This window comes from Kogia breviceps, chromosome 1 (genome assembly GCF_026419965.1).
Source record: "Kogia breviceps isolate mKogBre1 chromosome 1, mKogBre1 haplotype 1, whole genome shotgun sequence".
NCBI classification, from domain to species: domain Eukaryota; kingdom Metazoa; phylum Chordata; class Mammalia; order Artiodactyla; family Physeteridae; genus Kogia; species Kogia breviceps.
In genome coordinates this window covers 106,247,138-106,529,164 of record NC_081310.1, presented here as the reverse complement: position 1 = coordinate 106,529,164, position 282,027 = coordinate 106,247,138, and the positions used below count along the sequence as shown (strand labels likewise).

Below are 282,027 nucleotides of genomic sequence, written 5' to 3'. Positions count from 1 at the left end.
ATCATAAAATACTATATTCTCTCAATTATCATGAGGTCAGAGTTCCTATTGGTTGTAGTTTCATAATAAAGGCATGACTTCACAGTCTATGGAGGAAGATATGGAAAAAACTTTCCAATCACTCAGAATAAATGTTAGGAACTGACTTTTATCTTAAACAACAATAAAGAATGGTGTTGCACACATAAAGAAATTACTAGGAGGATAAAGATTTCACTCAACTGCAGAAAGGGCAGGTAATGTTACACAGAGAAATTTAGTTAAGTATAGGGCTTCCCTGGTGGCACAGGGGTTAAGAATCTGCCTGCCAACGCAGGGGACACGGGTTGGAGCCCTGGTCCGGGAAGATCCCACAGGCAGTGGAGCAGCTAAGCCAATGAGCCACAACTACTGAGCCTGCGCCCTAGAGCCTGCGAGCCACAACTACTGAAGGCCCCGCGCCTACAGCCCGTGCTCTGCAGCAAGAGAAGACACCACAATGAGAAGCCTGCGCACTGCAACGAAGAGTAGCCCCCGCTCACTGCAACTAGAGAAAGCCCATGCGCAGCAACGAAGACCCAACGGAGCCTAAATTAAATAAATACATTTTTTGAAAAAACAAATTTAGTAAATATAGAAGTGTCTCAAGTTTGAAAATGACAACATTTATTCTAACTCTGCAAATGTAGCTTGAATCCTGCCTCCAGTGCCCTGAGGGTAGTCTGCAGCCTATGCTCATGCACCTGGAGAGCTAGAAAACTCACTGCTAGAGGCAGCTCTAAAATATGTTGTCACCCTCTGGTTCTAATTCTGGCCTTTAAGACTGTGCTGAACTCCCTTAGTTACTCTTGCATATGACAACTCTTCAAATATACAAAGGCAGCTCCCTTGGACCACTTCTTCCCCCTTGGTATTTCCCAGATTAAAATCTCCATTTTCTTCAACCTTTTCTTAAATTACATGGCTTCAAGCCCTGCTGTCCAGTCACTCTCTTTTCCAGTTTGTCTGCATCTCTCATAAAGTGTGTCCCAGAACTGAATGCAGGCCTGTGGTGACCTGGTGTGACTAGTTCTGAGATCAGAAAAAAAAAAGCACTGATGAAAATTCAGATGGGAACAAAAGCACTGAAAAACATTAAAGAACTAAGTTTTATTATTTAGCTGCAAAAAAGAAAATATTCTCTCGTTGGAAGAGGGGGGAAAATAGTTGCTCAGGATAGTCAAAGGCCTGACCGCTGTGATACTTACATATTCTATTCTTTTAAAATTACCTTCATTTCTCAGAATATCTGATTTTAACATGCTCTTTTAGTTGTTTGTTCAGTCATGATTATGTTATCTAAGCAAATAAAAGGGAATATATAATACATACTTTGAATTCTTTCTAAAAATCAATTTTCAGTTTAACTATGAACGAAGGGGCAGTAGAAACCTACACTGCTGAGTAATTTGAAATTCAAAGTAATTTGAATTGTTTAAATATTTTGATAAATTGCTTATATAATGCCAAAAATAATTTAAAGCAGCTTTTAGTAAAATATATATGCAAAAAAGTCATTACAAGCCTGTCCCAATCTCATGAGAATGCATACGAAAGTGAATAATGGCAGAAAACAATTGAGGTTTATTGTTATAGAGTATTATTATATTATTATATATTTTATATTATTATATATTATATTATATATTAACTATATATTAATATATATTATATTATATATTATTATCTTATTATTATAGAGTATTATTATAATAGTATTTTTTAAATGATCATTCTTTAGTTTTCTTTTACAATTAAAGATTCAAATCCAGAATGAGAATACTGCCCTTGTTCTTCAGCTCATCTACTCTGCACTCATCCTGTTTGTAAAAACAACCTTCCCAAAGGAACCCCAGGCCATTATTGTTCTCCCCTGTTCCTGTCAGTATCTGATTCAGGAAGCTTCCTTGAAAAATGGGGAAGAATGGTGTTTTCTACTTTATTATCATCACTGCCAAATATGTTATACATGGATTGTTGAAAATCTGAGTGCAATAAAAGGAATAGTAACCCCCCCCCAAAAAAAAGTACAAAAAGAATACCAAAAATTTGTAGACAACATGACTGCCTACAGATGCTAAGATCTTGGCCTGACCCAGCCATATTCTGCATCACACTAATTCTGTTTAAGGATTTCAAGCCAGAATCAAAGACAGTAAAAAACAGAAGGGACCTGGACGATCAGCTAGGTCCAGTTTTCAAACAGACTCCATGGAGTCTAAGGTAGCAAGAGAGCCCACATGGGGTTGGGGGTGGAGAGGGAAAGATGAGCGGGCAGGGCTTTTACAAAATATTTCATTTGTAAAAGATTATGTGTCAAAATAGAGGAAAGAAAAGAGAAGACACTGAGGTCCACAGTTGGTAATCAATTTTCCAAAGTTATGTAGCTGATTGGTGGTAGACTCAAGACCAGTATTCATTATTTGCTTTAATACCAGCAATCTTTTCTCAATTTTCCCCTAACTTAGCTTATCTAACATTGTTTAGTTCATAGGTTCTGAAACTTTTGAGATGATAAAGTATCAAGCAATATAATGTATATTAATAACTTTTTTCTTCAAAATTTTAGAGAAAATGATTTAAACCCAGAATGAAAAAATAAAAGATGCTTCATTATCTGCCACTGCTATTATTGTCATGTGCCTTCTATAAAAATCTGAATTATTTTTCACTCCTGTGATTTATTAATAGTATACCAGCGTTCTACAGAACATAGCTTAAGAAATACTGTTTTAGTGAACATTAAATAAAATAATTCGATAATCATCTCATCCTTGACTAGTGCAGCCAGGAAAGAATGATGTAGTTTTAGAAAGTAAAAGAAAGTTCCATGGGCAGGTCAGTATACATACGATTGCTCAATTTATTAACCACTTTGCTACATTTTTCAAATAGGCTAAAATGCGGTTTTTAAATTTACATAGTTTATGTAAATAAAAAGAGTCATTCCTACTCTTTCTGGAGAAGAAATGAAGAAGTGAACATTTTTTTCTCCAAGAATATATAAAATAATATTCCTCACACTACTCCTTGCCCTCATCACCACTGCCTCAACTTACCACCACCCCTTTACCATCACCCTGTTAAGAAATATCATTAGTGAGCTCACGTTTTAATCTTGTTTCCATGTTCACTCCCATATGCACATTTAATACATGCCCCTACTATATTCTGTATATGTTTCTATCAGGAAAATAATAGTTGAGTTTTATCAAAAACCAAGCAGAGCAATTTATACCTCAGGTCTCACATCAGTTGCCTATGAGGTAGGTACTATGATTACTCCCACTTTACAGTTGAGGAAACTGCCACAAAACAGATGCTCATGGAATATTTGGAGAATAAATAAATAGAGTAATTAAAATGTTGGGAGTTGATCTCTACTACCACACTCTATTCACATTGTCATTTCTTACCTATCTTTCCTGCAGTTAATCTTATAATTGTATTTTTTTCCATAACTGTGAAAACAAAAATGAATTTCATAGTTTAAAAAAAAGGTTGGGAGGTGAACTTATGTGAATCACTTGGATATGTAAATTAGTTACATCTGTAGCCTAGAGTAGTGGAAGAAATACTGGATTTATAATCAGAAGCCTGGGTTTCAGGCACCGCTTTATCACCAACTGTATGCATTATCTTAGACTATTTCCTCTGGTGTTAAATGGGAATTATAATAACTTGTAACTCACAGGAATAAGAGTAGAATTAAATAAGACTATCATGCTGTGATGCCATTGTATACAAATATTTGTTATTAGTGTTAAAGCTGATATTAAATACTAAATTATTTCCAAAATATGATGATCGGAAGTCTCAAATTATATCTATTTGGATCTAGGTATCGTTACTTAATTTACTCCTAGATTAAAAACACAAGCAAACTATTTACAATAGCCAGGACATGGAAGCAACCTAAGTGGCCATTGACAGATGAATGGATAAAGAAGATGTGGCACATATATACAATGGAATATTACTCAGCCATAAAAAGAAACGAAACTGAGTTATTTGTAATGAGGTGGATGGACCTAGAGACTGTCATACAGAGTGAAGTAAGTCAGAAAGAGAAAAACAAATACCGTATGCTAATGCATATATATGGAATTTTTTTTTAAAAAGGTACTGATGAACTTAGGGGCAGGACAGGAATAAAGAGGTAGACATAGAGAATGGACTTGAGGACATGGGGAGGGGGAAGGTTAAGCTGGGATGAAGTGAGAGAGTGGCATGGACTTATATATACTACCAAATGTAAAACAGCTAGTGGGAAGCAGCCGCATAGCACAGGGAGATCAGCTCAGTGCTTTGTGACCACATAGAGGCAATTATACTCCAATAAAGATGTTAAAAACAAACGAACAAAAAAACACAAGCAAAATATACACTCACAGAGAAGCTCTTTTTATCAATTGAAGACAATTCCAGAGGATACAAGTTAATGTTGTCTTTCATTTCTGATTGCCTGAAGCATGGTACTGTCCCTAGAATGTGATTGGGGCCAACGACCTCATTCAGGCATCCTCCATGGATTCCTAAATTCCCCTGCTCTGGCTCACATTCTTTCAATCGTTCTGTTCCAGAAGCCTGGAACACAAATGTTGTTCCCTCCGGTTCCCATGGTGCCCCTTGGTGCCCCTTTGGAATCACAGGTTTTCTGGTGCCTACCGCTGTGCAGAAACTCCAGGAGAAAATAATTTCAACAAACTAATGGGAGATCCTTGGTTTTCATTTTTCCAATCACAAAATGCTATACAATTACTGGACAGATTCCTGATGGTTGTTCTTGCTGCTATTGCTGTTATTAACACCTATAATTGTATTGATTCCAGTGGGAAAAAACACACAATATCTTCTGTGTACCAAGCCTTCCTACATAAAGATTCTATGTTAATCTTCAGGTTCTATCTAAAGTATAATTTGGACTTGTTAGTGTAGGATAATAACGATATGAATAATGTGCACACAAACAAAAATAATTTCTGCTTATCCTAAAATATATTATTTCTCTTCATAACTGTGTTTTATTTCCCATAACATCAAACATATATTTTCTTTTTATATTTATGCATTCATTCATTCAGCAAATATTTGCTGTTTACTATTTGCCTGGCACTGTACTAGGTGTTAGGATAACAATCAAGAACAAAGCAGATGGCGGGCTTCCCAGGTGGCGTAGTGGTTGAGAGCCCGCCTGCCAATGTAGGGGATGCGGGTTCCTGCCCCGGTCCGGGAAGATCCCACATGCCGCAGACCGGCTGGGCCCGTGAGCCATGGCCGCTGAGCCTGCGCGTCCGGAGCCTATGCTCCGCGACGGGAGAGGCCACAGCGATGAGAGGCCCGTGTACCGCGGGAAAAAAAAAAAAAAAAAAACAAGGTAGATTGTTTTCTTAAGGAATTTACATTCTATAAAGTGATATAGATAAGCAAGCATTCTCCATAAGCAAGAGACATATGATAGGCTGGAGTAAGTACAGAGCATTAGGAAGCTTTTGTGAAAAACATTAGCGCTGAGAAGCGAGGAAAGCGTTCCCTGCAGAATCCTAGACTTGAGCTTGAACAGGCGTTAGCCAGGTGGAGGTAGCCAAATTGAGGAGGGAGCAAAGTAGCAGGGGAGGTGGGAAGGAGAAAGACACAAGGAGAGAGTCCCAGGCTGAGAAAACACCATGTACGCTGGCTGGGAAACAATCATGAGAAAGGCTAATTCAGGGATCTGAAATAGTTCCATTTGGCTCCAGCACAGAGTGTGGAGTGGGAGGAGAGGGGAAAGGATCTTGGTAAGAAAGGTTAAAAATGTGGACGTTATCCAGAGGGCAATAGGTCACCAAAATGAAAGATATTAAATAGGAAAAGCCTAGTCAGGTGGGGATTTAAAAATTGCTGGAAATAGTCTACAAAGTAGTTACACTAATTGTAAATAGATTGGAGCTTACCCCATTAATCCCCAAAGAAGCAGAATTATAACAAGAATATAGACTAAGCTCCACTTAATAGGCTCTTTCATTCTCTCCTTTTCTTCTCACTATTAAAAACACAAAGCCGAACTTACCCATTTTTTGCAGAACATAATTAAGTGCATAAAGGAAAGAGTTGTCCGAGATTCTGGAAATTTAATTTGCATATACTGAGGATAAATGTGGATAAGGCAATGCATATTTCCTCCAAATTGTGGGTATTTTTAGTAAAGGACCCTAAGCAAATGTAAAAAGTAAAATATACAAGAATTACACTTCATTAAAATATACTAATTAACGGGAAAAAGTAAGGTGGGATGTGTAAAAAGTTGATTTCTAAAAAACTTTTTAAAAAATTTTAGAAATAGTAAGTTAACATGAATGATTTGATTACCTGACTTCTTACAGGACAAGTTGATAGTGCCTAATGATTTAAAAAAAAAAAAAAGCAGAGAAGCTATAGGGCATGACTTGTGGCCTGGAGCTCCCAGCTGGACAGCCAATCCCAATCTTGCCATCTCCTCTTAAGACAGAAAAGTATGCACCAGAATGCAGACATAATTCTTATCTAACATGCTCTATCTGTCTGTGTGTTGCATGTGGTGCCTTTCTTAGTGCTCTTGGGTGGTTTGCCTAGCCAGGTTTTCCTGATGGGCTTTATCTCATCACTGACCTTTACAGCATTCCTCTGAAAGTGATTTTAGTTCTTGGAACACCATTAACCTAAGTATTACCCACTTACCTACTGGAATGGGGAAAAAAAACACACACACACACAAAAAAACTGATAAGAAGAACATTCACTTACCACACTGACTCATCCCTTTACTAACACTTTGTTCCAGGCCAGAATTTTTTATTTCTATCCCTAAACCTCTTCCTCCTCCAGACTTCTCCAGCTCAGTACATACTGCCACCAGTTACCAGTTGCTCAAGTACACTCCTAGCTAAGAATCATCTTAACTGATCCCCTGCTCGGAGTCATTCCATGTGAATTGCTTGCTCTGCCTTATAATGTATCCTGAATCCTTCTACTTTTGTCTCATCATCCTTTCCCCCTGGACCTCTGCAACTGGAAAGACTTGTGTTTTGATCTGTAGATAAGACCCAAGGACTATGGTCCAAGGAATTCCTTCCCTACTGTGTCCTTTAAGGGTGGGGGTGGGAGGCAGTTATTTTGTTAGTTCTTCCCGTCACAATCCCAAGAAAGCAACCTGGGGAAGAGATATCTAAGCATCCACTGCCTTTGGCTAATGTGGGATGGGGTCACTGTCAAGTCTACCTGAGCCTCCTGCCCTGCCTCATACTTCAACTTTGAACGATGGGAACTTGTGAACCCAACCTAAGATGTTTGGTCAGAGCATAGGTTCCTGTGCCTGGTCAGAACATACCTTCCTGTCTGGGGTTGGGAAGGCAAGGTTGAGGCTGGAAATAAGACAAGAGCCAGATTGTGAATGGTCTCATTTTGAGAACACTCAGAAAAATATGGACCTTTATCCTTTAAATGATGGGAGTCACAGAACATTTCTAAAAAGGGAAAATCACATAACTAGTTTGATACTTTCTGATGCAGTACATAGAAAATGATGAGAATGTATTGAGTAAAAGTGAGGATGGGAAAGGACATGGATATTAGTGCCTAAGGGCTGATATTATAAGGCCCAAACCTATGTTTATTAGCCAGAGTTCAACGTAATGCCTTTTCTGTGAGTGCCTGTGGGTGACCTAAGAACTCTGGGGTAGAGAAGTTCTACTGTGGGCTCCAAGCTCCATGTAAAAATTTCGGAAAAGCCCCTTACTTTTTGTTACTAAACACAGACTTTCAGTGATGAATGGACTTAGAAGTTAGGTGATGAGAAGGCAAATTAAAAGGCTATACTTCAGCTTTAGGGGCACTGATATTTTCTTTGGGTGAAAAGTTATTTATGTAATGAGAAAGAGTTTACATAGAGTAGAGATTAAGATAGTATTTTGGAACTCTGAGATATACAGTGATGAGGTTGGAACACAGGATATTTTTGGATAATAATATTGATTCTGAAATGACCATAGAAAAAATTCAAAATATGGAAAGCAATTTCTGTACACAATAGAGGAATGTTCAATAAATGACATTAGGATATTTGGTTAGAAATATGTGAGGAAATATTTAATTGCCTCACCCATATTAGAGTGAATTTCATACATATGAAAGAATTAAATATTTTAAAAATCAAATAATTGAAAATAAGACTAATTATTTATCCAGTCACTTCAGGATGTAAAAGCATAGACCTAATAGAAGAAACTGCAGCGGAAAAGATCAACAGGTTTGACTGTAAAAACTTAATCACAATGAAAATATAAGCATCAAATCGGGGAAAATATTTTCAGGAAATATGACAATAATGAGTTATTATGTTTTATGTAGAAAATATGTACAAATCTATAAGAAATCACAACAATCACAGTTGAAGCAATGGACCTTCTCAGTCTTTAATACAATAAATTAGAAAAGACAGAAGGGTTAAATGTATAATATTATAACTGATCTAATGAATTAACTATTATGAAAAAGTCAAAGTGATAATTAGGAAGGTTATGTACATACATATATATAGAAGATAACTTGTTGTTATACTGGTTATTGGTTATTTTTTTTGAACACCTATTATGTTCCAGACTATATGGCAAGCCTTTCACTTATATTATCATTTAACCACAATATTAATCATAAAAAATCATTTTCAGATGGTGCTACTGAGGCTCAGACATGTTTAAATGTGTCCAACATTGAACTGGAAACCAAGTATGACTATCCCCAAAGAGCAACCTTTTCACCATTATACTGTGGCCTTCTGTATCAAGTTCTACATTTTTTAAGGTATTAATAAAATTGTTATATTTTAATACTATTACCTAAGAAACAACAATTTAAAACATTTAGAAAGATGACTGAAAGAGTATATATCACAATGATTACACTGGAATTGACAGATTACAGGTTATTTGTATATTATACACTGTTTCATTATTTTTTTATGACTTTAAAAAGATTTTATAAAGAACAGTGACTTGGTCTTAGAAAAATATAATACATTACCCAGCTTATATCAGGTCCTACTCTAAAATTTGACAAAAATAACACACTAACAAAACCTATGTGCCCATTTCATTTGTGAACTTACTTGTGATTTTAAATATAATTGTAAAAATAAAACCATGCATTTCATCTGAAGAGTAATTCATCTTGACCAAGCTATGGAAATAGTTGTTCTGTTTGGTAAGTGAGTTATGGGACATATTTGTTTCACATTTCTTTTAGTGTTGTTTATGAGATTATTTTAAGAATAAATAAAAAGAATTTAAACTAATGTACAAAGAAAATTTTTTTTAATATGTAGCCAAGAACGAAGGTTCATAACCTTCGTTCTATGTTGTTGTTTAAAATTTCAGCAACAGTATATTGTAACAGATGCTATGAGTTCCAGTTGCAAGTGAAAAACATCACACATTACCAAGCAGTTCTCTTCCCTTCAAAAACAAGAAACCTGGCTTTAACTGGACAAACTCATTATTGTTTCCTCTTTCTTTTATGTTTAATTTTCCTGCCCCCTTTATAGACTTCTCTTTTCTTTTTACAAATAGACTTTTATAGGGCCTTCCTTACTAGTTCATCAGATATACCCAAGCAGATATGAATCCCGATAGTGGATAGGCATGGTTGATGCATACACTGGAACCCCTGCTACTCAGTAATTCAGGAAAGAGACAATGAGGGTAAATGGCAGTGGACATAAAGAGAGGGCAAAATTCAAGACATCTTTAGGAAGTGTAGTTGACAGGATATGTAAAAAAGATGTATATAGAAGTCAAGGGGGGAAAGGGGAGCCAGGAATAACTCCAAGAACTGTGATTCTTTCACTGGCTCGATGGTGATGCCATCTTCTATAGGATGTTCATGGGGAATAAAATGAGCTCAGTTTGTGTTATCTAGAATTTGAAGTATTTGTTGGGAACTGAGATGGAAACACATATTAAGTACTTGAATATATAGATCTGAAGCTCAGGACAGGTAGATGGGGTTGACTGACAGGTGTAAGGGTCTCCACAGAATCAGCATAGTCTAAACTGAAGGATAAGCATGTGAAAGAGTATGGACTCTGGAGACAGACTCTCTGAGTCCAAATCCTGGACCTCCTCTTACCAGAGGTGGGAACTTAGGCAAATTATTAACCTCTCTGTGCCTCTGTGTCCTAGTCCATAAAATGGGAATAATCAGAGTACCTATTTCATAACACCATTAAGATGAAACCAGTTTGAGATTGGTTCAAGATGGCAGAGTAGAAGGACATGTGCTAAATCCCTCTTGTGAGAGCACCAGAATCACAACTAACTGCTGAACAATCATCAACAGGAAGACACTGGAACTCACCAAAAAAGATACTCCACATCCAAAGACAAAGGAGAAGCCACAATGAGATGGTAGGAGGGGCACAATCACAATAAAATCAAATCCCATAACCACTGGGTGGGTGACTCACAAACTTGAGAACAGTTATACCACAGTACTCCACACACTGGAGTGAAGGTTCTGAGCCCCATGTCAGGCTTCCCAATGTGGGGGTCCAGCAATGGGAGGAGGAATTCCCAGAGAATCAGATGTTGAAGGCTAGCAGGATTTGATTGCAGGACTTCAACAGGACTGGGGGAAACAGAGACTCCACTCTTGGGGGCACACACAAAGTAGTGTGCACATCAGGACCCAGGGGGAAGGAGCAGTAACCCCATGGGAGACTGAACCAGACCTACCTGCTAGTGTTGGAGGGTCTCCTGCAGAGGCGAGGGCATGGTTGTGGCTCACAACGGGGACAAGGACACTGGCAGCAGAAGTACTGGGAAGTAATCCTTGGCATGAGCCCTCCTGGAGTCCATCATTAGCCCCAACAAAGAGCCTGTAGGCTCTGGTGCTGGGTCACCTCAGGCCAAGCAACCCAAAGGGAGGGAACTCAGCCCCACTCATCAGCAGACAAGTGGATTAAAGTTTTACTGAGCTCTGCCCACTAGAGCAACACCCAGCTGTACCCACCACCAGTCCCTCCCATCAGGAAGCTTGCACAAGCCTCTTAGATAGCCTCATGCAGCAGAGGACAGACAGCAGAAGCAAGAAGAACCACAATCCTGCAGCCTGTGGAACGAAAACCACATTCACAGAAAGACAGACAAAATGAAAATGCAGAGGACTACGTCCCAGATGAAGGAACAAGATAAAACCCCAGAAAAACAACTAAATGAAGTGGAGACAGGCAACCTTCCAGAAAAGGAATTAAGAATAATGATAGTGAAGATGATCCAGGACCTTGTAAAAAGAATGGAGGCAAAGATCAAGAAGATGGAAGAAATGTTCAACAAAGACCTAGAAGAGGGGCTTCCCTGGTGGCGCAGTGGTTGAGAATCCGCCTGCCAATGCAGGGGACGCAGGTTCCTGCCCTGGTCCGGGAAGATCCCACATGCCGCGGAGCGGCTGGGCCCGTGAGCCATGGCCGCTGAGCTTGCGCATCCGGAGCCTGTGCTCCGCAGCGGGAGAGGCCACAACAGTGAGAGGCCCGCGTACCACAAAAAAAAAAGACCTAGAAGAATTAAAGAACAAACACCTAGAAGAATTGAAGAACAAATAGAGATGAACAATACAATAACTGAAATGAAAAATACACTAGAAGGAATCAGTAGCAGAATAACTGAGGCAGAAGAACGGATAAGTGACCTCAAAGACAGAATGGTGGAATTCACTGCCACTGAACACAATAAAGAAAAAAGAATGAAAATAAATGAAGACAGCCTAAGAGACCTCTGGGACAACATTAAATGCATGAACATTCACATTACAGGGGTCCCAGAAGGAGATAAGAGAGAGAAAGGACCAGAGAAAATATTTGAAGAGATAATAGTCGAAAACTTCCCTAACATGGGAAAGGAAATAGCCACCCATGTCCAGGAAGCGCAGAGAGTCCCAGGCAGGATAAACCCAAGGAGAAACATGCCGAGACACATAGTAATCAAATTGACAAAAATTAAAGACAAGGAAAAAATTTTAAAAGCAACAAGGGAAAAATGACAAATAGCATATAAGGGAACTCCCATAAGGTTAACAGCTGATTTCTCAGCAGAAACTCTACAAGCCAGAAGGGAGTGGCACAATATATTTAAAGTGATAAAAGGGAAGAAGCTACAACTAAGATTACTCTACCCGGCAAGGATCTCATTCAGATTCAACAGAGAAATCAAAAGCTACAGACAATCAAAAGCTAAGAGAATTCAACACCACCAAACCAGCTCTACAACAATTGCTAAAGGAACTTCTCTAGTCAGGAAACACAAGACAAGAAAGGGACCTACAAAAACAAACCCCAAACAAATAAGAAAATGGTAATAGGAACATACATATCAATAATTACCTTAAATGTAAATGGATTAAATGCTCCAACCAAAAGGCATAGACTGGCTGAATGGATACAAAAACAAGACCCGTATATATGCTGTCTACAAGAGACACACTTCAGACCTAGGGACACATACAAACTGAAAGTGAGGAGAGAGAAAAAGATATTCCATGCAGCAAACGGAAATCAAAAGAAAGCTGGAGTAGCAATTCTCATATCAGGGAAAATAGACTTTAAAATAAAGACTATTACGAGAGACAAAGGACACTATATAATGATCAATGGATCAATCCAAGAAGAAGATATAACAATTATAAATATTTATGCACCCAACATAGGAGCACCTCAATACATAAGGCAAATTCTAACAGCCATAAAAGGGGAAATCGACAGTAAGACAATCGTAGTAGGAGACTTTAACACCCCACTTTCACCAATGGACAGATCATCCAAAATGAAAATAAATAAGGAAACACAAGCTTAAAATGACATAATAGACCAGATAGATTTAATTGATATTTATAGGACATTCCATCCAAAAACAACAGAATACACTTTCTTCTCAAGTGCTCATGGAACATTCGCCAGGATAGATCATATCTTGGGTCACAAATCAAGCATTGGTAAATTTAAGAAAATTGAAATTGTATCAAGTATCTTTTCCGACAATGATGCTATGAGACTAGATACCAACTACAGGAAAAAATCTGTAAAAAATACAAACACATGGAGGCTAAACAATACACTACTTAATAACCAAGAGATCACTGAGGAAATCAAAGAGGAAATCAAAAAATACCTAGAAACAAATGACAATGAAAACACAACGACCCAAAACCAATGGGCTACAGCAAAACCAGTTCTAAGAGGGAAGTGTATAGCAATACAACCCTACCTTAAGAAACAAGAAACATCTCAAATAAACAACCTAACCTTACACATAAAGCAATTAGAGAAAGAAAAAAAAAAAAAAACAAAGTTAGCAGAAGGAAAGAAATCATAAAGCTCAGATCAGAAATAGATGGAAAAGAAATGAAAGAAACAATAGCAAAGATCAATAAAACTAAAAGCTGGTTCTTTGAGAAGATAAACAAAATTGATAAACCATTAGCCAGACTCACCAAGAAAAATAGGGAGAAGATTCAAATCAATAGAATTAGAAATGAAAAAAGGAGAAGTAACAACAAAGGATATACAGAAATACAAAGGATCTTGAGAGATTACTACAAGCAACTATATGCCAATAAAATGGACAACTTGGAAGAAATGGACAAATTCTTAGAAAAACACAACCTTCCAAGACTGAACCAGGAAGAAATAGAAAATATAAACAGACCAATCAAAAGCACTGAAATTGAGACAGTGATTAAAAATCTTCCAACGGGGCTTCCCTGGTGGCACAGTGGTTGAGAGTCCGCCTGCCAATGCAGAGGACATGGGTTCATGCCCCGGTCCGGGAAGATCCCACATGCCACGCAGTAGCTGGGCCCGTGAGCCATGGCCGCTGAGCCTACGCATCCAGAGCCTGTGCTCCGCAGTGGAAGAGGCCACAACAGTGAGAGGCACGCGTACCACAAAAAAAAAAAAAAAAAATCTTCCAACAAACAAAAGCCCAGGACCAGATAGCTAAACAGGTGAATTCTATCAAACAAGTAGGGAAGAGCTAAAGCCTATCCTTCTCAAATTCTTACAAAATATAGCAGAAGGAAGAACACTCCCAAACTCATTCTACAAGACCGCCATCACCCTGATACCAAAACCAGACAAAGATGTCACACAAAAAAGAAAACTACAGGCCAATATCACTGATGAACATACATGTCAAAATCCTCAACAACATACTAGCAAGCAGAATCCAACAGCACATTAAAAGGATCGTACACCATGATCAAGTGGGGTTTATCCCAGAATGCAAGGATTCTTCAATATACGCAAATCAATGTGATAAACCGTATTAACAAACTGAAGGAGAAAAACCATATGATCATCTCAATAGATGCAGAAAAAGCTTTTGACAAAATTCAACACCCACTTATGATTTAAAAAAACCTCCAAAAAGTAGGCATAGAGGTAAATTACCTCAACCTAATAAAGGCCATATATGACAAACACACAGCCAACATCGTTCTCAATGGTGAAAAACTGAAACCATTTCAAGATCAGGAATAAGACAAGGTTGTCCACTCTCACCACTACTATTCAACACAGTTTTGGAAGTTTTAGCCACAGCAGAGAAGAGAAAGAAATAAAAGGAATCCAAATCAGAAAAGAAGAAGTAAAGCTGTCACTGCATGCAGATGACATGATACTATACATACAGAATCCTAAAGATGCTACCAGAAAACTACTAGAGATAATCAATGAATTTGGTAAAGTAGCAGGATACAAAATTAATGCACAGAAATCTCTTGCATTCCCATACACTAATGATGAAAAATTTGAAAAAGAAATTAAGGAAACACTCCCATTTACCACTGCAACAAAAAGAATAAAATACCTAGGAATAAACCTACCTAAGGAGACAAACGACCTGTATACAGAAAACTTTAAGACACTGATGAAAGAAATGAAGGATGATACAAACAGGTGGAGAGATATACCATGTTCTTGGATTGGAAGAATCAACATTGTGAAAATGACTATACTACCCAAAGCAATCTACAGATTCAATGCAATCCCTATCAAAATACCAATGGCATTCTTCACAGAACTAGAACAAAAAATTTCACAGTTTGTATGGAAACACAAAAGACCCCGAATAACCAAAGCAATCTTGAGAAAGAAAAACGGAACTGGAGGAATCAGGCTCCCAGACTTCAGACTATACTATAAAGCTACAGTAATCAAGACAGTATGGTACTGGCACAAAAAGGAGACATATAGATCAATGGAACAGGATAGAAACCCAGAGATAAACCCGCACACCTATGGTCAACTTATTTTTGATAAAGGAGGCAAGAATATATAATGGAGAAAAGACAGCCTCTTCAATAAGTGATGCTGGGAAAACTGGACAGCTACATGTGAAGGAATGAAATTAGAACACTCCCTAACATCAAACACAAAAATAAACTCAAAATGGATCAGAGACCTTAATATAAGACTGGACACTATAAAACTCTTAGAGGGAAACACAGGCAGAATACTCCATGACATAAATCATAGCAAGATCCTTTTGACCCACCTCTTAGAGAAATGGAAATAAAAACAAAAATAAACAAATGGGACCTAATGAAACTTAAAAGCTTTTGCACAGCAAAGGGGAACATAAACAAGATGAAAAGACACCCCTCAGAATGGGAGAAAATATTTGCAAATGAAGCAACTGACAAAGGATTAATCTCCAAAATATACAAGCAGCTCATGCAGCTCAATATCAAAAAAAACACTACAACCCAATCCAAAAATGGGAAGAAGACCTAAATAGACATCTCTCCAAAGAAGATATACAGATTGAGAACAAACACATGAAAGGATGCTCAACATCACTAATCATTTGAGAAATGCAAATCAAAGTACAATGAGGTATCACCTCACACCAGTCAGAATGAGCATCATCAGAAAATCTACAAACAACAAATGCTGGAGAGGGTGTGGAGAAAAGGGAACCCTCTTGCACTGTTGGTAGGAATGTAAAATGATACAGCTACTATGGAGAACAGTATGGAGGTTCCTTAAAAAACTAAAGATAGAACTATCATACGACCCAGCAATCCCACTACTGGGCATATCCCCAGACAAAACCATAATTCAAAAAGACACATGCACCCCAATGTTCATTGCAGCACTATTTACAATAGCCAGGTCATAGAAGCAACCTAAATGCCTATCAACAGACAAATGGATAAAGAAGATGTGGTATACATATACAATGGAATATCACTCAGCCATAAAAAGGAACAAAACTGGGTCATTTGTAGGGACGTGGATGGACCTAGAGACTGTCATACAGAGTGAAGTAAGTCAGAAAGAGAAAAACAAGTATTGTATATTAATGCATACATGTGGAATCTAGACAAATGGTACAGATGAACCGGTTTACAAGGCAGAAATAGAGACACAGATTTGAAGAACAAACGTATGGACACCAAGAGGGGAAAGCGGTGGCAGGGGTGGTGGCGGTGGGATGAACTGGGAGATTGGCATTGACATGTATACACTAATATGTATAAAATAGATAACTAATAAGAACCTGATGTATAAAAAGTAAATTAGGGCTTCCCTGGTGGCGCAGTGGTTGAGAATCCGCCTGCCGATGCAGGGAACACGGGTTCGTGCCCCGGTCCAGGAGGATCCCACATGCCGCGGAGCGGCTGGGCCCGTGAGCCATGGCCGCTGAGCCTGCGCGTCCGGAGCCTGTGCTCCGCTACGGGAGAAGCCACAAGAGTGAGAGGCCCACGTATCGCAAAAAAAAAGTAAATTAATTAAATTAAAATTTTAAAAAAGATGAAACCAGTTTGTTTCCTTAGAATAGTGCACAGCACACAGTAAACATTCATACACATATTTTTCAAATAAAAATGGTCTCCAAGAAAGAGTATATGAAATCAACTATACCCCAATATAAAATAAAAATTAAATTTAAAAAGAAAGAAAGAGTGTATGGAACAATAGTTGAAGAAAACCAGAATTAGCCATGAGGAATATTAACACTTTAAGGTGTGGGTAAAGAAATAGGTACTCTTGAAAGAAAATGGGAAAAAAACGTCAATAGTTTATTTTTCCTCCAAAGACATCAAAACTGAGACACAGAGTCATAGAGGTAATAAGAGAATTGGGGCTTAACTCCTCCTGCCAGATTGTCTACAACTTTAACAGGCAGGCTCTCAGATGGTTTTAGAAGTATAACGTTTACAGGTTCCACAAGAGAGAAGGAAAGTCTTTAGCTACGTTGAACGGGAAGTGTCTAGTATTCTTTTTCCAGTTATAAAGAAGCCTCACGTTCTAAAAGCTTTTGAGTGTGCTGTATTAGGAAAAAACACAGGCTCTCAAGAGGAATAAAGCGACTCTGACCATAAAATAACGTCTTTCACAGATTCTAGGTTGAATAATTAACGTTCATAAAGTGTTCCAAAAGGAAAATCACTTAAGAGCCCTAAGTATTACTGTCTAATTAATCGTTTCCTAGACTTTACATGATCAGATACCACAGCTACAAAATTAATTCACCTGGCATGAAATCAGACTTTTACTCCCATCCCCATATCCGGCAATGCTCATAGTGTGGTAATATTAGCCTTTAAAATGCAGGAAATGTACCTTTTAAAAATAGTTTTTGATAGTTCTGTACTATTTCTACTCACAGTACTTCTGACACCAAATATGTGGGGTTTTTTCACACCAAGCGATTCTCCAATTCTCTGTGGATGTTAACTAGGCGTTCTACAATTCAATTCAATTCTGACACTGTCTACCCAGATATAGCACAAGCCCCATAGCTTTGTCCCACAAGACTGCCCTACATCACATGCCAGTCACAAGTCCCAGGTTGCCACTTGTATTTCTGACCAACCAGCTATAAATCAGGGATTCCCATGACTCCCTCCTCAGGTTCAATAATTTGCTAGAATAGCTCACAAGACTAAGGAAAATATTTTATTCACTAACACAAGTTTATTACAAAGGATACAAGTCAGGAAAAGCCAAATGGAAGAGATGCATAAGGCAACATCTGAGGGAGAGAGGGGCTCAGAGCATCCATGTCCTTCCTCTCTGGGCATGTCACCCTCCCAGCACCTTGATGTGTTCACCAACTCTGAAGCTCTCCAAATCCTTTCTTTTAATCATTGGCCATTAGGGAATTCAGTCTCAAGCCTCCCTCCCCTTTTTGGCTGTCTGGGGGTGAGGCTGAAAGTGCCAACCTTCTAATTACAAGGGTTGTTCCTCGGGTTACCAACACCTATGCCCTCCAGAAGGTATCTGTGGGCCCACCAGGAGTCACCTCATTAGCATAACCTCAGGTAAGATTTGTTGCAAATAGCAAAAGATGCTCCTCTCACCCCTTCCACTTAGGAAATTCCAAGGGTTTTAGAAGCTCTGTGTCAGGAACAGAAAAAGACCAAATATATATTTCTTATCACAGATAGAAAAAGAAAAGCCTAGGGATTATTTGGGAAAGGAGGCTTTCCCAATCTTTCCATTTTCTAATGCATGGGTACACTGCCCAAAACTACTTGTTAAGAAGGGGCTTCTAATTGCAAATATGTGAACCATAAGCCAAAAATCAGTATTTATTAACATGGAGCCGTTTGACCTTTATTTAGATTATATCTATATATGTAGTGTCTTAGTTTATGTTTCCCAAGAAGTAGATTCTGAAACAAGGGTTCAAACGCAAGTAATTTATTTGGGAGGTGCAAGGAACTTCACCTGGGGAGTGAGGAAGTGGGAAGGGAAGGGAAGTCAACCAATAGAGGGTATGTTTTCAAGGCCATCTACCACTCGGTGTACTGGATAAGGGTGTAAAACCACCTGTCCCAGAGCACCCCCAACTCACCCAAAGGGCAAAGGACCTCTGATATTTGTCTACCAACCCCCACCATCCATTGATTGAGGACTACTCCTGGGGGTGTTAATTCTCTGACACTTCCCTTTGGTGCATGCATGTTTCAGAGAGACTCCTTAAGCACAAAGATGCAGAGGTTGGCAGATGGAAGTCTTAGAAGCCAGTGGAGGTGACAGTCCATAGAGTCAAAGATAACAGGTAAACAAACTCAGAAATGACAAGTGTCTTTGGACTTGTCCATTAGAGGCTGTTTCACTGCTGCCTTTCATGACAAAACTCCTCAAAATGTTTCTTTCCTTCCTGTTGCCAATTCTGTCTCTCATTCTCTCTTGAACACACTCCAATCAGGTGTCTATCCCCCCTATCCCATCAAAACTCCTCTTGTCAAGGTCACCAATGCCCCACACAATGCTAAATTAAACAGTCGATTCTCTGTCCTCATCTTACTTGACCTACTAGCAACACTGAACCCCATTGTTTCCCGCCTCCTCCTCCTTGAATCACTTTCCTCACTTGGCTTCCCTGACACCACAACTCCTCATTCTCCTTCTCCTTCAGTCTCACTGGCTGCTGCTTTTTTGCACTCTGTTCCTCCCCGTTTTCTCAACCTCTTAAAATTGGAGTACCCCAGGGCTCAGAGCCTATACACTTCTCTTCTCTATCTCAGCCACTCCTGTTACAATCTCAGCTCATTTTTTGGCTTTAACTCTGATTGATGTGCTGACCTTCACAAGTTTACCTCCAACCCTGACGTCTCCACTGATCTCCTGACTTATACATCCAACTAGACATTTTCACTTGAATATTTAAAAGGCACCTCAAACTTAGTGTGTCCCAAACTCCTGATCTTTCTCCCAAAACTTGCTCCTCATACAAGCTTCCTCATCTCAATTAATGGCAATCCTACCTTTCCAGTGCCTCAGTCTAAAACCTTGGATTTATCCATGACCCACCTCTCTATGTCATATACGGCATCTAATCTGTAACAAATCTTGTCACCTCTACCTCAAACTATATTGAGAACTGGAATAGTTCTTCACTACCATACATATCCAAGCCACCATCATCTGGGAATAACTGCAACAGTCTCCTAACTGGCTTCCCTCATTCTGCCCTTGTCAACTATGGTCTTGTCTTAACAGAGCAACCAGAAGTTTCTTTAAAATGCTAAGTCAGATCATATCATTTCTTGGCTCAAAATGTCCCAAATCATTCAGAGTAAAAGCCAGAATCCTTTAAATGGCATGTAAGGCTCTAAGTGACAGAGCCTCCCATTATTCCTCCAGCCCCTCCTCCTATCACGTTGCCCTTTATTCCTATTCACACCAGCCACATTGGTCCTTGTAGTCCCTTGAACATTCTAGACACACTCCCACTTCAGGGCTCTTGCCCTTGCTGTTCTCTCTGCCAAGGACTCACTCACCTCCTTTAGGTCTTTGCTCAAATGTCATCTTCTCATTGAATCCTTCTATGACTACTCTTTTAAAATCTGAACTTCCCACCCCCAACCAACACTCCCTATCTCCCTTCCCTGACTGATTTTCCTCCATAGTACTTATCACTTTCTAAAATATCTGATATTTTACTTACTTATTTTGTTCATTGTCTGTCTTCCCAACCAGATTATAAATTCCTCATGGCAAGAATTCCTGCCAGTTTGGTTCACCCAATGGTGTCCTCAGAGCCTAGTACAGAACCTGGCACATGGTGGTACCCCCAACAAATATTTTAATTGATTAACTAAATGGTGTAATTAATTAATTAAACTGATTGGTTTAATTAAGTAATTAACTAACAGCCGATGGTGAGGACAAAAGCAAGCCTGAAAAATGGTACAGATGCACCAGTTTACAAGGCAGAAATAGAGACAGAGAAGTGGTTCGCAGAGTGACTAGAAATTGAGAAATATGAGATCAATCATGAAAGCAACACTTTTAAGAAGCTTGGGGGCTTCCCTGGTGGCGCAGTGGTTGAGAATCCGCCTGCTGATGCAGGGGACCCAGGTTCGTGCCCCGGTCCGGGAGGATCCCACATGCCGCGGAGCGGCTGGGCCGGTGAGCCATGGCCGCTGAGCCTGCGCGTCCAGAGCCTGTGCTCTGCAAAGGGAGAGGCCACAACAGTGAGAGGCCCGCGTACCACAAAAAAAAAAAAAAAAAAAAAGAAGAAGAAGAAGTTTGGGTCAGTAGGGAAGATGAGAAATAAGACAAGGTCATGAGTGTTGAAAGACCAAAGGAAAGTTGCATTTTGTTTTGTTTTGTTTTGTCTTAAGGCTGGTATGTTTGAGCACACTGATAGACTGAGGGAAAGGGGCCAATGGAGTTGGAGAGGCAGAAGGCAGAGGGAAAGCCTAAATGATCTGAAGGGAACAAGATTAAGAATGAGAAAGATTAGCCTTGATCATGTGAGGATCACCCCATCTTCTAAGACAGAGATCAGCAAACTTTATCTTAAAGGGCCAAATAGTAAATATTTTAGGCTTTTTGCGTCACAGGGTCTCTGTTGCAACTACTCAACTCGACCTTCAGATTGCAAAAAAAGCCATAGACAATACATAAACAAATGGGCACAGTTGTCTTCCAATAAAATTCTATTTACAAAAGCATATGGCAGACCCAGACACTGTAGTTTGCCAACCTCAACTCTAAGACTAGAGGGCAGAAGGTAAGAATAAGAGCAAATGTACTTACATTTATTAATTGGATTGACAAGTGGTAAAAATGGTATCCTTGTCTAATTACTGCTATTTTCTTTATGAATTCAAAGTTGGGATCACCTAACAGAAGAGTGGGACTAGGTAGAGACTTTTTGGAGAGGGGTGAATATTTGAAATACTTGAAATATAGAAATGAAACAGCATGGGGGTGGGGGAGGATGTTGCCCAACTGATATTAGAAACCAGTCCATTACAGTTGTGGTCCATCAGGAGCAGTCTTGGGAACAGAGAAGGTCAATTACCTGAAAGAGACAGGCTAAAGCTAGTCTTGTCTTGGCCGGCTCCCTAGCATCTACTTTTACTTTCTTCCTCCAATAAAACCCTAATTTTCCTTTGAAATATTCATCTCTCAAACACCCTCGAACACACGGTTGTGGTAGCATTAACCTCAGCCTCCCCACTCAGCTCTAGAGGTGGGCTCTAGCCAGCTTAGCCAGTCAGCATATTCTGTCCCCCTAGTGGCCACAGTGACAGAGTTGGGGATGAAAAGGGGACACAATGTGCATCAAAGAAAGGGAATGAATCCCAAACTCCTTGCCAGAGCAACTTCAAACAAGCTGTTCCTTCCCCACAGGTGGATGGTATAGGAAGAAAAGATAATGTCTAGAGCTGTAACTACCCTTTTTACCCCCAAGTGAAATCCAAGGATAAAGCCAGCCTGTGGAAGGCAGAATGGAGAGAGGAATAGAACAGGACTTGGGACATCACTGGATCAATCATGATGGAAGAAATGAGCTGGCTTTATCCTTGGATTTCACTTGACTATGAACCGTCTATTCTTCTTTAAATTTCCCCATATTTAAGGGGTGCCTTGCATCTATTAAATCCTTGACAAATTTGTTACATCAAAAAGGTGAAGTGGGACTTCCCTGGTGGCACAGTGGATAAGAATCCACCTGCCAGTGCAGGGGACACAGGTTCGGTCCCTGGTCCAGGAAGATCCCACATGCCGTGGAGCAACTAGGCTGTGCACCACAACTACTGAGCCTGTGCTCTAGAGCCCGCAAGCCACAACTACTCACGTGCCAGAACTACTGAAGCCCGCGCGCCTAGAGCCCGTGCTCCGCAACAAGAGAAGACACCACAGTGAGAAGCCCGCACACCGCAACGAAGGGTAGCCCCCGCTCGCCGCAACTAAAGAAAGCCGGCATGAAGCAACAAAGACCCAATGCAGCCAAAAATAAATTAATTAATTAAACTGTAAAAAAAATAAAATTAAAATTAAAAGGTGAAGTATGCCTGGGGTAAGATGAGTAATCTGATGTGACTGGAGCAAAGGGCACATGAAAGGAAGTTCTGGGATATAAAACTAGAAAAATAATGGAGACTTTCTAACACCAGCTGAGGCATAGGGAGTGTTACAGCACAAACCTGTGCCTCCTGACGCCTTGCTCTTCCATTTATAGTAAATAAGGCTAATAGTGGTTTTTAAAGCTATAAGTCTGTGTCAGCATTCAAAAATAAACACTCAGATTTTTAGCAGACAATGAAAGAAAAAAATGCTCTCATACATATTACCCTCATTAGTCTGAAACTCAGACACCACTGAGGCAAAATTGAAAATACTGACTTTGGAGTCAGACCTATGATCGAGCCTAGGCTCTGTCACTGACTGTGCTAGTTTCCAAACCTCTCTGAACTTCAGTTTTATCATCTGTAAAAGGGATGACAGTGGTACCTATATATTGGGTTGTGAGGATGAATGACATAGTGTGATGTAAAGTACCTAGCCTTAGCACAGGGCCAGATAGTTGAGTGCTCAATAAACATTAGCTATTATTAGACATTACAGTGAAGTACCAGCTTATTTAACTACCACTCTATAACCTTCTTTTGCAGATGAATCGGGTGAAAATTTTGCAGGGATGACAGTTGAGTCAAAAGCAGGTAAGAATCAAGAAGTATCGGAAAACATTCAAAAAGAAGCTACATTTCCTGTTTTCCCCTAAAGATTTACGGTCTGTGCAAAGTCTGCAAAGCTTAAGTATTGGGAAACGTCCTTCTAAAGACATACAGACTTTTGGATAGAAATTAGAACTAAACATATTACATCTCTGATCAAATGACTACTACACTTATAGTAGCTTCTTAACTAAGAGACTTATTTAAGCTTCTGTTTGCCTCTTAAAGGGAAAAGAGCAGGGTGGGAAATTCTGAAAGAAGCCTGAGATTTGTAACACTAGGAAAATGTATTAAGTGTGGCCCTTAAAAATGATGTTCATGAAATACTGTATTACCTATCTGGAAGGTGACATCAGTTTTCCTAGAGCACTTGGCCACTTTTTAGAACTGTTGAATGCAGAAGCAGCACCTGGCTGAGAAAAATCGAAACAAACCGATATCCAGTCTCCTGGAAGACAGTTCCACTCCTTTACCCCCACTCTATTCTTTCACTTCTTATTCTATTGTCTCTATGCTCTATGATCCTTCAGCTAAACCCTGAGCCCAAGAAGGGTGCCCAGTGCAGAAGAGTGGTCGATCACAGGAACCTTGGTACCAGCAGACCTGCATTCAAATCCCAGCCTAGCTGCCTTCTTACCAGCTGCCTACTTACCAGACTTAATCCAACATGTATTGCTTAATAGAAACTTCACTTTTCTCCTCTATAAAATGGGGATGAATAAATAAAAGGGCTGTTATGCAGATGAAGAGAGACGGCCCATTCAAGCCAGTCAGTACTGTGCTTAGCACATTGCCGTCAATAAATGATAGCTGCTATTATCACTACTATATTATCATTCAGTTTAAGATATTCGACCTTTCTATAACTCTTAAAGGACAAGAGAAAAAAAACCCACCAGGCAGTAGCCCCAGGAATTCTGAGAGGTGATTAATGAAATAGTGTCTATGAGACCTATTGAATGATATGGGGGAAAGGTAATACAACAGTCTTGATAACAAGCAAGAAAAAAGGTGCTCACCCACCAAAACTCTTCAGCTGCCAACCTCCCCTCTACATGATAACAGTTCATACTACAGGTATAATAGAGAAGAAAACATCCTTAACATTCAGCCCACTGGAAGCTGTTACAAAGGTGTTTTCACTGTCAGCCAAACAGATAGGAATTCTAGGGAAGTTACTCTCTCTAAAAATTCCTAGGACCTCAAAATGAAACACACATATACTGTTCTCAGAGCGTCCTTTCAGAAACTTACTGGGACCGAAACCACACTCGGTTCACACTAACCTGAGATCTGTAGGGCCCATACTTCCTCTTCTTCACAAGGATATCCGCTTGGGCTATAAGGACCCCACATATTCTGAGTTACCTTTTCATTCTTCTGGGTGGCACAAGCCTGTTGTACTCAGGTGAGAAGACAGAAGAATTCTGCCCTATCACATGGGCAGACGTGGTGTTCGATTACCTTCTATCAGTTAGATTATGGGGTTAAGGAACTAGATCAAATTACAGTCCAGGAGTGTTCAGGCATTGTAATGCAAGTAAAGGTATGGATGACAGTGGACTGCTGCTTTGCCCTCGGAAAACACCAAACTGACAAAAAGCGCAGTCTGAGCCTAAAATTTTACCAAAAACTGCCCAGAAGCTCTTAGTAAAGCAGAAGTGTAAAATAATGAAAAGTAAAGCTAAAGTGTAAGATAGTGAAAGCTGACTGCATCAGAGCCTATTAGCTCCATTCTGCTATTTATAGTGCTGTGACTCACTCTGTATCAACACAATCATTGCTGAATTAGATCTGACCAACAGTTTTGGTTGATCCTGTTTAATTGGGTCAGATTAATGAGCCAGCTGCACACCCATGTGGGAGAACCATTCATCATAAACTAGATGTTGATGTTTAATGTAATATTAGATTCTCTTTTCCCAAAATTCGTTTGAATTATACTGTTAAATTAACCTCTCTTTCCCCTCAGGCCTCCAATAGAAGCCTAGAGCCAATAAAGGACTGAGCTAGCTCAGCCTGTCATTAAAGTAACTTCTCAGGAGCTAAGTCCCAGCTGAAGGGAGGGTCTGGCCCCTGAGTTAGAGATGCTGACTGTTTGTGGTGGTGAAGAGTGAAGAGTGAAGAGCCAGGCATCCTGGATTCAACTCCCCACCCTACCACTTGTTAGCAATGAGATCTTGGCCAAGTTTCTTAACCCCACTAAACCTGTTTCTCCATTTGTAAAACAGAGCTAATAATAATACCTACTCAGGGCTTCCCTGGTGGCGCAGTGGTTGAGAGTCCGCCTGCCGATGCAGGGGACACAGGTTCGTGCCCCGGTCTGGGAAGATCCCACATGCCGCGGAGCAACTAGGCCCGTGAGCCATGGCTGCTGAGCCTGTGCGTCCGGAGCCTGTGCTCCACAACGGGAGAGGCCACAACAGTGAGAGGCCCGTGTACCACACACAAAAAAATAAATAAAATAAAAACCTACTCAATAGAGTTTTTGATGATTAAATGGGATAATCCATTTAAAGTGTTTCCCATAAATGCCTGGCATATAGTAAGCCCTCAACAAATGTCAGCTACAACTAATAACAATAAATAGCAGGCTAAAGAAAGCTTTCCTGATAGTTGCTCTCTCAGAAACACACAATCGACACATACACTAGTCAAGGATTCTAAATCTCAGTACTGTTGGCATTTTAGGCCCGATAATTCTGTTATGGGGGACTGTCCTAAGCACTGTAGGATGTTTAGCAGCATCCTTGACATCTAACCACTATGGGGCACTGCCTCAGTTGTGACATCCAATAATGGCTCTAGACATTGCTGAATGTCTCTGGGGGAGGAAAGGAAAGCAAAATCACCTCAGTTTGAGAACCACTGTGGTAGAACAATTAATAGCTGCTGTCAAGGACATTACCATCTTTGTCTTATCACTCTTGCCTAAATGTCCCATCAACTATGTCTACTAGGTAACTAAATGATAAATAAATCACATACATAGAAGGCTGCCTTAAAATTACTTCCTCCTTTGCTATTAATTCAACTCTGTGAAGATGAACAGTGTGTCATTTTTACCTCAGTGTTCTCAGTACCAGCACACAACGGACAATGAATGAATGAATGAATGAATATACCCTTGAGCTTTTTTGTTTTTTAAACAACTCAGAGCAGCACTTAGGTTTCCTCACTCTTGACTCTAGTCCTCACACAAAGGAGATAAACACTGATCATGCCCCGACACACTCCCATGCCTTGAGGAAGCATGGTAAGCTAGGCCAAGCCAGCTCAGTCTTGCAGGAGCAGGGGAGGGCAGGGGCAGTCTTGCCACAGAGCTTCAGGGCGCAGAGCCAAAGGCTGAACACCAGCCCATCTCCAGCAGACAGCACCAAGGGCCTAGCTGGAGAAGTGGGTCCAAATAGGTCAATGAGCAAAAGACCTGTAGAAAATCCTAGAATGAGAGAGGCTGAGCCAGCAGAGCCACAGAGCAGAGCAAGGAGCAGCTCAGAAGGAGAAGTGGTCTGAAAAACCCCACAGACAGGCAGAAATTGTTTCTGGCTGGATGTAAACATGTTTCAGACAACTTGTGATATGGTCACTTCCATGGCTCCAATCCACCCTGACAGCTTCATGTCAACTACAGTTTTGTTTCGTTTTTTAATCTATTCTTTTTCAAATTCTTTTCCCAGTTAGGTTGTTACAGAATATTGAGCAGAGTTTCCTGTGCTGTACAGTAGGTCCTTGCTGGTTATCCATTTTAAATATAGCCGTGTGTACATGTCAATCCCAAACTCCCTATCCTTTCCCTCCCACCCTTCCCCCCTGGCAACCGTCAGTTTGTTCTCTAAGTCTGTGAGTCTGTTTCTCAGAACAGGTTTAATCAATATATTCTCTCTTCATCCAGGTCAACGATAAACATGCTGGACAAAACTTTTCCTGAGAAACTACGATTATTTCCCCAGTGGCCCGTTAAACAAAGGTATTTAATTCTGTAGAGAACAACTTAAATATGCTATAAAATAATGATATGTATCACAAAGTTCAGCAAAAAAAATGTTCAAGTGAACATCACTTCAACTATTTTCATATGAACCCCCAAAATGATCCAGCTGTACCAGGTGATTGCATGATATTTCTGAAGCACACGAATGAGGATTCTTAAATCCCTGGTTATTTGATACTGAGATATAAACTGGTAAACAAATACACAGCTCTCTGAAGTCATGTCAGCTATACCTACTTTCCCTTCATTGTCCAGTGCTCAGCTAAAATTTATTTTCTCTTTGCTTTTGTGTCCTTTATTTTGCAAAGGTATGTGCATTTGAATGTGATAATAAAAGCTGATAGCCCAGGTGAGAATTTTCTTCTAGGGTCATGTGTAGGAAAACCTATATACTTCCCTTAAGGAAATAGTGGGCTTTGGGGGACATGGCAGTGGGAGGGGGAGGGGATAACTAGTAACATATCACGTCTCCCTTTTCACTTTCGCCAGGAATCCTAGACCATACTTGAAACTCAATTCTAGTGGTTCATTTGTGTTCTACTTATATACCAGGGCACGACTTTCTACTCTAGTTTTTATTTTTCTGAGCCTGATTTTTAATTTATTTGTGGCTCACCACTTTATGGTATGTGCTTATTACAAGTCTCTGAAAATATTTTGTGAAATGAGGTAAAGTATGAATAAAAATTAAACAATGATCAAAATTTTTATATTATGTAAATGGCATTATAAAATGAGAGGCAAGATTAGCCTTAGTAATTAGTCAAATAGTAGAAAGGAAAAGACATAAATATTAGAAAGTGTACAACAACATTCTCTTTTCTTTTAGTTTTGAGGGTTTTTTTTTTTTTTTTTTTAGGATTTCTGATAAAAATGCAGAACCCTCTTGAGGGGTTAATACCTTAAGACTTTTATCAGTAAGTTAGCAGCTTACTGAGGACTAGCTAACATGTGTGCAGGATTACGTGCAGCAGAGGATCATGACCAGGAAAAAGATACAGAAAGGGTAGGTAAGATAGTGTCAAGGATCAACCTCAGCTCATCGTTTTTAAATGGTGCTGCTAGACACAAGGATCCACCTGGGAATATTTTATAGTTCCTTTGTGCTGTTATGCTAAATGTGTCAATCATGGTGACAGCCATGCCCTACTGAAAGGGCAACCCTGGGACCCGCATTTTACCTCAGCAAGAGTCAGCGCTTGACCAGAGCACAGTCAACCCTGACTCCCATCCTAGCCTATGATAAACACAAAAGATTTGCTATTTAGCCTAATTTAGCAGCAGATCACAAAACACAGGTGAAGTCATTTCCATAATTATATTGCTACTACCAAAATTTTCCCGTCATTAAATTAGAACAGCCATATCTGAGCTAAACAAAAGTCTCTACTCTTTAATTTTCCTTTCCATTTTTTGTGTAACTAATACACAAACACGGTTCAGATTTCAAGAGACACCCTGCCTCCTGGGCCTGGAACTATTCTATTCTCCAATGAAAGCAACAATGTTGCCAGTTTATAGTTAGTCTTTCAGAAATTTTCTATTAATTCATAAAAATTTATAGTCTCAGGGACTTCCCTAGCAGTCGGTGTAAGACTCCCGGCTTCCACTGCAGGGGGCGCAGGTTCCATCCCTGGTTGGGGAACTAAGATCCCACCTGCCGCGCGGAGCTGCCAATCAATCAATCAAGTCTCACAAGCTAGGAAACTGAAAAAAACGCTTTTTTTCCTTTAACCTACAGCATCCAGTTAATTGACAAGTCCTAAATTATATTTCAAAAGACTTGTGAGCTTTGTTGTCCTTTCCCATTTTATCACTACTGATGAGTGGCTTTAATTTTCTCCCTGACCCTGTTAATCTACCTTCTTCCACATGGCTACCAGAGTAATCTTTTCTGTTATTAAATGTTATGAAATGTGTATATTACACATATGTACAATAGAAATATAAATACAAAATGGCATATATGTGTGTGTTTTTTAGAACAATATAACATCCCACATGCCTACCACCAGTATCACCAGCACTTTGGAAACTTGCTTTGTGCCTTTTGTTGCCTGTTTGTCTCTCCCTCCCTCTACCCCAGAGTAATTACTTTCCTAAATATTGAGTTTTCATATTATCTTGGGATTTACTGCACCCCAATAAAATAAATGTATAGTTTTGCATGTTTTTAAAGTTTTCATAAGGGGAATTACACTGGATGCATGTCTCTGTGACATGTCCGATATCATTGTTTTCATCTCTCAAAGTTCTATTGTATCTTTTAAAATATCTTCTATGTCTCTAATTAGCATATTTAATCTTTCCTCTAGCTTTTTGAACATATGGAATACAGTCATAATATTTTAATGTTGTCATGTATAATTACATCTTTGTCATTTGGGGTGAGTTTCTATCGATGTATTTTTCCTGTAGTTATGGTTCATATTTTCCCGCAGCAATGATTGCCTGGTAATTTTTGATTGGATGCCAAACATTGTTTTTTCCCTTGTTAGAAGCTAGATATTTCTGTATTCTTGCAAATAGCCTGGAGATTGGTTCTGGGCCATAGTTAAGTTAGTAGGAGACAGATGGCCCTTTTAGATCTGTCTTTCAAGATTGTTAGGTGTGCCCAATTCAGCATTTATTCTAGAGCTAATGATTCCTCACTTCTGAGCCATGACTGTTCTGAGTTCTCTATACAATGTCCTATGAATTATGAGGTTTTCTGACTTGGCAGGAGGTGGGGGGAAGACGGGAATGGGCAGTAGACAGGTACATCTCTTAGCCCTGTGAGAACACTAAGTGCTAGTCCCTCTAATCCTCTTGGGTGACTCTTTCACGGCCTCAGTTTCATGTGCACACATTCTTCAGTACCCTGCTGAATATTTGAGGGGAACCCTCTGCAGGTCTTTGGACTTCTCCGTGATGCTCACTCTCTCTCCTCCCCAGTACTCTGTCCTGCAAACTCTAGCCCTCCAGGTTACCTCAAGATCTCAGTCAGTATCTTCAAATCAGAGAGTTGACCAGGCTCCACCTGGGTTTTCCCTCCCTGTGCCATGGCCTGAAAACTCTCTCTTGGCAGTCAGCTGGGGCAATTACAGGGCTCTGTTTGCTTTCTATCTCTCAAAGAACACTATCCTACATTGCCTGATGTTTAATATCTTGAAAATTATTGTTCCATATATTTTTTTTCACTTTTTAAGTTGTCTCAGGCAGAAGGGTAAATTTACTCCATCTTGGCAGAAGCCCGATAAATTGGGTTTTTTATTCTGTTATGTAAATATCCTCAAATTAAAAAGTTATAAGCCCCTTATACATATAACTCTTACACAACTAAAAAGTCTTAAAATTTTACAAATTAATTATAATCAAATCCAAAAGTGAATTAATAACATTAATTTAAGGTGATTAATGATGTGATTTGGTTTAAACAAGGTACAGTATTAATTGCTAAAGCATAGGTTTGCTTTAGCTTGGCTGTGGTGACTCACTTCTCCCACTAGTTCTCTGTATTTCAATCGATGAAAAATATTCATCTCATTCAGCCTTCACTTTGTTCAAACATGTCACTTATATGTTAAGTCTACTCCTGTTCTCTTTGGTGTCTATATGTGCAACTGTGAATACTGAACCTTCATAGCATTATTTGGCTACTATGATGATCCTGAATATGCTTATATTAATTTCTAAATAATCACTGAATTGAAAAAACAAAAATTTTTAAATTCTTGTATAAAACATCCTATTTGATATACATTGTTTCAATGCAAGACAATAAAAATTTATCAAGTTGGTAGCCACACTGAAAAGGCTAAAGATGTATTTCAGCCAAGAGAATTCCTACAAGATAATCTCTACTTTATCTAAGATGATTGACAATGAGGAGAAACAGGGACTGAAGTTATGACGAGCTAAAAAATACCTGCAAGAGAAAGGTGGGGAAACTCTATGAGAATAACCAAAATACCTGCCAGAAAAAAGCACAGGGTATAAAAGTGAATGTGACAGCAGATCATCTACAAAGGAGGAAAATAAGAAGAGAGAGAAACTCAAGAGGAAGAATCCAAAGAATATCACTGTCTGATAGAAAAAAACAAACCAAAAAAGTGAGAAAGGGAAAAATAGATTATCTAGAATCTTTATAGATAAGTCAAGAGTGACAGAAAAAGCAGCATCTCTGGGGCAGAAGAGAAGCTACACCAGCCAAACTGACAAAGAAAAATCATTGCCACTTTAACCAAAAGCCAGAGTATAGATCTGGATTACACCCCGGATGGAATAAAGTTCTTTCATCAAAGGCGAGGTGAGTTTTTCAACCCTGCATTGGACCAGCCTGTCTGGGAAAGTTAGTCACCTGCATCCGTCATGCAACAAGAATTCAGCAAGACAGCAAAAAGAGAACCCTACATAGTGCTTCCTTTCTCAGCTCAGTTTCAAGGTCTTATTTGCGGTGCTCTACATCTGCTTCTGTTTCCTGAGTGCTCCGCCTGGTTTGACCTATAACTTCTACATGACCCCTGACTCTCATGCAATTTTTCCCGCAGGGTGACTTGCGAGTAGCCCTTCTGTTTTCTATTGTGCTTCACTCTTGGCCTTTGCACTGGCTTTCTTGAACCTGGTTTATTTACTTACTCTGTTTCTCCTTGATTCAGTGATGCTACCGGCCCCTCTCAGGATGAGGGAAAGTCCTCCAGGGAACAGGAAGACCCAGAGTATGGAAAAGGGAGAAAGAGCCACCAGAGTAACTATACTCCCTCCCAGTGGTGAGGTCCCCATGGAGTCCTAAGAGCTAGGTGGAATGCCAAGAAGAATATCTGCTTAGTACTTTAAACCTGCAAGACTGTTTGGCAAGTATGCCTACCTAGGAGATTTAGTAACTGTGTAAACCAACTGAATGATACGAAGTGCACTTGAGAAAAAACTCTCAACTAGGGAGTGCTTGTGTCTCAGAATCCCCACTGCGCAGCAGAGGTCAGTTGTCTACACAAACCTAGACAATGTGTGTTGGAGTAGACAGGTGGGTGCCAGGAAAATGAGAGAAAGTGGGGAAAAGGCAGGATTCCAGGATCCTGGTCTTTGATAGGAAAACCTTTCCCCTTTGTATTCTCTGGTGGTGACAGAGAGGGGGGAAATCTGAGACACATCAGAGGTGAGATGAGATGCCATGCCCTATTTTAGCTCAAAGGCTCCTTAGGAATTTAGCATCATCTACTCTCCATATACTCCACTTTGGAGCTGGTAACGTCAGGATCAGTGTGATGGAACTCCAGGTTCTCATCAGTGGACACTCTTTTTCATGATAGAGTCCACTGAGGATATTCACAGGATTTGTCTGATAACGCAGCACTTAGGGGGCAGGTCCAAAGACTGCCTGTAATTCAGGAGACCCTATGGGTTCACCATGTAGTCTCATTTCACCTTAAGTAATCACTGCCTTATCCTTCATTATTCTATTTAGAGTATACTGATTATTAAAAAAAAAAAAAATTCTGCCCAAGGAAGCAGAATTATTTTAATGGCTTTCATCTCTACATTGTGATTTTTTTGTTTTCTGCAAGTATCTGAATGTTTTCACTTAGTTTATAATAAAAATAGGATCCTAGTAAAATATACAAAGGATTTTAGAGCTGGAAAGAATATCAGATTCTAGTCCTCTTTATTTTATAAAAGAACTGAGGTCTACAATGATTAAGTCTTTCAACAGAACTCATACTCTGTAAGAGCTCAAACATATTATTCCCATGAAACATCCAAGGTTCCAAGGGCTTAGTTAATTCACCCAAAATCAACAACTAATAAATGATGAAGCTCGTATTCAAATTCAGATGTCTCCACTGGCTTTGGAGGCAGCTGTGATATGGTCGCGAAAGAGCAATCGGATACCAGCACCCATTATGCTGTGTAGCCTTTCTCATGCAGATAGAGAACTGTTCTGCATACCTAGATTGGTAATGTGAGTGCAATGACGTGCTACATTTTGAATCAATGCTAAGCAAAGGAAAAAGGATTTGGGGTTGTCTTTCTACTTGTATTTCTGGAACCTGATCCTACTGTAAACAGAATAACAACTTACACCTGTTTTTTTCCCCAGAGTCTTATTTGAATTCTTCTTAGCTTTTCCCCAGCCCTGGAGCCTCCTGGAGTAGTGTTCCTTTAAGGATGTTATGTGGACCACCTCAACAAGGGTGGACTCCTTTTTAAAATATACAGATTCCTGCATCCCACCCAGAGTCACCCAGTCAGTATTTCCAGGACAGAGAGGTAGACTGGGAGTTTTCATATTTATGTCTCCCTGGAGGCTTATGTACACTGAAGTTCTGAGATTATACAGAAATGTCACTGACTGAAACTGCAGCAACAGTCTTTGCCTGAAAATAACAGAACTGAAATCATGATTAAAATACAGTAGCCTTGGAATATTACTCAGCCATAAAAAGGAATGAAACTGGGTCATTTGTAGAGACGTGGATGGACCTAGAGAGTGTCATACAGAGTGAAGTAAGTCAGAAAAACAAACATCGTATATTACCGCATATATGTGGAATCTAGAAAAATGGTACAGATGATCTTATTTGCAAAGCAGAAACAGAGACACAGACAAAGAGAACAAATGTATGGATACCAAGGGCGAAGGGAGGTGGGAGGAATTGGGAGATTGGGATTGACACATATACACTATTGATACTATGTATAAAATAGATAACTAATGAGAACATACTGTACAGCGAGGGGAACTCTACTTAATGCAATGGGGTGACCTAAATGAGAAGGAAATCCAAAAAAGAGGGGATATATTTATATGTAGAGCTGATTCATTTTGCTGTACAGTAGGAACTAACATTGTAAAGCAACTATACTCCAATAAAAATTAAATTAAAAAAAAAAAAAAAGAGTAGCTTCTAGGAAATACTGAGTCAGGAAACTGAACTTTTGAGTGCAGTTTAAAAACTATCTTCAATTGCCTTCATAACTTATTTTAATATATTACTCCAGATACATGCTAATGTGGAAAAAAGGGAAAAATGGAAAGAAACAGCAATTCCCACTAGACAGCTACTTTTAACATTTTGATATACTACCTTCCTACCTTCTCTTTTTCTTTTTTTCCAAGAAAGCTGCCTTTTTGTAACATAAGGATGACTTTAAAATGAACTCCTTAGTCAAAAGCAATATTGTGTCAAATCTCCACTAGCGCAAGGATAGTCATATTGGCACAACCATTGTGGTCAGGAGTGGCAAACCCATATCCTGAGTAAGTTCTTTCCAGTGAGGACCAATTGCCGCCCCCTCCATTGTGATCCACCTGCCACGAGGTATCCTTCTGGTCTTTCTTGGGGAAAGGGCTGTGTAAAGGGCACAGCATCAGTCTCTGCCATTGGCAGGTTTAGGCACTCAGCAATGAGGACAGCCACACCAGCCCTGGGGGAGCGGGGTGGGTACATGTTTGTTGGGCCCACACATAACCTTTACCCTCACCACTGTGGCTGGTGAGCAAGCACTGAGGTAACTGCAGAAGGAGGCTGCATGTCATTCACAGAGCAGGTCGTTTTGGCCACCTGTTTACTGAAAGTCTCCTCTACATGGATGCCCTTTGCTGAGTATTACGGGACCCAATTTTTTTTCACACTCTATATTCATTCTGAAAGGTTCATCCACATACCTCTTTCCCCATCTTCTTTGTCACCAACCTGCCAAAACTTCCTTTTTCTGAGTCCCCAACTTTTAGACAAACTGCCAGTCACTATCCATGAATCAGTATATTTGCATTTTTGACCATCTCTCAATGCAGACAAAGTGGACAAATGTATTGCTCGAAGTTCTACTCGCTGAGAGGATTTTCCACCACAACTGTCTTGCAGGGACACCCCTGAATGGAGCTGTAATGCTGCAGCCATCTGCTTCGAGTTGATGCCAACACACTGTGAAAAACAGCTATAAACTAGGCCTTAGCTTTTTTCTTCCTCGGTCCGATGCTTATGTCATCAGGAGCTGCTTGCACTTAATCTTATTTATACCATTTCCACTTGATGTTGGACTGCTGATGCCTTCAACCAACCTTGTATCTTGGTGGATGAGAAAACATCCAGTTCATCATGGGAAGCTCAGGTCATACGGTCTCTTAGATGACCCAGATCAGAAGTTCAGTTGGTACCAGGATCCAGTAGCAAACCAAGAGCTGTTTCTGAAAAGGATAGTTATCTATTCCAAAACCCTAGTGGCCTGTGCTTTTGCTAGCATGACTGTTGTAGCCAGCCTTTAAAAGGGTTCCCAATGATCCCCACCTCCTGTCACTCATGCCCTTAATCCCATTCCCTTGGGTATGAGTTGCACTAGTGGCTTGCTACTTAATAGAATATGCAAAATGATGGGATGTAACTTGAGATTAGGTTATAAAAAGACTGTGGCTTCCATTTTCAGGTCAATATCTGTCTCTGCTTGTCTGTCTGTCTGTCTCTCTCTCTCTCCACTCACACTAGGGAAAGCAAGCAAGCTGCCTTGCTGTGAGAAGGCCTATGCAAAGGCCCACAGTTTATCAGCCTGGAAGGAACTGAAGGAAGCCTGCCAACAACGATGAGTGAGGTTGGAAGTGGATCCTTCAACCCTACTCAAGCCTTAAGGTGATTCTAACTCCACCCAGTGGCTTGGCTAGATTGCAACCTCAGGAGATGTCATGAGCCAGAACCACCGAGCTAACCTGGTACTGTACACCTGACCAACAGAAACTGTGAAATAATAAATGTTTGTTGTTTTAAGCTGCTAAATTTTGAAGCAATCTGTTATGCAATAATGGATAAATATAATGACTATCTGTGGACTTAGGGTTGTTTTACACAATATTGCTTCTGACCAAGGAACTCATTTCTCAACTAAAAAAGTGTGCCAGTAAACTCATGCCCACTGAGTTTACTGGTCTTGCCAGGTAGGAAGGACATCCCTCAGAAGCAGGAGAGCTGATAAAAGAGCCTAGTGAATCAGTCACAGTGCCAGCTGAGAAACAACACACTGAAAGGTTAGGGTGCTATCCTGTAGGATGTAGGCTATTCTTGGGATCAGACACTAATATAGGGTATTCTTTTCTCCCATAGCCTGAATACATGAACCAAGGGGTAGAAGTGGGAGAGGCTCCTTCAATATAATAATTACAACCACCCCGCCCAAATTTTGTTTTCCATCCTTGCAAGTTTGATTGCTCTTGGTTTAGAGGTTTTAATTCCCAAAGGCAGAATGCTCCCACCAGAGATCATGACAAGACCTCCAATGAACTGGAAGATAAGACTTCCGCTGGCTATGTTGAGCTTTCATGCTATTGAAATAACAAAGAAGAGATCATTGCTTTTCCTGGGGCAATTGCTCCCAATTACTAAGGGTAAACTGAGTAGCTGCTATAACAGTCCAGGAGGACTATGTCTAGAGCCCAAGGCATTCTCTGAGTTCTCTCAAATCTGGTTGTACAAGTTAAGGCAAAACTACAGCAACACATTAAAGACAGACCACTAAGAACAGATTTAGGGGATTTAGGTGTTTTTAAATTATACAATGATATAAAAATATAGAAAAATACATGTGGGTTTATTTCCTGATATAATGTTATATTAGAATACTTTTTTAGATAGTAGAAATGAAGCATTGTTTTATTTGCCCATGTTAAAAAAAAAAAAACACAGGCCACTAAGATTTAGACCCTTTGGGAGTGAAGTTTTGGATTGCCTCCATCAGGAAAAGAATGCTGACTGGCTGTGGTGCCAGCTGAGGGTAAAGAAAACAGAGAATTTATAGCAGATATGAATGCACACAACTGCAGCAGTTATGCAAATTTTCTTCCTTCCTCCTTATGTATATATTAATATATATTTACTTATTTTTTCCTTCCCCTTCATTGTCCCTCTTTATTTTCTATGAGGACTATTACTGGTGATTAACCAATTTGGTCTGTATGCTACAGAATATTTATTTAGTTGGGATTGAGTAAAACAGATAATAACATCCCCCAGAAATGGCTATGGTTGACTGTTGGGACTTTAGGTTTCTTTTGAAGAAGAGGACGGAAATATCTTTGTTTGTGAAAAGGATAGTTGCATCTTGTGAAGCAAAAGCAAAGAATGTTATTGTTGTAAGATAGAAACATGTAAATGGATACTGAACAACCAAAAAAAATAGATTCTGCTATAGCTATTCACTGTCTCTCAGCTCTAAGCACACCTTTCAAGACTCTGTTCATGATGTTTGGGTGTATAAACTAAAACTTCCAGACTCCCTTGCCAATTGGTTTCTGGTTAGATTCTGCAAAAGGGAAGCCCAAGGTGGAATTTGGAAAGAGGAGAGAAGGACTCTTCCTGCTTTCAGCTCCTGTCAGGGATGCTCCAGCAGCATCAGCAACAGCAGCTGCCAGCTATGGCTCCAACCAAGCTTTCGTCAGCTGGCCCTGCCACATACCCTGCTATGCTCCCTTGGCAGTAAGGATATTAGTTCCACTGTGCTCCCTCACCTGCTGGGCCATACCACCTGAACCACCTAAGCACCTGCCAGGTTGCATCCCTCTCCTTTAAAAGTCTGAGTACCAACCACAATGCTCCTGAGGTCTGATAACCAGCTAAAGAGTACCCCTTCTTGAGAGATATGATCAGTCCCAGAGAGCCCCTCCTTCAAAGTTGTAGGTTCTGATAAAATCACTTGTATTAGTCAGGGGGTCTCCAAAGAAATAGAACCAATAGGAGAAAGATACACAGAAAGACACACAGAGATACAGAGAGAGACTTACAAGGTATTGGCTCATGTGATTATGGAGGCTGAGAAGTTCCACATCTGCAAACTGGGGACCCAGGAAGGCCAGAAGTGTTGTTCAAAGGCCTGAGAGCCGGAGAGCCAATGGTGGAGGTTCTCATCTGAGTCTGAAGGCCTGAGAATCGGGAGCACAAAGGGCAGGGAAAAATTGATGCCCCAGCTCCAGCAATCAGGCAAAGGGCAAATTCAACCTTCCTCTACCTTTTTGTTCTATTCAGGCCCTCAAAGGATTATATGAAGTACACCTACATTTGAGAGGGCAATCTGCTTTACTCAGTTCACCAATTCAGCTGCTAATCTCTTCCAGAAACATCCATACGGACACACAAAAATATACTGTTTAAACAGATCTGGGATTCAAAAGTTTTCATCATACGTTTCAACAGTTCTAGGAAAGACGGTAATCAACGTTATAAATATTGTCATTTTAAAATAAAACTATTCCATCACTCTCAGATTTATCCACTAGACTCTAAAAACCATAGCTGTTTAATATCTACCATCTCCATTAAAAAAAAAATTCCCTTCCCCCACAATTTTATATTTTTATGCTTAAAAGTTCACCTTGTTATATTTCTCTGCAATAAAAATGTTTTTTAATTTACATTGTTTTAAAATTTTCAGTGAACACAAGACTCTTAAAATTTTTTTAAATTTCTTCTGGCTTGATTAATTACTATCAGCATTATTATACAATGGAGCATAACAAGCATATGTTTTGATATACCACTAAATATAAAAGTAAAATTTATGGAAATACATCTCTTGGGACTTCCCTGACAGTGCAGTGGTTAAGATGCCACACTTCCATTGCAGGGGGTATGGGTTCGATCCCTGGTAGGGGAACTAAGATCCTGAATGCCATGCACTGTGGCCAAAAAATAGGAAAAAAAAAAAAAAGAAAAAAACGAAATACATCTCTTAATGAGATTGATGTTCTTTTCTAAAAAATTAGATCATGCATCTATGGACAGATAATCTTAATTATTGGGATGAGATAGAGCTCAATGGAAACCAATAACAAAAAGGTTATCAAGTGTGGGGCTTAAAAATATATAATTGTTGTGTGTATTATTTACAAAATATTAATAATATAGATTATAGAAGCTACAACACACTCCACATGGTAGGAGTGAACAGATAGCAGAGAAGTGACTCATAATTCTTACTAAGCGGTAATCTACCAAAGTTTAAAAAAAAAAATAGATTTAGGGCCTCCCTGGTGGCACAGTGGTTAAGAATCCACCTGCCAATGCAGGGGACACGGGTTCGAGCCCTGGTCCGGGAAGATCCCACATGCCGCGGAGCAGCTAAGCCCGTGCACCACAACTACTGAGCCTGCACTCTAGAGACCGTGAGCCACAACTGCTGACGCCTGCAAGCCTAGAAGCCCGTGCTCCACAACAAGAGAAGCCACCGCAATGAGAAGCCCACGCACCACAACGAAGAGTAGCCCCTGCTTGCTGCAACCAGAGAAATGCCCGTGCACAGCAACGAAGACCCAACACAGTCAAAAATAAAATAAAATAAATTTTTAAAAAGATTTAAATTTTCTAGTAGCCTTTCGCCAAAGCTACTGAAAATGTTTCTCCTAATAATCAGAAAAATAAGCTTTATTTAAAGGTGTCATGTTGATCTGGGGAAAGTAAACATTGGAGCTTTTATCTCCTTATTTAAAATCATGCAAATATATATAATAAGGTACAGGTTTACTGCTTGTTTGAGAAGACTTTCAAGAGACTAATATTTCAGATTGTCCCTTTATTTGGTGCCTTTGAGATTTTCTTATATTCCAGGGGAATACACCATAGGAAAATTAGGCTGGGTAAAAAATAAACTTTACTTTTGTAAAAAGGATTATGGAGGTTGTGAAAGAGAAGCTAAAAAGGAGAAACTGCAAAGTTCTACTTTGACTGCAAGCAACTCTATTTTAGAAAGAAGTACATATTTAAGAAATTTGGAAACATATTCTCTAAAAACTACTGACATCTGAAAACTTGAAATTCATGGGAAGGCTTTGTGAAACTCAAGTGGTATGAATACTCGTGCTTGAAAGTCACTAAATAATATTTTTAAAGAATATCAAAATATTAAATGTATCCCCCCAAAAAAACTTAAATGTACCCATTGTGCACATAGGGTCCAATCAACAGAATTACTTGGATTAGGTCGTTGTTAAAAAATGAAGACGCATACTGAAATATCAATACAATTTCAGATATAGAAATAGGAACAGAGGTACAATTTTGTTTGAGGAAAATAAACATCTTCTACTAGAACTTCACAAAAATTTCTTTGCAGTAGTCCCACCTTTATTTTACCTGAAGTTGAGACTAACAGTAGTGACACACCCAAGCCAAGATTAATCATAAACCCATCATGTACACTGTTGACCTTAAATCTCTTGCTCCAAAATTCCCAATCTCTGCATTCCAACTAACCTCCTTAACACTGCCACACACCTCATCAGAAGCAGCAGATATCATCACTAGTCTTAAAACCCCCAAACTTATCACAGCCCCTCCAACAGCTATACTAAAAGTGTAGTTTGACTCTAAAACAGAAAGACATTTCATGCCTTATGTGTTATAGCAATTAACTTATAAAATTTACTCCCTCAAAAAAAAAACAAACAAAAAAAAAAATTTACTCCCTGAAAATACAAATAGCAAGCAATACTATCATCATTATATTTAAAACAAATTGAACTCAACTGTCCAAGGCCACAGAAATCACTGATAAGAATTACGATTATGTACGTGGAGTAGTTTTTTTCATTACACCTTTTTATACAGACTAATTCTGCACTTTCTGAATGTTTTATAATATCATCCTCTGGATCTGTATCTTGTACTATGGTTTTTTTTTTTTTTTTTGAATTTTTGAATTTTATTTTATTTATTTTTTTATATATCAGGTTCTTATTAGTTAACTATTTTATACATATTAGTGTATATATGTCAATCCCAATCTTGTACTATGTTTTAATCATTACCAGATTAAGTCCAAGACAGAACTAAGTCTGAATGAATTCCTCACTATATTACAATAAGGCATATTTAGCTGTTACATAAAACTAGTTTCATTTGAGTCACAACCTCAACTGCCTACAGGGACCAGGAAGTCATCTAAATGTGGAACAGGCTAGGTGTAAGACAATAGAGAGTAATGAAAAGCATTCTGTTCTAAAGGCAATTATTTTTTTAATACTATAAGCCAAACAAAAACATACCTGGGGCTGATTTGGCCAAATTTACTAGGGTTGAAATTTTGCAGTTCTCATTGTTTAGCTTTCACAACATATTCAACAGATTCAAAATCAATATCTACCCACTAGAAAGAAGATACATATAATGAGACAATGCTTATTAAATGTTATTGTTGACACAGCAAGTACATGTGTACAAAGTTGTCTCATTAAATTTTACATGAGATTCTAGTAGTGATTAGAATTATACACAAATTACAGATCAAATCTACATCCATAACTTAATATACTATATCAAAAATAAAAACACACTTCAGGTGAAAACAATATTTTATTTCAATACTTTAATACTGAAATCAGCTATCATACATATTCACCAACTCTTAAATTTCACTGTCCCTATCTATCTCAGAAGACAGTCAAAGTGAGATTAATAGGACGAAGCATTCTCAGCAAATCTAGAACTTTCTGTACTTCATCTCCAAATTTAAGTCAGGTCCTTTAATAAGTTACTGCTTATTCATTGTTCTATAATATTTATGAAATGATTAGTGCAATACATCATTGAGGTATCATTTAAAAGGCAAATACCCTATAGATTTGGATTTGTCATCCCGATTCCTTGGCACTCAATAATGTAAGTGTCTTTAGAAGCATCTTCTTCATCTTCTGATTTCTTCACAGTAAATTTAGCCTGAAACCAGAAGAGCGTTTAGTATATAAATAATATGAAAAGCGACAGAGGGATGAGCCCACAACTCCAGCTTAAATAGGCAGTAGTTAATACCAAACTCATTTTATTGAAGAAGCTAGAGATACAAAGGTCAAATGACTCATGAGAAATTCAATGGCCTAGATATAAAATATTGTTCCAGAAGCATGGTCCCTGTTCAGAGGTATACATACCTGTGAAGTTCTGTCAGAATACACAGCCTGGGCCCTACTCCATACCCACTGAATCAGAACCCCCCAGGAGTACAGCTTAAGCAAATATAAATTTTAAAATCTCAACTGTTAATAATACTGCATCTCTACTACCTACTTCCTAAAATTTTTCTAAAACATGGCACTGAAGCATTTATATTTCTTTTATCTTGTCGAGTATCAAAATACCCTTTAATTCCCTCAAATTTTCTTGCTAATTTAATTCCCTAAATATACTATTTAAAATACCTAGTTCAGAGCAGAAAGGTAGAGGGAGGTAACAATTAACATCTTCATTCATCTTTATTGGGCTTAACATATTTTTCACTTAACTAATTCGAGTTTGGCTTTGAAACATTTGACCTCCATCATTATACTGTGGAAACATGATTTTTTAAAAAGCAAATGTATTCATTCTAAGAAAACTGAATTAAAATCAAAACAACTGAGTAGGCTGACTGAATTTGTGACAAAGGGATTTCAAGTATGCCTAAAACCTTTTGATTCTCTGAAATACAATGTGAAAACCACCACTCTGAGGCCCTGTTGAACTGTAATACTTACAAATTATTCCAGTTTCAATATTACGTGGCAGTGCGCTGACACACTGGACACTGAAAATTACTGTTGAATGAATAAACACTGAATCTGAATTCTGAGCTAGACAGACCATTTATATACTATATATATTTTTCTCAAATTATAAGCACTGCATAAATATGAAACACAGGTAACAATTATGGAAATCATTTCTAGCCTACATATAAACCTACTGAAAACTACAAAAATTTAGAGTTGGAAGGAGCCATAGGAACTACAGCACATTCTCTGACCTTACTGATGAATTATCTGCACTGAGACACAGAATGATGAAGCACCTTTGCCCCAAATCACTGAGTTAAAACACAACAAAGCTGAACAAGAAACCAGAGCTAAAAATTCCAGTTCACGGCACTTTCCACTGTGTATTCACTTCAAATAACATGTGAGTGTCTACTATGTGCAAAGTACTGTAGAAAGGATGAATACAGGGCTTCTGTGGTGGCACAGTGGTTAAGAATCTGCCTGCCAAGGCAGGGGACACAGGTTCGATCCCTGGTCCGGGAAGATCCCACATGCCGTGGAGCAACTAAGCCCATGTGCCACAACTACTGAGCCCGCTTGCTGCATCTACTGAAGCCCACGCGCCTAGAGCCCATGCTCCTCAACAAGAGAAGCCACCGCAATGAGAAGCCCGCGTACCGCAATGAAGAGTAGCCCCTGCTCACCACAACTAGAAAAAGCCCACGTGCAGCAACGAAGACCCAATGCAGCAAAAAATAAATTAATAAATAAATTTATTTTTTTAAAAAAAGAATGAATACAGCCTTGTCTCTGCTATCAAGAAGATCACAGTCTACGTGGGGAGAGAAATTGTAGTAACAAAATACAGCATAAGTAGAATAATAAAAAATACAATTAACTATCTTTTGACATCAAATATAATTTGCCTTTGCCTCCTATCAAGCCTTTTCCCACAATTTAACCAAAATCTACCTATCCTTTCTAATAACAACACAAAAAAGTACATATTATTAAGAATCATACAAATAACATGTTAGGAGTAGGGCAACCGTGGCTTTGCGCTTCGTACACCTCTGTAATGCTTAATTTCTTAATACTACTGTACATTACTTTTATAACTTTTTTTAATGCTTAAGGTCAGCATCTTCATAAAATTCTGAGTTATAAATTTCATATTATTTTATAACATTACATTATAAAGACTATGGCAAAATGGAAATATGCCACGCATTACTGAAAAAAGCAAGAAATGAAGCTGTATGCATTAACTGCAAAAAATGCAAAGAGAAACAATTTTAAGAGAGGAGGAGAATATCTAAACGTCAAGAGTGGTTTTACTGGAAAGGGGGAGTTAGGGACAGCTTTTTACCTCTATTTTCTAAATTTTCTATAAAGAAATTCGTTTCAGATGAAATATACATGTCACAATTTTAAATTTAAGAATCCTGTAGGGCTTCCCTGGTGGCGCAGTGGTTGAGAATCCGCCTGCCGATGCAGGGGACACGGGTTCGTGCCCTGGTCCGGGAAGATCCCACATGCCGCGGAGCGACTGGGCCCGTGAGCCATGGCCGCTAGGCCTGCGCGTCCGGAGCCTGTGCTCCGCAACGGGAGAGGCCACAGCAGTGAGAGGCCCGCATACCAAAAAAAAAAAAAAAAAAAAGAATCCTGTAGAAAAGGTATAAATATGAGCTTATTCAATGTTAAATCCTTTTTCACTAAAAATTATAAATCTAGGGAATTCCCTGCTGGTCCAGTGGTTAAGACTCAGCGCTTTCACTGCCAGGGCCTGGGTTCGATCCCTAGTCGGGGAACTAAGATCCCACAAGCTGTGCAGTGCAGCCAAATTAAAAAAAAAAAAAAATTATAAATCTACTTTTCTGAAGCTGAAAGGACTGGTAAATGTTAGAAGTCCAGCAAATGCTCTAGTCTACCCCAATAAAATCACAATAAAATAAAATAAAACATTTTAAATTTTTATATAAATAATTTAAGTTTATAGCCCACTGCAAATCCCTTGTGATTTGATTTTATAGTTCCCATTAAAACATCTTCAGTTACTGGAAGGCAGTACCTACCACACATGTGCTTAGAGGTATGCTCTCCCAGTTTTCTCAAAGCTCAGTCCTGCCACTAAGAAACTATCTTGAGCAATTAATTCCTCTGCCTCACTAGACTCATAAGTAAAATGGGATTAATAATAAATAGCCACCTAAAATGGTCATGCAGAGTGAGACAACTCAGCTTCACTGCTGAGTGAGCTCAGTGTCTGCCACATAGGAAGTATTCACCGAATGACAGCAATTACAATTACTATTAAGTTTTCTGTTGATTAAAATGTGACTCCAAATTGGCCAAAATGAAAATCAATTACTCTTTCTGATAGAATACTCACCTTTGCTAGTTGTTCAGCAAAATGTATAGCCGTTTGGGTATGAAGTGTAACTGGTCCTGTTTTTATTCTGGAAATTCCACTGGCTAATGCCATGAAAATGATCAGCTATTAAAAAAAGAACCAAGAAGAAAACTCTCACACATTTACTAATATTGGGGGTTAAAATTCTACTGTTTTCCATATGAAAATACTATTGAGACTAGAAATCAACATAGCTAAAAAAGAATTTCTATTTCTTTAGGTTTCCAAAAGTCTTAAGATGATACAAAACCTGTGTTACCAAAAGTCTGTGGTGTAGCACAGAAATGCTTAGTAGCAGATCTCAATACAGATTTTTTAAATTAATGTTTAAGAATATAGAGTTGAAAGTTAATAAATTTAATCAGACCAACTATCTTTGCAAGCTATTATATATAATATGAAAGTTTCTTCCATACTCTAGAATTACAACATTTTAACACATAAATAAATACACTAATACAGAATTACTGGAGTGTAGACTAGTAAGAAGGAAGAGACTAGAAATAAGGAAAACTGTCTTAAGAAACTGGTCAAGAAATCTTGAGTAATACATTTCTAAACATAGACATCTGATTGGCTACTAAGGAGAAAAAACTATGGTAGAAAGGAAAATCTATCAAGACAGTGCACCATAAAAAGATTGTATTTGGAAATATTCACTAGCACTTCTCAATGTGAGTGGATATGTTAAGTTTGAGAGGTGTATGACACATCCAAGCAGAGATGTTGACAGGCATAAGAAATATAATGAGCATGCAGTTAAGGAGAAAGGTCTGGGCTACTGATATAAATTTAGAAGCTGTCAGCATACAGATGGTACTAAAGCCATGAGACTGTACAAAATAACTGAGGGACTGAATACAGATAAACAAAAGAGGTGTGAGCCTAAACCCAAGGGCTCTCCAAAATTTAGAAGTTGAGAAGAGGCAAATAACAATAACAAACTGCCAAAGAGACTAGAATGTAAGGCTAGCGAGATACAAAGATAATAATAGTATTTCAGAAAGCAAGCAAAGAAAGTATTTCAAAAGGAAGGAGTGCTCGATTGTGCCAAATGCTGTAGCCAGGTCAAGTAAGATGAGAACTGAAATTTATGGTATATAAATTCCAGAATAATACCTAAAAAATGGATTGAAGTAGGACATACCAATCAGTGTCTGCAAGTCAGTGACTAAAATTTATATTCAATCTAATTGCCCAGTATTTGAATCTAATAGGCTTGAAGGTTTTTATCCTAGAAGTGTCGTTACCTGGTCTTGCAGATACTCATCCACAGCACCACCATGTCTAAGATTTGCTAACAGCATTTCAGCAGCTTCAATTCCAACCTTGTCTGCATTAACACCTACAACAGGCACAATGTAAAAAACCTAATTACTAAGAGGCAAAAAGTTTAATATATCCCAGTTAGCACTGATGTAATGTCTTTTAGGCCTCTGAACTCACCCAATGTAACCTTTAGGAGAAGATCTTCATGTATATTTAATCTTCTGAGAGCTTAGCATATGCAGATATTTTATTAAATGCACAAGTAGAAGAAAAAACAGGCTGCTTTGGCCCTGTTTAAGAAGTACTAATTATAGGGGAACTTCCCTGGAGGTACAGTGGTTAAGGCTCCGTGCTTCCACTGCAGGGGGCATGGATTCTATCCCTGGTAGGAGAAGTAAGATCCCGAATGCCACACGGCACAGCCAAAGAAAAAAAAAAAAAAAGAAGTACTAATTATAAAACCAATTTACAACTAAGTTATGACCCTATAACACTACACCTTGATTTCAAAATTTTAAATTTGCAATTCATATGTGTTACAATTAGTCGGCAGCCGATTCCATTAGAATTAAAGGATTTCTTTTAAGTCAGATAATTTTCATCTAAGGAAGAACAGATAAAAATTCTCAGATCAAATATCATAAAGTTTTATTCCTTTAAGATTTGAACTATTTATTTATTTATTTACTGTGCCACGCAGTTTACAGCAACTTAGTTCCTTGACCAGGGATTGAACCTGTCCCCTGGCAGTGACAGCACTGAGTCCTAACCACTGGACCACCAGAATATTTCCCGGTATCACCTAATTTTGAAAATAAGTCAGAAAATTTATTCCCATGTTCTACTTCCTACTTCTCTACACATACCACAAATATTTGGTACAACGCTGAATACAAAATAAGTCCATCAGAAGTAGTAGAATGTCAAATGATTCTTTTTATTTACTTTAAACTAAATGAACCCTTGGCTACAAATGAAAATGTCCTTTGAAAAATGAGAATGTGGTTATTTTTTATTTTATTTTATATTTGGAAATTCATTTGACTATGTCTTGATAAAATTTACCAGAAAAGGAGAAATCAAATTTTTAACCATTTTTTTCTTACAGCAATTATTATAATAATATAACAAATTAAACTATCTTCACAACATCAATCAGGCAAGTATTTACATCACTGAATGAAATGGTTTGGAATATGTATGAATCTTGACTTCCTGGGTAAACCACTTTGCCTTTTCCATTTCTTCTTCCAGATGGAGATGGAGATGATAATACCTAAGTTGCAAACTTGCTAAAATTAGAGATAATAGGGCTTCCCTGCTGGCACAGTTGCTGAGAGTCCACCTGCCGATGCAGGGGACACGGGTTCGTGCCCCGGTCCGGAGGATCCCACATGCTGCAGAGCAGCTGGGCCCATGGGCTATGGCCACTGGGCCTGCGCATCCGGAGCCTGTGCTCCACAACGGGAGAGGCCGCGACAGTGAGAGGCCCACATACCGCGAAAAAACCAAATAATAAAAAATAAAAAATAAATTAGAGATAATATTTATAATGCTTCTTTACCAAGACTGGTTCATAATAAGCTATTAATAAAAATAGTTAACATTGAGTACCTACTATGTGTGTACCATACTAAGTGATAGAAACTGGTTCCTTTGCTAAGGAGACATCAGAAAATACTCATATATAAGAGTATTTGAGGATAAGTGCTAAGCTCTATGGTATAAACTATATATCCAATGAGATTTCAGAAAAGGAAATTACAGGTTCTAGAATAACTTGAGAAGGTTTCATGGAAGATGAAGGACTTAGGTGAGACCTTGAAGAATGGCTAAAATTTTGCAAGGAGGATGTGAAGGAGAAGGAAGGAATTCCTGGCTTTGTATCAATAGTATCAGAGAGCAGTAGACACACTAAGGTTTCTCTGCCTAGGGGCAAAGTATTTCTCAGAGCCATTCACATTCCTTCCTACCCAGCCGCCTTGAGAGCAAATAATGGTACGAATGGATCTAACATAATTACCACCTATTACTAGCGGTCTGTGGCAACTGAACAAAATGAAGTAAATATAAGAATTTTTCTTATTAGTATTATGTTCTAAACAAAAGAGCAAAATCCTAGTTTCTTCTGAAAACTTAAGGCTTTTCTGACAAATACTCGTCTGATATTCTAGAAGTTTCTTAAAACGGTCTCAATTTTGATGGTTTATAACAAATTAAAATGAATATTCAATGATTTGGGGTTTCTTCTAGCTTATTAAAAGGACAAAACTATAAAATAGTTATCAGGCTGAACAGAGAAAGCTGAAGGACTAATTACAGCATCAGAGAGATGCCATGAATTACCACATGGACTGAAGGAGGGAAAAAAGTGCTTACTACAAGCTAGGCAGTTTCCATACATAAGAAACAGGATTGATAAACCAGAGTCATAATTCATCTTAGCAAATTGATTTGTTCCATAGTAAAGAATACTAACTGAAAGGCAAGGAATCAATGAATACACAGATATTCAACTATGTAAAGACAAATACATTCTGTCCATACAGCAATCATATAAAGTTGGAAGGGATTCTTATACATAGATAATGGTCCAATCTCATTTTTCAGATAAGGAAAGCCCAGAGTCACCATGTAAGATAATGACAGACATAGGACCAAAACTTAGGTCTTCTTGCTCTCAGTTTAGTGCTCTCTGTTATAATACATTGCCTCCATCTAAAACTGCAAGGTTCCCTAAAAAAAAAAAAAAACAACCCACAAACAAACCTCACCTTTGCAACAGGATTAAAGAATGTTATAACTGGAAGGATTTCAGAGATTCTTCAGGCTAACTCTCTCACTCAATAGATAAGGAAACTAAGGTCAAAATAGTTTTAGTAACTAAGACAATGACAAAAACATGACTAGTTACAACTTACTGCTTCTAATACATATGGTGGTGTGCACAACCAGCCAATGTTGCTTCTGATAATCACGCTTAAACATTAGGATTCAGAGTCTAGTAATTTTCTAGTTAATTTAAATGAGAAATAAAAAGGGGATCTGGATATTGGGATCCATGACATTCTCTGAGATGCTTAATATATAGACTACCTAGACTAAGAGAGAAGACCCCAAGGTCTTTGCATTTGCTAATGACAAGTCCTTTGACTTAAGTGCCTCACAGGAAACAAGGGCAGGCACCAGAAGGAGTCAGGCAACCTCAGTATGTGTGCTGCTCTATCCTCTATTCCCTCCTACCACTGTAAGTCTAAAAATAAGTACTGTGCATTCTACATGAGCATTGTCCAAAGACAACTTCCAAGTAAAAACGGTCTCATATGACAAAGTGAAAAAAAATGTTTATGGAATATTAGGAAAGAAAGTTTTTCAGGGCTGGCAGTAAAGTTAATTCCAAGTATTGCTCATAACAGAGTAACGGTCCCTTTATGATGTCAATGCAACATATCCAAAACTATCTTCTACCCTGGCAAACTAACTCTACCTCCCATATTCACAAGTTTTAAGTATTTCCAGTTACCCAAGTTAGAAATCTAGAAGGTCATTACACTGCATCCCTCACCCCCCATTTCCAGCTGATCACCAAATTGTCTATTCACCCTCCTAAATACCCTTATATTAGTACTCATCTCTCTAGACTCAGTCCCTGCATTCCTTGGTGTAGGTCCTCACCATTTCTGACCTGAATTGCTGTTAACAGACTCTTGTCTTCCTGCCTCCACTATGGTTTTCCTCTAATCCTCTACACAGCTATCAGACTTACTTCCAAAGACCTGGAATTACATCCCTCTTTAAAATCTTTACGTTTTCAGGATGAAACCCAAACTCCTTTATATGGCCTATAAAGCCCTTCAAAAATCTGTTGACCTCTCTAACCTCATTCTCTGCATTGACCCAGATCCTGTACTCATCACATACGGTTCTAGCTGCCCAAACGCAGAACTACACTTTTATGTCAGCACTTTCCTTTGTCCTTCTTCCTTAGCTCTCGCTTTTCTATCTGGCTAACTTCTACTTATCTACAGAATCCACTGGAGGATCACTGAATGGCTCAAGACAGATTTGGGGTCAATCAGCCCCCAAAGAATAAGCTGTTCTTGTCCTGTGTTCCTATGGTGCCCTAGGGATAGAACAATAACAGCACTGGTCTGTCTCCTCTGCCAGACTAAGCCAGGAGGCAGAAATGGTGACTCTGACTTCTGAATCCTTCATATATAGTACCTGGCACATCTTGGTACCTAACGATAATACAAACAAACTGAACTCACATTCCACCCAATGCCTGCCAAGCACTTACTACTTGTAACATAGGGTCCGAGTCTCTGCTTTATATTTTGCACTATCTTTGCCCTCTCAAGACTTAAAGATATTGCATGTAGTGGCTCACTGATCCATGTTGATTCCTCACTGCACCTAAGAAGTAATGATTATACACTAAATATATGCTTTTGATCACTATTTCTCAAATTTTATAATACCTTAGAAAGCTTGTTCAAACAGATTCCTGGGCCCCACTCACAAAGATACTAATCTGATACATGAGGTGGGCCCCCAAATTGGTATTTCCAGCAAACTCTCAGATGATGCCAATACGCTACCTGTCCGCCAACCACACATTGAACAGCACGGTTTTAAACAGAATTCATTTATGTCCAGTCAACCAAAGGTGTTGATTTTACCTATCTATTACACTGGTTAGATCTGACACCCAACTGTATCTAGATCAACCAACTGAGCAGATTAAAATTATCTGAAGTTTTTGTATTCAGCAGTAATAATGTGGTTAAATGGCATAGCGAGGGTTAGCATCTTTCAAAGATGCTACAAAGTAGGAATAAAGCAATCAACTGCTACACAAACAGTGAAAAGTTCAATTAGAAGTTGCCTCAATGGCAAAAGTAACTTTAAATACTAACCAACAGATGCATACATGTACCTACTCTCCCAAATATACCAAATACTACAGAAATTTCCCTTTCACAAAAACATTCAGTATTTTGAAATCAACACTGTAATAACTGATTCAGGGAAGAACCATCAACAGATGCTAAAACCACTGGATGAAAGTTGTATTGAGACAGGATAATCAGATGGTGTCAAAGTATTATCCCAGAGTATTTATTAATTATAAAGGGAAAATGGGGAATTCCCTGGTGGTCCAGTGGTTAGGACTCCGTGCTTCTACTGCAAGGGGCATGGGTTCAATCCCTGGTCAAGGAACTAAGATCCCACATGCTGCGAAGCCTGGTAGAGATAGACAGGCAGGCAGGCAGACAGACAGATAGGTACGTAGATAAATAAATAAATAAGGAACCTTTATAGCAGACAGACCTGGACAACACCACCTTAACCAAGTGATCAGTCAGCTGTACTGATAAAGGGCATACTGACATTACGTGCACCCTGATGTGATACAATAGAATGTACACAAAATCACCTGTGCAATATTCTTACTAAAAATGTTTAACTGGAATAAATCTAATCATGAGATAATCAGACAAATTCATATTGTGGAAAATCCTATGAGAAAATGGCCTGGACTTTTCAAAATGTAAATACCATGAAAGGAAAAAATAGGTGAAGAGACTATTCTGTGGTTTAAAAAAAAAAAACTAAACAGACATGACAACCAAATGCTGTGTGTGCTCAAAAACAAACAAGCAAACAAAAAAACCCCATACTGCTCTAAAGAATATTTTGGAGATATCTGGTTATGTCTGAATATAATAGGGAAATTCCCTGGCAGTCCAGTGGTTAAGACTTCACCTTCCAATGTAGGGGGTGTGGGATCAATCCCTGGTCAGGGAGCTAAGATCCCACATGCCTCACAGCCAAAAAGCCAAAAAATAAAAACAGAAGCAATATTGTAACAAATTCAATAGAGACTTAAAAAATGGTCCACATCAAAAAAAAATCTTAAAAAAATAAATACATATATAATAGACAGATTCTTTGGGTATAAAAATGGTAATGTGATTATGCAGATTATTATTCTTTGGATGGACACGCTACAGTATTCAGGGTGAGACTTGGTACCTCCAACTTGCATAGAGATGGTTCAGAAACACACACAACATGCAGCTAAATGTTCATAACCAGTGAACCTAGGCAAACAGTGTATGGATATTCACTAATCATTCAACTTCTCTATAAGTTTGAAAATTTTTAAAGTATAAAGTTGGGGGAAAGACTGAAAATTTAATTGACTCTAAAATAGAATCAGTTAACCATATCCTTTCAAACTTGTTATCCATCATTCTACAACACCCTAATCCTGACAGATAATTAAAGAATTGTACAGTCGCACTGAGAACAGTGGACCCCCTTCATTTAGCTATACCTCGTTTACCAAGCGATGATCCAGCAAACAAACAGCCAGTGGATGTCTCAGCAATAATGCTATATAGGGAAAAAAAAAAGTATTACTATCTATGCTATAAATATTCCAAAATTACATGCAAATACAACACAGGAGAACAGTGACTATTAAATAAGCAGAATTAGATCTGGCTAGTATATTACAAAAGTGAAAGTCTTCATACAGAGACCAGCATGATTAGCATTCTCCATCTTCATCAGGGTATGAGTATCTTTCAGCACTTTGGACAAGAAGTCACACTAGATTCTAATCCACTCACAGGTAAGGAATGGCCCACCCAGAAGTCTTGTCATCAGCACCAAGGGGTACCATTTCGAAGGCATACTGCACTCATTATCTTAAATGAAAAGGTCTTTTTACAGAGATGTTTGGTTTTGTTTTATAGTTTTCAGATAGTATTATCATACAAAGAAAATGCATTTACTTTAAACCCTTTAGTAGAAAATCTGAAAAAGAGAGCTTAAATTTAAATATCCACAAAAGACACTTTTATTCTTCAAAAATATTAATTAAAGCATTTTTATAACACTTAAATAAATAACTACTAAATGGATTAATATACTATATTTCTTTTCTAAATAGATCTTTGCCATATCTAATATTTACTTGTAAACTGATTTCACACTTGAGATATAGAAAAGCAACTGGAAATATTTCTCTTAGAATCATCTTCAAAGGCTAACTTCTGATCAGCTTAAACATTTAAGTTCGCTATATAAACAAAAAGGCTCTTATAATGTAATAAAAGGTAAACCATCCTCAGAAAAAAAATTCAGAATGAAATAATCATCATACTGTTGTTTTAGGTAGGAATGCCCTTAAAAATATATCTTCTTAAAACTACAAATTTAAACAAAAAAATGACAAATCTTTAACTAAAATAGAATAATTATTTCAGGGCTCTCTCAACCAACATCTAGGAAAAAGTATATTGTCTCACATTATTCCATTTCCATTGCCAAAAGCTTGGTCTTTAGGTTCCTGAACAGGCTGGATGTTAACATACAGATCCCTAATCTCCTTTCTGATGCATCTTACGGCTGCCGCTGCCATATCTTTTGCTACCTATTTTGGCAAGACAAAAAAATAGAATAAAATAAATTAATGATTATTTTGACAATTGCTTTCAAGCCTTCAAAGGCATATAATTAATAACTTTTACATGCATCATATAAAAACACAATTTTCAACAGTAGAGAACACAGAATTTTAAGAAAAAATTTTAATGAAAAGATTTAAAAATTAAGTTCAATAATTCCAAAATTTAGATGATATAGTACTTATCAAGATATGCATACACTTCTAAGATCATCTAGACTTTATTTTTTATTACTTTATTTTATTTCTTTAAATTTTTATTGGAGTATAGTTGATTTACGATGTTGTGTTAGTTTCAGGTATACAGTAAAGTGAATTAGACAGCTTACTTTAAATGGCAAAACACCAGCAACAAAAGCTCTTCCATATATCTTAGTCACAGAGCCACGGTCAGTTAAATTTATTGGATTCAACTGTTTAACTGGCGACATTCGGATAATCACTTCACCACCTCCTTTTGGGTAGTAGCCCCTATGAAAAGTATCATAAATACTCACATAAACTGATTGCACGACAAAAATAAAGCTCAATATTTACAATAAAATAACGTGTGAGTGATATCCAACTATATAATTCATGTTTGAAACTTCCAAATAATGTTTTAGATCTGTGTTGTCCAATATGGTAGACTCAAGCTACATGTGAATGAATGAATATTAATTAATTAATTAATCTGTTTATTTATTTATTTAGGCCACACAGCTTGCAGAATCTTAGTTCCCCAACCAGGGATTGAACCTGGTTGAAAGTGCAGAGTCCTAACTACTGGACCACCTGGGAATTCTCTATTTAAATTTAAATTTAATAAAATTTAAAACTTAACTCCCCAATCCTACTAGCCACATTTCAAGTGCTCAATAGTCATATGTATCAAGTGACTACCATCCTGGACAGATAAAGAACATTTCCCTCAGTACAGAAAGTTCTATTCAACAGTGCTGTTTTAGACTTAAGCTACTTAATGGTAGGAGCTTGGTCTATTTTGTTCCTGCTATATTCCAGTGCCTAAAACAATGTCTGGCACATAGTAGGTGCTCAATAAATATATGATGAATATTTAGTAGCTGAACCACTAATAAAATTTTAACTCAAATATTTAGTGTCACTTATTCTACAGAGATGCTGAGAACACACAGATGAGAATGACAATGCTCTTATCCACAAAGAACTCCCCATCTCGTAAGATGGGGCTCCACATATAATCTACTAGGACACAAGCCAGGCTGTAAGGACTACAAGAGAGATGTAAATAGGAACTCCAACTGAGGCACAATCACTGACAATTCACATAAGGAATTACGAGTTTCATTTTCAGAAAATGTAGGATTTCCAATTTTTAGGAGAGCAGGGGAAGAAAAACATGAACAAAGATATGGAACTCTGAAGGCACAAAGTATGTTTAGGGGATGGCGGCAATCATGTAGTTAGAATACATGGAGGGGAGGGAGGATAAAGCTAGAAAAGTAAATTGGAATAAGATTGCAAATTACTTAAATGCCACACCAAGAAATATGGCCTTTTTACTATGTGGCCTTACAGAGGGAAGGGAAGCCTTACAGAGAAATAACCTGAATGCCCAACATGTGTCTTAGAAAAATAATTCTGGTGGCTCTGTGGAAGAGAATCCCTTTTACGACCCTGCAGTGCCCATTCCAGTTGTCTGCACACAGTGAGCATTCTGTCTGTGGTGAGCATGGATAATTCCAGATATGAAGGTACCTCAGTGTAGCAATCCCCTTTCAAGTCCCCATGCCTCTGCTGCTTATTGTTTTTAAGCCACGAAGTACTATTATTTCCTGTAAGATATGTATTAAGTGGGTTATGGAATGACAGTTCTCCAAGATCTAACTTTTCCACTATTTTTAGCACAAGTAGTGGGTCAAAGGGTTAAGAAATAAGTAACTTACCTCATTTTTATGTCACAATTAAATGTGAAACCAAATTTTTCAACAATTGGCTTGAAAACCTGAAAAAATCAGTTTATTGTTACGTTAATCACCAATATTCACTGTCAACAAGCATATTTAGTAAACAAAAGTGCTCTGCACTGAAGTAGTAATGAGGCACAATGCATAAACAGTGATATAAAAATGTGTAGGCTAGTTCTATTTTTCAAATAAAATAACTGACATGTAGCTAAAAGTTTAACATTTACTTAATCAGATCTGTGCAAGTCTATGTAATGGGAAAAAAAAAATCAGAACTCAGGAAACTTGATCCTAGCAGTTTTTAACTGCAGAGGCCAGTATTTCCTAACCTTCTCAATATAGTGTACCGTAAGAAATCAGGGGGTGTTGAATAGCATCCCATTCAGTGTTCTCAATTTTTTTATATAGTTGAAATCTCACTGCATACACATTTTATACATTTTTCCCCATTTAACATTATAAACAAAAGCATTTTCCCAACATCATAAAACTCCTCCTAAAAAAATATTTGAATGACTTCATGGCATTCTAGCATAATTTACCTAACCATTGTCCAAGTTTTCATTATTACATAATTATGTATATAACAATAATTATAGTATAGAATGCTCTGCTCCAATACCTTTAACATTATCTTTTGCTGCATTTCCCAATATTTAATTAGGGTCATTTCCTTGAAGTGGTATTACTAGGTGAAGAAAGATTAACTTTCATTATACATACTATCAAACTGAATTTTAAAAGACTGTACCACCTATTAAAATGGCAAAAAAAATTTTAACTGAAACCTGAGACTATCAAGAACTGGGGAGGATGAAGAAGAGCTGAAACTCTCCTACAGTGCTGGTGAAAATGCAAAACAATGCAGCCACGTTGTATGCCAAAACAATTTGGCAGTTTCTCAATAAAGTTAGACATAAACTTACGATTACAACTGAGCAACCCCTCTGTAGGTATTTACCCAAGACAAATAAAAACTTATGTTCAGACAGAAAAACCTGTATGTGTTTATAGTGGCTTTACTCATACTTGCCAAAAACTGGAAACAGTCCAAATGCCCTTCAACTGATGAATGGATAAACTGGTACTGATAAACAAACATCCATACAATAGAACACTACTTAGCTTTTATTGCTGATTTGAGCAATATGGATGACTCACAGATGTATTTTTTAAAATTTATTTTATTTCAGTATAGTTGATTTACAATGTTGTGTTAATTTCCAGGATACAGAAAAATGATGCAGTTATGGGACTTCCCTGGTGGCGCAGTGGTTAAGAATCTGCCTGCCAATGCAGGGGACACGGGTTTGAACCCCGGTCCAGGAAGATCCCACATGCCGCAGAGCAACAAAGCCCGTGTACCACAACTACTGCGCCTGTGCTCTAGAGTCCACGAGCCCCAACTACTGAGCCCACGTGCCACAACTACTGAAGCCCGTGGGCCTAGAGCCCATGCTCTGCTACAAGAGAAGCCACCATAATGAGAAGCCTGCACACCACAACAGAGTAGCCCCTGCTCGCCACAACTAGAGAAAGCCTGCGTGCAGCAACAAAGACCCAAGGAGGCAAGAATAAAATAAATAAATTAATTTATTTATTTATTTAAAAAAATGATTCAGTTATACATATATATGGATTCTTTTTCATATTCTTTTCCATTATAGTCTATCACAGTAGGACCTTGTTGTTTATTCATTCTATTATATAATAGTTTGCATCTGCTAATCCCAAACTACCAATCCATCCCTCCCCCATCCTACTCCCCCTAATCAGATGTATTATAAGTGATAAAAACAGACTCAACAGGCTATATACAGTATTATTCTTTTATATGACATTCTGAAAAAAAGGCAGAACCATGAGAGAAAACAAATCACTGATTGCCCAGGGGTGGAGGGGTGGGACTGACTACAAAGAGGGATAACAGAATTTTCTACAGTAATTCTCTATCTTGATTGTGGTGGCTGGTTCACAATCATACATCAGAAATCACGGAACTGTACACTACAAAGGGTGAATTTTAGTATATATAACCACACCTCAATAAACCTGGAGAAAAAGAGATGATGCCACTTTTCTCTCCCACTAGTTGTATAAGCATGCCAATACTGAATTTTATCATTCTAAAAATTTATAGTCAAAACATTGTATTTAATTATTTTTTAAAATTTTATTTTATTGTGGTAAGAATATTTAACATGAGATTGATTGATTGGTTTTGTGGTACACGGGCCTCTCACTGTTGTGGCCTCTCCCATTGCGGAGCACAAGCTCCGGACGCACAGGCTCAGCGGCCACGGCTCACGGGCCCAGCCGCTCCACGGCATATGGAATCTTCCCAGACCGGGGCACAAACCTGTGCCCCATGCATTGGCAGGTGGATTCTCAACCACTGTGCCACCAGGGAAGCCCAACATGAGATTTATTTTAAGAGTACAACACAATATTGTTGACTATAGTTACAATGTGTACAACAGATCTCTAGAGCTCATTTATCTTACTGTACTGAAAATTTATGTCTGATGATTATTAACTCCCCAATTTCCCCCTTCCCCTAACCAGCATTCCATTCTTTTATTCCATGAATTTGACTACTTTAGATATCTTATATAAGTGGAATCATGCCAGTACTGTCTTTATGTGACTGGCTCATTTCACTTAGCACAATGTCCTCTAAGTTCAACTGTGTTGTCACATATTCTAGGATGTCTTTTTTTTTTTTTAAGGCTAAATAGTAATCCATTGTATGTATATACCACATTTTCTTTATCCTTTCATCCATCAATGGACATTTAGGTTGTTTCCACATCTTGGCTATTATGAATAGTGTTGCAATGAACATGGGAATGCTAATATCTCGGAGATTCTGATTTCAACTCTTTAGGATAATACCTAGAAGTGGGATTGCTGGATTATATCGTAGTTGTATTTTTAATTTTTTTGAGGAACCTCCATACTGTTTTCCATAGTTGTTGCACCGTTTTGCATTCCCATCAACAGTGTGCAAGCGTTCCAGTTTCTCCACATCCTCACCAATCCTGTCAAACACAGTATTTAATTCTTACTTTGAGTTTTTCTTCCAAATCATAATCCCTGTATTCAGAAAAACAGACTTATATAAGTAATATAATATACATACATTATAAGTAATATGTATATAATAACTGAGGCTTTTTAAAGAATTCACTATGAGCACAGTTCTAAGATACAACACACAATCTAAAATAATCATCCTCTCCCACAACAGAACCAGACACCTTTAAGAAATTAAACAGCTATGTACACAAAAACACTCAGGATATATTTAAATAGAGAATGGAGATTCAGAAGACTATGTGAGATCATCTTGGTTTATCAATAGCAACCAAAGCCCTTACCATGGCAGTGTAATCAATCTGTGGTGCCATTTCAGCATTAGTTCCACCTTTCAAACGAAGTTCTGACGGACAAGCAGCAAAGAGAGCACAGGGCATTGAGACCTGCATCAAGAGGCATACACTCCTAAGGAGAAGGCAGAACAGGCTTAGCTGCATATTTTTTTTTAAAGTCTCAAGAAACAGACATAACTACATATCACCATTAGCTGAAGCACAGACAACTGAGAAGGCAGGTACACACCCTCAAGTTTAAAGTTAAAGAACACTCCAGTGACTGAATGATAACATCCGATTAGTATTTCGCAGTAGAAGGAACTGGCCTTAAATGATAAGCAAATCTGGGTTTGAATCCAATACTAAATACATTAGCTGTGTGATCTTAGGTAAGTTCTAACACTTTTCTTTATCTTACAAAGAAATTTAAAAAAATTTTAATTAAAGCATCTTTACAATGTTTTTATAAAAGGATTCTTAAAAGTAACAGTTTATGAAAATGCATTCAAAACCATCAAGGTCTAGAAATATTCTAATGATTGTATCTGAGTCTCCACCATGCACAAGGCATCGTTCCAGATATTAAGATACAGTTCCGGGCTTCCCTGGTGGCGCAGTGGTTGAGAGTCCGCCTACCGGTGCAGGGGACACGGGTTCGTGCCTCGGTCTGGGAAGATCCCACATGCCGCAGAGCGGCTGGGCCCATGAGCCATGGCCGCTGAGCCTGAGCATCCGGAGCCTGTGCTCCGCGACGGGAGAGGCCACAACAGTGAGAGGCCCACGTACCGCAAAAAAAAAAAAAAAAAGATACAGTTCCTACCATGGTGGCATTTGTGGTATGATAGAGTAATGTTTTACAAAGACTGATTGATAGCCAAATATTTTACATGGAAAAAACTGTTAAGGAGATCATCCTTACCATAACTCACCTCTGTTTGGTCCTTATAGTCAAATAATGTGAGAAATCACAAGAAATAATTATAGAATATGTAGCATTTTATAAAATGAAACGGTCAGACTTTCTAAATGAGCTGTTATCTCACTTCTCCAAAGTCAAGGGAAAACAATCATATTAATACATAGACTGTAGTTTGAAAAGGAGTGCAACATAGCCTCTACATACCAAAAGACAGCCTTTACTTAACTTTCTTACAGCAATGATGCATGTGTACTTAATTAGACAGTCTCTATCACTGATAATGCATTTCATTAATTCAGTAAATATTTATTGACTGTATGTGCTAGGCACTGTAAGAGAAAATGCATGCAATATAATCCCTGTTCTCAGGAATTGAGCCTAGGAGCAAGTGAAAAAAACCTGGAAATGTTCAGTTTACTATAAACCATAGGTTTACAGCTACTGAACTTCTGTTTATTCCATGAGAAACCCAACACAGCTAAAGTGTCTCTCTTCCATTCAATAAAATCAGATTCTAAGAAGACTAAACAAAACCTTAATTTTAGAAGAGTAAGGAATTGCAAAGACAAAGGTAGACATGAGAAAACACATGGTACTCTAATCACAGTTAGGGATGAAAATGTTAGAATTCAAATAAATAATATGTGTTTTCTTACTAGGAACAAGCTTGTCTGAGTCTACTGAATGGAGCTGGATTATCAACCTTAAACTCACTGCCCATACGTTCTAGTGAATTAGAAGCCAGAAAGCCTAGATTCTAATTCTAGCTCTGACCCTGACTCTATGACCTCTGGTTAATCACTTAACACCAGAGGGTCTTCATTCTCTCATTCACAAAGTGGAGAAAGGGTTGGAACACATCGTTTCTATCTTCTCTCCTGTAGCTTCAAAATTCTATGATTCTGTGTTAGTTAATTTTTAGATAGCTGATTAACTATAACATTTCCCGCCCTTTTGTACCAGAGAATGCCCAGAATAATAAGCTGACTATAAAGACACCTCAAAATGCTTTAATCCCCTTAAGAAAGTTCTCATTTGGCAAACTTCACCTAAGGCCTAGCAGCAAGCGCCTTTTAGCAGAAGTCTATTCACATCATAACTCAAATCTCAATCATCACTAAACATTTTAAGCTAAAAAGAAAAATCATAATTTTTTGAAACAGTCATTCCTGAAACAAACTGGCATTGCATTTATAGTACTATTTCTTACTTTATCAGATTTCCTAGTAAATGGATAGGATTTTGGTAAAAGGATGCTGCATACAATAACAATCAGCCAATAACACAGAAAACACAAAAATTGCTCTCCATGTTTTATTAAAAAAAGGAGGGATTCTTGGAAAGGGATAAAGGCTCAATTTAATTGTTAAATATCCAGTTTTCAATGGGGAGAAAAAGCCAAGATCATATATAAAAATATCTAAATAGGACTGTATAAGTATCTATTAAAAGATAACAAAAATACCTAGACTAAAAGTAGAAGATGGCTCATAATTTATTGTAAGCCAAGAACTAAATATGCTACACCACAAAGACTACTATCACTATAGACCATGAAACTACAGCTGTTTTCAGATATTCATTTTCTAAGTAATAAAACTAAAGAAACAAATACGCTACACTACACGTGAGAAAATTTTAGATAGGTATAGCAACAGCTACAATTAGGAAGCAATTAGGTATCTGAAACTTTACACAGTCTCTAACGCTAAAAGGTAAGTGTTTTACCTCCATTTTAAAAGTGAGGAAACTAAAGCTTCAAAGAGGTTAAGCAACTTGTCCAGCAAGTGGTAGTACCTGCATGTGCATCCAGGTCTAATTCCAAAACCCACACTTAAATGGAATGTAAGTGACACATACCCTGCTGTCTTGGTATCTGCTGTGTGGACTCCACCTTTGATCTTCTCTGGTGTAAACATTATTTCTGTTGAGCCGATTTCTGCCCCCTCCAGTTGCCCATCACAGAAATCTCGAATCATTTCCAGTCCAGATAAATGCTGAGGCCTTCAGGTCATAATACTGCATCAAAACGTGTGCATTCAGACTGCCTATATCCCCACTTTTTATGACACATTTACAAAACTTCAATGGCAAGAAAACAGCAAGCTCTAACCATAGTAAGTGCCAGAGCTCCCTTTTGGCTTTTTATGCACGTAGACTACCTGCTGGTAGGCATTATTTTAAGGGTTCCTTCCAGACCAGTTATTTTAACTATAAACATATATGCTGATAATATTGTTGCAAATTAGAAGTATGCAGAAGAGGAAAAATAATAAAACTATCTAAGTGCCACCAGTCTCACTTGCATTTCACTGAATAATCTATGATACCTGCATGGGCTGAACTGTGTTCCTCTAAAATTCATATGTTGAAGTACCTCACAATGTGACTGTATTTAGAAATAGGGCCTCTGGGGAGATGATTAAGTTAAAAGAGGCAGTCAAGAGTGAGCCATAACCCACTCTCACTGGTGTCCTTACAAAAAGAGAATATTAGGACATACCAGGGGTGTGCATGCACAGGGGGATAAGCATGGGAAGAGGGGGCAAGAGGGTGGTCACCTCCAAGCCAAGGAGAGAGGCCTGAAACAGAATCTTCCCTTATGGTCCTCAGAGGAAACCAACCCTACCAGCACCTTGATCTTGGACTTCCAGCCTCCAGAATTGTGCGAAAATAAATTTCTGTTGTTTAGGCCACCTATCTGTGGTATTTTGTTATGGCAGCCCTAGCAAACTAATAAAATACCTCACACAGCCTTAATGAATTAATTTCCCTATTGGTGAAATAGGTTACTGCAAACTACTGCTGTGACAGAGAATTACTGTTCACACATATCAGTAATTGCCTTTTAATAATTTCAACATGGAGTGTGGATAAAAGACTAAGAGATAGTTGATCCATTAGAATGAAATATATACAAAATACAAGTACAAGGAATCAGTCTGTCTTCCCCCGGGTCCTCTTCTAACAGGTGCATATACCTGACACTTAAAATAGTGGCATGCCTAGCTTCCCAGACAGAAGAAACAAGATCAACTGTCAACATTTTTCCCTCTCCTACAACTGATAATCCTGGTCGTATCCACAGCTTCCTAGAGGTCTGAATGAAAGCTGGAATGACACATCTCAGAGTCCTTATGAGACTAAAACGTGACGCAGCAGAAAATGCATTGGTTAAAAAGTGGGGTTTCCTCCGGCCCTAGAAGCTGTTCTGCCCTGATCTACCTTGCCCGCTGCTCCGAGCTCTCCGGGTACTTGGACTGTCCGAGGAGGCGGGGAAACCGTTTAAAAGATAACTCATTAGGAAACGAGACAACTCTAGCCAAATAGAAAAAACATGGGCCTATTTTCTAAACTTGCCCCTTGAAACTGTCAAGGGCGCACAAGCCCAGCTACGGCTAACCACCCAGCCCGGGAACACCGTCCCGCGGCCCCTGCGGCCCGGCTGCAGAGTCCTCAACCCTGGGGCCGGCGGATCTTCCCAGCATCACCGCCGGGCTCCAGAGTCCCAGCCCCAAGACCCGCCCCCCATCCCCCAATGGCCTGTCCCCCGCCCCGAACCCCCAGCCCGCTCTCCACCCTCCAGTCCCGCCGCCTGGCTTCCCAATTTACCTAAGGCCCGGCGTGCTGCGGCCTGCTCGGATCTTCTGCACCCGCAAGGGGAGGCCCAGGAGACAGCTCAGAGCCGTAGACACCCTCAAGATCTGCCCGCCCTGGTGCGGAGAGCAGAGAGAGAACATCAGATGGGCAAGCTCAGTGCCACAGCCCGGACGGCAGCCGCAACGCGCCAGGCTTCGAGCTCGGCACTCACCCCTTCCATGATGCTGCCGTCCACCTCGACCCGCGGGCCCGCCATGGGGGGCGTCCTGGGGCCTGGCCAACCGCGACTCAGCCTCGGCCCGAGCGGGAGGAAGAAGAGGCGCAGGCTCCTGCCTTGCAGCTCCGGAGGCGCGGTCCTCGCTCGGGGCCGCGGGGTTCCACGTAGAGGTGGAGGACGCGCCGGCTCCGGCAACGCCCGACCCAAATCAAGCCGCTCTGCGTGCAGACGCCGGCTTAGCCCGGCCCACAGCCAGGGCGCATGCGCGCCGCGCGGCGCTTAAAGAGGCGGTGCCCACAAAATTCCGGCAAATGGGAAGCTGTCCAGCATGTGGGGTGGTGGCCGGGGAGGTTCCCTGGAGCGTGGAAAGAAATGTGTCCCTGGAAGACTTGCGCACTGAACACAGCAAAACGCGCAGGTTGCCGAAAGCCTCCCTTTCAACTCTAGTCGGATCCTCCAGTTGTCTCGCAGGCTTGTGCAAGCATCTGTGTTTAGCTCTGTTTTCTCGGGGATCCCGCCATACCCAGAACTGGAGACTCTTAGAGCTGAAGATGTAGGAAAGGTCCCTGCTATGCACCGACCACCTTCTCTCTGGTCGGGTTTGCTTTCTCTGCATCCTGTCCCTTGAAATGTGTGTCCCTGGTGCATTGATGATACCATGACCCTCTCGTTCTTCGTGTGTGTGTAGAGTATTATCTTTTTCTTCTGCTAGACACCATTTATTTGGGGATGAGTGTTAAAGGACAGAATCAGAATCAGTGATATAATGCTCAAAAAAGCCAAAGTTATGCCACCTTGTCCGAGAATGAGTGCAAGTTCATGACTACAATGAACAGTGCCACTAACGTAATTCACCTCAGAGGAGGACAGGAGCAACAACCCGCTTCTTGATTCCGCTTGTGGTTCAGTTCCTATATTAACTGAGTACCAAATCATATGCAAGCCTCTAGGTAAGCAAAGAAGAGTAAGGTATTTTCTGCCTCGAAGTTATTGGAAGTATATTGTAGAGACTGAGAAGTGATAAATTATAATGTCATTCTTCTTAATGATAATAATGTACTGTACTTATCTTACAGTTAAGAGGGAGCAGCAATTAGAATATGATAAATCATAAAAAAAAAGTCAACATTTATTGAGCACTTAGCCACTGCATGCATTCACAACCTGCTGAAGTACTTACTGTTTTTACTCTGATTTACAGCTGCATGTGTTAAACAATTTGCTACAAGGCCACACAGTTAACTAGCATACTGTGATATGAACCATGGTGCTCTGATGTGAACACAATTGTCTCCTAATCCCAACATTCCACCACTTTTGTAACAGAGAAAGCCCTGGGAATGCATATACTTTACCCAATCTCTGATACCAAAAGCAGACAAAGATGACATGGAGAAGAAAAATTTATAAATTTTATAAATTCATATGCACCAGGATCAATCAAAATGTTAACAAATAAATCCAACAACGTTTATGAAATACTATACAGTATGACCAAATTGGGATTGGATATCATTCTAACATTAGAAAGATGTTATGATGTTATATCAAAAACCTAAGATGCCATTAATAGATGAAGAAAAAGCATTTGAAAAAAATCAAGATCTATTTATGATAAAACAAAAGCAAATGAACCTAGGAATAAATGTCAACTCCCTTAACCTGATTAAGGACATCTGGAAAACTCTACAGCAAAGTTCATTCTTAATAACAGTAAATAATGGTAAAACATAAGACACCTTTTAAAATCAAAACAAGATAGTAATGCCCACAGTTATGGCTTCTTTTCAACAGATGATGGAAGTCTAGTCAGATTTTACAATAAAGAGATGAAAGACACAAGACTGGACAGACAAAAACAACACAGTCATTATTCACAGGTGATATGATTACCTACATAGAAATAAAGCCATTTGCAGCAACATGGATGGACCTAGAGATTATCATACTGAGTGAAGTAAGTCAGACAGAGAAAGAGAAATACCGTATGATATTGCTTATATGCAGAATCTTTAAAAAATGATACAAATTAACTTATTTACAGAACAGACTCACAGACTTAGAGAATGAACTTATGGTGGGGGAGGGGATAGTTAAGGAGTTTGGGATTGATATGTACACACAGCTATATTTAAAATAGATAACCAACAAGGACCTACTGTATAGCACAGAGAACTCTGCTCACTATTCTGTAACAACCTAATTAGGAAAAGAATTTGAAAAAGAATAGATACATGTATGTATAACTGAATCACTTTGTTGTACACCTGCAAATAACACAACATTGTTAATCAACTGTACTCCAATATAAAATAAAAAGTTAGAAAAAGAAAACCTCAAAGAATCTTTAGATATATTATTGAAAATATAGTTTCAATAAAATTCCTATCAAATCCCCACGGGACATTTTTAAGGAGCCTGACAAGACAATTCTAAAATTTATATGAAAGAACAAAAGTGCAAGAATAACTTAAAAAGAATGAGGTGAAGGGTACTTGTCCTCTCAAAACCCAGAATTTCTATGAAGCTAAAGTAATTAAGATAATGTGAGATTGGTACAGTGATAAATAGATTACTTAGAGCCCTTAAACTTATTTCTTTGACAGATGAGATGGCAGATCAGTGGGTAAAGAACTCTTCAGTTTATGGTGTGGAAACAATAGGTTAACCGTAAGAAAAAATGAAATTGGATTTGTATTTCACACCATACACAAAAACCATTTCAAGATGATTTAAAGACTTAAATATCTCCCACCATATTTAAAAAATTAACTCAAAGTGGGTCAAAGCCCTAAATGTAAGAGCTAAAACTATAAAACTTTTAGAAGACGATATAGATGTAAATCTTCATAACCTTGGATTAGTTGATGGTTTCTGAGCTATGACACCCAAAGCACAAACAATTTTTTAAAAATAAATTGGACTTCAATTTAATTTAAAAACTTTTGTGCTTCAAAGGTTACTATCAGGAAAGTGAAAAGACAAACTAAAGAATGGGAGAAAATATTTGTAAGACATATATCTGATGAGTCTAGTATCTAGAATATATAAAGAACTATTACAATGCCAAAATAAAAAGACAACCCGATTTTTAAATGGGCAAAGGATTTGAATAGACATTTCTCCAAAGAAGATATACAAATGGCCAATGAGCACATGAAAAGATGTTCAGCATCATTTGTCATTAGGGAAACCCAAATCAAAATCACAATGAAATATTGTTACTGAACGCCACTTGAAAGACAATTCAAAGACAATTCTCCCAATTCTTGAGAGGCTAGTGTTGGTAGGAAAGGAAAGGTTGCTTTATTTCGGAGGCCAGCAACCGGGGGTGGACTCCTGCAAAAGAACAAACTCCTGATTGTTGCTCAGGGGACAGGGCCTTTTAAAGGGGAGTTTCAGGGCCCTATAGGCAGAGGGAGGGAACAGAACAGCACAGTGAATTCTGACAGTCATCTTGAAATAAGTAATGTGGTGGTCTGATCAGCATCATCTTGGTTGTTTCAAGATTACTGATTAATCTTTAGTTCCAGGGTTTGTTCCCATTTATTTGAGGCCAGTTCTCAGAACTGTGGAAGCTTATGTCACGGCTTCAGTTTGGTCATCATGTAGTCATCCTCCTCCACCTGGTGGAGGCTTCAGTAGCTGCAAAACAGCTCACAGGATATGGCCCAGAATATTATCTATAGCCCTTAAGGAGGAACTAAAGGTCCTTGACTATGCTTAATGATTAAACTATTATTATTTGGTCTCCTTTGACTGTTTTCCTTTGTTTCTGCATTTTCTCACTTCTCTGATTAAACTTATTCTTTGGCTAAAGTTTTTCCACAGATGAAAGGCAGGCTGAGGATATGGGGGGTGGGGGACAAGGACCATAGGGTCCTGCTCCATTTCAATATCACTTTATATCCACTTGCATGGTTATAATGAAAAAGACAGACAATAACAAGAGTTGATGAGGATGTGAAGGAACCAGGACCTTCATACACTGCTAGTGAGAATGTGAAATGGTGCAGCCACCTTTGAAAACAGTCTGGCAGTTCCTCAAAGAATTAAGCATAGGGTTATCGTGCAACCCAGCAATTCAACTCCTAGGTATACACCCAAGAAAAATAAAACACATGTCTATGCAAAAACTTGTACATTAATGTTCATAGCAGCATTCACAATAGCCCCAAAGTGGAAACAACCCCAATATCTATCGACTGATGAGTGGATCAATGAAAATATTTATATCTTAAAAATGAAATATTATTTGGCCATAAAAAGGAATAAAGCACTGATACATGTGTAAAATAGATGAACCTTGAGAACATTAGCTAGTCATAAAAGCCACATATAGTATGATTCCATTTATATGAAATGTCCAGAACAGGTAAATTTATAGAGTCAGAAAATAGACTAATAGTATCAGGGACTCAGGGGTGGGAAGGAGTTCCAGAATGGGAATTGATTGCTAATGGGCATGGGGTTTCTTTTGGGAGGTGATGAAAGTGTTCTGGAATTAGATGGTGGTAATGGTTTTACAACTTTGTACATATGCTAAAAATCTCCGAATTGTTCACAAAAATCTTTCTCTTGCCCCCTTGCAGTCATTCCCCATTCTCACCCCCAGTGCCAGGCAACCACTAATCTGCTTTCTGTCTCTATAGATTTGCCTTCTCTGGACATTCCATATAAATGGAATCAGGCAATATGTGACCTTCTGGATCTGGCTCCTTTTACTTAGCATAATATTCTTGAGGTTCATTCATGTTAAAGCATGTATCATTACTTCAGTCATTGTTAGTGATGAATAATATTCCATTATATGAATACACCACAGTTTGTTTATTCATTTACATATGGAAGACATTTGGGCTGTTTCTAGTTTTTGGCTAATATAAATAAGGCTGTTAAGAACATTCTTGTACTAGTCTTTATGTGGACATATGTTTTTATTTCTCTTGGGTAGATACTTAAGAGTAGAATTGCCAGGTAACAATCAATCATTCAATTATTATTATTATTATTATTTTTTGGCCGCACCAGCGCAGCTTGTGGGATCTTAGTTCCCCCACCAGGGATTAAACCCAGGCCCCCTGCAGTGGAAGCTCGGAATCCTAACCACTAGACCACCAGGGAATTCCCTCAATTAAATTTTTAGAAAGAGAAGAAATGGGTTATTTGGTTCTTTTGAGCTCAAGTGAAAGGATTAACTAGTGAATATGTGGCATACCTCTTGATGTTGGAAGGAAGGATAAGGAAACATACCATACTGAATTTGGAAGCAGTAATCATGTTGAGGTAAAGAGTATAAAAGAAAAGAAGTAAACTAGACATTTCCTTAGAAGGTAGAGTCAAAGGGAAAGTTAAGAGGAAGAAGGTAGTATAGGGTCTCTGGGAAGAAAAATAACTCAATTCAAAGGCACAGCTACTTAATCTTTTTATACAAACACATGTATGTAGTATTATGAAATATATTATTGGTGCCTATAAAATGTTTTGTTAGTGGGAAAGTTAAAAAAAAAATCAAAGTTCTTTGACTATCCCAGTTTTTCTTATAAAGGTAATGATTTAAATTTATTGCTTACAGTTTTTTTTTTTTTTTTGTGTGTGTGTGTGTGTGTGTGTGTGTGTGTGTGTGAAATACACTGAGAGGCAAATAAGGCAAAATTTAAAGTGTGAGTTTGAGTAATATCAGGCAGTGAATTTGTGAAGTACCTGAGATTTTGTTTTACGGCCACTAATCTTCAGTGTTGAGAATTTATGATTTTGTCTTTGTTCCGGTTTTGTTCTCTGTAATTCTTTAGACATCTGTACAGATTTTCATTCCCTTATAAGAGGAAGAACAGACAAATATCATCCTGGACATTTCCAGAAATTAGTTTCTTAGTTGCTGTGAGGAGGATTGACCATTAAAGCTCTGATCTTTGTTTTACCAGTTCCACTGACCTCAATTTGACATTTCTCCAAGAGGCAAATAAATAAAGGTAGTATGTCTGACATATCTTGCATATGCTGGGCAGCTACATCTGACAGATACCCTAAAAAGGAAAGATAATGTTGATGACATTTATCTTAGACATTATGGTAACCTTGTTTATATTCCATGAAAAAAAAAATCGAAAAGCCAGTTTCGGTAACCGAGAACACAATGCGAGTAAGAAATGCCCGTCATTGGGAAGTATTCCAGTATAGACTTGACTCAACTAGCGGTACAGATCCTTGCTACAAAGTATAGAAATGTCCCATTTTCTGTAATCAAGCGGTTACAATACAAGCTGAAGGAAGGTTTTTGTTTTTGTTTTTGCTTTCTCCTACTTACCCCCTCAGATCTTACTTCAACGTAAATTTCTCCAGGTGAGTGTCCTTCCTTTGTTTCCTTAACATACTCCATCTCTCCCATTACTGGCACTGAAAAGATGATCGTTGGCGCACATACACTTAACACAGCTGTGCCTTACCAAACTCTGTCCCTGAAACTAAAAATTTGGGCAATCCTCCTCCCCACTTGTCTCTCCTCCCGCTCCGCAGGGCTTCCCCACCCCACCCCCAGGGTTATCTCAGCCCCGCCCCGCTCCCTGATTGGCTGTTGGGTGGGAGGCTCGTTCCTTCGCTCTCCATTGGCCGCTCAGGCCTCAGGGGAAGGCTCGTTTCCCGGCTCCCAATAGGTTCCCCCGCGCAGGCAACTCCTCCAACTTCAGAGCCATGGTCATTTCCGGAGTAAGATGGCTGCAGCGCGTGTGTTGAGGACCTGGAGCCGGACTGCTGGGCGTCTGGTAAGCAGGTTGGGCAGATCTGAGGTCGGGAAGGAGTGATTTGTTCGGAGTCACCCGGGAGAGGTGTGTTACTTTGTCCTCCGTGTGCTTCGCGTACAGGGCTCGCGTGATGGAGAGGTGGAGGGATGTAGCAAAACGAAGGGCAGGGAAGGTGGCGCCCAACCTGTCTGGAGACCCACTCTCTCTCCTTACCTGGGCGCACTTATGTCGTGACTCGGTCGCCCTCCCGCTTCATCTGCACCCGAAGCCCAGCTATCCTTTCGTTCAGTAGCCTTTCATTGAGCACCATCCGGGTACCGGGCATTGTAGTAGGCACTGGGGAAACAGAGATATACTATATTCATTAAACATTTATTGAGCACCCCTTAGTTTCAGACACTGATAATACGACCCCTGCCCTCAAGGAATTTACAGTCTAGAGAAAGAGATTGGGCAAGGAAAGCGTAACACCATAGGTCCTTGCCTCCAAGCAGCTGAGAGGCTCGAGCTTTGTTCTTTGGGTTTACACCTATCTCCTACATTTGCAGCAGTATCTTTCCAACCTTTTAAATCACCAGAGCTAAGACCCACCACCATTTCTCCTTCATTTCTCCCCTTTCACACAGTCTTCTAGCACCAAACGATTAACATCCCAATAATCATAGTGTTTCATCCTATTTGCATAGCGTTGTTCTTCCTGGGTCCCCTCTTCAGAATTTTCCTATAGTGTTGGGCCCCTGATCTTACAAAACCTTCCAAGAGCCTGCTATGTACCAGGTACTGTGCTAGGAATTGGGGGTGCAAATATGAATAAGACAGACACTGATTTCTGCCCCCTCAGAGTTTAATTACAGCCTTGTGGTGTGGCACGGGGGAGAAAGGCAGAGATAGACATTAAAACAAGCAATTACAGCACAGCATGAGAAGATGGAACAAGTTGCCTAGAACTACAGAGACACACAGGAGGGATCTTGGGGGGTCAGAGAGTTCCCAGAGGATACTGTATAATCTGAGATTTGTGGAAGCTGAGTAGGAGGTAACCAAGAGAAGAAAGCTCTTCTCAGCAGCACGTTACTGGGTATTGGCCTCCCTTCTTTTGAAAGCTCTCCATGCTTGGCTTCTGTGACACCAACTTCCTGGTATTCTTTTTCCTACATCTTTGAACACTTTATCCCAACCTCCTCCTCTTTCCTTGCCTAACTTTTAAATATTGGTGTTTTTAAGGGTTCTGACTTTGCCCCTCTGTGTGCTTCTTGCGCTTCCAGGGTTACCTCATCCACTTCTTCAAATTTAGTTGCCATTTATATGCTGATGATTCCTGAAGTTCCCCAGTCTTCCAGCCAGCTTTACTGCTGACCCATATATCTCACTGTCCTGGAAATCTTCAAATTGCGTGTATTTTAGGTGTTTTTCAGCTGTAAGTAATAAACCCAACCAATAAGTAGGAAATCAAGTATCTGTGTATACAAAGCATCTGAAAGTTAGATGGCAGCTGGGATTGATTAAGTGGCTCATCATTATCAGGGTTGTCATTTTAGCAATTCATTTGGCCTTTCCCTCAGGGTCACAAGAGGGCTGCTACAACTTTGTATTCAGGGCAGTAAGGAGGAAGTGGTGGTACCATCCAGACTCACTGGCTAGAACTGTGTTACATGGCCACTGCTAGCACAAGGGAGCTTGGAAGGACTAGGCTTTAGCCACCTCACAGTGACTGTTATAATGCCTCCGAGGAACATCAGACTCTAGGCTCTGGAACTAAACCTTCAAACCTGTTTCTCGTGATTCTAGCCTGTAAATCTCAAAAATCTAGTCATTTTTCTCCAAACTGTCTCCAGCTGCAGATATCCTGGAACTTCCTAATTTGGACTTTCTACCTCTAATCTTGTGCCTCTCTAACCCATTGTCCATAGTGTAGCCAGAGTGATCTTATAAAGTAGGACACAAATTTGAGAATGTCATTTCCTTGCTTAAAACTGCTCTCAGCAAAATGTTCAAAATTCAAATGACAATGAAGCAATATATGATCTGGATCTTTCCAACCTCTCCAGCTTCATTCCTTGCTAAAACCTAACTACCCAGTCCCCACTCTGACACTTCACCCTTAGCTCACACTAAACTACACTAGAAGTATATTGAACAATTTCAGTTAATTGAACACAGGCTGTTTTCTCTCTCTTGACTCCAGACCTTTGCATGTCTATTTCCTCTGCTTTAAAGACTCTTGCCTTACTCCCCTATAGACTTCTCTGCAACACATCTCACCCCCTGGGTGACTCCTACTCAACCCTAGGTCTTACTTCACTTTCTCCAGGTAGGTTCCCTCCTTTGTGTTTTCTTAACACTATCTCCCCCATTATAACACTGTTGTAATCACCTGTTTACTTGCTTTTATCTTTCACAGTATGGACTATATATTCCATAAGGGAAGGAATCACATCAATTTTGTTTTCTAATCCTAAATGCCTGGCACATAGTAGGTACTCAATAAACATTTGTTGAACGACTCAGTAAAAAAAAAGTCTATTTTTTTCCATATGTTATAAAAAATCATAAGCAACAAGAGGTCTTATCACCTAAATTAAGAAAGCCTTATTATGTTGTGTTTATACTCCCCTATGGCATCATGCGTTTGACTTTTGATTAACTTATCCTATTAGCTTGAATTTTTCTATTTTGTCTGTCTTCCTGCAGCAAAGTGTAAGCAATTTGAATTCAGAGACTGTATTCTGTATCTTATTTAGCTTTTAATTCTCGAGCACAGAACAATCCTGTTTTTAGGTATACTCAACAACTGCCTGCTGAATTATTACTAATTTATTTCCTTATTATGTGAATCTGCTAAACTGTCTTTTCATTACTCTGTATTTTTTGTGTGTTGTTTATAGAAGACAATGTCTTTCATACTTGAAAAATTTTTTCTCCTCCCTTCCATTGTTTAAAAATAAATTTATCTATTTACGTTTGGCTGCGTGGGGTCTTCATTGCTGTGCGTGTGCTTTCTCTAGTTGTGGCGAGTGGGGGCTACTCTTTAGTTGCGGTGTGCAGGCTTCTCATTGCAGTGGCTTCTCTTGTTGCGAAGCACAGGCTCTAGGCACGCGGGCTTAGTAGTTGTGGCTCTCAGGCTGTAGAGCACAGGCTCAGTAGTTGTGGCTCACGGGCTTAGTTGCTCTGCAGCATGTGGGATCTTCCCGGCCCAGGGCTCGAACCCGTGTGGATTCTTAACCACTGCGCCACCAGGGAAGCCCCTCCCTTCAATTTTTATCCTTCTGTTTTCCTTTTTTATACCTTTAGTCGGCAGCTTCACTAATGGGTTTTAGCTTTCTCTTAATAGCCACTCAATCACTGTTTATCACATAATGCCTATTGCACGTATGTTGCTTTCTTTCTTTTTCTACTCTAAATCTTCTCAGCCAGGAGCCTGTTATTTCATGCCTCAAATACAATAATTGTTTCTTAACTTTGTCCTTTCTCTCAAAGCTTTACCTGTTATGATCTAACAAACACACACACACACACACCCCTTGACTAATTTCTTTTTTTTATGCTTTCATTTTATTTATTTATTTTATACAGCAGGTTCTTATTAGTCATCCATTTTATACACATCAGTGTATACATGTCAATCCAAATCGCCCAGTTCATCCCACCACCACCCCCAACCCCCGCCGCTTTCCCCCCTTGGTGTCCATACCTTTGTTCTCTACATCTGTGTCTCTATTTCTGCCCTGCAAACCGATTCATCTGTACCATTTTTCTCCACATATATGTGTTAATGTACAATATTTGTTTTTCTCTTTCTGACTTACTTCACTCTGTATGACAGTCTCTAGATCCATCCACATCTCAACAAATGACCCAATTTTGTTCCTTTTTATGGCTGAGTAATATTCCATTGTTTATATGTACCACAACTTCTTTATCCATTCGTCTGTCAATGGGCATTTAGGTTGCTTCCATGACCTGACTATTGTAAATAGTGCTGCAAAGAACATTGAGGTGCATGTGTCTTTCTGAATTATGGTTTTCTCTGGGTATATACCCAGTAGTGGGATTGCTGGATCATATGGTAATTCTATTTTTAGTTTTTTAAGGAATCTCCATACTGTTCTCCATAGTGGCTGTATCAATTTACATTCCCACTAACAGTGCAGGAGGGTTCCCTTTTCTCCACACCCTCTCCAACATTTGTTGTTTGTAGATTTTCTGATGATGCCCATTCTAACTGGTGTGAGGTGATACCTCATTGTAGTTTTGATTTGCATTTCTCTAATAATTAGTGATGTTGAGCAGCTTTTCATGTGCTTCTTGGCCATCTGTATGTCTTCTTTGGAGAAATGTCTATTTAGGTCTTCTGCCCATTTTTGGATTGGGTTGTTTATTGTTTTAATATTGAGCTCTATGAGCTGTTTATATATTTTGGAGACTAATCCTTTGTCTGTTGATTTGTTTGCAAATATTTTCTCCCATTCTGAAGGCTGTCTTTTTGTCTTGTTTATGGTTTCCTTTGCTGTGCAAAAGCTTTTAAGTTTCATTAGGTACCATTTGTTTGTTTTTGGTTTTATTTCCATTACTCTAGGAGGTGGATCAAAAAAGATCTTGCTGTGATTTACGTCAAAGAGTGTTCTTCCTATGTTTTCCTCTAAGAGTTTTATAGTGTCTGGTCTTACATTTAGGTCTCGAATCCATTTTGAGTTTATTTTTGTGTATGGTGTTAGGGAGTGTTCTAATTTCATTCTTTTACATGTAGCTGTCCAGTTTTCCCAGCACCACTTATTGATGATACTGTCTTTTCTCCATTGTATATCCTTGCCTCCTTTGTCATAGATTAGTTGACCATAGGTGCGTGGGTTTATCTCTGGGCTTTCTATCTTGTCCATTGATCTATATTTCTGTTTTTGTGCCAGTAGCATATTGTCTTGATGACTGTATCTTTGTAGTATAGTCTGACGTCAGGGAGTCTGATTCCTCCAGCTCCATTTTTTTCCCTCAAGACTGCTTTGGCTGTTCGGGGTCTTTGGTGTCTCCATACACGATTTATGACTTTTTGTTCTAGTTCTGTAAAAAATGCCATTGGTAATTTGATAGGGATTGCATTGAATCTGTAGATTGCTTTGGGTAGCATAGTCATTTTCACAATATTGATTTTTCCAATCCAAGAACATGGTATATCTCTCCATCTGTTGGTATCATCTTTAATTTCTTTCATCAGTGTCTTATAGTTTTCTGCATACAGGTCTTTTGTCTCCCTAGGCAGGTTTATTCCTAGATATTTTATTCTTTTTGTTGCAATGGTAAATGGGAGTGTTTCCTTAATTTCTCTGTCAGATTTTTCATCATTAGTGTATAGGAAGGCAAGAGGTTTCTTTGCATTAATTTTGTATCCTGCTACTTTACCAAATTCATTGATTAGCTCTAGTAGTTTTCTGGTGGCATCTTTAGGATTCTCTATGTATAGTATCATGTCATCTGCAAACAGTGACAGTTTTACTTCTTCTTTTCCAATTTGTATTCCCTTTATTTCTTTTTCTTCCTTGATTGCCATGGCTAGGACTTCCAAAACTGTGTTGAATAATAGTGGTGAGAGTGGACATCCTTGTCTTCTTCCTGATCATAGAAGAAATGCTTTCAGTTTTTCACTATTGAGAATGATGTTGGCTGTGGGTTTGTCATATATGGCCTTTATTATGTTGAGGTAGGTTCCCTCTATACCCACTTTCTGGAGAGTTTTTATCATAAATCGGTGTTGAATTTTGTCGAAAGCTTTTTCTGCATCTATTGAGATGATCATATGGTTTTAATCTTCAATTTGTTAATATGGTGTATCCCATTGATTGATTTGTGTATATTGAAGAATCCTTGCATCCCTGGGATAAATCTCACTTGATCATGGTGTATGATCCTTTTAATGTGTCATTGGATTCTGTTGAGGATTTTTGCATCTATATTCATCAGTGATATTGGTCTGTAATTTTCTCTTTTGTACTATCTTTGTCTGGTTTTGGTATCAGGGTAATGGTGACCTCATAGAACGAGTTTGGGAGTGTTCCGTCTTCTGCAATTTTTTGGAAGAGTTTGAGAAGGATCAGTGTTAGCTCTTCTCTAAATGTTTGATAGAATTCACCAGTGAAGCCATCTGGGCCTGGACTTTTGTTTGTTGGACAATTAATCCTTTTTCTTCAATAACCCACAATGTATGAGTTTAAACTCTTTAATCTGACATTTACAGTCATCAACAGTTTGGTCCTTGAGCTCCTTCCACTGCTCCCTTTGATAAATTTGATCAAGGCAAATCATACAACTAAACATTAAAAAATGGGCAGAATTGAATAGACATTTTTCCAAAGACAATAGACATTTTTCCACATGGCCAGCAGGCACATGAGAAGATGCTCAACACCAGTAATCATCACGCAAATGCAGAGTAAAACCACAATGAGATATCATCTCACACCTGTCAAAATGGCCACCATCAAAAAGAACACAAATAACAAACGTTGGCGAGGATGTGGAGAAAAGGGAACCCTTGTACACTGTTGGTGGAAATGTAAATTGGTGCAGCCACTGTGGAAAACAGTGTGGAGGTTTCTCAAAAAAACTAAAAATCGAACTACCATATGACCCAGCAAAGCTGCTCCTGGGTACATATCTGAAAAAAACAAAACACTAATTTGAAAAGATATATGCACTGTAATGTTCATAGCAGCATTATTTAGAATTACTCAGATATGGAAGCAACCTAAGTGCCCATCAACAGATGAATGGATCAAGAAGATGTGATATACATACATATATATATATGTATCTATATACATATATATGTAATTGAATACTATTCAGTCATAAAAAACAATGGAATTTTGCCATTTGCAGCAACATGGATGGACTTGAAAAGCATTATGCTAAGTGAAATAAGTCAGAAAAAGAAAAGTACTGTATGTAATCACTTATGTGTGGAATCTAAAAAATTCAACAAACTAGTGAATAGAACAAAAAAGCATCAGACTCACAGATATGGAGAACAAGCTAGCAGTTTCCAGTAGGAGGGAGGGAAATATAGGCATGACAGTGTGGGAGATACAAACTTATGGATGTAAGATAGGCTCAAGGATGTATTGTACAACATGAGGAAGATAGCCAAAATTTTGTAAGAACCATAAATGGACTGAAACCATAATTTTTTTTAAAGTGTGATATAATCAGGTATTAATAACATTGAAATGTTAACTTTCAAAATAAAATATTGTACCTTTCACACACTTAGGTTTTGATATATCAAATGAAATACATTCAGTCCTACTTATTTCTGTAACATTGTATTTTATTGTTTTTTTGTTTGTTTGTTTGTTTTGGGGTTTTTTTTTGCGATACGCGGGCCTCTCACTATTGTGGCCTCTCCCGTTGCGGAGCACAGGCTCCGGACGCGCAGGCTCAGCGGCCATGGCTCACGGGCCCAGCCGCTCCGCGGCATGTGGGATCCTCCCGGACCGGGGCATGAACCCGTGTCCCCTGCATTGGCAGGCGGACTCTCAACCACTGCGCCACCAGGGAAGCCCTGTATTTTATTATATTAGGATTTTATATAAAATATCAATAGTTAAATCTAAAGAGTCATCTATAAATTATGATAAGAAAACCTTTGGGGACAATACTATGTGTGTTTTTCAGTGTTTTTAGATGCTAAAGGAGTCACTTTTTTTTTTAAGAATAAGAAAGTGACTATTTATTTATAAATTTATTTATTTTTGGCTGGGTTGGGTCTTATTTGCACGCGGGCTTTCGCGGTGAGTGGGGGCTACTCTTCATTGTGGTGTGTGGGCTTCTCATTGCGGTGGCTTCTCTTGTTGCAGAGCACAGGCTGTAGGCACGTGGGCTTCAGTAATTGTGGCTTGCGGGCTCTAGAGCGTGGGCTTCAGTAGTTGTGGCGCACAGGCTTAGTTGCTCCGCGGCATGTGGGATCTTCCCGGACTTGTGTCCCCTGCATTGGAGGGTGGATTCTTAACCACTGCGCCACCAGGAAAGCCTGCTAGCAGTCACTTTTGAATTCTTTAGTTGTTTTATTTCAGGAAGCCTTTAATGACTCAAATACACCTACAAACTGTTGTGTTTATATAGAAAACATTGTTAAAAGTTTTTACTTTCATAGGGAATTTTAGGCAAGGATCATAAGCATGTGAACAAATCAGGATATAATTTTACTAAACAAGGGAATTCCCTGGCAGTCCAGTGGTTAGGACTCCCTGCTTCCACTGCAGGGGGCACAGGTTCAATCCCTGGTTGGGGAACTAAGATACCGCATGCCTTGCTGCATGGCCAAAATAAATAAACAAAAGAACAAGAAAATATTCTGTGTGCTAGTGTTTGAATTCCTTTGGTTTCTTGAACAGAAACTTGTCACAGATGCCAAGTGTTCTGATTTCAGCCTAGATAATTTCATATTGTTTATATCGTGATAATGATTGTTCTACTTTTAGAATAGACTTGAAATTCAATATAGAGATACTTAGAGATACGCCATTAAGATCATTTATGAAAGCTTTTACTGTTTTGTTTTCTCATCTCTAGATTTGTGTCCGCTACTTTCAAACATGTGGTAATATTCATGTTTTGAAGCCAAACTATGTGTCTTTCTTTGGTTATCCTTCATTCAAGTGTAGTCATCCACATCAGCTGCTGAAAACAACTGCTGGTAAGTATAATCTCAGAAAAGCCTGTATGACATAATGTTTTGTATTTATTCAGTAGTTGAAGACTCATCAAAGTAAAAAAGTTGACCTTTTACTTCTAGCCTGGCCCTCCTTGCTCTCCCCACATCTATCCAATTCTCCTTTTCTTTTCTTTTTTTTTTTTTGCTCCCACTCCCCTTTCACATACTTTCCCTTAATACTTGTGTTTTCATAATGCTGGGACTGGGTTCTCTTGGGCCCTCTGTTCTTTATCATATGACTAAGTGCAACAGTCAGCATTGATATGACTTAGATTAAATTGTTGACTTAGTAGATTGTGTCCTTGTACTCACTGTATTACTGTTTTTTGGATGAGGCACTTAATCTGTCATGTTAAGATAGTGTGATGAGGTGCTTGTGTAAATAGAAAGTTCTCTGACTTTTACCACTTAATTACCTTTCCCCCAACTTTTTCTACCTTGCAAAGAACTTGAGACTTAAGTATTAGATTTGGCAAAGGCACTAAAACTTTTTTTCCTGATGTTCTATTTAGAACCCTGGTAAAGAACCCTAGACTTTTGTTACAGCATTAAGCTTTTGACAGATACTTAGTGCCTTAGTCTGTGCTAGTGATGAAAAATAACAGGATTCCAGGCAGATCCAACCCCTGAGATCAGTTAGTCCTTCCATGCCTTGAATATGTCTTCTTCCACATCACCCTAAGATATGTAAACCTTATCTTTACCATTAAAAAAAAAATTCTATTTTCAAAAGTTGATCTTTTGTCTTTACTTCTCAGAGAAAATAGAGGCCATTCAAGCAGAAACTCCAACTTCCTACCCTAGTCTCTAAACACTTAAGGAGCTTTGGGTTACTAGCTGTGTAACCTTACGCAAGTTACTTAATTTCTCTCTGTTTCATCATTTGGAAAATGGGAGTAACATAGTATCCAACTTTGTATCCTTGTGAGAGCAAATCCATTCAACACAGGTAACTGACTGATCAACTACGTTCCAAGGCACTGCTCTACATACTTGGGATATACCCTCTTCCTATTCTTCCTTAACTCAGTAAACAGGCTAGAAACCTGAAGCCATCCTGATACTTGTCTCACATCACGTTGGTTACCAAGATATAGTAATATTACATCTTAAATGTTTCTTAAATCTGTCTTCACCTTTTCAGACAGCTTTGAAAATATGTAAATATATTAAGTTCTATACTTCAGTTTCTTACCTACAATAGCCTCCTAACTGCTTTCTCTGCCACCCCTCCCCCAGTCCTTTCCATCACACTCCTGCCAGAGATATTTTTCTCTAAAATTACACATATAAAGTTATAGGTCTGAAATTGTAGATGGGACTCCTATCAGCCAATTATTGCTGAATAATAACCTTCCCCACAACTTAGTGGCTTAAAGGAACAATGATTTATTGTTCATCAGGATTCTGGGAGTGGGTTGGTCAGGTGGTTCCTCTGCTGGTTTCACCTGGGCTTGCTAATGTGACTGGATTCAGCCACAAGGTCATCTGCTGGTTTCACCTGGGCTCACTAATGTGAGTGGATTCAGCTACAAGGTCATCTGGGTTGGAAGGTCCAAGATGGTCTTACTCATATGTCTGACAGATGGTGCTGGTTTTTAGCTGGGGCATCTCATTTCTCCTCCACGTGGTGTCTCTCATCCTCCAGTAGACTAGAACAGCTTCCTTACACGGGGATCTCAAGGCACATTCCAAGAGGGAGAAAGGGGAGGCTGCGAGGTCCTGTGAGACTTGCACTCCAGAACCTACAACTTTACTTCTGCTGTATTCTATTGGTCAAAACAAGTCATAGGCCAGCATAGATTTAACTAGTGGTAAGATAAACTGTACCTCTAATGGGAACAGCTGCAAAGAATTAATATTATATACCATAATTATTTACTGCTGGTTCCTAATTACCTCTAGGATACGTTCCAAACACCTCACCTCATCATGGCACAAAGCCTTAAATCTGTGCTGATTTCTTGCCACGTAGCCTACCTATCCTCAGCTGTACGGAAGTGTTTGTCATTCCCTAACCATGCTGCATACTATCATATTCCCATGCCCTTTCACATGCTGTTCCTTGCATAAGAGGTGCCATGGTGTACTTACTTGCCATTTTTTGATTACTTCAGTTGGTTTCCAATTCTTTATTATAACTCTATGATAACTATTCCTGAGCAGAAATCTTCGTGTACCTCTCTATTTCTTCAAGGAAAAAAATCTTAAAAGTAAAATTACCTATGGAGTCAAAGAAACAGACTTTTTTTTTTTAAGGTTTTTGATTCTTAATGCCAAACTTTTTCAGAAAGGTTCCAGTTTATACTATGAGCAGGAGGCTGTGAGAGGGCCCAACTTACTAGAGAGGAAACAAGGGGTGCTTAAGACCTCCGTATCAAAAATGTATTTTGTATTTCTTAACTACTAATCTCCTCATATTTATTAAAGAAAAATTTCCTACCTTAATCAGCTTGTTGCATATTTTATAAGCAATTTTGATTAATAGTAGTTTAAAGATAGAGGAGCGCTCTTCAGTCACTTCAGAGCCATTTGTTAATTTGGAAAAGTGAGAGCATCCATACATACTTTCTGTCTTGGGAATAATTACCATAACTTATCATTGGCATCTAAGTGTTATAAAGAGAGTGTAGAAATTTGAAAAGGAGTAAAAAAAAAATGCTAAGAGAAAATAGAAGACTAAAATTTAAGAAGTTGGTAGAACATCATTTGGGTGAATAAGAATTTTCCAAGTCTTCTAGGAATGGATCTGCCTGATCTTTAGACACTGGGAATGAGAAGAGTTGTATGAAGTCAAAAGAGATTTAAGAGCAGGCCATTGATGTTTATTATAGTTTCATAACATGAAACAAGGAGATCCAGCTGAGTCTCCCTTTGTCTAATATCTTGTTCTGTTTTCTGTTCATTGCTCTTACTGCAAAATCTCATTTGTTGGAAGGGCCTCCTATACCCTTGTAAAAGAACATTATTTTGGAAATTGGAAAATGTCAGTTCTGTGGCAATATCAATAGGTCTGTGTCACTGAATGATTTATATAAATCTTGGGTGGTTATGAATGATGGTTATGCTTTTCAACATTATAAAATGCTTTTTAAAATCTATAAAAATGGAATAATTTCTGCCTCTGCTTGAGAATATTTTCTAATTTTAGATGTCAAAGCATCTGTCTATTAACAATACATTACATATTTAATGAGATCATTTCTCATTTGTCTTTGAAGCCCTACAGGGACAGATTGTTCAGTTCAAACTCTCAGATATTGGTGAAGGGATTAGAGAAGTAACTGTTAAAGAATGGTAAGTTATTCTGAAAAATTTTTTAAGTATAAAAATAATTTGAGTAAAAATAAGTAGAAATCTATTTAAATTGAGACATCGCTTTCTGTAATATATAATGATATTTTTAAAGCAATAAGGTAAATCTAGTTTGTGTTGCCAATATGCTGGTGGCACAATTCATCCTACAGTATGGCATTTTATTCAATGTAATTTATTAAGGATTATTTTTTCCTCATTTAAAATATTTTTTCACTACCCACCCCTCACTTCAGCTAAAAAAGAGAAATTTGCCTCTAAGACATATTAAGTTGATATGACCATGTGTTTTGAAAAGCATTTAATGTATGAACTTAGAGCTTTTTACCAAGCTATTTTAAAATAATCATGTAGTCTAAGGTCTCTTTACCGAAAATTACTTAAGAATGCAAGTACATTTAACTCACCATTACCTGAGAGTTTGCCTATATTTTTAGAAAAGTTTACAATATTAAACCAAAAGGCATGAATCAAAAAATAGTTTTTGAAAGGTTAAAAAAATGTTAAAAAAAAAAAAGGCTTGAAACAAAAATTAAAAAGCTCTTTACTTAGTCATCCTTCTATCCCTTTTCTTTCTTTCCCTTTCTGGAAAAAAAGGAAACACCTCTGGGTACTGAAATAATTTTCAAAGATTTCTAGAAGTAACAGTTAAGGTGAGTCAATAGATTCTCTCCCACAATTGTATACTGTTAAAGGTCCTTTCAAAAATCTGATTCAGCCACCTGAACATTCTTTCACTGCAGTTCTCATTATAATTGCTTTGTAGGTTAGAAGAGGACTATAATAACATAAATGTACTTTATGATTTTGTATCTATTGCATTGTGGGATCAAGGAAAGAGTGATGACCTCAGGTCAGAAGAACCTGAATTTGAAACTTATTAGCCATCTTAGAAACAAAGACTAAGAACTCAAACTAAAATTCATGAAATTAAAAAGGATGTGTATTGAGGATATCAATTTTAAAAATTTAATTCTAGAAATAATAGGCATTATTAAAATTTGATAAAGCCTAAGACAATAAAAGGAAATAACTTTTAAAATACATTTTTCATATTTGAAGCAGAAAACCTGACAAATTAATTAAATTTTTGGATTATAGATCTATGAATTTTTAATTATTTTGAAATTTTATATATATATATGTATATATATATATATATATATTTTTTTTTTTTTTGGCGGTATGCGGGCTGCTCATTGTTGTGGCCTCTCCCGTTGCGGAGCACAGGCTCTGGATGCACGGGCTCAGCGGCCATGGCTCACGGGCCCGGCCGCTCCGCGGCATGTGGTATCCTCCCGGACCGAGGCACGAACCCGCGTCCTCTGCATCGGCAGGCGGACCCCCAACCACTGCGCCACCAGGGAAGCCCTATATTTCTTGAAGAGGCATCAAAGAGCCTCTGGAAGCCACTGTAGTCTCTTCTGAAACATTCTTTGGTATACTATCTGGGACCAAATGCTGGGCTCAGTGGATACTGATCTAATTCAGTGTAGTATTTATATTGTTAAGATGATCTGTATTATCATTGCTCATGTAAAAGTGTCTTGCATCTTTTTCTTTTAGGTATGTAAAAGAAGGAGATACAGTGTCTCAGTTTGATAGCATCTGTGAAGTTCAAAGTGATAAAGCTTCTGTTACTATCACTAGTCGTTATGATGGAGTCATTAAAAAACTATATTATAATCTAGACGATATTGCCTATGTGGGAAAGCCATTAGTAGACATAGAAACGGAAGCTTTAAAAGGTACTGTATATATATGTTCATCTATTTTGCCAAATTGATTACTGCTGTCCTTTTGTCATTGGGTACCAATTGAAAGTGGAGTTTACTTTTAACAACTTACAGGATTTGATTTGGGGGTTTAGAAGCTGAAATCAGGAGACTAGGAAAGGTACTCTGTGATGCATGATTATCTTTTGACCAGTTACCATGTTAAAAAACATGTACAGTAATACTTCATTTATCTGGAGGCCTACCTTCTGGAAACCTTGGTGTTCAAAGAAGCAACAAGCTCTCTTGGGAATTAAAGATTCAAGCTTTAAACACTGGTCACTAATGAAACTTAGAATATGCAAAGATTAAATCTCATATAATGGGATTGCTCTGTTTGCCGCTGATATGAAAACCGAAACACACTCATTGGTGATGTTTATGAGAGCCAAATTTCTTAAAGAGAAGCAGAAGACAAAAGGAGGAAAATCAGAATGAGAAGCAAAGAAACTAGCATTCAGAAGCAGCAGCAACCATAGAACTCATAAGCAGTAGATGTCCTGACAAAAGGGAATTCGTTATGAGAATGTTACTGGAAAATTAAAACAGTGCGCTGTCCCTATGGTAGCAAATAGCTGGCTCTCTACATCAGAAGTTCCCTTTGGCATTGTTGTAATACACCAAGGTTATGTCATCTAGAAAGCTTGATGTGTGGGCAGGGGGAGCAAAGTCTGTGATGCAACCCTAAGCCCACAATCTATCTGGAAGTGCTGAGGTAAAGACATTTCAGTAGTGTAATTTGGAAGTCTAGAAGGAGCCTGAATTAGAGTGGCTGGTTGACTCTTAGTCCTGCAGTCTGTACAATAATATAATAACTAATATCATAGTCACACTTTATAGTTTATAAAATGTTTCACACTTAGTATTTTATTTATTCTTATTTGTGAGGTATTCCAGCTTAATGGATGAAGAATCATTGGGTAATTTGCCCAATGGCAGTCACAAAGCCAAATTTAGAACTTGGATGTCCTGAGTCTTTGTCAAGAAAATTTTCAGCTATAACATGTTGCCTCCAAAAGCTGGAAGGTAACTTATTAAAGCCTTCCTATTATTTATTTAATTTCTATTATTATAAAAACAGGATGCATGCATTGTAGAAAGTTACAAAATGCAGAAAAACAAAAATAAGAAAACGAAAACGCATTCCTACAACTCATTAATCACCACTCCTTTTTTCTGCGGTACGCAGGCCTCTCACTGTAGTGGCCTCCCCCGTTGCGGAGCTCAGGCTCCAGATGTGCAGGCTCAGTGGCCATGGCTTACAGACTTGCTCCGAGGCATGTGGGGTCTTCCCGGACTAGGGCACGAACCCGTGTCCCCTGCATCAGCAGATGGACTCTCAACCACTGTGCCACCAGGAAAGCCCAATCACCACTCTTAACATGTTAATGTATGTCATTCCAGACATTTTTCTAGGCACATGTACATATGCATTTTGTTTTTTTCTTTTCTCCCCACCTTCATTGGAGTATAATTGCTTTACAATGTTGTGTTAGTCTCTGCTGTACAACAAAGTGAATCGGCTATATGTATATATGCATCCCCATATCCCCTCCCTCTTAAGCCTGCCCTCCTATCCTCCCTATCCCATACCTCTAGGTTGTCACAAAGCATCAGCTTGATCTCCCTGTGCTATGCAGCTGCTTCCCACTAGCTATCTATTTTACGTTTGGTAGTGTATGTATGTCCATGCCACTCTCTCACTTAGTCCCAGCTTCCCCTTCTCCCCCTGTGTCCTCAAGTCCATTTTCTACATCAATGTCTTTATTCCTGCCCTGCCACTAGGTTCATCAGTACCACTTTTTTAGATTCCATATATATGCGTTAGCAATACGGCATTTGTTTTTCTCTTTATGACTTACTTCACTCTGTATGACAGACTCTAGGTCCATCCACCTCACTACAAATAACTCATTTTCATTCCTTTTAATGACTGAGTAATATTCCATTGTATATATGTGCCACATTTTCTTTATCCATTCATTTATGTTGCTTCCTGTCCTGGCTATTGTAAATAGTGCTGCAATGAACATTGGGGTACATGACTCTTTTTGAACTATGGTTTTCTCAGGGTATATGCCCAGTAGTGGTATTGCTGGGTCATATGATAGTTCTATTTTTAGTTTTTTAAGGAACCTCCATACTGTTCTCCATAGTGGCTGTATCAATTTATATTCCCACCAACAGTGCAAGAGGGTTCTCTTTTCTCCACACCCTCTCCAGCATTTATTGTTTGTAGATTTTTTTGATGATGGCCATTATGACAGGTGTGAGGTGATACCTCATTGTGGTTTTGATTTGCATTTCTCTAATGATTAGTGATGTTGAGCATCTTTTCATGTGTTGGCCATCTGTGTATCTTCTTGGAGAAATGTTGATTTAGGTCTTCTGTCCATTTTTGGATTAGGTTGTTTTTTTTTGCTATTGAGCTGCATGAGCAGCTTGTATATTTTGGAGATTAATCCTTTGTCAGTTGCTTCTTTTGCAAATATTTTCTCCCATTTGAAGAGTTGTCTTTTCATATTGTTTATGGTTCCCTTTGCTGTGCAAAAGCTTTTAAGTTTAATTGGTCCCATTTGTTTATTTTTGTTTTTATTTTCATTACTCTAGGAGGTGGGTTAAAAAGGATCTTGCTGTGATTTATGTCATAGAGTGTTCTGCCTATGTTTTCCTATAAGAGTTTTACATGTCTGGCCCTACATTTATTTATTTTATTTTATTTTTAAAATCTTTATTGGAATATAATTGCTTTACAAGGGTGTGTTAGTTTCTGCTTTATAACAAAGTGAATCAGCTATACATATACATATATCCCCATATCTCCTCCCTCTTGCGTCTCCCTCCCACCCTCCCTATCCTACCCTTTAGGTCTTTAATCCATTTTGAGTTTATTTTTGGGTATGGCATTAGGGAGCATTCTAATTTCATTCTTTTACATGTAGCTGTCCAGTTTTTCCAGCACTATTTATTGAAGAGGCTCCTCTTTTTTCCATTGTATATTCTTGCCTCCTTTGTCAAAGATAAGGTGACCATATGTGCATGGGTTTATCTCTGGGCTTTCTATCCTGTTCTATTGACCTGTATTTCTCTTTTTGTGCCAGTACCATACTGTCTTGATGACTGTAGCTCTGTAGTATAGTCTGAAGTCAGGGAATCTGATTCCTCCAGCTCCATTTTTCTTTCTCAAGATTGCTTTGTCTATTTGGGGTCTTTTGTATTTCCATAAAAATTGTAAAATTTCTTGTTCTAGTTCTGTAAAAAATGCCATTGGTAATTTGATAGGGATTGCATTGAACCTGTAGATTGCTTTGGGTAGTGTAGTCATTTTCAAAATATTGATTCTTCCAATCCAGGAGCATGGTATATCACTCCATCTGTTTATGTCATCTTTGATTTCTTTTATCAGTGTTTTATAGTTTTCTGAGTACAGGTCTTTTGTCTCCTTAGGTAGATTTATCCCTAGGTATTTTATTCTTTTTGTTGCAATGGTAAATGGGATTGTTTCCTTAATTTCTCTTTCTGAACTTTCGTTGTTAGTGTATAGGAATGCAAGAGATTTCTGTGCATTAATTTTGTATCCTGCAACCTTACCAAATTCATTGATTAGTTCTAGTAGTTTTCTGATGGCGTCTTCAGGATTTTCTATTTATAATATGTCATCAGCAACAGTGACAGTTTTACTTCTTCTTTTCCAATTTGTATTCCTTTTATTTCTTTTTCTTCTCTGATTGCCGAGGCTAGGACTTCCAATATTATGTTGAATGATAGTGGTGAGAGTGGACATCCTTGTCTTGTTTCTTATCTTAGAGGAAATGCTTTCAGTTTTTCACTATTGAGAATGGTGTTGGCTGTGGGTTTGTCATATATGGCCTTTATTATGTTGAGGTAGTTTCCCTCTATGCCCACTTTCTGGAGAGTTTTTATCACAAATAGGTGTTGAATTTTGTTAAAAGCTTTTTCTGCATCTATTGAGATGATCATATGGTTTTTATTTTTCAATTTGTTAATATGGTGTATCACATTGATTGATTTGCATACATTGAAGAATCCTTGCATCCCTGGGATAAATACCACTTGATCATGGTGTATGATCCTTTTAATGTGCAGTTGGATTCTGTTTGGTAGTATTTTGTGGCGGATTTTTGCATTTATGTTCATCAGCGATATTGGTCTGTAATTTTTTTGTGTGTGTGATATTTGTCTGGTTTTGGTATCGGGGTGGTGGTAGCCTCGTAGAATGAGTTTGGGAGTGTTCCTCCCTCCACAATTTTTTGGAAGAGTTTGAGAAGAATAGGAATTAACTGTTCTCTAAATGTTTGATAGAATTCACCTGTGAAGCCATCTGGTCCTGGACTTTTGTTTGTTGGAAGATTTTAATTACAGTTTCAATATCATTACCTGTGATTGGTCTGTTTATATTTTCTAATTCTTGTTGGTTCAATCTTGGAAAGTTGTACCTTTCCAAGAATTTGTCCATTACTTCAGGTAGTCCATTTTATTGGCATATAGTTGCTTGTGGTAGTCTCTTATGATCCTTTGTATTTCTGCGGAGTCAGCTGTAATCTCTCCTTTTTCGTTTCTCATTTTATTGATTTGAGTCCTCTCCCTTCTTGATGAGTCTGGCTAAAAGTTTATCAGTTTTCTATATCTTCTTGAAGAACCAACTTTTAGTTTTATTGATCTTTACTATAGTTTTCTTCATTTCTCTTTCATTTATTTCTGCTCTGATCTTTATGATTTCTTTCCTTCTACTAATTTTGGGTTTTCTTTGTTCTTTTTCTAGCTGCTTTAGGTGTAAGGTTAGATTGTTTATTTGAGATTTTTCTTGTTTCTTGAGGTGAACTTGAATTGCTATATACTTCCCTCTTAGAACTGATTTTGCTGCATCCCATAGGCTTTGGATTGTTGTGTTTTTGTTGTCGTTTGTTTCTAGGTGTTTTAAAATTTCTTCTTTGATTTCTTCAGTGATCTCTAGGTTATTTAGCAGTGCACTGTTTAGCCTCCATGTATTTGTGTTTTTTACAGTTTTTTTTCTTGTAATTTATTTCTAATCTCATAGCATTGTGGTTGGATAAGATATTTGATATGATTTCAGTTTTCTTCAATTTTCCAAGGCTTGATTTATGACCCAACATGAGATGTATTCTGAAGAACATTCCATGTGCACTTGAGAAGAAAGTGTATTCTTCCACTTATGGGTGGAATGTCCTAAAAATATCAATTAAGTCTACCTGGTCTATTGTGTCATTTAAAGCCTGTGTTTCCTTATTTATTTTCTGTCTGGATGATCTCTCTGTTGGTGTAAGTGGGATGTTGAAGTCCCCCACTGTTACTGTGTTACTGTTGATTTCCCCTTTTATGGCTGTTAGCATTTGCCTTATGTATTGAGGTGTTCCTATGTTGGGTGCATATATATTTATAATTGTTATGTTTTCTTCTTGGATTGATCCCTTGATCATTATGTAGTGTTCTTCCTATCTCTTGTAACAGTCTTTATTTTAAACTATTTTATCTGATATGAGTATTGCTACTCCAGCTTTCTTGTGATTTCCATTTGCATGGAATATCTTTTTCCATCCCCTCACTTTCAGTCTGTATGTGTCCCTAGGTCTGAAGTGGATTTCTTGTAGACAGCATATATAAGGGTCTTGTTTTCATATCCATTCAGCCAGTCTTTGTCTTGGTTGGAACATTTAATCCATTTACATTCAAGGTGATTATCGATATGTATGTTCCTATTACCATTTTCTTAATTGATTTGGGCTTGTTTTTTTGGTCTTTTTCTTCTCTTGTGTTTCTCAGTTAGAGAAGTTCCTTTAGCATTTGTTGTAAAGCTGGTTTGGTGGTGCCAAATTCTCCTAGCTTTTGCTTGTCTGTAAAGCTTTTGATTTCTCCATAGAATCTGAATGGGATCCTTGCTGGGTAGAGTAATCTTGGCTGTAGGTTTTTCCTTTTCATCACTTTAAGTATATCCTGCCCCTCCCTTCTGACCTGTAGAGTTTCTGCTGAGAAATCAGCTATAACCTTATGGGGATTCCCTTGTATGTTATTTTTTGCTTTTTCTTTGCTGTTTTTAATATTTTTTCTTTGAATTTAATTTTTGTTTGCATTTTGGTATTTTTTTAAACCAGACTTGTATTTGGTACATTCTAATGTGTTTGCTTAGTTAATGACTCTACATGTTTTCATAGCAATACATTTTCATTTTATCTGGTAGTCACACCATATTTAAATTTAAATTTCCCCAGTTGCCACAAAAATGTCCTCGAAATTTCAATTGATTTGTTCAAGCTAGGGTCTAGTACAGGACTACAAATTGCCCCTAGTCTCTTTTAATCTGGCTTCTACTTCCCCACATGACACTGACTTGCTGAAGAGATGGTGCCATTTGTTTTGCAGAATGTCACGTCTTTTGGACTTGTTGCTTCTTCATGGTGGTATTTGACTTGTTTCTCTCTTCTTTATATTTCCTGTAAACTAGAAGTAAGTTTTAAAGACTAGGTTACAGTTAAATACTTTGGCTAGAATCTACATCATGGAAATATTATGTACTTCATATTTCTCCATATCAGGACACAAATAACATCTGGATGACCTGGTGTAATTATGCTAAGTTTAAACATGGAATTAGGATAACCATACCCTTGCCCTTCCATTGTACATTTATGTTGTTCCCTTTGCAACCTGAGAGATATTGGTGTTGTAACGTTTTGGTACTATATAAGTAGTTTATAATATCATCTGAGAATCCTTGCCTAAATCAACAATTGTTTTAATGGTTGTAGAATGATGATTTTTGGATTCCTTTAACATTATTAGGTTGAATTATTCTGTAAAGTGGAACTATCCCTTCCTTCATCAATTGGGGCTATTTTTTACTATGAAATACAGTTCCTACTGGAAAGACATTCCAGTCTTTCTTTACCAATTATTAAAATAAGGAGTTACTTTAATAGGCCCTTCAAATGGTGATATTAATTTTTCCAACATTCTCTTTGTTTATATTTCATTTGACCTGATGTTTTTATTATAATTCTTTTTAATGCTCAAATCATTAATAGTGGTGACCATTTCAAGGTGGCTTCTGTGTGTTCTTTTAACATGATGCTGTTACTTTTCAAAACCTTCCTTGCTTTTGGCACAAGGAGATGATCTGGGACTCACCTTATATTGATACTTTTCCTGCCCCAGACCTAGAATTATCCATTCCTTGAGGGCCTCTTGTTCCTTTTAATATGGCATAAATAAGAGACCATAATCTGGGTACTAAGGGTGCTATTATCTTGACTCCAAATTTCTATTGAAAGGCATGATTTAGGAATATTAAAAACAAAAAAGAATTTACCTTTAAAAATTACCTGAAATAAACACAATTATTTTGATGGATCAACAAGATACTAGATATAGATTTTTCTTTCATTCAGTTAAGACCTAGAAAGGAAAGAATTATACTCTTGGCATAAACTGAGACAACCAAATACGCTGAACATTATTGTGGATGTCAGTAAATTAGAATACCCAGTCAAGTGCTGTAGACCAGATTAGATACCTATCTAGGCCATCCACAAAAACAAATTATAGTCATCCTGTGGTATTTGCAAAGGATTGGTTCTAGGACACACACACACATATGTACACACACACACACAGGGAGACCAAAATCTGTGGATGCTCAAGTCCTTTGTATAAAATGGTGTAGTATTTGCATATAACCTACATACATTTTTTTTCTGTATATCTTCGATCAGCAGTTGGTTGAATCCATGAATACAGAACCTGTGGATTCCCAGGGCTGACTGTGTATGAACAGGTGAACAATTGGGATTTATGGGGGGTTTTATTGTTTCCTTTTATTTCTTAGTTTTAGTTTTTAGAGTTTCTTTTGGTATCGCCAATGAAATCCAACTTAGTAAGTCTTGATATAGCAAATTATAAAATCATAGAACTTTTTCAGGTGGGGGTATATTTTTTCTAGATAATTTTTTACAAAAATTAATTTCCTGTGCGACACGGATGAATCTTGAAAAATTATGCTGAGTCAGAGAAGGCAGACATAAAAGAGAACATGCTGTATGATTCTATGTACATAAAGTTTTAGAAATGCAAACTAATATATTTTGACAACAAACCCACTAGTGGTTGCCTGCTGATAGGGTAGGAAGGAGGCAGAAGTTTAGGAGGGAGGAATTACCAAGGAGTATAAGGAAACTTTGGGGGGTGATATGTCCATTATCTTGATTTGGGTGATAATTATGGGTATATGCATATTTCAAGACTTATGAAATTTTGTATTTTATGTACATGCAGTTCATTATATATCTGTAAAAACTTAATGGTATTGGATAGGTTATGTTCAGAGTAAAAATTATCTGATAATTTTCCTCATAGAGAACTGATCATTGTTAGCTATTCTGTTTCATTTGCAATTCAAAGTGTATTCTGAATAATTGCCTTGCATGCTAGTTTTATTTTGTGTGTGTACCTTTTTGCTTTTATATTTATGTTTTCTTGTAATTTTTATTGTTTTTTACTGTAAATGACTGTGAAGCATAAAATAAATAAGCAAGCCTATAGAATAGTAAGTTCAACTTACTAAGAAATTTATATGTGCCTCTTTTAAAATTCTGCAAACAGGAAAAGTTTCTAAATATTTTGTGTACCTTGTCTTAAACAAGAATTTGTAGTAATACTGAATTTGTCTATATTGTTCCTTGTTTTAGTGCCAAGAAAAGCAATTATACTATAAATAGAAAATTACCTAAAGAAAAGTCTTTTAGAAGTATAAGACACATTATGTCCATTTTACAGGTGGGAAATTAATTGTAGCATAGAACCATCAAGAGTGTAAGGGATCAAGAGTAGACGTCTTAATAGCAGTAATGGAAATTAAATCCTGTCTTTTAATGCTTGTTTAAATAATATTCTATGGTACTCTCTTTGTAACATGGCGTTGCAGTCTGCTTTTCAAGACTGGAGTGTCATGATAATTCTGATGAGGGAAAATGTATTTGTGACCTCCAACTCCTATCTCTGAGTGCTCTGACTGTAGGTAGACTCTACTTGAAAAGAGCTAACTAGACTCATTTATGCTGTTTTAAAAAAATTACAAATTGAAATTTAGTTAATTAATATTATCAAGATTATCTCAAAGCTGATCCATGTCTCAGTGTGTTGTCTACTGTGAACTCAGTTTTAAGAATATTGCCATGAGTTCTCTTTACAGCTAACCTGGCTTTCTCTAACCTCTATTTTAAAAAGTAGGATGACTCCTCACTTTTCTAAACAAGTAAAGCTTTTTGAACCCAAACTTTTCTAAACCATTTATTTAATGGGAATCAGTAGTTTCATTTATTTATTTATTTTTTAAACCTACATATTTTAAGCCTTCTTAAAGTGAGGATATTGAGTATAACCTAAAATCTTTTTTGATTATGCAAAGGCATGTTAATGAACATTCATTATTCTGGGAAAAACACAATTCTGCCTCTGATTTTTGTTTTTTCAGCCTACCTCTTAGCCTTGTCATTGTGCCAGGCCATCACTCTCCTTCCTAACTTTCTGGCAACACAGATAACCAAGTTATTAAGAAATATGTGCTAAGAAGAGAAAATAGGATGTGACTGAGAGTCTAAATGACTTTTCTCTGGAACAAGTGTATGGTTCTAATGCTGAGGCTGTGTGACACGGTTTTAGGTGTTCTGCACCTACAGCTGTGTACAACATTAAGTTGCCAGAATGCTTGACCACCAGACAAGTGGAGAGTTACTATACCTAATTAGCTCTAATTGAGGAGTCTTGCCACCATGGGGAAAAATATTAAGGGAAGAGAGGAAGGGACATAAGATGTAGCAGAATACTTTATAGCAGAAGGAACATAAGAGGTAGCAGAGTACTTTTGTATTATTCTGCTGTTATATTGCATTTACCCTTTAGCATGAACACCTATCATCGATTGAATGCTTTCTCTGTGCTAATGCTATATATATGTTACCTCTTTAAATCATATAGATTATTATCCACATTTGAGACATGCAACGTTGAGACCCACAGAGGTTTAAGTTGCCCATGGCCACACAGCTAGTAATTGGTAGAGCTATGATTTACCCCCAGCTCTGTTTAATTCTAAAACGCATGTTCCTAACCACTTTGTTACACTGAAAATTGTATTCAGAGACGTGGTGTCAGCTCCATTCTTCATCTAGAACACTGGGACTAAATTTCTAACAATGTACATATGTGTACAATCTGCTGTAACAACACAAGTTAGGCATCCTATAGAGTTTATAGTATTAAATGTTTGCCAGGATAATACAGTTTTTTAGAGTTAAAGAAAAGCTCTTTGACATAAAACCATTTGAACAACATAGCATGTCATTTAATTAAATTACACTCAATAACATAAATTGCATAGTACAATGCCTGGGCATGATAAGTGCTCAATAAATGGTAACTAAAACCTTATTTTGTATAGCTAATTGTAGACTGAATTGATTGAATTAGCTGTTTCAGTAATTTGAAGTGAGAAAGAAAATACTATGCTATCTCATTGGTTTAGATGTCATCAATTCTCAATTTATGATCATTTGAGCAGAAACTAAACTAAGCTTTAGATTTATGCTGTGAAGAAAGGTCTTCCTACGAAGTTTTGCAGGGAGGAAAAGTTTAAAGCTTCTTACAAAAACAACTCTTTCAAAAACCTTTGAGGGCTTCCCTGGTGGCGCAGTGGTTGGGAGTCCGCCTGCCGATGCAGGGGATACGGGTTCGTGCCCCAGTCCGGGAGGATCCCGCGTGCCGCGGAGCGGCTGGGCCCGTGAGCCATGGCCGCTGAGCCTGCGCTTCCGGAGCCTGTGCCCCGCAATGGGAGAGGCCACAACAGTGAGAGGCCCGCGTACCACAAAAAAAAAAAAAAAAAAAAAACTATGAGTGCTTTGGTATTTCAAAAAGTATTTCCCATTGCAATCACAGTTTTAATATTTTTACTAATTCAAATTACTCTTTTATTTAATCTGAAATAATATAGTTTTATTATAAATTTGCTTCACATGATGAATTCCAGCAACACTAAATTGACAGTCTTCATGATAAAAACTTATTTACCAGAGTTCTTTTGTTCTTTCTTAAAATTTAATTAAGGTTTTAAAAATTGTATCTAAATCCACTACTGAAGGACTAAAATCCCACGTATTAGAGTATAGTGCAAGAACAGTGAAAATCACATCAGCTCGGGAGAATCATGACATTTTAGCTTAGTCTTAACTCCATTCCCCTTAGAGCCTGTTTCTACATTGGTAAAATCAAGAATGTGCCCTGCATTCTTGTAGCATTATTGTGAACATCAAAGGAGAAAATAAGTATATAAAGTATACTTTATATAAGTATAATCATGTTAAAAACTTAGAAAATTACTTCAAGTGCTTTTTAACAAGGTAGTATTTTTATTTATTTATTTTTTAAACAAGTTTCAAAAGATTTTTTAAGGCAACCTCATACCTGGAATACAAAACTAAGTTGAAAATTACTAAGACTTCATTTTTGCATAAAAGAAAAGTTGCCTTTATCACACTGGAATTCTTAATTTTCTCAGAATCAAAATTAGTTATTTTGAAAGGGAAGGAATAAAGTACATTGAATGAATGGAATTATAACCAAAGCCAGTATGATCAAGATCATTTTCCCCAAAGCCTCATTTGAAAAGAATTTGACATTTTAGTGTGAAAAGTCACAGAAATACTTTACATTTAACTAAGCTCCTCAAAATATTGTGCCAAATACTTAACATTTATTTTAAAACACTTTAAGTTGTACTTTACCATATACATGTCCAAAAACAATCCTGAAAAGAATATTTTTTCTACCTTACAATAAAAAACTTCCTGCTTTTCAAAGTCTGATCGGTTACAATCATAAAATACTAGGTTCCTGTTTATAAGCTCATGATATGAAAACAATTATGTCCAGTAGCTTCAGGGGAAAGTACAAACTAGAATTTACTATTAATAATTTCTTCATCATCTTGGTCATCTATGTGAAGTACAGTAGGAAGGAGTCAAATGTTAGGACTTACTCTTCAAAAAGTTGAAAAACGACAGAAGTTACTGCCAGGTCCCACTCTGTTACACAAACTCTGATTTTACATCAAGGATCACCATGGTTTTATTTTAGTCATCCTCTGATTTACTGTCCACACTTTCTTCATATTGCATAGAACAATCATATGTTTAATTAAATCTGGAAAAAGTAATAAGCATTCCACATTTTGGGGGTAGCAATATGGGCTTCCCCCTGTGTTAAACATGTCGCAGTTTATAGCTAAGCTGACAGTTCAAAGGCTAAACCAGAATAGCCAGGACAGCTTGACTTTGCTGGTTTCCCAGTTGTACAGCTTGCAATCTCTATTTCATCGAGATAACAGGGCACCATAACAGGAACAGATTGTTCCATCAGCAAAACTGAACCAGCAGCAACTTTCTGCAAAACTGTAACTGTTTTTCAAATGTGCAATCACTAGTCAGGGCTAAGGTTATTGAATCAAATGCTAATAGAAGTTATTGTGGCTGCTAGCTCTCTAAGTTGAATTTAGAAACTGTTCTTTTGTCTCCTGCCTAAAAGATCTGATTATCTTCCTAGATCTTCTTCCTAGTTGTTAGGTTCTGAACCAAATATCCTTTTGTATCTGTGTGAAATTGTGATTTGATGTTGATCACTCCGTTTATCTTGGCATCATGCCACAAACACTCATCCATTTAGAAAATGACATTCCCTCCATATCCTTATGATTTACTTCTTCTCTACTGGGTCACTTTTAAGATCAGTTCTATGATCAAGGTAACAAAAAGACTGGAAACGCTTGGATAATGGAAATGACTTTCTGGTATATATTCTCTGTTAAATCTCTGTTAAATCATCCCTGGCTTTCCAATGTCCTTAGCAAGGTAGTATTTTAGTATTAAGAGAGCTTTCTTCCCACAACTACATGACAACTACAACTCATATATAATATGAGTGATTTCTTGCAAATCTTTGTTTTATTACTTAATACTTACACTGAAGTTATTCCAAAAGGCAGCACTACTTGGTGATATATAGAATGTTTTCCAGAAAGGTGACTAGCAATAAATAACATGATATTTTGGAACTGTTATATAATAACTTGTATATGATATGTCAGGGTATTTATGCATTTCTCAAACTGTAGCAAATATGCATTATTCAAGTTAGTATTTGGGATTCCCACAACTGAACCCCCTTGATTTTTCTTTGGATATTAGTTCCTAATGCTAATCTTTCTTACTAGTTTCTCCAGTAACTTCAACAGATGTGGACAATACACAGGGCTTCTCAAAGTGCAATAAAATTATGCCTTGAGCTGTAGAAGTTGTATTCCAGCTTATTTGACCAGAAAGAATATCTATTAGGGCCATGAACTAAAGGAAACAGCACAAATTGAGTCAGCCCTAGGATTGAATCCCAGCTCTTCACAGTTTATTAGGTGTGTGACCTTGGGCCAATCTCTTCATCTCAAGTCTCATTTTTAAAAATCTGTAAAATGGGGATAATAACACCTATCTTGCACACTGGAATGAAGATTAAGATATTACATATGTAGTGCAGTATACGATATATACCAGGTGATTGTGGGAAGGAAGAATAATTTTCCCTGTACCTTCTGAGTTCTTAGCTGAGAACCCTGTAATAAAAGACAGATGAACAAGAGAAAAACAAATTTATTAACATGTAGACCTCATGTATACCTGGGAGATACCCAGGAAAAATGAATAACTCAAAGAGGTGGCTTTAGGATCAGGTTTAAATACCTTCTTAATAGGGAAAGGGGTGGAGGGATGTAGGCCTCTTAGGGGAGAGTAAATGATTTTTAGGAAGGATGAATTGGCTCTTAGAAGAATATATGGGAGGTATGATAGTTTGTGACAAAAGTGTATATGGGTGTGTTGCTGATTTCTAGTCTCTTCTCCTGTGATGAGTCCATCTTCCCTGGTTGGATGAAACTCCTAGGGAGGGAGTTTCTGACAGTTGAGTTCCTTTTGGATGTCTTTAGGTACATGAAGAGAGTTCAGAGTAAGCCTCTCCCTGCATTTGTTGTTTTTCAAGTGCCTACAGCTCTTGAAAATAATCAGTACATCAAAGTGGCATATTTTGGGGTGGCATGCCCTGAGCTCCTACAATCATATTTTGGGGTGGAATATTCTACTACTCTTCATGTTCAATACAAAGTGTTTGTTTTTTCTCTTCCTTAACTGTAGGGGAACTTTGAGAGCTCCACCAGACCAATTTGTAGACTAGTGAGGAGGAATGAATGAATAGAATGTCTTTCCATAGTTTTCCAGCAGTGGAAAATTTTTATTTGCTTAGAATTGAATGTCAAAGCTAACTCAGTTTTCTGCTGATTTTCAGAGTTGGCTCTAGTTTACTTATTCCCACAGAGATTCTGTTGTACTATAGCACTGATTTCCTAGCATCCGACCTTGACAATTAAATGCTCTCAAAACCTTTTTCTTTTTGGTTGCAAAAATACATGCTAATAGCCCAAGATAGTTTTTCTTATATCACTACTCTACAGTTAGAGAATAAAACAACCAAATTAGTATTAGCCATGAAAATAAAACCTTCCACAGCATTCCTTAAGCCATATTCAAAGCAAAGAAAAAGTTTAAATGCTATATTATCTTAGGAAAGCATTTAAGATTGTCACAGATTTTATATGATTCATGTAATTTACCTCACATTTGATTCTCATTTCATATGTATATGAGAAATTTATTAGGAAAATGTTTACAATACAATGTGTTTTAAAATTTATGAAAGAAACTCGCATTTTTTAACTTGTAGCTGCTACATAATTTTAACAGAAATGAAGTAAACAGCAGGCAATAATAATCATTAAACAGTACCTGGGACCCGTACACCCCTCTCACTCACTCTAGTACCCTTGTATGTTTTTCCATTTTACAGTTGTGTTTTTCCATTCTGAAGTATCTCATCTATTATACTTTTCATCTATATACTTTAAGTTGAATTTATTTATATAAGACGCTAAGCTTGTTGTTTTTGTTGTTTCAATATTTTCTACTAAAGAGTAAAATTTTACCTTGTTACCAGATTCAGAAGAAGATGTTGTTGAAACTCCTGCTGTGTCCCATGATGAACACACACACCAAGAGATAAAGGGCCAAAAAACACTGGCAACTCCTGCAGTTCGTCGCCTTGCAATGGAAAACAATGTAAGTTTTCTTAATATTTAAGTGTGAGATCACCCAGAAGGTATACATTTGTATCTATGAAGAATTACCCAGCTATCCCATGATGAGATGGCTCAAGTTGGGATTAAAGGAAACATGGAAATGTCTGTTACTAAAAAGTGATAGTTGCATAAAAGTCCCCATGAGCAATGAGAAGAAAATTGTGAACTTATTATTCATGTTAATTGAGAAGTGTGGATTTATTATTCTTCCTGAGAACCTAATAACAGTCAGGACTACCATTTATTGGCACTTGTAAATACTAGTGTCTTAGATCAGGTACCCTACAAGCATAGCTTGAGACAGGGGTTTGGGAACACATGATTGATTGATTGAGAGAGTGATCATCTTTACTAGGAATGAAGGAAGCAGTATAGGGAAGGCAAGGGAAATGGGCCAGTTAAGGATGTGGTCCCAAGGATCTGCCTGATCCCAGGGAGGTAGGGAAAACCATAGAGCTATACTGATTTGAGTCAAGGAGCCTGGCCTTCTGTTTTCCCTCTTACCTTGACAGTCATTGCTGCTTAACCTCCAAAGTGAGATGGCTCCTAGGCATTGTGCTAATAATTTACATGTTATCTCATTTAATCTTCACAAGTCTGAGACAAAGGGCCCTTCTAAGATTTAGAGAGGTCAAATAACTGGTCCAAGGTCACACAGCTAACCCAGTGGTGGAACCAGAATTCTGAAGTGAGTCTCTGTGACTCTAAAACCAGTGCTCTTAATCATTAATAGTGTCTCAACAATTGATGCCTCCATTATTTGAGCACTTCTGAGCCAGACACTATACATACATTATCGCTAATCCTCACAGTAACCTTGCAGACTGGTTTGGATTATCTGCTTTTTGCAGATGAGAAAAGGTAGAGAAGTTGATTAAGTTGCCTAAAATCAAGTAAGTAGCTGAACTGGGGATTTGAGCACAAATCTGTCTGGTTCCAAAGCCTGAGTTCTTTCCACTATGCCTCACAATGCAGGCTTTTGTTTGTCTGTTTTTGAGAGAAGTAGTTAAATTACAGTTGGGGGGGGAAAAAGTTTACATTTTGGGAATAGGTAATAAGAGTCATTAAAATGTTCATTCTCCTTCAGCTAGTTATCCTACCATTGGGGAACTATCCCAAGGAGATAATCTAGGATATATTAAAGTATTTTATATAACCCCAAATTAGAAGGCACATATGTGTTCAAAATCAGGGAAGTGCTTAGGAAAATTATGTTATAAACCCTTAATGAAAATTTATTAGCCATTGAATGTGTTCAAACATTAAGATGATTTAGCATAACAGAAAAATAGAAATAGTAATATGGAACACTACACTGTTAAGGGCAGCAGGTGAAATAATGATCTTATATATTGCTTTGAAAGGTATAAACATTTTACCATTTTAAAAAAAATTATATAGAAGGACTACCTGTAGAAATATATGATGTGGCTTTCCTTTTCCTAAAGATGTATACATTAGAGCATTTGTATAATTACTAGAAATTAAATAACAGATTTATTATTATAAAATCACCTTTTCCCCCCTTTTTTTGCAGTTTGTATATTAATTATTGAGTTTGTCTAAAATTAAAAACCAGTGGCACTTACAGTTGTTTGTAATTACCTAAAAATTATGTTTAAATTCTTAGAGTTCATTTGGTATAAACTAAATGTTTGATGTGATAAAGTCCTTTACTCTTTTGTGGTCATTCTTAAGAGAAACATTAATACAAATGAAATAGGACTTAACCTTGAGAGTTTAACTAATATACACTATGCGTGAGGATATCATCCAAGCTAATGTGTCTTTTTATTTAAATACAATTCAATTTAGTGAAATATTTTATCTCTATTACCAAACATAGGAAGTGATTAAATAAAGCCAGATCACAAATGTTTCCAAAATGTATCATGAGTGCCCAGTAGAAAGTGGAATTATATCATCTATTGTTTATTCTGTGGAAAGCAATAATAAAACTTAACTATTTGACCCTTAACTTGGACCAAGGAACTCACATTCCAAGTATGCCTCAATAAAGTTAATTTCAATGTTTTGTACTGATCTTTCTAAAACAGCCATCAGAAAAAAACTTATTCAAGAGAGCTTTTATAGGATGATTATTTTAACCATTATGTGTTTACCGGTAGCCAAGGTCAGAAACAGTGGTCTACATTTGTTACAGTGTTTAACTCTTATTTAAACTCTTAGTTCTTCTTATGCAGTCTCCAAGAATAGAAAAAAATCAAATAAGAATTATGCAAGAAATTTAGAAATAGTTGACTGTTTAAAAATATGTTTTCATAAATAGCTATATACAGTGTAGATATTACATTGTTACCGCATGGGCAAATGAACAGTAAGTACAAAATTAACAAATGATCACTTACAAAGAGTAGCTGTAGTTTATAGCATTCTATTGAGAAGACGAAGATGTTATTTATAGTTTGTAGTGTTCTATTAAGATAATTAAAATGTTATTTCCTTATACTAATTTATTGGGCAGAGATACTTTTTTACCTTCAGTTCATTTAATTTCACTTAGAGACCTCAATGATGGATTTATTTATTTTTAAGTAGTTTTATTTTTAACATTAAAATGTGTCATTTTTTAGATTAAGCTGAGTGAAGTTGTTGGCTCTGGAAAAGATGGCAGAATTCTTAAAGAAGATATTCTCAGCTATCTGGAAAAGCAAACAGGAGCTATACTACCTCCTTCACCAAAAGCTGAAATTATGCCACCTCCATCAAAACCAAAAGAGAGAACTATTCCTATACCAATATCAAAACCTCCAGTATTCACAGGCAAAGACAGAACAGAACCCATAAAAGGTAATAATAATAGTAATGTAAGGTAATAGAGTAATTATTTGGGGGGAAGCTACTTCAACATGATGAAATTACAGTTTTTCTAGGAAAAGCTTTAATATATACTGATATATGTTAGCAGGTTTCTTAGAGTGTAAATTTGTACAGATAATTTTTCTGTTTGAAGACTTGCTCGGTATATTTTAAATATTATTTTTTGTTAGCTTTCAAAACAACTACTTCTGATTTATTTAGAAACTCTTAGGATGATTAACTTCCAGAAGAGTAACTTTGCAAGAAGCTATTGTGTAAATACATGGCTTGCATCCTTTTGAATTTATTATTATTATTTTGGCATTATTATTATTATTCTTGTTTGGCTGCATTGGGTCTTCGTTGCTGTGCTCAGGCTTTCTCTAGTTGCAGCGAGCAGGGGCTACTCTTTGTTGCGGTGCAAGGGCTTCTCATTGCAGTGGCTTCTCTTGTTGTGGAGCACAGGCTCTAAGTGCGCAGGCTTCAGTAGCTGTGGCGCGTGGGCTCACTAGTTGTGGCTTGCAGGCTCTAGTGCACAGGCTCAGTAGTTGTGGCGCACGGGCTTAGTTGCTCCACGGCATGTAGGATCTTCCCGGACCAGAGCTCGAACCCATGTCCCCTGCATTGGCAGGTGGATTCTTAACCACTGTGCCACCAGGGAAGCCCCTTTTGAATTTTTTATATACCACTGTGTTGAAAGCAGTTATCTGTTATAATATTACAATTGATACTGGGTGTTGTGTTAGTCAATGCTTCAGCATTGAAATTACTGGCTTTCAAGTTATGTAATGAAGATGGTAGCTCCAAGAGGAAGAGTTTAATTAAGAGTAAGTGACATTAGAGGACCTTCTATTTTAGTTTTTAAAGGGATAAAAGGATTTACGAATTTTTATAAAGTACATATATATGTATATATACATATATATATATGTATATTTAATATTTTCCAGGCTTTCACAAAGCAATGGTCAAGACCATGTCTGCAGCCCTGAAGATACCTCATTTTGGGTATTGTGATGAGGTTGACCTTACTGAACTGGTTAAGCTACGAGAAGAATTAAAACCCATTGCTTTTGCTCGTGGAATTAAACTCTCCTTTATGCCCTTCTTCTTAAAGGTAAGATTTTAGTCATTTCAAACAAGGTTTGAGTAAGACATTTAAATTTTGTTTTGAGAATATGCAATGTGTTAACTATGGGTTTGAATAAAAATATATTTCTCACAATATCACGAAGTTAGAAAAATGTACAAGTACACTCTCTTTGTTTCATGAAAGTTTATAAAATTGAAATTTCTGTGTCAGATTTTTATCTACTTATCTCTTTGAGCTAGGTGAGAATTGTCCTGCCATGTAGGTAAAGCCTTTAATTCTGAGAGGATCACTCCAGCAAAGTCCTAATTTAAAGAAAAGTGAGACTTGGTATTGATCTTTCACTTTTCAACAAACTTATATTGAGGCTTCTGGGAATCATTTCTAGTACTAGGCCTTGGTGCCAGTATCAAAAAGAATAAGGCCGTCAGCTGACCTTGAGCAGCCCACTAACCACCATTTAGAAAGCAGCCTCCATATGCCTGACCCCGTACCAAGTGTGCTGTATACATTATCTTTTAATGATCAGAATAATGCTAACATGTAAATATTGCTATCCCCATTTTCCATTTAAGGAAATTGGCACTCAGAGAAGTTGAGAAACTTGTCAAGAATTTATATCTAACAAGTAGAAAAGCTAAGTTTTTGGTTCTGGTCCATTTTTCTCAAAAATGCATACTGTTGTCTCTAAATCCAGTGTGGCTTCCTACCAGCCCTTTCCATGGTTCTTTTCAATGGTTCCCCTTCGGGATTGCCTTCAGGATAGTTTCTAAATGCGTTAACGTGGCGTAAAAAAGTATTTCTATGTGTCTCTGCCTCCCACCTCTCCAGTCTTCTCTCTCACAGTCACTCTCTCCGCTATAGCCAGATTAAGCTATGCATAGTTGCTGGAATACACAACTTGACGCCACCTCCTCCCTTGATCAAATACATGTGCATCCTAAACACCAAATTTTGCTCCAGAATAGAACAGAATACAGAAGCTGGTTCCTCCTACAGAAGCCAGTGGCTGTCACAGTTTGAGTTAAATGGCCTTTTGTTTCTCATTGCAGTTTATCTCAATGTTTTGAAAGTGTTTATACTCAGTTGTCTCTTCACTGATGCTGAGTCCTGTAAGGCAGAATCTGTTCTCCTATATGCCCATCTTTTTAACAACTACCCTAACAGGGAAAGAGATGGTCTATAAACATGAGATGTAGTAAGTGCCAGTAAATGAGAGATCTGGACTGTATTACAGCTATAGAGGGTCATCTGTAGAGACACAGCAATTGAAACACATAGATGAGATCACCCAAATTATGTGTGAAGGAGAAGAAAAGAAGGCTAAGGGTTTTACATCAGTGTTTAACGGGTAGGTAGAAATTGAGTTGGCAAAGGCAATGGAAGAGGCTGAATGGGGTCAGTGGTTTGACAATAGGAGAACCAGAAAAGAGTCACTTAATAGCCAAGTGTATCTATTGCTGTATAACAAACCACCCCCAAATTTCATGGTTTGAACAATTACCATTTATTATTTCTCATGAATCTACAGGTGAGCAGGACCAGTCTGCTGATCTTAGCAGAGCTCACTTATATGTCTATAGACAGGTAGTAGATTGGCTAGGGGCCAGCTGGTGTAGGATGGCCTCAGTGAGGATGACTCCTTTCTCTTCCGGATGTCTCGCCTATCTGCCCAGTATGCTAGCCTGCACATGGTCTCAGTACTGGCGGGGGTGAAGAGAGGAAGCAGAATGTAAGCACTTTCCCCAAGCTGTGCTGCACTGAGTTTGTTTTTAACTCATTGACCAAGGCAAGTCACATGACTAAACTCAGAATCAACTTGCAAGAGCACTACCAAGGGACTTGGATAAGGAGGCTCGTTAAAGATTGGGGCTTTGGGGCTTCCCTGGTGGCGCAGTAGTTGAGAGTCCGCCTGCCAATTCAGGGGACACGGGTTCGTGCCCCGGTCCGGGAAGATCCCACATGCCGCGGAGCAACTAAGCCCGTGAGCCATGGCCGCTGAGCCTGTGCATCCGGAGCTTGTGCTCCGCAGCAGGAGAGGCCACAACAGTGAGAGAGGCCCGCGTACCGCAAAAAAAAAAAAAAAAAAAAAAAAAAAAAAAGATTGGGGCCTTTGATTCGGCCTCTCACACCAAGAGACAAGAAAAAAGTTTTAAGAAGAGAGTAGATAATGGTTATATAGAGGTTAAATAGGATAAGGGATGGGAACAGGCTATTGAATTGGTAATGAAGAGGTCATGTGTGGCCTCAGCCAGAACTTACTGAATAAAATATTGTTGAGGTAGAAGCTTGGCTGTGGAATGAAAGAAATTGAGGAAGAGGAGAAACCTGAAAAAATGTGCAAAAAGGCAGACAGGGCATAGGTACAGGTGACAGTCACGGTGGTTGGAGTAGACTGAAGAAAGGTTCTGTTTGCTCCCTCCCTGCTGCATACCCTCGAGGAAAAATTGAGCAGATCTGTAGGCTGAGGGAAAGAGCTGGAAAATGGAAAGTTAAAATGTGGGATAAGGGAGGGTGGGAGGGAGGGAGGCGCAAGAGGGAAGAGATATGGGAACATATGTGTATGTATAAGTGATTCACTTTGTTGTGGAGCAGAAACTCACACACCATTGTAAAACAATTATACTCCAATAAAGAGGTTAAAAATAAAATTAAAAATGTGTGAATGGGAAGCACTGTTAGAACAATGTCTGAGCATGAGGGCCAATGACGTGAAGACCCCGGTGGAGAAGTTCACCTGGAGGAGAAGAGAGTGCCACCTCTTGTTTCAGACTAGGTTCCTCTTACTGCTTCCTGTGACAAGTCTTTTGCGGCAAGGACAGTCCAGCTTTTTAATATGTTAAATTTATTTCATGATTGTTTCTCTTTATTGTTCCAGTCTGAATGAAATATCTGATCTTTATTTTGAAAATAAAAGTTAATATGCTTTGATTTAAAATAACTTTTTTTTCAGTCTGTATAATTTTAGAACATTTGGAAAATACTACAAAGTATTGTACAGGGGGAAAATGACCTCTTATCTGTGGACACACACCTTGTTTTTCCTTTTACAAAATTTGGATTATACTCAAAATACTGTTTTTAATGTATAACACTTTAACCTTAGTTATGGATTTTTATAAAAAGATTAAAGTTACAGTTATCAAATCAAATGCTTAATAAAACTTTCCTTAACTCTCTAGCTCAAGGATATGATTTCTTTTTTTTCTGTCAAGACCACTGACCCACAGACAAAAATAACACTTAACACAACGCGCATAAAGAACTCTTAATTGGACAAGATGAAGGCAGTAGGAGAGGGAATTATTTTTAGGGACAATTTTAAGCATTTTTATTTTCCTTTTTTTTTTGGCGGGGGTGGGGCTATGCCACTTGGCACTGCTTACAGGATCTTAGTTCCCCAGCCAGGGATTGACCTGGGTCCACAGCAGTGAAAGCATGGAGTCCTAACCACTGGACTGCCAGGGAATTCTCTATTTTCCTATTTTTTAAACTGACTATAAGGCATGACAACCAAATGCAGTGTGTGAATTTTGATTAGATCCTGAATGGGCAGAGAAACAGCTATAAAGAATACTTTGGAGACAGGTAAATCTGAACATGGACAGAAGAGAAATGGTAGTAAGAGAAAAAAGGAAAAAGGAAAGGGAGAGATTAAGGCAGGAGAAGGCACAAATGCCATCAATTCTAGGAAACGGGCTCTAAAGTAAATGTTTGCACCATCTCTGCCCTTCTGGCCAAGGACACCAGGTGGAACACTGGCCTCTCAAATCCTTATCATTTGTTCTTTCTACACAGGAAAATAGCTTACTGCCTTTTCGTGTTTTAATTCAAAGTGTTTCTTTGAACTGCAGGTTTGCTTCTTACGGAAACCTTAAGACTCTACATGTAAGTGAGGAAAACATGTAGAATTTAGACCTTTTTTTGGTACTTTGGTCAGCCTGCATAGTTACTTTGAAAATCTCCTTGATGTTTACAAGCTCCCTGACTACTTTATCTTTTATTCTTAAATGATAAGGGTAACCTAGTTCCACATTGCTGGGAGGTAACGTAGGGAGTAATATGCCTGGTACATGTAGACTTGCAATTAAACTCAGCTTAAATAAGAGTTCTTTCCTTCCATCCTTTACATCTTATTGCTTCAAATCCCCTATCCTTTCCAAGTTAAAAGTGCTAACGTTGTATTTCTCTCTCTAAACAGGCTGCTTCCTTGGGATTACTACAGTTTCCTATCCTTAATGCTTCTGTGGATGAAAACTGCCAGAACATAACATATAAGGTTGGCTATGTGATGTGATAAATAAAAGTACAAATGTGCTTGTAGGTTAAAGAAGCTTCTATTATACCTCAAGTGGTGATCTTCTTCAAACTGGAAATTAAAGTATGGGGTAAAACATTAAACTGAAGATAAATCTGTTGCTATTGATGTTGGTTTTACTGGTTAATAATTAATGATACTATTCAGATATGCAGATTGCCATTTTTAACGCCTTTTGGTTTTCTGGTTAAAATAATGGAAATATACAGCTGTGAGGCAATGGTTTACATTTCCCATCGTACATACCCTCTCTGCAAACAGAAGAGCTCTCTCAAAATGGAATTCCTGCAGTTTTTAAAACAAGAATAATTTAGGGACTTCCCTGGTGGTCCAGTGGTTAAGACTTAGCGCTCCCAATGCAGGAGGCCCAGGTTCGATTCCTGGTCAGGGAACTAGATCCCGCATGGCTCAAGAAGATCCCGCACACAGCAACGAAGATCCCACATGCTGCAACTAAGACCTGGCACATACCAAATAAATAAATAAATAAATATTTTTAAAAGAAAATAAATAAATAAAATCACATGCTTGTGTATTGATACCCATTTAAAAAAATAAATAAAGGGACTTCCCTTGTGGTCCAGTGGTTAAGAATCCACCTTCCAGTACAGGGGATGCGGGTTCGATCCCTGGTCGGGGAACTAAGATCCCACGTGCCGCGGCACAACTAAGCCCTGAGCGCTGTGGAGCCCGTGTACCACAATTAGAGGCCTGGTGCAGCCAAAATAAATAAATAAATATTTTTTTAAATTTAAAAAAATAAAATAAAACAAGAATCATTTAAATGAGCAAAGTACTGAAAGTTTGAATTCATTGAGTGAACTCTTCTGTTTGGAGTGAAAGTTCATTAAGGAACTCTTTTGAGGATGCGGCCCTTACTTATATTTCTTATTAGAAATATACAACCAGGAAGTGAGCTTTACATTCTGGGGGGTTGGATCTAAAATCTTTCCAGGTTATTAATACAATTTCCTCATTAAGTATATACTTGTTACAAACAATTCAGACAAGAAAATAGCAATATTTACCTTCAGTCCCATAATCCTAAGATAACTCACTGTTTATGCTAAGATGTACATCTGTCTAGGATTTTATTTTTACAGTTAAAAAATGTGGAATTATATATATTATATATATATATAATATCATTATCTTTTTAAATTTAAAATGTTTTTCTTTTAACAATTTTTTATTTAATATGTTTTAGATATTATTACATGTCAATAAATATAGCTTTGTTATCATTTGTTTAGCCAGTGACTTATTGATAAACATTTTGATCATTTGCACCTTCTCAATCTTATAAACAATCTGACTCAGCATCTCTGTTCATCTCTACATACTTTTGCATTTATCTCCTTAGCACACATTTTTGTAAATGTTGGTACATACTGTTAAATGTTCTCCAGAAAGTATAATCTATTGCCCTATATTCTTACCAAAAAAAGTTTATCTTTTTCAAAAAAATCTTTTAAAATGATTTCTTTTAAATCATCACCAATATGGTGAAAATAGTTTTCTATAGTTGAGTTCATAAGGCAGTGAAGGTTGAGACTTTCTTTTCTGTTAGCTTATGAAAAGGCTGCTGTATAATTGTTTATTTGTTTATTTTTAGGCTTCTCATAACATTGGGATAGCAATGGATACAGAGCAGGGCTTGATTGTACCCAATGTGAAAAATATTCAGATCCACTCCATATTTGAGATCGCCACTGAATTGAACCGCCTCCAGAAATTGGGCTCTGCAGGTCAGCTCAGCACCACTGACCTTACAGGAGGAACATTTACTCTTTCCAACATTGGATCAGTGAGTAATAGTAATGTTCAAGTTCATAAACCATAACTTAAGATTTGTGACCATATGCTCAGTTAAAAACATAAACTTTAATTTGCCATTTGTTCCTCAGAAGCTTAATTTTTCTACTCTATTTTGTTTGTTTTTTAGATTGGTGGTACCTACACCAGACCAGTGATATTGCCACCCGAAGTGGCAATTGGGGCCCTGGGAACAATTAAGGTATGTTTGTTATATAGTTGAAAAAAGAGTTTAAGCAAATTGGGGTAGGAAAAACAAAGAAGAGTAACCGTTTCTGAGGTTTTTCCCCTCACTTTGTAGGTTTGAGTATGGTATTGGGTTTAGTAAGCCAATTATTTCTTCCTAAGAACTAGGTCTACAACGCCGGTGGCTGCCTCTCTGTAGAGTAAATGCTTGTGATCTGGATTGTTTCTGTATGGATCAACCATTGTGGATTATGCCAGGCACAGGTGTGAGTCTTTATGAATAATCACAAATATAGCCAATCTGAGTCTATCAAAATATCTTTGTTTCAGAATACCAAAGAATAATAGTAAACCAATCCAAATTATTATTTGTAACGGTAAAACACCATTGAGAGCGGTTTTCTTAAACTTTACTCTGTTCAAGAATCATTGGGATTTTGTTCTTCTCGTGGTTCCAGTGGGGAGAGAAGGAGGAAGCAGGGAGCGGGGCGGTTGTGAGGGGGACCCGCCGCGGCTTTTGCCACCACCATCTCTGTACTCGTGGTGTGGGAAAGGAGGTGTAAATCCCGGGCGCGAGCCGGCGGCGGCGCCACTGCGGGAGGGTTGGCGGTGGGAAGGCGATGGCGGATATAGATAAACTCAGCATTGACAGCATCATCCAACGGCTGCTGGAAGTGAAAGGGTCCAACCCTGGTAAGAATGTCCAGCTACAGGAGAATGAAATCAGAAGACTGTGCTTAAAGTCCCGAGAGATCTTTCTCAGTCAGCCTATCCTACTAGAACTTGAAGCACCACTCAAAATATGTGGTGATATCCATGGACTATACTATGATTTGTTTCAACTTTTTGAGTACGGTGGTTTCCCGCCAGAAAGCAACTACCTGTTTCTTGGGGATTATGTGGACAGGGGAAAGCAGTCATTGGAGACTATCTGCTTTTTATTGGCTTACAAAATCAAATATCCCGAGAATTTTTTTCTTCTCGGAGGAAACCACGAATGTGCCAGCATCAGTAGAATTTATGGATTTTATGATGAATGTAAAAGAAGATATAACATTAAACTATGGAAAACTTTCACAGATTGCTTTAACTGTTTATCAATAGCAGCTATCGTGGATGAGAAAATATTCTGCTGTCATGGAGGTTTATCACCAGATCTGGAGCAGATTCGGCAAATTATGCAACCAACTGATGTACCAGATCAAGGTCTTCCTTGTGATCTTTTGTGGTCTGACCCAGATAAAGATGTCTTAGGCTGGGGTGAAAATGACAGAGGAGTGTCCTTCACATTTGGTGCAGAAGTGTTTGCAAAATTTCTCCATAAGAATGATTTGGATCTTATATGTAGAGCCCATCAGGTGGTTGAAGATGGATATGAATTTTTTGCAAAGAGGCAGTTGGTCACTCTGTTTTCTGCACCCAGTTATTGTGGAGAGTTTGACAATGCAGGTGCCATGATGAGTGTGGACGAAACACTAATGTGTTCTTTTCAGATTTTAAAACCTGCAGAAAAAAAGAAGCCGAATGCCACGAGGCCCGTAACACCTCCAAGGGGTATGATCACAAAGCAAGCAAAGAAATAGATGTCATTTTGACACTGCCTAGTTCGAACTTGTAACATATAGTGTATAACCTTCATTTTTAAAAGTGTAATGTGTATTGGTCAGCTTGCTCAAAAAGTGTTTGTGGGCCCCCCCCTTCCATTTTTGACTTAATGAATAGTATTTGCTGGTTATAACAGCAAATGAAAGACTCTCCACTCCCAAGGAAAAATGTTTTGTTTTGTTTAATTCTCAGTTCCTTTTTGCAAACAACTTTAATGATGGTGTTAAAGCTGTATACCCCAGGGCATTTTATCCTTTCTAAGGGGTGAGTGTACAAGTGATCTTTTTCTAAATTCAGTACAGCCCATGAATAATGTAAATGCTCACTTTCTTTAGGATATAAAGAGAGCCCTAGGGGGCTCAATCTGTACGTTATTGTTATAAAATGCATATTGTTGGATACAAACCACTGTGAACTCTTTTTTTGTTTTTTTATCAAAGGGATTGCTTTTTTTCTCATTGTCTTATCAGGTACAAGCTAGTTTTTACAGCTTTTAACATTAGGAGTAACTTTCAACCTTGCTAGCATCACTGGTATGTGTATTTAATTAAATCACACTTTCCCCTGCGATATACTTAAAATGATGATTAAAGCCATTATTTTAAATGTTTGTGACTCTTTCCTAAAGCCAAAGTTTCTGTTGAAATATATATTGACACTCCCCTAAGTACAAGGTGGCATGGTGTACACCTGCTGCCTTTATGGGGATTCAAAAACAGGTTTTTGAGTTTGAATAGCAATTAGTAACATAGTGCTGTTTAAGCTATTAATGATTAAAGTTAATAACATTTTGTATGATTTCCATATAGCCTATTCATTAAGTAATCTTTTTACAGTTACATCAGGCCTGAACCCATCCATTCAGAAAGCTTCAAATTATAGAAAAAATACTATTCGATACAAGTGACTGATTATGCTTTTTTGGCCTATATTCTTTATTCTGTGGTGAAGTTGAGGCTTATAAGTCAAAACAAAGGAACTACTAACTTACTATCCAGCAGTTTATACAGAACTCACAGTATCTATGACATTTTTAAACTAAGATCTGTTAAAAAGAAATCTGTTTCTACAGATGACCATGTACAATACCATGTGGTGAAAATAAATTCAGACTTATTAAATGATGAACTTGTAAAAAAAAAGAATCATTGGGAGTGCAGTTAAAAATTCAGATTTCTTGGCCTTGGGGACAGAGCCTCCAAAATTTACATAGTAAACAAGAACCCATGTGGCCATGTTATAGGAGACTGACTTAGAATAAGGGTTGCAGTGATTCTTAACCCTGGCTACACATTAGAATCATCTGGAGGGTGTGAAAAAAGTGCCCAAGCTCACCCTATACCAACTGCACCTGAATTTGGGGGGGGGGGGCGGGGGGCTGGGGCTTGGGCATCCCTATTAACTCAGGGTTGAGAACCACCCGAGTTAAAGAAATAAGCTCATAGATACCATTTCAATACCACCATTATTAAATGTCATTGTCACTACATTAACCTTGATTTTGATGTTCACGTTTTCAGAAGAACCTTTCTTCTTCTCTGTATTTATAATGCTTCCACATGGAACATCTCTGGGACTTGCTTTTCATGAGTGTATTACTTTCATGTTGGCTTCCAAAATCTTCACAGATACTTTCACTCAGCCTTTGATTTGCTTTCTAGCAGCTGGTACTTTGGCTACTAAGTTACTCCCTCTTCTAGCTCTACTTTCCCTTCTGGCACATGGAAGAGACAGGGAGGAAAAATAAGAACACATAGCATGACACTGTTCTGTCCAAATCAGGAGTTTCTCTAAGGGATTAACTTCTCTGTCACTGGTCTGCCCCCAACAAGCATTCAGCATTTGATTCTCACAGAATTCTGACCTTTTGCAGCTTACAAACAAACCATCATACCTATTTAACAAAGTTTTGTTTTCCCTTTTCCTGAAAGCAGTTTGTTTTCTTCTGAACTGTACATATAGGTATATAATTGTGGTAAACTATACATGACAAAGTTTACCATTTTAATCAAAGTGTATGGTTCAGCAGCAGTAGGTACAGTCACACTGTTTGCAACAATCACCACCGTCCATCTCCAGAACTTTTTTATAATCCCAAACTGAGACTCTGTGTACAATATATACCACATTTTGTTAATCTGTTCATCTCTAATGAGTATTTGGGTTGTTTCCATTTTTTGGCTATTGTGAATAATGCTGCTGTGAACACTGGTGTACAATTACCTGTGTGAGATGCATTTTTTCAGAATCATCTTACTCGTGGTTTTTTCAGGTTATGAAGCATAGTTCTTAAAGTATAAATCTGCATAGTGACTTAATGTAGTTAATCTTTGTTGGGTAGGGACAATATTTCATTCCTCTCTCCCTTTGGGTCATCTCTCCTTTGCTATCTTTTGTTTTCACTGTAAATTTTAAACTGTCACTAAATAGTCTTAAGTCACTAAAACCTCCACATTCCTCAATTCTCAGTCCTTATCTTTCTTGACCTATTAGCTGCGCTTGAGTTGATCAATACCCCCCCCCCTTTGGAAAACCTTCTTCGCTGCGACTCACTAGTCTGCTTCCCCCCTACCTAGTGCCTGTTCCCTCTGAGTCTCCTTTGCCTGTACCTCCTCATCTCCTAATCGCTAAACAATGGAGGACCCCAGGGCTCAATTCTGGCCCTTTTCTTTATCTGATCCAGTATCACGGCTTTAAATACCATTTATATGCTGATGGCTCCCAAGTTTATATCGCCAGACCAGACTAGACCTCTCCTTTGAACTCCAAACTCTTATTTCCTACTCAGAAGTCTAACTAGGCATCTCCAATTTCCTGCTCCTTCCCTCACTACCACACCCTCTCACCTGCTCCTCCTGAAGTCTTCTCCTTTCAGTGACTGGCCATTCTGTTCAGAAACCTCCAATAGCTTCTCACCTCATTCCAAATCAAAGGCAAACTAGCTGCAGTGACCTACCATGGCTCTACACTGGTGCCACTCAGTGTGACTGGGACCCACATCAGACTGTGACTGTTGTATCCGGGCTCTGAGGGGAGAACTACAGAAGGGGAGAGTAGGGCTCAGAAACCTTCGTTGCCCTTTGACAGAGTGATTTTAGGTCTACCGAACCTAACAATAAGAGGTGGATCTTGCATTTTGTATACCTTTTTATATCATTATAAAAAGATAATATATTTTTGATATATATTCATTTTTGATATATATATTTTTTGAAAATAATCTGCAATGAATTAGCTTTTTTTTAAATCTGTTTTTGGAAAAGTCAGAGGCAGACTGGGAGGCATAACTGTTGTCTTAGCAACATGGCCCCCTTCAGCCTGCTCTTTCCGTGACCTCATCTCCCACCTCTCACCCCGGCCCCTCCACTGCAGCCTCCCTGCCAACTTTGCTGGTCCTCCAACACTCCAGCCATGCTTCCCACCCCCCACTCCCCCCACCCCCCGTCTTTCTCCAGGTGTTCATATGGCTTGCTTCCTCACTGCCTTCCTCACTGCCTTCAGTGAGGACACCTTCTTGGTGAGGCTTTCCCTGCCCACCTGTTAAAAAAAAAAAAATGCAACCTCTCCCCTATTTCCACCTCCTGCGTATATCTCTATCTGCATTCCAAAGTGCTTTATTTTTTCATTTGCACTTTTCACTATCTAACACACTATATATATTTTACTTATTTATCTTAATCGTCTGTCTCTCCCCATTAAAATTTTAGCTCCAAGAGGGCAAGGATTGTTATTTGTTTTGTTCATTGCTTTATCCCCAGAGTCTAGAAGAGTACCTGGTACATGGTAGATGCTCAATAAATAGCTGTTAAATAATTGAAATCTGAAATGAAGTTTACTGTACATATGGAAATTATACAGGCGACAGGAAATACCTTGGAGAAACTCTGAAAGCTTGAAGCACACACTCAAAGATGGGAAGAGTAGTAGTTAGCATTATCAAAAGTCATTTGGGATGCCCATTTCTTCTCTATTATAGGGAGGGAGATTTGCCTAATCTTTCACCATTGTTTTTACTAGAGCTTGCTTTGAGCAAGTGAAGGCTGACTCTGTCCTTTTCCTTATTTGTAGGCCCTTCCCCGATTTAATGAGAAAGGGGAAGTATATAAGGCCCAGATAATGAATGTGAGCTGGTCAGCTGATCACAGAATTATTGATGGTGCCACAATGTCACGCTTCTCCAATTTGTGGAAATCCTACTTAGAAAACCCAGCTTTTATGCTACTAGATCTGAAATGAAGATTGATAAGACATCCTTGAACTTTCTGAGCTTCGAAAGAAAATGCAGAGCCCAGCTGTGCAGCACACGTTCCTCATTGCCGTTTGTATTGTAAATGATTTGTAATGTATGATTACAGTTCTGAGACACAATATGTATCACTATTCTGTTAGAGTTTTTACTGGAAATGAATAATGGTATAATAGTTCTCCTGGGCTGTCACATTTTATAGGTCATAGTACGCCTTCTTAATATAGTGCTGAGGTCTTTGTGTCAATGGATTGAAACTGGCAGGAACAACAAAATGAATATTGCTGAAAGACAGGCCACCATATACAGTATTTGCCCTATTTTTTTCTTTCTTTTTTTTATTTTAAACTAACTTTTTTTTAATATAAATTTATTTTATTTATTATTTTTGGCTGCATCGGGTCTTAGTTGCGGCATGTGGGATATTCGTTGAGGCATGCGGGATCTTTCGTTGAGGCATGGGATCTTCACTGTGGCGTGTGGGCTTCTCTCTAGTTGTGGCGTGTGGGTTTTCTCTCTCTAGTTGTGGCGTGCGGGCACCAGGGCGTGTGGGCTCTGTAGTTTGCGGCGCACGGGCTCTAGCTGAGGTACGCGAGCTCAGTAGTTGTGGCGCACAGGCTTAGCTGCCCTGGGCATGTGGAATCTTAGTTCCCTGACCAGAAATCGAACCCACATCCCCTGCATTGTAAGGCAGATTCTTTACCACTGGACCACCAGTGAAGTCTCTAAACTAATTCTTAATGAAACTTTTCAATTATACTTAGTTGGGAAAAGGAATTTATATGCAAAAGTATTTTCTATTTCCCCACAAGAATGCAAATTATTGTACAAAATAAGTGCAATTGTATTTACCTTTTAAGATATCCTGGAGTGTGTTGCTCTGTAGAGATTATCATCTGTAAGTGTCTTATTTGTATAAATTAATATCTTTTAAAAGGGAAATTATAAGCTAATCTTAAAAATGCCCAATTATACTTTTATAGCCAGTAAGGCCATTAAAAGTATTTGTTTAAAGTGGATATACTTTTAGAATTTGGTAATGGTTTAGTGTTTTATTGAGAAAAACTTCACCTTTACAACCTTACTTCAATGTAAGGAAGGTACTTTAAATGTAGCAACCACTGACATTGTGTTACATTCAGAAGTCCATTGCCTTTTAACTTTTTTTTTTTTTTACTTTCTTGGTCTTCAGCTAAAAAAATAGGATAGATTAAGAAGTCAGGGTCTATTCTATTCTTCATATCCTGAGAAAGAATATGAATAAGGGGAGAGAGAAGACTAATGGGTAATTATGGATATTAAAATAAAATAATAAATTTTGCACAGATATAAAGGTATCCTCATGATCATTTTGTTAGAGGCCCACTTGAATCAGAAATTCAGGTTGTTTCTAATATTGTCTAATTGAATACTGTATGTTCAAGTGAAGTTTTGTGACAGAAAAAGTTGTTTTAATGTCTACTTGATTTTTTTCAAAATGGAAATGATGTATAATTCAGAAAATAATGGATCTAATGAATGTTATTTTTAAAATTCAGATAATATGAAGAGTTGCAAAGAAAATAAAATCAACCATAATCCTACCACTATTAACATTTTGATCAAGGTATCTGTATACATAGCTATTCTTTTTATGAAAATAAGGTTGTGCTGTATCTACTATTTTATAGTTTGATTTTTAAAATTTAACACTATGAGTCAATAAACAGTTCCACATTATGATACTTTTAAATGGCTGCATAATATTCTATTGTTTGCATTTATCACACATCTAAATGTTAAACATTTAGATGTTTAACATTTAGATGTTTAACATATACTAAGTGTGGTGCTAAGCAGTGGGTACACAATGCCCATCCTCATGGTTCCTGCCTTCATTGGGCTTACAGTCTAGGGAGAGAGACAGATATTTAATAATCATAAAAATAAGAATATAGTTAACTTCTAAGTAGGAGAAAACAGGGTGCTATGAGAGCATCTAATAGAAGTTACTGATCCTGTCTGGGAAGATCAGGAGAGGATGTACCATAATTTAACCAATTCCCTGTTGATGGCAATTACAGAATTTTAAGTGAAGAAGGACATGATCAGTAAAAATTTCCCCTTCACTTAAGAAATGTGAAAACTAGGAGAACAAGAGCTTTGAAATAAGTATGTAATGTGTTCCCCTAAAAGTCCAACATCATTGGCTCAGAATAAACCCTTGAGCTATCTGTTCTATCCCAAACCCCTGCCATTACCAACTTCTCTTTTGTCTCATCCTTTGAGAATTCAGCAAAGGATTTGCTTTCCATTGTGTGTTGGACCTTTAATATAAGAGGATCCACTGGGAGGGATGAGGGGGCCAGGAGCACAGCCCTAGTAGCAGTGCTGATCCACAGGGCTCCACACATCATAGGGCGGGAGTTGTTTAGAACAAGGCCTTAGCCGTATTCCTAAAGGTTGAAATTAAAGGGAAGAAGCCAGAAAATTCAAGTCCTTCACTAGTATGTCTGGAGGTTGGAAGGTACTATATGTCCAAGGAGGAGAAGCCAAAGTTATTGGTCCCAAATTATTGTTGGGAGCACCCAACCAGAAAATCAAGGTTCCATTCATTATATAGGGCATTCCTCTGATTTTGAAAAGGAAGCACAATAGGGAGGGAAGTTTGAAGGACAGAAGCCAGAGTGGTATTAATTTCCATTTTAGAGATCAAAATGTACCAAATCTTGAAACATTCCAAGAAGTGGTTATGTAGGGAAAAGAAAGCCCACAGGCCTGTTTCGGCATTTCCCGTGGCTTTCCATAGTGGATCCCAAAGATCACTTGATGGATTTCTTTGCTGACTTCTAAGTAAACTACGGTTTGAGAAAGATGATGGAACTCACTCAGCACTACCCTGCAGCCCCGAAGTACAAACCTTTCCTTGAAGTCTTCAGACTTATTTAACATTCACCCTGTAATTGATTAATTAGTTCATTCTGCACATATTTATTACTGAATATATGTATTCAATTCCAGGCGCTGGGATATACACTGTGGATAAAGATGAAGAAGATAGATGAAGTTTCTGACCTCACAGTGAGAACTCTGGCTGGTGATTAAAGCCTTCACCAGAAGTGGGTCTGTGCCAGTAACATGGAGGAGAGCAGTGCTTCTAGAGTTGAATTGTATCTCCAGTCAGTTCTTTTTTTTTCTTCCTACAAAGTTTTTTTTTTTTTTTTTAACATCTTTATTTGAGTATAACTGTTTTACAATAGTGTGTTAGTTTCTCCTTTACAACAAAGTGAATCAGTTATACATATACATATGTTCCCATATCCAGTCAGTTCTTAATGGTGGTTTTGCTCCTTCCCTATAAACTGTCTTTTCTCACTGAGGTTAGATCATTGTGTCTCCTTTACACACTAGGCCTGCCTCATCGATCCTGCCTCACAAACCATACACCTAATAATAAGATAGACTCTGTCCTTAGGTTACACAGACACAGGCCATTCAAGCTCTTCAGGTTACGGTTTGGGTGTTGCTTTTCATGAGGCAAGCAACATAGGGGACCTACATGAGCCCAGATATTTAGGGAGCAATATGCAATGGCTGTACCATCTGAGCATAATATTTTCAGAGTGCACATAAAAGAGCTTCTAATTAAACTACCATAATGAGTCAGCTAGCCTCTATGCTCATGAAATAGTGGTAGAGAGGGAAAAATGAGTAAAATTTGAGACAATAATTATAATAGTGTCAGGCACCGCTAATGCTTTACATATATTAATTCGTTTTGTCTCTCCAGAAACACTGAGGTAGGTGCAATGATTGGCCCCATTTGAGGAAACATGTACTTAGATGCATGTGGATTAACATACTCTAAAGAAGTATAAAAAGCTAAACTACTATACCTCACTTCATGTTCTAAATGCCAGGATTGTCCATGATTTTATGCTGTTTGAGGAACTGGTACTTTTGAGCTAAAAGAAAGAGTGTTTTTGTTTGTTTTAGGGGTCTTAGCAGTTTGAAATGCTCCCTGAAAGCCCCGTGTTCTCCAGGCACCAAAAGGAAGGAGTTTTGGTGTTATGAATTCTCTGCAGCAGCAGTTTATGAGAGAAGCATGATGTCAGTTCACTTCAGAACAGGATCTACCAACATCCTCCTGTTCTCTCACTGAGCCAGCCTTTACACACCAGAACCAAACTGTAGAAGAGCTGGCCATCGGGGGTTCTCAGAGTACAGGATGCTTCCTTTAGGAATGAGAATGAAACCTGAAGCTGCCTGCAGTGACTTCCCACTTGTTCCTGGTGGCCTGTAGCAAAGCATGAGGACCACATCACGTGCTTCGAGAGATGATCAAAGGAAAATCCTGAGGCTTCCAGAGGAAAGATTGGGGTCTCAGTCCTTACAGACAGTGCCTTATCTTCCCTAGGTACAAGCACTCAAAAACTAGAAAGAGGTAAGCACAGAATTTGCGTTTTAGAAGATCCTCTTATGCTCTTTATTGTCCTAAGCTCCCATCACAATGAATTAGTCCCCATTCCCTGAAAACAACATGCAGTGTATTTCATGTTTCCATGCCTTTGCTGGGCTTGTTTCTCCACTCTGGTCTCCACCAGAAGAAAATCCAGAACAAAAGTCACTTCCTTTTTTTAGACCTCCTCTGACTGCGCCTCCCTACATTTGAATCAATATTTATTTTTCCTCTCTCTCTCTCTCTTGCTTTGTCTACACCTCCAACAGGACTCATGCAGTGATGTAGCTGGATGAGTATGTCTTCACTGCTGGCCTGTGAACCCTCTCTGTAGCCCCAGCTCAATTGCCTAGTACTCAGTATGTACTGGTTGACTTAAGAAATCTATGCCCTGGATCTGATTATGTTTTTTTATGAAGTCCTCATGTAGCATTGAAGCATTGCCAATGACCCAGAAAAGTATAATGTGAAGCAACCATGGCCATGAGGCCGCTCTTGTATCTATGGAATGACTCTGAATCGCTATGCTTGCTACAAGGAAAAGTATCTAGAGGAAAAGGAATCTGTTCAAACCTCCTTATAATTGGTAAGACATTTGTTTTAAATTTTGGACAAAAGACAGTTATATTTTCTATGTGTTGTGTATATTTCATAGTTCATTGTAATTCCTCAGTTAATCAGAATGTTTAGTGCTTTCAAGCTCATTTTAGATTTTATAGAACTTGGATCATTATTTTGCTTTTTAAAATGTTTACTACAAATGATTCATATGTGCCACTACACCGTGTGATTAAGCAAAGCAATGATTTATCTGAGGCCAAGCAGGAAATAACACAGCCAAATTCTCCAATGTTATTTATATGGGAAAACAATACCCACATTACAGGTGCATTTACTATGCCAAAAAAGTAGAGACTACTTAATTTATTGACTTACTGATTTATTGATTTATGCCCTGCCACTTTCAGAAAGAATTTCAGAAAGCAACTGTGTCCATAGTCATATTCACCACATTTGAACAGTATAACTATCATTGTTGTGTTGTCGTTTATAGCTACCTTTACATAATTTTTTTTTTTTTTTTTTTTTTTTTTGCGATACGCGGGTCTCTCACTGTTGGGGCCTCTCCCATTGCGGAGCACAGGCTCCGGACGCACAGGCTCAGCAGCCATGGCTCACGGGCCCAGCAGCTCCACAGCCATGTGGGATCTTCCTGGACCGGGGCACGAACCCGTGTCCCCTGCATCGGCAGGCGGACTCCCAAACACTGCGCCACCAGGGAAGCCCCCATAATTTTTTTATAAATAAAGTTTTATTGTAACATGGTCCCACACATCCTTTTATGTATTTTTTTTTTTAATGCCCTATGAAGTTGGGTTTTTTGGGGGGTTCCTTGTTTTTTTATTTTTTGGCTGTGTTGGGTCTTCTTTGCTGTGCACGGGCTTTCTCTGGTTGTGGAGAACAGGGGCTACTCTTCGTTGCGGTGCTTGGGCTTCTCATTGCGGTGGCTTCTCTTGTGGCAGAGCACAGGCTCTAGGAGTGTGGGCTTCAGTAGTTGTGGCTTGCAGGCTCTGGAGCGCAGGCTCAGTAGTTGTGGCATGCGGGCTTAGTTGCTCCGCGGCATGTGGGATCTTCCCGGACCAGGAATCGAACCCGTGTCCCCTGCATTGGCAGGCGGATTCTTAACCACTGAGCCACCAGGGAACTCAACATTTTAAATTAAGCATCTCAGGGCTTCCCTGGTGGTGCAGTGGTTAAGAATCTGCCTGCCAATGCAGGGGACATGGGTTCGATCCCTGGTCCGGGAAGATCCCACATGCCGCGGAGCAACTAAGCCTGCGCGCCTAGAGCCCGTGCTTCACAACAAGAGACGCCACCACAATGAGAAGCCTGTGTACAACAACAAAGAGCAGCCCCCGCTTGCCACAACTAGAGAAGGCCCGTACACAGCAACGAAGACCCAACACAGCCAAAAACAAAAAGAGAGAGGGAATCTTAAGTTCAGTCTTGATTTTTCTCTGTTTTTCCAGAGAGACACAGACAGCACCAAGTCAGTTGTCTTCATCCCAATTCCTAGTTCCGCCTTTTTGCATCCCAGCCTTGCCAAAACTGAATTCTAGTTCCTCTGGTCGATGAAAACTTATAATTTATATGTCCTTGGTAACCATCAGAAACCTAACTTGGCATCCACAGAATTTCCGTGAATGGGTCTCCCAGGGCATCCAACCCTGGGAAATCTACTCAGGGGACAATGTTGGCTGTGGGTTTGTCATATGTGGCCTTTATTATGTTGAGGTAAGTTCTCTCTATGCCTGCTTTCCAGAAAGTTTTTATCATAAATGAGTGTTGAATTTTGTTGAAAGCATTTCCTGCATCTATTGAGATGATCATATGGTTTTTCTCCTTCAGTTTGTTAATATGGTTTATCACATTGATTTGCATATATTGAAGAATCCTTGCATTCCTGGGATAAACCCCACTTGATCATGGTGTATGATCCTTTTAATGTGCTATTGGAATCTGTTTGCTAGTATTTTGTTGAGGATTTTTGCATCTGTGTTCATCAGAGACATTGGCTGTAGCTTTCTTTTTTTCTGACATCTTTGTCTGTTTTGGTATCTGGGTGATGGTAGCCTCATAGAATGAGTTTGGGAGTGTTCCTCCCTCTGCTATATTTTGGAAGAGTTTGAGAAGGATATGTGTTAGCTCTTCTCTAAATGTTTGATAGAATTCGCTTGTGAAGCCATCTGGTCCTGAGCTTTTGTTTGTTGGAAGATTTTTAATCACAGTGTCAATTTCAGTGCTTGTGATTGGTCTGTTCATATTTTCTATTTCTTCCTAGTTCAGTCTCGAAAGGTTGTGCTTTTCTAAGAATATGTCCATTTCTTCCAGGTTGTCCAGTTTATTGGCATATAGTTGCTTGTAGTGATCTCTCATGATCCTTTGTAATTCTGCAGTGTCAGTTGTTACTTCTGTTTCACTTCTAATTCTGCTGATTTGAGTCTTTTCCCTTTTTTTCTTGATGGGTCTGGCTAATGGTTTATCAATTTTGTTTATCTTCTCAAAGAATCAGCTTTTAGTTGTATTGATCTTTGCTATTGTTTCTTTCATTTCTTTTTCATTTATTTCTGATCTGATCTTTATTATTTCTTTCCTTCTTCTGACTTTGGGTTTTTTTTGTTGTTGTTGTTCTTCTTCTTTCTCTAATTGCTTTAGGTGTAAGGTTAGGTTGTTTATTTGAGATTTTTCTTGTTTCTTGAGGTAAGTTGTATGGCTATAAACTTCCCTCTTAGAACTGCTTTTGCTGCATCCCACCGGTTTTGGATCATCATGTTTTTATTGTTATTTGTTTCTAGGTAGTTTTTGATTTCCTCTTTGATTTCTTCAGTGATCTCTCGGTTATTTAGTTGCATATTGTTTAGCCTCCATGCGTTTGTATCTTTTACAGTTTTTTCCCTGTAATTGATATCTAGTCTCAGCGTTGTGGCTGGAAAAGATACTTGATACGATTTCAATTTTCTTAAATTTACCAAGGCTTGATTTGTGACCCAAGATATGGTCTATCCTGGAAAATATTCCATGAGCACTTGAAAAGTGTATTCTGCTGTTTTGGGATGGAATGTCCTATAAATATCAGTCCAAACAATATAAGTCCATCTTGTTTAATGTGTCATTTGAAGCTTGTGTTTATTTATTTTCATTTTGGTTGATTTGTATATTGGTGAAAGTCCCCTACTATGATTGTGTTACTGTCAATTTCCCCTTCTATGGCTGTTAGCATCCACCCCATGCATTGAGGTGCTACTATGTTGAGTGAACAAATATCTACAATTGTTATATCTTCTTCTTGGATTGATCCTCCAATCACTATATAGTGTCCTTCCTTGTCTCTTGTAACAGTCCCTATTTTAAAGTCTATTCTGTCTGATATGAGAATTGTTACTCCAGCTTTCTTTTGATTTCCATTTTCATGGAACATCTTTTTCCATCCCCTCACTCTCAGTCGGAATGTGTCCCCAGGTCTGAAGTGGGTCTCTTGTAGACAGCGTATGTATGGGTCTTATTTCTGCATCCACCCAGCCAGTCTGTGTCCCTTGGTGGAGCATCTAATCTTTCCACATTTAAGGTAATCATTGATATGTATGTTCCTATTACCATTTTCTTAATTGTTTTGGGTTTGTTATTGTAGGTCTTTTCCTTCTCTTGTGTTTCCTGCCTAGAGAAGCTCCCCCAGCATTTTTGTAAAGCTGGTTTGGTGGTGCTGAACCCTCTTAACTGTTGCTTATCTGTAAATGTTTTAATTTCTCCATTGAATTTGAATGAGATCCTTGCTGGGTAGAGCAATCCTGGTTGTAGGTTTCTCCCCCCTCCAACACTTTAAATATGACCTGTCATTCACTTCTGGCCTGCAGAGTTTCTGCTGAAAAATCAGCTTTTAAACTTATAGGGATTCCCGTGAACGTTACCTGGTGCCCTTCCATTGCTGCTTTCAATATTCTTTCTTTGTATTTAATTTTTTTTTTTTTTTTTTTTTTTTTGTGGTACACGGGCCTCTCACTGTCGTGGCCTCTCCCGTTGCGGAGCACAGGCTCCGGACGCGCAGGCTCAGCGGCCATGGCTCACGGGCCCAGTCGCTCCGCGGCATGTGGGATCTTCCCGGACCGGGGCACGAACCCGTGTCCCCTGCATCGGCAGGCGGATTCTCAACCACTGCGCCACCAGGGAAGCCCTGTATTTAATTTTTGATAGTTTGATAAATATGTGTCTCACATGTTTCTCCCTGGGTTTATCCTGTATGGTATTCTCTGCGCTTCCTGGACTTGACCAACTACCTCCTTTCTCATGTTAGGGAAGTTTTCGACTACAGTCTCTTCAAATATTTTCTCAGACCCTTTCTTCCTCCCTTCTTCCTCTGGGACCCCTATAATTCTAATGTTGGTGCATTTATTGTTGTCCCAGAGGTCTCAGAGACTGTCCTCAACCCTTTTCACTCTTCCTTCTTTATTCTGCTCCCTGGCAGTTATTTCCACCATTTTATCCTCCAGCTCACTCATCCATTCTTCTGCCTCAGCAATTCTGTCATTGATTCCCTCTACAGAATTTTTAATTTCAGTAATTGTGTTGTTCATCAGTTTGTTTGCTTCTCAGTTCCTCTAGATCCTTGTTAAATGTTTCTTGTATTTTCTCCATTGTCCCTCCAAGACTAAGGATCATCTTTACTATCATTTCTCTGAATTCTTTTTCAGGCGGGTTGCCCATTTCATCTTCATTCACCGGGTCTTGTAGGTTTTTACCTTGCTCCTTCGTCCATAAAAAATTTTTTGTCATTTCTTTTTTTTTTTTGATGGGTGGTGCTGTATTCCTGTTTTACTTGTTGTTTGGCCTGAGATGTCCAGCACTGGAGTTTGCAGGCAGTTGGGTAGAGCTGGGTCTTTGTGCTGAGATGAGGACCTCCCAGAGGCCTCACTCTGATTGATATTCCCTGGGGTCTGAGGTTGTCTGTTAGTCCAGCAGTTTGGACTCAGAGCTCCCACCACAGGAGCTCGGGCCCGACCTCTGGCCTGGGAACCAAGATCCCGCAAGCTTTGTGGCATGGTAAAAAAAAAAGAAAAGAAAGGAAGAAAAAAAGAAAAAAAGGAACAGTATGATATCAAAGAATAAAAAACAAAATAAAATTAAAAAGATTAAAAATATATTAGGAAAAATAAAACTATAGTTGAAACAACTGCAACAAGGTAAAATAAAACCACAGCAGAAAAAAGAAGAAGCCTTGGCTATGGGGGCAGAGTTTAGGCGGGGGTAGAACTTAGGTAGGGCCTCGGTTTAGGGTGGGGTGGGACCTAGGATGGTGGGGGTGTGATGTTTGAGCATGGGGCAGGGCCTAGGCTCAGGACCCACGCAGCAGGGAAAGGTCCTGGGTGCGGAGCCTAGGCTGGGTGACATTCAAGCATGTGGCAGGGCCTCTGCTTAGGACCTGCACATTAGGGGAGAGGCACAGCATGGAAAGGGGGGCCTGTGGAGTGTGGAGTTCTGGAGTTTGCAGGTAGGGCCCTGAGTGAGGGTGTGTGGGTGGGGTTTAGGCCCAGTGTGTTGGAGGGGGTCTCAGAGGGGGTCTCCGATTACAGAGGTAGGGCCCTGGGTGGGGGTGTAGGAGCGGGGCTTGGGCTCTGCACCGCAGGAGGGAGACTCCGAGGGCAGAGGATTAGGTCCAGAGGAGTCCAACAGGCTCCCTGGTGCCTAAGTGGATGGGGAAACCCTTCCGTTCCTTCGTGCCCCTCCCCCACTGTCTCCCCCAGGGTCTCCCCCGTCCCTGCTGGACCCCTAACCGTGGGTGGGTCCCGCTGGGTGTAGGAACTCCTCCCCTCCCCCAGCCACCCCTCAGGGGTGCCGGTCCTGGAGGTCCGGCCTTTACTTTTGCTCCCCCTTCCCTCCCTCCCACTCCCTCAGGACCCGTGCCACTGGAGGGGGCCTAGTGGGCAGAGGAACAGGCCTGGGATCTCAACAGGCTCCCAGGGGCTCAAGTGGGCAGGGGCAGCCTGGCCACGCTCCCTTTTGATCCTCTGCCCTCCCAATCGTTCCTCAATTAAGCTAGTTAAAATTCCCTTGGCACACTAGTTAAGATTAATTTCCAGTTCTTCATAGCGAAGCCATTAGAGACTCAGAACACTCTAAATTTAAAAAAACTTATTGTTGATAAATGTGGAAGTTTAATGTTGAATGTCCATAGAGCCATTAACTTTTCCTTCTGGGCACACAGTTAAATATATACAGCTTAGCCTGCAGTTAGGTAGGGCCGTGTGATTTATTTCTAGCCATTAGAATATGGGTAGAGGTGATGTAGGCCATTTCCAGATGTGGCCCAGTAAACCTCCCAAGAACTCCTCCACACTCTCTCTCCTTTCTCTCCACTGCTGAGAAGCCTGCATGTTGAAGGTGGCAGCTACACACAGTGGGGTCACCAGCAAAGCCCCCATCCCCCATATCCTAGCACTGATTGGTTTGAATGTAATGCAGGTGAAAAATAAACTTTTATTGTTTTAAGACACTATTTGGAGACTAATCTCAAAATAATACCCTAACTCTAAGCTGTCCAGTGCAATACCTAGTAGCCGAATGTGACTATTTAAATTTAAGTTTTAATTATTGTAGCTATTACACACTTGAAATGTGGCTTGTGTAGCTGAGAAACTGATTTTAATTTTAATAAATTTAAATTTAAATAGCCACGTGTGGCTAGTGGCTACCATATTGGACATTGCAGATATAGGATATATCCATCATCACAGAAAATTCTGCTGGACAGTACTGCCCTAACTAATAAAATAAACATATAGAGAAAACTGTTCTTATTTTTAAAATAATCCCCCCCCCACCACCAAAACAAAAACAAAAACCAACGAACAAAAAAACCTCCCTACCTCTTTAATGGCTAATTTCCCTCTGCCTAAAAGAAGACTCAAAACACTCCTTTTTCACATTGTTACCTCTGCCTGCCACTGCATGGAAGAGCTTCCCATCCTGCTCCTTCCTGCCTTTGCCTAACTTGAGTTCAATTAGAATTGAATGGGTGGTCTTGAACTCCTTGCAGTTTGGCTTCCTACCCTACTACTCACCTTTGCGCTTGGCAAAAGGTCTGGTCACATCTCTCTCCCAAATGTTTCCTAAATAGTTCTCTCTGGATCCACCTCTCTCCTAAGCTCATTTTCACTCTTTAGCAACTCAAGGTCACCACACATTTCAGTGACATCTCATCAGACAGACCAGGTCAACTCTGAACTATTTATGCCAAACCACAGATGGGTCATGTTACCATTGTTACCGCATCAAAATAACCACAGGCTTTTCAATGTGACAGAAGGCATTCGCATTTAGACAAACACTGAAGGTATCATGAATCCTTGCTGTTTGCAAGCTTAGAATTAAAAGGAAATAAATTCATTAGGAGGCAGTCCCGGTACTAAGTAGAAGGGCTCTGACCACAAGCTAATTCATATGTGAGTCAGAGCCCTGTGAGGGAACTCTAGGCCAGCTTGCTAAAACTGAGCAGAGCCACGAAAACAACCGAAGCATGACAAGAAAAATGGCAGTTCTGTTAGGAAGAAGCCATATATATCAGGCTCTTACTGAGTACCATGTGGAATGTTCCAACGCCCAGCATGGGGAACAGCTGTTGTGGGTCTTACTAAGAGGACAGAAGAAATGAGAACAGGTGGGAGATCACGAATTTAGGTTAGACACAGGGGGAAGTCAGGACGGTTAAAGGTGGCCTCACCTTCTCAGCTGAGCAGGCGGCAGCCTCCTCTTGCGGGCAGCACACTGCCCCCACCCACCCGCCTTCCCAGGGAAGCCATACAGACGGGGTTAAACTTGCAGTAGACTGTTTAACTTCCAGTTTGCTGCAAGAAGCTTCTAAGTATGTGGTAGATCATTCTAAAAATATGGTGAAAAGGAAAGTAAAAAGAAAAAAGTTATAAAGACTGTACAGAGTGCAATCATCTGGAAAAACTTAGCAGTTTAATTTCCTTGAAAAATGCAACCAGAGTTCAGAGTGCAGTAACCAAGGCAAGTCAACTAAGTTGATGGCAGGTCTAAGTAAGTAATTGGAAACTGCAGACATGAATAGAAATCTGAACATGACTAACAATTTGAAACATTAGATATTCAAATGTGACAGAGAGGAATCCACAGGCTAAGCCATCAGACTAACAACTCTGCAAGCCAGAGGCTCACAAATTGCACCTGGCCTTAGTTTTACTGTGTTTCTGGCACAAGATTAGAAGGGCCCCGTTGGTTCAAGTGTTGCTTGGACAGAGCAGGACAAATTGTCAGAGAGATGGCATAATTTTTTAAAAACACCACTGTCATTTACTGCTCTAGTTTCCCAAATAAGTTTGTGAATATTAAAAATATTGATATATAAATGCAGTGCGTTCCAGTTTCAATAAAATGGCATTATTTCCATAAGATGTTTCTTTTCAGTTTATAATACTTTCTGAATACAATAAAAATTCTCATAGTTTCTATCTTTATTAGCTATTAAAGGTTATGCATGTTATTTGTGGGCATATGAAAAAATAATTTTTGTAGTTGCCCTCTGAAATGTATACAATATCTCAAAACTTGGGTCAATATCCTGGAAACAAAGTATTATGTAATTAATTTATATAAAATTATCTAGTGAAAGTTTTTTTTTTTTTTTGATACACGGGCCTCTCACTGTTGTGTCCTCTTCCGTTGTGGAGCACGGGCTCAGCGGCCATGGCTCACGGGCCCAGCCGCTCTGCGGCATGTGGGATCTTCCCGGACCGGGGCACGAACCCACGTCCCCTGCATCGGCAGGTAGACTCTCAACCACTGCGCCACCAGGGAAGCCCCTAGTGAAAGTTTAAAAATTAATGTAACTTTTATTTCCATAGAACTAAAAAGCATTGCATAAAAATAAAAGTAGGAGTATATCTTTTCAATTTTTTATGAGGTTAAAATATCTTATTCAACATATAGGAAGACAGTACAATTTTTGTGTCAATATTTGGTGGGTATAGAAGGGGTATCTTTTTTTCTATTTTTTTTTCTTTCAGAGCAATATTATAATGGCTTTTATTTTGTGTTCATCTGATTTTAGGTTTAAATTGCCCAAGGAAGTTGCATAATATTGAGTACTATTGCCTAGGTTCTATATTTCATGTGAGAATTCTTTACTAAGAAAGACAGATTAAGGGAGAAAATATGGCAACCACTTCATTCATAAAAGAAATTATGTTTTGTTCACTTGTATTTTATTGGCTAAATGACATATTTGTTACCTTGATTCACAGCATACTTTTCACAGATGAAGATTAAATCATTTCCATGACCTTCTAATTTTTGGTCCATCCCCGGTAGGCTATAGAATAAATGGTTTTCATGTAATATTTTCTTGTGTCTACACCGTTGATTGGTTTAGGGAAATGCTGTGTGTGTGTGTGTGTGTGTGTGTGTGTGTGTGTGTGTGTGTTTCTATCAAAAATGGTAACCAGCACAAAAGTCTCAAGGTCAGAAGTACATTTTAAGTACATGCCTGGTGAAATACATTAACTTTTTGTTACAAAACACTTATTTAGTAATAGGGAAAAGGGAGTAATTAACATTTAAAATGAAATACTCTTCTCAGCCATTTTAGTAACTTCACTATTAAAGTTATTAAAACATTGCAAATCTGTGCAGTAATGTGGCAGAAGTCATTTGAGACTGTCTAGAATCTGAGAGCCGGAGCTCCAGGGGAAAGACATTTGGTGCCTAATGGTATTTCCTACCATCTCAGGAGGAAATAGCTGTTTTGTCAGACAAAGTGGAACAAGTTAGTATGTAGCTATAACTTTCTAATATAAGTATCAAAATATGGAGAAGAGCTAACTCCCTAATATTGGGCAGGTATGTGATCTGTTATTTAGGACCTTGGGTATACAAACATACACACACGCACACACACACACACACACACACACACACACACATGCACACACATTCACCCAACCTTTTTTACTGGAACATTTCCACATTAAAGAATATCAGTGTTCCAGAAAGTTCTGGAACTGAACAAATCAGTTTTTAAAGTATTCTTGTTTGTCTTTCAAATATTTGAAGTGCAATTATAGAGCCTTCAAATTCTATCTTTGCAGATAGAATTTTTAACATTGAAAAATTATTGATCTGATAAATGAGGGTAAGTCTCATATATTTATTTTTCTTTGTTCTCCAGAGTTATATGGTGTTTCTGTTTCAAAGCCTTGCATTCTGACAAATTGCTAATAGTTTACTTGTTTTATTAAAGGACTCTGGAGAGTCATAAAAAGAGCATTACAGATCAAACTCCTAAGGTAGGGACTTCCCTGGTGGTGCAGTGATTAAGAATCCGCCTGCCAATGCAGGGGACACGGGTTTGAGCCCTGGTCCAGGAAGGTCCCACATGCTGTGGAGCAACTACACCCGGCGCCACAACTACTGAAACCCGCACACCTAGAGCCTGTGCTCGGCAACAAGAGAAGCCACTGCAATGAGAAGCCCACGCACCGCAACGAAGACCCAACGCAGCCAAAAATTTATCAATTAATTAATTAATGATAAAAATAAAAATCCCAAGGTAATACACTCTTATTTTCCATTTTTCCCTGTGTTCCATTATTTTCTCCTGTTCTTATTTGAATGAATGGGTCACACACAAAATAGAGGCTTGTATGCTCGATATAATTACTTATAGTATTGTAGTCTTGTCAGAATTTCTGGGAAGAAGTTTGACTAAACAACTATTAATCCTATTGTTTTATTATACTTTGTAGAAGAAGACACTCTAGGTTCATAAAATCAATTTTTTTTAAAAAACAAGGTAATAACTGCTTTACTTGGTGTTATGTGTTTAAGAACGTTACAATCTTTCTCTAAATTTCTGCATTTACTAACACAGGTTATGGTGGAATAGGGTGAAAAGGAAATAGAACTAGGTAGCATGAACTATCCTCAGCCTCCTGTTACTTTTACATTTGTTCTCCAATCTTCATTCACTGCCTCTCAATAGACAAATAAAGCAGTAATTTAAAAAATTGCTTTGATATTGTGTCTATCTACAAATATAATTCTGTGTAACTTCCATAAACTTGTTTTTAAGAGGAAGCAGAATAGCCCAGTGATCAAGGTTTGGGGGCCAGATCCATTTGAGTTGGAATTTAGCTCAGCTATTTTCCAGCTGTGTCTTTGACAAGTCCCTTACTTGCTCTAAACCTTGGATTTTTTGTGCATACAATAGGGATGCCTACTGTGATGGCTAATTTATGTGTCAACTTGGCTGGGCCACAGGATGCCCAGACATTTGTCAAACATTATTCTGGGTATGTCTGTGAAGGTGTTTCTGGATGATATTAACATTTGAATAGGTAGACAGAGTAAAGCAGATTTCACCCCTTCATGTGGGTAGGACTCATCCAGTCAAGTGAATACCTGAATAGAACAAAAAGTCTGTAACCTTTTCTTTCTTGTAACTGGTATCATGAACATTTCCTCATATTATTAACCACCTTTCTACTTTCTGTTTTTGTGACTTTGACTACTCTAGGTACTTCATGTGAGTAGAATGATATATAATTTGTTCTTTCGTGACTTTAAAAAATTTTTCATTTAGCATAATGTTCTCAAGTTTCATCCATGTTGTAGCACGTGATATTCCGTTGTAGGTATACACCACAATTTCTTAATCCAGTCACCTGTCAATGGATACGTGTGTTGCTTCCACTTCTTGGGTATTGTGAATATTGCTGTGATGAACATGGGGTGTACAAATATCTCTTCGAGTCCTGCTTTGAGTTCTTTTGGATGACGTTATATTTTTAATGTGCCTTTATTCCCTCTCTCACCTGGCCATCCCACTTGGCCCTCTTCTAGATTTGTTTTCTTTTTCTAAACACAAGCATTGCAGTTGAATGCAGTCAGGGCCATAGATTACAATGAAATATATCCCTGAGGGACCTCACAATGCAAACCTGGGCACCAAGCAGCTGGAAACACACAATGACAGGAAAGGATAAACCAATGTGTGCAACAATGTAAAATGAGATACTTACTTTGTGTGAAGAGTGAAGCCACTTAAGATGAGCTCATTTATCTCCCCACCACTGGAAAGCTTTCTTCTCTTTAATTTCATCTCAGTCACAGAAGAAAATTCCTTTAGACTTAGCCAATCTTCTTTTGATCATATGGCACTCAAATCCACACCCAGCTCCTCCCTTCTCCTGGCTTCACTACTGGAGGGTGGAAATAATAACAAACCCTCACTGAGTACTTATTATGTTCAGGCATTGTCCAAGCTCTTTCATATGTTAACTCACTTAATACAAAAGCCCATGAGAAGCCCTAATTTTTATCTATATTTTACCAATAAAGAGCTGAGGCACAGAGAAATTAAATAACTTGTCCAAGGTACAAGTGGGAGCTGGGATATTCAAGTATATAAAGATATAGTAATAGGTACACAGAAAATTAAGCAAGTTAAAAAAAGTACACTTAACTCCAGAAAAAATGAAGTTACAAAGCAAAGGAATGTAATCATACCCACTATTTAGTTCATCTATGAATAATATTTTCATAATAATAATGAACACTACTGATTTAACAAAAAATTGTAGAACTAGATTGTGGGACAGGAGGAGAGATATAGGATAATGAATGGGTGGTTTAAGACCACAGAATTTTCATCTTTCATGGTACAAAGTCAATAGGTGATTCTGAAATTGGTATATGAAGAAATAGCAACGTAAGAATATTTTTGGAAACAACACAAAACCGTTAAAATAGTTGTTGTGTCATTTTCTCAGATGCAGATAACAGAATTCTCCCTAGCAAGTTTAAGGAAGGGATATTAGTGCACAAAACAACTCCTGGAGCTACATTACAGAGCTGGCCTAGTAAGGATGCTGCTGAGGCTGTCTCCAGAACTAGCTGTGTCTACTGTGGTCAGGAAACTCTTTCTGCCAAAACTGACCCCTGAATATATTGTCTGCTGTACGTGTACCAGCAAAAATGGACTCCAGTCACCCAGCCTCTGTCCTTACGTTCTTTGTGTCTGAATCAAAGTATATGATTAGCAGAACCTCAGTCACATTCCCTAATCCAGTAGCAAGGGAGACTGGGATTTTTTCCCTTAATTCTATCTTGGTAAAGTGGGATTCACAATGAGGGGGTTATCAAACTATGGAGAAGGTGTTCTCAAGATTTGGAGCAGCCATGAATGACAGATATTCACTATACATGCCTTATCTCTTCTTTCTTTCTAATCCTCTGTTGTCCTCAAATCACTAAAACTGTAATCTCCTTCATAAATAGCTCATAAATCTGTTCACTTTTCCCCACTCTCCCTGCCATTTCTCTAGTGTAGGTCACTTTAACAACTTCTCAACTGGTCTCACTTCTGGCAGTGTTGACTCTTAGATCTGAGTATGGAAAATAAGAGGCTAGATAAGAGAAGGAGAGAGAAGCTTTGAAATTTATGGGTTTTCTATAAACATTGTCAAATTAAAATTTAATTGTAGACAGTGCCAAAGGCAGAAATAAACCTAAATTGTTTCCACGGGGACAATTTAGTCATCTTTTAAATGGAAACAAAACTCCTCCCTGAACTTTATTGTTGACTTATGAATATATTCAAGGCAGCCACATGTGGGATGCTGCAAACTCTCTGGACAGGGAGACTAGAGTTTAGGTTCTGTGATCTTCTTTACTCTTTCTGTAATCTTGAGCAACCCCATAACTCTCTGAGCTTATTCACTGTAGAAGCATTAGAGAATTTCTATGGAATAATCAGGCATTTAAAAGCACTGAGGTTGTTGGAAGTGTCCAAGTGACTAAACAAATTATGACCAACCTACACACCAAAATGCTAAGTAGGCATTAAAAAGAAGGATGTAACTCTACATATGCTAATATAAAACAATTTTCAAGATATTCTGAGTAAGAAAACATGGGATAGAACAATGTATATAGTATGCTACCATTTTTGTGTGTGTGCATACCAGTGTGTGTGTGCGCTTTTAAAGAATATAGACATAGTCATGCTTGTAAATTCACAGACCATCATTGGAAGGGCGCAGAAGTAACTGGCAATAGTGGTTGCCTTCAGAGAAGAGAACTTAATGGCTGGAGGCAAGAAGGGTTCATCATCTTTTGAATTTTGTTCCATGTTCATATATTACCAATTCAAAAAATAAATACATATATTTTTAAAGAACTTGGAATTAACTCTTATTTTTGAAGTCTGAAGAGATGAGAATTAAGAGATAATTAAATCTGAAACCTGGAAGCAGCAGGAGCTTGGGGCTCATCTGTTACCTGAATTTCTCCACACCTTCATTTTTCTTTTTTTCTGAAGCAGTTGAAACTTTAAATATTTAAATATCTATGGCTTACTAGGTAGGGATTTTGTTATGCCATACATCTGTGTATTTCTCAATTTCTTTGCTTGGAACAGATTCATTAAATTCTATTAAATACTCAAAAGGTATAAATCATGAAAAGAGGAAGGACTTTCAATAGGAATTATTTTTCAGGAGCTTAGAAATAGTTACGCCTGATGGCTTTATAATACTTGCAGTACAGCGTTTTGCAGTGTACAGAGTGCACTCACATACTTTATCAGCTGATCCTTTGTGCAGAAGCTCCATGTGATTTTTGCTATTCTCAGCTTTGACCATGAACTAAAATTAGAACTAGGCTGACGTTACATTTCACTTGGTTACAGTCTGACTGAGGATTTTAATCATTCGGAGTCACACTGAAAACAATTCTCCCAGCAATCCACTCCTAGCTGATACACTGACTTTGGGCATGTCAGCATTTGCATCTACCGACCGTGGTAAGTATTTTTCAAAAACATTTTTTCCCACTCTTGACACAAATAAATTGCTGTTGATGTTTATACTGTGTCAGTATTTGCTGGAATGTACAAGTAAAATTGGAATTGAATTTAAAAGTCTCTTGGAGGTTCATAGTCATTCATGTAGCTGTCCTCCTCAGGAAGATTGATTTCCCCAGAAGTCAAGAAGTATTTCTTCTGAGATTGTATTTCTTTTGTTTTCTTTTTGACTCTGGAAAGCTGACTCCCGAGTCATGTCACAGCCGTGCCTACTTTACTGCCATGGGATGTGCTTTTCTGTTATAGTAATCAAGGTAGAGAACACAATCCCATGCTGGAGGCAGACACACACATATCACTACTGACTTGTTTTCCTCAAAGGGGTATTGGTCGCTATTACAGAAAAACAGATGGCTGACCAAAGTTTAATGGCAAACGAGGACATGAATAGTTATATATGTCCAGTAAAATACACATTTACATGTAGATACTTGAGATTTTAAACTTTATTATTTGATTAACTACTTCAAACCTGCTTACATCTGAGATAATACATTGTAACTGGACAGGTGGTTGGATTATTAGCATAAATATCCCAAGGTTTCTTGATGGCAAAAAGATCTTGCAGATCTGTTCCTGTTTAAATTCTGCATGCATTGCTTAAAATAAGGACCTCCTCCTAATCATTTTCTGCGTATTGGCACTTATACATTCATCCTGAAATGTTAAACTTTTTCCCTCTGTAATATCAACACATTTTACTCCCTCTCTCTGTCTCTGTCTTTCTCTCACACACACACTGCTTACTTTTAGTTTAAAGAAATCAGTAATTTAGAGATTAATAATGAAAAGCAATATTATCCACCCCATTTCTATCACCCTAGAAGTAACCATTTTTAAAAATAGATCTTTATTGGAGTATAATTGCTCAACAATACTGTGTTAGTTTCTGTGGCACAACAAAGCGACTCAGCCATATGCATACACATGTCCCCATATCCCCTCCCTCTTGAGCCTCCGTCCCATCCGCTCTATTCTACCCCTCTAGGTCATCGCAGAGCACAGAGCCGATCTCCCTGTGCTATGCTGCTGCTTCCTACCAGCCAACTATTTTACATTCAGTAGTGTATATATGTCGATGCTACTCTCACTTTGCCCCAGCTTTGCCCTCCCACCCCATGTCCTCAAGTCCATTTTCTATGTTCTGCCTCTTTATTCCTGTCCTGCCCCTAGGTTCATCAGTACCTTTTTTTGTTTGTTTTTTAATTCCATATATATGCGTTAGCATACGGTATTTGTTTTTCTCTTTCTGACTTACTTCACTCTGTTATGACAGACTCTAGGTCCATCCACCTCACTACAAATAACTCAATTTCGTTTCTTTTTATGGCTGAGTAATATTCCATTGTGTATATGTGCCACATCTTCTTTATCCATTCATCTGTCGATGGACACTTAGGTTGCTTCCATGTCCTGGCTATTGTAAATAGTGCGCAATGAACATTGTAGTACATGTTTCTTTTTGAATTACGGTTTTCTCAGGGTATACGCCCAGTAGTGGGATTGCTGGGTCATATGGTAGTTCTATTTTTAGTTTTTTAAGGAACCTCCATACTGTTCTCCATAGTGGCTGTATCGATTTACATTCCCACAAACAGTGCAGGAGGGTTCCCTTTTCACCACACCCTTCCCAGCACTTATTGTTTCCAGATTTTTTGATAATGGCCATTCTGACTGGCGTGAGGTGATACCTCATTGTAGTTTTGATTTGCATTTCTCTAATAGTTAGTGATGTTAAGCATCTTTTCATGTGCCTCTTGACCATCTGTATGTCTTCCTTGATGAAATGTCTATTTAGGTCTTCCACCCGTTTTTTAACTGTATTGTTTGTTGTTTTGATATTGAGCTCTATGAGCTGCTTGTATATTTTGGAGATTAATCCTTTGTCCGTTGTTTCATTTGCAAATATTTTCTCCCATTCTGAGGATTGTCTTTTTGTCTTGTTTATGGTTTCCTTTGCTGTGCAAAAGCTTTTAAGTTTAATTAGGTCCCATTTATTTATTTTTGTTTTTATTTACGTTACTCTAGGAGGTGGGTCAAAAAAGATCTTGCTGTGGTTTATGTCGAAGAGTTTTTTCCTATGTTTTCCTCTAAGAGTTTTATAGTGTCTGGTCTTACATTTAAGTCTTTAATCCTTTTGGAGTTTATTTTTGTGTATGATGTTAAGGAGTGTTCTAATTTCATTCTTTTACATGTAGCTGTTCAGTTTTCCTAGCACCACTTATTGAAGAGGCTGTCTTTTCTCCATTGATGTTCTTGCCTCCTTTGTCATGAAGTAATCATTTTAACTATTTCAGGATTAGTTTTCAGTGGTTATCTCCGTAATACATTTTTTTCCCCCAAAGGCAGTTATGCTGTGTCTTCTCAGCTTTAGACATTATCTATGGAGTTTCATTATGAAAGATGATGCTTAAGTTCACTTGCACCCCCATAGAGTTATATACCTATTTTAATTTCTCTTTTGATTGCCTTATAACTTAAATACTTATATCTCTATTTCTTGTTCCATAAAGTATAGACAGTATCTCTGGACTCCCCTACCCTCTACTTCCCCATTTCCTTCTTCCACATTCTATTAAAAGTACTTTTATTTTTATATTTTCAAGATGTACCACATTTATTACATTCTGGTTTTTAGCCATAAATAAGTCTTTGCTTTTTCATAGGTTGATTTATTTCAAAAAGTTGATTTTCATCATTCTAAAAAGAAACTTCGTACCCTTAGCAATCACTCCTATTTCCCCCTCTGCGAAGCCCCTGGTTATCACTAATCTATTTTCTTTCTTCATGGATTTGCCTATTCTGGACATTTCATATAAATGGGATTATACAATTTTTGGTATTTTGTGTCTGGCTTCTATCAGCATAATTTTACTCAAAATTTCTCCATGATGTAGCATGTATCAGTGCTTTTTATGCAGGTATCAGTTCTTTTTTATGCCAGAATAACATTCCATTGTATGGATACACCACATTTTGTTTGTCCATTCATTAGTTAATAGCCATTTGTTTTCCACTTTAGGGCTCTTAAGAATAATGCTACTATCAACATTCATGTACAAGTTTTTGTGAGAACATATATTTTCATTTCTCTTGAGTATAAACCTAGGAGTGATCTTTTTCTTTTTTGTACTTTCCATTTTTTTCTATCTTTATGTTTTAGGTGTGCCTTTTGTAAACAATACACAGGATTTTGTCTTTTATTCAACTGGACAATCTTTGTTTATTAGCCTGGAGCATTTATTAATCAGGAAAGCGTAAATGATAACCACAATGAGATATCATTTTATGCAGTTGTGTATTGGTGAGGATATACATCAGTGGTGACCCTTACACAGTTGTAGTAAGAGTATAAATGGGCATAATCATTTTGGAAAATAATTGGGCTCTATCTTATAAATTTGAACAGTCACATACACAGTGATCTAGCAATTCTAGTCCTGGGTATATATGCAGTAGGAATAATACTACTTGAGCAACAAGAAGATAAGAACAGGAATTTTAGAAACAGTATTACTCATAATAGCAAAAATCTCTGGGACCCAAGTATCCATATTAATTAGAATGGACAATAAACTGTCATAGTCATACATTTTGAAGATCATGGTATATCAGTATATAAAATGCTTTTCCTTCTTTATGGAGCTATATAATTTCCCATGATATGCATGTACTATCATTTATTGGTGGAAAGTTATGTTGTTTCCAATCTTTTGCTGTTATGAAAAACACCGTAGTGAATAACTTTGTAATATGTCATTTTACAACTGAAAATATTTACAGTATATATTCTTATGAGTGTGAATGTGGCTCTGTAAGTTTGATAGATATTACTAAAATTCTCTCCATAGACAATATAACACTATATACCGTCACCTTTAGTGCATGAGAGTACCTTTTTTCCTATGCTGTTGCAAATTTCATTTTTTCCTTTCCAAATTTTATACCTTTCTATTTAATTTTCTTGCATTACTGCATTCCAGTATAATGTTGAATAGATGTGGTAATTGTGGACATCTTTGACTTCTTGGATTTTGAACAAAATAGTTAAATTAATTGTGAGTCAAATTTTTTCATAATTACTAATATAATCTGGTGAAAAATCAATACTGTTATTTGTAAGACAAAGAGCATTCCATCAAATAGATGTACCATAATTTACATAACCATTCCCCTATTATTATTTTCCTCTCATTTCTGAGATTCACATCACAATCCTCAGTGCTAGATGACTGTTTGCAATTTATTTTACACAAGAGAAAACAATACCAATATATCCCACTTAACTGAATTCCAGCTTGTACATATAGCATCTAGATTAAGCAGATATACCAAGATACCTGCTTATCTTGTATATCCATTATTAAACATTTCCTTATAATTGGACACGTAAACTAGTTGCAGTTTTTCATTATTGTGAATTAATAGTAACAAAGGAAGTAGACTTGCCATCAGTTCCCCTCTCTGCCACTTATTAGAGAGGAGACCTTAACCAATTGCCCACCTTTTTTAGGAATCGGTTTTCTCATCTGTGTATTAGAGACAATAAAACTACCCATGTCATGATATTTTTATGAGAATTATTTAGTGAAATATGGCATGTAAAGTGCATAAAATAGTTTTGGGAACATGGAATGTGTTCAGTCAAAAGCTATTATATCATTGTGGTACTCAGTAAACATTCTGAAACACTACTGTTTTTTTTTCCTCTGGTACAATCAGGCCCTTTCTGAGATGGCATCTGTGATTCAGCTATTCAAAATTTAATGAAGTTGGTGATTCTGTGACAATGTGGAGAAGTCATGTCAGAATATGTGGTTTGTACTGGGGCTGTCAATGCTGTAAAGGAAGTTTGGGAGAAAAGAATAAAGAAATACAATGAAGACCTGAAGCGAGAGAAGGAATTTCAACAAAAGTATGCTATAACATGTTATTATTTTGAATTAACAAAAATTCATAACATCCTCATTATTAAAAATAGTATTTATTAAATGCCTATTATTGAATTTGATAGAGGTTTCTGTTTACTGAAAACCCAAAATATAACTAAAGGAAGCACCTGACAATTAAGTGTGGCCAAGTGATGGGGGCCACAAAAAATACAAGTGTCTGTAAGTGAAAACAGTAGTTGTCCTAGGGGTCTGTTCAACTTTCATCAAAGTTTGATTAGTATCATTTAGTCTACTTTTCAGAGATTGTTTGTTCAACATTATATTCCCTAGGATCTAAAACAACAACTGGCAGTAGAAGGTACGGTAGAGTCTCACCTATTTAAATAGCTGTGAGTTCCAGCCAGGGCCCCTGTGGATCACCTGATTCCTCTATTTGGGCTATACTTAAAACAGTTCGGCTCTCACTTCCTCTGCCTCATTGATACCAACCTACCTTCTTCATTGGATATCTCCAAATTATCCTACTACTCTTGCAAGGATAGCCCCTTTCCTCATAGATTCCACGTAGCCCCCTACAGTTATCATTTGTTAGGTCTCCTTCTAAACATTAAATGGTCTTGCAATATGTACAAATATCAAACCATTATGTTGTACATCTAGAACTAATATGTTATATGTCAGTTATATCTCATTTTAAAAAATGATCTTGTGTCAGCAAATAACAGAAAACTCAACTAAAAATGGGTTAAACAATAAGGAAGTCCCGAGGTAAGGCAATTCCAAAGCTTCAACAGTTTTAAAGACTCAGCTTCTTTTTATCAGTGTGTCAGTTTGGTCCGCAGGTTAGCTTCTCTCAGTGTCACAGGATGACTGGTATACTTCCAGGCATCACAGCCAGGCATCATTATGTTATCGGAAGAGCAGGAATTATTTATTTCTGTATCTTCTTTAAGAATGAGAAAACCTTTCTGAGGTCTCCATCAAACTTCTCCTTCATTGGCCAGAATTGGGTCATGAGTACACCCCTAATCCAATTACCTTCCAGGGAAATGAGATTGTATGATTGGTTTAGACAAATTAAGATTTATACTTGGGTAACTTGGAGGAAGTGTGAACACTTAGAAATAACTGGCATCCTCCCAGCAAAGAAGAGGGCTGGCACAGTACTGCACTGAGTCACACATTCAGGCTTTTATCTTGTTGCTCAACTGTGCGTAGTCTCCATTCCTTTAGAAATGCACTTTAGTCACCTCATGGCCCCAAATACATAGATACACCAACTGTGGCCAATGTACTTGATTCCAGCCAGCAGGAAGTTGCACACATTACTATTTCTGCTAACATCTCACTAGCCAAAGCTTCATATGACCCATACCTAGCTGCAAAGGAGGATGGCTAAATGAAGTCTTGTGCCCAGTTAAATTTAGAGGATCTGTTACTGAGGAAGAAGAGGAGTAACAGATACTGGGGAATGATAAGCAGCCTCTGCCACACATAGGTGATATTATTTTCTCCACGTTAAAGATGGAAAACCTGAAGGATAGGACTATGTAACTTGTCAAAGATCACACGGCTAATAAATGTGGAACAGGTATTCATACCTAAGCAATGTGACTCAGTAAGCTTATATTCACCTTAGGTCTTAAATTGCCCTAGACTGAAATATGTAAAACTACTCTTATGACACATATTATGTTTATATTATACAATTATGACAAACTTGACTCAAGTACTCTTTTTTAAAAAAATTTTATTGAAGTATAGTTGATTTACAATGTCGTGTTAATTTCTACTGTACAGCAAAGTGACTCAGTTATATGTATATATATATATATATATTTTGTATTTTTAATATATATATTTATTTTCCATTATGGTTTATCACAGGCTGTTAAATATAGTTCCCTGTGCCAATAGGACACAGGACAACACAGGACAACAAGGTCCAATAGGACCTTGTTGTTTATCCATCCTGTATATACTAGTTTGCATCTGCTAATCCCAAACCCCACCCCACCCTTGGCAACCACAAGTCTGTTCTTTGTTCTCTATTGAGAACAGAGAGTACTCATAAATCCTATCCACTTTTTAAAAAACTGTGGTCAGAAATCATGAGTTGGTTCTAAACTCTTGAATTTCACCTGTTATATGTGTCTAGTTAAGAATCATTTAATTTCAGCAGCTTCAAGTTTTCTCTGTACAAAACAGGCAAGGGGTAAAAATGTAATCTAATGCTTCTTCTCTCAGCTAAAAGAGGCTAAAGATTTAGCTCAAAAAGCCTTATGTTTAAACAGAAATTGTTCTGTCTTTGGATGCCAAGCTGCCTTGAAGAAAGCAAGCACTTGGGTAAGAGTTGGTTTAACAACATAGGAGAAAGTCTTTAGACTATAATAAAAGGGTTTTAGAGGAGGTAGAAAATTTCTGTTCAAAACTCTGAAAGAATATCAAGCTTAAAATAAACAGTGTAGGAATTATAGAATACTAGAGCTAGAAGAGACCTTAGATATTATTTAATCCAAACCCCATGTTTTATCGGCATGGTCCTTAGAGGTGAGATGTCTTGCCCATGGTCACCAAATTAAGTGATACATTCTGGACTTAGATCATAGTAATACAGAGCCAGAAAGAATTAATGAATCATTTAAGAGATGGAAATAAACTTGTTTAATAATAGTTAGCCTCACTCATTAAGGACAGAGCTTTTTGTATCCACAAAGTCCAGCATAGTATTTGGCATATAATGCGTGCTTGATGATTTCTTTAATTGAAATTAAATGTTAGGGAATAACACACTTCATTGCCCATCATTAAATCTTGCTCTGAAATACATATATTTCAGTGAGTAATAAGTAATTAATAATCATTATGTCTACTGTTTAAATAGTTCTATTTAAACAGTAGTTCTATTTTTATAAAACGTGGTGTAATTGAATAGATGGCAGTATACATTTTGTCTCACTTAACCACACCTATTGGAAGCTTAGCTGTTCAGTCTAGAAGGCCACACATAGCCATTGCCACAGTGCAGTTGTTAGCAAATTAGTTAACTTTCAGACAAGCAGTGGATGAAAATACGCAGACTCCATAGAAATGTTTTGCAAACACAAACATATATAGACAGCAAATATTATACTTTTAGAGATATTTGGTTTTCTGTTCATTAAAATAAAATCCTCGCTGAAGATCAGTTAATACGCAGAATTGCTAAGAATATTTATTAACTCTTAGATGTCAAGAGAATTTTGGCAAATAAATATTCAAATTAATTAAACCTATCTTCTTTGATGATTGCTTATATTTCTTTATTATGTATCATTCTAATAGGCTAAAAGTGCAAAATTTCAATTCTAAACTTATTCTTTATTTTTCATACATGAACAATTTCTAGTATAGAAATAAAAAACCTTCTGCAACCTTTTGTTAGTCATTTTTATAAGTTTGACATTATTATTATTATGTAAGTTTGCTATGAACCAAAAATCAATAGGATGTGCTCTAGAATTTTGTACATTTTTATATCTGAAAAACTAAACCTGGATATAATAGAATACAGTAATATACAATTTAACTCTGAAGTTGAACTATATCATTTGCAAGTCTTTAAAACATTTTTTATTAAATATTTATGGATTAGATATTTAATGAATGCAAGTCAAAACAACAGTGAGGTACCACTTCACACCCCTAGGATAGCTATTGTCAAAAAGATGGACACTGGGCTTCCCTGGTGGCACAGTGGTTAAGAATCCACCTGCCAATGCAGAGGACATGAGTTCGAGCCCTGGTCCGGGAAGACCCCACATGCCACGGAGCAACTAAGCCCGTGTGCCACAGTTACTGAGCCTGCGTGCTACAACTACTGAAGCCCATGTGCCTAGAGCCTGTGCTCCACAACAAGAGAAGCCCCCGCAATGAGAAGCCCGCGCACTGCAATGAAGAGTAGTCCCCGCTCGCCCCAACTAGAGAAAGCCCACTCACAGCAACGAAGACACAATGCAGCCAAATATAAAATAAATAAATGAATAAATAAAATTTTTTTAAAAAAGAAATGTGACATAAAAAAAGATGGACACTAACAAATGTTGGCAAAGATGTGGAGCAATCAGAACCCTCATACACTGCTGGTGGGAAGGTAAAATGATGCAATCAATTTGGACAAAGTTTGGCAGTTTAAAAAAAGTTAAACATTGAGTTACGAAACGACCCAGCAATTCTACTCCTATGAATATACAAACTCAAGAGAAAACATATGTCTACCTGAAAATTTGTACATGAATGTTCATAGTAGCATTATTCAGAATAGCTAAAAAATGGAATTGACCCAGATGTCCAACTGATGAATGGATCAACAAAATTTGGCAGAATATTATTCTTCTATTAAAAGGAATGAAGTACTGATACACATTAGAGCATGCATAAACTTTGGATAAAACTATGCTATGTGAAAGAAGCCAGACACAAAAGACCACATATTAAATAATCCCTTTTATATGAAGCGTCCAGATTAGGCAAATATAGAAAAGATAGAGATAGAAAGTAGAGACAGAGATAGAAAGTAGATTACTGGTTGCCAGGGGCTGGGGGAGGGAGGAATGGGGAGTGACTGCTAAGGGCATGGGGTTTCTTTTTGAGTGCTGAAAATGTTTTGGATCAGGTAAGTGGTGATGGTTGCACAGCTCTGTGAATATATGAAAAAATACTGAATTGTATACTTTAAAAGAATTTTTATGGTATGTGAATTATATCTCAATAAAGCTGTTACCAAAAAAATCTATGGAGAGTTATGATACTTTTCAAAAACTTAAAAATAGTGCATTTATCACATTAATCATATTTATAATTCTTGAAAAATACTTGTCTGATTTCCAGACACTATCAATCAAATGGTTGTTTTTGATGGGTCACTTTTTCATACAAAAGTGAATGCTACCTATGTCATTCCCTGTGAACTAAAATGATTTCCTGGTCTCCTAGGCTAGTGCAACTCTGGGAAGAACGAGTGAGCTTAACTAAGCTAAGAGAAAAGGTCACCAGGGAAAATGGAAGGGTCATTTTGAAGATAGAAAAAGAGGAATGGAAGGTAAGCTTTATAGAAGTAATATTTGTTTTTTATATTTCGCATTTTGTGGGAGAGTTGAGAGAATGATTCTTAAATTATGTGCTTAAGTCTGGCATAGTTAGGAATTCTAATAATGTACCAAATGAATTTGGGCAACATGAACTGAAAATTAATGTAACTTCACAACTTTTTATTGCAAAACTTCAACCAATGTGCTTTAACTCTGCCTAAATTTAAGTCATTTGTAATATTTCTCCCACTAATCCTTCTAATAAGCAATTTCTCATTTTCCATAGAAAGGTGACCATCTGCTTAACAAAAATCGTGTAGCTTTTTCAAAGCAAATGCTCAACTAAAAGCAGCGGAAGTTGTTTTAAATAAAGCTTTGGCCTTAAAGTAAAAAAAAAAAAAGCAAATGCTCAGTTAAAACTTCACAAAATGGAAATGTATATTAATTTTTTTCTTAGATCCACAACCAGATTCACATTATCTCCTCTTTCTCTCTTCCCCCCCACTCTCTCTCTCTCTCTCACACACACACACACACACACACACACACACACACATATAGTTGCTTAATTACATTAGGCCTACTCTAATTTTGACAAGGGCCACCTCTATCCCTTGAGTCAGTGTTTATTTTCATACATATCAGTATATTTAGCTAGGGGCTTAGCTCCCATATTTTGTCTTTTGGCTACTTTTGGCTGAAAGGGAAAAGGCATAGCGTTCAGAATAGTTGAAACTTTTAAAATTCTTAAATTAAAAGAAAATCTGCTTTAAAAAACTAAACTATTTCAAAACAGAATGGGAAGAGAAGTTTGAACTGATTAGAATGATCTTTTTGTTTATCTGTAATTTCAATTAGTCACCATATTCTAATGTTCAGTAACATATATACTCTAGTTAAGCCTAATAAAATAGAATCTTTAGAACACAGCTCTATGTGTGTGCAATATTGATTGAAATATGTTATTTCTGTTTATGTTATTATGATTGGGGTTTGAAGGTTTAGCACCCACCTAAAAAGGAAAGTTCTTAAAACTGAGAAGTAGCACAAAGTATTTGGAAATATAACCCATTAAAGAAAAAATATTCCTAATTTCTTTTACAAATCAAATAGTATCTCTACAGTCATATTTCTGTATGGCATGATACTAAAATAATTTAAGTAATATAGTAACTCTTTCATTTTTTTTACTTGAGTTTAGACCCTCCCTTCTTCTCTACTAAAACTAAATCAGCTACAGGAATGGCAACTTCATAGAACTGGTTTAGTGAAAATTCCTGAATTCATCGGAAGATTCCAGAACCTTATTGTGTTAGATTTATCTCGAAACACAATTTCAGACATACCTCGTGGAATTGGTAAGGAAAATTGCCTTTATTCCTGTGTTTCTGAGAATTTTTTTTTTTGATACATGGAATAAAGATCTCATCTTTATATAGTCCTGAATCTTAAAATTTTTTAAACATCTAGTCTAAACTGAAGCTTCCAGGGGATTCAAGCTTCTGGATTTACTGAGGTGATTCAAGATGAGATTTCAATGCAAGAGAAGTCTCTTTGGAAATAATATTGTGTAGATTCTGGAAACAATATTGTTGGTTTGGTTGGTTATTCCTCCTAGAAGGGAACAAATTGAAGACAAGAAAGAAAATTAGAAAAAATTCCTTAAATGAGGGAAAAAAAATCCCCAAATGGAAAACTGGTCAGGATATAGTATAGATAAAACAGAATGAAAAAAAATATGTTAAAAATTTTTTTTCAATTATTTATTTATTTTTTTGCGGTACGGGGGCCTCTCACTGCTGTGGTCTCTCCTGTTGCGGAGCACAGGCTCCGGACGCGCAGGCTCAGCAGCCATGGCTCACGGGCCCAGCCGCTCCGCGGCATGTGGGATCTTCCCGGACCGGGGCACGAACCCGTGTCCCCAGCATCGGCAGGCGGACTCGCAACCACTGTGCCACCAGGGAAGCCCTGAAAAAAGTATTTTTGTCTATAGCACTGATAAATCACCAGCTCTTTATCTGAAGAAGGGACAGGACACACAGTGGGAAAAGGGAAGAGCCTAAGTGTGAATTTGCCAATATGAAACGGGCAAGTAAGTTATGCTATAATACTTAATAACTAGAAACATTATTTTATATCCCTCTGCTCTTTATTGTGTGTTATTTTTCCGCAGGACTGCTCACTAGACTTCAGGAACTGATTCTTAGTTACAACAAAATCAAAACTGTCCCCAAGGAACTAAGTAACTGTGCCAGATTGGAGAAACTTGAACTTGCTGTTAACAGAGATATATGTGATCTTCCACAAGAGGTCAGAATGATATAAATGCCTATGATTTTATTTTCCTTCTACTAGTGGTTTACTTTTCCACTGCGTGATCATTAAAAATAATACTAATGGAAAAATGCTATAAATTTTATTTCAGAAAATATTTAGTGAAAACCATTTCCTATTATTATAAAGCATGTTTTTAATTAGAGAAAGATTTATTTAGCATAAAAAGCTATTTCTATTATTGTCACAGTACTGACATCATTAGTGATCTCCTTGAAGGCCAGAGTGAAAATCTTACTTATTGCAATTCACAGAATTGAAGGCACAGCCTAGGTTGTAGATGTTACTTAATGCCTATTGAATGAATACATGATTATCATAAAGCACAGACACTGTGGTGACAGAAAAACTATTTTGTTTATTAGTTAGTTTTTATAGGTGATCAGCTTTTGAGATAGAGGTGAAGTAAAAAGACATGAATTCTTCAGTTTAGGAAACGTGTTTGCTAGCTTCCTAGGCTCTACCAAGTAAAGCAAGCCAGTGGGCTTGGAAAGCCCTCAAACTTTGATTTGGTATGATATCTTGTTCTTGGTAAGACCAAACTGATCATAGAGATATAGACATTCCTATGATTTTTCAAGCATATTTAAGGCTCTTAGAATCAGCAAAGGACATTTCCATGGTGCTTTGCCTTGAAAACAATGATTCTGCAAGATAAAAGTTAAGAAAAATAATAAAACTCTAAATAAAAGACTATTCCCCTTTCCCCCTTTATCTTGGTAAGAATATCACTTTCCTCCCCAAACCAGTAAACATGCACCAATTATTGTTGCTCTTGCAAGTAAAACATAATTTCTATAGCTATATCCATCTGATCTTATAATAGTTCAGTTTAGTGAAATGTATACACTTGATTATGATGAAAATCATGATCACAGGAACAATTTCTTTATACCTAAAAGAGGGCCAATAAACATTTTATTTCTAATTTTTAATTATTGTGATTTTGTTTCTAGCTTTGGTTCTGTCACTAAAAAGCTATGTGAATTTGGGCATGTCTATTAACCTGTCTTTGCCTTAATGTCTTTACTTAAAGAAATACGTTTTACAGGAACAAATAGTGAACTGAGATCTTGAGCCTGGAATTATTTCCAAGTGTGGCCTTTAAGTAGCTGTGTGGCCTTGAACACACCACTTTACATAACTAGGTCTCAATTTTCACATATGCAAAACTAAGACTTAGATTATAATGGTTTTAATATCTTTCTTCAAGCTTTTAAAACCAAAGGGTTCTAGTCCCACTGAGAAATCTGCAACAGGGGACTTAGCTCTCAGTCATTAAATTGCACACACTGTAACACACAAACAAATTTATGCTAATGTAAAAACAATCTTTTTATACACTATTCTGAATCATTTGAAAATTTTAAAAGTCTGATGACAAGTTTTGAAAAGTGTTTTATTCATGACGAATTATAAAGCTAGAGAAATATCACCTACTAAATGGAAAACTGTTTTGCATTACCCATAAAACACTGTATTTGTGCATTTTTTGAGGTGTTAAAGTTGTGGAATGAATCTGAATGTACTCTGAGATAGAAATAAAACATAGAACTTGCCTAGCTAAATGGAGAATCTTTTGTAAAAGTTAACTAAATTCTTACATTTTGAAATTTTCACTACAGAGGAAAGAGAAATTTAGAAATTTTGCAGCTTTAGGTCCACGAAAACTTGAGTGCACATCATAGCTCCATCATTTCTAGTCACAGGCCTCTCTAAACCATTTTGTCCATAAAAGGGAAAAACGGTACTCACCTTGTAAAGTTGATGAATAAACTAGAGCTATATGCATCAATGTGAATACATATAGACTGATATTGAGAGAAAAAGGCAAAGTACAGTATCATCATCTTTAAATAAAATTCAAAAACATATAAAAAATTGTTTATGAAAAAATACACATAATAGTAATATATAGAGAGAACTATATAGAAAACATATATTTATGTATAGTAATAAAAACATTTTTAAAATGCATGGGAATAATAGATACCAAATTCAGGATAGACTTATCTTCAAAGAGGAAGAAGGGAGAAGTACATTGAGGGCAGTCATATTGATATGTTTGTTTTCTTAAGCTGAGCACACTGGAGTTGTTATATAGTCTTAATAAATTTTTTATTGATGTTTTCATTTAAAAAATAGAATTACCAAACAGTAAATTCTATGACTGACATAACGTTATGTAAAGCATCAGGCACAAAGATAGGGAGTTAACAAAAGTAACTATTTTTCTGAAGTTTGGGTTTTCCCAAGAAAATCTCAACTACTAGATAAAAGGAAAACATATGTTTATTCCCAGAAAGAAAAAAAAAAACCTTCTGCCAGGCAGGTGCTATAAATCCTGGAGCTTGGTTATTTTGGAAGATAAGTTTTCTTTGAACAGATGAACTTTCTATGAGTTTTTCATTTATCTGGAGGTTATTTAGCATTATTGTTATCTCAGATTTGTTGTGGACTGCTGTGACTAAATAAAGTGCAAGCATCATGTAGACAATCCTTGATGTGATATATCTCCTTTACCATTGTGGGTGTTCTAGTAGTTTACGTTATGGACATTTATTTTGAAAAACCTTGCCTTCCTCTTCAGCTCAGCAATTTGTTAAAGCTTACTCACCTTGATTTGAGTATGAACCACTTTACTACAATCCCTCCTGCTGTGTTGAACATGCCTGCACTTGAGTGGCTTGATATGGGAAGCAACAGACTTGAACAACTTCCTGATACTGTAGAAAGGTAACATAAATAACTTTTTTTTGCTACCAAGGGATGTGTAGAAGCTCTCTATGATAAATAAGAAAGAATAAACAAAACACAGGGGACCCCAAGCATAATCAATCACAATAGATCCATTTAGTTCCAAATAATGTATGCTACTTTTTAACAGAATAATATTCATGTACTCCAAATTTTAAAAAAGGGTTTTGAGGAATTCCCTGGTGGTCCAGTGGTTAGGACTCAGCACTTTCACTGCAGAGGGTCGGGTTTGATCCCTGGTCAGGGGACTAAGATCCCACAAGCCACGTGGTACAGCCAAAAAAAGGGGGGGCACGGGTTTGGGATAGAAAAACTGGCTATCTGACTTCAACAAATTGACAGGAATAGGCCACAGCAATAACAACATTGCTTAGTGCATGCCAGGCACTTCTGTGCACTTTAAAAACATTGAGGAAACAAATGTAGACATGACAGTAAATTGCTCAAGATCACAGTTAGTAAGTGTGCCAGTTAGGATTTGAACCCAGGCACCCTGGCCCCCGAGTCCATGCTGTTAACCATTATGCATACTTGCCTTGCCCTAAATGGGCATATTAATAATTTCTGAGTTTCCTCTTAAGACTCTAATTCAGATTAGGTAGCATTTTAGCAGTTCTTCTGCAAGAAATCCTATGAGAATAGTGAAGAATTCTAGAATACATTGATTTAATTTCTACCACTACATGATGACAGCTGTACGGTAGATAGAGATTAACTCCCTTGTTATAGTTTCCCTAAAATCAGGTAATATGAAGTCAGTTAACTCAATAGGTATACTGGTTAAAGGAGATGTTATACGAGATGACATTTTTTAAAATTTGGGGTTAATAAGAACCAGGGTTTTCATATTATATGGGATTAATCACCGAAACCTCTTAATTCTTCAGAATGCAAAGTCTACACACATTATGGCTCCAACGGAATAAATTAACATGCTTGCCAGAAACAATCAGCAATATGAAAAATCTGGGTACTCTTGTTCTCAGCAACAATAAACTGAAAGATATTCCAGTGTGCATGGAAGAGATGACCAATCTAAGGTAAAAGTTGTAGACATAGAACTGACATGTTCCTTTCTGGCTGCAGAACAAAGTAATATAAAGAAATTGTTATTAATAGATTTGAGTTCTCATTCACATAAATGAATACATTTAAAAATCTTTTCCAACTTTGAAATTCTATAATTTATAAATAGGATTAATATAATACTGGTCTAAATTATTCAAGAAAGAATCCTTGAAACTAAAGCCGTACTGGGATTTATCAGCTTTAAGGAATGCCCTGTGTTGGTGACATTTTCCTGAAAATCATCTCTATAACTGCTAACAAACTTTATCCACAATGTAGTTTTATCCACGATAAACCAAAACCATAAGAATAGTGATTATTTTCCTCCTAAATAACTATAAATGGACAAGGCAATTGTTAGAGGTAAATATAACTTTTTACTAAGTTAATTACTAACAGAACTCCCTCAAATAACTTCCAAAACTTAATTTCCTGACAGTGAGCATAAGATGTGAGAATTCACACCAAATCCCACAACTTTCATAACAAAATCATTCATTTACTTATTCAGCAACTACTGAGCCTTGTACTAGATGGTGACGATACAATGATAAATAAGACATGCTTTATAAAATATGCAGAAAATTTAAGTTCATAGCATTAATTGTATATTTGAGGTGCATGAGGGTTGCTCTTGGAAGTTAAAGTGTACCACATTAAACATATGCTATGGACTAATGGTTGCTTTTACAAGCTTGGAAAATAAGTTGTCTAAAGCTAATATTTTTTTCTTCTAGGAAAGAAATTTAAAGATTCTTGGGATATATCACATCTCACCAAGATGTTCAGTTAAAAAAAAAAAAAGAGTAATTTAGTATATTACCACTTGATCTTTCTCCAGGAAAATAAATGTACACTTCTATGGCACCTATAAAAATACTGTTTTTTGGTGAACTGCTAGGTTTGTCAACTTCCGAGACAACCCACTGAAATTGGAAGTAACACTTCCTCCCAGTGAAAACATAGATGAGGAAGAGGAACGGGAATTATTCGGCCTTCAGTTTATGCACACATACATACAGGAGTCACGGAGAGCAGGTATGAGATTTGTATATAACACAGGTTAAGAATTCTTTTTAGTAAAGGAATGCATATATATATATATATATATATATATATAAATTCCTTTATAGACTTTTCATTCCATCTTACCTTTTGTCAAATTCTGGTCTCTTAGTCAATGTTGTTGAAGAAAAAAAAGTGAAATTCTAATCTGTTCACAATTTTGATAAAGGCTTGGAGAGAAAGGTTGTAAAGATACTGAAAGTCTTTCAAGTAGAGTCAGTAAATAAACTTCTTTGGTCAAGCACTTGAAACATGACCAAGTGAACGAAGACGTAATTCTTAAAGCTTCACTACCTCATTCTATCAGTTTGTCATGTCAGTTTTCTCATGAACACTACCTTCCCTGCCATTTCCTCTTTTTCTACAATAATCCACAAATAGCAAAAAGAATTATTTTGACTAGGAATGAAAAATATTTTGCTACTGTGCCTAGGAATGAAAAATATCAAGAGAACATAGATTTTAGCCAACAGTTAAAATGTGAGTTTTTGATATATAGATTTCAATCACTTTTATCTTGGATACTTTACAATTAAAACCTCTTTTTTGTTGTCTTTTTAACTAAGGAATGACTTTAACTTAACCCAAGATTAGGGGACGAGGACAAAGAGCATAACTGTTAATAAAAAAAATAATAGGACTTCCCTGGTGGTGCAGTGGTTAAGAATCCGCCTGCCAATGCAGGGGACATGGGGTCGATCCCTGGTCCAAGAAGATCCCACATGCTGCGAAGCCATCGCAATGAGAAGCCCGCACACTGCAAGGAAGCGTAGCCCCCGCTCACCACAACTAGAGAAAGCCTGTGTGTAGCAACGAAGATCCAACACAGCCAAAAATAAAAAAAATATAAATTTTAAAAAACAGCTTTATAAAAAAAATAAATAGTATAGTAATGGAAAACATGGTTTTATAATTCACTAAAATGTGAAGAATGTTTGAGTTAAAAGGTAGAATTGTTACCTCTTCTAATAGTTACTTTGAAGAGCAGGTATAATCTGAGCAAACAGATATGAGAGTATTTTCAGCTGGAGAAAATATTTTTACCAACATCCAATGGAGGTCATCAGATCTGTTGTAGCAAGGTCACAGAAACAGTAACATGGAGGTTAGACTGGAGGAAGATATGTAAAACAGCTGTAATAGTTTGGGGCCTAGGTTTGAAAAGTAGAGTATAAATATATAAAAGCCAAGTAGGAGACAGAATTGGTGACTGAAGATGAGAAAAGGGAGGAGTCCAGGATGAATCTGCTTTTGGTTAGAGCAACTGGATGAATGGTGATGCTGAGATGCAGAAATGAAGTATAGAAGCTGGTTTGGTGGTAGAAGTGGAACATGAGCTTCAGTTTTAACAGTAGAGTTAATATATCTGTGGGACATGCAGGAAGAGGTAGTTGTGTAGATCAACCTAAAGTTCAAGGAGTCTGCTGAACCTGCAAATTCTGCAGGTCGAGAAACAGCTATATGCTTATCCCATGTATTCACTGTCTCATGTAATCTTAAGGGAAATAAGCAAGGTTGGGGAAAACAGTAATCTTGGTACAGCTGGCATGTTGAAGAACAACCTTATCTTCCCACAGAGGACTCGGTATCATTGTCAGAAACATTCATTGGGCCACAGGACTCTATCAGTATAATTGTGTGTGTGTGTATGTTTTATGAAATATAACAGAGATAATGCCTGTTGTACGATAGCTTTTATTTCTGGGCATAAATTGTTGAATGAAGCAAAACAGATTGTATAACACAAATTAGCATTGCCTAACTGAGTAAAATCAGGTTAATTATTGAACAACGTATTATTATCTTCATTTATGTTTTCTTGATTTGGGGACATGAGTAGCTAATTTAAACAAACTACCTTATTTTAATAATATTTGACATAGAACTTATAACAAGAGAAAAAAGGTTACAACTTAAACAGAGATAATAAAACCAAGTCTGCCTATTTCATTAAAAATATTGTTATGAATTAGTACTATTAAAAATGGTTAATATTTATTGAGTACTTACTCTGTACTTAGAACTGTTCTAAGCATTTTAATGTGTTATTTCACTTAATGCTTGTAACAACCTTGTGAGGTATTATTATCTTCATCACGCCCATTTTAAGCGGGGAATTGAGGCACAAAGAGATCAAGTAGTAGGGTTGGGATTTGAACGTAGGCAGTCTCATAAGACATGTAAGATTAAAGTAGAAAGGTCAGAAACTAAAAATGAGCTAGACTTCTAACTTATAATTAAGGTGATCATAGACCTACAAATAATAGTTACCTAAGAATATCATTATAATATCTACAATCAGTAATTCTGTATCTTTGTCTTGGCAAATGTACAATGATTAAGATAATTTTTACAAATAAGGCAGAAATAAACCAAGGATAAGATGAGGAAAAGACTAACAGTCTTACCGTATGTTTGGTTTAATGTTTTCTTGTGCATAGAAACTGCTTATGAGCTAAATGAGGCCCGAAAGTGAGGTTTTTGGTACCACTATCTAATTTCTACTTTATTCCAAATTATTTTCCCAAACAGGAGAGAATATACTTACATTTGTTCTCGTATATGTAAAAATGACCTTTTAAAAGATATGACATCTAATTAACTTCAGAAGTTATTTGCAAATTTCAATTTAATTTGTGAATTAGGCTTACAAGTATCTTTCTGGAAGTTCTCACTAGATAATTAACTAATTTAAAAAATGAAGTGAAATAGTTTTTTTCCTTGAAAATATCTTTTTAGTTTTGGTGTCTGTCATGGACAAATTCTAATAATATATAAACACAGGTATGGCTCTTGAAAGGTGAATTCATTAATTAATTGTGAACATCGCTGAATTTGTTTGCAGTAGAAACAAATAATCACAATTAATTATTCTTTCAAGATCTGCCTGGACAAAAAAATCCATACATAAACCAACTTCTCAGATTGGTCCTTGTTATAAACCGACAATTGATTACTACATCTTGAACTTGAAAAATAAAAAGTATTAAATAAAACCAAAGGAAAGTAAGTTTCCAAAATTAATGCAAATAGAAAGTTAATGTGCTAGTTACATGTTGACATGTTATGTGTGTTTCAGGTAACCACGTCAACTGCTCTACTACTTTACCAAATTCTATAAACGCTGATGGGTAATATAATTCAAGATGCCCTGCTGAAGAGGATTACTTTGGGAATTTGGTGAATTCTCTAATGTTTGGACTTCTAAAGGAAAAAACAAAGCCATTACCAAAGTTCAACGAGGCCACATTTTTTAAAGTTCATATTATCTTCTATTTAAATTATATTTTCATGAATATAAAAATACAATTAAAAAAATTTTTTTGGTGGAAGACAGATGTTGTTCAAAATTTCTTTTCCATTAAGCAGTTGTTTCTGGTGATGAAGAATGATTTGGTAAAGCAGTTAACAATACATTTTCCAAAGACACCAGAGGGTCTGTATAATACTGTAAAGCGGGATTGAATCCTTTCTGCTGTAAATAGTTGATTCGGCCTTGGTCAATCAGCAATTTACAAAGATGCCCTATTTTCTTCTTTTCTTCAACAGTAAGAAACCTAAATTGAATAAATACACACAACACAGTGTTAAAATTCTGTAAAACCTTATAACAAATTATTTTAGTTAGTCTTATTCATTGATAAGCTGCTAAATAACCCACAACATACTATGTGCTATGTCCCATGCTTCCAAGATACGTTTTATTAATGCCACAATTAAAGTGTGTATATTTTAACTTATTCTAAAATTAGTAAAAAATATATATATTTTTTAGTAAAATACATTTTCATGAATGAATTTTTGGTAATATTCATCTAAAAACATAATAATAATAAAGTATTTCTGCCCTACTGTTGTGCATTTCAAAGTAGTCACTTACCCAGGCAAACTCTCAGTGCTGTCATCTGTGATTCTGTATCCTCCATCATCATGCTCTTCACTGCCATCATTCTGTTTATCTTTTCTTTTTGTGGAGATATTTGAAGCTTCCAAAGATGTTTTTTGCATCCCACAAGTCGCCCAACTACTCATTCGCTGGAAATAGTGGAATTCCACTGCTCCAAGGCCTAGAGCCCTGAAATATTCTTTGCCCACATAATGTCTCCAATCACACCTGTGGTGACAACAGAGTGCAATAACAATGCCAGCCACAGGGGTCCACTTCTCTGGGATATTTTTTTCATTTCCTTCCTTGGCCAAAGTGTTAATTTCTTTTTCTGTTTTATCATTCTTTACGCGTTTGGCTAAAGGTTCTTCATTCCTTTCCTCACAACTGGCAGCATAGGTTTCAACCAAACATCGTAATGCAAGATCTGCAAACACAATTATGTGGCCCCCCAAACCACATCATCTTTAAAAATAAGTATTTTTTACATTTATTAGGCAGTATGGTTTTTAAAAGCCCAACAAAAACTTACTTAGCTCTATACTTGTACTAATTCTTTCATGAATTATCAACTTTGTTCATATTTGCCCTTTTCTCATTATTGTACCATTTTCTCTAATGATTTATTCTGCATAAAGTCAACTTCCGCCCAAAAACTGTGTGAAGCTTAAGATCTAAAATTTGTAAAACTTTTTGTCCAACTACTCAAATTTGCTCTCATTTCTCCTATCCTTGTTAAGGAAATGACTTGTATAGAAAAAATTTTATGTCTCTACATTTAACATTCCAGGGAAGTTTTGAGCTTAAAGAACCCAAAGAAAGAAAGAGGAAAGGCATCGGCTAAGCATCTGCTAAGTTGATGTTAGGTGTCAGTCTTGAAATATAAGATGTTCACAGCAAATAGTGAAGAGTTGAGAAGAGTGGGGTCAGAAGGTGGAAAGTAGGCCTTGCTGAGTAGCAATGTATTCATTCAGCAAATAGTTACTGAAGGCCTTTCATGTGCAAGGCTTTGTGGATGTATGATGATTAATAAATACAAACTTATAGACAAATGAACTCTATATTAGAATGAAAAATTTATAGTCCACTTAAAAACTAAACAAACGGATTTTTGAAGATTATGATAATTTCCCACTGACGACTGCTATATTATTGACAATACTGGAAAGACTCCAAATATATGCTGTAAAATCCACATTTTCTGTCTGATTAGAATGTCACACTGTTTGATCAATCAAAAACATATGTATTTTTAAACTTTATTATCCCAAGATGTCACAAGTGACCAGTAAATGATCTGATAGTTTACTAGTATATATAATACAATATATGAATTTAAGTCAACAAACTATCAGGAACCTGTTATTTGGAGAAGGTGATAGCTGATCTATTATTTTATAAACTATTATTTTCTGACAAAAGATATTCAGTCACTGTTTTACTTATATTGGAGTTAAGTAAATGATTTTCAGAAATGGGGATAATCAGAAAAATTATTAAAAGAATGAAGTTATTTTAGAATCAGAAGGAGCTTTAGCAATCCATCTCAACCCCTCCTTCACAGAGAACTTGAGGGACAAAGCCACGTACCTAGAAAGGGACAAGGAAACAGCACATCTGTGGCCAAAATTATTTATTCATTCAAATAATAAATAAATGAATTCTGAACAAATTCATTCAGAATTAGATATATAAACAGAAAATTAATATACAATGGGCTCCAGATATGCAGAGGCAACTATGATAAACACTAAGGAGGAGTATCTTATCTAGGGAGGTTCCCTGAAAGTGGTGACAATAAGCTGAAGAAGGAGTAGAAATTGATCAGTTTAGAAATGGACACAGTATAGTATATGGGAAGGGTTAGAATGTATAGACCAATAGATATAGAGGCAGGAAGCGGCAAAGAGAGGAAGGCAGAGGCCAGATTAAGACTAGGATGTCATGTTAAAGAGCTTAGACTTTAAGGTGTAGGTGACTGGGAGCTACTGAATAGTTTTAAGAAGGTGAAAGACACATTAGGTGTGTGGAAGATGGGTCTGAATATTAGTATTTAAAGGACAAGTAGTGGAAGGACACCATGAGATATACAGAAAGAATGGCACAGATGTAGGGGAAGAACCAGGAAAGAATGTCACTAAAGAGAAGAAAACAGAATTTCCAGAAGGGTAAGCAACAATAGCAGAGATTTTTCATTAAGATGATGATAGAGTGATGAAGGGAGAATTCAGATAGAATGAATCAAGGAGGGAAAAAGTGTGTGGAACAATGAGAAATGGCCAGTGTAGATAACATTTCTGAAAAACTTGGGTTAGAAGGGTAGGAGTAAAGGAGCATTTTTTGTTTCCTCCCCAGGATAGAACTGGCTTACCTCAGAAGGCTTTTATGAGAGTTAAATGAGACAAGGTATGTGAAAATCATCTAAAAACTATGAAGGGCAACACAAATATATAATACTTAAAGTCATCTCCAGCCAACTTGAATAACTCTTATGGAGGCTCCAAGTTCCCCATATGGGTAGACATGAAATTAGCAGAAGCCAGAAGAAGATGTAACAATAGTTAACGTTTATTGAGCACTGATATGTGCCAGACACTTTACATGTAAACTGGCACATTACATGTTGTTATCCTCGTTTTACAGACGAGATAACCAAAGCTCAGAAAGGTTAAGTAATCTGCCAAGGTTATACAGCAAAGTTGAACCCTGTACTATCTGATTTCAAAGCCCATGTTCTTTCTACTTTATCATGCTACATCCGATGGATCCAAGTGCTAAGACACATCTTAATGTTTCCTTTTTTGTTTTCCCTAGAATCCTGATACATAATCACCTTCTAGTGGGAGAAGTTTCAGAGTCCTTCCCAAGCAACTCCTCTAAAAAAATGAGTAGCTTCTGGGATAGAAACATACAGTTTCCATAAATGATTTATTTCCTTTTTGGTTGAAGTATAACCCAACGAACTTTAAGGTTCCATATGACACAGTATTTACACGTAAAACTCTAATTCATCCTGCAAAATGGCCAAAATGAGCAGAGAAGTAGGAAAGCTCTAAGTCTGATATAATACAGGGCCAGTGCTACTATGAAGATTAATGAGTTGCAAACAAGGGATAAAAACTACTGAAAAGAGACTCTTTAAATATTTGGGACCATGTTAAGCTAAAACTTAATGTGTGCATCTCGACATTATTATGTTTATATACCTGTTGCCACACCACACAGATGTTTTCCAATTCCTACCACAGGTAGTTTTTCTTTGCTTAGCAAAGGAATCTTGTCTGAAATAAAAAGAAATGAGAACTAAGTTAGCTCTCTTGTGAATTAAGGCATTAAGTGGCCTCCCAAAGAGACAACTAATTAGAATCTTTGAATTTTAGGGCTGAAAGAGACACAGACAAAAAATTCTCACTTTATAGCTTAGGAATAAGAGGCTCAAAGATATAGTGACTTGATAAGTAACACAGATGGCTACGGACATAGCCAGAATCAGAGTTAAAAATTTTTCTGTCTTCCTTTTCTTCCCACCTTGCCCCCAGCTGGTTCTTTACCCCCGAGTTAATTTCTTGACTTTTAGGCCAATGCTATTTCTTCTATACTGACTCAGGACTTTACCCTGTAGAAGCCTTATTTTGCTAAATATTATTACCCATTGATAAAAGGACTCAAAAGTTTCCTTACTAGATTTATTCTGCATAACTAATATATATGATAAATACATATAATACAACCGACATTTTATATTATAGAATACTATACTCAATATTATAATCAAACTAAAGATATAGCTTTCATTATATCGTTTTTTTCTTTTTTTTTTTTTTTTTTTTAGGTATGTGGGCCCCTCACCGCTGTGGCCTCTCCCGCTGTGGAGCACAGGCTCCGGACACGCAGGCTCAGCGGCCATGGCTCACGGGCCCAGCCGCTCCGCGGCATGTGGGATCCTCCTGGACCGGGGCACCAACCCGCATCCCCTGCATCGGCAGACGGACTCCCAACCACTGCGCCACCAGGGAAGCCCCTCATTATATCTTGATAATCAAGGATAAGATATTTTAGCTTTCACACTGTTTTGAATATGAATAAAAGAAAATATTCATAATAGTAGTATAAAAGTAAAATTTAAAAAGACATCTACAAGATAATGCAGTAAAATGTAGTATATCACAGTTATGGCTTCCATTTTTTCCCCCTATTCATCTTCCTTTTTCTAAGATTCGAAATGAAAAGTATGTTTCCCCCTACAAATCCAGCTACAGCACCCAGCACAGTGAATTGTCCAATGGAGGTCCTTAGCAAATATTTCAAATTCTTTGTTGCTTGCTTTCAGATGGTATTACATACTAGGAGAAGAAATTGGTACCAACTGGAATAGTTTGCCTGTGTAAGGTGGTTCAAGAAACTTATCTTCAATCAGAGTGAAGAGAAAGGTTGTCTAAGAAAGCCCTTATGGAACTGGGGGCATCAGGAACCTTGGAAGTAGAGCTGAGTTAGTTACTGATGAGAGTGTGCCTGCAGAAAGCCTGTTTAAGAAGTAATCAGATCCTCACCTCATAGCCACCTGGTGACTACCTCTTTACCAAATGGCGGAAAACTGTAGATTAATTCTCTCAAGCAAGTAAAACAGGAGGTCACTGGGTTGAAGGATAATAGGAAGTTGAAAGTTGAAGTGTGGTAAAATAGCAGGATTAAGTGAGTATGCATATAGATTAAGCTCTTACTTGTCACTGGGTCCCAGAATGTTGGTAATCAGACCTTTACCCCCTAGGCAGGTGATCAGAGAGTCTTCTCTGGGGAACCTGACCAGCCCAAGAGGAAAGATCACATTCTAGACAGGTCATTCCAAACTGGAGTTCAGAGTCAACAACTCCACCTGAAGACTCAGAGCTCTTAGTCCCTCAATCCTCACTATGAACACACCATCAAAAAGCACAGATGTTTGAGCAGAGCCTCTAAGTTGAAAGAGACAGACCAAAACAAATGGAAAAGAGCAACTTAGTGAAAACAGAATATGAAGGGAGGATACTTCTAAAACAAATCATTAATATCCTCACAAAGATAGTACAATTATGAAAAAAGAACAGGTTACAAAGATAAATTCAGAGAAAAAAAATCTTAGAAATTAAAACTATGACAGAAGAAATTAAGTTGAAGAAATCTGAGAAAGTATACTAAAAAGGCAAAAGATATAGAACAGAGAAGTAAAGTCAAGAAAAGTAGAGAACCATTCCAGGAGGTCTAATAACTAAATCATAAAAGTTCTTCCATTAAGGGAGAAAAGAAAAAATGGAGCAGAGAAAATTATGAAAGAAAGAATGCAAGGAAATTTCCCAGAAAGCTGAGAATACTGGAATCTCTCAATCAGGATTTCTCATCCTTGCCATTATTAACTTTTGGCCCCAATAATTCTTTGTTGTCGGGAGTATACTGTACCTTACAGGATATTTAGCAGGTTTCTGGATTAGCAGGCTCCCTGGCCTGTATCCATAAGATGCTGGTGCACTCTTAGGACAACGAAAAATGTCCCAGACATTGCCAATGTTCCCTGAGGGCCAAAACTGCTTCTAGTTGAGAATCACTGCTATACACAAAAGAGTCCATCACGTGCCCAGTGCAACAGATAAAAATATAACTACATCAAGATGTATCACTGTGAGAATTTAAAACACTGAGGACAAAGAAAAGAGCCTATAAATCTCTAGAAAGAAAAAAGCAGATGACACACAAGGGACCAGGACTCAGAATGGCACTGAACTTCAGAACCAGTGGAGTAATAGTTGCAAAATTCTTAGAAATAGAAATACCCAGACAAATCAAGTGTAAGGGTAAAGCAAAAGATATTTTCAGACAATGCAAGGTCTCAAATTTATCTCTAATGCAATTGTTTCTCAGGAAGCTATAGGAGGAGATGCTTTCCCCAAAGACAGTAAATCAATAGAGGAAGATATGAGATAAGATGTGGAAAAATAAATCCCAACCTAGGAGAGTGAAGGGAATTCCCAGGATGAAAACGAAGAGAATTTTAAGGTTGACAATTATGCTCCAGGAACAGAGGGCACCCAGTCTACATTGGAATGTATCTGAAGGATCCAGGAGAGAATTTTTCAGGAAGATAGAAACTAACAGAATACTTGGTAAATGTGTTAAAACAAATACAAATTTTAAAGTTATACCTTTTTATTTAAATTGAAGTATAGTTGATTTACAATGTTGTGTTAATTTCTGCTGTACAGCAAAGTGATTCAGTTATACATATGTATATTCTTTTTCATATTCTTTTCCATTGTGGTTTATCAGGAAATACTGAATATTCCCTGTGCTATACAATACAACCTTAAAACAAACACATTTTTAAAAGACGAAGTAAACAAAATTTTAAATTAACTATTAACTCAATAAACAAATTTTATTTACTACATGGGCCAGCTGTGGTTTGTGTGACAGGGCTGAATTAAAATTAGCAGAAGATAGAGCATGGCCTTGAGGATATGGGGGGGGGGGGTGAGGGTAAGCTGTGACGAAGTGAGAGAGTGGCATAGACATATATACACTACCAAACGTAGGGTGGAGAGCTAGTGAGAAGCAGCCACATAGCACAGGGAGATCAGCTCCGTGGTTTGTGACCACCTAGAGGGGTGGGAGGGAGGGAGACGCAAGAGGGAAGAGATATGGGAACATATGTATATGTATAACTGATTCACTTTGTTGTAAAGCAGAAACTAACACACCATTGTAAAGCAATTATACTCTAATAAAGATGTTAAAAAAATTAGCAGAAGAGGTTCTTGGCATATGTTTGTATTATTTTCATTTAATTTATTTTTAAAAATTTATTTATTTATTTTTGGCTGCATTGGGTGTTTGTTGCTGCGTGCGGGCTTTCTCTAGTTGCGGCGAGCAGGGGCTACTCTTTGTTGCGGTGTGCGGGCTTCTCATTGCAGTGGTGGCTTCTCTTGTTGCAGAGCACAGGCTCTAGGCACACGGGCTTCAGTACTTGTGGCTCGCGGGCTCTAGAGCACAGGCTCAGTAGTTGTGGCACACTGGCTTAGTTGCTCCGTGGCATGTGGGATCTTCCCGTACCAGGGCTCGAACCTGTGTCCCCTGCATTGGCAGGTGGACTCTTAACCACTGTGCCACCAGGGAAGCCCATATTTTCATTTTAAATAATATGAAAAACTATTAAAAGGTACAGAAAGGGCATTAAAGAGTATGACTGATGGGTGTGTGTGTGTGTGTGTGTGTGTGTGTGTATGTGTGTGTGTGTGTGTGTGTGTGTGTGTGTGTGTGTGTGTGTATGAAATATGAGGTCCATAGAGATGGGTTATTTTCTTTGGTACAATTTAAAATTGTAGGAAGTATTTTTTACATATTAGCTAGGCAGAAAATATCTTTTACATATTAGCTAAGCAGAGAACTATCTCATTTCTGTAATAGTTTAGCTAAAGTCATGTTAACTATAGGCAGAAGGCTAGTGTATGGTATGAACAGACTCAGTAATTAATTTAAACAGGATAAAGAAGCAACATAAGGACATATTCTCAAAACTTTTAAGCTATTCCTTGTATGATACTTCATTTCTAGTTGATACTGAAAAATAATTTCTTAAAGTTTCAACCCTAATTCCATTTATATTTACCTAAATGTTAGATATAACATTCTATATTAACAAAGGATTAATCTCTGTTTTCCCTGAAGCAGTGTTCTGTGGGATTGGATTTCTAAGCAACCCTCAGAGTTTGAAACTTCTATGATTTATGGAAGAGCAACTGCAAGTTATGCAACTTACTCAAACACAGGTGCTGAATATCAATTTGAAGTCTCTCAAACACTGAATTTTTCTTTCTGTGTTTGCCATCTACCTGTGCAAATAGAACATTAATATAACAATGCCTTTTATGTAAAAAAAGAAAAAGAGCTTTATGAACAAAGATTTCTATTTGTTTTCAAAATTCAGAGCAAATAATTTTCCATCTTAGTTTTTAGTGTTTAAAAAGTAGAATTGTTAATTAAAAAATTTAAGACTGTATATTCTGTGATGAAAACTCCAAAATAACAGTATCGTACATCTTTATAAGACTTGAACAATTTATAAATTATTATGTACCCATTATTTCCTTTAACTCTAAAAATCCCCAATTCACTGATGAAGGAATTAATAAGGTTCATAGATAATAAAAAGCTCTACTTCAGCAGCAAATTCATTCAAAACTGAACTCATTATTTCTCCCTCCAAACTATTTTTCCCTTTCCTTCTGTATTCCCTATCTGAGGGAAGAACACCACTTAGTCACTTAAGGCACAAAAGGACACCAGAAGTAACTCCTCTTTCACACTTAATGGATAACAAGTCACCAGGTCTCGGGGCTTCCAACATCATAACATTTCTCACACTCTTTCCCTCCTCTCTATCTCATTGCAACATTCTTAGCTCTGGCCCATTTCTTACCTGGATTACTGAATAATGATCTTATTATTAATCTCCCTAATTCAAGGTTCACACTCTTCTGATACAGCTTCAATGGTACTGCTAGGAGGAACTTTTAAAACCCTTTTCTATTTACTTCACCAATTCTTATATATTCTTTCAATCTCCTCTCAGCTACCACCTCCTCCAGGGAAACTTCAATGACCCACACTAGACTGAGGCTGGCACTCTATCTTCACACTCCATCTTCACACTCCTATAGCATCTGGTACTTATCACTATCATAAGACCCTTAGCATACTGAGCCAAGATACTTATAAGTCTGTCCCATTAGATGTAAGCTTCTTGAAGACAAGAATTAAATCTTGTTTCCACTGTACCCCCAGCATGTAACAGGATAAAGTCAAACTCCTCCCTTCGCATAAAATATGAGCCCTTCCAGAGTCTAGGCCTCCTCTCCCATCTCATCACTGCTGAACTCTACTTCACACCATGGACTTCCATCACACAGAAATGTTTCCATGCTTCCCTGTCGTTTCAGGCATTTGGTTACACTCTTCTTGCTTCCTAGAATGCTTCTCAAACCCTGTATTTAGCAAATACCCACTTTTCAAGATATAGCTCAAGCACCACCTTTTCTGTGTAGCCATTCACCAACCCTTCTCTGCAGTAAAACTTGTTACTCCCTCCTTTGAACCCACACTGTACTCTGTACGACCTTTTTTCATATTTTAACCCTTTTCTATAATCATTTATCTGTTTGTCTCTTCTTTCCAATATAAGTAACAGAACATAGGGACGTTGTCTTATTTGACTTTACCCAATATCTATCAAGGTGCTTGTGGTATGCTCAATAAATGTTTACTGAACAAATAGTTGGTAAGTTTCAGATGTAGGTTAGGACTTAAGACTTTGAACTCCTAGCTTGAGCTTGGCTCTTTCCACATAATTTCTTGTCTCTGTAAATATTTTAAGAACTCAGATCAATGAACTATCAAAATTTAGATTAAAAATTTTTCCTTCAGTTTAAATCATCAATATAATTAGAATAAAAAGCTATAATCAAATAAACACAAAAAAAATTCATTTTCATTAAGAGGCCTGTTTCTGAGTATCATTTTTTTTTTCCAAACAAGAAAAGTGCAAACAGTTTGGTTACCAATATACTACAATGGTTTCACTTACCTTGAATCTTGTGGTCACCTTTTCTACTAGGATGAAGTGAACTTTTTCAGCATCTTTTAAGGCAATATCAACCCAATGAGATAATTTTCCCTTTCCTGCTCCAAACTCAACAAAGCATCTTCTTGGACCAAGTAACTTTAATTTTTCAATGTTACCTAAAATAGAAGCCTGCAAACTTCACGAGATTATTTTATAAACTAGAGCAAAAACATTCGGCTCAAATGGGAAAATAGCAAGATAATTTCTATATAGGGCAGCATGTTCACACTGATAATTTTTGTTTGGCTTTAAAGCTTTTCTCTTGCTTTCAAATATTTAACATGTAGTACTCAGAACCATATCCATTCCAAGGATTTTTAAATATGTTTATATACGTTTTTTGAAATGGGGATTCTGTACCCTGAAAGATAATCTAAACAAAATCTCAATAATTACATTGAGAAACAACAGAATGTTAGCCTTGACAAATGAACAAAAAGGCCATTTTTAGTAGAGTTACTATGGCTAAACATACCTGCTGTTTCAGATGTTTGGTTGCAGAATCACCGTTTTTAGGGTCATTAAGGGCATCATGCAATGCTGGATGGGACATAATTTGATCTTTAAGTGTAGAGTTCAAACCTGTGCCAAATAAAAGCACAAAAGCTTAAACAACCAAACATGAAACCATAGGGCTCTAAACAATGGTAGTAGTATCTCTTAAACCACAGTGGAATTAACTCATATACCACCTGATTATTCTAAAAAAATTTAACTTGCAAATTTAGGCAGACTTACCCTCACTTGCTTTTCTCAGTTTCTTAATTAAGTTTCCCATCTGCTCTTCAGAGAGAAAAGAAATTGGAACCTATATACAAAAATGGGGTGTGAGCTGGTCTGGGAACTAATAAATAACATTGATTCTATAAGAAAATGCATTCTAAATCAAAATAGTTAATTTATTCCAAAAATTGGAACACAGCTTATTTACAGTGTGGAGATGCTCATAAATACTTTGTAAAATTAAAAAGTCAAGTACTTACTAATTGTTCAGGTATCTCTGTTTCATCTTTTAAGCCTGCATTAATATCTTGAATAAAGAAGTCCTGAATAAAAACAAAACCAAGTCATAACAATACCGTTATTAACGTGACGAGTTCACAAAAATTAAGCTGAAAAACTGATCCATGCCTTCTTTCAATACTTTGTACCTAACATCCTCCCTTTCTCCCGTTCATTTATTCATTAAATAATTACTGAGTGAATACTGTGGTCCTTAACTTGCTTTAGGTGCTGAGGATTTACCACAGTGGAGAACAGTTACAGACAAAAATCTCTGTGTTCACCGATCTTACATTCTAGTGAGGTAGCTATTTGAATAAATATTTATAGTCTGAAGAAATTCATTAGTAATTTTTATTGAAGTTTTTACCTGTCTCCAGCATAGACTGAGGACTGTCATTTTTGCTAATGGTTAAAGCAAAAACAAAGACCCAACTGCAAATGGCTGTTTATCAGATAGGAAGCAGGGCCAAAAACAGAGATAAGAAAAAAATATTACAATGGTTTAGGTCTGATTTCTTCTATTTTAAAATACTAATTAAAATAGAAAATAGAAATGTCCTGTGATATTATGTTGTTTAAATTAACATAGTGAGATATTTCTAGTCCATTTTCAGAGAAAGAGACTCTAGGTAAGCATCTAGATTAGCATTATCCAATAGCACTTTCTGCAACAATGAAAATGTTCTGTATTTACCCTGGCCAACATGGTAGCTATTAGCCTTGAAATATGGCTAGTGTGACTGAGGAACTGGATTTTCAATTTTGTTTAATTTCAATTGACTCAAATTTTAATAGTTACATAGCCATAGTTAATGGCTAGTGGCTACCATATTAGACCACATAGATATAGATGAATGAAATAGCACAATTTTTACAAGTTCTGTTTTGAAAGTGAAAACAACTCCTGGGACATTATGCATAGCAATGGGCTTTAGTTACGCAGATAGGAGAAAGGTAACATGTGCATTGTATGCTGCTACCTTTACCTATATGGGTAATAACGGAAACCAGTGATTAAGTGGAACAGGCGAAGAAAGCAGGTATTAGAATATTTTGTTGGATGACTGGCAAAACTATAAGAGAAAATTAACTATAACTATTAGTAAACAAACGAGTGATAAGATTTTACCTGGGTTTCATGTTATACATAGTGTACTAAACACTGTTCTGCATTTCTTTCCTCTTATCTCATCATCCCACTACTTTTCTCCCCTTCCTTTCCACTGTGTCCCAGCATGCAATGGAATCTGTGCAGGGGTATTCCTTTTTTTTTTTTTCCCCATGCCACATAGATTGTGGGATCTTAGTTCCCCAACCAGGGATTGAACCCAGTCCACTGGCCATGAAAGCACGGAGTCCTAACCCATGGACCACCAGGAAATTCACAGGGGTATTCCATTTTTAATAAATTCATTTCTTCTCTCAAACTGTTCCCAGATCACGTATTCAACCTGCTTGCTTTAACTAAAGCCTGACACTTAGGTAAGGAAGATAACCTCCATGCATACCTGAAAGTACAGGCAACATTCTTTCTCTTACTGAGGGGCTAACTGGGGTAGTCATCACTTTTCTTCTACATGTTTTTTTCTTTTTTTTTAATTGGAGTATAATTGCTTTACAATGTTGTGTTTCTGCCATACAAGGAAGTGAATCAGTTCTATGTATACCTATATCCCCTCCCTCTTGTACCTCCCTCCCACAACCCCCCATCCCACCCATCTAGGTCTTCATAGAGCACCAAGCTGAGCTTCCTGTGCTTTATAGTATGTTCCCACTAGCTATCTATTTTATACATGGTAGTGTATGTATGTCAATCCTAATCTCTCAATTCGTCCCACTCTCCCCTTCCTCCCGTGTCCACATGTCCATTCTCTATGTCTGCGTCTCTATTTCTGCCCTGCAAGTAGATTCATCTGTACCATTTTTCTAGATTCCACATATATGCATTAGTATATGATATTTGTTTTTCTCTTTCTGGCTTACTTCATTCTGTATGACAGACTCTAGGTCTGTCCACATCTCTACAAATGACCCAATTTCGTTCTTTTTATGGCTGACTAATATTCCATTGTATATATGTACCACAACTTCTTTATCCATTCCTCTGCCATTGGACATTAAGGTTGCTTTCATGTCCTGGCTACTGTAAATAGTGCTGCAATGAACACTGGGGTGCATGTGTCCTTTTGAGTTATGGTTTTCTCGGGGTATATGCCCAGTAGTGGGATTGCTGAGTCATATGGTAGTTCTATTTTTAGTTTTTTAAGAACCCTCCATACTGTTCTCCACAGTGGCTGTATCAATTTACATTCCCACCAATAGTGCAAGAGGGTTCCTTTTCTCCACACCCTCTTCAGCATTTATTATTTGTAGATTTTTTGATGATGGCCATTCTGACTGGTGTGAGGTGATACCTCACCGTAGTTTTGATTTGCATTTCTCTAATAATTAGTGATGCTGAGAATCCTTTCATGTACCCCTTGGCCATCTACATGTCCTCCTTGGAAAGAAGTCTATTTAGGTCTTCTGCCATTTCTTGATTGGGTTGCTTGTTTTTTTGATATTGAGCTCCATGAACTGCTTATATATTCTGGAGATTAATCCTTTGTCTGTTGCTTCATTTGCAAATATTTTCTCCCATTCTGAGGCTTGTCTTTTGGTCTTGTTTATGGTTTCCTTTGCTGGGCAAAAGCTTTTAAGTTTAATTAGGTCCCATTTGTTTGTTTTTTTTTGATTACTCTAGGAGGTGGATCCAAAAAGATAGTGCTGGGATTTATGTCGAAGAGTGTTCTGCCTATGTTTTCCTCTAAGAGTTTTATAGTATCTGGTCTTACATTTAGGCCTTTAATCCATTTTGAGTTTATTTTTGTGTATGGTGCTAGGGAGCGTTCTAATTTCACTCTTTTACATGTAGCTTTCCAGTTTTCCTAGCACCACTTATTGAAGAGGCTGTCTTTTCTCCATTGCATGTTCTTGCCTCCTTTGTCATAAATTAGGTAACCATGTGTGCATGGGTTTATCTCTGGGCTTTCTATCCTGTACCAATGATCTATATTTCTGTTTTTGTGCCAGTACCACACTGTCTTGATTACTGTAGCTTTTTAGTATAGTTTGAAGTCAGGGAGCCTGATTCCTCCAGCTCCATTTTTCTTTCTCAAGATTGCTTTGGCTATTCGGGGTCTTTTCTGTTTCCATAGAAAATGTAAAGTTTTTTGTCCTAATTCTGTGAAAAATGCCATTGGTAATTTGACAGGGATTGCACTGAATCTGTAGATTGCTTTGAGTAGTATAGTCATTTTCACGATGTTGATTCTTCCAGTCCAGGAGCATGCTTTATCTCTCCAACTGTTTATGTCATCTTTGATTTCTTTCATCAGCATTTTATAGTTTTTTGAGTACAGGTCTTTTGCCTCCTTAGGTAGGTTTATTGCTAGGTATTTTATTCCTTTTGATGAGATGGTAAATGAGATTGTTTCCTTACTTTCTTCCAAGACTGAACCGGGAAGAATTAGAAAATATTAGCAGACCTATCACAACTAATGCAATTGAAACTGTAATTAAAAATCTTCCAACAAACAGAAGTCCAGGACCAGATGGCTTCACAGGTGAATTCTATCAAACATTTACAGAAGAGCGAACACTTATCCTTCTCAAACTCTTCCAAACAATTGCAGAGGAAGGAACACTCCCAAATTCATGCTATGAGGCCACCATCACCCTGATAGCAAAACCAGACAAAGGTATCACACAAAAAAGAAAATTACATTGATGAACATAGATGCAAAAATCCTCAACAAAATACAGCAAACAGAATCCTACAACACATTATAAGGGTCATACACCATGACAAAGTGGGATTTGACCCAGGAGTGCAAGAATTCCTCAAGATATGCAAATCAATCAAAGTGATGCACCATATTAACAAACTGAAGAATAAAAACCATATGATCATCTCACTGGAGGCAGAAAAAGCTTTTGACAAAATTCAACACCCATTTATGATAAAAACTCTCCAGAAAGTGGGCACAGAGGGAACATACCTCAACATAATAAAGACCATATATGGGATCAATAGCAGAATAACTGAAGCAGAAGGACGGATAAATGACCTGGAAGATAAATAGTGGAAATAACTACTGCAGAGCAGAATAAAGAAAAAAGAATGAAAAGAACTGAGGACAGTCTCAGAGACCTCTGGGACAACATTAAATGCAACAACATTCGAATGATAGGGGTCCCAAGAGAAGAAGAGAAAAAGAAAGGGACTGAGAAAATATTTGAAGAGATTATGGTTGAAAACTTCCCTAATACAGGAAAGGAAATAGTCAATCAAGTTCAGGAAGCATAGAGAGTCCCATACAGGATAAACCCAAGGATAAACACGCCAAGACACATAATAATCAAACTTTCAAAAATTAAATACAAAGAAAACATATTAAAAGCAGCAAGGGAAAAACAACAAATAACACACAAGGGAATCCCCATAAGGTTAACATCTGATCTTTCACCAGAAACTCTACAAGCCAGAAGGGAGTGGCAAGACATATTTAAAGTAATGAAGGAAAAAAACCTACAACCAAGATTACTCTACCCAGCAAGGATCTCATTCAGATTTGATGGAGAAATTAAAACCTTTACAGACAAGCAAAAGCTGAGAGAGTTCAGCACCACCAAACCAGCTCTACAACAAATGCTAAAGGAACTTCTCTAGGCAAGAAACACAAGAGAAGGAAAAGACCTACAAGAACAACCTGAAACAATTAAGCAAATGGTAATAGGAACATACATATCGATAATTACCTTAAAAGTAAATGAATTAAATGTTCCCACCAAAAGACACAGACTCGCTGAATGGATACAAAAACAAGACCCATATATATGCTGTCTACAAGAGAACCACTTCAGACCTAGGGACACATACAGACTGAAAGTAAGGGGATGGAAAAAGATATTCCATGCAAATGGAAATCAGAAGAAAGCTGGAGTAGCAATTCTCATATCAGACAAAATAGACTTTAAAATAAAAACTATTACAAGAGACAGAGAAGGACACTACATAATGATCAAGGGATGGACCAATGAAGAAGATATAACAATTGTAAATATTTATGCACCCAACATAGGAGCACCTCAATACATAAGGCAAATACTAACAGCCATAGAAGGGGAAATCGACAGTAACACAGTCATAGTAGGGGACTTTAACACTCCACTGTCACCAATGGACAGATCATCCAAAATGAAAATAAATAAGGAAACACAAGCTTTAAATGATACATTACACAGGATGGACTTAATTGATATTTAAAGGACATTCCATCCAAAAACAACAGAATACACATTTTTCTCAAGTGCTCATGGAACATTCTCCAGGATCGATCATATGTTGGGTCGCAAATCTAGCCTTGGCAAATTTAAGAAAATTGAAATCATATCAAGTATCTTTTCCAACCACAACGCTATGAGACTAGATATCAATTACAGGAAAAGATCTGTAAAAAACACAAACACATGGAGGCTAAACAATACACTACTTAATAACGAAGTGATCACTGAAGAAATCAAAGAGGAAATCAAAAAGTACTTAGAAACAAATGACAATGGAGACACGACGACCCAAAACCTATGGGATACAGCAAAAGCAGTTCTAAGAGGGAAGTTTATAGCAATACAATCATACCTTAAGAAACAGGAAACATCTTGAATAAACAACCTAACTTTGCACTTAAAGCAATTAGTGAAAGAGGAACAAAAAACCCCCAAATTTGGCAGAAGGAAAGAAATCATAAAGATCTGATCAGAAATCACTGAAAAAGAAATGAAGTAAACAATACCAAAGATCCATGAAACTAAAAGCTGGTTCTTTGAGAAGATAAAATTGATAAACCATTAGCCAGACTCATCAAGAATAAAAGGGAGAAGACTAAAATCAATAGAATTAGAAATGAAAAAGGAGATGTAACAACTGACACTGCAGAAATACAAAAGATTATTAGAGATTACTACAAGCAACTGTATGCCAATAAAATGGACAACCTGGAAGAAATGGACAAATTCTTAGAAATGCACAACCTGCCAAGACTGAACCAGGAAGAAATAGAAAATATGAACAGACCAATCACAAGCACTGAAATTGAAACTGTGATTCAAAATCTTCCAACAAACAAAAGCCCAGGACCAGACGGCTTCACAGGCGAATTCTATCAAACATTTAGAGAAGAGCTAACACCTATCCTTCTCAAACTCTTCCAAAAGACAGCAGAGGGAGGAACACTCCCAAACATTCTATGAAGCCACCATCACCATGATACCAAAACCAGACAAAGATGTCACAAAGAAAGAAAACTACAGGCCAATATCACTGATGAACATAGATGCAAAAATCCTCAACAAAATATTAGCAAACAGAATCCAACAGCACATTAAAAGGATCATACACCATGATCAAGTGGGGTTTATTCCAGGAATGCAAGGATTCTTCAATACACGCAAATCAATCAACGTGATACACCATATCAACAAACTGAAGGAGAAAAACCATATGATCATCTCAATAGATGCAGAGAAAGCTTTTGACAAAATTCAATACCCATTTATGATAAAAACCCTGCAGAAAGTAGGCATACAGGGAACTTTCCTCAACATAATAAAGGCCATATATGACAAACCCACAGCCAGCATCGTTCTCAATGGTGAAAAACTGAAACCATTTCCACTAAGATCAGGAACAAGACAAGGTTGCCCACTCTCACCACTCTTATTCAACCTAGTTTTGGAAGTTCTAGCCACAGCAATCAGAGAAGAAAAAGAAATAAAAGGAATCCAAATAGGAAAAGAAGAAGTAAAGCTGTCACTGTTTGCAGATGACATGATACTATACATAGAGAATCCTAAGGATGCTACCAGAAAACTACTAGAGCTAATCAATGAATATGGTAAAGTTGCAGGATACAGAATTAATGCACAGAAATCCCTGGCATTCTTATACACTAATGATGAAAAATCTGAGAGTGAAATTAAGAAAACACTCCCATTTACCATTGCAACAAAAAGAATAAAATATCTAGGAATAAACCTACCTAAGGAGACAAAAGACCTCTATGCAGAAAACTGTAAGTCACTGATGAAAGAAATTAAAGATGATACAAATAGGTGGAGAAATATACCATGTTCTTGGATTGGAAGAATCAACATTGTGAAAATGACTCTACTCCCCAAAGCAATCTACAGATTCAATGCAATCCCTATCAAATTACCACTGGCATTTTTTACAGAACTAGAACAAAGAATTTCACAGTTTGTATGGAAACACAAAAGACCCCGAATAGCCAAAGCAATCTTGAGAATGAAAAATGGAGCTGGAGGAATCAGGCTCCCTGACTTCAGACTATACTACAAGGCTACAGTAATCATGACAGTATGGTACTGGCACAAACACAGAAATACAGATCAATGGAACAGGATAGAAAGCCCAGAGATAAACCCATGCACATATGGTCACCTTATCTTTGATAAAGGAGGGAAGGATATACAGTGGAGAAAAGACAGCCTCTTCAATAAGTGGTGCTGGGAAAACTGGACAGCTACATGTAAAAGTTATGAAATTAGAACACTCCCTAACACCATACACGAAAATAAACTCAAAATGGGTTAAAGACCGGAATGTAAGGCCAGACACTATCAAACTCTTAGAGGAAAACACAGGCAGAACACTCTATGACATAAATCACAGCGAGATCCTTTTTGACCCATCTCCTAGAGAAATAGAAATAAAAACAAAAATAAACAAATGGGATCTAATGAAACTTAAAAGCTTTTGCACAGCTAAGGATACCATAAACAAGACCAAAAGACCACCCTCAGAATGGGAGAAAATATTTGCAAATGAAGCACTGACAAAGGATTAATATCCAAAATTTATAAGCAACTCATACAGCTCAATAACAAAAAAACAAACAACCCAATCCAAAAATGGGCAGAAGACCTAAATAGACATTTCTCCAAAGAAGATTAACAGATTGCCAACAAACACATGAAAGAATGCTCAACATCATTAATCATTAGAGAAATGCAAATCAAAACTACAATGAGATATCATCTCACACCGGTCAGAATGGCCATCATCAAAAACTCTAGAAACAATAAATGCTGGAGAGGGTGTGGAGAAAAGGGAACCCTCTTGCACTGCTGGTGGGAATGTAAATTGATTCAGCCACTATGGAGAACAGTATGGAGGTTCCTTAAAAAACTAAAAATAGAACTACCATACGACCCAGCAATCCCACTACTGGGCATATACCCTGAGAAAACCATAATTCAAAGAGTCATGTACCAAAATGTTCATTGCAGCTCTATTTATGATAGCCAGGACATGGAAGCAACCTAAGTGTCCATCAACAGATGAATGGATAAAGAAGATGTGGCACGTATATACAATGGAATACTACTCACCCATAAAAAGAAATGAAACTGAGTTATTTGTAATGAGGTGGATAGACCTGGAATCTGTCATACAGAGTGAAGTAAGTCAGAAGGAGAAAAACAAATACCATATACTAACACATATATATGGACTCTAAGAAAAAAAAATGTCATGAAGAGATTAGTGGTAGGATGGGAATAAAACACAGACCTACTAGAGCACGGACTTGAGGATATGGGGAGGGGGAAGGGTAAGCTGTGACGAAGTGAGAGAGTGGCAGGGACATATATACACTATCAAATGTAAATTAGATAGCTAGTGGGAAGCTGCCGCATAGCACAGGGAGTTCACCTCTGTGCTTTGTGACCACCTAGAGGGGTGGGATAGGGAGGGTGGGAGAGAGGGTGATGCAAGAGGGAAGAGATATGGGAACATATGTATATGTATAACTGATTCACTTTGTTGTAAAGGAGAAACTAACACACTATTGTAAAACAGTTATACTCCAATAAAGATGTTAAAAATAAAAAGAAGATAAGTTCAAAATAAAGAGAATTCATGTAAAAAAAGAAAAAAAAAAAAGACCATATATGACAAGCCCAAAGCAAATATCATTCTCAATGGTGACAAACTGAAAGCATTTCCACTTAGATGAGGAACAAGACAAGGATGTCCACTCTTGCCGCTCTTATTCAACATAGTTTTGGAAGTCCTAGCCTCGGCGATCAAAGAAAAAGAAATAAAAGGAATAGAAATTGGAAAAGAAGAAGTAAAACTGTCACTGTTCCCCGATGACATGATATATACATAGTATACATAGAAAGTCCTAAAGATGCCACCTGAAAACTACTAGAACTAATCAATGAATTTGGTAAGGTTGCAGGATACAAAATTAATGCACAGAAATCTCTGGCATTCCTATGCACTAACAATGAAAGGTCAGAAAGAGAAATTAAGGAAACAATCTTCTACACATCTTTATGTAAAAATATTTTTCTTTTTAAACTTATGCCATATGTCCTCCTAGTTCTCACTTGGGAAGCATCTGGAAATGTATGGGGATATTTTGTTCCCAAAATGACTGAGAGGTGCTATTGGGAGACAATTATCTACAGGTCTCTCAATTTTCTGCAAGTCTCATAAGCAAAGGCACTGACCCCTCTCTATTCCAGACTATCTTTGCAAGGACATTTGTATACCAAGCAATCTTGGAAGATAGAAGTAGTGTCTCCTAGAGCAGTGGCAGCCCTGCTTATTGTACAATACAATAAAGAAATGTCTACTTATGGAACAAAGGTGAAGCAGGTTTCCTTACTGCTCATTTAAAAAGATGTATTTCCTAAGCTTGGCCTTCTTCACCTATGACACAAGCTGTGCACAAACATGTGCAGCATCCACCAAGACCACTTCAACTTGAGGGAACTTAGGGAACAAAGGGAGTTGATGCAGACAAGAAGCTCACATTGCTTGCTGTGCAGCGAGTAATAAAGCCCTTTGTCTCTGACCCAGGAGTCTCATATCTTCTTCTGGCATTCACAATCCTATGGTAGGCTAACTTGTTAGCTTGAAAATAAGATTAAATTTCAAATCCTTCATACTTCTTGACAAGGGCCTTTGTCATTTGCCACTCAGAAGCCAGGAATTCTAAAAACAGGGATGCTCTGAAGTGCACACAGGATAGGATTGTCCCACTCGAAATGCCAAAAGCCCCCACTGAGAAACACTGGGCTGTTAAACATCTTCTAAATCTCCCAGCAGTTGTCAACTATCAATCTGTTGGTCATTATCCAATATTCATTAGGAACTTTGACACCAAACTGTTCTTTCCACTAAGTTCAGCCAATTTGACTATGTTTTCAAGCCATCCAACAAACAGCTCTGCTTGACCTTTTTAATTCTAAATGACCTTTGCTCCACTTTGGCAAACTACTTTCAGGGACCCTCTAGATTCTGGCGTTACTATGAACCATTTAACCTCTGAAACCTTAAACTTCACTAGCCCATTCTCTGACTATAACTTTGTACTATGTTAGTACAAAGTATAGTGATTCCCTTGTTCCTAATCATATTCTTTCACCTTTTAAAGACCTCTATTTTTTCTCAGCTAATTTCTGGCTTCCCTTTCATGCCACCCAGTCTGGACACTCAGCACCATTGTTATCATTATCTTTCACAATCTGGTTGTCTGTCAAACCCACCCTTACAAAACCTAATGCCTGCATTAATATGACTTTTAACTCCCAATAGTTTGAAAGTTAAAACTGCTAAACACTGCTGAAGCAAAGCTCCTCAGTCATTTGGACTGATGCCAGTTCAAATTCAGTATCTCCATCAGTCTGACTCTCAAAGATGCCTAGCAATTATTCTGCATAACTCTAATTCTAAACTTGTACCTCTCTCCTCAAATCTCCTACTATACCATCACCTCCCTTAATCACCTTATCTCTTACTTCAGCAAGGAAGTGTAGCTATCAAATGACATCTTTCTCAATTAATCTCCTGTCAGCTCAAATTTGCCTGAACTGATATCCAACTTATACTACTTCCCATCTATATAAGTGGAAGAGCTATTTCTTCCCCTATTTCTTCCCTTCGACCTCTATTTTGTACCCTATTTCTGCCTGCTTCCTGGGGAGCCTTACACTATCAGTGATGCCCTCTTCTGTTTTCAATTTCTTCTTCTCTACTGGCTCATTACTCTAAGCATACAAATAAAACTCTTTTCTCCCATTCTATCTATCTATCTATCTACCTATCATTTATTTACATTCATTTTTTGGCCACACTGCGCATCACATGGTATCTTAGTTACCTGACCAGGGATCGAACCCATGCCCCCTGTATTAGAAGCGTGGAGTCTTAACCACTGGACTGTCAGGGAAGTCCCTCCCATTTTAAAACACACTCCTTCTGTCCTACCTTCCTCTCTGACTGCTATTCTATCTCTCAAGTTCCATTCATAGACTAGTTTCTTAAAAGAATAGTTGACACTTAAGATTTCTACTGCCTTGTCTTCCACTTACTCATATATCATTTCAGTCTGATTTCTGCCCACTCCACTCTATTTAACATGCATTTTGCTACACTCTTTGATCTTTAACAACTGCCATATTGCCAACCCAATGGATTCTTCTCTGTCCCTGCCTTACTTGACTCCACTGTGATGCTAGACACAGCTGATCACTCGTTGCTTTCTGAAATTCTCCTTCCCCTGACTTCCCATATACCATGCTTCTCTGTTTTTTTCTCTTTCTTACCTCTCCAGCCATCCCTTGTCAATATTTTTCTATGGTTCCTACTAGCAGCTTACCTTTTAGGTGTCAGTGTCACCTAGAGCTCTGTCCTTGGTCTCATGCTCTAATTCCTGCCTACCTCTCACCTTCTATTCAGCTCTCCCCTTGTATTTCATACTTGTCATGTGAGTTACCCATGTTTTCTTCCTTGTCTGGATGACCCTCCCTTGACCTTTAGGTCTCATCTTATGCCATTCCTTCAGAAAAGCTTCCCTGACTCTTTTCCCATTTTTCTAAACCCCTATGTCCTCCCCCAAAAGGGTTAGGCTCATCTCCTTTATTCCTCCATAGCACTCTGTACTTACTCTATTTTAACACATAGAATATTGTATTTTCTATCCCTTCCACTAGATTGTCATGTTATTTTAAGCAGGGTGCTTGGTACAATGTCTGGCATAAGTGCTCAATTAATATCTATTGAATAAACAAGTCCCCCAACTTCCCCCCAGTTCTAACTAATCTCTTACCCTGGGTAACTTAAAAATCCAAAGCTTCACCTATGATCTGTATGTATTTGACTTCTGAATCTTTATTACTCGCCCAACCTCTCTACTGAGTTTCAGACTCACATATCCAACTCCAAATTTCCAATCAGTCAGCAAGTTTTATTGATTCTGCTACCTAAATAATTCTTGCATTTATCTATATTCTTTCCATCCTCTTTAATTCAGTCTCTTATCATGTCCTACCTGGATTGCAGCAATGCCCCCCTAACTAGACCTTGTGATTGCAAGCCATCCTACCACATTGCTCTAAGAGAAAGTCTTCTAAGAGATAAATCTGACCCCCACAATTTCCTTGCTTGCAATCTTTCAATGGTTCCCCGTATCTTTTAGAATAAGTACAAGTTCCTTGAAAACCTCAAGTGGTTTCTCAATTTCTGCCTCTGCACATATAGTTCTTTCCACTTAGAAAGATTCTTCTTTCTTTTCTTTGCCAAATCAAGACTTAGCTCAAGTGTTATTCCCTCTGGGAAGCCTTTCTTGACCCCTTGGATTTAATTTTAATGCAAGTATGTGCTCTTATCACATGTGCACTTACTTCTTTCATTGAACTTATTAAATAATGCCCATTATTTACAAGTTACCTACCAGTCTCAAATAAGTTCCATGAAGGCTGGGATCATATTTTATTGAAATGAATTTAGTAGGCACTAAGTAAATATTTTTGAATAAATAAACTGTGGAATTATTCTCTGAATACCACTCTTTTTGCATAAAATTCTATTATCTCAATTAGGAGTCTAAGTGGATTCACAATCTGATGTCCTATATACACTCAAATTTATTTGCCATATTTAAGCCTCCTGAGGCAAGAGCCTTGTTAAAAATTCACATTTGTAATCTACTAAGTACATATAAACATTACATACCACACATTTCACCATTCAGTTTTACTGATCAAACACTTACAGGTTTTGGCTTCTCTCTTGAGTTACATTTTTTCAAATGTTTTGCTAGTTGATCTTCATATACTGTGCTAAATTTAAAGAGAAAATTATTTAAAATAAGACTGTGATAATCACTGTTTCCAGCACAGAAAAACCCTTCTCTGACCCATACTTACTGTTTTGGATCTAAAGGACACAGGATTCTTTTCCGAGCATTTTCTTCCTAATTTAAAAAAAAAAAAAAAAAGACATATTTATTTGAATAAAATATCAAGTTCACTGCTTACAGATACTAGATACAAGCTTCAGTGTAATCATAAGCTTATGCTATCCCAAAACAAGGTATGGAAACCTTAAAAGGACATTAACAAAACACTGGCAAAATCAGGTCATAGAGTTTAACAACAAAAATCTCCAGTGTCATGGGATATCACCTCATACCTGTCAGAATGGTTATCATCAAAAAGAACACAAATAACAAATTTGACAAGAATGTGGAGAAAAGGGAACCCTCCTACACTGTTGGTGGGAATGTAAATTGGTGCAGCAGAAAACAGTAGGAACGTATCTCAAAAAACTAAAAATAGAACTACCTTATGACCCAGCAATTCCATTCCTGGGTACATATCCAAAAAAACCAAAACCACTAATTTGAAAAGATACATGTACCCCAATGCTCAAGGCAGCATTATTTACAATTGCCAAGATATGGAAGCAACCTAAGTGTCCATCAACAGATGAATAGAACAAGATGTGGTATATATATATATATATATATATATACAAACACACACACGCACACACATATACATACATACAGTGGAATATTATTCAGCCATAAAAAGAATGAAATTTTGCCATTTGTAACAAAATGGATAGACTTGGAGGGTTTTATAGTAAGTGAAATAAGTCAGAGAGGAAAGACAAATACTGTAGGATATCACTTATATGTGGAATCTAAAAAAATACAACAAACTGGTTAATATAACAAAAAAAGAAGTGGACTCACAGATATAGAGAACAAACTAGTGGTTACCAGGGGGAAGAGGGAAGGGGGGAGGGGCAGTACAGGGGTAGAGGATTAAGAGGTACAAACTGCTATGTATAAAATAAATAAGCTACAAAGATATATTGTACAACACAGGGAATATAGCCAATATTTTATAATCATTATAAATGGAATATAACCTTTAAAAATTGTGAATCACTGTATTGTACACCTGTAACATATAACACTGTACATCAACTATACTTCAATAAAAAAAAAACCTTTGGTGTAGCTCGTTTATGTATATCTGAGCAAATACTGCTTTGGAAAACAAGGGTCTATAGCTTCCAACAGGCTATAGAAAAGGCCTACATATGGAATTTTGAATCTATGACAGCACTGACTATAATATTCACTATTATTTTAGATACTACAAAGAAAGGAAAAATGTTGCCAATTTAAATTATAACATGTCATTGATTTTAAGAAGCATTCTGATTTCAGAGATGTTAAAATGTGAAAGAAAAAGTATCTCAGAAACAACAAAAGACAGATCTTCCTCAACTTATGATGGAATTACAACCTGATAAACCCATCGTAAGTTGACAATATCTTAAGTCAATAATGCATTTAATACACCTAACCTACTGAACATCGTAGCATAGCCTAGTCTATCTTAAATGTGATCAGAACACTTACATTAGACTACAGTTGGGGAAAATCATCTAACAGCCTATTTCATAATAAAGTGTTGAATATCTCATGTAATTTATTGAATACTGTATTGAAAGTGAAAAACAGATGGTTGTATGGGTACAGAATGGTAATAAGCATATTAGTTGTTTACCCTCATGATAGCGTGGCTGACTTGAAGCCCTGGCTCCCTGCTACTGTCCAGCAGTGCATATCGCTAGCCCCGGAAAAGATGAAAATTCAAAATTCAAAGTATGCTCTCTACTGAATGCCTCACACTTTTGCAACATCATAAATCCAAAAAAATCGTAAGTTGAACCATTCATTGTAAGTTGGGGACTGTCTATATGGCATTTTAACCATTTGGTATGTGGCCCTACTCTACTAGCTTTGCAACTTTTTCGTATAGAAGAGTTACATCCTGTTCGTTTCTAAGTTACATGGATTTAACTACATATACTCGGGGGAAAAAAAAAGGAATTAATAGTGTTGGCAAGTCTACCCAACATTGATATGAATCTGTATATAACAGGAAAGCATAACAGTTAAAACCAAAGGTCAGCCAGACTACCTAGGTATGATTTCCAGTTCTATCTATCAGGCTCCTAACTATCAGCTCCTAACTCTACGATCTGAGGTAGTCTTACTGCCTCATCTGAAAGATGAGAATAATATATCTTACCTCCTAAAGGTTGTAAAAATTAAGTGAGCTAATAGGTTAAAAAAAAACCTGCTTAGCATGGTGCTGTTCATACAGTAAATGCTAAGTGTTCACGATTAGTATTAACAATTCCTTTTTCAGTTTATTTCAGTTCTTATCTGCCTCCCAGCATATCCATGAAACTATGTACACTGAATTTCATGAACATGCTAAGAACATGAACATGCTAAGAGACTTTTCAGTATCTTTTGAAATATAGTACATTATTCTTCCCTATTTGCTGACTTGAATGTCTAACCTCCATGAAAGAGAAGACTCTATACTAACCTCCCAAAGCTTAACGACAGAGTAGGGGAAAAAAGCACTTTTAAAATTTATTATTTGGGTTTACAAACAGGGCTTCTCAACCTTGGCACTACTGATATTTCGTCCTGTCCATTGCAGGATGTTTAGCAGAATCTCTGGCCTCTCTCCACTAGAAGCAAGAAACACTCTTCAGTTGTGTCAACCAATATGTCTTCAAACATTGTCTGGGGGTGCTAAATCACCCCCATTTAAAAACCACTGGGTAAAAATGAGTACAAGTGATCTCAGCCATACATGACACTTAAGAAAAAAAAGACGGAAACAATACACCCAATTATAACATAAATTACAGGTTCAGTAGGATGCCCCAAATTGAAAACCAAATCATAGTCATGGAAAGTGTTTCCACTTAGTGTTTTGCAGTCTTTTTTCAAGGGATTAATAACATGATGTCATTCCTCTCCAGGAATATGGATCACCCTGTAAGGATCTACTCATACTCTACCACTGTCACCGTCTGCAATGGGTGTCTGATTAAGGTGAAGTGTAAGGTCTTAGAGTGAGAACAAAATCCTCCTCCTATCAGAAAGTTCATTTTTCAATCAGGGGATATTTGCTGGTGTTCTCAAAACCAGCCAACACAACAGAGAGTGTACTTCAAAGAGTTCCCATAAGTCACAGGTCACCCACATTCCTAAACAAGAGTAAGCTTGTTTCAGTACACTTCACCCTAGGAAAATATTAGCCAAATCAAAATATGAACTAGAACTATAGCTATGAGGGACAGTAGGAGATGAAGGGGTTCTGGGGGCTTATCTGTACTGGATATTGCCTAGAAGGATAAACCATCTAACAAAGAAAAATAATGTAAATAATACTGGACATTCAGAAGGCATAAAATCAGATGCGTGTCTCTTTCGTTTAATCTTTCTAAAATCTATCAAACATGCTCTTTTTCTATTAGCATTTTACTGTTCTTGTTTTTTAAATTTCCTATCATATATATCCTAAGAAACACACATAATAAAATTATATGTTGTTTGACAATACAATCATAAGTATAATTGAACAAAACTGTACACTTTCTGTTCTCAATTTTAAAAGGAAAGTCAATTCTTACATGTTTTTAAATCTTTCCTTCCCCTTTTCAGCAAAGTAGTTATTAGTTGCTTTCAAAAGACTGTACGTCTAAATAAAAAATTTTAAAAGTTTCTCTCAACCGCACTGACAAGAAGTTATTATCATTCACGGAACAATGAAAACACAATTAGTGAAACCTTGGGATGCTTCTTTGATCACTCTTCTTTCTAAACCACCATTTCCCATCAGGAAGGCGGAGAGTGAGCGGAGGGCAAAAAGCGGTAGTCTGCCGTAAAACTAAAATCTAGCATTACCATGAGTTGGTATCAAGATAAACGGGTCACTGCTGGCGCTTTACTTAGTACAAGAAAACACTGCACTTCACTACGGCTCATCATCTCTCCCTAGGGAGGCCAGGACTGCGTTTATCACAGGAAAAGCTGGAAAATCCAGGGGACTGAAGCAGAAATCTGTCAGAGGGGAAGTGCCGGACCAGGAAACTTATTTCCGACTCTCGAGAGGGTAAGGCGATACCAGACCTCCGCGGCTCCAGCGTGTTCACCACAGAACCTTTTTCCTGCTGCCACCACCATCCTGCAGAAGCGCTTCTTCTTTTCCACATAGTAGCCACATCGCCCCTCTGCTGGAAAGCCAGTTCCATGCGGCGTCGGCCCAGAAGCCGCCATAATTCAGGGTTCACTTTGGGTGGCAAGCATTGATCGGGTGAAGACAGGAAAAGTTGTCAGGTTCTCTCGGGTCTCCTTCCCTTAACAAATATGTCTGCCTCGGGTCCAGCCACGCAGGATAATACCCGGAACTACCGCCCCATCCGCCGAAAAAAACCGGAAGAAGCTGACGGTGGCTGGCGAGGTCCAAAAGTTCCCGCCCAGCCCCTCTGTTTTATTCTTTCCCCGCCTCCTCCGCGGAAGCGGAGCGCCAAACTCAAACTTTTAACAGGACCCGGACGTCTTTTAGGCTAGTGCTGCGGGCCGGGTTTGTTGGAGTTTCCAGCACACCGGCCGGGGAAGCGGTTCAGCATGAGCCAGGTTCTGTTCCAGCACCTCGTCCCATTGCAAGTGAAATGCAAAGACTGCGAGGAGAGGTGAGGTCCGCGTTACTCCGTGCCCGCGGTTGGCGGTTGGGGTCGGGCCAAGGGGGAAAGATGGCGACTCCAGCCAGTAGGCCCCGGCCTGCAGCTGGGTGTCCGGCAGGAGTCCCCGGGACGTGGAGGGGGACCTAGCTGGGACCTAGTGGCTACCTCTCACCAAGTCCGCCGTTGCTGAGGAGGGAAGGGTGTGAGGAATGGGACGCTGACCTGCATCAAGTTAAAAAAAAAAATCTTATCTCTGAACATTCTCGTGGACAGTATAGTCCCTTTCTCTCTTTTTGACAGGTAAGAACTCTGGCCCAGAGAACTTCATTTACTCGAGGGCTGACGAGTTTACAGCAGGGCGGGCACTAGAACTCAGGCCTTGGCTCCCAGTCTTTTTTTTTTTCTCTCTCTCTTCTTTGAATTATATTGGAAGTAAATTTAAGCTTCGACTTAAAAAAAATCAACTTTATGGTATATTGCCTTTTTTCCACATTAGTTATAGACTAAAGACAGTTGGGGAAAACTACAAGTTCATCCATTCATTTTTTCATTCAACAAATACTGCATACTTGCAAAACACCTTGCTGGGCCCTGGGGATACAATGGTCAGGAAAAAGTCCTTGTGTTCGTGGAGTTCACAGTCCAGTGGGGGAGGAAATACAGGCCAGTCTCACAGGTAAATACAAAATTACAACTGACTAAAGAGGTAGTGCTGTTGAGGCTTAAATGGAGAGATCTGGCTGGAAGTCAGGAGATTTCGATTTTGTCTCAGTTCCACCACTGAGTGTCAGCTGTCTCTTAACTTCTCTGAACTGTAAGTTTCCTCCTAGGTAAAACATATAACAGGCCTACCTACATGGTTGGTTGTTAGGAGGATCACGTGTGAAAATGTGTGTGAAGACTAAATGGTGTGGAAATGTGACATAAAAAACGAAGACACTGCTATATTGAGCTGCCAGTAATGTGAAAGTAGTATATAGTGCAGAATTCTATTCAGAATCAATTGGCAGGCCAGGCAAGGAGATGGTACCAAGACCAGCAGCTGTAAATGCAGATCTGTAGGTTAGTTGGTCATTCTTTTGTGCTGCCCAGTATGGGAGCCACTGTGGTGATTGGACATTTGAAATGGAGCTAAGCTGAACTGATGTGCATAAGAGTAAGATGCACTTTGGACTTTGAAGACTTACTAGGAGAAAAACAAAATGTAAAATATTTCAGTTTTTATATTGATTATGTGTTAAGGTGACAATAATATATAGGGTTAATTAAATATTAAAATTGATTTATCTGTTTCTTTTAATTTTTTAATGTGGCTTCTAGAAAATTAAATATTACATACGTGCCTTATATTTGTGGCTCCATTGTATCTCTATTGGACAGCTATGTTCTAGAATGATTACAGAAAGATAAAAGAAAGGGAGGGCATAATTCCTGATCCCAATGTTGGAACTCCTAGCTCTTCTCCATCTCACTACCTTGCCATCACAGTTATCTTCTTAAAACAGTTTCAGCTTTTTTAGTCTTTCTGTCTAGAAACTTTTCGTATATTCGTATCACCTATAGCAGGGGTCAGAAAACTAGAGCCTGTGGGCCAGATAGCCCACTACCTTTTTTTGTAAATAAAGTTTTATTAAATTTAGCCATTCTTACTTGTTTAAGAATTGTCTGTTGCTGCTTTTGTGGTATAAGGGCAGAAATGAATAAATGTGACAGACCTTATAGCCTGCAAAGCCTAAAATATTTACTATCTGGCCTTTTACAGCTAAAGTTTGCTGACCCTTGACTTACAGGAAAAAACAATCCAGACTCTTTAGTTAAAAGTATTCAAGACCAGTTCAGCTCAACAAATATTTATAAATGCCTACTGTGTACCAGGCACTGTCCTAGGTGCTGAGAAGCTCCCTTCCTCCTCACCACCTTCCTCCAACAACAGCAACAGCAAAAAAACAATTTTCATTCTAGCCCTCAAGGAACTCACACTTTAACAGGGGAAACAAAAATATCTTCCTTTGAGAGGCAGCATAGCATAGGTTAAGAGTTCAGGCTCTGATAAAAAGGTCTTACTGTATAGCACAGGGAACCATATTCAATATCCCATAATAAACCATAATGGAAAATAATATGAAAACAATATATATTTATCACTGAATCACTTTGCTGTACAGCAGAAATTAACACAACATTATAAATTAACTATAGTTCAATTTAAAAAAAGGATATATAATCCCTCTGTTTTGTACATTAAAAAAAATAGAGTTCAGGCTATGGAGCCACATTGTCTGGGTTTATTTTTTTTTAATTTATTTTTTGGCTTCATTGGGTCTTGGTTGCGGCACACGGGTTGTCCAGTTGTGGCTCATGGGCTCCATAGTTGCAGCATGCGGGCTCTCTAGTTGTGGCATGTGGGCTCCATTGCCCCGTGGTATGTGGGATCTTAGTTCCCTGACCAGGGATGTAACCCAGGTCCCCTGCATTGGAAGGTGGATTCTTAACCACTAGAGCACCAGGGAAGTCCCTGTCTGGGTTTAAATTCCTATTCTACCCCTTACTGCTTGCTTTTGTACAATTTTTCTTACTTCTCTGTGCCTCATCTTTAAATTGATAAAAATAAAAGTACCTGCCTGTGGGATTCTTATGAGCATGTATTAAATAAGTTAATACATATAAAGTGTTTAGAACAGTGCCTAGAACTTAATGAGCATTCAGTAAACATTAGCTATTATTAAAGTATGATTAATGCATGAAGTAATGTAAATGAATTAAAGTCATAGAGAAAAAGGGACTTCAGTTGAAGACAATGGTAGTGCTCAGAGAACTCTGTCTGGAGGAAAGTGATGCAAAATTTTGAAGCCCACGGTTTGACACCAAACTGCTTTTTCATTTTTTTTTTCCCTAAGCGCCTCTCTCCGATATAGTAGTCACACAGGACTTCTTGTTATCCTCTGAGTGTACCTGATACTCTCTCAATATCATACCTTTACTCCGGTTTTTCCTGATACCTCAAATGCTTTTTCATTCATAACTTTCTAGGTCTGTCTTAAATTCTTCCGCTATAGGGACCTTTTCAAAGTTGCCTAAGTTGAAATTAATTGTCCTTAATCATTTATTAGCATGGTGTAGGTGAAAAATCTGAGTTCTAATTTGGGCTCTGCAGTGTGACCTTAACCAAATTTGTAATTCTGTGCATCTCAGCTTCTTCCTTTATAAGGCAGAGATAATATTTACTTGACAGCATTATTGTTGTTAAAAAGACGATATAAGCAAAGTGTCCAGCAGGCACTCAGTAGTGAATGAATCGGTAAGTCCTAGTAACCATTCCCTCCTCTCTCTCTTGAAGCTTTAAAATACAATCAGAAGCAAAACTAGGGTAAAGTCATTTAATCTGATCTCCATTTGAGGACATGGACCATGTGTATTTCTGTTTGTATCCCTAGCACCCAGCATAGTACCTGGCTTAGAGTAGCTTTTGTTTGAATTGAGAGTTTAAGGTCCCAGCTACTATGTGGCAGAGGTGGGCTAGTATCCAGTTCTGCTGAATCTAACTGACAGGGAAGATATTATGCAGATTTATGCATTGTTCAGAATGTGACATTTATTTTGAAAAATATAATTTTTTTTTTGCGGTACGCGGGCCTCTCACTGTTGTGGCCTCTCCCACCGTGGAGCACAGGCTCCGGACGCGCAGGCTCAGCGGCCATGGCTCACGGGCCCAGCCGCTCCGCGGCATGCGGGATCCCCCCAGACCGGGGCACGAACCCGTGTCCCCTGCATCGGCAGGCGGACTCTCAACCACCGCGCCACCAGGGAAGCCTGAAAAATAGAATTTTTTAAATTGTTTTTTAAACTTTGTTTTATATTGTTCCTATGACATTAACCATTACAGTGGAGGAAATAAGATTTGTGATTTCAGATCCTCTGAAAGCTCACGCTTTTCTACAAGATATTTCTCTAGAGGTTTTTGAGATAAACGTGGGGAATACTTTTTTTTTTTTTTTTCTGCGCAGTACGTGAGCCTCTCACTGTTGTGGCCTCTCCTGTTGCGGAGCACAGGCTCCGGACGCACAGGCTCAGTGGCCATGGCTCACGGGCCTAGCGGCTCCGCAGCATGTGGGATCTTCCCGGACCGGGGCACGATCCCGTGTCCCCTGCATCAGCAGGCGGACTCTCAACCACTGTGCCACTAGGGAAGCCCCCAATAGTTTTAATCTATGGGCTTCTCCTCTTTTTCCCCCCAGCATCTAATGCATATAGACTTTTGGAATATATGCAACAAAATCATTAATATGATTGGAAATTTATCATAGTAATAAAACTTCCAGTATTTTGTAGAGAATACTTTATTTAATGGATGCTTCTTGAATTTTTTTACATATTTATCAAGTATGACACTTTTTTTTTTTTTTGTGATACACGGGTCTCTCACTGTTGTGGCCTCTCCCGTTGCGGAGCACAGGCTCCGGATGCACAGGCTCAGCTGCCATGGCTCACGGGCCCAGCTACTCCACTGCATGTGCGATCCTCCCGGACCAGGGCATGAACCCATGTCCCCTGCATCGGCAGGCGGACTCTCAACCACTGTGCCGCCAGGGAAGCCCATGACACACTTTTTTTTTTTTTTTTTATGACACACTTTTTAAAGTGTAAAGTTATCAACCACCATTGTAGAGCTGAAAAGGCCCTCACAAACCTAACTCAGTCCACTTTTTTTATAGGTTAGGGAATTGAAAGTTTCATGTCTCCCCACCACCACCCCCCGCAAGAACACTTAATTTAAGTGGAATTGGAGTAGGAGTTTAATCTGTTTCACATACATTGCTTTAGATACTAGAAAGATAGAAACAAAAAATTCTCTTGTTTTAAAGGTAATTCTTCCTATCTTTGTGGTGTTCACCAGTGCTGCTTGTGGTGTTTACCAGTGCTGCTTGTTCCTTTTTAGATAATATACAAGTTATGGTAACCTCATCATGTGAACTAAGATTTAATATCCAGTCATATGTTTAATAAGAAATTTAACTAAAATTACATGTATTTAACCAATATAAATTACAAGTCAGAGCATTAAAATAAACAATTGAATCTAGCCTTAGTCAACTATTACCAAGTTTTTCCATCAACACTCAGTTACTCTGTCTGTACTTCTGTAGAAGTAGTAGAATGTGGAAAAAGTTTAAAACATCTTTAAAAGAATAACTTAAAACTGAACAAATTCAATTTATTTTCCCTTCACATCAGGGAAAAACCATTGTTATTTAATTCTAGCAGAATAGTTTGAGAAGCACTTGTGCAGAGATGTTTTTTCACCATTTCCCCTTTGTTTCCTCAATTAGTTAAACATTTTTGCTCAGTTTAATTAATGTTTATGAGCACCTTTATTTATATGCCTCTGTTCAGTACTGAGTTTTCTAAGATGCAGTATAGAATGTGTAAAGCTATGGGTTTTTTCCCTTTAGGGTTTAGATTTACTCTGGGATTAGATAGATAATAAACTTGTTGACAGTACTTCTGTGGATATATTGCAGAGAGTCTATTGATCAGATGTAGTTTGTGAATCTGAAAAATAAATTTTTGTGTGTATGCATAAGGGAAGCAAACATGTTTTCTTATTTCCTTTGTTGTAAACATTAACATATTTTAATATTATTCACACTTTGAAATTTTCAAATGAAATCTCTCATAAATCAATTTGGTCATTTCAGGTGGTATTTTTTAATGTGAAAAATTGTTATAAAACTGATGGTTTGTCTTTCAATAGATGTTATTTGAGAATCAGGCCAGTAACGTTGTATACCAGGCTAACAGTAGGCATTCCACATCATTTATCTCATTTAATCCTCACGACAACCTCTTATTACAGGAGAGAAAAATTTATCCTCAGGTTAAAAACCTGATTGCTTACTTGTAGAAAAACAGGAACTTAAACTTCAAATGCAGCGTGCTTTCCAAACATCTGTTCATAAGTTAGGGACAACCTGTGGAGGATCTTGTGTCTTAAGATGGAAAGTGTTGGGCTTCCCCGGTGGCACAGTGGTTGAGAGTCCGCCTGCGATGCAGGGGACACGGGTTCCTGCCCCGGTCCGGGAGGATCCCACGTGCCGTGCAGCGGCTGGGCCCATGAACCGTGGCAGCTGAGCCTGTGCTCCGCAACGGGAGAGGCCACAGCAGTGAGAGGCCCGTGTACCGCAAAAAAAAAAAAAAAAGATGGAAAATGTTAACTATACAAATGGTAGTAATTTCATGTGAATGTTTCTGATAGTTGGGCATATCTTTTCATACAGGAGAGTGAGTATTAGACTGAGCATTGAACTACAATCAGTTTCTAATCCAGTTCACAGAAAGGTTGGTATTTATTTCTTTTGAAATAAATATTTTTCTTTTTTTGAGATATGGTAATTCTGTACATTATAATTATTTTTTTTCTTTAAGAATGTGAGATTTTTGTTATATCGTCTTGCTTTTTAATTTGGGGCCATTTTATAACTTGCAGATCTGGGGTGGTAGAATCTACTAAGACAACAACTGAGAGATTATTATATCATATATTTCTAAAGCATGCAAGAATTGGGGATTGGGACAACAGTCTCCTTAGGTTTACCCCCATTGCACTTTTTTTTGGCCACCCCTTGTGGTTTGCTGGATCTTAGTTCCTGGACCAGGGATCAAACCCCACCAGGGATCAAACCCGTGCCCGTGCCCCTTGCAGTGGAAGCTCAGGGTCCTAACCACTGGACCTCCAGGGAATTCCCCCATTACGCTTTTTTAAGTTGCTAGAATATATATTGCTACCCTGTAGAATTGGCATTTCATGTAAATGTGAGAACAGAATGAATTGAAGCACTGCAGGGAGATATTTTTGAATCTTTTTGCCTTTTGAAGAGAGGTGTTTAGAGCATCAGTCTAATCTGATTTAAAAGTATGAGTCATTAACAGAAATGAAGATATAGAATGGAGAGCTAAGAAATACATCTGTTTTCTCTGTGTCATAGCTTTCCCTGTACATATTCAAGGATCTAATGGTGTTAGTAGCAGCTTCAGTTTTTTATAGCATTTTGGGGTGGATTTCAAGAAATACTTAAATAGAAGCCACTTTAAGAACAGAGCCTTCTGAAGCAAAGCAAACACCTAGGTTGCTATATATATTATACTTCTTACATGTTATTCCTATGCCTGCTGTACCTCTTCATTTTCCAGCTCTACTCATAAATGTGGTTTAGATTTTTCTAGGACCCTAGCAGTTCCTCAGTAGCCACAAGTAGATTTTATTTCTAAGTAGAAACTTAATCTTAAGCTCTATTAGCCCATCATCTTGCTAGTCCTGTTTTCCTTGTGCCAGTGTGCTCTGAAATACATAATTTCTGTGTACTTTTCTGTCAGCTTTAGCTTCTGTGATAAAATGGTCTTTATGAAAGGTATTCACTTCATTTGAAACTGAAAACAGTTGGGGTTCCACATCAGTGGCCACTTAGAGTGGGAGAGAATAGGCTCTTAGGAAGAAGCCCTGGCAGCCTGTCACCTGATACCCCTGTCCTCTGCCTGAGAGACAAATGTAGCTTTCTTATCTAGGGTAGATGATTGTTTGTCATTTCTGCTGATGTATTTACCACTTTGGAAATACCAAACAATTCACTTGAAGGAAACTGAAAATATAACCGAGTATGATATGATCAGTGGTAAAGAATACTTTTGTTATGGTATCATAGTGTAACAAGGGCTGGGTCTAAACTTTCTTGAGCCTCTGATAGAATGATATATTCTTCAACTTTCAACTCCTAGCATTTAATTAGCTTTTATAGACCCCTTTCCTTCCCACCTTCCACCCCATGTGGCTCTCAAGTAGCAGAATATTTACTCCTATTTAAGATGCTAAAGTCTCCAAAGACCAGTGAAAACCCACCAGCACCAGAATACAGAGCTGTCTGAACTGTAACAGTGATATGTTGATAATACTAGATGATTTCACTTCCAAGAAGGAAGAAATTACTCTGAAAGCCAAATCTACTGAAAACATTAAAAATAACAATCTTTCTTTTAGGATTTAGTTATCCGTCTGACTGATGATACTGATCCATTTTTTCTGTATAACCTTGTTATATCAGAGGAAGATTTTCAGAGGTAACTATTTATTTTTCTGGTCTTTGATCTAGGAATAAGTAAGTTTTTAAGTTTTATGAATGTATTGGTACTATCCTCTTTGAAACACATACCTATTAGAAACATTTAGGCATTTTGGGAACACTGAACTATTTATACTATAATTATTCAGGCTGTTTTTGAAAATAAATATTTCATAGATTATCAGCATTTTGCTTAACAGCTCAGAAGTTTGGAGCTGTAGCTAGATTTATTGACCTTTTCCCTCCCATTGAATAAACTCTATAAAAATCAAAGTTCCCTAGCTTAATTCTTGATTATAATGGGTATTCAGTAAATAAAAGAATAGTCTTTCAGGATGTTATTTGTAATTAAATACAGTAATTAAAATTCTAAAAAAAATTCTTTTCCTTTCTTCTGTATAGTTTAAAATTCCAGCAAGGTCTTCTGATAGACTTCTCAGCTTTCCCACAAAAATTCATAGATCTCCTTCAGCAGTGTACTCAAGAACATGCCAAAGAAATTCCAAGGTAAGTCTCAGGAGAGCACTGTATCATTAAACTTCCCTAAAGACAGACTCTTCTTTGTAAGACAAGTTGATGGCAAAATATTCTATGTATTATAAGTACCTGTCTATTTTCAAAGCTGTGATGAGAGGTTCATAAATCTCAAATTTGTAAAATCAGAAATATTTGCCCCTTAATTTTCATGTTCTGGCAAAGTCATTAAAGTTACCTGAAATATTGAACAGCATCAAATATATATTTTTTCCAAAGGTTTTATTCCATTTATAGTTATTATAAAATATCGGCTATATTCCCTGGGTTGTGCAGTATATCCTTGTTGCTTATTTATTTTATACATAGCAGTTTGTAACTCTTAATTCTCTACCCCTATATTGTCCCTCCCCCCTTCCCTCTGCCTACTGGTAACCACTAGTTTATTCTCGATATCTGTGTCTTGTTTCTTTTTTGTTGTATTTGCTCATTTGTTGTATTTTTAAGATTCCTCATATAAGTGATATCATACAGTATTTGTCTTTCCTGACTTATTTCATTTAGCATAATACTCTCTAGGTCTATCCATGTTGTTGTGAATGACAAATTTCATTCTTTTTTGTACTCTATTGTGTATATATACCACATCTTCTTGATCCATTCATCTGCTGATAGACACTTAGGTTGCTTCCATATTTGGCACTTGTAAATAATGCTGCTATGAACATTGGGGTACGTGTATCTTTTAGAATTAGTGTTTTTGTTTGATTTGGATATGTACCCAGGAATGGAATTGCTGAGTCATAAGGTAGTTCTGTTTTTAGTTTTTTGAGACACCTCCCTACTGTTTTCCACAGTGGCTGCACTAATATACATTCCCACCAACAGTGTAGGAGGGCTCCCTTTTCTCCACATGCTCGTCAGCATTTGTTATTTGTGTTCTTTTTGATGATAGCCGTTCTGACAGGTGTTAGGTAATATCTCATTGTGTTTTTGAGTTGCATTTATCTGATGATTAGCCATGTTGAGCATCTTTTCATGTTCTTGTTGGCCATCAGTATGTCTTTGAAAAAATGTCTGTTCAGGTCTTGTGCCCATTTTTTAGTCAGGTTGTTTGTTTTTTCAATATTAAGTTATATAAGCTGTTTATGTATTTTGGATATTAGCCCTTCATTGGTCATAACATTTGCAAATATTTTCTCCCATTCAATGGGTTGTCTTTTTGTTTTGTTGATGGTTTTCTTACATTGTGCAAAAGCTTTTTAAATTAGGTCCCATTTGTTTATTTTTGTTTTTATTTCCTTTTCTTTTAGAAGATAGATCTAAAAAAATATTGCTACAATTTATGTCAGAAAGTGTTCTGCCTATGTTCTCTTCTAGGAGTTTTATGGTTTCCGGCCTTACATTTAGGTCTTTAATCCTTTCTGAGTTTTATTTTTTTATGTAGTGTTAGAGAATTTTCTATTTTGTTCTTTTACATGTAGCTGTCCAGTTTTTCCAGCACTACTTATTGAAGAGACTGTCTTTCCCTATTGTATATTCTTGCCTCCTTTGTTGTAGACTAATTAACCATAAGTGTGTGGGTTTATTTCTGGGCTCTCTTCTGTTCCATTGATCTATGTGTCTGTTTTGGTGCCAGTACTACTGTCTTGACTACTGTAGCTTTGTAATATGATCTGAAGTCAGGAAGTATGATTCCTCCAGCTGTGTTCTTCTTTCTCAAGATTGTTTTGCCTATTCAGGGTCTTTTTTGTTTCCATATAAATTTAAAAATTTTTTTGTTCTAGTTATGTGAAAAATGCCCTTGATATTTGGATAGGGATTGCATTGAATCTGTAGATTGCCTTGGGTAGTATGGTCATTTTAACAGTATTGATTCTTTCCGTCCATGAACATGGTATATCTTTCCATCTGTTTGTATCATCTTCAATTTCTTTCATCAGTGTCTTGTCTTACAGTTTTCTGAATACAGGTGTTTTACCTCTTTAGGTTTATTCCTAGAAATTTTATTCCTTTTGGTGCAATTGTAAATGGGATTGTTTCCTTAGTTTCTCTTTTTGATAGTTTTGTTGTTAGTGTTCAAGTATATGTCTTTGTAATGAACTTGGAAAAAGGGAAGAATAAGATTTTGTGTGCACGTATATCTGTATTTGTTTAGTGTAACACCTGATCCTTTCCTTTTAAAGCTCCCAAACCGGGCTTCCCTGGTGGCGCAGTGGTTGGGAGTCCGCCTGCCAATGCAGGGGACACGGGTTCGTGCCCCGGTCCGGGAGGATCCCGCATGCCACGGAGCGGCTGGGCCCGTGAGCTATGGCCGCTGAGCCTGTGCGTCCGGACCCTGTGCTCCGCAGCGGGAGAGGCCACAGCGGTGAGAGGCCCACGTACCACAAAAAAATAAATAAATAAAATAAAAAAAATAAAGCTCCCAAACCTTTTATGTATAAATTTCATCAATTGACGATTATAGTTTGAATTAATTATTTTATTAGCAACTATAAAATTATGCTTTTCCAATTCCATCATTCTTCCTATATTTATTAGATATAATTCTTCTATAAAGAACTTTCCTTTATCAATTAGAGCTATTTGATTACTCTGAAAATTCGTACAGGAAAGGATAAATGCTCAATTCTTACTATTAAATTGTCACTTGTGGTTTCAATGGGTTTTTGATTTGATTTTGTTTTTAGTGTTTTGTTTTCTCTCTCATCTGTTTCTCATTGTGAACTCATGGACATTTATATATTCATTGTTTTCAATCAATAGATAAATCTCCATTTTACTGTTTACACTAAATCCAGTTTTACCATTGGGAGTCCTTTCATATTGACTCCTATGATTCCAATATGCTCCCTTTTCTGATCCTTTTTTTTTTTTTTCGGTACGCAGGCCTCTCACTGTTGTGGCCTCTCCCATTGCGGAGCACAGGCTCCGGATGCGCAGGCTCAGCAGCCATGGCTCACGGGCCCAGCCGCTCTGCGGCATGTGGGATCTTCCCAGACTGGGGCACAAACCCGTGTCCCCTGCATCGGCAGGCGGACTCTCAACCACTGCACCACCAGGGAAGCCCTGATCCTTTTAATCATTGATGATCCAATAGAGCTCATGATTCAATGGGAGAGTTTCACTGTCTCAAAAATGTGTTATGTGGCACTTTCTTTTCAAAGGTTTTTGCTACAGTTAGTTTCTCCAGAAGCTATTTTGGATAACTCACCTGCTTTTTTAAATGTGGTAGAGACAAATCCTTTTAAGCATCTTACACACCTTTCATTAAAACTGTTACCTGGAAATGATGTGGAAATAAAGAAGTTTCTAGCAGACTGTTTGAAATGTAGCAAGGTAAGATTTAAATTTAAGTTAATCTTTTAAATAAGTCCCAGAGCTCTCTGATAAACCACTGAAAAGCTATATTGCTATTAGATTTTGTTTTCTGAATAAAGTTCTTTTAAAGATGTCCAGGAAATTTTTATAGCATGTACTGACTTTATTGTTTTAGTCAAGGTACAACAGGATAGAACTGGACCAGGAAATGAGAAACTTAGGTTCCAGGATTTTTACTGATTTTCTGTGGCCTTGAGCAGTCACTTAAACTCTTGGTATCTTGGTTTCATCAGCTGGTAGATATGTATGGAAATATGTACCCTCTCTAGGCTATCTTAAATGAGATAAAATATATGAAAGTGTCTTGAAGATTAGAAAGTGCTCTATAACTATATAAGGTATGTGGCACAAGGAAACAACATTGGGATGCCTTGTAAGAGTTTTCAGAAAGTCTTTTTAGTCAAATACTATGGATCAGTGCATCTCAAGATTTAAGGGTTAGGCAAATCTTCTAGGGATCTTGCTTGTGCAGATTCTAACTCAGAAGGTTTGAGGTGGAGCCTGAGATTCTGTATTTCTGACAAACTCCCAGGGTGGTACTGATGCTTACTTTGCTACACTTTGAGTAGCACAGCTACAGATGATTAAATTAAATTGTAAGCTGCATAATTTTATTTTTATAAATAGGAAGAAAAATTATCATTGACACAATCACTAGATGACGTTACCAGGCAACTGAATTTCACACAAAAGGTAATTCAAATTTCATTTTGTCTTTGTAAGTCATCCAAACATAGGCTCTGAATTGCTTCTTGAATCAAATCTAGGCTTTTGTGTATTTTTTTTCAAAGCACACTGCCATTGAATTTCCCCTCCTTTTTGCCACCCTTTCCCTACCATTTATCTTAATCTGATGCTTTTTCTTCTTGATAGTTTATTCTATCCAAACATTTCTGTTATCCGCAGTATATGACACATTCTCTCCAAGTCTTCATTAAATAATGTATAGTACCTGTCATATGTTAGTTCTGCTCCTCTTTAATTCACCTCATTCTTCTTGTCTAAATGACTTTTCAGTTCCTGTCTTCTAAATCTTTCCCTTCCTTCCTTCTGTTAAGTTTAGAATTAATTTCTCTGATAGGCTTATCATCATTTCAGTCATAGCTACTCCTTGAAATTGAGGACCAAAGTATCTGATAAGCTGCGTGGCTTCAGGTAGAAAATTGTCCTGCACCACATGGCCCATCTTGGGAACCTGTGTTACTAGGTTTTAGGTGTATAAGTAAACTACAGTTGACCCTTGAACAACACGCGGGTTAGGGACACCGTCCCCCTGCACAGTTGAAAATTCTTGCATAAGTTTATAGTCAGCCCTCCGTATCTATGGTTCCACATCATCAGATTCAACTAACCGTTGATTGTGTAGTATTGTAGTACGTATTTCTTGAAAAAAAATCTGAGTGTAAGCGTACCTGTGCATTTCAAACCTGTGTTGTTTAAGGTCATCTGTACTACTTAGGACTTGGTCTACCCTGGGTCTCTTTTTTTCTTAATGCCAGAGGAGAGGATTGAGGGGCAAAGAGCCAGATTTAACTAAAAGGTTAGTGATTGTTAAACTGTGGACCATTTTAACTGTAAAATTGCTTTTATTCTAATCTTGATTTCTTTAAATACAAAAAAATCTGTGTAAGAAAAGGCTTTGTGTATGTCTTAAAAAGCTGTGATTCCATCTCCTTTAATATACTTTGCAAATATTTTCATGTTCCAATCTAATAACATATTCAAGAATTTAAATATTTCATATTGAACTCTACTACAGACACTATCAGAAAAAATCCAGGAATTAGATAAGTTACGGAATGAATGGGCATCACACACAGCAACATTGTCAAATAAGCATTCTCAAGAACTGACGAATGAGAAGGAAAAAGCTTTGCAGGTATGAATATTAAAAAAACTGGAAAAATATTTTGTTACTGCCGTTAGTCATTTTGTTAATTATAAAAGTAATACATGCTTGCTTTAAAATTTTCTAACAGTGCAGAAGTATATAAAAATTAAAAGTCCTTAAAAATCTTACTACCCAGAGATAATTTATAAACATTTTGATATTTGTTTTTCCAGACTTTATATATGTAAATAATATATAATTTATAAGTAATTGTTCATATTTATAAACTTAGAAATATGTAAATTGGGAGATATGTACACACGTATCTGAGTTTTGGTTTTGTTCTAAGCTAACGAGGTCCTCCTGGATATATTGATTGTAATGTTTTTTTCACCTAACTTGATATTGTAGATATCTTTTTTTTTTTTTTAATCAGTTCAGAAGTGGCTGAGTAGTATTCATTACTTGGACATAACATAAATTATTTAAGTGCTTACTAACTGATGGACATTTAAATGCTTCAAATCTTGGTTATTGCAAATAATACTGCCCTGAACATTTTGATTCCTAGAAGTGAGATTGCAATGTACGCATATAAAATATTAATGGATATTGCAAATTCGCCACCCAAAAATGTACCAAATGGAATCCCAAAGATAGTGTATGATCATACTTACTTCCCCATATTCCTGATACTGTTAACCTTCTTAATATCTGCTACCTGATAGGTATTATAGTAGTATTAAATTTTAATGTATATTTCTTAGATTTTTAGTGAAGATAAGTATCTTTTAATATGACTTTTGGCCATTTAAATTTCTTCTGTGGATTATTTCTTTTAATATCTTTTGCTTTCCCTGTGTGACTCATTTTCTACTGCTTTGTAGTGTGGATTTACAGTGTTTTATATCTTTTATATCATATTAATTTCTTTAATGTTAAATTATTCTTTATATAAAATTCTATTTTTGCTTTTTGCACTTTACTAAATGTTTGCTTTTAAGGGTACTGCTTGGTAACAGTTTATGTGTACTTTCACCCAAATTAAGATTCAGAAAATTGTACCACCCCTTTAGGTTTTCCTTGTGTACCTTCTCAATTCATTTCATACTCCCACAGGAAGCCCATCACTTCAAAACAGGTTTTGCCTGTTCTTGAACTTTAGATAAATGGACACATACAGTATGTATTTATTTGTTTGTGGCTTCCATCACTCAGCATAATATCTCTGAGATTCAGTTATATTCTTGTGTGTTTCTTTTTGTTGTTGTGTAGGATTCTATTATATGAACATGCAGTAACTTATCTGTTTTCCTGTTGGAAGACATTTGAATTGTTTCTGACATTTTGCTATTATTAAACCGTTAGGAACTTTCTTGTATATGTCTTTTTGTGAATACATGTACTCATTTTCCTTGGGTGTATATTTAGGATTAGAATGGCTAGGTTCTAGTGTAGGCATATGTTTAGCTTTAGTAGAAACTGTCAAACAGTTTTCCGAAGTGGATATATCAGATCATACTGCCATTCAGTGGGGGTATGGTAGTACCTCATAATGTACACTTTTTTATATGTATATAGACTACTTAGATATTTTCTTGTGAAGTGCCCATTTGAGTCTTCAGCCCATTTATTAATTGTGCAGTCCGTGTTTTTCTTAATGATTTGTAGGAGTTCTTTGTTTATTCTGGACACAAGTCCTTTGTCAGATACATGCACTGTGAATATTTTCTGTCCATGGCTTGCCTTTTCATTTCTGGTGTAAAGTAAGGATATTATACCTTTACCTACTATGTATATTACAAACATTGTATTTTAGCCTGTCATTTGCATTTATTAGGATCTCTTGCCATATATAGTTCTTTTTAAAATTTTTATATTCTTAAATTTTAATTATTTTATTTATTTTAAAGATTTTGTTTATTTATTTTTTTGGGGGGGCTGCACCATGCAGCATGTAGAATCTTAGTTCCCTGACCAGGGATCAAACCCGCACTGCCTGCATTGAAAGCGCAGAGTCTTAACCACTGGACCTCCAGGGAAGTCCCTATAGTTCTTTTTATTTGATTGTCATCCAGTCTTTCAATCTGTGTCTTTATGGTATAAGGCTTCATTTTATGTTTGGAAAGCCTTTGCCACCCCAAGGTTATGAAATATACTCTCTGGTATTCTCTTCTAATACTTCTATAATTTTCTTGTTGAATTTAACTTTTTAATCTGTTTGGAGTATATTTTACTGGAGTATGAGATGGATGTTTTTGGCATATAGTCAGTGAGTTGCTCCAATACCATATTTCCCGGTGATTTAAAATGCAACCTTTAATATATACTTAATTCCTTTATTTATTTGGTCTTCTTTCTGGGCTATTGGGTAGAACTGATATCCTTGGAATTTTCTTGTCCAGTGTAGAGAAATATCTCTTCATTTATTCAGGTCTTATTTGTTTAAAACAGGTTTATAGTTTACTCTTTATTTACCTCCTTTTCTCTTTCTTTTTTTCTTTTACAGTTCTTGTTAAATGTTTTTGCAGAGAGATTTTGCAGATTTTTGCTCTATAAATGGGACCATCTATCACACCCCACTACTGTGATAATTTCTAAATGTTTATTGCTAATGTGTATTAATGTCATACCCATTAATTCTAGGTTATATTTACAAATTTGCATTTTAATTTACATATTTTAATAGTTTTGGAGATTCTCTTAGGTTTTTCTGGTAGATATGTAAACTATAAAAAATGATAATTTATCTCTTTCAAGATTTATATCTTTTTTTTCTTATGCAGAGAAATGATAAATAATAGTGGAATCCTTATCTTGTTTCAGTTTTTTTAAATTTAATTTTTATTTTATATTGAAGTACAGTTGATTTACAGTATTGTGTTAGTTTCAGGTGATAGCAAGGTGTTTTCAGTTTTTTATGTGTGTGTGTGTGTGTGTGTGTGTGTGTGTGTGTGTGTGTGTGTGTGTGTGTGTATCCATCCTTTTTCAGAGACTTCTCCCATATAGGTTATTACAGAATTATTGAGTAGAATTCTGTGTGCTATACAGTAGGTCCTTGTTGATTGTCTGTTTTATATATAGTAGTGTATATGTTAATCCCAAACTCCTAATCTATCTCTACCCCCTCCTTTCCCCTTTGGTAACCATAAGTTTGTTTTCAAAGTCTGTGAGTCTGTTTCCATTTTGTAAATAAGTTCATTTGTATCATTTTTTTAGATTCCACATATAAGTTATATCATGTGATATTTGTCTTTGTCTGACTTTCCTCACTTAGTATGATAATCTTTAGGTCCATCCATGTTGCTGCAAATGGCATTATTTCATTCTTTTTTATGGCTAAGATTCCTTTGTATATAAGTACCATGTCTTCTTTATCCATTCCTCTATCAATGGACATTTAGCTTGCTTCCATGTCTTGGCTACTATAAATAGTGCTGCAATGAATACTGGGGTACATGTATCTTTTCAAATTATGGTTTTCTCCAGATATATGCCCAGGAGTGGGATTGCTGGGTCATATGGTAGCTCTATTTTTAGTTTTTTAAGGAACCTCCATACTACTCTCCATAGTGGTTGTACCAGTTTACATTCCCACCAACAGTGTAGGAGGGTTCCCTTTTCTCCACACCCTCTCCAGCATTTACTGTTTGTAGACATTTTGTTACTGGTGTGAGGTGATAGATACCTCACTGTAGTTTTGATTTGCATTTCTCTAATAATTAGTGATGTTGAGCATCTTTTCACATGCTTTTTGACCATCTGTATGTCTTCTTTGGAGAAATGTCTACTTAGGTCTTCTGCCCATTTTTTGACTGGGTTGTTTGTTTTTTGATATTGAGCTGTATGAGTTGTTTGTATATTTTGGAGATTAATCCCTTATTGGTCACTTCATTTGCAAATATTTTCTCCCATTCTGTGGGTTGTCTTTTCATTTTGTTTGTGGTTTCCTTTGCTGTGCAAAAGCTTTTAAGTTTCATTAGGTCCCATTTGTTTATTTTTGTTTTTATTTTCATTACTGTAGGAGGTGGATCCAAACAGATCTTGCTGTGATTTATGTCAAAGAGTGTTCTGCCTATGTTTTCCTCTAAGAGTTTTATAGTATCCAGTCTCACATTTAGGTCTTTAATCCATTTTGAGTTTATTTTTGTGTATGGTATTAGAGGATGTTCTAATTTTATTCTTTTACACGTACCTGTCTAGTTTTCCCAGCACAACTTATTGAAGAGTCTGTCTTTTTTTTCTCCATTGTATATTCTTACCTCCTTTGTTGTAGATTAATTGACCATAGGTGTGTGGGTTTATTTCTGGGCTTTCTGTCCTGTTCCATTGATCTATATTTCTGTTTCTGTGCCAGTATCATAGTGTTTTCATGACTGTAGCTTCATAGTATAGTCTGAAGTCAGGGAGCTGGATTCTTCAAGCTCCCCCATTTTTCTTTCTCAGGATTGCTTTGGCTGTTTGAGGTCTTTTGTATTTCCATACACATTGTAAAATTTTTTGTTCTAGCTCTATGAAAAATGCCATTGGTAATTTGACTGGTATTGTATTGAATCTGTAGATTGCCTTGGGTAGTATAGTGATTTTGACAATATTGATTCTTCCAATCCAAGAACATGGTATATCTTTCCATCTGTTTGTGTTATCTTCGATTCTTTCATCAGCATCTTATAGTTTTCAGAGTACAGGTCTTTTTCCTCCTTAGGTAGATTTATTACTAGGTATTTTATTCTTTGATGAGATGGTAAATGGGATTGATTCCTTAATTTCTCTTTCTAATCTTTCATTGTCAGTGTATAGAAATGCAATTAATTTTGGTAAGTTAATCTTTTTTGGTAGATAGCTAAAATATCTCTCCAGTAGGTATGATATTTGCTCTGCTTTTGAGAAAGTTTTCTTCTGTCTGGCTTCCAAAGAGTGCTAAGTCAGATGAAGTGACTTTTGGGGATTTAACCTAATAATCATTTTTCTCACTTTAATAGTAAAATAATGATAATAGATTTCCAAAACTGGAACCATTTTTGAATTCAGAGGATAATTACTCAAAGATTTTTAATATCCTGTTTAATCAGTTTGCTAATATTTAATTTAGGACATTTGTATATATATTCACACATGAGATTGGTCTGAGATTACTGTTTTCCTGCACTCTATCTTAGTCTGCTAATTAAAATTATGTATTTTGGACTATGGTATTAGAATTATGCTAGTGTCAGGAAAGGTATGAAAACATTTTCTGGTTTTCTCTATGCTTTGGGACAGTCAAATAATGAAGAATTATCTGTGCCTTGAAGGCCTGATAGAATTAGCCTTTTATCATTTGTGTCTGGTGTCTCTTTATTTTTTTTGGACAATTTTTCTTTTTTAACATCTTTATTGGAGTATAATTGCTTTACATTGTTGTATTAGTTGCTGCTGTATAACATAGTGAATCAGCTATACATAAACATATATCCCCATATCCCCTCCCTCTTGCGTCTCCCTCTCACCCTCCCTATCCCACCCCTCTAGGTGGTCACAAAGCACGAGCTGATCTCCCTGTGTTATCTGGGTGCTTCCCACTAGCTATCTATTTTACATTTGGTAGTGTATATATGTCAGTGCCACTCTCTCACTTCATCTCAGCTTACCCTTCCCCCTCACCGTGTCCTCAAGTCCATTCTCTAAGTCTGCATCTTTATTCCTGTCCTGCCCCTAGGTTCTTCAGAACCTTTTTTGTTTTGTTTTGTTTTTTAGATTTCATATATATGTGTTAGCATACTGTATTTGTTTTTCTCTTTCTGACTTACTTCACTCTGTATAACAAACTCTAGGTCCATCCACCTCACTAAAAGTAACTCAATTTCATTTCTTTTTATGGCTGAGTAATATTCCATTGTATATATGTGCTACATCTTCTTTATTCAGTGATCTGTCGTTGGACACTTAGGTTGCTACCATGTCCTGGCTATTGTAAATATGGCTGCAATGAACATTGTGGTACATGAGTCTTTTCGTTTGTTTGTTTTTGTTTCTGTTTTTGCGTTACACAGTCCTCTCACTGTTGTGGCCTCTCCTGTTGCAGAGCACGGGCTCTTGGACGCACAGGCTTAGCAGCCATGGCTCCTGGGCCTAGCTGCTCCATGGCATGTGGGATCTTCCCAGACCAGGGCACGAACCCGTGTCCCCTGCATCGGCAGACGGACTCAACCACTGCACCACCAGGGAAGCCCCATGACTCTTTATGAATTATGCTTTTCTCAGAGTATATGCCCAGTAGTAGGATTGCTGGGTCATATGGTAGTTCTAGTTTTAGTTTTTTAAGGAACCTCCATACTGTTCTCCATAGTGACTGTCAATTTACATTCCCACCAACAGTGTAAGAGGGTTCCATTTTCTCCACACCCTCTCCAGCATTTACTGTTTGTAGATTTTTTGATGATGGCTATTCTGACTGGTGTGAAGTGATACCTCATTGTAGTTTTGATTTGCATTTCTCTAATGATTAGTGATGTTGAGCATCCTTTCACGTGTTTGTTGGCAACCTGTAAATCTTCTTTGGAGAAATGTCTATTTAGGTCTTCTGAACTCTCTCAGCTTTTGCTTGTCTGTAAAGGTTTTAATTTCTCCATCAAATCTGAATGAGATTCTTGCTGGGTAGAGTAATCTTGGTTGTAGGTTTTTTTCCTTCATCACTTTAAATATGTCCTGCCACTCCCTTCTGGCTTGTAGAGTTTCTGGTGAAAGATCAGATGTTAACCTTATGGGGATTCCCTTGTGTGTTATTTGTTGTTTTTCCCTTGCTGCTTTTAATATGTTTTCTTTGTATTTAATTTTTGACCGTTTGATTATTATGTGTCTCGGCGTGTTTATCCTTGGGTTTATCCTGTATGGGACTCTCTGTGCTTCCTGGACTTGATTGACTATTTCCTTTCCTATATTAGGGAAGTTTTCAACTATAATCTCTTCAAATATTTTCTCAGTCCCTTTCTTTTTCTCTTCTTCTTCTGGGACCCCTATGATTCGAATGTTGGTGCGTTTAATGTTGTCCCAGAGATCTCTGAGACTGTCCTCAGTTCTTTTCATTCTTTTTTCTTTCTTCTGCTCTGCAGTAGTTATTTCCACTATTTTATCTTCCAGGTCACTTATCCGTCCTTCTGCCTCAGTTATTCTGCTACTGATCCCATCTAGAGTATTTTTCATTTCATTTATTGTGTTGTTCGTCATTACTTGCTTCCTCTTTATTTCTTCTAGGTCCTTGTTAACTGTTTCTTGCAATTTGTCTATTCTATTTCCAAGATTTTGAATCATCTTTACTATCATTATTCTGAATTCTCTTTCAGGTAGACTGGCTATTACCTCTTCATTTGTTAGGTCTGGTGTGTTTTTATCTTGCTCCTTCATCTGCTGTGTGTTTTTCTGTCTTCTCATTTTGCTTATCTTACTGTGTTTGGGGTCTCCTTTTTGCAGGCTGCAGGTTCGTAGTTCTATCTGTTTTTGGTGGCTGTCCCCAGTGGCTGAGGTTGGTTCAGTGGGTTGAGCAGGTTTCCTGGTTGGGGGGACTAGTGCCTCTGTTCTGGTGGATGAGGCTGGATCTTGTCTTTCTGGTGGGCAGGCCCACATCTTGTGGTGTGTTTGGGGATGTTGGTAGCCTTATTATGATTTTAGGCAGCCTCTCTGCTAATGGATGGGGCTGTAGACCTGTCTCGCTCTTTGTTGGGTATAGGGTGACCAGCACTGTTCGTTGCTGGTCCTTGAGTGAAGCTGGGTCTTGGTGTTGAGATGGAGATCTCTGGGAGATTTTCGCCGTTTGATATTACGTGGAGCTGAGAGGTCTCTTGTGGACCAGTGTCCTGAGGTTGGTTCTCCCACCTCAGAGACAGCCCTGGTGCCTGGATGGAGCACCAAGAGCCTTTAATCCACACGGCTCAAAACAAAAGGGAGAAAAAAATAGAAAGGCAAGAAAGGAAGGAAGGAGGAAGGGAGGGAAGGAAGGAAGAAAGGAAGGGAGGGAGGAAGAAAGAAAGGGAGGAAGGAAGGAGGGAATAAAGAAAGGAAGGGAGGGAGGAAGAAAGGAAGGGAGGAGGAAAGGGGGGAATAAAGGAAGGAAGGGAGGAAGGAAGGAAATAGGAAAGAAAGGAGGGAAGAAAGAAAGGGGAGAAGACAAAATAAAGTAGGGTAAAATACAGTTATTAAAATAAAAAAATAATTATTTAGAAGAAAAATTTCTATTAAAGAAACAAACAAACAAAAAAACGGGTCGGTCTATCCTTAGGACAAATGGTGAAAATAAAGCTATACAGACAAAATCTCACACAGCAGCACTCACATACACCCTCACAAAAAGAAAAAAGGGAAAATAATAGTATATCTTGCTCCCAAAGTCCACCTCCTCAACTTGGGATATTTCCCTGTCTATTCAGGTTTTCCACAGATGCAGGGCACTTCAAGTTGACTGTGGAGCTTTAACCCACTCCTTCTGAGGCTGCTGGGAGAGACCTCCCCGTCTCTTTGTTCGCACAGCTCCTGGGGTTCAGCTTTGGACTTGGCCCCGCCTCTGCGCGTAGGTCGTCCGAGGGCATCTGCCCTTCGCTCAGACAGGGCGGGGTTAACGGAGCAGGTGATTCGGGGGCTCCGACTCACTCAGGCGGGGGGGCGGGGGGAACGGATGTGGGGTGAGTCCGCGGCGGCAGAGCCCGGCGTGACGCTGCACTGGCCCGAGGCGCGCCGCGCGTTTTCCCGGGGAAGCAGTCCCAGGATCCCGGGACCCCAGCAGTGGTGGGCTGAACGGGCTCCCGGAAGGGGCGGTGTGGAGAGTGACCTGTGCTCGCACACAGGCCTCTTGGTGGCAGCAGCAACCTTAGCGTCCCACACCCGTCTCTGTTGTCCGTGCCGACAGCCGCAGCTCGCGCCCGTTTCTGGAGCTCCTTTATGCGGTGCCCTTAATCCCCTTTCCTCGCACCCCAGGAAGCGAAGAGGCAAGAAAAAGTCTCTTGTCTCATCGGCAGCTCCGCGCCGTTTCTGGAGCTCCTTTAGAGGCGCGCTTAAACCCCCCTCCTCACGCAGCAGGAGGCAAAGAGGGAAGAAAAGGTCTCTTGCCTCTTCAGCAGCTCCAGACTTCTCCCGGACTCCCTCCCGGCCAGCCGTGGCACACTAACCCCTTCAGGCTGTTTTCACTCTGCCAACTCCAGACCTTTCCCTGGGATCCGCCCAAGGCTCAGTTCCCAGCCCCGCCCGCCCCGGCGGGCGAGCAGACAAGGCTCTCGGGCTGGTGACTTCCGGTTGGCGCCGATCCTCTGCGGGAATCTCTCCCCTTTGCCCTCCGCACCCTGTGGCTGCGCTTTCCTCCGCGGCTCAGAAGCTTCCCCCTCCGCCACCCGCAGTCTCCGCCCGCGAAGGGGCTTCTAGTGTGTGGGAACCTTTCCTCCTTCACGGCTCCCTCCCACTGGTGCAGGTCCCTTCACTATTCTTCTGTCTCTGTTTATTCTTTTTTCTTTTGCCCTACCCAGGTACGTGGGGAGTTTCTTGCCTTTTGGGAGGTCTGAGGTCTTCTGCCAGCATTCGGTGGGTGTTCTATAGGATAAGTTCCACGTGTAGATGTATTTCTGATGTATCTGTGAGGAGGAAGGTGATCCCCGCGTCTTACTCTTCCGCCATCTTCTCGCTCCCCCTCCTGATGCCTTTTTAAGGCATTTTTCTTTAGGTTCTTTTCTGATTTCCTTCATGATTTTTGGTCTTTTCGGATTTTCTGTTTTTTCTTGAGTTAGTTATGTTAGTTGTATTTCCTTAAAAAGCCATGTATTTCATCTTTGTGTTTAAATGTATTAGTAAAATATCTTATATGTTGTTTTATAATTTTTAAAGTCTTCATACTATTTCTTTTACGTTCTTTTTTTTTTTTTGCCGTACGCAGGCCTCTCACTGTTGCGGCCTCTCCCGTTGCGGAGCACAGGCTCTGGATGCGCAGACTCAGAGGCCATGGCTCACGGGCCCAGCCGCTCCGTGGCATGTGGGATCTTCCTGGACCGGGGCACGAACCCGTGTCCCCTGCATCGGCAGGCAGACTCTCAACCACTGCGCCACCAGGGAGGCCCCTCTCTTACGTTCTTAATGTCTTTTTTTTAATGAGACCTGATTGTGTGTGTTTTTTGTAGTATTTTTAAAGAACCAATTTTTTCTTTCATTAATTAGTTCTACACTGCCTCCCCGCCCACCGTGATTTCATTAATTTCTATTGTTTACTGAAGTTTTTTTGCTTCTATTTTCAAACAAGTTAGGTTCTAAAAGTCTCATAAGTGTATTTGTTTATAACACCAAAATGACTGAAGGATTTGTTTGCATTCTTCACTGCATTTTCTAATAGGATTGTGAATCAGTCCTTTGAGACTTTAAAACCAAGCAAGCCACTCTTCTCTTCCTGCTGATAGATAGTCTATAGGGCAGTGATTTTAAGACTTTAGTGTGCATCAGAATCACCTGAAATAAACAAAGTAGAAAATGTAAATATTGTAATCCTATCCATTACACTTTTTAAAACAAAAGCCCAAAAATTCTGATTATTGCTGGGATAAATCCAGTTCTTTATTTTTATAATATTTGGTCTCTGTTGCCTTCAGTGTGTTTGATTACCCTCTTAGACAGTTACAGTTAGCATCTGTACCAGTTTGCTCACTGTTTTTTTTTTTTTGATTGCTGCTTGAGTGTTTTCTTCCAAGGTTGCATTTTCAGTTTTATATGGACTTTTTTTCTGTTTTATCTCTTTCTTACTTCTTCTCTCAACTTCAGCTTTCCAAAAATGAGGAATTCTTAAAATAGTTATGTAAAATTTCCAAAGTATATTTTTAATAAGATATTGGGAGTAGGAGTTTATTAACTTTTTATTTTTTTATATTTTATTTTTGCTGTGTTGGGTCTTCGTTTCTGTGCAACGGCTTTCTCTAGTTGTGGCAAGTGGGGACCACTCTTCATTGCAGTGCGCAGGCCTCTCACTATTGTGGCCTCTCTTGTTGCAGAGCACAGGCTCCAGATGTGCAGGCTCAGTAGTTGTGGCTCACTGGCCTAGTTGGTCCGCGGCATGTGGGATCTTCCCAGACCAGGGCTCGAACCCATGTCCCCTGCATTAGCAGGCAGATTCTCAACCACTGCGCCACCAGGGAAGCCCCCCAAAGTATTTTATGAGAGAGATACTCTCCTGGTTTTGTGGTAGGAATTTTCGAATGGGTACAACTTTTCTGGAATGCAGTTTTGGAAATAGTATTAAGCTTTATATTTGTTTACATATTTTTGACCTATAATTGATCATAAGGAGATAATCTGAATTGGATGTATGCTTATGTACAAAAATATTAACTATAGTTTTATTTGTAATTGTGAAAAATTGGAAACTCAGTATCCATGGTAGAGCAAGGGTTAATTGCATTATGGTATAGCCATGAGATAGAATATTGTGCAGCTATTAAAAGTATTTACAAAGAGTTTTTTAATGATGTGAGGAGGTGCAAATGCAAAAGGATTAAAAAGCATGATTAAATTGTGTAAACAGGTGGGTCTCATTTTGTTAAATTTAACTATGTGTGTTATGTGTGTATGTGTGGTGTCAGTATAAGCGTATAAATGACTAGAAAGGAATATTCCTAAATATTTAGAATGACTCCTTGGATGAGATCATCGGTTATTTGTGATTTCTTTCTTTACGCCTTTATTATGAAAGTTATGTATAACTTTCATAATGAGAAAAATACTCTTTTTATTTTTAAAATGTATTTAGGATTTGACAGTGTTCATCAACAGAAATTATTTAACGTTTTTAAAATTTGTTATTGAATGAAAGATTCTTTATATTTTATAGTGCTTTACAGTTTTTAAAGTTTCACATACATTATTTTATGTAATCCCATAATAACCCTTTTTTAATCCTCTAACCCTATGTATCCCTTCCCCCTTCCCTCTCCTCACTGATAACCACTGGTTCTCTATATCTGTGAGTCTGCTTCTTTTTTGTTTTATTCACTAGTCTGTTGTATTTTTTAGATTCCACATATAAGTGATATCATACAGTATTTTTCTTTCTCTGACTTATTTCATTTAGCATAATGCCCTCCAAGTCCAACGACAGAAATTATTAAGATAGATTAGTGGTATGATTCAAAGAGGTACCAGAGATTTCAGTTACAACTATGTTCAAATTTTATTGTTGGTAAGATGAAACAGCTAAATGTAAGACTGAGCAATACCTTGTCAATTTTACAAGTTTAGATGTTTCTTTCATTAGAAGACATATATACTGGTTGTAAAAAACTGAAACAGTATAATGTGGTTTAAAGCAAATACTGAAAGTTCCTTATGTACCTGCTCATTTTTTTTCTCAGAAATAGGTTCACACTATATATACTATTTTGCAATTTGCTTTTTTCTTTTTTAACTTAATCCTATATCATTCTTCCCTTAATTTGAAGACCATTATGTCTAAACATGTGGGTTTAGGAGAAGAAGAAATTATGAACAAGGTCATAGTGGTAAATTTGACTTTGTTGACTTTTCTTTTTCATGAAATCCATAATTGAAAATAGATTATCTTAAAATCCAGGAAAATCTTATAAAGAAGAATAATTAAGATTTTTTTTTCTTCAAATCTCATGTTTGTATTTTTTTTCTTTGAATTTGGTACTCTATTTTATTATATGATAGGCACAGGTTCGATACCAACAGCAGCATGAACAACAGAAAAAAGATTTAGAAATCCTCCATCAACGAAACATCCAGCAGCTACAAAACAGATTGTCTGAGTTAGAATCTGCTAATAAAGACCTCACTGAAAGGAAATATAAAGGAGACTCTACCATCAGAGAACTTAAAACAAAGCTGTCTGGTGTTGAAGAGGTATGGAATGTTGGGGTTGGTCTTCCCCCCCACCCCCAATTTAAAAGCACAGTTTACTTTGGTGACTTGATTTTAATTTGTTTACTTTATTACTTGTACGGGTGGTGTTCTGGATGCTCTGCAAGGATCTCTTGTAGTTTTAGGGTAGTCAGTTCAGACAATATGAAAAAAGTTGAGAATCCAAAATCTAATAAAATGGACTAATTGAGAACAGCGCTAAGGTAAACTTGGATATTTTTAGTTGGGGCCTTGAGGAGCAGCTCTTTGGCACAGCCCTCAGATCTTTCAGTGTACTTTCAACATCAGCACAGTGTCTGTGGCTCAGGGTGGTCAGTGTTGGCAGGGTTGGTTCTTTCTTTCAGTCTACTCAACATATTAAACAACTATATGAAGTTTAGTGTCTAGAAATAATAATGCTAATAATAATAGAAATGGTAATAGCTAATGCTTTCTGAACACTGTTTTATGTGCTTTGCATATATATTAACTCTTAATTCTTATAACAGTTATTTTAAAGAAGGTACTGTTATTATCCCCATCTTACAGATGATGAAACTAAGGCACAGAGAGCTTAAGTAACTTGCCCAAGTTGGCATGGCCACAAGTAGAAAAGTGAGGATTGAAATCCTTTATTTATCTGTTTCTCGTACTACCTTGTTCTTTCAGGCAACAGAGACATTTAAAATATTTTGCTATAGTGGTACTTTCGTTGCTACTTTGGCAGTGATGATAGTCTCCTTCCTAGCATTATTTTACATTATTGTCATATGAGTTATTAGAAAACATATGTAGATTTTAAGTCTGTCATGTTTGAATGTAAAGATCTCCAGTGTTATTCTAGCTCACAAGACATCCAACTCCATTTCACCAGTCTGTTACGCTTAGAAACTCTAAAGCCTGACTGATTTTATGTTCAGATCCTCACAGCATTCTGCCCTAACAGTTAGATGTCTTCAGTCCTTCTCACTACCCCCTTCACCTTTCACACCAGTTAGTAAAACATTTCAGCCTGCATAGTATATTGGATAGTGAATACTTCATTATAATGCTATGTGGTTTCGTCTGTTTTAGCACTGACACTGGCCACTGTATAAACACAGTGCTTTGTTATGTTGATTTTCATATAATGTAATCAAAATATTTCTTCCAAGGTTTGCATAAGACTTGCAAATTATGAGTCCTGGGAATTTTCTTTTTTAAACTTCTGAGTATTGTACCTAATTTTGTTAAATTATACCTTTTAGAGATTAGTACCCTAAACTTAATCATTACTACCGTTTATCAGGTATTTACTGTGTGCCAGGCAATATGCTAAGTAGTTTATGTAAGGGTTTTTGTGAAGATGAAATTAAATAATTTATGAGGTGTTATTTCTATTCTACAAATAAGGGAACTGAAATTTAAGGAGGTTAAGTAATTCCCAGGGTCACACAGAAGAGCCAGGATTTGTATTCTAAGTCTGCCTGATAGCAGAGTGTGTGCTTCTAAAACCACTATGGTATAATACTATAAAATTATTTTGTAAAGTTTTTGTTAAAATCGAAAACTAATTAGGAATACTACATACTGGGCTTTAGTATAGCATACTGGCAACATTTGGACTGATATTAGCTGATCTTAATCAGCTAATAGTCTAGTGTAGATTTTTTTTAAATCTATTTTTTAATATTATTTTTCATATTTTCCATTATGGTTTATTATAGGTTATTGAATATAGTTCCCTGTGATATACATTAGGACCTTGTTATTTATCTATTTTATACGTAGTAGTTTGTATCTGCTAATCTTAAACTCTTAACTTATAGCCAGCCTGCCCCCTGGCTTCCCCTTTGGTAACCATAAATTTGTTTTCTATGTCTATGAATCTGTTTCTGTTTTGTACATATGTTCATTTGTATCATATTTTGGATTCCACATATAAATGATATCATATAGTATTTCTCTCTCTGACTTCACTTAGTATGATAATCTGTTTTTAATTAACAATTATTGTCAGTTAACAATATCTCATGATTCCTTGGCTCCCCTTGGAAACAGTTGAAGAGCTCAGGCCATATCCCATGCTAATGAAATCAGAATCTCTGGGGCATGGTACCAGGCATCAGTAGTTTTTAAAGCTTTCTAGGTGATTTCAATATGCAGACTAGATTGAGAGTCACTGCTTTGGTGGTAGAATGATAGGGCTTTCTTTTTATTTATATATTTTATGTATTTTGAAATTCTGTTATAATGAGCATTTATTAACTAAGTGATTTTTTTAAAAACTGTAAATTTCAAGACATCAGAAAATTCTTGTTACTGGTTTTCAAAAGTTCTAGTAATTTATTCATAAATAAGGATTGTTTTATTTTCCCTTGTTGTCATTGCATTAGATACTAGTGTATTTTACAATTATATTTCAGATCTACAAGTTACATGTGCCTTTAGAGAGACCTTCATTTCTTTAAAAGAACACCAGTACTAGAACTTTAAAGTTATTAAAGACATTTTTTTCTATTTTAAATATCTTCATTATAAATTACCAGACCAGCCAACTTCCCTTTTTCATAATGCAACTTTTTTTTTTCCTCCTCTAGGAGCTCCAGCGGGCTAAGCAAGAAGTCCTCTCTTTGCGAAGAGAGAATTCTACACTTGATGCTGAGTGCCATGAAAAAGAAAAGCATATTAATCATCTACAAACAAAAGTGGCTGTTTTAGAACAGGAAATCAAGGATAAGGATCAGCTTGTTTTAAGAACAAAAGAAGCATTTGATACAATCCAGGAACAAAAGGTCTATTTTAAAATTTTCTAAACAAATTGATGGTTTATAAATGATCACGTTTATAAATGATGCTTTTCCTAAATAAACACAGACTTCCTAATTATTCATGTTTTTTAAAATATGTATCAGGTGGCTTTAGAAGAAAATGGTGAGAAAAATCAAGTACAACTAGGAAAACTTGAAGCTACAATAAAATCATTATCAGCTGAACTTCTTAAGGTTTGTTTTTAAAAACTTAATAGAATATTGATATTTCATTGGATTATGTAAAGATGTACATATGAAGCTCTTTTACAGGCAAATGAAATTATCAAAAAGTTGCAAGGAGATCTGAAGACCTTAATGGGTAAATTGAAACTGAAGAATACAGTAACGATTCAGCAAGAGAAACTCTTGGCTGAGAAGGAAGAAAAATTACAGAAGGAACAAAAAGAATTACAAGATGTTGGACAGTCTCTCCGAATTAAAGAGCAAGAGGTAGTTAATATTTTATATTTATTTTATTTATTTATTATTTATATTTATTTATAAATATATTATAAATTTATTTATATTTATATAAATTTATTTATAAATAAATAAATTTATAGATAAATTATTATATAAATTTATTTATAAATATATTATATATTATAAATATATTTATTTATATTTTATTTTATATTTAATTATTTTGTGTGTGACTATTTGCAAAGCATAATGAATTTCCTCATGTATTTTTAAAACTTCTACTTTGTTATACCAGAGAATAGTTTTGGCTTTTTTTCCCCAGAAGAACATGACTATAATCAACAGAACTTAATAACCTATTTCAGTTTGAAAATTAGTTATCATGACTCAGATACCTTGAGTGTTCATACATATATGTGTATGTATATGTGTGTGTATATGTAATTATATGTATATATTTTATTTCACTGCTGAGCTAATTCCTTTCTTATTTAATAGTAATTAATAGTTGTTAGTTGTTTAATGAATAGTAATACATTTCTTCTTCAGTCTTTATTTTAGCCTTTATTATGCTTACTATAGGATTAACATATTTCAGGTATGCAAGTTACAAGAACAATTAGAAGCTACAGTTCAAAAACTTGAAGAAAGCAAAGAGCTTCTAAAAAATAATGAGAAGTGTAAGTATTTTACCTTTTATGTAAATGAGGTTTGTAGCTTTATTCTTAACCTGAAATTTTTATTTGAATTCATAAGTCTAGGTAAATCAAGGTACTGCTATATACAAATAATCTGCTTTAAATGTACCATCTTAATGTCTTTGCTGTAGTAAATTATGTCAACTGTCCTGTAAAACAGTTACCATCATTATTTTTTTTAAAACCCTATTATTACATGTGTCAGTAACCCAAAATTAAGTGTTGAAAATATTAACTATAATTTACTATTTAAATTCTTTACTACTACTTGTTATAATTGCTGTGTTTACCTACTGGTAATAGTATGAACTATTTGAAGCAAAAATATGAGATTACACCTTTAACATTTTCTCAGTTTCTGATATTGATTATGAGAAATAAGAGTTTGAATTTTAAATAAACTGGAAGGTATCATTCTGGAAATGAAAGCCTTTAAAGAGATCCTTGACTAGCAGAAATATGTGCTTCTGATAGTAAAAGAATAAGGAATCCTGTGTGGCAGTTGCTAAAATAAGAATATTTAATGACAAAAATTTAAGTAAACCTATGTTGTTGACAAAAATTTAGGTGAACCTATGTTGTTCTCCTGTGATATAAGGTACTTTTAAAAACTTAAAATTTAAAAAATTTCAATATAATTTTAAAATATTTAAAATTATTAGAAAATTAAAATATTCAAAATTCTTTACCTTGTTTATTGTTCTTTTAATTAAGTAATCACATGGTTAAATAAAGAATTAAATGAAAATCAGCTAGTGAGAAAGCAAGATGTATTGGGACCTTCAACCACTCCACCTGTACATTCTAGTAGCAACACCATCAGAAGTGGAATTTCTCCTAACTCTAATGTGGTAAGATTTAAATTAAGATGTTGTAAGTGGTCTTAGTAAATTTTCTAAAACAAACATATTTCCAGATTGTTAGGTGCTGGTACCTAATATGGCTAGAGTCCTGCAATTTTTAGCACTGAAGTAGAGTTTAAGTTCCATTTGGAAGTGGGACATAAAGGTACACTTACTCTTAACAGAGAGGCTGTATTTTAAGGGTACACTTCTTTGCAAGATTTTAATGGATATTGAAATCACTCAGTATTAACTAATGCCAAATGTGCTGAAAAACTGTTAACACACACACAAGTATTTAGGAGGCCTCACTCAGTAAGGGAGAAGAAGGTATGGGCTCAAGTTTGGCACTGTAGTGGAGGAGCCTAATCTGAATTCTATTAGAAGGAAAAGAGAGAAAGAAAAACCCTATTACCAAGCTTGTCCTCTGGATTCTGGAAGAAACTCGTTAGAGTTTTTTAGCTCCGAGTACCTGGATCTGGCTTGGTAATATCATCTAGGTCTAGGGATTCCTGGGAACTGACCTTGCACTCAGAGCGAGGTTTCGGGGTTCTCCTGCTGAACATAAACAATTTCACAGAGTATCAGCATCAGGCAAGGCCACTCTCTGACTGTGATGGATCAAGACAAAAACAAGACCACTTCATAATCATGTCTGAATACAGACAAGAATATGACATTGCCAAACCACAAAAATGGGCCAGTATCCTTCTATCCTGGCTAAAGTGAGTGACTGCTGCTCATTACTAATTATAGCTTCAACCTTAATACATTCATCCTACCTTATTAGATAAGATTTATTCAGATGCCCAGTCATATAGTTAACCCTGTTTCTTGATAGCATCCAGTCCACAGCAAAGCCCCATGTTCTTAAACTGTTCCTTAACTCACCTAACACATGACTGAGTCCAATAAATAACTCCCTTTTAACACTGTCGTACTGAGACACCTCTCTTACTAGGTTCCACGTGGTGTGCAGTCTTCCTTGTTGCAAAGAGTGTGTACACCTCTAGATATGTTTCTGGTGGTCTTTGACTGGAGGCCATTGGCAGAGGATTTAAAATGCAAATCCATAATAGAATTTTTAATCTACTCTAGTAAATGAGATAGTACTTGATGTTTAAAGGGAAAGGATTTGTGCTAATTTGGGAAAAGGTGCAGAATGAAGTGCCTGGTACTGAATTATGAACTTTAAAAAACTTGACAGGCTTAACCTCAATGACTGATGATAAATAGCTGTGTAAAAGGTATTTCTGTCATACAGCCACTTTTGTACATGAGTGCTTATTAAGATTTGTGTTGTAATTGTCCTCTTGTAAAAATAAACTTTTCATGATGTTCATTAATGGTGGTGTCACTATATTGAAAATTAGTGGCAGAGCAAATTATTTCTAAGAACACAAATACTGTTTTTACTCAATCTGGCAGAAAATTATTTTTATTTTATCCCTTATTGGCCTTTTGATCTATGACTACCCCTCAACCCCCTTTTCAGTAATTTGAGGCCTCGAGGGAACCAAGATGGTTCAGAGGTCTTTGTTTTACTTCAGTTCAAAGGCAGGTCGAGTGATTTTGTTTTGTCTAAGCTTGCAAAGCCACTCTGAAAAGCCCTCTGGTCCAAAGATATTCCAGCCTCATGATATATAATGAAGCAGAGTTTTGTGGTGTCATGATAAAGAAAATCGGCTTCTGAGATAGTGTCCTTAACTGTTAGTTATTATAACAGATGCTAATGCCTCCTGGATCACTAAATACCATTTAGAACTAATTTCTCATCCTTAACCTTTTTTATGCTTTTATTTTCAGGTTGAGAGTAGACTGACTTACCCAACTTGTGGGATTGGTTATCCTATCTCCTCTGCATTTGCATTCCAGAATACCTTTCCTCATCCTATAGCTGCCAAAAATACCATCCACCCAGTTTCAGGACCAAAGGTAGCCAATTCTAATACCCTTTTTTTTTTTTTAATAGCAATTTATTTTTTAATTTAAAAAATTAATTTATTCTTTGATCAGTTGCTAAGTGTATTAGGTGATGTATTAGATGAATATATTTCTGAATAGTGTATATGTCTATAGGAAATATTATCTACATTATATGATTTTTTTTGAGTCACTATAATTTATAATAACCTAGATATCAGTATGTTTAAACTTTTTTTATTCCTGTTCAGCCTCTCCATTTTTATTCATTCTTCTACTTATATCTTCTATAACTCTCAAACTTATCTAGGATTACTGCCTTCATACTGCTGGCATATTAGCTGTGGTGACATTTTGGATCCCATTGTCAGAATTTAAGGGTCTTATGGGCAGGGTTATAACAAATTATAAAATGTAGTTCTGGCAACATTATCTCAAATAGCACACACTTAGCAGTCCCTCCAAACCTTGATTTATTTGTGAAGGCTTTTTTCTGCTCACTTGAGTTTTTCATCATTGTTATTACTGTCTTAGGTATATACACTGTTTTCACATGTATTATAATTCTATTTTCACTATAATTTAATCCACCCAGATGAGCCACTGATTCTGTTTTCATTCCTAACTTCAGGTCCAAATTGATTTTTTCCTAAATCATGGAGACAAACATTTTTGAAAAGGGTATTTTATAAAAGGTAGAATTGAGGACTTTGAAACTGCTATTATAAACTCTTTCTCAAATTAGTTTTGGGCTGCCCTAAAAATAAGTTTGCTGCGTTGCTTAGGCATTTACTTCTTTTTAGCCATAACCTTATTAATTACTATTTGGAGCTATTGAGAATTCTCAGTGAAATGAGAATTAAGCCTGAGTTTTTATGCTTAGAATGTTATTATGTAAAGAGTATTTAGTTGTATTTAATTGGCTTTTCTTATATTGCTTATTGAAAATTAGATATGTGTAATCAAAGGAATACTGTTGTTTTTAAATAAATATCAGTATGCTCAAGTGTGCTTACGTCTTGGTATCAGATTTTTCTTGAGAATTATTATCAAACTCACAATTGCTTTTTTATTTTAAACAGCTTTCCAGGAATATATATAATGTCCAAAATGAGGACAGGAACTACTACAGATAATTGCTTAGTTGGCAGGACTAAATATGACTTATAAGATTACCTTTCTTATAGCTCTTCTGGAATCGGAGGCATCATTATAACAATCCTGTTCTTAAATACTGACTCAGTACTTTCAGTGTCTCCTATATTATTGATCTCCATATTCTTTTGATATGCATCCCTAACAACAACAACCAAAAAACCCTAATACTAATAAAACACTTTGAGTTTGAATCTCTGATACATGAATATTTATTTATTTGTGAATTGAATGCATATACTACTCAATTATAATGGTTAAAAACATGGAATCTGTTGTTAGAGTTTAAATCCTGCCTCTGTCAGTATGAAGTTGGGCAAGCCAGTAACAAACAAAAAACAATATCCAACTATTGTGTTTCAGTTTCTCCATTTGTAAAGTGGAGCAATAATTTTATCTATCTTATTGGATTATTGTGAGTGTTAAAGTGAGCTCCTGCGTTCGCTTAGAATAGTGCCTGGTACATAAGTGCTTCATTAATGTTATCTGTTATTATTAATGGTAAAATGTATTCCAAAATAGAAATTAAAGAATGAGATTTAAAAATGTGTATAAATCAAAGTTAAAAGATTTTCTTCTCATACCCCAATGGGCAGTCGTAATCACTGCCTGCTGTGGAGACCACTAATCTAGGTAGTCTTGTGCTAGCAGCTGTGGTGATTAAAACGTGCTTTTTAGTTGCGGTAAAAAATATATATTTAATGACGTTGAATCTGTGATATACCTGATTTCTTAAAATGTTACTGTCAAGATTTAGTACATTCAAGTAGTTTAACTGAGGATATAGAATAACATGAGTTAAATTAAGAAAGAAACAAAATCATGCTGAAGGAAATACATAGGAGTGTTTTAAAAGATTGTGTGCCATGCTGACAAATAGAAAAATCACTTGATACTTTTAAAGCAAAATAGACAAAATAACTTGTTTCTTCACTTTTATTTTTGAAGACAGTAATCTCTAAGGATTCATTCATTCGGTATATATTTAATGAATGTCTGCTATGACTAGACATTGTTCTAGTTGTAAGAGATATAACAATGAACAAGACAAAATACAGTTTGTGGTGAAACACCATTATGATGGTAAACTGTAGTATCTTTCAGACTAACATGTTATGAAAGAGGAGATGTTATTTGATGTCAAAGAAAGTACTTGTGACAGAATCTCTTAAAAACTTTAGAATATCTGATTCTGATTCTTTTTGTGTGGCATAAATTCACAAAGTCAAACATGATCAGATTTCATCCTGGAGATTATGAAGTAGGTAAGGGATTTTCTGCAGTAAGAAAGGAACTGAGATAAGATGATTGATTAATTTTTGATAGTGTTTAGCCCACAATGTGTATTCAGAGACAGATTTTATCTAGAGATAGCATTTCTCAGTTTGATTAACCATCTCATGCCACAGATGGTTCTAAATTAATTTTTATTTCTTTTGTATTAACTATTTAAAAAATAGATAAAAATATAGGAGCATGGGAAACTCCCAAATATTTAAGAGGATGTATTGTCTAAATGTATCTCCTGTGGTCCCTAGTCCCCTCCTCAGAGAAAAAATCCTGGGAGTTTTTTATGATATATTCGAAAAATACTTAAAATATATACAAGGATATATGTATATGTCTGTATGTTTGTATACATGAGTGTTGGTATAGATAAGCATAAATAGTACATGCCCACTGTTCTATACCTTGCTTTTTTCGTTTAACAGTATTATCATGGTACAGGTCCATTTTCATATATTAGAATGTAAGTTTTTGCTTGCTTGTTTGTTTTTAATAACTTAGAAGTATTCCAGTATATGGATTTACTATAATTTAATAGTGCTCTGTTAATGGATGATTAAGTTGTTTTTAATCTAAATAATCATACATGTTTCAGCAGTTATCTTTATATATACTTCTTTGTGGCTTTGTACAAATAGATTTGTAGGATAAATTCTTTTTTTAAATTAATTTTTATTGGAACATGGTTGCTTTACAGTGCTGTGTTAGTTTCTGCTGTGCAGGAAAGTAAATCAGTTGTACGTATACATATATCCACTCGTTTTTTAGATTTCCTTCCCATTTAGGTCACTACAGAGCATTGAGCAGAGTACCCTGTGCTATACAGTAGGTTCTCATTAGTTATCTATTTTATACATAATAGTACATATGTGTCAATGGCAATCTCCCAGTTCATCCCACCCTCTCTTCCCCACTTGGTAACCATAAGTTTGTCCTCTACATCTGTGGCTCTTATTTCTGCTCTGCAAATAAGCTCATCTGTACCATTTTTCTAGATTCCACATGTAAGGGATGTTATACGATATTTGTTCTTCTCTTTCTGACTTACTTCACTCTGTATGACATTCTCTACCTCAGTCCGTGTCTCTGCAAATGGCACAATTTCGTTCCTTTTTATGGCTAACTAATATTCCATTGTATATATGTACCACATCTTTATCCATTCCTCTGTCATTGGACAGTTAGGTTGCTTCCATGTCCTGGCTATTGTAAATAGTGCTGCAATGAACATTGGGGTGCATGTGTCTTGTTGAATTATGGTTTTCTCTGGGTATATACCCAGTAGTGGAATTCCTGGATCATATGGTAATTCTATTTTTATTTTTTTAAGGAACCTCTATACTGTTCTCTGTAGTAGCTGTATCAATTTACATTCCCACCAACAGTGCAAGAGGGTTCCCTTTTCTCCACACCCTCTCCAGCATTTGTTGTTTGTAGATTTTCTGATGATGCCTATTCTAACTGGTGTGAGGTGATACCTCATTGTAGTTTTGATTTGCATTTCTCTAATAATTAGTGCTGTTGAGCAAAATGTCTATTTAGGTCTTCTGCCCATTTTTTGATTGGGTTCTTTCCTTGATATTGAGCTGCATGAGCTGTTTGTGTATTTTGGAAATTAGTCCCTTGTCAGTTGCTTTGTTTGCAAATATTTTCTCCCATTCTGTGGGTTCTTTTCATTTTGTTTATGGCTTCCTTTACTGTGCAAAAGGTTTTAAGTTTCATTAGGTCCCATTTGTTTGTTTGTTTATTTATTTATTTATTTAAGGTATGCGGGCCTCTCACTGTTGTGGCCTCTCTCGTTGCGGAGCACAGGCTCCAGACGTGCAGGCTCAGCGGCCATGGCTCATGGGCCCAGCCGCTCTGCAGCATGTGGGATTCCCCTGGACCGGGGCACAAACCCGTGTCCCCCGCGTCGGCAGGCAGACTCTCAACCACTGTGCCACCAGGGAAGCCCCCATTTGTTTATTTTTACTTTTATTTTCATTACTCATGGTGGTGGATCAAAAAAGATCTTGCTGTGATTGATGTTAAGGGGTGTTCTACCTATGTTTTCCTCTAAGAGTTTTGTAGTATCCAGTCTTACATTTAGATCATTAATCAATTTTGAGTTTAATTTTGTGTGTTGTGTTAGGGAGTGTTCTAATTTCATTCTTCTACGTGTAGCTGTCCAGTTTTCCTAACACCATTTATTAAAGAGATTCTCTTTTCTCCATTATATATTCTTGCCTACTTTGTCATAGGTTAGGTGGCCCTAGGTGCATGGGTTTATCTCTGTTCCATGGATCTATATTTCTGTTTTGGGGCCAGTACTATACTGTTTGATGACTGTAGCTTCATAGTATAGTCTGAAGTCAGGGAGCCTGATTCCTCCAGCTCTGTTCTTCTTTCTCAATTTGCTTTGGCTGTTTGGGGTCTTTTGTATTTCTATACAAATTGTAAAATTTTTTGTTCTAGTTCTGTGAACAATGCCCTTGGTAATTTGATAGAGATTGCATTGAGTCTGTAGGTTGCTGTGGGTAGTATAGTCATTTTCACAATATTGATTCTTCCAATCCAAGAACATGTTATATCTCTCCATCTGTTTGTGTCATCTTTGATTTCTTTCATCAGTATCTTATAGTTTTCTGAGTATAGGTCTTTGGCTCCTTATAGGTTTATTCCTATGTGTTTTATTCTTTTTGATGTGATGGTAGTTGGGATTATTTCCTTAATCTCTCTGATCTTTCATTGATAGTGTATAGGAACGCAAGAGATTTCTGTGCATTAATTTTGTATCCTGCTACTTTACCAAATTCATTGATTGGCTCTAGTAGTTTTCTGGTGGCATTTTTAGGGTTCTCTATGTATAATATGTCATCTGCAAACAGTGACAGTTTTACTTCTTCTTTTCCAATTTGTATTCCTTTTATTTCTTTTTCTTCTCTGATTGCTGTGGCTAGGACTTCCAAAACTATGTTGAATAACCATGGTGAGACATCCTTGTCTTGTTCCTGATCTTAGAGGAGATGCTTTCAGTTTTTCACCATTGAGAATGATATTTGCTGTGGGTTTGTTGTATATGGCCTCTATTATGTTGAGGTAGGTTCCCTCTAAGCCTGCTTTCTGGGGAGTTTTTATCATAATTGGGTGTTGAATTTTGTCAAAAGCTTTTTCTGCATCTATTGAGATGATCATATGGTTTTTATTCTTCAGTTTGTTAATATGTATATCACATTGATTTGTGTATATTGAAGAATCCTTGCATCCATGGGATAAATCCCACTTGATCATGGTGTATGATCCTTTTAATCTGTTGTTGGATTCAGTTTGCTAGTATTATGTTGAGGATTTTTGTGTCTATGTTCATCAGTGATATTGGCCTGTAATTTTTTTTGTGTGATGTCTTTGTCTGGTTTTGGTATCAGGGTGATGGTGGCCTCGTAGAATGAGCTTGGGAGTGTTCCTCCGCAATTTTTTGGAAGAGTTTTAGAAGGGTAGGTGTTAACTCTTCTCTAAATGTTTGATAGAATTCACCTGTGAAGCCATCTGGCTGTGGACGTTGTTTGTTGGAAGATTTTTTTTTTTTTTTTTTTTTTTGTGGTATGCAGGCCTCTCACTGCCGTGGCCTCTCCCATTGCGGAGCACAGGCTCCAGACGCCCAGGCTCAGCGGCCATGGCTCATGGGCCCAGCCACTTCACGGCACGTGGGATCTTCCCGGACCAGGGCATGAACCCGTGTCCCCTGCATCGGCAGGCGGATTCTCAACCACTGCACCACCAGGGAAGCCCTGTTGGAAGATTTTTAATCACAGTTTCAATTTCAGTAGTTGCGATTGGTCTGTTCATATTTTCTATTTCTTCCTGTTTCACACTTAGAAGGTTGTATCTTTCTAAGAATTTGTCCATTTCTTCTAGGTTGTCCATTTTATTGGCGTGTAGTTGCTTGTAGTAATCTTTTATGAACCTTTGTATTTCTGTGGTGTCCATTGCAACTTCTCCCTTTTCATTTCTAATTTTGATTTGGATCCTCTCCCTTTTTTTCTTGATGAGTCTGGCTAAAGGTTTATCGATTTTGTTTATCTTCTCAAATAACCAGCTTTTAGTTTCATTGATCTTTGCTATTGTTTTCTTCCTCTCTATTTCATTTATTTCTACTCTGATCTTTATGATTTCTCTCCTTCTGCTAACTTTGGGTTTTGTTTGTTCTTCTCTAGTTGTTTTAGGGGTAAGGATAGGTTGTTTATTTGAGATTTTTCTTGTTTCTTGAAGTAGGATTATATTGCTATAAACTTCCCTCTTAGAACTGCTTTTGCTGTGTCCCATAGGTTTTGGATTGTCATGTTTTCATTGTCATTTGTCTCTAGGTATTTTTTGATTTCCTCTTTGATTTCTTCATTGATCCATTGATTATTTAGTAACATATTGTTTAGCTTCCATGTGTTTGTGCTTTTTGCACATTTTTTCCCTATAATTGATTTCTAATTTCATAACGTTGTGGTCGGAAAACATGCTTGATATGATTTCAATTTTCTTAAATTTACGAAGGCTTGATTTGTGACCCAAGATGTGATCTATCCTGAAGAATGTTCCATGTGCACATGAGAAGAAAGTGTATTCTGCTGCTTTCAGATGGAATGTCCTGTAAATATCATTTAAGTCTATTTGTTGTAATGTGTCATTTAAGGCTTGTGTTTCCTTACATTAATTTTCCATCTGGATGATCTATCTATTGGTGTAAGTGCGGTGTTAAAGTCCCCCACTGTTATTGTGTTACTGTTGATTTCCCCATTTATGGCTGTTAGCATTTGCCTTATGTATTGAGGTGTACCTATGTTGGGTGCGTATGTATTTACTGTAGGACAAATTCTTAAAAGTAACTGGGTCAGAGGCATTTTGCCTATCTAGTGACTGATGTTAATCAGCATTTCCCTGATTATTAAGTGAGGAACATCTTTTTATGTGTATCTATGGATTATGTTTCCTCTTCTGTATAATTTCTCTTCATTTCTTTTATTCATTTTCTGTTTGGGATGTTTAACCCCTGTAAGATGACATCATAAGTGTTCTTTATATATTCTGAACATTCACTGGTCTGCTATTGGTTTTATATGATAACTTACTATTTCCCAATTTGGGGATTATCTTTTTACTCTTTTTAAGGTGCCTTTTTAAAAAATTTAAAACTTTATTATAGTTCATACATGCAATCTTCCCATGCTTAAGTCTACAGTTCAGTAATTTCAGTCAGTTTAGAGTTGTGAAACCATCATGACAGTCTAGTTTTGAGCATTTACATTTCCCCTAAATGTCCCTTAGTGCTTTTTTGCAGTTAATCCACACTCTTGCCCCCAGCCCTAGGCAACTACTGATCTGCTTTCTGTCTCTATAAATTTGCCTTTCTGCATTTCAGATGAATAGAGTCATTCATTATGTCTGCTTTCACTCAGCATGACGTTTTTGAGCTTTATCCAGGTGGTAGTGTGTATCAGTAGTTCATTCTTTTAATTGCCCAGTAGTATTTTGTTGTATGGGTATACCACAACTTGCTTATCCACACATTCATCAATTGATGAACATTTGGGTCATTTTCAGCTTTTGAGTATTACAAATAAAGCTATGAACATTTGTGTACAAGTCTTTGTATTTCTCTGGGGTGAGTACCTAGGAATGGATAGGCTGATGATATATATTTGATTTTTAAGAACCTACCACACTTTTCCAAAGTGGTTGTGCCATTTACCACTAGCAGTTTGAGAGTTCAAGTTCTCTATCCTTATCAACACTTGATATGGTCAGTTGTTTAATTTCAGGCATTCTAGTAGATGTGTAGAAGTATCTTGTGATTTTAGCATGCGTTTCCCTGAAAGCTAATGAAGTTGAGAGCAGTTTTTTGTGTGTGTGTTTGATATCAGTATATCTGCTTTGGTGAAATAATCTATTTGAATCTTTTGCCTGTTTTAAAGTTAGGTTGTTTCTCTTGAGTTATGATTTCTTTAAATATTCTGGATACAAGTCCTTTATCAGATAAATGTTTGTAAATATTTGTTCCAGTCTGTGGCTTCTCTTTTATTTTCTCTTTTGAAGAACAAAAAGGTTTTAATTTGATGAAGTCCAGTTCATCAAATTTTTTTCTTTAGTTGATCATGCTTTTGGAGTCGTATCTAAGAACTCTGTGCAACCACAGGTGGAAAATAAGATCTATGATCCATTGTGAGTTACTTTTTATGTATAGTATGAGTTTTATGTATGGAATGAGGTAAGGGTCTTGGGTTTTTTTGTTTTGTTTTGGCATGTGGATATCCAGTTGTCTCAGTAACAGTTGTTAAAGACTGTTGATTTAGGCAAATCATTTGACCATAAACATAAGAATTTCTGGACTCTTAATTCTGTTTCATTGATTGTCTGTCCTTGTGCCAATACCACACTGTCATGATTACTGTCACTTAATAATATTAAGTTTTGAAATTGAGTAGTATAAATCCACCAACTCTCTTCTTTTTCAAACTTGTTTTATTCTTTTAGATGCTTTATATTTCCATATAAATGTTTGGATTCCTCTTGTCAACTTCTACAAAATAGCCTGCTTGAATTTTGATAGGGTATATAGAATTTATAGATCAATTTTGGAAGAAATGTCGTTTTGACAATATTTTGTTTTTAAATCCATGAATGTTAATATGCCTCTCCATTTATTTAAGTATCCTTTAATTTCTCTCATCAGTGTTCTGCAGTTTTCAATGTCAAATTCTGCATTTCTTTTATTAAATTTATTCCTAAGTATTTTACTCATTTGATGCTATTGTGAGTGTAATTGTTTTATTAATTACTTTCTCAGAATATTCATTGATGCTATATACAAATGTAATTGATTTTTGTATATTGACCTTGTATCCTGAAAACTTGCTATACTCGTTTGTTAAACTCATTACTAGTGGCTTTTTAATGCATTGATATGATTGTGTGATTTTTCTCTCATCAGTTAATAGATGTATTATGTTGATTTTCAAATATTGTATAAACCTTGCATTCTTGGGATAAACTTTACTGATCTAAATGTTAGTCAAATTCAGTTGGTTGATTTTGTTCAGTTCTTCTATATCCTTGTTGACTTTGTATTAGTTACTGAGAGAGGAGTATCTCCAGTATTGGATATCTCCAATTGTAATTATGGGTGTTTCCATTTCTATCAGTTTTCCATTTAATTCTATCATTTTTTGCCTCATGTATTTTGACGCTCTTTTTTTTGGTGCATATACCTTTATAATTGTTATGTCCTCTTGGTTGCTTGCCCCTTTCATCATTATGTAATTTCCTCTTTCATTTTTGGTAATTTTTCATGCTCTGAAGTCTACTTTGTTCAATATGAATATAGCTACTCAGGTTTTCTTTCGAGTGGTGTTTCCATGGAGTATCTTTTTCCAACCTTTTTCTTTAAACTTGTGTATATCCTATTTAAAATGGTTTTCAGGTAAAGGGCATATTTAGTCTGTTCCCTCTATTTTTCATTCCTTTGTTTCCCCTTTCTTGACTTCATTTTTGGATTATTTGCACATTTTAAAAATATTCCTTTTTAGTTCTTCAGGTGTGTTTTTTATTATATCTCTTTGTACACTTTTTTTTTTTTAGTGGTTGCTCCAGGCATCATAATAAACGTAGTTAGCTTTTCACAGTATGTATAGAATTAATATTTTACCACTTCAAGTGGAATATAAATACCTTACTAACGTGTATAGTCCCTTTACCTTTACCCCTTTGTTTTGGTATGTCATATGTATTACAGCTATACATTAGAAACTATCAGACAGTGCTGTAATTTTTGCTATTAACCAATATACATATGTATAAAACACTTGAGTGGAGAAGCATGGTCCATTATATTTATCCCTGTTGCTCTTCCTTTATTCCTGGTATTCCATGTTTTCTGTGATATCACTTCCCTGAATAATAGAATATTATTTAGCTTTTGTTTTAGAGGAGGTTTTCTGGCAAAGAAGTTTCTTTGTTTTTCTTCATCTTGGAAACATGCTTCTTTCACCTTCATTTCTGAATGGTATTTTCTCTGGACATAGAATTATGTATTTATAGTTTTTTTTCCTTAAGCACTTTAAAAATATTCTACTTCCCTCAGACTTCCATGATTTCTGATGAGAAATCTGCAGTAAATTCCAACTGTTGTTCAACTATATATAATGCATCCTTTTTCTCAGGCTGCTTTCAAGATTTATTCTTTTCCTTTAGTTTTCAGGAGTCTGATGATGTGTCTAGGCATGAATTTATTTGTATCCTTTTTGGAATTTGCTAGGTTTCTTGAATCTCTAAGTTGATAACCTTTTACCAAATTTTGAATGTTCAATCATTTGTTGGTTGTTTTTTGTTTTGTTTTGTTTTGTTTTTTCGGTACACGGGCCTCTCACTGTTGTGGCCTCTCCCGTTGCAGAGCACAGGCTCCGGACGTGCAGGCTCAGCGGCCATGGCTTACGGGCCTAGCTGCTCAGCGGTATGTGGGATCTTCCCGGACCGGGGCATGAACCTGTGTCCCCTGCATTGGCAGGTGGACTCTCAACCACTGCACCACCAGGGAAGCCCTCAACCATTATTTCTTAAAAATGTTTTCTGCCCTACACTCTTCCCCCGTCCTTCTGGGACTCAGGCAACATGAATGTTAGACCATGTATGTTTTCCCATAGGTCTGTGAGGCTCTCTTTTTCCTTTCTTTTTTCAGATATGATAATTTCTATTGATTAATATTACAGTTTAATGCTATAGACTCCATCCAGTGAATTTTGTCAGTTCTTAAATTTCCATTTGTTTATTTTTTACATGTTCTATTTTTTTTTTTACTGACTTTTTCTTTACATTTATTTCAAGAGTATTCACTTTTACTTCTTAGAACATGGTTATAATAGATACTTTTAACTGACTTTCTGATAATTCCATTATCTTTGCCATCTTGGAGTTGACGTCTGTTGGCTTGTTTTTTGCCTTGCAAATTACTTAGATTTTCCTGGTTCTTTGATGAGTGATTTTGGATTCTGTCTGGATCCAATATTGAATGTTATGAGACTCTAGATCTTGTTTTAAATCCTAAGGAGAAAGTGAATTTAAAAAAATTTTTTAATTAAAAATATTTTTTTTGTAGCAAATAGTTTTGTTAGGTTCAAATTGCAAATTCTGACTTACCGTTTGTAGGCTGTGGTTTCTGTGTCAGTTCAGTCCTTAAAGAGTTTGCCCATGTTATTTGGATCTGTCTGTGTGTGCACCATCTAGTGCCTGTTCTGTGACCTGGGTGGTGGTTTACTCCATAGTTCAGTTCTCAGAGCCTTTGTTATGGTGACTATGGTCAGATCTTGCATGTCCAGCTTAGAATAGAACCCAGTAGTTCATATACAGCTTTTATTGGATGTCCTTCTTGAGTTCCTTTCTCTCTGTGATTTCCCCCCAGATTTCGAATCCCCTGAGTCCTTCTTCCTGAAAACTGGCTAGAAATCATGGACCTAAATTCCCTTGGTCTAAGACACAGTTCCTGCAATTGTGTCTGTGTCTGGTGCCAAACATTGGGAGGACAGAGAAAGAAAAAACATAATGAGAATTTGTATCATGCTTGTGAGACCACAGCACCTCTGGTCAGAGGGTGTGATTCCCCTCTTTCAGAGTTTTAGGTGCCTCCTTGGCCATTTACCCCTGTTGCTTCTGTTTCCACTTAATTGCCTGAGGGTTGGGGCAGAAGAGAACTGTTAAAGAAGGGGATTTTTCCTCACTCTCTTTGACTCTTAGGAATTTGTTTTTTCATTTCTCAGAGCAGAAAGAAGACTATACCTTGATATTAATATTGTACTCTGGCTTTCTTAGCATTTACATGATGTATCACTTTCTTCCCTTTTACTTTTACCAATCTGTGTCTTTATATTTAAACTGGATTTCTTTTAGATATTCTATACCTGACATATTTTCATCCATTCTGATGTTGTCTTTAACAATTTAAAATTTAATGTATATATTCATACATTTTATCATCTTGCTGTTTATATTCTATGTATCCCATCTGTTCTTTGTCCCTCTTTTCTACTTTAATCCTGACTTTTCAATTAATTGCTGATTTTATTTTGCATTCTATTTTGTCTACTTATTGGCTTTATTTTTTGTTTGCTCTAGAGTTTATAGTATACATCTTCACTTTATCATAATCTATCTTCAAAATTTTATACTACTTTCCATATAATGTAAGAACCTTACAGTAATTCCATTTCCTCATTCCTGTCCTGCTAACTACTGTCAAAATTTTACTTCGCATTTGTAATAAATCCCACTTTTTTTTAAACAACCAGATATCTTTTAAATAAATTAAACAGGGAGGAAAGTCCTTTTACCCATATACATACTATTTACACAACTCTATTCCTTTATATAGATCTACATTTTCATCTGGTATCATTTTCCTTTCTCCTGTAATGAAGGTTTCTTACAGTGCAGCTCTTTAGGATTTCTTATAGTGCACGTCTGTGGGAAATTCTTTCTGCTTCTGTCTCATAACATTTTAGTTTTGGCTTTATCTTCTCTGCATTTAGAATTCTAGGTTGACAAGTTTCTTTTTTCCTTTCAGCATTTTGAAGCCATCATTCCATAGTTGCCTGGATTGAACAGTTTCTGGCCTGGCCATTATTTCTTCACTTTTTTTTTAAACTGTTATTTATTTATTTATTTATTGCTCTGTTGGGTCTTTGTTGCTGTGCACGGGCTTTCTCTAGTTGTGGCCAGCGGGGGCTACTCTTCGTTGCAGTGTGTGGGCTTCTCATTGCGGTGGCTTCTCTTGTTGTGGAGCATGGGCTGTAGGCGCATGGGCTTCAGTAGTTGCAGCACGCAGGCTCAGTAGTTGTGGCTCACGGGCTCTAGAGAGCAGGCTCAGTAGTTGTGGCGCACGGGCTTCGTTGCTCCACAGCATGTGGGATCTTCCTGGACCAGGGCTCAAACCCATGTCCCCTGCATTGGCAGGTGGATTCTTAACCACTGCGCCACCAGGGAAGTCCCTCTTCACTATTTTTGTTATCTCCTTTTAGTATTACAGTTACTCATGGTTGGTCACATGATATTGTCCCATTGAGTCTGTTCATTTATTTGCTTTATTTTATATATATTAGATTCTAATGCTTTCTTAAAGTTCACTAATCTTTTCTTCTGCATTGTTTAATTTGCTGTTAATTCTGTCCAGTGAGAACTTTTCATTTTAGATATTTAATTTATCATCTCTAGAAGTTCCATTTCATTCTTTTTTTATATTTTCCATTTTTCTCATACTTTTAATTTCCATTACATCCTTGTTCATAGTTATAATTGTTTTAATGTGTGCATCCTTATTCTATCATTTGTATCATCTCTGGATCTGTCTCTGTTGAGTGATTTTTCTTGGTATGACTCATGTTTTCCTACTTGTCATTTCTAATAATTTTTTTAAATATTTATTTTATTTATTTATTTTTGGCTGCTTCGGGTCTTAGTTGTGGCATGCGGGATCTTCGTTGCGGTGTGAGTGCTCTTCATTGCAGTGTGCAGGCTCTCTAGTTGAGGTGTGTGGGTTCAGTAGTTGTGGCACATGGGCTTAGTTGCCCCACGGTATGTGAGATCTTAGTTCCCCAACCAGGGATCAAACCCTCATCCCCTGCATTGGAAGGCAGATTCTTGACCACTGGACCACCAGGGAAGTCCCTGTAATAATTTTTGATAGGATGTGGAACATTGTTAATGTTACATTGTTGATTATCTGGATTTTGTTATCTTCCTTTAAAGGGTGGCAGGTACTTAGGTTACTTGTGGATCCCCTGGTCCTTTATGAGGTTATTTGTTTTTCTCTTTTTTCCTTTAGCTTTACTAGGATGCATTTAAAGTAGCTTTTACTCAAGGGATAGTTCAGCCCTGTTAGGAAGCTCCCCACAGAATGCCCTAAATGATTACCAAGGACTGTCCACTTTGTCTCCATGACATGTCTCCTTGGAAATTGTTCAGCTTGAAACTCCCGTTTTTATTTGCTCAGCATTGTGGAGTTTTACCCTATGCATGTTCCTAGTACCCAGCAAAAACTCAAGGGGATTCATCTGTAGATTTCTGGGGCTGGTTCTCTTTTTTTTTTAATTTTTTTATTTTTATTTTTTTATTTTTTTTTGCGGTATGCGGGCCTCTCACTGTCGCGGCCTCTCCCGTTGCGGAGCACAGGCTCCGGACGCACAGGCTCAGCGGCCATGGCTCACGGGCCCAGCCGCTCCGCGGCACGTGGGATCCTCCCGGACCAGGGCACGAACCCGCGTCCCCTGCATCGGCAGGCGGACTCCCAACCACTGCGCCACCAGGGAAGCCTGCTGGTTCTCTTTATAGCTCCCTTTCCTTCAGAATTCTGCCTTGCAGCCTCCAGGCACCTCATCCTCCCTGAACTGATTTTAATCTCCTCCATTTAGCAATTATGTTCTTTCTCCGTACCTATAGTCAGGAAGTGCCTCTGATTAGAAAGCTGGGTCAGTTGTAGGGATCACACTTTTCTTAAGAGATCACATTTCTGCACTACCTGTTGTTCAGTTTTTGGGACCATTCTTTTTGTTTATTTTGTCTGGTTTTCTGATTATTGGTGGCTGGAAGCTGTATTATGTATTAATATCTTATACTCTTTAAATTTTCTTCACTCTTGCATGTTTATTTTTCTATAAGGAATATGAAATCAGCTTATCTCACTTTTAAAAAAATCTTGTTTGTATTTAATGTGATCTGATATCTTTAGAATACTGAACCCTGATAGCCAAGGACAGCAGCATATACCTTTCTCATTTATAATTTTATCCTATTAAGCTAGTATCTCTCCCTATTTTATTATTATTATTTTTTTAACCAAAAATATTTCTTCTCATGCCTTTTTCTTTTTTTCTTTTTTTTTTCTTTATGCAAGTCATCATACCTTTTTTCTTTGATTTATTAGTATGGTGACTTACATTTATAGACTTCCTAACATAGAACCCATTCCTGGTATGAAACACCCTCAATCATAGTCATTATTACTTTAAATAAACTACTACATCCTATATGCTTGATATTTTAGTTTGGACTTTTGTATAGATTCTTGGATTACTTTTGACTATTTCAGTATTCAGATTCCTAGCACTCATTTAGAATCCTTAAATATGACAGGCTTTAAGTTTGTGAAAAGGGAAGAATTCTCAGAATGCATGAGGTAAATGCATCATTGTGGTATTTGGTTACTTTTAGCATCAATAACATTTAAATGTATTCGTGTTCATGTTTTTGTTTCAAAATAAGATAATTTGTGCTGTTCATCTTGCTGATATGACAGGAACTTTTTTGTCAAGGAGAAATAGGATTTTTAAATTAAATCTTCTCAATAAAATGTGCTTGTGTTATAAAATATAGGTTGAACTTCTGTGGTCTATATTCATCCGAGAAAAAATTTAACCACCTGTCTCCATATAGAACTCAGTTCTAATTCAGTTACATGTTTTCCCTCTTCACAGGTGCAGTTTAACTTGCAGTTTACAAAACCAAGTACATCACTAGGAGATGTTCAATCAGGAACAACTGTTAGTATGCCCTGCTCAACTGATAAGGAAAAGTAAGCTCTTGACATAAAATTTAATGTTTGTAATTTTGAAAGTCAGGGAGTTTTTATCATTGTTTGAAAGCTATGATGACCACTTATTTATGTAACGCTTTAAGTTGCTGATTGGACTTAGTCCCTTTTGGCTATAAGAAAGAGGTTTCTCATATTTTTTAAAACTGTAGGACAGACATATAGTAAAATTTAATTTTTTAAAAGGGATTTTCCTACATAACTGAAGAACACCCTTTCATATATTCTCAGGCAAATAGAAATCTTTTAAATTCCTCAGAGTTGGCTGTTTTGCTTTTGTTTTCCTGTATGGCTGTCTCTATAAGCTCTTTGTTTTTCTGAGTAATTGCTTCCAGTGTAAAGTAAACAGAAATCAGCTGGTTAAACTGTTAGAATTCTGGGGTAAATAAGAGTAAAAGCATTGGTGAGGTTGCCCCCTAGCCAAGCTAACATAAATAAGCTTTAGTGCCAATTTGTGACTTCTGCTTTGCCTACTCAGAGATTCTTTGCCTATTTTTTTAGATCTTAAGCAGGTTTTATATACTGAAGTTTGCTGAAATCAGTGACTTGTAGCTAGAGTAAACAACTTATAGATGCAAACTTGTCTCTGGGTAGTCTTTATGTTTGTAATACTGTTTTCTTATTGTTCCTTTATTTACTTAAAATGTAATCGCTTTAAGGCCTGTCTGCTGGCACTCATTACCATGAGCTATCACCATCCCCAATATATTGCAAACTAAAAAATTACTGTCATGGCTCAAAGAGGCTTCTTATTCCAGCTGTCTTCATTCATTGGCTCCTCTAAAATTAGTACCAAGATGAGTATTAAAATAGTTAATGTTTATGAGCCTGTTTTTTAAGAGAGAATTCTTTGAAGTCCTGAAATGTATGTGCTTGTTATATTTAAGCTCATATTTGTTAAAGTGGCAGAGCACCTAGAATTCATATTAATGGTAGAACACCATGTTTATATGTTTAACTCCATCATACACACTAAGAACAATTTTACTTACAGATCATATTTGTGGTACAAAATCAAACATAATCATGTGTTCATAAAATTGGGACTGTTAAGCTATTTTGAGATTTTTGTTTAGAATTGGTTTGTTGTCAGCTAGTAATAAGTGGCAAAGGTTAAAGAAAAAGTTTAAAATTGGAAAAAACACCTATTCACCCAGTTAATTCTTTTCTGAAAATTGGGAAAAGACCATCATTTAATTTTAAAGCTAAAATGTCATTGTTTTGCAAGAGCCCTTAACTTCTTCTTGCAAGTGTACTAATATAGAAACTGTTAATACTGGACAGGTTTAGAAAGAAGGAATATCGTGGTTGAAAGAGGAAAAATACAACTACAGAAATATCCCTTTGTTTTTTCAAAATTTCATATTTGTGTTCATCCGAGCAGAATTCATTATTGTACAATGTGTATTAATGTTTAATAATGACAACTTTGAAGCATTACAAAATTTTGAGGAGCTTTTGGTCAAAGGAAAAAGATAACTTACTCTTTACTGGGAAGAAGTATACTTTGGCTTATGAATAGATAAATTATTTGCTTAAGAACAAAGCTTTGTTTTGAACAAAGCTATAAATATAACTTATTTTATACATAGTATATGTATGTGTATAGATTAAACATTCAAACTTTACTGAAGAGAAAGTAAAACTTTGTTAAAATAAGTAAATAATTACTGTTTTCCTTTCAAGTGGTGAAAATTTAGGGCTGGAACCCAAATATCTGAAGAAAAGGGAAGACAGCATTCCTTTACGTGGGCTCAACCAAAATCTATTTAATAATCCAGGTGAGAAGGCATTTCTGAAATGGATTGTACACTGTGGTTTAATTAAATGTACTATATAAAGACTTAGGTGAATGCAGATAATCTTTTTTTCCCTCATTTGCAGAGCATCAAAAAGACAGCACTTTAGGAGCATTACAGACTTCTTCAAAACCCGTAGTGCTCCCTTCTACGTCTTCAGCGTATTTCCCTGGGCAGCTACCAAACAGTTAATCCTATTGTCATCTTTTACTTTTACTGAAATTTTAGAAATTCAGCGTGGTTTTAATATAGAAACAGCACAGATCAAATTCTGAATAAGCAAGTTTCAAAGTTTATTGACCTACTGTATTAAGATTGTTTGGATCCTTTAAGTATTGCTGTCCTTTATGCAGTTTAGGGGGGCAAATTTGTACTAGGGAATGGGTGAAGATTCTTTTTAGTTTGGAACATGGTGTTTTGTAGAATGATAGTATGAATTTTATTAAACTAATCCTTAGAAATTCTCAGCAGTTCTAAGGAAAGAGTTGATCCTTGTAAGGGAATTCTAATCATATTCAATATCTCGGTTAATTAAAAACTCAGATATATATACTAGTATGAAACCAAAGAATGCTATCAGTTCATTGTATCATTTTCATTAGTACAATAAAAGTTTTAAATTTGCCACCTGAGAATTTTAAGGGAAAATAATTATCTCTTTAGATATATTATTATTATTTTGCGGTATGCGGGCCTCTCCCGTTGCAGAGCACAGGCTCCGGACGCGCAGGCTCAGCAGCCATGGCTCACGGTCCCAGCCGCTCCGCGGCATGTGGGATCTTCCCGGACCGGGGCACGAACCCGTGTCCCCTGCATCGGCAGGTGGACTCTCAAGCGCTGTGCCACCAGGGAAGCCCAAGATATATTATTGATGATATTTACAGTAAAGGGAAAAGTCCTGAAATTACCTTAAATTAATAAATTCTTCATAGCAAGTAAATATTTTCCTTGAAACCTTTATCTTTTGAATAAGTCTGTTAATTTTGATAAATTTATTGTACAGAAAATCTTGGACACTAATTACATGACCAGATTAGGTACAAAGTGCTTTTAGTCACTTGAGGTGCAGTTTATGGATTTTAATGCTTCCTGGAAGTCTACAGTCATCCAGTTTTTCTCCTTCATTTGGAGTTCTGTTTGTTATGCAGTTAAATCTGTATTAGTGGAATATTTGTTTTAAAAATTAGTACTTACACAAAATATTTACTGAGAGCATCATGAATATTCATTTTGCTTATATCAAAATAGGTTCATTTTCATGTTTGCTTATTAGTAAAGTAGGCAAAATGAATAATGTTAGAAGTTACAACTTTCTTCTCTTCCCTATAATTAAAAGTTTCAAGAAAGAATTGTTCCTTGGAAAAAATGAGGTAATTAAAAAAAATTCACCCAGAATCACAGGGTTGCATTTTGTTTTCTTACTGACAACCATCCAGTAGAGTAGCATTCTCTTAAGAAAACTCGAAATCAGTTTGTTTGCAGAGATTGCTAATGCTTATGTGATACTTAAAAAAAATATTTTCAATGACCTTATTACACAGATGAGGAAAAGAGACATTTCAGGATATTGATGACATACTAATGCTATTGGCTTCCATGGTAAGACAAAAAATATTTGCTAATTTTTTCATGAAGCCACAGTATTGAGTCTTTCCTTAAGATACTTTTGAAACTACTGGCAACCACAAGCTGTCTTAAACTAGGGATCTTATCTAAAAAATTTAATAACCGTTATTAGGTAGCCACTTTTTATATATATTTTTTTGTCATTTAGATATACTACATTAGTAAGAATACTCAGTTATAATAACTTGAAAGCACTAATAATCTGAAAAGAAACTTTCTGGCAATATTGGAATCTTTCCTGTAAATAGTATGTAATATAAAACTTTGTGACAAGGGTTTGGATAGGATACATGACATACAGGTAGCTCTTTTTTTAAAATATAGATATCCTTTTCCATATCCACACATGGAAAATTGGAAGGACTCCCAAAAGATATAGAGATCATTTTGATATCAAACTTGCTAAAGACTTTTTGGTATTAAATGTATATACACAGACTTTCAAGTGTGCTGATTATCTGCTCTACCTCTTAAACTTTTATTTGAAATTGTTTTGCTGTGTGCAGTTGTACATGTTAATAAATCAAAATATTGCATTTAATGTATTTCTGTAAACTGTGAGCTTTGTTAATAAAGTATTAATATTTTGGGAATCTGACATGAAAACAGTATGTAAAAACAGGACTGACCTACGACACCTGTGCTTAGGAAATTAAGTACTTACAGTTAATTTATGAACTAAGTAAGTTTTCATTTTCTTTGCTTTTGTCTTCCTACAACAGTATTTATTGAGGGAAATGAAATGGATTCAAAGGGAGAAGGTATAATGCTTTGATTTGTTAGTTACTGTAAAAATATAGTAACAAAGCCAAAACAGGCCTCATAAGGGAATCACAGATCAAGACTTTCTTTAAAAAAAAAATCATTAAAATATTTAATTTTATTAACAGAATATTTACATTTCTTTTAAGACCTTATTTAACCATAGTGAATGTTCCAAGTTTAAAAAGCATTAAGCAGTAACCACACATAAGATGAAAACAGTGTAAACTATACAATACTTTATGTACAATTTTTTACAAAGTAACACTTTTTTAAATAATATAACTGGACACAAAAATATACACTTTAGAGAAATTCACATCAGTAATTGTATAAAGCTCTCTTCTAGGGTCCTGAAAATTTAGGACAAACATTAGCTCTGTAAATAAAGTGTTACTGTGACAGTCCTGAAAGGCCACTATATATATTTATCTACATATAGATATCACATTGACATTTTCAAGGCTACCAGCTTTACTATATAATTTTTAGATTATGTATTCAAGTGTTGAGGTTCTTATGATTATGCAAACATTAAAAGAATAGTGGTATAAGTAGCTGGGGAACAAATGCGAGCCAGCATTTAGATTTACAGGCTCCAGACACCCCAATTTAAATTCTAAATGGCTGATATTTTCTCATTTCAAAAACAGTAGTGAATAATGTTTAAAATAAAATTACTACAAACAAGCTTGAAACATGATTCAGATTTAGTATAGTTTTCTTAAGAGTTTTGTTTTTTAAATGCAAACAGTTCATTTACCATTTCTTTACTTTAGTGCATCTGCATTAAGGCTTTGAATTATTTGACCCAAGATTTTACAATATTAAAACCTGACTCAGGATTTTACAATGTTAAAATGAACAGTTCCACACTGTACTACCTACTCTGTCTCACTGTGAGCATAAATAGAGTTAAAGCTCAACACCTGAAGGAAATGGTAGCAGAGACATTGCTAGTATCTAAGAAGTTACATATATAGTTTTTAATTTTAATTAAAGGATGTATAATAAAACAAAAAGCTTAGTGGCAAGAAACTGGTGCTAATAAACAAAAGGTTTCTTTTCAAAAGAAATTGTAACATCTTTGGAAAACTGTCCAGTTCTTTTCTTTAGTTCCCACGGAGTTCATGCAGATACATTTCTTAAGACAATCTTAAAGTACATTGTAGATGGAAATGGAATGTACATCCAGAACTATAGGTGAAAACTAAGACCTGGGTGCTGATAGAAAAGTCTTCCTGATTTCGGCTGTCACACATTTGTGTCCTGGAGTAAAGGTTCTTTGGCCTCTCCTGGCGCTTGTGCACTATGAGGATGGCTGTGACTGCCACAGTGCTTTCTCCAGCTGCTGGACCTTAAGCTTAAATTGGTATGTTCTGGAATAAACAAGGCAACAAGCAGAGCCAGCAGTACTGAACAGGCTCCAAAGAGGAAGGGGGGGCCAGGGATGATGGAATTCTGAGGAAGAAAAAGAGAATTAGGGTTTTTGCTAAGACTCCTTTGTTCATAACAAGAAACGGCTTATCTTCTTTAGTAGTAACTGATTGCTGTGAATTATAAGCGAATGACTCCTCTCTTTCTTCATTAAAGCCACAGTTGGAAAAAACATTCCCTTTTCAAGGGGAAAAGAAACACTATCACACTCTCAACGTAAAATTCTGGGGGATAACAGCTGACCCAAGAAACAGCCAAAAGATTTTTTAAAAACAAATACATGCAAAAATATATTGTCATTTACAGTATAAAATCTGAACACATTCTATGAACCTTCACTTAATTTGTTAGTTCAAGAGGAAAACAGGGAGATCTCACAAGTAAAATCAAGTAGCATATAAATATTAGCTACAGTAGCAGAATCAATTACCATTTTCTTTGTTAAAAAGGTAACTATATTCTCTAGTGACTGAAAGTAAGGAAAACACAGATAATGTCATTACCATGAGAAGAATCAAACAGACCTGTGTTTTAGCCCCAAATCACATTCATTCTTAGCAAAAACTTGCACTGCCAGTTTTACCTGTGTAGAGCCCACAGACAAACATTCTTTTTTATTTAAAAGTAGTCTTAACTGGTTAGAAGATTAGTGTAGAACTCTGCTAAATACAAGGAAACTAGTGAGTTGTTTGTACTGGCTAAAATAATGTGTTTCGCTGTTGGTGTTTTCAGTTGTAAGGAGGGGAGTATAGTGAGCAAGTGAACAAAGATGTTTACCAGCACCTAACTGCCTCTTCTACAGAAGGCAGACCTGATACGGGGAACCGCTAATATTCCAGAAGCCTCAGATGAAAGACAAACAGTAGTATAGACAAATGGCTATTACCTATGCCACTAGGTATACTAAGACAAACTAGAATACATAAATAATTTTTTAATTATCCAGGGAAGAAAACACAGCCAATTTTATAAAGAAGTACGTATATAGGAGGACATAGTCCCTTAGGCTTTGGTTTTAAGTGTTTTTATTTAAGAATCTCAAATAAAAGCTTTAGCGACCAAAAAACATCACCTTTCAATCCAGCCAAATGAACTATATTTTTATAATTACCTGTTCAAAGTGGTGCTGCGGGCTTGTGTTTGTTCCCAAGTCTGTTCCTGTCATTGGCAGTTCTTTAAGTTCCACATGGAATATGTAGAAAATGAATCCATAAAGGGCTGGTCCCAGACCATTGCATAATCCTCTAATTCCTGTTATCATCCCTTGAACGACACCTGAATTGTTTAAACAAGTTATTTAGTGTACCACTTATTTTTTTTCCACCCTAGAACCGATACAAACATGACATCACTTATTCTAAAGGCAAAACTTTTATCAGACACTAGCAACTTACCGCAGTGGTATCAAAATTACTTAAAAGCTATAAAAGCTCTACAAAGTAGTGAGCTATCTGATGCAAATGTAAGCTCAGGTCTAATGTAGAAACAACGGGGCAAAAGCACTTTATTTCCTTTAAAAAAAAATCTCTTGGCTCAAAATCAGCATGAGTTCATAAGCACAGCTGATAAAAACTCTGTCCCCAGGCAGCTCCTCAAGACCCCAAATATAGCCCCTTTTTACAGAGATTGATTTTTGTTTACCGCTGGGATCTTATCCCAAATTTAAAATGCAACTTGATTTGGCCACAGGCCTTTCCTTATTTATAAGTAAGTGACCTCTGCCACTCTTGTAATGCCCGTTTTTCCTTTTGACATAAACAGGCTTTTCAAAAAATTATTCCGCACCTATTAGTTTTTTAAGAATTAAGTGTTCCTGCCACAAAAGTGTAAAACAATAAAAATACATTTTCTGTGTATCTTTAGGTGACAAACATACAATGTTAATGAAAGGGTTATCTGCATATCCCTCAGATGTCTAGCACATCATAGCATATTGTTTATGTAATAAATAAATGGTTAGTGAATATAAGGTGACTAACCTTCATCACTAAATTTTCTAGCAAAAGAACAGACAGGGCCACATATTCACAGTGAGAGACAAGGTTATCTACCTAAGGATAATACCCTAGAATCTGCTTTTCCTCTTTACAATGAAAGCAATTTATTTATTTAAAAAAATTTTTATTGCAGTATACTTGACTTACAATGTTGTCTTAGTTTCAGGTGTACAGCAAAGTGAATCAGTTATACATATATCCACTCTTTTTTAGAGTCTTTCCCCATTTGGGCCATTACAGAGTATTGAGTACAATGAAAGCAATTTAAAATTCTCTATCCTGACGATACGCTTACGTTTCAGAACTCAGGAAAGAGAACAGAGGATTAGAATATTCTGTAATTTTAAATAATTATCATTGGGTCCTGTCAACTCACCTTGTTGATCAGCATCAGCAGTTCGTGAGACAAGTGCACTGACAGCTGGAAAGGTAATGCTAGACATGGCTGCCACTGCCCCAGCAGCCCACATCATCCTGCAATCAAAAGCAGCAAAACAAAAGTAGTATGTTATTATTATTCTCCATTGTACCTGTCAAAGTCAAAATACATACTTAAAATCAAGAGAAATGGCTGTGGTACAGGAAAAAGGAGAACTATACTTGCTCTTCCTTCTTTCCTATGTGACTGGACAAGTCACTTAAAAGTCTAACCCTGTTTACTCTTCTAGAAAGCAGAAAAATAACCACTTATTCACAAAAATGCTGTGGGTTTCAATGTAGAATTGGAATATCACATATCACATCCAAACTGTAAAGAGTGTTGGGTATTATTTCTGCAGGACTTGGGCGGGTGGGGAGAGAATGCTGAGAAACATCATTAAATGCTTCCAAACGTTCGCTAGTAGAACGGCAAGGTTCCCAGAGATCTGTGATTCATTGTGAAGAAATCACTAATTTGATCTAAATGTGCTACTGGCTTGATGTTTAAAAGAAAGGTTTTCAATAAATTGTGAGCACCTCTTTTGCAAGGCTAGACTGAAAAATAAAACATCCATCAAAACACACTCTTGGTGCTTACTCATATCTCAGTCCAAACAGAGATGATGTGTTCAGTTGAATAAAACACTACTGCACACTGTGGAGTTCAGTTCTGTAATACCTGAGCACAAAGGTGTGCATGCGCAACCTGAGAGCAGCACTATTACCATCACCTCCCTACAGGAAACCAGACTGGCAAGAAAAGCAGAGAGCTTTCCCAGCATAAAGCCGGGACCAAAACAGCTGGACTTCTGGTTTGCCATCAGTAATGATCACTGGTGTTACTCAACTATTTTTTCCTAACCTTGCTGCTTTGGGATTACATGTGTTTTTCTGACAAACTAAACTGGATTAAATAAATACTCATTAGAGATTGAAAAACTCCATCTCATTCAAAAACCCAACCTGTTGCTTAGATACAAAATGTCACTCTGCTATCCTCAAGCCACTATAGAATATACAAATAGACAAGTGAGAAACCTGTGTTATATATACTTGGAGAGGAAAAAAAGCATATTAAGAGACAGATTAAAGTCTAAGCCTTAATTGAGAAGCAAATTAAGAAATATAAAAGTTTTGTCAGTTATACCTCAATAAAGCTGAAAAAAACAAAAACACGGCAAACACCAAAATTAAGAAAATTAAAATATTTGTACCTACCAAGGTTCTGAACCGAAGCCATACCATGCCAGCTGTAATATTTGAAATCCCAGACCCAATAAAATGGTGTTCTTATTTCCAATTGACCTCATAAGTAAACTCAAGACTATGGTCTAGAAAATATGAAAAATCAAAGTGGCTTATTAGAATAGAATAAGCTTTTTAATACTGAAAAGACAAAAAGCTATTTGGTGACCTATTTCAATCTATAATATAAAAGGACCATTACCACTTTTCTACATTTTGGCTTTTCAGCAACAATTGCCCTGAATATATCTGAGACCATTACTCCAGGTCATATAAGCAGATGAAAGGTGCCTCTGCTGACACAGATCGAGATTCAGGGGAAAAGTCAGAAAACTGAAAATAGAAAAGGTGAACTTCGTGTTCAGTACATTTCTACTGAGGACCACTTAAAATCAGAAATTGTAAACAGTAGGGTTGAAAGGTTCTAACTCATGGTTTAGAGATCCCTGTTATGTAATAGCTTAAAAAAAGTTTTTACATGTCCAAGTTAATCCAAAATGCTTATTCTCCTGACTAAATAAAGCTGAAACAGTACAATTACTCATATATCCTTCACCTAAATTAACCTATTGCTGAAACCATGATGCTTTTATGAACAGTAGATCAGTTTAACAAGTATGACTTGGGAGTCATGTAGGCTAATAACTAAGAACACAGCCTTGGGAAAAACAGCCTTAATCATCATTTTGGCTCTAACCATGTTACCCTGGGCAAGTCACTTCACTCGGAAACTCAGTTTGGTCTCTTAAAAGACTGTGATAATAGTACCTACTTCAAAACTGTGTCATGTGAGTTAGATGAAATGATATACTTAGCATTGTGCCTGGCACATTTAATAAACAACATTATGAATTGGGTTTTCTTGCTTTTCTCTCAAAGTTAATAAAAATTCAGCAATCATTTGGGGACATTAGTATTGACCATACCCCTTAAGATAGCTATTAAGTCCATAGAGGAAGAAGTGAAAATAATTCAGGAAATCACTACTTGATGACTGGCTGATACTCTAAACTCAAAATTATCAAGTATAAGTTTAAAATTCTTTAAATTGAGACAATCATTTAAGAGTTTAATCAGGCTTAATCACAAATAAGCCAGCGGGAAGCAAATGAAGATCCTTTTAAGGATTCTTGAACAATTAACACTCATAGCTTTCCTCTCTGAGATTTTCCCTTAAATCGGGTGAGCGTGAGATTGAATTCCACAAAGCACAGAGCCCTGGAGTACATTCTTCAACAACCACAGCTATGAAAGGGAACTCACCCAGAGCGAGCACTCAGAGAAGAAAAACTTCCTGTGTATATGATACTCTAACTGGGACATCGATTCTCTCCCAAGGGCAAGGACTTCCTTCTCATTTATCTTTGTATCCCCAGCACCTAGCATAAGTTCTTTTATAAAAAAAAAAAAAAAATTTTAAAGAGAACGGAGAGAACCAAGAGAGAGAACCAAGTCGTAAAGGTTAAAATGACTTGACTTAACCAAGATGACACAGCTAATTAACAGTTAACTGACATCAACTTTGGTCACTCGGTCAACAAATATTTGCCCAGTTCCGACTGTATCCAATGGCTATTCTAGGTCTGAGGGCACTGACCCAGGTCAGAGTACTGGTCAGCAAAGAGATTACCTCCTAGTAGAGGGAAAATGGACATAAGCATACTTATCAAACCAGATAATTCCAGGTTGTAGCTGCTCTAAGAAAATAAGACAGGGTCATGTGATAGAGGTGCTGCTCCGACCAGGATGTGCAGGGAAGGCCCTTCTGAGGTGAGAGCTGAGTGAAGAGGAGGAGGTATGTGAGTATCTGGGCAAAGAGCGCCCGGCTGCGGGTGAAGCAAGCACAAAGCCCTGGGCTGGACTGTGTTCAACAAAATGGAGAACGGAGGAAATGGGGGCTACGTCGAGAACCTAGATTTCATTCTGGTTGTGACAGGAAGGGAATATTAAACAAGAGAGCACTATGGCTCAATTCCCACTTTACAACAATTCCTCTGCCAAGTGGCAAACAAGCCATCGGGAGACAAACATGGAAACAGACCAGATGGAGGCTACAGTCTTGGCTTAGACTAGGCTCCTAGTAATGGAGATGGTGAGAAGTGCTTCAATTCAAAATATGTTTTGGAGAGAAGTGAAAGGAGATACCATCTGATGTGCCGGATGCGGGAGAAGGAGAAAAAAAGCAATCAAGAATGGCACCAAGGTTCCTGGCCCCCAACAGCCGGGAGAGGGGTGATGCCGCTGAACAAGATGAACAGCACTGGGTGGAAGGAAGCCAGGTTGCAGCCACAGTCATGTCAAGGGTGAGATGTCCAGCAGGTGTGTGAGACAGCACTGAGGAAATGTGTAGAACTATCTCCATGCACTCGTGTAAACGTTTATTGAGTGCAAATGTTATGAACTCGTGCCTGCTAGTGCCAAGGAAGTGGTGGGGCCTATGGCAAACCAGAGAGCAAAGGCCCGAAGGGGACAGCAACCATGGGGCTTCCACTGAAGGTCACATTCATGTTACCACATCTCATTTGGGGTAGAAGCTGCATTTCCATATTTTCATATCACACCTCCCAATTTTTAAATGCTTACTACTACTTTTTAAAGTTTTAAAATCACTGTGGGAAAAAACCAATGACCTCTAATTTAGCACCTGCTGGGCTGCAGGCACAGTGCAGGGTGTTAGCGTGACCAAGACAAATATGATATAATTCTGACCTTGCAATCCTCTCAGAGCTCTACTAGAGCTCACAAAGCTACTGAGGCAAAAATAATAAGAAAGAGAGGTAAAATTCATAATACGGTACATTCTGTACCATGATAGAGATGCACCCAAGTTAATATGAGAACTCAGAGAAGGTATACTTAGGGGGTGAAAGGGGGATGCAGTAAGGACGGCAGGAACAAAGGCACAAGGGCAAGCAAGAATATAAAGAGAGGCAGGCTCTGTGCTACTGGAGAGGAGACTAAAAGACACTAGGCTTAGATATCATCTCACACGGGTCAGAATGGCCATCATCAAAAATTCTAGAAACAATAAATTCTGGAGAGGGTGTGGAGAAAAGGGAACCCTCTTGCACTGCTGGTGGGAATGTAAATTGATACAGCCACTATGGAGAACAGTATGGAGGTTCCTTAAAAAACGAAAAGTTGAACTACCATATGACCCAGCAATCCCACTGCTGGGCATATACCCTGAGAAAACCATAATTCAAAAAGAGTCACGTACCAAAATGTCCATTGCAGCTCTATTTATGATAGCCAGGACATGGAAGCAACCTAAGTGTCCCATCAACAGATGAATGGATAAAGAAGATGTGGCACATATATACAATGGAATGTTACTCAGCCATAAAAAGAAATGAAACTGAGTTATTTGTAATGAGGTGGATAGACCTGGAGTCTGTCATACAGAGTGAAGTAAGTCAGAAGGAGGAAAAACAAATACCGTATGCTAACACATATATATGGACTCTAAGGAAAAAAAAAAATGTCACGAAGAGATTAGTGGTAAGACGGGAATAAAACAGACCTACTAGAGCATCGACTTGAGAATATGGGGAGGGGGAAGGGTAAGCCGTGACGAAGTGAGAGAGTGGCAGGGACCTATATGCACTAGCAAACGTAAAATAGACAGCTAGTGGGAAGCTGCCGCATAGCACAGGGAGTTCACCTCTGTGCTTTGTGACCACCTAGAGGGGTGGGATAGGGAGCGTGGGAGGGAGGGTGATGCAAGAGGGAAAAGATATGGGAACATGTGTATATGTATAACTGATTCACTTTGCTGTAAAGGAGAAACTAACACGCTATTGTAAAACAGTTATACTCCAATAAAGATGTTAAAAACAAAAAAAAGACACTAGGCTTTCGCTTAGAGGTCAACAGAGGAGAAGTCATTCTCAACTGTATACTTGCCATAAATGAGAGCATAAGCTAATGCTTCTTCCTTTAGGGCTATAAATTTTAACTTGATATTTTAATTCATATAATGACATAAACTTAATTATCAATATTTACATGCAGACTACATATGCCTATTCACCTGTTTTTGAAGTTCAACTAATTTTCTCACTTTCAGAAATGTGATTTTACATTTACAAACTATGCTTCTGTGTAGGCCCCAAAAGCTGAATGGTCATTTAAGTACTGTATTCCTTGTAGACCATGTTTCTGTTTATAGTATCTGCTGTGCTAGCAACGCTGGCTCGGTCGTGGCTCATTCCTTCTAGATTCACAGCACCCATGACCCTGCTGCTGCAGGGCTCTTTCCAACGCAAACCCAACCATGCCCCCTCCTGGGTTCACATGCCTACCCTCCTGGATTCTGAGCTCTTAGGGACTGTTTTCCATCCTGTATTCCTTTGTGCCTAATGCAATCTACTGAGCAGAGGGAAAATTTCCTCTAAAGCACCTTCAACTCATCATTCAAGCAGTCCACAGTGTGCCCAAATTTACTAGGTGCCCACCTACAGCTTGCATGCTCAGTTAAGTATAAAATGGAACTCAAGACCTTACAACTACTAACCTCTTAAGTGTCATTATAGTAAATGTTAGCCTGTTCTAAGAACTAAATCAAATAAAATAGTAGCAAATCTAATCTCAGCAATATATGAAAAAGATAAGACATAATGATCAGGCTGGATTTATCTCAGGATTCAAGGTCAGTTTAACATTTGATAATTCATCAAGCTCTAGTCTTAGTACACTTGCCTTTGTATTCAGAAAGGTGTTTTTTTAAAGCTGTTTTTATATATGGGCAACAATATATTTTCCCCCAAAGCTAAAGAGCACATTTCTGAGGCCTTGGGGGAAGTATATTATACAATTTAAATTTAAATTTGAAGTTTATCACTAAATCTACCAGAAATTCATAAATGATGAGATCTGCAGAAGCAGTCCTACCTCCAAGATGGTGAAACATCCAAGAGTACTATTAAATGGACTTTACTTTCCATTTTAAGAGTAGAATAAAACAGAAAAAGCTGTAACCTAGTAGATTGGATCTAAGGTGGGAAAGAGTGTTAGAGTAGATCGTTTACAGAGTCTGGAAAAAACAAAGCCCAACAGAAAGAAATGGGAGGGGTATTTTTCACAGAAAGGAGAAAGAGTGGAACTGAGATAGTCTGAAGGCCAGATGAAGTATCTCCTAAGAAAATCCAGATTCTTGCGCTAATATCTTATTCATCAAACAACCACCAGCTACCAACTGGGTTTCCAAGATAAAAATACTTTCATGTCACTTCTCTGCTCAAAACCCTCCTATCTTCTTGTCAAGTCTTATGATGACCCAGAAGGCCGCATGCGATCTGGTCCCTCTCCACCTCTCAGAATTCATCTCCTGACACTCTCTCCCTTGTTCACTCCACCAGAACCATACTGTCCCCTGGCTCTTTCTTACACATGCCAGGAATTGTCTTTCAGAGTTGTAGTTCTGTTCTGGCATATTCCAGTGGATTGTTCCTCATTCCTTTGGGTCTCTGCTCAAATGTCACTTGTATCAGCAAAGCCTTCCCGACCCTCCCAAATAAAATAACACCCTGCCCCCAGCCACGCTCTACATTCCTTGTGCCCCTTTTCTCTATAGTTTTCATTACACCTGATGTTTACACTGACATACTTATTCATTCTCTTATCCCACAAGAATGCAAACTTTACAATAGCAGGGATCATAGGCGCTTGACACGATAGGTATTCAATAAATATTTACTGAATCAACAGTAGAACAAGACTAACATAAAATTTCTGATTTTATGCAGGTGAATACTCTAGTGTAAATCAATAAACTGTCTTTCTGGTTTACACATCATATGTTGATTAGTACGTGTCAGTCCCAAAAATCTAATCAATACTACCTATACTAACAGAATTATGTTTCTGAACCTTTGAACATCTCTCCCTCTAACGAAAAAGAAACTCACCTGTGCAATAATGGAAAGAATGCCAAGGACTGCTATAAATGCTGCAACACTTTCTGGTGAAAATTTCATTATCTAGAAGGTTTCCAGAAAAAGTAACGTTAATAAAATAAGCACAACAAATACCATACTAATGCAACTACTTGTATATTAACATCAAATCGGCCAGAAAAAGAAAACGCAATTCATTTATAACCAAAGAACTCCTCAGAGGAAGAATCTGGCTTTCACTGAGGACCAAAATTGTAATAAGTGTTAGATACTGAAAATAATAGCTACGTAACTTAGATTAAGTAAATCTAAATCCCGTAGTTTCGATTTCCTAAATAGGAGACCGCTATCAAGCATTCAAAATCCATTTTACAAACAAATATTGTACCATTTTGTGCTTTTTACAAGTACTGATAAAGGCTTAATCTCTGCCTAGTAAGATTAGTGTCAAGGAGAAAAGAACTAATGCTCTTATTTTGGCTAGCTGCTTTACAAATATATGCTCTAAATCACAAAGAGACTGGAGCAGGTGAATGGATTACAGCATCCCATCACCTGTATAAGCAACACATAAGCAAGCTCAAATGACACACTTCAACAGGAAAATTATCTCTTTTTGCCTAAGCCAAAAGTCTTCATAGAAATGCATAAGGAACATCAGCCACACTAAACAGGAGGTGAATTCTACTGAGCCATTATTTTAAAAATGATAGTCATTTCTAAAAGTCTCTGCTCTTAAAGTTCTCTCAAAATTAAATATTTTGTATTAAGGCACTAAACAATGAAAGAAAAGTCCACCTTAGTAGAACAGAATTTTACCTGTCTGAGGTATAAAAAAAAGCTGGAATATTGGCCTGCCTCCGGTAAGTAGGAGAGAAACACCGTAATGCAGATCAGCAGCACTATGGAGTCTTGGCCCACTTTTTTTAAGGACTAGAACAAGAAACAGACCAATACAAGGTTTTATAACAAAACACTGAACTATTCTTAAGAACATGCAGAGATATCTTCTGGCAGTGTACATACAGATACTTGGTGTCTTTTTTTTCCCCCCAGTTTATTCTCATCCTCCCCAAAAGTATTTCAAAATATTCTTAAAAATCCATCACGACGTTTTCCCCAAAGAAACATCCACAACAAAACATTAATGCTGTGCTGAATCACACATTCATTTTTTTGCCAAAGTGAATGAAAAAGCGTAAACGTACTGCAAAGGGGTCGGCCTGTTCCCAGGAAATGGGTGCTCCCCATGATGCAGGCCGCATCTTCTCAGGTAATGACTCCGGCACAGCAACAAGGATAAAACAAATATCTAGCAGAGCTATCGCTGTAGCCAGGACCACCACCAAGCTGTCCCCATACACTCGCCCAAGATAAGCGCCAATTGCAGGGCTGGTTACCAAACTTGCAGCAAATGTTGCCGAAACCTGCAACAAACCAAGATCGATAGAAAGAGATTAGGCAGGACATCTGGCTCCTTTACTTCCATACCACAGAGACTCTAACTTATGTCAGCCCTCCTGCTGCAGTCTCCCTTTCCTCCTCCTACCTGTGCCAGTTTTCTTATACTTTCTTCTTTTGCAGAAAGAGAAAAGAATTAGATTCTTAACTAAAAAATATGTAATAACCTCTAAGATAGTGGCTTCAGACTTTCTTTTAAGCCTTGGAGCCCTCTGTTTAAATAAATCCTACTGACAAACTTCTAAGTAAAAACAGATTTAAAAATAAAAAACTGTTTTAGTTGAAGAAGGATTGGGGGCCTGGATTACCATCCAAATACCACCCCCACCCCGACTGCCAGGCATGCTGGCCCCTGGAGTGCCTCCATAATCCCACAGTGCTCTGTGTAAGGAGTCTAAAACAATATTCTACGGAAATCCAATGCCACTGTGACTTTTCCCCCAATATTGAAGTTAAAATTAAATGAATGTTTACTTTGATACATATTTAAAGCTGGCTGAAATAAAGCTTAAAAACTTTATAAAGTTTATCTTTTCAGCAGTAATAGTGTTAAGCCACAGCACAAATCTGAACTTGGTCATCATTAGGTGGCAGGGTTAGGAAGAACGAGATAATCCATCCTTGGCATTGAGCCTGCCCATCTCTAACCATGTCTCTCTAACATCCTGAGGAAGCCCATAGAAGTCTGGTGAAGATGCAGATTAAAGTAGAGAAAACAGGGGGAGAAAAACTGTTAATCCCAGAAATATCTGGCCTACTGGACAAAGTGGCCTGCAAATCAATAGTACATGTGACAGCAGGTAACACCTGATAGAGACCACACTCTTCAGAGGATAATTAGAAATTAATGTTATAGGTGCATGAGCTTCTGCTCCCTACTCTGTGCTTTATTCTGTTTGTATGCTCTTTCTGACTTTTGCATGGAGGATTTAAACTTCACAGGAGTGCTTATTTACACAAGCACTTATTTAACAAGTACATAAAATTCTAATAACTATAAACATCTAGCTATCAACCCAAATGTTCATCAACTAGTGAATGGATAAACAAAATGTGGTATATCCCGTACAGTGGAATACTACACAGCAGTAAAAAAGGAACCACTGATATATGTATCAGCATAGATAAACCTCCTAAGATTATGCTAAGTGTAGACACAAAAGACTACATTTTGTATTATTTCATTTATATGAAATTTCTATTGAAAGCAAAACTACAGAGACAGAAGGTAGACTGGTGATTGCCTGGGGTCAGAGGTAAAGTGAAGATGGATGGCTGACGGAAATGTTCTAAAACTGTATTGTGGTCGTATTTCGTTACAGTAGCTCTAGAAATTCATTACAGTGGGCTGTGGTCTCAGAGAGACCTGGGTTATGAGCAGAGCTCTGGCACTGGAGTTGGGAAAGGGGCAATGGTTCTCACTGTAAGAGTCAGTGAGGTATCTGGGAATAGAAGAGAGCAAAGGTCTAATCAGAGTGCAGGTATTTCATGTCATTTCCCTTCTCCTCGATTCTCCTCCCTGGTGGCTATTTTTTTCTGGCCAGACAGAAAGAGGACCACAAAGATCACTTTATTCCCCTTTATCTGCAGCCATATTATTTCTAGAAGATTGAAACTGTCATTTACTAGATGTGCCTTCAATACATAAAGCTTCCAGGTTGAAACTATTAATTTCAAAGATTTGGCTATGACAAAATAAGTTATCTTAGCAAAAATAGAAACAACCTGGACTGTGGGCATGTTGCAAAGCAGTATAAATTTACTAAAACTGATTTAACTATACACATAAAATGGACAAATTTTATGGTATGTAAATTATATATCAATAAAGGTGTTTAAAAACATCCTGGCTATCATTAACTTCATATCATTTAATGTTCTTGAGTTTACAACTGATCATTAGTTTTTTTGGTAAGTTTCTCACTATAGGTATTTCCCTCCAAATCCTCTTAGTTCCATGATTCTTTGTTATATTTTTTGATTTTTGAATCAAAAACAACAGACTCTCATTAAAGTAAGATTCAACCTGACACAATATTCAGTCCTTATTTAACAAAAGATGCTTGCTCCCTATCTGCTGAAGCTCATCACTGTCCTACTTCTGGCTAACAGTGATCTGTCAACTTATTTTATTTCTAGATTTGATAGACATTAAGTGTTCAGAATTTGGCAAACTACTGCCCGTGGGCCGAATCTAGCTATAAATGATTCTTCCACGTTAAAAGTGATATAAACACATGTCCACAAGCAACAACAAAAGAATATGAGAGACAAACTTGCAAGGAGTAGTAAATAAGCTAAAGAGATCCAATGCAAAGTAAAATGAATATAGACAACAATATTGTACTATAATTATGTAATGTGATAAATATAGCTATAACAGCAAACATACTACAATATATAAATAGATCAAAGTAACACTTTGTGCACCTTAAAGTTAAATAATGTTATTATGTCAGACTTATTCAATAAAAATTAATATAAAAAAGAAAAAAAAAAAAAAAAAAAGAAAGAAAAGAAAAAATATGAGAAAGACTCTGTGTGGCCCAGAAAGCCACCAAAAAGGTTTGGGATCACTGAGATGGGTGTTAACCTATTATATTTTAGATTAGCCATTAAATAATAGTAACTTTAAAACTCATTACACATTAAATAGTTCTTTATTTTTAGTATTCTATTAAAAAGAACTTATATAAGGTAAAAATATTCCACTGTAATTTCAAATCTGATATGTGTGACTAATACTTACTGAATGAAAATATCAAAACTTACATGGCTTTGTACTGAAAAAAAAATTTAATGTTGTCTAATGGATGATTTTATTATAAAATGTATTTATGCAAAAATAAATCTTATAATGCAAAGGCTTACACTCCTTGTAATAAAAGACAATAACAGCGTGTTTTTCAGCAGACACAAAGGTACAGATTAAAAATACATACCAGTCCATAAGCCATACTTCTTTCATGTTCTTGGGTTATATCTGCTACATACGCAAATACCACAGAGAAGGTCACTGCAAAAACCCCAGAAACAGAGATAACAGCAAAGTACCACCTAGGATTGAAAGACAATTGACAAGAAATGGTTAGAAAACAATTACTATTACCTTCATCTTCCTTCATTTCTATAAGTGAACTAATGTATGTATAGCTAATTTCAGTCAACAGCTTACTAGGACAGTTCATAGATTAATTCTTCTATAAATCATAAGCCCCAGATATTATGTAAACAGGGCTAGATGTGGGCCTTCGATAGCAACTCAGCTACTATGCGGGAATACTTAAAATTAGAAAATGTATTCAGGTCAATTTTTTACCTAATTGTTGAATTGTTAAGCGGGTTTGTTGTTGTTTCTACTAAAAATAGCAACAAACTAGAGTCTACTATACTTCATCTATTATAATTTCCCATCACAGTACTACACAAAAAAACAAAATCCAGTAAATAAAACTGAGGGACAAGTTAGTCGATATTTATCTTGAGTCTATATATAGAAACTAGATGTTTTTCCATAACTTATCTTTAGTTCTTCAAATGTTGGCAAAACAACCTGTATGGCAGTTTCCAAAATAAAATGAACAAAAGCTATTTTAAAAAGCAAATTACATTTTTCTATACATGATTCAAAAATACCTGAGAATAAGAAGTCTCTATTGTAATGCTGATGTTTAGTTTTTAAAATCAAGTGAAATCATATTGCACTTTCATAATATCATGCCACCGGGACTTTATTGCTTACCAAATTTTTTCTAACATGCTGCTTTCCACGGCAAATAACTTGTTCATGCCCTAGATTTGTTTGGTAAGATTTCATTTAAATGATTAGCATTCATCAAGGGTTTGGCCTTCAGAGTTATATCTCACCTATGAGAGGAAGGAAGATCCTGCCTGATAAATAGCCCTGACCTTTCTAGATTCACCATGGAAATACAGCCGATCTATGATATAGAATTAACTAACATTAATATTCAAGTGGAGTAGAATATTAGTCAAAGAATTAAAAAATCTACAACTAAATTGGGCTCTATTATCTTGGGAAAATCATTCTCTTTGTGAGCTTTCCCTCCCTTCCTCCTCAGTGGAAGACTTGATTTTAATCAGGGTGGCCAAGAGCCCAGGCTCTTGTAACTAGGAGCAGCGTATGCCTGAAATCTGACCAAACAGACGCAAGCAGAGGTTGGGTGGGAATTCCATAGTTTCCCTAAAGGAAGGCAGTATGCTCTTTGTAGCCACTCCTTCCATCTTTTCTGCCTGAAGGTGACACAAGCTGGAGCTCACTTAAGCAGCCATCTGCACAGTGAGGTGATAGTGGAGGATGGCAGCGCATGAAGATAGAAAAAGTCTGGTTCCCGGGAACTGCCCTACCAGCTCTGGACTACTCAACTCCAGACTTTTATATGGAGAGAGAAATTAGCAATGAATTTCCTTGTTTTTAAGAAACTATTATTTGGGACTTTACTGATATATAACAAAATCTATTCCTAATTAATATAGATAAAATGATGATAAACCTTGTGTTTTTAACATCCTACTTAAGAAAATAAAAAGTTAGCAACCCTATCCAGTACCTAAACTATTGTTTTGAAATTTGGGCTGTGAAATCCAAAAGCAGATTAGCTGGTAGTCTACATGCTTCCTATAGTGGCACCTAGCTCAAAAAACGTTATTACTTACTGTTATATTACTTAGCTACTATATTTTTAAAGGCCTTTTTATCTGTATCTAAGAATAAATGTATTAGAAAAATAAATTAAAAACCTACATAAATAGGATGGAAAAAAAAGTGAAAGAAATAAGGGATTATTCAGAAGACAATTAACAGTTGATATTTAGTTGCTATAATCTGAATGTGCACATACCATGGGCTGATCTTCATTAAAGGAATTGGGGCACACGTGAAAAATACTGTTAGCAGCAAGAAGGATTTTCGGCCCCAAACATCAGAAAGAGCACCAATAAGTGGGGCACTGAGGAATGACAACAAACCCTAAAAAAAAGTTAAATGAAGAAAATACATATACTATGTATACTGATGAGCCAAAAGTATATCATTTTACTACCACAGAAGAATTTTAAACAAGTTTATTTCTAAAATACGTATATCACCAAACTTCAGATAAATAACTTGTTTCTTGTCTGTATATAATTTTAAAATTTCCCAAGACCATACAGAACCATCTGCAGGCTGTGGTAGCATATTAAACACAAAACGTTCTAATGAATTCTCAACCACAACTCTAGCAATTCTAGAAGGAATATCATATGCTAATTGTCAGTTTATAAATGTGTTCATCAAATGGAATCAAGAGTAAAGAATATGTAGAATAATCAAAACTTTACCATATTGATATATTTTATACTCATGCATTTTTTAAATAGTTCTTTTCTCTTCAATCTATATTCTTGTTGCTAGTTTACAAAAAGCACTCAGATCTCTGTAATGAAAGTGCCAACACAAAAAACACAGGGGAAATTTGTTATGATGTGGTTTATCATTATTATACATAGCTGTCTATATGTGAATCAAATCATATTTAAAACCCAGTTCATTTAAAAAGTGCTAAGTAATCCCCCAAGATATACTCCAGTTGTAAAAATTAACACTTTGGAGATTGATCAAGTAACTTAATAAACTGGCAGAATTACATATATTTACATAAGTATATGTGTGCATGTTTGTGTACATGCATATGTATATATATATGATTGATCCTACCTTTACTCCTTGAATTAGGCCATTCATCAGAAATGTATGTTTAGGGAAGGTTTCATGTAATACCTAAAGAATAAGAACAAAATAAAAAGCTCACTCTACATTTTAGTCCTAGTAAAACTTAAAACATCCCTTCATAACACAATCCAATTTTATTTCATATAAATTTTCAGGTTTGTAGACACTATGCATATGAGTAAATACTAATAATACCAAACATTTATATGGCATTTACTATGCCACAAGGCACTAAACTGGGCACTTTATCACATTGTCTCCTTTCATTCTTCATAATGGCCGTATTAGAAAACTGATACACAGAGAGGTTAAATGTCTTATCTAAGATCACATAGTAAGTGGCAAAACTGAAAGTGAACACAGGAAGTCAAGCCGGAAAGTCCATGCTTTTAATCACTATGCTATCCTGCTTCCAACATATAACCGACTGACATATAACTCCTTTTACAGACAGGTGTATTATCTAAGATAGGAGACTAGGAGAATAAATAGGGAAATTTTAATTGCCAAAAAGCGGACCTAGAGATTCCATAAGGTAAGAAAGAAAAAAAAAAAAATCCCAACCCTTGAAAATGTATAACAAGTTTCTTTATCCTTTCCAAGGCCTGGTCTCAAACCACATGGCATCAGTTTGTTCACTGGGTAACAAGTGAACCATTGGGAACTCACTGGTTGAGAAAGTAACTGGGGGAAAGGTAACTAAAAAAATAAAAAGCAGCAACCACCATTTTCTCAGCCTATGTTATCAGAGGCTTTATATATACTTTTAATTGATCCTAACAATATTATGAATTCGATATTACCACTTTACAGATGTGGCAACTGAGTTCTTGCTTGACTTAAAGCCAATGTTTCTTCCATCATACCATACTGTCTCTCAATAAAAACAATAGAGAATGGCAACGTGGGGAATGCGACAGGTCGGAAAATCTTCTCTTTAGGGAAGAAAAACTATGCTGGTTGTACTTTCTAACATCCTGCAAGTAAAACCTTTAGAAGGATTAGAAGACTCGCTTTTCTTCAGTTACTCTTCTGCCAATAACTAGAAATTTAACAAAAATTAGCTTGTATATAAAAATTAAATTAGAAATGTTTAGTATTCAAAGAAAATCAATAATATGGGAAAAATCACATATTTATGATGTTCATATATTTTGTGATTCTCAATGGAGGGTGATTTTGACCCCCAGAAGACATGTGACAATGTCTGGAGACATTTTTATCACAACATGAGGGATGGGGGAGGGCGGGCATCAGGGGAAAGAAAAGACGTTACTGGCTTCTATGAGGTAGAGGTCAGGAAGGCTGCTGAACATCCTACGATTCACAGGTCAGCCCTTCCCCCCAATAATCATCTGGCCCCAAATCTCGATAGCTGAAAAACCCTATTATTTATTATTTGTAGTGAAGACCCACGGATCCAAAGAAGGTGGGTGCAAACTTTTTCTGTAAAGAACCAGACAGTACATATTTTCAGTTTTTTCTAGCTTTGCAGGCCATACAGTCTCTGTCACAAGTGCTCAACTCAATAAAAGCAGCCATAGACTATACGTAAATGAATAGGCATGGTTGTGTTCCAATAAGACTTTATTTACAAAAAACAGTACTACAGTATTTGCTCTGGCCATAGTTTGCTAGTTCTTGTACTAGAGAAAAATATTTAAACTCCTTAAACTGGTATCCCCAAACCTTTCATAACAACTCAAATCTGCTTTTGTTCCAGTTATTACTAAGGGCCAATTCTTTCTAGGGACAAAGAATGGATTTGGTGTTAAAAAGAAAGATGGACATAACGAATGCTTACAAGAAGATTTGTAATACGCTAAATCTTATTTCTAACAATTCACTTTGCCAAGCCATCTTCCATTCCAATCAATCCGGTCTTTTCACTATTTTAGAAATATTCCTATGCTTTCCAATATTCATACTTTTACACATGATATCCTATCTACCATAAATGTTTGTTCCCCTTATCTTCCCTATCTAGTCGACCCCAAAATCTTCCATATTGCTCCTTGCTACCAAACTTTCCTGTCCAAAGCAATCAATTTCTCCTTTAGGACCATATAATAGGTGATTACAGCACTCCCTTGGTCATCACATATAGCTTTCTAGTATTTTTTATATTGCAGTACTCTGTTACTTAAGTCTTGTATTTTTCATCTTTTCAGGTATTTGATAAATATTTCTTTTCAATTATATTTCAAACCTCTTAAGGGCAGACAGGCACTATATCTACTATATCTATTAGTGCCTCATCAATAGATTGCCTTCATATATTAACTGTTCACTAAATGTTCATAATTAACAGATTATAAATTCTGCTTTCAAAATGACTTTATAACATGATAATTATGCAAATTGATTTAACCAATGTTACAAAATAAAAACTTTTAAAACCCCTCCAAAGGAATATAGCTAAAGATAAACAAACCCTCATGTTTGTTTTTTTTAACAAAAATTTTAACACAGAGACAAATATTAATATAAGAAGTTATAAAAATATTGGTTGTAAAGATTTTTGATCCTGGGGGACCCTTAAGCACTGGAGCTGAATAGGAAAATAATGTATTGTTTTCCAATAAATTTTATGGATCTTAAAAATTTTAAGAACTTAAAAAATTTTGAGAGTAAATAGTCCTTAAAATATTAAATGCTTCAGGACTATCTCTGAGCAAAGAATGCTAAGCCATTGATATAGAAGAGATGCTGGAGGACTGGAGTGCAGGGTCTTGCTTCATAACATGGATTGTGCATCTAGCAACTTGAACCATCAAATATTGGCCTAGTATTTCTAGAACCATAGGCCTGTCAAAAAAGTGAAGCCACTTCTTAGCATTATAGATCCTTAGACCTACTGTCATTAATTCTCTTTATGTAAATGTATATTATTTAGTCAATCAATAATCACTGACTGAACACTCACTATGAACCAACCATATAGTCATAACCTCTCAAAGTGTTAGATTACTGTCCTTAAAAATGTCAATATAAAATTCTTCTGTATAATTAACATAAATCCCCTTGCTGGTGGAGATTTCACCATCCTCCCCTGGGCAGGTGCTCCACATGGAACGCAGCCTTTGTTCTTTGACTGTATTCTAGAACAGTGTTCTGGAAGCTCTATGGGCTTAAAACTCAAAGATAATTGCAACCACATGAAATTTTTTAAAAATTTAACTTCACATTACTTTTTAAAATGAAGGCTGGGCTTCCCTGGTGGCGCAGTGGTTGAGAGTCCGCCTGCCAATGCAGGCGACACGGGTTCGTGCCCCGGTCTGGGAAGATTCCCACATGCCGCGGAGCGGCTGGGCCCGTAAGCTATGGTCACTGAGCCTGCGCGTCCGGAGCCTGTGCTCCGCAATGGGAGGGGCCACAGCAGTGAGAGGCCCGCGTACCAAAAAAAGAAAAAATAAATAAAATGAAGGCTATTATAAATCCAAAACCAAACATTTATTATAATTAATGTTTTAAATTTGGTTATCCATTAAATGAATTAATTCAAAGAGTATCTTTGAATATTGAAACGCTTAAACTTTATAATTTTTGAGAGCTATGTATGGGAAGACAGAGATACATAAAATGCAAATAAACTCAATTATATCTTCATCTTCACTTTCCCTTTTTAAATGAATGTTAAGAGCTGTGACTCTCTAGCAGGCAACATTTATAATCAGTTTCAAAACACATTAAGACAGAAATAAAATGTTTAAAGGTTAACAGACTTTTGGAAAAGAGAGCAAAGTGCTACAACTTGGTGCCTTCTACTCCAAAACTCACTTTTCCCCACACCCCAACACAGGGGAATACAGGAGTCCAAAACAAAGAGAAAAAGGCTACTAATAAAATCAACAACAATAAAAAATTGCAAGCAGAAAGTCTCAAAATGAACAAAACCTTTTTTAAAGGCCCACACTGAATTAGTATATTGGTTCTTAATTAGTGATATATACTAGATATATGAGAATCACTCCTAAAAAATACACATGCCTGAGCCTCCCCCTTGAAAACTCTGATTTCAGCCAGACAGGTTGTAAGGCCTAGGTATTTGGGGGAAAAAAAAAAACCAAAAACAAAAACAGGTATCACTAATATTCACCTCTGGTTTAAAAAAATCACTGAATTAATAGATACCATATTTTAACAGCTGAAACATTCATCTCCAGTTGGCCAATCTGTCCTAATGGGGCTGGTAAAGCCTACCCTGAAGCCAAAATCTCCTAAACTGATGGTTGCCTGGAGGGATGAGTAGGACTGCAGGAGAACTTTCCTGTTCTTACACATTTCACATTGCTTAATGGTCTACAACAGGCACACACTGTGTTTCTAATTACTAAAAAAGTAACATATATAACATATAGAGAGGACTGTATATATATAGATTTCCCATGCACAATTTTTTTTCAGTGATGTTTCAAAGATTCTTGCTGTTCCAATGCCCAAAGGCCAAAACATCAGGAAGTACCTAGAGTATAACAAGTCTCAACACTTAGATACATCTAATCTCTACAATTCAATCCTTGTTTTGCCTAAAACTCGCCACCCAAGGTTTTCCCCATCAAGCAAAAAAATGTAGAGCACAAACACTGCAATTGTTTTTTAAAATGTGTATACATTAAAGAGAAAAGAATCAGAAAAATAAAACTCGGACCTTAACATTCATTAATATTTCAACTTATTTTTAGTGAGAGAAAGCTTGATTTTAAAAAATATAATGAAGTGAAAAATTGAAAAAGGTAAAGAATTATGACTATGATAATATTACGGACAACTGCCCCATGTAACACCTCATCATTTCACCATTTTAAAGCATTCAAGTATTAAAAACAAACATGGGAATTAAGAGTAGCTGTTACAACAACAATGGGGTGAAAGAAGTCTTTCCATAAATAAAATAATTGGCAACAATGTTATAGCAATTATTCTAAGAAATATATTTTTGCTGACAAAAGAAAAATAATTCATTAAGTCCCAAATTAGCACTTTTCATTTTCCTGACCATAATTCAATTCAGTATTCTAAAAAGTACAAGAAAAAAGAGAGAAAAAGAAAAAGAAAAATCAAAGGTACTATCCATTTTTTAATTAACAAAAAATAGTTAAGAACGTACTAAGCACACAGTTTTCCCATAGCTATGAAAAATGAACTAACAAGCAAGCAGTTATATCTAAATAACTGGATTTCTTCCTTGTTCTTAAAAAAGACAATCTTTTTGTCCAATTAGAAAAAATGATACCAAAGTTAGACAACAAGTTGAGATATCTAAAAAATATAAACGAGATACGAATTTTAAAAACAGCTACACGCACTTCAAATCATGATGACAAATTATGGAATCATCACAAAAAGCTTTTTTTTGATGGCTTGCTCACAGTTTACCCAATATTTTAATCTCTCTACTTAGTATTTGGGATGCAGATAAGCTCAACTACCTAAAACATGGGTATGAACCACTTGCTACCAGTATTCTCCAAGACTGAGCACTGGGAACAAAACAAGCCTTGGTTTAAAACCAAAGCTGCAGTTTACTATCAGAGTAACAAGTTGCTTAACTCTTCTAAACCTTAATTTCCTCATCTGTATTACTGAAACTGAGAAGGACCCTGTAGGAGCTCCAGGGTATAGGGAGCCTTTCAGTTCAGCCTCCATGACTTTCCCTGAGTTCCAAAGGGCAGATTTGAACAGTGCTAATCCAGGAAGGGAAGGGATGCAGAGTCAATGGAGGAACAGTCAAGAAACAATAGCACAGCCTTGGGGCAGGGTCCTGGTTCCACCTCAAGGGACACACATAACAATATCTTTAAGCCCTTTTATAGAATTAAAACCAACAAGTGGAAGATGTCAGCATTCTCCATACCAGAGAAGACCAACTGAGGCCAGACTAAAGGAACCAGAGAAGCTCATCAAGATTACCTGAAATGAGATTAAAGGAGTGCAGGCCCTACACATACCCTCCCTAATCTTATCAGCAACTCCACCCTTGAACTATCGCAATAAAACTCTTCACCAAATCCTCCCAGGTTGGGACACACATTCATAGTTTCATAGAGGGCAGGAGGCCACTGTGTTCCTCTTTGCCTGGCAAAGCCATAAAGCTATTCTCTTCTACCTCACCCAAAACTCTGTCTCCAAGATTTGATTCGGCACCAGTGTACAGAGAGGCTGAGCTTTCGGCATGATTATGAGGCTAATTCCTCATTGATAAAGTGGTTTTGAGGATTTAAAGTAACGTATTTACAGTGCTTAGTACTATGCCTGGACTCATCATTATATAAATATATACAAATTGCTATTACAAAGCTCAAGTACTTTAAACCATAGGACTAATGATCCACCAGACAGATTTATATGTTAAATTGGTAGATTATAAATAAGCACACTCTAATATTAGAAAGCTAATACAAAGGTGTGAGAACACATAGTTATTATAGCACCACAGTAGCCCTTGGCATCAGGTTATTACAGTATAATGTGGTTACAAATGTCATAATCATAATGATGATTAGACTAGTTCAATCTATCTATATATGATCATTCAGTTTATTTATGAACAAACTTTTTATAAAAGTCTTTTCTGTGTATCAACAAACAAGCTCATGAAAATACAAGGAAGTATATCTCTTTAAAAATCTGTTCTTCTGGGATTTAGAAAGCTGTACATTTATCCTGATTACACCTTTCAAGATATCATAGAGATCTACTATTACTCCTTCCTTCATTCTACTCCCCTCATCTAAACCGACAGGAGAAAACTAGCTATCACCTAAGATGTTTGGTCTGGCAGGGAGGTCTTTTTGTGAGGTTCTAAACCTGGGAATATTTGAGTAAAATCAGCTTAGAGCTATGAAAAGAATGACCTCTCTAGATGGTTACCTCTAGATCCTCTGCCTAAACTAAAAGAAACTTGTATTTGGAAAATGCAACTGCAGGAATGAATCTCAAAATCATAATGTTGAGTGATTCAGGGCACAGACACCATTCTTCCTAAGCTTGTCAGTATAAGAATCCTTTCCACCTCACCCAGAGGGGGGACTGAGCCCTGCTTAAACTTATCCAGTGTTCCCCAGAAGAATCACACCCACCCAAGCCCTGCTAAAAAGTAAGGGAGAAGTAAAGGTTGGAAAAGACAACTAAACCAGTAAAATACAGTACTAAATGGCTGACAATATTGGTGGGAGAATTAACCTTGGAAAGGAAAAAGGGCCTTTTTTCCCTCCCAATACTGATTTCCCTCCTGAAACCGAAGAAAAAGAAATTTTAAAGTCAGTGATAAATAAGTTAAAAGATTACTTACCACCAAGGTGGGTGCTGTCAATAATCCCCAAGCAAAAAACTCCAAAAAGATGACGATAACCGCATGATAAACACTAGGAGAACCTATTCCTTGAGGCTACAAAAACAGAGTTTTAAAACATTAACGGTGCATTCCAGAATTACTAACAATGACAACAGTCGATAAATATTTATGGAGAACATTCATGTATTGGGCACTATGCCAAATATCTGGACACTCACTGTCCCTGTCCTCAAGGTGATGGGGGCAGACAAGGAAACAAATACATACATTATATAAGCATAGTGTGCAATGGGAACACAGAATCCAGAGTGAGGAGGGGAGTATCAGAATTCCAGGAGGAAGGCTGAAAGGAAGTAAAGGAAGTAGGCCAGGAGCAGGAGTGGGAAGGACAGCAGAAGTCAAGGAAGCAGCCTGCACAAAGGTGGCAAGGCTTTTGAGCAGAAGGTATTACGGGACTCATACAGTTCAGTACAACTAGAGAACGGGCTGCACACTGCGAGTACTGAGAGATGAGCTAGAGGCACACAGGGCTAACTTGCATGCTAAGGAGTCTATGCTCAATTCTGAAGGCAATGGGGAGCCACTAAAGGATGTTAAGTAAGACTCATGTGATCAGATGAAAGTTTTAAGAAAGATCATTCCGGCAAAGGTGTAACAGATAGATTAAAAGGGGGCAAAACTGAGGAAAGTTAAGAAGCTACTGAAGTTAAGAGGCTACTGCACTGATCCCAAAACATAAATGAATCATGTGGCAAGAATGGTAACAGACACCAACATGGTTCAAAAGCAGAAAAGTCCCGAGTAGCGTATGAGAGATCTGGGACTTGATATACATGAGAAAGACATTACAAAATTAACTTTATACTGCTGCTAGAGATATCTTAAGAATTACTTCAGTTGCTGGATTTTATATTTCTAAGGGCAATATTAAATTGATAGAAAAGCAAATGACCTATAACATTAACTCAGTCTCCATTAACAAGTTTATATAACAGAAAGACAAGTTTAATGAATACATATAACAATGCCATACTTAAGTTTTAAAAATATATTCAGTAGTCTTATGTGCAAAATATTAATAGTATTTGGATTTCTCTATACACTAAAAATGATGCTACATCATTTTATAAAAACAGATGTCTCTCCCAACCTGCAGAATACAGGTACCTGAAAGCCCCCTTGGGAGGAGAACTTGCAGTTGAGGAATCAGAGACAACAGAGGTGGGGTAGGGGTTGGGAGACATAAGAGCTGAAGGACCATGGCTGGGAACGAGTTTGTACAAGACCTCATTCATTCAACAAACATTCAGAGTACCAGAGGTGCTGGGATTACAAAAACCAGTAAGACACACTCCCTGATCTCAAGGAGCTCACAGTGTAGAGAGGAAGATGCCTCACTATAATCATCTGCTTATATGTAAATGCAATAAAAGAGATATATACCAGTTTGGAAGCAAGGAAAGGTTACTGCAAGAAAATGAAGTAGTGTGGACAATCACATCAGAGAAAATAAAACAGACGAAGTAGACAATGGCCTTGACAGTTTAAGGCTGAAAGGAAGGCAGAAGAAGTAGCCTCTAAGCTTTGGTAAGGAGTTTTTCATCTTCACTCTAGGAAACCACTGAAGAGTTTTAAGCAAGAGAATGGTGTGATGAGACCTGCATTTTTAAATACATCATGGTGATTTCCTAAAGGATGTAACAGGAGCAAACTGCATGCAGAAGCAGGCTATTAGAATCAGTTCAAACTAGAGGTAATGAGGGTATGACATAAGGGGGTGGCATGGACGCTGGAGGGGAGGGAACAGAAATAAGAATTTAGGATTTGAAACTGAAATAATTTGATAAATGTCGGAGGGAGCGTCAAGAAGAAGACTTCCAAGTTTTTAGCTTGGTTGTCTACTAGTGGAAGCTGGTAGCTTCCTAGCTCTTTTTTCCCCAGGAGGCTCAGATTTACTTCAGATTCTATCTACAAGATAACCCTTGTACTTAAAACATTTCTATTGTCCTCTGAGGGCTGATTAAAACAATTAGTCAGCAGCAAATGTGATATTTGAAACCACCAGAGTAGGTGAGATGAAGTGTGAAAAGAGCAGTGGGCTAAGACAGAGCCCCAAGAAACACCAAATTTTAAGTACAGTTGACCCTTGAACAATGCAGGGGTTAAGGGGCACCGAGCCCCACACAGTCAAAAATCCATGTATAACTTTAGAGTCGGCCCTCCGTACCTAGGTTCTGCATCTGTGGATTCAACCAACTGCAGATCATGTAGTACTGTAGTATGTATTTATTGAAAAAATCCATGTATAAGTGGACCCGGGAAGTTCAAACCCATGTTGTTCATGGGTCGACTGCAGTGGGCAGAAGAAAAGGAACCCATGAAGATAAAGAAGGAACAATCAGAGAAACATCAGGAGAATCAAGAGAATACAGTGTCACAGATGACAAAGGAGCAGTTTTAGGAAGGAAGGGGTAATGCCCAGTACCAAACAGATAAGGTAAAAACAAATGTCCACAGGATTTCGTTAAGCTCCGAACTAGTTTTGTTCACCATCACGTATACTCAGCATCTATTAAAATGCCAAGTAGAATTTCTCAGGGCCTTTAACATGCTAATTTATATTATATTATTTATATTATGAATCTCCAAGAAGATATTATTTTCCAAACTTGACCATGAAATCCTCTGTCATATAAGAGACAGTATCTCACCAACACTTGAGTTCCTTGGAAAACTGTCTGAGAAATATTGATAAAAAGTAAGATGATAATTACGTAACAATGTGTATAAATATACACATAGAGCCAAAAGCCTGGAAGTGGCTGCTTAAGTGAAGAACACTTAATCATTCAAGGACAGTGTTCGGAAAGCTTCGCAAAGGTATTAATAACATAGAGGGAGTAGGGATGGCGCAAAGTGAATGGATACAAAAAATATTTAAGAGGTAGAATAAGAACTCAGTGGATGACTAGATATAGCAGAGGAGGGTAGAGAAGATCAAAGATGAAAAGATTTCAGTTTCTGCCTAGGTCAGCTGGACAGTGAAGAAAAGGGAAAGAATAAAAGATTAGTTTTAAACATACTAGTTTGAGAAAAACACGTACAGCATTAGCTGAATTTAAAGAAAACAAAGTGAGTAAACTATGCAAGAAATAGCAAAAGATTAATATCTTAACTAGGTAAAGCATTCATGAAAACCAATACAAAAGCACAAAGATGCTATAAAGATATAAAGAATATAAACAAATAATTTTTAAAATAGCTCATCACATTCTATCATGGAAATAACCAAACATTCAGTAAAAGCTCCAACACAAAAATGTTCACAGCAGCATCATTTATAGTAGTAAATATGGAAACCTAAATGTTCAACCTTTAGTTACATATCCTATAATCAAATCATGGTATATAAATTAGAATAATATGCAGCCAAAAACTGTTTATTGATAATCTTTAATGACAAGTAAAAATGTTTATGGCAATGTTATATTAAAAAAAAAATCAAAGGAGGATATAAAATTGTATGTGTAATTTCAACTATGAAGAACAAAATAAAAACTCACCTCAATGTTAACAACGGTTATATTAGGTAGTGATTTTAAGTGACATAAAATTGTTTATTATGCTGTTCTGAATTTTCTAAATCTTTTCTAATAGTCATGACTGTACTTTAAATAAGAGGAGGGACTTCCCTGGTGGCGCAGTGGTTGGGAATCCGCCTGCCAATGCAGGGTACACGGGTTCGAGCCCTGGGCCAGGAAGATCCCATATGCCACGGAGCAACTAAGCCCGTGTGCCACGGCTGCTGAGCCTGCGCTCTAGAGCCCGTGAGCCACAATTACGGAAGCCCACGCGCCTGGAGCCCGTACTCCATAACAGGAGAGGCCACCACAATGAGAAGCCCGCGCACCGCAATGAAGAGTAGCCCCCGCTCACTGCAACTAGAAGAAGCCTGCGCGCAGCAACGGAGACCCAACACAGCCAAAAATAATAAAATAAATTAAAATAAAATAATCACCTCACGTGTCGGTCAGAATGGCCATTATCAAAAAATCTAGAAACAATAAACGCTGGAAAGGGTGTGGTGAAAAGGGAACCTTCCTGCACTGTTGGTGGGAATGTAAATTGATACAACCACTATGGAGAATAGTACGGAGGTTCCTTAAAAAGCTAAAAATAGAACTACCATATGACCCAGCAATCTCACTACTGAGCATGTACCCTGAGAAAACCATAATTCAAAAAGAGACATGTTCCATAATGTTCACTGCAGCTCTATTTACAATAGCCAGGACATGGAATCAACCTAAATGTCCACTGATAGATGAATGGATAAAGAAGATGTGGCACATATATACAATGGAATACTTCTCAGCCATAAAAAGAAATGAAATTGAGTTATCTGTAGTGAGGTGGATGGACCTAGAGTTTGTCATACAGAATGAAATAAGTCAGAAAGAGAAAAACAAATACCGTATGCTAACGCATATATATGGAATCTAAAAAAACACAACGGTACTGATGAACCTAGTTGCAGGGCAGGAATAAAGAGGGAGACACAGAAAATGGACTTGAGGAAATGGGGTGGGAGGGCAAAGCTGGGGCAAAGTGTGAGTAGCATCAACGTATATACACTACTGAATGTAAAATAGTTGGCTGGTGGGAAGCAGCAGCATAGCACAGGGAGATCGGCTGAGTGCTTTGCGATGACCTAAGGGGTGGGGTAGGGAGGCTCAAGAGGGAGGGGATATGGGGACATGTGTATGCATATGGCTGATTCGCTTTGTTGTGCAACAGAAACTAACACAGTATTGTGAAGCAATTATACTCCAATAAAGATCTATTAAAAAATAAAATATTTTTAATAAATAAATAAGAGGAAAATGTTTTACTTATCTAAGAGAAAAACTATGTAAAAGATAGGTAGTTGCATATGCTTGTCACTCCTAAGCCATTCTCTCATATTTCCCAGAGTTGGGGGAAAAAAGTGTGTGTGTGTGTGTGTGTGTGTGTGTGTGTGTGTGTGTGTGTGTGTGTGTTTTAAGGCAGGGGAGAGATAGTTGCTTGCCTTAAGGTACTGGTAATTTTGAGAGTTGTATTATATCCATAGTCATCTATCCTGTTTTAAATGAATTCAAAAGTGATACAAGGCTTCCCTGGTGGCGCAGTGGTTGAGAGTCCGCCTCCGCCTGCCAATGCAGGGGACGCGGGTTCGTGCCCCGGTCCGGGAAGATCCCACATGCCGCGGAGCGGCTGGGCCCGTGAGCCATGGCCGCTGAGCCTGCGCGTCTGGAGCCTGTGCTCCGCAACGGGAGAGGCCACAACAGTGAGAGGCCTGCGTACCGCAAAAAAAAAAAAAAAAAAAAAAGTAATACAAGATCTTAATAAAACTGACAAATTTTTTAAATATTTTACTTATCTGGATTACAGAAACTTCTAGGCAGGACTTTTGATGTAAGTTGTAATGGAATACCGATCCATAATCAAAATTCCAGGACAATTTGGGAAGAATACAAGGGTCATGGCCTGGGCAGAAAGACTAAGGGAAGAGGGTTAACAGACAAGTGGGGGGCAAATATTTGACCAGTGCGTGGTTTACAGCATCAAGAGTAGAAAGTTCAGCATAATGAGATCATATCAACATATGACATTTGAAGATTCTCAAAAGAATTAAGAGGTACAAAGTGAAAAATTCTGAAGGAGACAAATTTGAACATAAACTAACATGTACCTAACCCCAAATGACAAGATATTGCGCCTAAAAGCGTAATAATTACTATACCAAAGGTCCATTCAGCTGAGTAATTTCCCTCCTATGGAGGCATAAGAGATGATTCCATGGCAATTACCTCTAACTTCAACCTCAGAAGTCGGGGACAATCTCCTTTAACCCCACCTCCACCCTCCAATCTAATTCCATTTCCCAAAGCATACTTTCCATTGGTAACATATTGGGTTTCATCATCTAGACTTTTGGCTAAGCCTTTTAAAAATCTACTTATTTATTTTCCATCCTATAACACTAGATAACTTTTACAAAGTTATATTTTGTTTTGTAAAGTACCTATTTTATTTTATTTAACTTAAACTTACCTTTTTCAAGTTCACGCTCTCTGAGGCAGGCCCTATGCTTTATTCTTCTACAATCTGGAGCATGTGGTACATGCATAGCACAAAAGTGTTTAATAAGTGTTTGCAGAACTGAAATGAATTACTCTGTAAGTCTCCTCTACCTATCACTTTAGGCATTCAGTATATGGTTGCTGTATTTAAATATTGTTAAAAGGGCAACAATATATTCATTAATTAAATTTGCAACTTCCCCTATTAACTCCTTCCTCTACACTGTTACTGACTGCTACTGTATCATCTATCACATGGGTTTACTGTACACATACATGAGATTAAAATAATAAAAAAATCACTAAAGACTTAGAATGATTTACATTCATAATCTTATTTACCCCTTCTAACCTTTCAAGTTAGATACTGTTATCTCCATTTTACAGTCCAATACAGCACATAAGAGATGGATCAGTCAATCCAGGCAACTGCAAAGCCCACCCAAGTCTGGAGCTACACTGGTTGCAGTGGTTACACTGCATATATTACCACAGACTGTTACTTAAGAGTAGGGATCCAATCTTAACCATCTTAGTATCTCAATGCATAGCTCAATGCCTAGTATAGAAAGGGTATTTCATGCTCATGGATTGACTGATAACCCTTATCATGAGAGTCAGTATCTGTTAGATGACTTGACTCTCTTAGCAGTTAGGGGTAAACTATTAATTTCTTACCTAAATCCTCATCTAACTCTCAAATTCCACATCTATGATTGTCCAATCAATATGAGTTTATGAATCCAGCAGTTATTGTGGGGAATATGGACTTTAATAACTTATGTTATATTCCTATCAATGAATCAGGGACTTATATGGGTTGTTGGCCAGGAGAAAGAAGTAATTCTACCAGTAACTGGGCATTATAATCCTATTTATTAAAATAAAATGTTATCCTGTGAGGAAACCATGAGAATAAGCCAAACTGAGGATCATTCTTCAAAGCAAAGGCTTAGACTATTAAAAATGTCAATATTATCAAAAATAAACAAAAAGCTATTCTAGACAGAAGAGACATGGCAACTAAATGTAATAATTAAATTCTGCATCCAAAAAGACTATAAAGGACATTATTGGGAAATTGGGGAAATGTGGACTGGCCTATATACTACACAATATTATTGTATCAGTGTTAAATTTCCTGAATATAGTGATTATATTGTGGTTATGTGGGAGAATATCCTTACTCTTAGGTGATGCATCCTGAATGTTTTAGGGATAAATTGTCATGATGTCTACTACTAACTGAAATGGTTCAGAAAAAAATGAAAAAATATATAGAGAGAAAGGAAAAATAAATGTGGCAAAATGTTAACTGCTGAATCACAAATCTATGGGATGGGCAAATAGATATTCATTATGCTATTCTTGAAACTTTTCTGTAGTTTTGAAAATTCTCAAAATAAAAGTTGGGGAAATAAAACCACAACAACAAAAAATAAAGTATGAAGGAGAATAATTTTGAACTTAGAATTTAATACTGACAAGTTATCAACTGAGAATGAGGATAAAATAAATCTTCAAAAAGAATCACTGAATTTTCTCTGAACAATGTATAACTAAGTTTATTAAAATAATTTAATGTGAAAGTCTTGCATAAAAAAAGACAAAGATTCTTAATTATAGACATCTAAGACCTGGAGCTTTTCATGGAAGAACACTAAAACAAAAATGTCTATAGAGAATACCATAACTACAGAGCTGCTTTCCTGGGATCCTGACACATTATGGAATAACTGGAGGAAATAAGGCTTTACTGCTAGTATTTGGTATCATGTTTCCTCTCTCACAAAGTCAGCTGGTATTTTCTTATTTTCTATGACTTTAATCAGGCAAGGCAAGGTTTACTACATTTGTAAACAAAAAGAAAACTGATCCTTTATATCCTGAAAGTATGAATCACCATAAACATGTAGAGACACCATTATACTAATTAAGTTACTTTGGCTTAATTTGCAGCGAGACTTCAGAATTATTTTATGGATATATTATGGATCAATTTAAAAGAGATATTCAATACTTGTGTATCACAGAAGTGAAGAGGTATTGGTTAGATTGCCCCTAAACAGAATGAAATACACTTCCTATAAATATTCAACAAGAGTATAGTGAGATCAAGTTTTACTCTTAAAAAAATAAAGAAGGTTTACAGCTTGAGATTGTACTGCTTTGAGGTAAATTTTGAAAAGAAAAGTAACATGACAATCTATTGCATCCCTCTCCATTCCTGAGGGGAAAATATGTGGCTGGCTGTTAAATCAAGTCATCATTACATTAAGTGCTTATCCCCATGAACACTGAATGGGTTACACAGTTCAAATGACTACAAACTAAACTCACTAAAAAGGTAAAATAAAATTAAAAATTAAAAAACCCCCATCAACACAAAAATCAAACCGTCACCAATGTCTAAGATGGAGCCTAAGCTCAAGACCAGTCTTAGGGTAATCTCTAATTACTCAATTTATAGAGCTAAATGATAAAATATAGACCACCTCTTGTTTTAAAAAGACTCCCTAAGAAGTATTTCCTGTGGTATAATTAATAACTGTATTTATACACTATTGAGGAAGTAGACCTATTATTAAGAATAAGCTATTATATCTGGCTCTGAAAGAAACAAACCCATTTCAGGGATCTTGATGTGCCCTGGCTGAAATGGTCATCTGTTACTTTAATTGACACTTCTAATTCAAAATAATGCCAAAAGACAACTCAAGCTTTTAAATAACTGGAAATTTTAGATCATATATACTTGTCAGAATGATATTTGAGAAAAGCTATTCTTTTTACTTAAGTTCAACACTTGAACTATAAGTGAATTTCCACAGATGATATTGGAAAGCAGGTCTTCAAACTATAGTAAGACAAACTGGAAATATAATCTGAGAAAACTGTTTGCTAATTTACCCTCAAACACACTAACCTAAAGCAAATGTTGACTCAAGGAGGTAAGTCATTCATGGTTCTGCCACAAGCGTGCCAAGGACAAATATACATCCTGATGTTTCTAGGCATGCACTACTGATTTCAAAGAACAGCTGCTTTTTGAAAGGCACCATGGCCCTCTTCATGGCTTGCACCCTAGGAACCAGAGGCTGCTCTCTGGGGGCTACAAAGAGCTATTCCGCAACTCCTTCAGCCATCCTACCAGGTGAAGAGTGCAAATGATCAGAGCTTAAGTCCAGACTTTTGAAATGATTTTTGACTCCTATTTATTGTGATTAAAATCAGAGATATCAGGAATAAATATCTGGTGCTCTGCATCTCTGGGCACATCTGAAATGTCAATTTTACTTTTTTCAGGTACTTCCAATAAAGCAACACACATATGCCTTGCTTTCTATCTAATTTTTAAAGTCATTTTACCAATTCACTTGTGAAAAAAATGGACATTTTTCACTTTGTCAGAGATGCAGACTCACAACTGTATTCACAAAACAATAAAGATCACAATACAAAACACAGAAAACTTTAAAAAATCATAAGGAAAATTCTATCTTTGATAATACAAATAACTCACGTAAATAATTCTTTGGCTCTTAGCCTCTACCAAGAATACTTAATAAACTATCTGCTAATACATGGTAATGATTTAACAACAAAACCTGAAGTATTCTAAAATGTCAGAATGCACTTTCAATTCAACTGTCCTAAACGGTCTGCAATGAATAAGAGATGTAGCAAAATGTTACATACATTAAAACATAATTAAACACTGTAATCCTATGTGCGGATGCTTCAAAAAGCAAAATCACCAATAATGTCACAGCCACTTTCATCAGTAAAATGGTATAAGCAGATGATTAAGTAAATATTTATTGAATTTAACCTGTGAAACTATTCTTTAGTTACTTATGTTGTTTTCATATAGAACAACTGTTCTTAACCTTTCAGGAAGTATGGATCCTTTTGTGGAATCTCCCTAGAAAAATGTGTAGTCAAAAAAAATTTTGCAAACAACTTCAGGGTGAACAGACCCAAGTTAAGAACTCCTGATACAGAATCACACACCTTCATGTAATTTATCTTAATTGTGTACTACTCAAATGAACAACATAATAGTCAGCCTTACCCTGGCTTCAGCGCCAACTGAAATACAATTTCAAGAAAAAATTTAGTTACTTATGATTAACCTGGTTTGCTTAGAAGGGTTCACTTCTTCAAAACTGTTAGCAACTACAGTAAGCATGTGCTAAGTTTTTGACAAATTAACAGCTCATTACTAATTTTGTTTATGAATATTACAACTGGCTGATCAAGCTTACAAAGATGCTATTAGCAGAAGGACAAAGCAAAATAATCTTAACATTGTTGAACACTAGGAAGAAAATGGAAGGGGATCAGGTCAGTACCACTGGCCAGGGATGTGAAATACTGTTCAGAGCTTGTCATGTATGACCATATAGCCTCAGACACCTGGATGTTCCTAACAGTAGTCCAACCAATTTTAAGTAGAGAGGCAAAGAAGTAAATGTCATTTTAAAACTATTTTTATGACTAAAATAATTCCACATATTTTCACTTACATCGAGAGTAGATTAAAATACAAATACTGCAAAAAATTACCCTGGCACTTCTAGAAATAGAAATATCTCCTGATTATATATGGGAATAAACAAAATTACACTAAAAAAATCATCTTAAGAATGTGCTACTAGACACATTTTTAAAAATCACTTCAAATGTGTTTTTATCACTTTAAATTCACATAGTAGGCCCTGTAGGATTAAAAGATGCATAAACAAAGTCCCTATTCTAAAGAGGTGTCCAGCGCTCTTAGAATGGAAAGTTTAGCATAAGTGTACAAAGATGATAAATGATAATACCCCCATGCCCACATCCCTCAAAAGAAGCTTTCATTTATTTTATGATGGGGTAAAAACTGTATTTTGTGTCCAAAAGCAAGCTACGAATTCACTACAACTTCAGTGAATATCAAGATAAAAAAAAATAATAACCTCTTCCAAATCACCCGGGATTTAATTGCTATAAAGCGAATTTTAAAAGTCAGAGGTAACAAAACTGAACTTTACAAGGTAAAAGGTATGTTTCTTAAAAACAGCTTCATTCTTATCTTTTATTAAAAAAAAAAAAAAAAAAAAAATCCTAGGGGCTTTCCTAGTGGCGCAGTGGTTAAGAATCCGCCTGCCAATGCAGGAGACATGGGTTCAAGCCCTGGTTTGGGAAGATCCCACATGCCACGGAGCAACTAAGCCCGTGCGCCACAGCTACTGAGCCTGCGCTCTAGGGCCTGCGCGCCACAACTACTGAGCCTGCGTGCCACTACTGAAGCCCGCTCGCCTAGAGCCTGTGCTCTACAAGAGAAGCCAAGGAATGAGAAGCCCGCGCACCGCAACGGAAGAGTAGCCCCTGCTCGCCACAACTACAGAAAGCCCAAGCGCTGCAATGAAGACCCAATGCAGCCAAAAATAAATAAATAAATAAATTCATTTAAAAAAATACAAATCTTAAATATCACTTGCTTTTACAAAATACAATTCTTTGATGCTTCTATTTTGTAGATTGTAGATGAACTTAAAATATCAAATCCCTATGATTGACAAAGGCAACCAGTATTCTTTCAAGCTATTTCTCTCCCCACATAGTAGTTCTAACCAACTTGGTCAAAAGAGCCATGACAATTCATAACTGACTTAATCAAAATAATGTTTTAATTAATTAAATAATAATAAATTAAATACAACAAAAAGATCTGAAGACTTGAATTTCAAAGTTTCTTTTTTCAACAAATGTCAAAGCTATGACATCTATAGATTTGACAGTTAACTAAAAGTATATTCTGAAATTGCTACATATGTCCCAAGCTTTCTAAATTTTAGCATAACTAACTGGGCCGTATTCTGAAATGTCAAAAGAAAGTTGTCTCTGATTTCAAATGAATTTAGCAAATCCTCAATGGCGACCTAATTACATATTTAGCACTGTGCTAGTAGCTGAGGGCTCCAACAAAACACAAACAAATATGGAAAAAAGGAACCATTTCTGCACATTTCTCGTTAAAGTGAAGTATGTATTTCACCTTTGCATTCTATTTCGGAACGTGATATCAAAGAATGCAACAAAGACCAGAGAGTGTAGCAACGGAGAATTTTCAGCTAAAAAAAAGTATAGGCGAGTTATTGTCAATTAAAAGGCCTACGTCCCCTGCCGGTTAACAGCACAACGCATAAAGTTGACTGTGATGACAACTGTTTCTAAAAAGCAGAAATTTTTTTCTCGCCCTCAATCTGTCTTCCTTTCAAAGGTCTTCCAATCCTCAGGCCATGATCAACTCTACCTAGTATTTTTGTTTTAAAATACACCAGGTGATTTTAAAACAGGGTGATGACTCTTCTTTGAAAACTAGCAATTGAAGTCTAGGGCCCAGGTGTCCTCCGTCACGCTCCTGACTGCGGGAAGTGAGAAGCAAAGCCCACCTTCTGACAGTGTTTACCGTACTGGAAGCAGCCAAGAGCAGGAGCACTGACCCAGAACACCGTGGAAGAAGGGAGCGAGCGCACTAGGGGCCCCAGCGGGGTCGCCGCGCCAGATGCCACCCGGTTAGCAGCATATGGGAGGGCAGGGATTGCTCCCGGCCGCTACCAGAGCCCGGCCACGGCCTCGCGGGGCCTGGAAGGCGCAGCCGACGCTGCGGAGGCGAAGGGGACGACGGAACCAGTTCCGCCCCGGCGACCCGGCGGGCCGGCCGGCAGCGGAGCCCGGCGTCGATTCCTCCCCGCGGCTGAGGCTCGTGGGCTCAAGGCCGCAAGGCCTCCAGGGGCGGCCAAAGGAAAGCGTGGCAGGTGCGGGAGAGGCGGGCGGCATCTCCATTCGAGAGGACGGGCCCCGCAGGCCGCAGGCCGGGGCGAGGGAGGAAAGCCCCTGGAGCAGAGGCACTGGAGGCCCGGGACTCCGAGACACCGGCACCGCGGGAGGGGTGAGGGAGGGCGGGGGCAGTCGGGGGCGGCTGCAGGCGTCAGCGTTGGGGACAGAAAGAGATCCGGGCCCCGAAAGACCCTCCCCAGCGCGGTACCCTAGCTCACCGTGCCTCCGTCCTTAATGATGATCTTCTTGGCCAGCATGATACTGCGGTTCGCGGCCCGTTTCTTCTTCTTCCCCTGGGTCATTTTACCATCCTCGACTCCTGGCGTTGCTGCAGCCACTCCCGGGGCGGCCGGCCCCAGCGGCGAGTGCCGTCCCGCCACTACTGCCGGGCCGAGCCACTCGGGGCGCCCGCCGCCATCTTGAGGGCCCGGCCTGCCTCCGGAGGCGCGTCACATCGTGCGATCGGTCGACCAGCCCGCCCCGCCCACGTGACGCGCCCCACCCGCTTAGCCGCTGGGCAGTCTGCGCCCGCGGAGGGAAACCCCGAGGGAAGCGGCCTGCGCGCGGCGAAGGCAGCTGGTGGAGGAAGCGGCGCGTGGAGGGATCCGTGTGCTCTCGGTTCACCAGCTCGCTCAGCCCTCACTACAGCACTGGGCGCCGGGGACGGTGATAGATCCCCTAAACAGAGAAGAATTTAAGTTTCGAAAAGTTACGTGCTAGTGGAAGTACAGCTGATAAACGGTTGCACTGGAATTTTAACCAGGTGTCCTCAACTATGAGGGCTGTCTCCAAGTGTGTTCTAACCAACACCGGAACTGAAGGAAACCGTTGAAATAGTTTTACAGAAATAGTGGGTGACTGAAGGGGTAAAGATAAACTGAGTTTACCTAGTCTTTTGTCCTTCTGGTGCCGGGGGCGGAGGTGGGGAAAGCCTGGAGCTCAGCTGAAGCCCTCCTGTTTCCAGGAGCTCCCTGGCCCCAGGCAGAATCTTTTCTCTAATCCCTGCCAATAAAAATTTACATAATCTAGGCCACACTTTGTAGCCCACTACCTGTTTTACCGTGTTGTTTAAAAAGTAACGTTGTTAATGAACGCTGTTAATTAACAGTTGTCACAAGTGGAGTATGGACTTCATATTAAAGTATCACGATGTTAAATTTGAGATTACTGTGTTATGTAAGAGAATACCCTTTTCCTTAAATATACACCGGAGTCTTAAGGAGTGAAGGAATGTGATGCATGCTACCTACTCTTAAATGGTTAGGAAATAGCATGTATGTATGTGAGAGGAGGGGGTTGAGAGAGTGATAAAGCAAAATGGCAAGGTGATTAAAAAAATAGTGAGTTTGTGTGTGGTGGTTTTAAGATACGTTCACAAATTCAATGATGTTCTCTTAGAGGCGGGGTCTAATTCCCCTTCTCAGGAGTGTGGGCTGGGCTTAGTGACTCTGTTATCTAATAGGATATTGTAGAAGTGAGTGTCTGACTTCCTAGGCTAGGTCATAAAAGGCTCTGCATCTTCCCGCTAGCTTTCTTTTTCATTCACTCAGGACCCAAATCTAGTGGAAACCAGCCGCTATGTCATGAGGACACTTAGGCAGCCTGTACTGAGGCCTTCCACCAACAGATATGTGAGTGAGTCATCTTGGAAGCCAGTCCTCCAGTCCTGCTCAATGCTTTGGATGACAGCAACCCATGCCAACATCCTGACTGCAACTTCAGGAAACCCTGAGCTATGCCTGCCCAGCTAAGCCACTCCTGGTTTCCTGACTCTCAGAAACTGTAAGATAAAAAGTACTTGTTTTAAGCCACTAAGCTTTGGGGTAATTTGGCACACAGCTATAGATAACTAATACACAGCGTAAAGGGAGTGTATGTTCTTGGTACTATTCTTGCGACTTTTCTGTAAGCTTGAAATTATTTTAAAATGTTAAAAAATAAATTTGATTGAATTTTCTATTTCGATAACTGACTAGAAATAGAAAACAAATCAATTTCCATGGAACGGAGAAGATAGGCATTTTAGCCTGATAATTCAATAAGTAAATAAGTAAACTCAACATTTGTTTAAAAATATTCTCTTACCAAAACTGACTTGAAGCTCTTTAGAGAAAGTAAGATGAGATAGATTTCATAGTTAAATCCCCAGGAGTTTGTTTTGGATGGATAGAGAGGGTTGGTAAGATCATTTATTGTGTGGTTACTCTGACCTTTTTCAAAATCATACTTCATCTAGCTGCACCAGTTTTATCATCCTTAACAACTGATTATTGTTCAGTCATTCAAAAAAATATTTTGAGTACCTCTAAGTGTCTGCCAGTTTTACTAGACACTGGAGATACATCAATAGATGACATGATATTTATCTATGTAGAGCTTAATTATACTGGGGGACAGAGTTATAAAACAAACACAAAATGAAGATAATTACAAATTGTGGTAAGTGCTGTTGTAAAAAAGGTAATAAGAGAAATTCAGCATATATTGAATGTCCAGAATGCCCCAGGCATTGTGCTAGAAGAGCTGCAATAGTAAACAAGAGATGAGTCTTGTAACAGATTTACTGTGCATATATTTGTGGCTTTCTGTGTGATTTGGGGTTGTGAAGATTCACAAACTTTACGTTAAGAGGTTGATGTGTCCGTTAGGGTTTTTGGTTATAGTCAACAGAAACTAGCATTAGCTAACATAAGCAAAATGGAGTGATTTGGAAGGATCCTGGAAGTTCCCCAAATTAATGAGAAGGTGAATAATCAGGCTTGAAAACAGGCAAGAACCAGTATTTGGAAAGTTCATGAGAACAGTTCATGAGGCACTTTGGAAGGGAGAGAAATCCCTTGGAGAGAAGGGCAAGTGGCTGAAGCGAAATATTCCTAAAGAAACAAGATTGTATGGCAGAATCCAGCCCCCCCAGATGTGCCGTTTATTAAAGAAACTGCACGTCACCATACAAACAGAAGAGGGCCTCCTTAATTATGAAACAGTCACCTACATTCTTTCACCCCTTCCTTCTGTAGAACAATCTGTTCTTGCTGATCCAAGAAAATCCTACATGTTTTACGAGGGACAGAAAAAGCCACCAAAACCCCATAAAAGGCTACTATAAAAGGAAAACGGGCTTCCCTGGTGGCGCAGTGGTTGAGAGTCCGCCTGCCGATGCAGGGGACGCAGGTTCGTGCCCCGGGCCAGGAAGATCCCACATGCCGCAGAGCGGCTGGGCCCGTGAGCCATGGCCACTGTCCGGAGCCTGTGCTCCATAATGGGAGGGCCACAACAGTGAGAGGCCCGCGTACCGCAAAAAAAAAAATATATATATATATACATATATACATATATATATGTCACTCCAATGAATTAAATGAGCAATTGCAGATGTGAAAGAATGTAAAAAACTGTTAAAAACTCAATAGGAAGATGAGAGTTGATCAAACTCAGGCAATTTACTGAAATAGTAAAATCATCTAAAAAAATGAAAACTAAATTACAGGGTTCCTAAGAGAGAACAGATACACATGAAAATAAGGAACATGGAGGAAAGGAATAAATCAGCTATAAGGAAAAAAAGAGAAAATAAGGATCAGAGAGAAAATGACATGGAAAAAATTATCTGGGCCTCCAGGAAAAAAACAACAACAAAGTTAATATTTTTTCCAAAGGGGGGGAAAAAAATCAAATGGTGCCAGATTTCTTGACAATAACACCAAGCAACACAACAATGGAGCAACATTTTCAAAAAAACTCAAAGTGTGAGCCAAAGATTTTATAGTTCATGAAGCTGTATTTAAAGTATCTGGGCTCTAGAAGAAATTTTAAACATGCTAGAACTTGAGGAATATTGTACTTACAAGCCCTCCTTGAGTACTCTACTAGAAGAGCTTCATCCAGCCAAGAGTTGATTGGGGAGCCTTCAGCTAAAGTACTGGTGAAGAGTATTAAATATACTTAAAATATATTTAATTTTATAACAAATGCAGGGACTAGGGTGAAAAAATAGTGTGTAAATGTTATATGTTCAAAAACATCTCGAATAGAAATAAGGCAACTAAAAAATATGAGAAGGTGGGAGGAAGGAGTAGAATATGTTCATTGGTTGTCACAAAGGCAATTAGATGGGAGTCAAAGAACATTTGAAACGGCAAACAATAGAAGCTTAAACAAGCAAAAAGAGGTATTTTATGGCATTACATAAAATGTTATCAGTAAAAAGGTAACCACTAGAACAGAAAACCCTTTCTAAACATAAAAAGAAAATTTAAAAGCAAGGAACACACTCCACATGGTGAAAGAAACGCAATAAATATAGCAATGTACACACTTTATTTTTAAAAAAAAAACACAGGAAAGATAAACTAGCAACTAATGAAAATAATTGTCTATAGGAGGTGATTAGGAATGGGCTGGAAGCATAGGCATGGCAGCTTGGCTAATCTGAGTATACTTTTTATATAGTTTTAACTTGGAACCATGTAA

General features: G+C 37.3%; 6 protein-coding genes and 1 pseudogene across 23 annotated transcripts; 4 read left to right on the top strand and 3 right to left on the bottom strand.

Annotated features, from left to right (window-relative positions):
* Positions 1-41,789: 41,789 nt before the first annotated feature.
* RTCA (RNA 3'-terminal phosphate cyclase) lies at positions 41,790-70,712 on the bottom strand. Of its 4 annotated transcripts, none has more exons than XM_067040665.1 (14): positions 70,473-70,712; positions 70,100-70,191; positions 69,869-69,980; positions 64,160-64,520; positions 63,961-64,061; positions 62,209-62,352; positions 59,436-59,559; positions 56,035-56,093; positions 54,457-54,598; positions 53,970-54,094; positions 52,991-53,049; positions 46,629-46,723; positions 45,358-45,462; positions 41,790-42,171 (listed from the first exon to the last, which is right to left on the bottom strand). In XM_067040665.1, the coding sequence occupies exons 4-14, from the start codon at positions 64,202-64,204 to the stop codon at positions 42,070-42,072; spliced, it is 1,101 nt and encodes a 366-aa protein (XP_066896766.1). In that variant the 5' UTR covers positions 64,205-64,520; positions 69,869-69,980; positions 70,100-70,191; positions 70,473-70,712; the 3' UTR covers positions 41,790-42,069. The 4 variants fall into 4 exon arrangements, with proteins under 4 accessions (XP_066896766.1, XP_066896762.1, XP_058933710.1 ...); XM_067040661.1 differs by having other exon boundaries at positions 64,160-64,710; positions 70,473-70,669; XM_059077727.2 differs by lacking the exons at positions 69,869-69,980; positions 70,100-70,191; positions 70,473-70,712 and having other exon boundaries at positions 64,160-64,738.
* A 137-nt stretch (positions 70,713-70,849) lies between these two features.
* DBT (dihydrolipoamide branched chain transacylase E2) lies at positions 70,850-119,196 on the top strand. 4 transcript variants are annotated; one of them, XR_010841816.1, is made up of 12 exons: positions 70,856-70,926; positions 79,468-79,591; positions 82,831-82,906; positions 84,491-84,672; positions 99,817-99,938; positions 102,553-102,769; positions 103,729-103,895; positions 108,070-108,147; positions 109,802-109,993; positions 110,132-110,203; positions 115,861-117,644; positions 119,039-119,100. XR_010841816.1 is itself a non-coding variant. In XM_059077583.2 (11 exons), exons 1-11 carry the CDS (start codon positions 70,876-70,878, stop codon positions 116,026-116,028), a joined length of 1,449 nt encoding a protein of 482 aa, XP_058933566.1. In that variant the 5' UTR covers positions 70,850-70,875; the 3' UTR covers positions 116,029-117,767. The 4 variants fall into 4 exon arrangements, 3 of the variants coding, with proteins under 3 accessions (XP_058933566.1, XP_066896587.1, XP_066896590.1); XM_059077583.2 differs by lacking the exon at positions 119,039-119,100 and having other exon boundaries at positions 70,850-70,926; positions 115,861-117,767; XM_067040486.1 differs by lacking the exon at positions 115,861-117,644 and having other exon boundaries at positions 119,039-119,196.
* Positions 110,214-112,197, top strand: LOC136794711 (serine/threonine-protein phosphatase PP1-gamma catalytic subunit pseudogene; annotated as a pseudogene).
* Positions 119,197-119,215: 19 nt separating the features above from the next.
* On the top strand, positions 119,216-161,082 carry LRRC39 (leucine rich repeat containing 39). Of its 3 annotated transcripts, XM_067040576.1 has the most exons (12): positions 120,019-120,461; positions 120,896-121,062; positions 131,384-131,595; positions 135,736-135,849; positions 140,632-140,824; positions 145,776-145,881; positions 147,072-147,228; positions 148,044-148,180; positions 150,795-150,940; positions 151,849-152,001; positions 152,931-153,067; positions 156,174-156,426. In XM_067040576.1, exons 5-12 carry the CDS (start codon positions 140,712-140,714, stop codon positions 156,227-156,229), a joined length of 1,005 nt encoding a protein of 334 aa, XP_066896677.1. In that variant the 5' UTR covers positions 120,019-120,461; positions 120,896-121,062; positions 131,384-131,595; positions 135,736-135,849; positions 140,632-140,711; the 3' UTR covers positions 156,230-156,426. The 3 variants fall into 3 exon arrangements, with proteins under 3 accessions (XP_066896661.1, XP_058933734.1, XP_066896677.1); XM_067040560.1 differs by lacking the exons at positions 131,384-131,595; positions 156,174-156,426 and adding an exon at positions 160,813-161,082 and having other exon boundaries at positions 119,216-120,461; XM_059077751.2 differs by lacking the exon at positions 131,384-131,595 and having other exon boundaries at positions 119,216-120,461.
* Positions 154,159-185,277, bottom strand: TRMT13 (tRNA methyltransferase 13 homolog). 7 transcript variants are annotated; one of them, XR_010841824.1, is made up of 11 exons: positions 185,007-185,277; positions 180,916-180,962; positions 180,762-180,828; positions 167,613-167,675; positions 167,368-167,437; positions 167,105-167,211; positions 166,591-166,758; positions 164,767-164,839; positions 160,187-160,261; positions 156,975-157,208; positions 154,159-156,651 (listed from the first exon to the last, which is right to left on the bottom strand). XR_010841824.1 is itself a non-coding variant. In XM_059077621.2 (11 exons), exons 1-11 carry the CDS (start codon positions 185,151-185,153, stop codon positions 156,456-156,458), a joined length of 1,446 nt encoding a protein of 481 aa, XP_058933604.1. In that variant the 5' UTR covers positions 185,154-185,277; the 3' UTR covers positions 154,159-156,455. The 7 variants fall into 7 exon arrangements, 6 of the variants coding, with proteins under 6 accessions (XP_058933604.1, XP_058933613.1, XP_058933624.1 ...); XM_059077621.2 differs by having other exon boundaries at positions 156,975-157,407; XM_059077630.2 differs by lacking the exon at positions 185,007-185,277 and adding an exon at positions 184,782-184,998 and having other exon boundaries at positions 156,975-157,407.
* On the top strand, positions 184,830-238,947 carry SASS6 (SAS-6 centriolar assembly protein). Of its 3 annotated transcripts, XM_067040436.1 has the most exons (18): positions 184,830-184,989; positions 185,425-185,569; positions 191,836-191,896; positions 193,590-193,669; positions 194,074-194,178; positions 197,313-197,484; positions 198,154-198,219; positions 199,286-199,405; positions 212,024-212,215; positions 214,792-214,986; positions 215,107-215,196; positions 215,275-215,454; positions 216,026-216,107; positions 216,840-216,976; positions 218,774-218,902; positions 234,817-234,914; positions 236,619-236,713; positions 236,817-238,947. In XM_067040436.1, exons 2-18 carry the CDS (start codon positions 185,505-185,507, stop codon positions 236,921-236,923), a joined length of 1,974 nt encoding a protein of 657 aa, XP_066896537.1. In that variant the 5' UTR covers positions 184,830-184,989; positions 185,425-185,504; the 3' UTR covers positions 236,924-238,947. The 3 variants fall into 3 exon arrangements, with proteins under 3 accessions (XP_066896537.1, XP_066896553.1, XP_066896545.1); XM_067040444.1 differs by lacking the exons at positions 184,830-184,989; positions 212,024-212,215 and having other exon boundaries at positions 185,311-185,569; positions 236,817-238,894; XM_067040452.1 differs by lacking the exons at positions 234,817-234,914; positions 236,619-236,713; positions 236,817-238,947 and adding an exon at positions 219,973-220,038 and having other exon boundaries at positions 184,830-185,569.
* A 255-nt stretch (positions 238,948-239,202) lies between these two features.
* Positions 239,203-278,230, bottom strand: MFSD14A (major facilitator superfamily domain containing 14A). Of its 2 annotated transcripts, XM_059077572.2 has the most exons (12): positions 277,776-278,230; positions 264,605-264,700; positions 257,296-257,358; positions 256,439-256,566; positions 254,519-254,633; positions 251,324-251,542; positions 250,935-251,048; positions 250,128-250,199; positions 244,192-244,304; positions 242,930-243,027; positions 241,668-241,831; positions 239,203-240,580 (listed from the first exon to the last, which is right to left on the bottom strand). In XM_059077572.2, the coding sequence occupies exons 1-12, from the start codon at positions 277,857-277,859 to the stop codon at positions 240,374-240,376; spliced, it is 1,473 nt and encodes a 490-aa protein (XP_058933555.1). In that variant the 5' UTR covers positions 277,860-278,230; the 3' UTR covers positions 239,203-240,373. The 2 variants fall into 2 exon arrangements, with proteins under 2 accessions (XP_058933555.1, XP_066896570.1); XM_067040469.1 differs by lacking the exon at positions 264,605-264,700 and having other exon boundaries at positions 277,776-278,023.
* Between the last annotated feature and the right edge of the window lie 3,797 nt (positions 278,231-282,027).

Bases quoted from the DNA above. Each gene is read 5' to 3' on its own strand.
- MFSD14A (XM_059077572.2), bottom strand. From the start codon at position 277,859: ATGACCCAGGGGAAGAAGAAGAAACGGGCCGCGAACCGCAGTATCATG. The intron at 256,567-257,295 runs GTAGGATCAATC...ACTTTTTTTTAG, and splicing joins GCCTAATTCAAGGAGTAAAG to GGTTTGTTGTCATTCCTCAG. The intron at 244,305-250,127 runs GTGAGTTTCTTT...CATATTTTCTAG, and splicing joins TTCTTTCCATTATTGCACAG to ACCATAGTCTTGAGTTTACT.
- SASS6 (XM_067040436.1), top strand. From the start codon at position 185,505: ATGAGCCAGGTTCTGTTCCAGCACCTCGTCCCATTGCAAGTGAAATGC. The intron at 212,216-214,791 runs GTATGGAATGTT...TTCCTCCTCTAG, and splicing joins AGCTGTCTGGTGTTGAAGAG to GAGCTCCAGCGGGCTAAGCA. The intron at 218,903-234,816 runs GTAGCCAATTCT...CCCTCTTCACAG, and splicing joins ACCCAGTTTCAGGACCAAAG to GTGCAGTTTAACTTGCAGTT.
- RTCA (XM_067040665.1), bottom strand. From the start codon at position 64,204: ATGGCGGGCCCGCGGGTCGAGGTGGACGGCAGCATCATGGAAGGG. The intron at 62,353-63,960 runs GTAAATTGGGAA...TATGACCTGAAG, and splicing joins CGCAGCACGCCGGGCCTTAG to GCCTCAGCATTTATCTGGAC. The intron at 53,050-53,969 runs GTGAGACAATAT...TTCCCTATATAG, and splicing joins GGCAATGGAAATGGAATAAT to CATTATTGCTGAGACATCCA.
- TRMT13 (XM_059077621.2), bottom strand. From the start codon at position 185,153: ATGGCGGCTTCTGGGCCGACGCCGCATGGAACTGGCTTTCCAGCAGAG. The intron at 167,438-167,612 runs GTAAGTACTTGA...TTTTGTATATAG, and splicing joins CAGAGATACCTGAACAATTA to GTTCCAATTTCTTTTCTCTC. The intron at 166,759-167,104 runs GTATGTTTAGCC...TGAAGTTTGCAG, and splicing joins CCAAACATCTGAAACAGCAG to GCTTCTATTTTAGGTAACAT.
- DBT (XM_059077583.2), top strand. From the start codon at position 70,876: ATGGCTGCAGCGCGTGTGTTGAGGACCTGGAGCCGGACTGCTGGGCGT. The intron at 84,673-99,816 runs GTACTGTATATA...CCTTGTTACCAG, and splicing joins AGAAACGGAAGCTTTAAAAG to ATTCAGAAGAAGATGTTGTT. The intron at 109,994-110,131 runs GTGAGTAATAGT...TTTGTTTTTTAG, and splicing joins CTCTTTCCAACATTGGATCA to ATTGGTGGTACCTACACCAG.
- LRRC39 (XM_067040560.1), top strand. From the start codon at position 140,712: ATGTCAGAATATGTGGTTTGTACTGGGGCTGTCAATGCTGTAAAGGAA. The intron at 140,825-145,775 runs GTATGCTATAAC...CTGGTCTCCTAG, and splicing joins GAGAAGGAATTTCAACAAAA to GCTAGTGCAACTCTGGGAAG. The intron at 152,002-152,930 runs GTAAAAGTTGTA...GTGAACTGCTAG, and splicing joins GAAGAGATGACCAATCTAAG to GTTTGTCAACTTCCGAGACA.